The sequence below is a fragment of the Andrena cerasifolii genome, chromosome 3 (assembly GCF_050908995.1).
Source record: "Andrena cerasifolii isolate SP2316 chromosome 3, iyAndCera1_principal, whole genome shotgun sequence".
In the NCBI taxonomy this organism is placed as follows: domain Eukaryota; kingdom Metazoa; phylum Arthropoda; class Insecta; order Hymenoptera; family Andrenidae; genus Andrena; species Andrena cerasifolii.
The window spans coordinates 187,459-475,816 of NC_135120.1; the positions used below are offsets into that span (position 1 = coordinate 187,459).

Below are 288,358 nucleotides of genomic sequence, written 5' to 3' on the forward strand. Positions count from 1 at the left end.
ATACGGGCATTACCCTTACTGGATACAATCCTTTGTGCACTTTCACCACGTTATTTTCAATATCACGTAATAACATCAATGGTGTACACGCTATCGCTGTGATATACTCCTCCTTCAGTATATACGCGTATCCGTACTTCTGTCTGTACTTTGTCTGCCACAATACATGACACCATACATTCCCGCACACTCCCGCATCGCGCTATATGATTCACCAGCTCGCACTTCTCGCGTGTAAAATAATCACCATAATTAAAAATACTGGTCCACGTTGCCTCGCACAATGATTGCACGCGTACGGTGTCGTACATCTTATGCATTTCCAGTGCTGCTGTTCCCACACCAAGCTCACGAATCATAAAAGGTTGTGAAGTATCATCATCATCATCATCGTCGTCGTCGTCGTCGTCGTCGTCGTCATCGTAATCATCATCATCACTCTCATGAAAAATCTTCTCATCCACACACGAATACAATAACTTTGCGTATCGTTCCCGCTCATCAACTAGCTGTAGCTTTTTATGCTGCACACCCACTCGAAATGCCTTGATATTGCGAACGATTAATAATAAACGACGTTCGCTGCTGCTGCTGCTGTCCAATAATGGTTTCTTTTTTTTGTCTTGGAACTCATCGATAAGATGCATAAATTCATCGTACCGGCATACCCAGTTCTTGCATTGCTCAATCGAGCACAAATCCATACAACTCTGCGTCAACGTTTTATACACTTTCACAATTACATCCATTTTTCAGCATTAGAACTATGTTCGTGCCTCTCCCACCCCCTACCCCTCAATCTCCTCCAGCTCTAACAGTTTCGAATACGCCTCCAATTTTATTACATTAAGATGTCTAACGATAACTTATACCCAACGTTTACTACTGTTGCATACACGGTCTGAACGCTGAAACACATCGATAAGACCTAGTACATTGTCACACCTCTGCATAAAATCACTACATTCTGTAGCGGTACACAAACTCTTACAGCTCTTAGTCAACGTGATATTCGCGCGTTTGAACATGTCCATTGCATCCGAACATATGTAAACTCAGTTACGCTGCAATTTAAATATACAGGGTGTCCCAAAAATGTCGGAATTCCTTGAAAGGGGTAACACAGTGGGTGATTTGAAACAACTTTTTCCTTAGCGAAAATATTGTCCAAAGCTTCGTGAACGAGATATTAACAAAAACCCCCGACCAATCAGAGCGCGCGCCTTCCGCCGGAGCTCCCGTTGTAGCGTTGGCTACGCGGTAGGCGGCTGCGCTTGTACTACGAAGGTACGAACAAGCAAGTCGGCATGCATCGAAGGAAACCGCGTTACACAGTTGTTTTTTTTTTATAGCAGAATCTTAAATAATAATTGTTTGAAGTGAGAGAACAAGAAATACGTAAATTTCATTTTCAAATAAGGCATAAACGAAAAGGTAATGTAACAGAAAATGTACGACAAGTGATCGTAATTCGTTATTGAGGTAAAAATCCGTAGTTTAATTACGGCCAACATAACTAAATTTAAAAAATAATATTAGGTGTATGAATAAATTCTTTCAGACTGGATTTACATAATCGGTATAAAGCAACCGAATTTCTATCGCAGTGATATTCGTAAGCTACAAGAAAAATGGCAAAAGGTAATTAATAATAATGGAAATTATTTCGATGGTTGAGTTGATTTCATACTTTTTAAATCAAACTGTTATTGAACCCTAAAATCGAACAGAATTTATTTCTACACCTAATAATCACTAATAAATTAAATAACACTCACCCCTACAGGCATTCCTTTCCTTCCTTTCCTTCCGTTTCGGAAACCTGTGTCACTAAGTAGGTCACTGTGCCGATCCTGGTCATCGGTGGACGAAAAGATTTATGGTCGGGTTGCGCCCAGTACTCAGCTGATCGCAGGTATACGACACCACCCGAGGTAAGGATCGCAACGTCAAGTGCGTCCGGGTTAATGTACCGAATATTCACTTCACTGTACGGCCACTAACACTAATCACTTAATTTACTTTTCATGGAACGTGTTGTTCGTACGTTATAAAATTGGTGGCCCTGAAAGGGGCCGATTACTGTTAGTTGTGCAGTTGCTCGATGTGACCACCCTCAGCGTCTATGCACGCCTTGCAGCATCATTGACTCCGTTGAGAATAATCTTGACGCCATACGCCAAATCGTACCCTCGTTGGGGTTTTAGATGTGCGGGTATTCCCGTGCATACACTCGTACAGTAGTACTTGCGTTTCCGTTTTTCCCGGCGTATACCCAGAACAGCGCGTAATATTCTTGAGCGGTGAACATTTCTGGGACGAGATTGCTAGCTGACCGACAGGATTTTTTCCAAGCAACTTTCTCTACCCCCAAGTAGTTTCTCTCCTTGCATTATGAGTCAACTCCCACCAGGACAAGAGGCTTTAGGTAAAAAGACGCCAGCACATTTTCGAAACACACGTGCTTTGCAGAAGTGCAACGAACGACCCATCCTACACTTTCACAAAAGCCCGCGCTCCGTCCTTTTACTGCCAATGTACCCGTTGCTTCGAGATAGTCAGCAGACACCACGTGTTTCGGTTCGAAAGGGCCCGAAGAGAAGAGAAACAGAAAGTCTTCGAGTTGCTATAATGGGGAAGCAAGTGCTACTGTGCGAGCGTTTGCACGGGAATACCCGCACATCTAAAACCCCAACGAGGGTACGATTTGGCGTATGGCGTCAAGATTATTCTCAACGGAGTCAATGATGCTGCAAGGCGTGCATAGACGCTGAGGGTGGTCACATCGAGCAACTGCACAACTAACAGTAATCGGCCCCTTTCAGGGCCACCAATTTTATAACGTACGAACAACACGTTCCATGAAAAGTAAATTAAGTGATTAGTGTTAGTGGCCGTACAGTGAAGTGAATATTCGGTACATTAACCCGGACGCACTTGACGTTGCGATCCTTACCTCGGGTGGTGTCGTATACCTGCGATCAGCTGAGTACTGGGCGCAACCCGACCATAAATCTTTTCGTCCACCGATGACCAGGATCGGCACAGTGACCTACTCAGTGACACAGGTTTCCGAAAAGGAAGGAAAGGAAGGAAAGGAATGCCTGTAGGGGTGAGTGTTAATTAATTTATTAGTGATTATAAGGTGTAGAAATAAATTCTGTTCGATTTTAGGGTTCAATAACAGTTTGATTTAAAAATATGAAAACAACTCAATCATCGAAATAATTTCCATTATTATTAATTACCTTTTGCCATTTTTCTTGTAGCTTACGAATATCACTGCGATAGAAATTCGGTTGCTTTATACCGATTATGTAAATCCAGTCTGAAAGAATTTATTCATACACCTAATATTATTTTTTAAATTTAGTTATGTTGGCCGTGATTAAACTACGGATTTTTACCTCAATAACGAATTATGATCACTTGTACATTTTTTGTTACATTACCTTTTCGTTTATGCCTTATTTGAAAACGAAATTTGCGTATTTCTTGTCCTCTCACTTCAAACAATTATTATTGAAAAACTGTGTAACGCGGTTTCCTTCGATGCATGCCGACTCGCTTGTTCGTACCTTCGTAGTACAAGCGCAGCCGCCTACCGCGTAGCCAACGCTACAACGGGAGCTCGGGCGGAAGGCGCGCGCTCTGATTGATCGGGGGTTTTTGTTAATATCTCGTTAACGAAGCTTCGGACAATATTCTCGCTAAGGAAAAAGTTGTTTCAAATCACCCCCTGAGTCACCCCTTTCAAGGAACTCCGACATTTTTGGGACACCCTGTATACGAACCTCCCTACCTAAAGTCCCTCACACCCTGGTCCCTAATGATAGATATAGGGTTTCGCCTTAAATCTTGTCACGCTTCTACACATAATATTCTGGCGATGCGAGATCGTGGAAGCATATGTGCATTATTCTCGGAAATTAACCTTCGATTATAATAACTATATGTTCTGTTTTTTTGGCTTGGTGATCACGCGATGGTAATGCAGGTTTTGACTTGTGCACATGATGGTGTTAATAATAATAATACGTATGTTTTGTCTGGAGACAGTGAGAAAGAGCCGCATAACATATATACCTACCTTGCTCGCGCGCTCCAAATTCGAACGCCGCGGATCGTACGCGGGTATCGCGCCTGCGTGGCGGTGACGCGGCTATCGCGCACGCCATCTGACCTTGGATCATAATAACAATATGTTTTCGGCGTGGTGATCACGCGATGGTCACGCAAGTTTCGACTTGCATCTTCTACGCGTAATATCACCCTGTTTTGTCTATAGACCGAGAGAGAGAGAGAGAGAGAGAGAGAGAGAAATGTATATCGTGCCTCACCCTCTCTCTCTCTCGCGCGCGCCCTCCAAATTCGAACGTCGCGAATCGTTCGCTGCTATCGCGGGAGCGATCTGACCATGAGTCGAAAAGAGGGTGGCGGGTTGTTTGAATTTTCGCGCCTCCGACAACGCGTGATGAGTCATAGGAGGCGGTATCCCCTCCTGCGGTCACGAGTCGCGTTCCCCTACCCCGCATCACCCCCTCGACAGCGGTACGAAACCCCTCGCCCCGCTTCAATCCGTCGTCCTCGGCGTAGTACCCCTTGCCATAGGTTGATCCAGAACGCCCCTATTATGCCTACTAGAGAAGGTGGGCATTGCGGAGAAGGTATTGCTGTGAAAAGGGTTTCTTCCAGAGAGCAACCGTTTGGGAGTAATGCAAATCCATTTTGTCCTAATACAATCTGTTCCTTACAGTTTAGAAATTTGGTCTAGCAACTTTCACACCTCATAACCTAAGTAATCGAACTTGCATCCCTCCCAAAAGAATCGGCCATCCGAGCGTAGAAACAAGTGTGAAATAAAAGACTATTGAAGTTGAAAATTGAGTCTGAATGAGGAAATTGAGTAAATCTTATGACATTTTGAAACATTAACATTAGTAAGTAGCATTTCTGACGGAAAAGAATTGTCCAGCTTTTGGACCTGTCATTCCTAACCCAGACCTTTGGCAGGTAGGTATCTGTTTCAACAGGCAAGGCCACCCGTGGCCCCAACAAGACCGTCCCCGGTCCTTGCTATTTCAGCGGATTTTCTTCCAGTGAAAATCAGTAAATTTACAAGTGCAATATCTCACAAACCAGTGGAAATCAATTGTATACATTAATGTTTATTGAATTTGTCTTGGAACGCACTATCAACGCACCTCTTCAAAAAAATAGTTCCATTTAAAAAACCGAACTTGACCATCGTATCTTTTAAAATAATAATTGAAAAAAAATCGTCTACGCCAATAAATTGACCCCTTCGAACCATGCAACGCCATATTTTTTTTATTTTTTTATCTCCAATAAATTAGGAGATATCCAGCTGTTCAGTCTTCCCGCGGACACTCTGTATATTATTCATACAACCGGAAGTTCATTTATCCTTGTGTCCATTACAAAGTACCCATTTACATTCTTGCCGAACATTAACTTATGTCATATTCCGCATTTTTTTAACATACGCTTAACCATTTATATGTGTCACTCCACCATTCCGTTGCTTTTGTGGATATCTCGCCGACGAGATAACATGTTTAAAGTCCCAACTTGTCGCAAAATCTCTGAACTTTTGACTTGTATACTGTGTTTCCCCATCGGACTGTACAATTTTTGGTATTCCGTACCTCGCAAAACTCGATTTCAACATACTCATCGTCGCTTCGCTAGACACATTCGATAAATATCCTAACGCTACGTACTTAGAAAAATAATCTACAATTAAAAGATAACTCTTTCCCTTAAACTCTAGCAGGTGTGTACCAATTTTTATTCCAGATGCTTTTGGTACTTCGTGCGGCATTAACGGCTCTTTAGCATTATTTCTTTGTAACCGCAGACACGTTTCACAATGTTCTATCATTTCCTCGATTTGTTTATTTGTAACTGGCCAATATAAAGTTTCTCGCGCTTTATTCTTGTTTTTTTCTATACCTAGATGACTGTAGTCTAACCTACTTAGCCTTTCTTTTCTTAGACTATGTGGAACTACTACTCTATCACTTTTAAACAACAGGTCCTCATCTGTACTTAGATCACAGTTAAATGTATGGTACTTTTTTGCTATCTCTGGAACATTAATTTTCTTTACAGGCCAACCCATTTTTAGCAAACGTAAAACTCCCTGCAGTTCCTCAACTCTCGCAGTTTCTACCATAAACTCTTTCAGTCTTTTTTCACTCATATAGTCTTAAAATCTACTACCATTATGCTAATATTTACATCTTTATCATCTTCTAACTATTCTACTATCTCTCGAAAGTGCATCCGCGATATACATTTTCTTTCCCGGCTTATATGTAACATCTATATCATACGGTTGCAGTCTTAACCTCATTTTTTGAAGTCTTACTGAGGTCGTACTTAATGGCTTTGACAGTATTGGCGTGAGTGGTTTATGATCACTCTCTATTAATATTTTCTTTCCATAAATGTACTGATGGAAACACTCGCACCCAAAAACAATTGAATAGAGTTCCTTTTCAATCTGCGCCCACGCTTTTTGTGTGTCTGTCAGTAATTTTGAGGCATACGCTACAGGTAATTCATTTTTCACCAATACCACGCCTACCCCAGTATCACTCGCATCGACACTTAACTTACAGTCTTTGTTCGGATCATAATATTGCAAAACGAGTTGTAGTTAACTTTGCTTTTACCTTCTGGTACGCCTGTTACCTTTCTTTTGTCCAAACAAACTGACTACTTTCTTTTACCATCTCTCTTAACGGAGCTGTTATACTGCTTGCCATACTCACAAACTTAGACACATAATTAATAATTTCCAAGAATCTTTCCATTTCTTTTACATTTTCTTGATGTTCCATTTTCATAATTGCCCCTATTTTTTCTTTGTTAACCACAATACCTTGGTCTGTAAAAATATGTCCTAGAAACTTAGCTTTATTTACACCTATCTTACATTTGGCTTTGTTTAACCTTATATTATATTCGCGCGCTCTTTCTAATACCTGCCTAAGAGTCTTATCATGTTTAACGTGGTCTTTTCCCCATACTATAAGGTCGTCCATGAAATTCTCCATGTTATTAATATTTCCGAAAATCTCTTTAAACTTTTTGTGAAAGATTTCAGGTGCTGTTTTTATTCCATAAGGCATTCTCTTTTATCGGCATGTTCCAAACGGCGTCTGGAATGTTGTAATTTTTTAGCTTTTTTCATCTAACTTAACCTGGTGAAATGCTTTACTGGCATCTAATACTGTGAACACTTTTGGATCTTTCATTTTAGCTCTTATTTCCTCGAAAGTGGGAAGTTTGAAATGTTCTCTCAACAAGCAATTATTTAGATTTTTTGGGGTTTAGACAAATTCTCAGAGATCTATCTGCTTTTTTTACTAACACTACTGCATTTTCAAACTCAGTTGGTTCGTCTATCTTTTTTAAAATGTCTAGCTCTTCTAACTTATCTAGTTCTTTTTTATACGTATCGTACACTTTGAATGGAACCTTCCTACACGTCTCTATTTTACCCTGATACCCCGACTTTAGTTTGAATTTATATTCGAATCCTTTTATTACTCCTAACTTTCCTTCAAATAAATCCTTAAATTCATTTATGACAGAATCCGTGCTTTTTACTATTGGGCCTGTGCTAACTTCATGGACTTTAAGAGATGAACCCTTTTCTACAATATGAAATGTTATCTCTTCTGTACGACCTCTTATTTTACAAAATAGTTTCACAGTACCTAATGTATTTAGTCTGAATCCACCATATCACAGTTCTGCATTTGTGGGATCTATTTTCGTACAAATTCCTAGCTTGCATATGTGCGAATAGGCCATTACGTTACAACCTGCCCCTGAATCTAGCTTAAACATTAACGCTTTGTTTATTTTAACAAATTTTACTCTTTCGTACCACGGTTATTTACCTACTGAATTTATTTCTATGTTGCCAAGAAAATAAGTTGGAACGTTAACTTCACTATTGTCTTGTACAACGCTTACCTGGTGCGTTTTATTCTTGCACACTCGCGCGAAATGATTTTTGTTTTTACAATAACGACACACTTTGTTGTACGCAGGACAGCTCCTATAAGCGTGTGTGTATCCATATTTCTGACACGTGTCCTGTCTGCTTGCAGTGTTCCTTTTCTCCACTTGGTGACGTTGCCTTTGGTCGCTTTGTCCTCACTCCATGCTGTTGCTCCTCTACCCTTTGTTGGATCCTTTACTTCCTTTTCCGCTTAGCCCTGTGGCCTGTTTTCTTCATATTATCCACTTTTTCTTGCTCGCCCCTCAATGTTTTAAGTTGCTGGTCTGCCAGTTCCGAAACATTGCAAAGTCTTACAGCCTTTTCTAGCGTTAAATCGGCTTTTCTAAGTAAACGATTCTTTAAACTTATATTTTGAACTCCTGATATTATTAACCCCTTGGCTTAAAACATCAAGTGAGACTCGTGGTCTCTCAATTGGGCCAAACATGGAAAGCACGAGTGAGACTCGTGATCTCTCGATCGGGCCAAAATGGAAAGCACGAGCGAGACTCGTAATACGTCCATCGGGCGAAACGTAAACACCAAGGATCAGGCTCGAGGTTAGTAGATACTACGACTCAACTTTTCGCCGATGTCTTTTCACCTCAGTTATTCCTGGCCGCATACACAACTTCGGACGTTGAGCCGAACCGTGAAATGGTTCAACGCGTGGTTCACCGCTGGTGCTGATTTGGTGCTGGCAATCGGAATTTAAACGGTAGGCCAAGGGGTTAAATCCTCTATTAAACTGTCTTTCAAAGCTCCAAGATTACAATTTAAACTTAGACGTTTCACTTCCGTGAGAAATTGATCGAAAGTCTCTCCCTCTTTCTGTCTCCTTTGGAATAGTAAATGTCTATTTACACTTTCATTCTTCTTCGGTACGCAGTAGCTTTCGAACGCTTCCACTACTGTATTGTATATTTCCCTTTGTTCTTCAGTGAGTTCAAATGTTTCGTCTTTCTCATACACTTCTTCACCTATGGTAGGTAACAAGATGACTGTCTTTACTACGTCTGCCTTTGTTGTACTTTCCATAGCTTCCAGATATATGCTAAACATCTTTTTCCACTTTTTCCAATTTTCCGTCACATTGCCGTCAAATGATAAAGGCTCCGGCGGGCTTAAGTTCAGGATTACTGCGTGTGGCATGACTACTTTGTACTTACTGCGTCGTCTCACAACCACGTGGAATTTTCGTTTTCCGGTCTTATCTGTTTCTCGGTCGTGTATATAATTAATTTGTTACTTCTTTTAATTCACTACCGACTGCGCCATGTTGTGGTTGGGTAATAAATAACTCCTGTGTACTAGGAACAATATATGCATTAAATAAGTGCAGTATAACTTTACGAGCAACGTGTGCCTTGGGTAGACGCTTAGGCCATGATGCCCGGCGCCCCGCGCACAGTGATGCCAGAATGAGGACGGGTTTCCGCGAGAATTTCCCCCACCACGCACGTACACTACGCCGGAGCTGCGTGTCCGTGAGCTCGGCGCTTCGGACAACGTCGGGAAGACGAGAGAGAAAACGAATGTGTGTCTTTCTCTCTCGCTCTTGAAACGCTGTGATCCAAAGTGAGGTGCAAGCGACACGCGCCGCGCGCGATCTTCTTGAGTGCCTCGAGATACACTTTTCACGTTCTGACATATGTACAATACTCTTGTAATGAAAAAAATTTGGAAAAAAATTTGTTACGGAAATCACGTTTTAAGACCTCCTGATCACGTTTGGACTATTTAGAAAAGAGCTTTTTTTTAATATCTCATATATTTGTTAACCCGATTACCGTTTAAACGGCAAAATGGATTTCAATGAAACTTTATATTTAAATTTTACATTCTTGTCTTAATATTCTTGATCCGATTATATCGCGAAAAATGATAATTACCCGTTATGGTTCTTCGAATTTTCAGATATACGATCTAAATTCTACATAAAAAGAGTTAATAAAAATTCTTCTGTAACTTCTTTAACGAAGAAAAATGTACATTCATAATTTCATGTTTTCATTTGACATTTCCGTACATTTTATTTGAACTATTTCTATTTTTCAAACCTAAAAATGAATTTTTTTATTAAAAGATGAATAGGTATTTTGATACTGTACATTGGTGAACTTTGTTAAAATTAGAATCCACTCTTGGCCAGTACCGTGGACGCTGTGGCAACTTTCGATAAAATATATTTTTTCAGAGTATGATCTAAAAATCTAAAATCTTAACGTAATCAAATTTCTCGATAGATTTTTCGATAATTATATCAAGTTGCGACAAAGAATCACGCACTATTTACAAATTAATTACGCGCAGCGTGCACGGTATGGCTCGATGGAAACTACGGGTAAGTGGTGGTCTCTTCCATCGGGAGGGATATGTAAACAATTAGTTATGCAAAGCTAACATTGCGATACATGTTGTACTCTAAAATGTACAAATTTGTATAAAGGAATTGTACAAGAATAGGAGTGAATGGTAACTGGTAAATGCATCTGTGGCAGTTCGGTACTGTCACCATTGCTTTGCTGTTATTTATTTTAGCCTTTTCTTCGATTTTTCTCCTTTCTGATTTTTTCTTACTAGTTTACGATTTCCTATCTATTTTTTTCGTTTCCCGTTTCCAGGGTTCGCTCAGGCCTGGTTTTCGTCAAGTAGGTACATTTAACGGTCAGATCCGCGCGAACCCAAGCGATTCGCGATCTGTGGTCGCGTATACTTTGTTTACGTGCCAATGTGTTTAGTGGGGGGTCGCGCAGTTGTGCTTCGCGCATTTAACCGTCATTTCAGTAGAAATAGAGATCAGGTGGTGAGTATTATTTGTTTCGCTCTGCATGTTTTTGGTGAATTCGGGTCTGTCGGGTTAGAAGTCTGTAATTAGTAGCCCCCTATATCTCCCCTTTTCTATACGCTAGCATTTGCTTGTTGCTTTGCATATAATATTTTTCCTACACATTTCATTTTTTTCGTGGTTACGATGGAAACGTTTGAGAAAACAGGTGAAAAGGCTACTCCTGTTTATTGGTCGTTGTGGGAAACGAATGAGAAGTTCCGATCGTGGATTCGCGAAGTCCCTAATGATAAAAGCCTTTTCTACTGTTCTGCATGCGAGAAAACTTTTTCTTGCGACTCGTCAAACGTTAAAAGGCATGCGGAATCAGCGAGACATAAATATTTGTTATCTAAAAAAATTCCGCGAATAACTATGCATGGTAAGGTCTCGAGAAAGAATTTTATGCCTCAATGGCTTGAGGATTTCAAGCCCTGGTTGCATAAGGTCGCCGATGATCCTTTTTCGTGTTTCTGTTCGGTTTGTAAAAAATCATTTGCTTGCGGGCTGTCGCAAATTCAACGTCACGCGGATTCCAAGTGCCACGTCAAAAACTGCGAAAAAAAATGGAATGGATGTGAGGAAATCGAACGATATCAGATCGCAATGCGAGGAATCGCCTTTGTCATTTGATGAACGAAAAAAAATCGCGGAAATTCGTTTTGCTGCATTAGTTGCTGACAAAAATATTTCGCATCAATCCGCAAAGGCGATTCTTAAATTCTTCCAAGACGTTGGGAAAGATCCTGATGTTTTGGAACATATGACGTGTGGTCGAACAAAGAGTTCTAATATTAACAGAGCGTCTTAGTCATGTGTTACAGAATTGTAAATTTTCAGTATTTATTGATGAGACATCCGACTCTACCAATGAGAAATGGATGTCGTTTATTGTTCGGTATGTCGCACCCGAGACTTTGGATGTTCGAACGGAATTAGTAGAATTAATTAATCTTGACGCGCGAGAATGTACTGCCGATAAAATATTTACCTCATTTAGGAATTCCATGTGGAAAAAGCAAATTCCGTTCGAAAACATTCTTGCTTTGTCGTGTGATAACGCTTCTGTCATGACAGGGCGTCACTCGTCTTCAAGACCAAACTTGCAGAAATTCGGGGTGAAAAATTTGTCACCATGCCATGTCCTTGTCGCTCCTCTGCATTGATAGTGCATTCAGCATGCGCTACCATTCCCGAGGTCTCCGAGGAATTATTACGGAAAGTCTCAACATTCATTTATAGCAGTCCCAAACGCTCGGCCATTTTTCGCGACTTTCAGCAATGTTTTCAATCTACTGACCGCAAAATTTTAAAATTGTGTACTACGCGATGGTTATCGCGTTACTCATCCGTAGTTACACTTCCAGAAAATTGGGACAGTGTGTTGCACTTTCTGTAGAATTGGTCGTAAGTGAGAAGACAAAGTCTGGGGAATATCTGCTTATCATCATGCAAAATCCAGAAGCGAAAGCATATCTTCTGTTTTTGAAATACGTTCTAGAGTATTTCAATGACTTTAGTTTATTCTTTCAGTCGCAACTAACAAGAATCCATTTGCTTCAAAATAATGCCAAAACCTTTTTCTACAATATTTTACGTAATTTCTTGAAACCGCAGCTTTTGAAGCACATGGATTCAGTAAAATTAATAGATTTTTCAAGAGGCGATAATCAAATCGCATTTAATAGTATTCATTTAGGCCCGGATTGTGACGCGTTTCTTTGTCAGTTAGTTGCAGAAGGCAAACCCAATGTTGTCCAAACCGTTCGAGAAAATTGTATTAAGTTTTACATAACGGCTGCAAACGAAATTCGTAATCGATTGCCAATCGATGACGACTTTCTGAGCAAGTTATGTGTTTTTGAGCCTCATTTCGCATTAGTAGATAATGACAGAGACACTTCCTTTAAAAGTGTTCTCTTTATTGCTCAGAAATTGGGCGGTTTCGACGAAGACGGTTTGCAAAAAGAATGGTCGACACTGCACCTGAATTTTGCAAATGCAGACAAGCAGATGCTTTGTACATTAGCTTTTGATGATATTTGGAAAACGGTGTTGTTAACGCGAAACGATCAAGGCGCATTTAAGTATCCATGTTTGCAGGAATTATTAAATTCCATTAGAAGTCTTCCAAATTCAAACGCCGATGCTGAAAGATCGTTTTCCATGCTTTCCGACATAAAGAACAAGAAACGAATGCCATTTGCGTAACGAAATCGGCATTAAAGGCGCACGGGGAAACATGTCAGACCATGGAGGTAGATGACAAACATCTATCTCTCATGTCATCTGAGTATTTATATGCAACTTTTGCGAAGAAGCAAAAGAGTAGTTGACATTTACATGCCGCTGATGACCTCGCGGATTTTCCTTCTACGTCGGGTAATGCAAATTGGTGATGTTACGTCCCGATATAGGACTTCCTGTAAATCACCCCGAGCGGTTGGAATGATTTACCGGGTTCTTGCTCTATCGAAGGGCTAAGGCCCACCTTGACTATACTTACCGGGGATAAGGAAGGTGAAAAGGGGTAGAAAGAATAAAGTGGAAAAACGATAAGGCTACATATATTGTTACAGAAGTTAAATGACTCTACCTCGAGACAGCGCTTCGCCTTGGCTGTCGCTCGCTGTGTCGCTCGGGTGTCTTGCGGTACGCTTGCCGTCTCGTGTTTCGGTCGCTTGCAGTGTCGCTGACCCACGGGTAGGTCGTGGACGCTCGCTGTGCTTCTGGGATGTCGGTGGCCTAGAGCCCGTCGTACCGCACTGTCTCTAACGTACTTCTACGCGGTCCTACGTCGGTCTCGATTGATGCGCAAGGGCTCTCCCGGCTAGGCCGTTTCCTGTATGTCGGACGGAGTTACCCTTCTCACGAATTACTATCGGCCGAGCGCGCTTCGCGGAATCTGCGTGGAGACGTGGTCGCCGTATCTAGACGGTCCTCTGGTCCGTCGCGACTTCCTAACTCGAGCACTCGAATAAGAATGATCTTTTTTGCGGCTCCCGATCGCGGGCCGAACCTCGAACGATCCCTACGAATGGGGGAAACTGCCCCGTCGGCAGCTGTCGCTTGCTTCACCAATTCCCTGATTATTGAGAAATAATTGGGGAATTGGGCCGAGCGCGGTCGCTGTCCCCATCGCTGTTGCCACGGGCTCAGCACCACTCGATTGCTACACGCGAGGCGATTCCGCTGGATCGCCTTTGCGAAACAAAAGCGACGCGTGGACAGCAAGCACGGGATGGACCTGAAGGGCCCATGTAACAGTGATGTCGAGAATATTATCAATTTCATCCATCTTCTATTTCATTCGATTTTTGGACATCGCGAAAAATATAAATAGTTGTTCGATTTACCACACGCAATTCTTGTTCTATCCATGCAATAAATTCGCTTGCTTGCTGTACATATGATTTATAGAGAGAACTTCGAGATAATTGTACAAATAAATGTATATTCTTAATTATATTCATTTTATATGTAACAATTATCTCGAAATTCTGTCGCATGTATTATAGTAAATTCCTCTGCGTGTTTTCTATCCTTTGAAATGTAAACAATTGTAGCATTATTTTAGACTCACATCTCGTTAATATATCAAACCCAATTGATATATTTACGTGCTGCCTTTATTTTCTATTTTTGTAATATTTTTGTACATTTTAGAGTACAACGTGTATCGCGATGTTAGCTTTGCATAACTAATTGTTTACATATCGCTCCCGATGGAAGAGACCACCACTTACCCGTAGATTCCATCGAGCCATACCGTGCACGCTGCGCGTAATTAATTTGTAAATAGTGCGTGATTCTTTGTCGCAACTTGATATAATTATCGAAAAATCTATCGAGAAATTTGATTACGTTAAGATTTTAGATTTTTAGATCATACTCTGAAAAAATATATTTTATCGAAAGTTGCCACAGCGTCCACGGTACTGGCCAAGAGTGGATTCTAATTTTAACAAAGTTCACCAATGTACAGTATCAAAATACCTATTCATCTTTTAATAAAAAAATTCATTTTTAGGTTTGAAAAATAGAAATAGTTCAAATAAAATGTACGGAAATGTCAAATGAAAACATGAAATTATGAATGTACATTTTTCTTCGTTAAAGAAGTTACAGAAGAATTTCTATTAACTCTTTTTATGTAGAATTTAGATCGTATATCTGAAAATTCGAAGAACCATAACGGGTAATTATCATTTTTCGCGATATAATCGGATCAATAATATTAAGACCAAAATGTAAAATTTAAATATAAAGTTTCATTGAAATCCATTTTGCCGTTTAAACGTAATCGGGTTAACAAATATATGAGATATTAAAAAAAAGCTTTTTTCTAAATAGTCCAAACGTGATCAGGAGGTCTTAAAACGTGATTTCCGTAACAAATTTTTTTCCAAATTTTTTTCATTACAAGAGTATTGTACATATGTCAGAACGTGAAAAGTGTATCTCGAGGCACTCAAGAAGATCGCGCGCGGCGCGTGTCGCTTGCACCTCACTTTGGATCACAGCGTTTCAAGAGCGAGAGAGAAAGACACACATTCGTTTTCTCTCTCGTCTTCCCGACGTTGTCCGAAGCGCCGAGCTCACGGACACGCAGCTCCGGCGTAGTGTACGTGCGTGGTGGGGGAAATTCTCGAGGAAACCCGTCCTCATTCTGGCATCACTGCCCGCGGCATGCGTTATCCACTCCGGGCCGTATAGCACAGTATGTATAGGGATTGTTCATTTGTTTGAGAACACTTGATTCATTTTTGAGGGGGCGCATTGCATTACTATTATTATTAAGAGGCAAAAGTGATTCAACATTCAGGGAAACCTGAATATAATAAAAGATAATGATACGTCTGTAGAGCGTCTTTTTCTTACAAGACCCGGCAACCGTGAAACACAGTCCGTTGTCAAAGAAGAGCTCACTTCTGTGCGGCATTGCGTGTTAGAAAGACATTCTTTCCTAGTCGTTAAATAAAAATAAAATATAAAATATAAAAGGTTCATTTTAATTAATAACCGGTTTCCAATACATAGATACTCTGCTTCGCGACAACAGATAATACACTATTTCACGTATTTATGCGCTTAAGTAATATTTTCTGATGCTCAATTGTGAAATATGCAAATTTTATGAAAATATACAGAAATCGCTAAACTTGGTCAAAAATTAAAATTTTTTACCCCGTTTGGACCCGGTCAAATATTGACCGACTTCAAAAAAAATTTTGCCTCTATTTGTCTTCCCCAGACGTAACTTTTCCGCACTAGGCTTTTTCAAGTTTCAAAATTTTGATTTTTGCGGTCCACCCTAGCGGGGAGAGTGACGAGTATACAACGAATAAAATCTGTCGATCTTACAACAAAAGTTCACTGTATCGAATTTCACTTTATATCATTTTTATCCTAGCTTTATGAAAACAGTATACGTGTATTGTTTAGGTTCTTCCGATGAAAATGCGTCCAAATACAAAAGAAATAGGACTAGTTCAAAGATTGTGTACAGCGTACACTCCTATTGAACTATAAAAGATCTTAAAAATAGTCCAAGTTGTGTCATATTTGGATTTATTTTCATCAGGAGACTAATCAGTCCCTATTATTTGTATAAACACAAGATACAAATTATGGAAAGTCAAGTTTTTATATACCTATCTTCACTTTCCTCGTCAATCTGTTATGATTCATTGACCTCAAGGTGATGAAGAACTAGGGTGAAGATGGTTAGACATAAAAAGGTAGTAGGAATTGTTCGTTCAAAAATTGGACACCACTGTATGGAGAAAACGAATAAGGAAAGTAAAATTTGTACATAAAGGAAATGTTTCAGAGATTATGTATGGTAAACAAATTCACTTTTATTTCTTTCGTATTGAAAAAAATCTCTAAACATATTTTTTCTAAATGTTTGGTATTTCCTCCAAGAGATATCCTTAATTGTGGCTCAGAGCTTCAAAACTTTTCTCTTTCCTTCATTCCTAATTGATGTTTTAAGGAATTATATTAAATACAGTGTGTATAATTTCCGGCGTATCTGCTTCACGATTTTCCACCAAAACCACCCATTAAGTTTCCAAGTCCGCCTGCTGCACCTTGTTGAAGTTGTTTCATGATGTTTTGCAATCCTGGCATACCACCTGAAAGTAAAATATGAGGCATTTAGACGAAACAAATAAAACAATTCTTTTATTTCTCCGTTGGCTGAAGTAAATCGTGGCCGTTGATGTAGTAAATCATGATCATGACAAATCATTAATTTTATTGTGTACAATTAGTTTTGAAATGTTCCACCTGTTGTTTAAAAATAAGTCGCTTAATAAACAAATAAATAATGCTACTTGAAGCATAAAATAAGGAAAAATTATGAGCATTGATATAGAGACGAACAATGTTTGAAAGAAGTAACCTTAATGAATACATACAGTACTGGAAACATTTATTGCAACACTCGAATATACACGTTATCATTTATACTGTACTTATTATTAGCACTAGGAAAATATTATTGCAAAACTTATTTACTGCAAGAATGTGTAGCTCTTAAAAAAATAGGTGTTGGCTAAGTTCCCTTATAGAATCCACACAGTAGTTCAGTTTTCTGGTCTTTATTTCTGAGTATTATTGCGGATAAGATGTTAGCCCTTACCAAGGTGTGGGCGAAGACTAATGTCTACCTGACGCACATTTTCCGGCAAGACCCGCGCGACCTAGAAGCACCTCCTAATTGGTTGACCCGATGCCGGTGTCAACCAACTGGTACTTTTCAGTCCCAAAATCGCGGCACCTATTTCGCGCGTCTTCGGCACGCTTCCACTGTAACGTGAGATTTGGTGGGGGAAATACTCCTGGCAATACAGCGCGATTTCCCCCAGGCCCCCGAGGCGTGTGACGTGACCGGTCGCAGGCCGCCCGACCTCGCATCGTGGGCCCTTCGGAAACTCGAGGTTTATGATACCCGCAATAACTATTGAGGCCGTAAACGAATGTCTCGAAGGAAAACATGCTTTGTTCAAAATTCAATCACGAAATGAACGGAAAGCGGCTTACTCAAAAATAGTTTTGCTGACGCGCGTGTCATAAACTATGCCGACCATCTGCACGCCAAATGTTTGTATTTGGTAGTGCCGATGGCCGCTACACTCTCTATCTTGGCAAAAAATCATTTCATCAATCATATTGCTATGAAAATTGTGAGTACAGACAGCCCCCGTATAACACGGTATTGCTATAACACGGTTTCGCTCTAACACGGTCAGAAAATTATAAAATTCAAATTTTTTGAAAGAAGGCAAAAAATGAGCGAGCATTATTTACCATTCATGTATAAAACTTTTGGTCAGCCATTGATATTTTTAATAAATATATTTCTGATAGTTATGAAAGCAAAATAGTGTATTTTTGAAGCCTAACTCTGTTTTTTGTACTTGTTAATATTGTTAGTCCTGTATAACACGATTTCGTATTACACAGCACTGTTTAGAAATCTGACGACCACCGTATTATATGGGAGTTGTCTGTACTACGTAAATTTGAAAGTAATGCAATAAATATTCCCAGTATCTACTATATTCACTATCATAAAAATTCGTTTCCAACAAAAAAAAAAGAAAATTATTATCTGAATACCAACTTCAGCTGTTTCAATTCGTATTACTCGTAAATATTGTATAGACACTTCTGTCGAGAATAGACAGCTTCTAAACCGTACAATCAAATCCCAAAAAAACCAAGTTCAAGTGACTGCTTAGCCGTAAAAAGCAGTGGAATGTAATGTGCGGCAAAATTCAAGATCCCACTATAACGTCCCACAGCTAGGCATAGGGCTACAGTACAGAAAATGGCTTCGTATAGCTTCACCATAATACATTATAACCCTGGTTCCACACATTCCACACAATCATTAACGAATATTCATCCATCTATTTGCGAATATTCAAGGCCGAATATTCGTGTATGATAAATCGTCGAAAATAGTCTCCACAGACTACATCCTGCAACTTCAGATATTCGTATGCTTTGATGCGCGTCCCTACCATATTGAGCCGGAACAATATTCGCCAATACACTCAAATGTCAAATATTCTTACACATGAATATTGTTACGCCGGGGCGTTTTATCGCCGGCCACCCCGACGTAAAGGAGTAGAATAATTAGACGGGCGCACACACAACACAACTATATTTCCGGTGTACAGGGCAACAGCAATAAATTACAATGTTACAAGCCCAACCCGTACGTCCGAACGCCACGGCGTTCGGTTCAGCACCGTCTTCTTGTCGGCCTCCCGATCGTCCTCTTGAAGGGGGCCAACCTTCTTCTATCTTCAGCTACGGGCACTAGCAGGCTATGCGCGGGCCTATATCCGGTGCTCGCAACAATATTATAATCACACTTGCATGTTTCAACGCGAATAACAAATATTCGTATAAGAATATCGAATGAGTGGAGCCAGGATTAGAATGCATTACAGCCAAGTTACACGAAACCATTTTCTGTGCTGTAGTCCTGTGCCTAGCTGTGGGCTGTGGGACGTTATAGTGGGATGTTGAATTTGGCCGCACATTACATCTGACTGCTTTTTACGGCCAAGCAGTCATCGAACTTGGCTTTTTTTACAAATATGTTTTTGTTAGGATTTCACTGCTTTCTGTAGGTTTGTTTGTGGCTTTTGTAGAAAATAGTGGTAAGTACAATTATCTGATTTTTTTGTCATTTAGTATTGTTTATTATATGTATAGATATAGGATAAATATATATACTTTATTTAGTAAATTGTAATCAGTGTGTGAGTGAATCAGTGAGAAATTCAGAGTTTTTTGAGCTCGTTTAGACTGGAAAGTGCGAGAGATAGAAATGTATAATTGCGCAGTTTATTTTAGTTTAGAAACTATCATACCCCTCAGAGACTACACTATCCGTGTCACCCAATGCAGGCACACATGGGTTAACGTAATCCACAGATTACCTCTGCAATTATTTTACTCGGCTACCTTAGTAGAAGAGGTATCAAACATTTTTCTCCTAAGCCCTAACTCCCCACACTTTACCGTTCAGAAATGTCAGGTGTTTTCCGAGTGGACTGGGTTAGCGTAACCCAGTGTGATCTCTGAGGGATAATAACAGAAAATAAATTGAGACATCTAGCCGTCTTTAGTGCAAAGTTACGGGGGGGGGGGGGGGAATACTCTGACTTGGTTCTAGGGACGGGTGCAAGGCAGTTGACCCCGACTTTGCAGGCCACTAAGGTGGTCCATTCTTTCAAAGTATAAAATGTAGGTATTCCACAAAGTTACTTTTGTTTCATACATGCTAACTAACATCTGTGCAAAATTTAAGTCTAATTGGACAATATTTGAAGGTCGCTAGGGTTAATCGGTTTTAGAGGCATGGGAAAAGCGCCGACATTTTTCCTGCGGAAACCATCAACGGAAGTGGTAAAACTTTTGTTTTCAATACAGAAACGAAAGAGGGTGACAAAACATGCGGCTCGGACAGTGGTAGTCAATGGCGGTGGTCTCTCAGCGTCACAGAATCATGTAAGGGGTGACTACCACTGTCCGAGCCGCACGTTTTGCCACCCTCTTTCGTTTCTGTATTGAAAACAGAAGTTTTACCACTTCCGTTGATGGTTTCCGCAGGAAAAATGTCTGCTGCGTCGCGTGGAGTGGTTAGATTTTCTCCTAGACCCTTAGTTTTTGAAATATATAGGACGATATCTGCAAAAGTTGCTGCATTTTGGGTGTCCTTTTCCCTGTGATCGTTGTTTAAACATATTTAAATGTTTATAATTCAATAATAATTTATAATATTGTGTTTGCGAGGGTTCATAGAATAATTTTCAATACAATATATCAAATATGCTGCACTTTCTCTATATATTATTCCTTAATAGAGTAAAAAAATGTTGTTTTTGTGTCAGGTACAGAAATGACTTCCACTAGTATTCCCAAATCTACAAGGACGTCAGCTGGAGAGTCATTAATTGGAAAACAGACAGAAACTCTTTTCCATGTCTCTAAAAGCGATTAACCCTAGCGACCTCCAAATATTGCCCAATTAGGCTCAAATTTTGCACATATGTTAGTTGACATGTTTGGAACAAAAGTAACCTAGTTGAAAACCTACATTCTATATTTTGAAAAAGATGGATCACCCTACAGGCCACAGATGACGAAAGAATAATATACGCGATCGCGATCATGATTAACACACGCACTGCACGAGTATGTCTGGTGCAGTAATTCCCATCCGGTGTGTCGCGAAGTGTTTTCTGGATGGTTGCCACGGTTATTTTTAATTGTTGATTTTTAACACTTATGTATTTTAACATCATGGTTACATTGCCATAACCTGTTAATGGTGTAACACTGATTTTTCAAAAATAAAGAGAAGAAAATATTTACCTTAGCTTATATGGAGTGGGCCGGGGGGGGGGGAGGCAAGCAGGTTATTTGAAAATTATAAAAGGGCGTCGCGACTCAAAAAATGTTGGGAAACACTGGTCTGGTGTACTTGAACTTTAATAGTAAAAACATCACCCGTCGGACTTTAGGGATTGAAAGGGAAAATGTTAGTTTTCAGATTTTTTCTCTGTTTATGTCTCTAACCTTACCCACCGCACAGTGCATCACGTATATGTGCGTACGGGACAAAACTCATAACTTGCGAACCAATCAATTTTCGACGTAAGTACTTTAATAGTTTTTTTAACGAGAATATAAAGATGCATCGATTACTGTATGAAAAAGGTAAATTTGCATTTAAAAAAATTCAGGTGAAAGTTTTTTTCCAATATTTATTTCTGCAATTTGTTATCAACTGAATGCTGACTAACTTTTGCTCGAAACATTTTTTTGTTGAATTATTTTTATCACGTTTATCGCGTTTGACTGCTATTTTAAAACTAAAGAACACATCCAGGATGTAATAAGTAACAGTAAAATAATGTGACAAGGAAGTCATGTTTTGAATATGAAACATCCGATTGCGATCCGCATTTGACCACATTTGCTAAATGTTATGAATGCGCGAAAATTTTTGGTACACATAATTAAATAAATATTTATTTTTAATTGTTTGCATGTAATAAATATTTAATTTATTTTGTAATCGCTGTTACCATTAGACGTTATTTCTAATAGTATTCCCGATAATTATCAAATTCATATGTACATGGGTAGAGATGTACCCAGGTTATTGGCATAAGGGTTAAGCTACTTAAAAAGCAACACGTTACTTGTAACATCTCAAATTATTCGATTAATCAAGGACTTATAAGAATAAAATAAATCCATAGGGAAAAAAGGTTATTTCGAGAACTAAAGAATTGCTACATCTTAATAATAAAAATAAAATATATAGGGTGTTCAGCTACATATGGGAAAAAGTTTTAGGTGTGATTCTAGACAGCAAAATAAGACGATAATCAAGAATAACGATATTGCGGTTGAGGCTTCGTTTTGTAATTATAAGCGTTTAAAGATATGCCTAAAAGCAGGCAATCCGTGCACCCCACTGCACGCGGGACAAGTCAGCTGTTACGTATGTAGAATTTTCTCATACGCCGCTCTCAATCGTTTCTCGAGCTCGCGTCTGCGAGGGGAAAACGCCCTAAAATCCTTTCGCTTATCACACACCACTAATGGGGGTCGTGATCTCGACCAGCTGGATGACAACCATGAGAACGGGAGTGACACGACGATGACCCCAAAGGATTTCCTTATATGGAGATTCCTAACGAATCCCCACTCATTTTTGGACTATATAAACCCTCTGGTTTCTACCATCTTTGGTTAAAAGCTATACAGTCACGCGTAGAGTCACGTCGTGTCACGCTCGTACAGAGTTGGTTAAATCTAGTAAAATCGGGCTCGAGTCCCCGTTAGAATCACAAGTTCATAGAATGATAGAAAAGACAATCTCATAGAATTCGCGAGTTCGGTTTATATTCTATTTGGCACTTTGAAATAGCCACTCGTACGACCCGCATCGCCAGTGCGTCAACACCGTGCAACCTAGAGATAACTTACACTCTTTATTTAAATAATTAATCGCGACACTTACATTTGTACAATAACCCATTATGGAATATACGAATGGAGTTCACTTGTAAATCGAGTAGATTCGTTAAACCCATCATTTACCCAGCGATCCTTATAATATTAGTAGCACATACTCACTGATACAACTTTACCGCTCGAGTTGTATCAAACTTTAATTAAGAGTTTCGAGGCAACACTAACATTTCCCGCGACTCCCTGATTTCGCATCAGGTTCGTTCGCATCCAACAACAAAACAAGGAATCTTCTCTAGCCCGGTGGCTCCCCAATTTCGCATCGGGTTCGTCCGCGTTTAACCCTCCTACGGCTCCCTGATTTCGAATCAGGTTCGACCGCCCTCTAACTAACAAACTCATATACCGTATTCCTTGGGAAATACCCTTCTCGCCGGCCTCTCGCGTTGCCGCAGCTCCGGCTCGTAACACAGCCAAGGGGTCTAGCAGTGGTCGTCAAAGCTGCTATCGCGCGGGGTCACTTATCTTAGAGAAGCTGCGACGAAATTTCCTAACTTCGGCATGGCCACGCGATTCTGCGATATTTAATAAAAAATTAAAAGGTATCGTTGAAAGACTAATAACAGCTGGAATGATGTCGGACTACCCACAAGCTGAAATGTCACAAGAGCAAGGGGAAGAACACGTCCGCTCGCTTCATCCATTCCCCTCCAAGAAATCCTGCTTTTAGGTTCTTAGCGACTGTCCATATCCGCTGGCTGTCGCGATTTGTTTTGTTCGCGTTCTTAGTTAAGGTCGAGTTTCCTAATCGCGATCGGCAGTGTCCAGACACCAGCCGCGCAGCGTTCAGGGCTCCACTTGGATTCGAGCACTTGAAAGGGTCTAAAGTGACGCCTGTCCAAGAGATGCCGCCTGGTACCCCGTGGCGAGGACAACCTCCGCAGTGCCTCATCGATTTTTATTCCCGCATTTCTCATCAGATCTTTGCGAAAACGACGCCATTCGACAACATTAGATGTTCTTTCTCTCATAAAACCTATTGAAAACACAAATAGAAATGTGACCGGTGATAACTGGTTCACATCAAACGAACTTGTTAACGAGCTAAAATCCAAAGGTCTCACCTATGTGGGTACTGTAAGAAAAAATAAAAGAGACATACCTCCAGAGTTTCAACCCCATAAACTGCGTGAGGTAAACTCTTCTCTATTTGGATTCATTGGAGATAGAACACTGGTATCTTTCGTTCCTAAGAGAAACAAAACGGTACTGCTCCTATCTTCCATTCACCACACCAACATCATAAACCAACATTCTAAAAAAACCAGAGATAAATGAGTTTTATAACTCCACCAAAAGTGGTGTCGACAGTTTGGACCAGAAATGTGCCACCTATTCTTCCAACAGAAGAAGTCGCAGGTGGCCCCTAACAATTTTTTTTGCGATTTTGAATATCTCCCGAGTCAATGCATTTGTCATTTTCAAAGTAGCCAATCTAAAAGTTACAAAAACCCGACGAATATTCAATGTTGAATTAGGAAAGGCCCTGATAAACCAACATTTGCAGAATCGACTATTTACGAGTAGACTATCTAATAAAATGACGAGACTTATTCAAAATGTTTTGCACATTGACCAATTTGATGATGTCAGTGAAAAACCAACACCTACCAAACGGATGAGATGTTTTTTGTGTCCCCGTTCCAAAGACCGAAAGCATCCAACAATTTGTGAAAAATGCAAGAAGGGCATCTGTAAGCAACATTCTACCACTAAAACTATCTGTTCCTCATGCTATTATGACCAAAAGTAAGTCATAAAACGTTATTGTTATTTTTGTTGGAAGGTGATTGATAATTATTTTTTATATTTCAGTGCTTCCAGTGATGAGTAAATAGGCAGGAAAACTTCTTAGACGAATATGGGAAAAATACTAATATGTTTTTTTTTAATGTAAATGCAGAAATTGTGATTTTTGGTTGTCTCAGTTTGTAAACTGAATTTCTACTTAATTTTATAATAATAATTTAACTTTTTACGTTTCTATTATTTTATACATTACCTAAGAACAAAATATTCATAGAGGTTGATCTAGTGTCGACGTTACAAATTTAATGACCCCAGTATACCAGTTAAGGGTTAACCCCATTTTGCTTTCTTTAAGAATATATTTTACTCTTTTATGTTTTCCCTTAAACTTCAACACCCTTTCTCCTCCCTCTTCCTTGGTAGGTATAGTCAAGGCGTGCTTTAGCACCTTAATAAAGCGCGAACCCGGTAAATCATTCCAACTGCTCGGGGTGATTTACGGGAAATCCCTTCAGGACGTACCAAATGCTACACCTGATTCCCAAAATTTAATCAGGCTGATCGGTCAGAAGGACTCACGGTTCGCGGTTTATGATCATATTGTCCCGCGAGTCGGCGCGGCGGTTAACAACAGTATCTACGTGCGGGTCCGGAGCCATCGCACGTACTACCCACCGACAGAGCAATATATGGATTAACTCATTGTCAGACTGAAGAATGCCTACAATTCTTAAAGACGGCACCACTTGGGAAAATATGAAATTACCGGTAGAAAACAACGAATGAATTCTCGCTCAGCTTTGTTTGCTTCAGCCCCCTTTGTTTCAACGCACAGTGGGCGTAAATCCCAAGATTAGAGAAAAAATTCAACATGCCATTTATTCCAATCAAAATTCCGAATCACATCAAGCTACTTAAAAAAAAAGGTTTTTGGTCTTTTTTGGGCAAAGATACCTAGAAAACTATCTGTACTGGATCGGAAGAAGCCGATAAAAAATTGAAAACATCTTCGTTTGTTTTGTAATGAGAATATTTTGAGCGAACAATCTTTTTTATACTTTTCAAAACCTTTATTTCTGGCTTCTTGGGTCCCTTCACCCAATTAGCCGTTTGGAATGTTGCCCAAATATTGTATAATTTTGTAGGAATGTATTAACACTTTGTGAACAGTATTTGGTAAATAGGATAACATGATCAATGTTCCGATCAATAAAACTCCTGTATTTTTCCCCACCTGACACACACCTATTCTGATGTATGCATTTATACGCTAGGAACTCGGTTTGCCTTACGCGCCAAGAGCTTGGCGCTATCCCCACTACGTCTGACTGACTCTTGTTCTGCGAAGGCGAGAGCGAGATGGAACGAGAGCGAGTGAGAAAACCTTGAGAAAAGGAGCACCGAGGCAGGCAAGCGGTATGGTGTGAGAATACCCCTCGCGAAACTCCTAAGAGTGGGATGGAGATGTACTTGTCCAACCGGACCGGTGGGGCAGGATCCTAACAAAAGGGGTGGCAGCAGCATCTGTCGCAGCGGCAGCAAAAGAAGCAACACCGACAGATGGTGCGGCAGGGCGTACAGCAGCAACAGCAGCGGTACCGTCAGCAACAACTCCTACAGCAAGGGCAGCAGCAGCACCTCCCCCCCCCCAGCAGCAGCGCCAAACCCAATCGCATCAACAGCGTAAACCGAAACCCAGTAGGAAGAGGCCGGAGGCCGTCTAGGTTAAGGTGGACCCACCCGCATCCTATTTCGATACGTATAGGTTATTGCTATCAAAGGGCAGGGAGACGCTGGTGGGTGTGAAGGAAGTGAAGATGACCCGGCTGGGGCATGTCCTGCTTGAGGTAGATATGAAGGCCAGCGCGTTAATAAACTCCCTCCGGAAGAAGTTGGGTGAGGCTAAGGTGAACTGTAAAGTATTTGGGGCCCCGGTGGAAGTTTCCACGCTAATAGGGATGGCCACTAACTCCGAGGAGAGCTGGGCGCACCTCCGGGCTTTCACGGCCGAGGTAATGAATGATAGAGCTGATAGGGAAAGGGTCAAGGAAAAAGAGGAGCGGCAGGAGAGACTGCGGGTCCTCAGAGAGGCGGCGACTAGAAGGGCCCTCAAAGCCAAGAGAAAGGCAACAAAAAGAAAGAAGAGGCCCTGGCAACAATAATAATAAAAAGGGAACAAGAATAAGAACAAGAATAAGTCTGAGCTAACGAAGACCCCCAGAAGAGAACGGGAGAGTTCCAAGGAGAGGTTTTTACTGCCCCCTGTCGTACGGTGTGGGAGGTAATTGTACATATAATTTGGTTGCGTGGCGCTGGTGGTATAAATACACTTATTTATTTATTTATTTAATCCATATGGATGTGGATTGAATATTTAGCGCACGCGCGCCGCCCGAGGCGGATGACTAAACCCTAGTAGGCACAGAGAGTCCCCCCCCCTGTATTAGGGGCTGAGGGCAGAAGTACTGCACTGAAGTCCCCCCACAGCCAAAGGAACCAAGGAAAGGAGGCCAGGAGAGAGGGGTTTTTTAGTGGGTATTCCACAATACGGTGGAGCCCCATATAACCCCGGCAGATCTTGTCGGGGTATGCGTAAAGGTATTTTTCCCCTTTATAAAAAAAGCCAGGGTTAAGTCTGGGTTATGTTAGGTCTGGATCCCAATCAGCCGGTCGAAAACGCGGCTAAGAAAACGGATGCATGCTTCTTCATAATAGCAGTGCTCGGGGTTTGGCAGTCGCCGTCGCGGGCCGACGCGCCGCCGATCGCGGCAAGGAAATCCCACCTTTACGCGGCGGATTTTGTTAGAGGGGATTGGGTGGAGCGAGCGGACGATTCCCCTTGTCCGTGTGGCATTTCAGCTTGTGGATAGCGACTTCTTTCCAGCTCGTAATAGTAACTCAACGATACCTTTTAATTTTGGATTAAGCGTCGTTGAATCGAGTAGCCATGCAGAACATCGTAAATTTCATCGCAGATTCTCTGAGATAAGTGAACCCGTGCGACAGTGGCTTTGACGACCACTGCCCCCCCCCCCCCCCCGCTGACTTGTCCCGTGTGCCCCGCTGTACGCGGGTTACCTGCTTTTAGATGTATCTCTAATCACGTATAGCTAACAAACGAAGCTTCAACCGGAATATCGGTTTTCTTGATTATCGTCTTATTTTACTGTCCAGAATGACCCTGCAAATGTTCTCTCTGCAGTAGTCGGACATCCTGTATGTAATACTACATATGTATAGTAAACACATTGTTATGTTTGCGCGTTCAAAAGTAGCGCGGTGTGTAATAACGGCGGAGGGCAGCGCCATCCGCGAGTAAACGGGGGGAACAGAGGACGATCCCGTCGTCAAGGAACGTTCCAGAGACATTGGTTGACGCTGGAGAGTGCACGAGACCCAAAATCGACTTTTGTATCATCACATTTATATATCATTATTAAATATCCAAACTGGTGTTTTATTGTCACATACACGGCACACATAAATAATCGTATTAACTGTTAAAGTGTTACTCGATAAAATGGGTTTATGAATTGCATGTCGGTTGTAAATATTGCACATCTATTTTAAAATTAAAACACGGTTCGAACTCAAAGTAAATAATTTAATGTGATGTGCACTTACGGATTATAAATAAATGAGACATTTGTTTATACATAATCTAAACTTATGCACTCAATACAAAATCAATCTCGCCCTTTCTACATTAGATTATTACTGACAGATTACTCATGATTTTAGTAGAAAATAAATAAATAACATACCCATTTGATGTAGCACTCTTGGATCCATCATTTTTGCCATCTGATGATTCAGTTTTGCCATTTGTGTTGAATTGACATTTTTCGTCATATCTCCTGCTTTAAATAAGCCTTTAATACCGCCCATTTTCTTGACAACAGCTGCGAATTTCGTATACTGAGTAATTAAATCTTTGACTTCTTTCTCGGTTACCCCAGAACCTTGTGCCACCCTTACTATTCTGCCTGGTTGTTTGCTGAACAATTTTGCACCGTCCCTGTTGTCAAGTTCTATAAATAACAATTATAGCTTTCATTCTTCACATTCTTATGTGGCTATCGCTATTATACGGAAATGGTCAGTTAAATTGGAATGAAATCTGCTCGGTTACATTTGTATGAAATCTGCTCGGTTAAATTTAAATGTTCCATTTTCACCCCCTTTTTGTGTAACCGTCTTCAACCTCGTCCTTCTTCATCTTTAGCTCAGCGAATTATAATAGATTGAGAAGGAAAGTGAAAAGATATATGAAAATTTGACTTTCCATAATGTTTACCTTGTCTTTATGAAAATAATACGAATTGATTAATAAGGTTTGCTCGATGAAAACGACACAAATTAGACTATTTTTAGGATTTTTCATAGTTAAATGGAAATACACTCTATCGCCGTACACAACCCTAAAACTAGTCCCATTTCTGCCCTGTTTGGACTCATTTTTATCGAAAGAACCTTAACAATCAATTTATACTATTATTACTGTTTTCATAAAGATTTGCAAAATTTGTTCGAGCTTGGGAACCGATCGTAGACAATTTCTGGGACGAGTAGCTTATTTGGCTTGCCTTGTTCTCTACTGCGGCGTGTGAGAGAGTTGAAAACGAGCGAGAGGGCACATGATAGCGACAAACCACAAATTACGATCAGCACTGCCGCGACGGCGCAGCGTCTGTCGAAAAAGACAGAATAGATCTCCCTGGCAACTCTCACTCGCCGCGGCAACTACAAAACAAGTAGTGAGGATGGCGACGAGTTCTTTTCGAGACAGTAGATGCGGGCTGTTTTGAATTACCACGCGAACGGAGGATCGTTGAAGTGGCGAAGTATGAAGAAATCTTTGAGCTCAGTTCATTTTCAAAGCAAGCATTTGGGTACTCTCGAACGATGCTTTCGATAATTTCTGGAAAATATTATTGTGAAACACGACGAAACTATGTGTTCGATGAAAACACGCTGAGGTTACTTAATGTGCTAAGAAAATAAATAAATAAGTGTCTTAAAAAGCTGCAGTTAGGGGAAAACACTTTTCCCCCCCATAAATTGTCATGCGTGTACTCAGCGCCAGTACGCGTGCTGTAGTGTTAATTGAACGTTCCCAAGTTATTTCTTCGCATACTTCTCTTTGTCATTCACAAGATTAATAAATAAAAACTTTCATTTAATAAAAATTTAAAAAATATTTTCGCCATTTCAATGCATTAAGATAATATTTGTTTCCTGAAACGTACAGGCATCTGAATAATTCAGTAACAAAACTATCCGATCTAACTTCCTATTACATTGAAGAAATCCAAACCTGAATCGTTCATGCTGTCCATGATGGTCATCAAACGTTTTAATCTTGCCAAGGATTCCTGTTCTGTACCTTTGGACATAAAATCTTGACTGAAGCCAGGAATCATCCCCTATTTTAAAGAAAGCATGGTCCGTTATTCTACTTTCAAAGTATGTAATGGTAAAAGAAAGCATGTAACTTACTTAAATGAACTAAAACATGTCTGATAACTTTCATAACTAAATATTAGTTCATGTAAAAACAATAAAAGGTAATAAAATGATAAAAGATTATGTCTTTAAAACAATCAAATTTAATAAAAATTAAAAGAAATGTGAATCACTAATATAGCAAATAATAATGTACTCATATACAGAGTGTCCCAAAATTGAAGGACAATCCTGAACATGCAATATCCTGAGGCAAAAAGGCATCGAAAAGTCCTTTATTGTTTTGGGATCCGAGACTTCGTTCTCGGAATATTAACAGTTGAATATTAGCAGTCGAACTTCCGGGGCGCAAAGTTTAAAGTCGAAACAGCTGAACGCGCGCTAGCGTATATTCGCACGCATACGCAGGAGCCACGCATAGATACAGAACCACACACATACCATAAAGCTGACCGCGCTGATTAATTTTCCCAGTTTGAACCAACGCGGTCGGCATTACTACAGGGTGTCCCACCTAAGACTGGACAGCGCGATATCTCCTAAAGTATTGGAGATAAAAAATTTAAAAAAATATGTAATTGAATGGTTCGAGAGGGCCAATTTATTAGCAGAGACGAATTTTTTTTTTATTAATATTTTAAAAGATACGATGGTCAAGTTCGGTTTTTTAAATGGAACTATTTTTTTTTTGAACACCTGAGTTAATAGTGCGTTCCAAGACAAATTGTATAAGCTTTAATGTGTACACTTTATTCCCACTGGTTTTTAACATATTGCGCTTGCAAAATTACTGATTTTCACTGGAAGAAAACCCTCTGGAACAGCAAGGACCGGGGTCGGTCGTACTGGCGCCACGGGTGGCATTTCCTGTTGAAACTGATACCAACTTGCCAAAGGTCTACGACAGGATTCGCAGGCCCAAAAGCTGGACAATTCTTTTCCGTCAGAAATGCTTCTTAGGTAGGTACATCTGCGGTATCGAGGAGCGCACCGTTACTTTTATTTCGCACTTGCATCTACGCTCGGATGGCCGGTTCTTTTGGGGGGGGGGGGATGTAAGTTGGATTGGTTAGGTTAGGAGGAGTGAAAGTTGCTAGACTAAATTTCAACCATAGGGAGCAGATTGTATCAGAACCAATCGGATTTGCATCCCTCACAAACGGCTGCTCTCTTGAAGAGGCCCGATGAGGAATACGATTTACTTTAATTACAGTACATGTGTGTTTTGTAATAAAGTGTTTCTATCGTCTCCTGAATTCAACAACTGGCATCCAGACATCTACGCTCCTACAATCCACCGGCAATACTCCTCGTGGAGAGACACAGAAAGAAAGGGGGTATAAACACGAGCTTCGATATCAAAACAAAAGCATGCGTTGACGTATTCCGTGCGAGAGAAGGTGGGCATTGGGGAGGAGGTATTGCTGTGAAGAGGGCCTCTTCAAGAGAGCAGCCGTTTGTAAGGGATGCAAATCCGATTGGTTCTGATACAATCTGCTCCCTATGGTTGAAATTTAGTCTAGCAACTTTCACTCCTCCTAACCTAACCAATCCAACTTACATCCCTCCCAAAAGAACCGGCCATCCGAGTGGAGATGCAAGTGCGAAATAAAAGTAACGGTGCGCTTCTCGATACCGCAGATGTATCTACCTAAATAGCATTTCTGACGGAAAAGAATTTTCCAGTTTTTGGGCCTGCGAACCCTTTCGTAGACCTTTGACAGGTACGTATTAGATTCAACAGGCAATGCTACCCGTGGCGCCAGTAAGACCGACCCCGGTCCTTGCTATTCCAGACGGTTTCTTCTAGTGAAAATCAGTAATTTTGCAAGCACAATATCTTAAAAACCAATGGAAATAAAGTGTATACATTAAAGCATATTCAATTTGTCTTGGAACGCACTATCAACTCAGGTCTTCAAAAAATATAGTTCCATTGGAAAAACCGAACTTGACCATCGTATCTTTTAAAATAATAATTAAAAAGAAGAATTCGTCTCGGCTAATAAATTGGCCCTCTCGAACCATTCAATTACATATTTTTTTAAATTTTTCATCTCCAATACTTTATGAGATATCGTGCTGTCCAGTCTTAGGTGGGACACCCTGTATATGTGTGAACCTGTTTCTACACGCGCCTCCTGCGCGTGTGTAAATCTATATCTACACGTACATCGTGCGTGTGTGTGCGAGCGTACGGTACCGCGCGCTCAGCTGTTTCAGCTTTAAACTGTGCGTCCCGGAATTTCGGCCGCTAATATTCAACTGTTAATATCCCGAGAACGAAGTCACGGATCCCAAAACGGTAAAGGACATTTCGATGTCTTTTGCATGTTCCGGGAAGTCCCTAAATTATGGGTCACCCTGTATGTATGAACACATTCACAAAGGAAATACAACTCACCATTAGCTGAGAAAACGGACCCATTTTCATAATATTCTGGAATTGCTCGTACATATCTCTCAAGGTAAATTGACCATGTTTAATCTTTTCAAGTAATTCTTCATTATCGTCAAGATTTAATTCATTCACTTTATCTATAAGTCCTTCTATGTCACCCATACCCAGCAGTTTACTGATAAAAGGTTTCGTTTTGAAAGGCTCTAGGTCATCTATGTGTTCCCCTGTGCCTACAAAAATTACTGGACTTTGTGTTGCGGCAACCCTATAGAAATACACTTATATAATATAAAATACTTCTCAAATTAAGTGTAATTACGCGAATAACCAATAAATGATTCCTGTATGTAAATGAATGACAACACGAATTATGTTTCACTCAAAAGTTAATGCTATTGATAAATGCCAAATGCATACTGCAGACACAATTGATTCGGCAATATTTGATTGGTGTATCAGTCAAAATCACGTTTAACGAATAAAGGTCGGTTTTTACAGCCCATGGCCTGGCCGGATCGGACCTATGATAAGCTTATGGCGGACGAGCTCCCTTAGACACTCGTTGGTCGCTCGTTGGCTATGAGCTTACTATAGGCGCGTCCCGGGCTCATCGGCTGTATAAATCGACCCTAAAAAGGAAGAATACAGAAGCAGACAAAAAAAAAAACAGCAAGAAATAGCAATAAAAAGTATAAGTAATACAAAAAGCTTGGTATTATTGTTCTTATTGTCATTGTCACTGATCTTGTTACTAGAAGTAGCCGTAAAAAGGACAGCAGCAGTAGCGGACAGCACTAATAATAGTAGGAGCCTTTAAAAATAGTCAATGAAAATGGTCTTCCTGGGGTTCATTAAGATTAAGTTTTTGTTCCTTAACTCGTAGATTCTTGCTAAGTTTTGTTAAAAATCATGAGAACTCACGCTGAAAGAGCACCTCCACCTTTCGCATGTCCGTCAAGTTTTGTAATAATGATAGAACCAACGTTAACGCGTTCTTTAAATGCTTTCGCTTGAACTTCACAGGCCTGGCCTATTGTTGCATCCATCACGAAGATTATATTATCTGGTTGCTAAAATAATAATTCTAAATTAAATTTCGTATATAGAATTTATATGACAATTATAACAATTGGTAGAGCATCAAAAACAAAAATAATAATATCAGTCACACAAATTCATGTATCTTTAGACAGTAATAATAGTGTTTGTTTTCTTCAGAAAAGTTTCTTACATTACCCTCCTACTTTTACAAATAATGAAAAATGTACGGAGATGTAACAATATAAATAAGTATATGTATAATAAGAAGAATTCAGATACTGAAACGGTATTACAAATACCGACTAAATACTGGTATTTTAAAGTATTATATCCTTAGCGAAAAAGAAACCCAATACTGCTCATACCGGTGTAGTATCATCAGGCGAGATTTATATTCTGTATATCGGTAATATCATAGGTTATAATATCCAAATACATAGGTACATTCATTTAAGGAATATAATACCAATATGGTGCAATATTTCCGAGATATTTTGGAGCGCAGTTTTGAAATGATGTTCTTCCTTTCGTGGCTAGAGTAGTATATTTACAAATATAATAGTGGAAGTATAAGGAATTTCAGATATGTTGCAGAGGGGAGGATCCTAAGTAATATGCACATTTATCCGAAGCGCGGGATAATCGTCGATCAAAAGTTACGAAGTTACGTTTTATAAGATGTATCCTTAGTACATACATTCGGTAATAATACAGATGAGTTCACTATATAACCAATATTCTAGAATGTTTCAGCAATCATCATACGTCACGAGGTATTGGTGTAGGTTTGGGGCTATATTTAGGAGTTGGGGCAGGATGGCTTCTCATCAGGGGGGCCTACAATTACGTGCAGTGTTGCCTGATTGGGTGATTTATCACAATTTGCGCGACTTTTGTAAAAAAATTGCGTCGGCTATTTTGAAGAAATCGCAAGTCACAAATCGGGCGATTTTGAAGAAATCAGAAGTTTGAATCGGGCGATTTCAAATTCTGGTACAATTTAGAACAGGCATGGGATTTAAGTGAACACAACGGCCGATTTTCGAAGGCACCGCCTCCTTTCTCCCGCCGCGCGTCTTTGCCCCCGCGGCGGCGTAGGTTCGTGAAGCGCCTCAGGCCCATACTATATGAACCGTGCGTGGTGCATTGGGGCGACACCGTATCAATAGGTTTCCACATCACCCATGGGGGTAGTATCATCGATGCATTTTTTTTTGTCAGTGGTATCCCTTGTAGGCCTATTCCACTGTGTCGCGCGATAACAAATGGATTGGAAAAACGCGTTTTACTATCAAAATTTTAAACATGTTTGGGAAAACTAGATTTTCGCTCACGTTTTGACGTGCTGGGCAAATAAAAAATATTAACGGGGAGGCTGGACGACGTTGTGCGTATCAACGTTGAAAGCGAGGAACCGTTTAGCCGCGTGTGCTGTTCTGTCTTGATGCTACGCATTTTCGAGAACGAACATTCGCACAAATACGTTGATCCGAACATGGAGAAAATTCGGAGCCCGAAATTCCTAAGTTTGGGGTATGTCGATTCTTCCAATGTTTTGAAGAATTCGGCTCCTTTTCTTCCCTCGTTTTCAAAGAAATGTCGTGCTGAAGATCGCACAGTTCTTCTTGATGCTCGAGGGCTTGTTCCTCGACTTTTGCGGTGAGGGAATTCTCAAAGAGAATTAGATCATTTCTGAGTGAATCGAAGTCAGTGAAACGCTCATCGAACTGACATATCACCGACCGAAGAATGTGCAAATGATTGTCAAAATCACACTTATTGCTGAATTCTTCGAAAATTAAGCTACGCGAGGGAAAAATGAAAAAAAAATTCTTCTAACAGGAGATGATTTTAATAAACTACCAGCCTCCTACGAAAGGATTTAACGTGGCTGCACAACTGCGAAATAGTTTGGCCGGGTTTTTGCAGTTTTAAATTTAAGGTGTTCATATGGTTAGTAAGATCTACTATAAGTGAAAGTTCAAAAAGGAAACTCGCATCTGTTAATAAGGGGAAATATTCTTCTGCCTTTGAATTTGGATATTCTTGCAAGAAATGGAAAATCTCATTTCTTATAGCAAAGAATCGTCTTAAACATTTCGCTGCACTGAGCCAGCGTACTTAACAATGCAAAGAGACATCAGTGTAACCAGCGCTATGCGTTTCAAGAAATTCTATAAATTTCCTGTTAGATAGAAATTTATTTCCGCCCTTGTTAGAATTGATTAGTTGCGTAACCTTCTTCATGGCGGAAGATAATTTTATATCTCTGCCACATAACGCTTCCTGATGAATGATGCAGTGCATCATTGGGAATTTGAAACCGCGTTTTTTAAACTGCCCGTTCAGTCCTATTTTGGCACCTGTCATGGCTTGCGCACCATCGGTTACCACTGTAGAGCATTTCGATAAATCAACATGGAATTTTTTAACAGTGTTCTCTACTGCGTTAAAAATATCCAGTCCTGTCGTTGTGTTGTGCAAAGGCACGAAGTCCAAAAGCTCCTCGACATACGAAAAATCATTTTGTACAATTCGAGCGAAAATGCTCAACTGACTCGTATGCCGGTTATCGGTGCTTTCAACCAAACACAAAGAGAAATAACGATAGTTGGTTAAAAGTGCAGTTAACTTCTGTTCATTAGATGCGCCTATATTCAAAATTCAGGAGCTCACAGTTTTTTTTACTCAATGGGATGCTCGCAGCTTCTTGAAGTGTTATACACTCTCCGAAGGTCTGGGTCACCCTCAGTGAACGGTTTACCATGTTTTGCTATTAAAAGAGAAATAGCGTAAGAAGCTATGCAAGTTTTTTTACGACAAAGAAGATTCTTCAGGAATATACATACGCCCTTCTTGCTGTACTAATTTGAACCCCTCTATTAAATCAAGTTTTTCGCGGCCTTCATATGATGCATACTCTTGCGCATGATAATGTGAATAGTGCCGTTCAATAACATTTTCCTTTACTAGGGCAGGCTCAAATCCGCAAAGAAGACACATCGTACGATTACTAATTTTAGCGAAAAAAAAGTTTTCTCATATCTTCACAAAAATTTTGATAATACCTCTGCTCTGTGGACATCTTGATCAGATTCGTGAATTTCGAATTCACTGAAAATCAAATGTATTGACACCTGTCTGTTCGCTTTGAACGAATGGAGATGTCTGACGAAAAGACGTTACAGTTTCAGAGACTGTTTTCTATCTTTCAACATTGTATGTAAATTGTAACGTCTTTTCGCCAGAACAGAAGACTGTTTCATTCTGCTGAAACTTGATTTATCGAAATGCTCTGCAGTGGTAACCGATGGTGCGCAAGCCATGACAGGTGCCAAAATAGGACAGTTTAAAAAACGCGGTTTCAAATTCCCAATGATGCACTGCATCATTCATCAGGAAGCGTTATGTGGCAGAGATATAAAATTATCTTCCGCCATGAAGAAGGTTACGCAACTAATCAATTCTAACAAGGGCGGAAATAAATTTCTATCTAACAGGTAATTTATAGAATTTCTTGAAACGCATAGCGCTGGTTACACTGATGTCTCTTTGCATTGTTAAGTACGCTGGCTCAGTGCAGCGAAATGTTTAAGACGATTCTTTGCTATAAGAAATGAGATTTTCCATTTCTTGCAAGAATATCCAAATTCAAAGGCAGAAGAATATTTCCCCTTATTAACAGATGCGAGTTTCCTTTTTGAACTTTCACTTATAGTAGATCTTACTAACCATATGAACACCTTAAATTTAAAACTGCAAAAACCCGGCCAAACTATTTCGCAGTTGTGCAGCCACGTTAAATCCTTTCGTAGGAGGCTGGTAGTTTATTAAAATCATCTCCTGTTAGAAGAATTTTTTTTTTCATTTTTCCCTCGCGTAGCTTAATTTTCGAAGAATTCAGTAATAAGTGTGATTTTGACAATCATTTGCACATTCTTCGGTCGGTGATATGTCAGTTCGATGAGCGTTTCACTGACTTCGATTCACTCAGAAATGATCTAATTCTCTTTGAGAATTCCCTCACCGCAAAAGTCGAGGAACAAGCCCTCGAGCATCAAGAAGAACTGTGCGATCTTCAGCACGACATTTCTTTGAAAACGAGGGAAGAAAAGGAGCCGAATTCTTCAAAACATTGGAAGAATCGACATACCCCAAACTTAGGAATTTCGGGCTCCGAATTTTCTCCATGTTCGGATCAACGTATTTGTGCGAATGTTCGTTCTCGAAAATGCGTAGCATCAAGACAGAACAGCACACGCGGCTAAACGGTTCCTCGCTTTCAACGTTGATACGCACAACGTCGTCCAGCCTCCCCGTTAATATTTTTTATTTGCCCAGCACGTCAAAACGTGAGCGAAAATCTAGTTTTCCCAAACATGTTTAAAATTTTGATAGTAAAACGCGTTTTTCCAATCCATTTGTTATCGCGCGACACAGTGGAATAGGCCTACAAGGGATACCACTGACAAAAAAAAATGCATCGATGATACTACCCCCATGGGTGATGTGGAAACCTATTGATACGGTGTCGCCCCAATGCACCACGCACGGTTCATATAGTATGGGCCTGAGGCGCTCCACGAACCTACGCCGCCGCGGGGGCAAAGACGCGCGGCGGGAGAAAGGAGGCGGTGCCTTCGAAAATCGAGCGTTGTGTTCACTTAAATCCCATGCCTGATTTAGAACAAATTCAGTGCACTTTAATATTTCAATACACGCTTATCTTGGTGAGGAATGTTTATTATGCTGGTAAATTGTATATTTTATGATGGTAGCAGAATTTGCGAATGGTGTATTTATGTTTTTCCCACCAAATATTTTTTCAGTATAATACGTTTAAAAACTACTTTAGAATTTCAGTGAATTAAACATCCAATTTATAAAGTACACTTATTTTTAAGTAGGTATATCATTGACTCTGAAGTAAGGAATAAGTAATTCTTATAAAAGCATAAAATCATTTCTTCTTTTAATGATTAACTACCTCTTTCGTTTAAAAAAATATTAAATACATTAGGGGAGACGGGGGGAAATGAGAGCCAGTGGGTAATGGGAGCCAGTACATTTTTAGCAATATTGTAAATCGAACGACCCCCCCCCCCCCCCCCCGCCACAACAACGATGCTGGGCCTTTGTTTATCTCGCTAGTCGCGTTCGTACCGGTGACAGGGAACATTGTTTGTTCAGCACATATTTCGTGTTATTTCTCAAAAATTTACATCGAAATAGTAAGTACAAAACATATGTCTATTATACAGGGTCAACGTTATAAGCTGCAACCCGCGCGCGCGCGAACTTGTAAAATGGCAACACCACCTCACGGACGCATTCCACTACAACCATGCGCCGATACTTCCGCCATCTATGAGCCAATGATGAAAGTGCAGGGTCTTTTAGGTGCCAGTAGAGGGTGCTTTTGACTTTCGTCAGAGAATATTAAATTTGACGTAGCAGACGGGTAAGAAAACGGTAACCATTTTAAGAGTGCGACCGCGCCGATCCCGTTATCTACGTACGCAATGGTTCAGCAGCGGTATTAGACCACGCTAACGCGTTAGTGGCCCGGGTTGATGAATTTGGAGCATTTTTCGCATAACTTTTGTACTACAAAAGATAACGGAATGCAATTTGCGCCATAAAATGGGGACAAATTATCCCCTTCTAATGATGGAAATTTTACCAAATTTTACGTTTACTTAATTTTTTTTTCTTCAATTATTTAACCATAATTGTTGCGACAAGCCATTGCAAACTGTTTATTTAAATACTTTATATAATGCTTTTTTTTAAATTCATCATTCTGTCATTCAAGTGACAGCAATGGATTCCTTGTATTCATCCGATTAAATGGGCAAAAAAATTAAATCGGACTACTTTTAACGAAACGGGCTTTCAATCCTGCAAACTAATTTTATGCGTAATATCGTTAATTGAGACAGTGAGAGCAAACAACGGACTAACCCACATTCTTTTCGAAATTGAGGTAGTAGCAATAATGTATTCCAACTTGGAACCATATTCATGAGCCCGGTGTGCACCATTATGGGGTGACATACGTTAATATCATCTTTTGAAACGACACACCACTTTTGTGTGCTTTGATACGCAGGTGGCGAAAAATCAAGCCAACCCTATCGTAGCTAAAATTATTGAAATTGAGACGGGTACGAGACCAGTCGACACATTGTTTTCAAACCTTCGTACGGTAATCTGGGGTACGAGTGGTAAACCGGCCATAAAAGCGGAGCGCCCGGCTCGCTTACCTGAGCCGGGAAATTCCGAATAGCTCTTTGCGACGTTAATTTGAAAGCAACCATCTTAAAATTCTCGAAGCTCGGGCTTCACCGCTGTCCAGCGCTCGCTAGCAGCTTCGAACGCCGGACCGTTGCGAGAAGTACCTTCTCGCATGTTTCGCGACATTCAATTTCTCTTAGAAGCCTATCATTATATTTTCCTTAAATTGATTCCGCCCTTATCGTTGATTTCGTCCTATTGTTCACCTACACTACTTTGCTCTAGGTAGTTTTCATATTTATTTGAGTCGGCGAGCCATGAGCGTTCTCAACGCACGTGGGTTCGGCGATTCGCGCACAAAGGTTGCCGATTCACGTGCCGTCAGATTACACCTTTAGGCGCGCGTAAATAAATAAATATGAAAACTGAGGCGCGAGGAAGTCTACACGGAAGACTATTCCGTGCGATTGTTTTCAGATCAAATTCTAACGCGCAAAAAAGCGAGTGAGTAAACCGATAATACCTAGAGCAAAGTAGTGAAGCTGAAAAATAGGACGAAATCAACGATAAGGGCGGAATCAATTTAAGGATAATATAATGATAGGCTTGTAAGAGAAATTGAATGTCGCGAAACATGCGAGAAGGCACTCCTCGCACCGGTCCGGCGTTCGAACCTGCGAGCGAGCGCTGGACAGCGGTGATGCCCGAGCTTCGAGAATTTTAAGATGGTCGCTTTCAAATTAACGTCGCAAAGAGCTATTCGGAATTTCCCGGCTCAGGTAAGCGAGCCGGGCGCTTCGCGTTTATGGCCGGTTTACCACTCGCACCCCAGATTACTGTAACGAGGTATGAACACAATGTGTCGATTGGTCTCGTACCCGTCTCAATTTCAATGATTTTAGCTACGACAGGTTTGGCTTGATTTTTCGCCATCTGCGTATCAAAGCCACAATAGTGGCGTATCGTTTCAAAAGATGATATTAACGTAATTTCGTTAAAAGTAGTCCAATTTAATTTTTTTTGTCAATTTAATCGGGAGAATGCAAGGAATCCATTGCTGTCATTTTCATATTGATACGATGAAAAATAAAGAAATTCCGTTACGGCGCTTCGTATAATAAATAACTTCGGGTTATTTATATTTGATTGGTTTCGAATAAAATTTCTGCCTTTTATTGGGAACCAATTTTTTATTTAAAATGATTTTATGCTCATCTCTGGTTTCAACTACCATTACTGCAGGGTGGGGAACGTACCCTTCCATGCGGCCGCTCGGTCTAGTCAAAATGTGCAGGCTGGATGCGCGTGATCATTATGTGGTCCCCTCTTTGAAGTGACAGAAAATGTAACCTATATGCTACATGACAATGAATGTTTATTGGCTATTTCGTTCTTTTACGCTATATTTGTGAACTTTGTATGACTTAACATCCTTCCAAAATATTATTATTACGCCGCAACAGTATTTTTATGAAATCAGATATAGCATATAGGTTATGTTTTCTGTCACTTCGAGGAGGGGAGCACATAATAATCACGCGCAATCAGCCTGCGCATTTTCATGTACCATTCCAAAAGATGACATAAACAGAAGCCACTACAGGTGTGGCGTATAATATCTAAAGGGTTAAAACATTCAGACACAAAAATTGTAGAAAAAATTCAAAGAATGCTAGAGAAACAGCGACACACCACATTAGTTACCCCTTACTTCCGATCTGTGCACATTAAGGATAAAATCGCAAAAAAGGAAACCAATTTGTGAAATTAATGATACAGGGACAACTAGCCTACTGTTCATCGGCGCCATGAATTTTAAAAAAAGCATTATATAAAGTATTTAAATAAACAGTTTGCAAAGGCTTGTCGCAACAATTATGGTTAAATAATTGAAAAAAGAAAAATTAAGTAAACGTAAAATTTGGTAAAATTTCCATCATTAGAAGGGGATAATTTGTCCCCATTTTATGGCGCAAATTGCATTCCGTTATCTTTTGTGGTACAAAAGTTATGCGATAAATGCTCCAAATTCATCAACCCGGGCCACTAACGCGTCAGCGTGGTCTAATACCGCTGCTGAACCATTGCGTACGTAGATAACGGGATCGGCGCGGTCGCACTCTTAAAATGGTTACCGTTTTCTTACCCGTCTGCTACGTCAAATTTAATATTCTCTGACGAAAGTCAAAAGCACCCTCTACTGGCACCTAAAAGTCCCTGCACTTTCATCACTGGCTCATAGATGGCGGAAGTATCGGCGCATGGTTGTAGTGGAATGCGTCCGTGAGGCGGCGTTGCCATTTTACAAGTTCGCGCGCGCGCGAGTTGCAACTTATAACGTTGACCCTGTATTTTGCTTAAGGCTTTTTTGAAAGATTCATAGTTAAGCTTTGTTATGATAACTTCAATTTTGGGTTAATTTCAAATGTTATTCTGCTAGTTGTACAGAAATAAAATAATGCCATAAGGGTAATGGGAGTCAAGTGGCTCCTTACCCCACAAAAACTTTGAATTGTGACAGCTTTTTTTGTTACAGATGTCAAGAACTTGGAAACGGTTACTTACACATGTGATTTCTGTAACTAAGTGTATCCACTTAACTAGAAATTGTTAAACATTCGTCAAATCATTAAGTTTGATTGTTGTACAGATATTATGGATCTGTAATAGATAATAGTTTATTTGTGTCCCCGTGAGGATTACAATCCAAGCCTTCTATCTCTTCTTACCTCTACATATGTATGTACATCTTAACCTATGTCTTAAACCTACGCGCATCTTAACCCTATTCGCCCGATCGCTCCCCTCCGCCACGCACATATACACCACGCACAACACCCCCCTTCCCTACCATTTAACCCCCGTTGTCGCTCGCCGCCTCTCACTCTCATTCGTCCTTCTCCCATTCCGCCACTCATCCCCCTCTCCTTTCCTCCACTCTCCTTAACTACTCCTCCCCCCCCCCCCGGCCATCGTCACCCAATACCTCTGCCACAATCTCTTGCCAGCCATTCCCCTCTCCCCAACCCATACACTCTTCCCATACATGTTCTCACGTTTCCTCTCCTCATTCGCATACCCAGCACTTCCTTCTTTCGTCCTCCTCCCAGTACCTGCCTGCCCTCATTCCATTTCCCAGTCTGAATTTCGTCACCCTTTGCTACCTGCTTTCCCCACCCCTTTTTAAGGTATCCTGACACCCCTACTCCCTTTACCACCCCATACCATTTGTTGTATTTGGATTCCCTTATCCTTTTCCACCTCTCCTCGTCCTGAATTCTTCTTTCCCTACTTACCAAATCCTCCCCCCTCAACACCCCTCTTTCCCTCGTTCTTTCTATCCCCTCCACCGTCCACCCCTTCCTTCTAAGTGCTTCTTCCTCTCCTCTTCCCACCCCCCAGTGCTTCTCCCCTCCTCGCCCTCCTTTCACCTCCTCCCAGCACCTCCTTGCCAACTCCTCCCCTCGCCCCTCCGCCAGTTTCTTTTCATATCCCCATGCCCTCAATCCCGCCTTCCCTCTCAACATCTCCCTCAGCAGTTCCTCCCTTACCATGTATCCAGGTGTACTTCTCTCCAGCCCTAGCACCCATTTCAGGTATCTTTCTTGCAACCCCGCCACCCTCTCCCTACTCGTCCACCCCCTGGATCTCTAATAATTGGTATCCTTTTAGTATTAAAGGAAAAGATTTTAATTTTGTTTTGGGCTACATAATTGTCTGCGTTCTGCGTGAAGTCTAGCTTGGCCCTCGTTACCCAAGAAGCGAGCAAGAAAGAAGCGAGAAATAACCGCTCGCAATCGTGTCCTCTCTATGTACTCAAAGTACTGCTTTGGACCAAGCGTAGCCCGAGAGAGGGTGAGAACGTAGAGAAAAGGAGCACCGAGGCAGGCAAGCGGTATGGTGGGAGAATGCCCCTCACGAAACGCAACGGCCAATATATCTGAACACGACTATAGTCAATTCGGTTTGCGAGACCCTTGTCAAAAACTTGGCAACACTGGTTACGTGTGGACGTAGTGTAGTGTTAGCGTAGCTGCGGGACCGATCAGTTAACAGTCGAAGAAACAGAATTCGGTGGCGCTGTCAACAATGGAGGTCAAGTATATGGCCCTTTCTGACGTCTCGAAGGAAGTAATTAACTGACTTAAAAAAGAAAGAGGTTTTCGGATCCATGTGTATGTATGTAAATAACATCGTATGTATGTAGTATGTATTATATTTGTCCGCGAATTTCTCCGCATTACTGGACCGATTTTCGCGAAACTTATTGCATTTAGTTTAGCTTTAATCAACTTAGGTCATGAAGAATAAATTATGAAAATCGGTTAAGTAGTTGTGAAATGTAAAGTTACACCGACAATAAGAAACTTGTTTCATTATTAACACAAGTTCACCCGTAACAAGGCCATCTAGGATTATTACCCTACTTAAAGCAACGTACGCTTGTACCTTTGCAAATAGGTAACGTAAATAAATCAGCATCTTCGTGCTGGCATTTAAATTCCTGTCTTGGATGCACTAACTTATAGTGGGTGTTTAATAGCTGTATCGGGTCCGTGCTGTGGCCCCAAGTTCAAGTTGATCGTGATCTCAGACTCCAAGCAGCGGTCTAACTGTCAGTGAGGGAAATCGAAATGACGGGTGGTTCAAAGAAGTGCAAGGGTTGCGGTGCGGTGGTGGTCAATCCGCTCGCCTTCCCGGGTTGTGGGATAGGCAGCCACCCGGAATCCACTTCCCTCAGCCGTTCGCGTCATCCTTGGCATGACGGCCAACTTTTCAATTGTCGCTCGGGATCCCCTGGGCATTAGATAGCCGTTAACCGTACAAACGCTCCAACAGTGCAGACACTCACGGCAATACCAGCTGCCACGCTTCAGTCATTCACTGCATTACGCTCAGCTGACGAGATGAGGGACCTAATGAGGGACTTAATTAAGAAGGAGTTCGCCGTTGTCCGGGACGAAATAGTCTCCGGCATTAGACAGGATCTTGCGGACATGAGATCGGCGATCAGTTCGTTGTCCGAGCGCGTCAGGGTGCTAGAAGAAAATCCCTGCAACTCTTCGGATCAGTCGCTCTTCCCTATGACGGAGGACATAATCGATGAAGTGAATGACAGGGGGGAGGGGGGGGGGGGATTAGGGCAAGAACCTAATAATATTTGAGATGCCGAAGCCTCAGGATTCCACGCCGGAGCTCGCTAGAACTGCTGATACTGAAGGAGCAAGGGCCTTACTGAGTGGGATTTGTCCCCTTGGTACTCAGGATCTGGTCATCCATCGCCTTGGTAAACCGGGCAACACATCCAGTAGGCCCTTGTGCGTGCGCCTAGACTCCGCTATAGTGGTTAGGCAGACTCTCCAAAACAAACATCGCTATAAAAGGCCTTTCATGATATCGGATGACAAGACTAGACTACAACGTGGGACTCTTACGCAGCTCAGGGCAAAGTTGTGTGACCATCACGAGCAGGGGGAGACTCACATGACGATACCATACATTCGGGGCGTGCCGAAGATCGTGCCGAGCAGCCATCGCCAGGACTTCACACAAAAAAAAACACAGGCGGAACCCTTTAGTATATTTCCAGATCGTCCGTGGTATTCGCACTAAACTGGTCACTCTTATTAATTGGCTTCTCTCATCCACCGTGTCATACGACGTTATTATTCTAGTCGAGACCTGACTTAATTCCGCGATATCCACATTTGAGCTGGAGATAGGTAACTATTCAGTGTATAGGTGTGACAGATCCTTAGTACGAGCAGCTTTTCTGGAGGAGGCAGAGTACTTATCGCGGTAAAGAAGTCGATATCTTCCAGTCCTATCAGTGTTATCTATGCAGATGTGGAACAAGTTTTTGTTAGAGCCCACCTCCATAATAATAAACATTTATTACTTGGGGCTATTTATATTCCGCCAGTATCCCAGCCTCCTCTTTATGTGAGTCATGTTGATAGTATCACCGAGTTATATCATAGATATAGCGACGACATATTCTCCTTTTACGGTGATTACATTCTCCCGCATGCTATCTGGTACAATGACTCAGCTCTATCTTGCTTCAGGAGCTTCTGCTCATCAAGATAATATGACAAGTTGGTATACGAAAATAGGTCCGATAAGGTTAAGTTTTACAGTTATAAGTTTTTTATATGTCGTCAAACATTGGTCCGCAACGGCTATTAAAGTGACATTTAACGAAGCCCAGTTGTGATTCTGCGGATCCATATATTGATTGTCATTTCGCCTTTGTTTTTTTAACGGTGCGAAGGAAAGAACGCGCCGGTCTGTCGGTCAGCCGGTTGCCCTTTAACCGGCTATACAGTATTTCCTCGTTAATGGCTCGCTGGTCGGGACCGGCGTTGAGTCGGTATCGTGAGCAGAGCCCTAATTCCGAGTATTCGATTCTCCCTTCTTTCTGGCCGGAGGGGGGAGCGAGATGGAACACTGCGTGCACGGTGAGCGTGCGCGATGGTCGCAAGCGCTTACCGTGGGCACGAAAACCGCTTCGCAAAATCATAACGCAGGCCCGTCTCAAATCTTTTTTTGCGCCCTAGGCGAACTTGTCAAATGACGCCCTTTATTATAATACATTTATTTGAGTTTATTGATGACCTTACTCTGAATTTTTATTCATAGTTTAAAACAGTTGCTGTGCAATTTGTATTTTTTTTATTTTAAAGTATATTTTCAACAATACCAGCAATGATAATACCATTATGCACCTCTTGTCGACTTTCCGCCCTAGGCAATGTCCTAATTTTGCTTATAGAGACAAGCCAAGCTTACATGCAGAGATCATTATGTACATAGCCAAAGAAAGTACATATGTAACGCGTCTTAGACTAAATAAATCATTTATACTTTTGAAAAATGAAATTCTAATATTTTCTATTTTATGTACATATTTGTAACAACTATGTCAAATTTCCTACATGATTGTATATATCAGCAACCAAGCAACAATTCATGTGCAGTTGGAGCACATACATAATTGTACGCAGCACGACGAGATTGGCCTTCCTTTCATTTAGGAAATTTCACATAGTTGTTACAAATATGTACATAAAATAGAAAATATTAGAATTTCATTTTTCAAAAGTATAAATGATTTATTTAGTCTAAGACGCGTTATATATGTACTTTCTTTGGCTATGTACATAATGATCTCTGCCTGTAAACTTGGCTTGTCTCTATAAGCAAAATTAGGCCACTGCCTAGGGCGGAAAGTCGACAAGAGGTGCATAATGATATTTTCATTGCTGGTATTGTTGAAAATATACTTTAAAATAAAATATTACAAATTGCTCTGCAACTGTTTTAAACTACAAATAAAAATTCAGAGTAAGGTCATCAATAAACTCAAATAAATGTATTATAATAAAGGGCGCAATTTAACAAGTTCGCCTAGGGCGCAAAAAAGACTTGACCCCGGCCTGCGTCAAGATTTTGCGAAGCGGTTTCGTGCCCAAGATACGCGCTTGCGACCATCGCGCACGCCCGTCGCGCATGCAAAGGATAGTGTCCGAAAGACGGAGCGAGACAAAACATCAACGCGTCGTCTGTCTCGTACCGTCCTCGCTCGCTCTCGCTTTCGCCGGACAAGAGTGAGACAAAAGTGGTGGGGATAGCGAAAAGTCGGTATCGTGTACACAAAATGGAGGCGCTAACGAGGAAATACTGTACATACCCTTTGTCCCCTCGAACGATGCAATTCCATACAAATATTTTTTTTATCTCCAATACATTAGAAGATATCCAGCTGTTCACTGTTCCCGCGGACACCTTGTATCACGTGCGTTATGCGATTCTGTGGCGCTGAGGGGCAGTGGACACGGCCACCACCATTGACTACCACATTGTAGAATAGCCAGATTTTCTCCAAGACCCTTAGTTTTTTAAATATATAGAAAGATGTTTGCATAAATTGGTGCATTTCGGGTGAGCTCTATATCAATACTGCACAGTACGATATTACATATGCAATTTAGCGCACATTAAAATAGGACACAAAATATAGTGCACATACAATTAATGACACATGCAGTTTAACACACATTTTTTTATTGCACATCAGGATAGCGCACAGCAAGATTTCACGTACAAGATAGTACACATATAATTTAGAACACATACAGCTTAACACACATTTTATTTAGTGCACAATAGGATAGCACGGTAAACTTGCCGATAAACTGGGCCCTCGCCGATTTCGATGAGCTTCACATATGTTGTCAAGGTCGTCATTCTAAACAACATTTCCATTTAAACTTTTTTGGCAGTCGGCCTTAGTTTCAGAGATATTAATAAAAAACTTTCGGCATAATATATTGAAAGCTACCACCTCATCAATTTCAATGACCTTGACATATGTTGTCAAAAACATGAAAAATATTCGGCATAATATATTGAAATCTGTTACACAGCCGACGGTATTAGTATTGGTTGGGGCTAGACGGGGCGAGGGGCGCGGGCGCGTAAATCATGGTAGCGAACCGATGTGAGTATGTATTAAACTCGATAATTGTAGGGTTAAGTACAATTTTTTGTGAATAGCTCGCAAACCAAAACCGACCGCCAAAGAGTTTAAAAGGAAATGTTCCGAATGATAACCTTGACAACACATGTGAAGGCCATCGAAATCGGCGAGGGTCCAGTTCATCGGCAAGTTTACCATACTATCTTGTACGTGAAATCTTGCTGTGCGCTATCCTGATGTGCACTAAAAAAATGTGAGTTAAACCGCATGTGTTCTAAATTGTATGTGCCCTATTTTGATGTGCGCTAAATTGCATGTGTAATAGCGTACTCTGTAGTATTGATATGGAGTTTTTCAGATGTCCTTTTCCCTTTGATGGTTGTTTGAACATATTTAAATATTCATAATGCAATAATAACTTCTATCGTTGTATTCGGGAGAGTTCATAGAATAATTTGACGGAAGAAGCAACTGAATAACTGTTACTGTTTGAACACAAAAGATGTTTAAAGTTGAAAATTTGCATTGTATTTCCACAGACGAGGTATAGAATAGACCTATCACCTTATGAATGTTCCTGTCGCCACCCAAACTGTGTTACCGACCCATAATTTGAGAACTGAATGTAGTGGCATCTGCTCTTGAACAGCGTCCAACTCAGCAACTACTCTGAAATGTCGGCTTGAGTCAGGTCATACCTAGTGTTGCTCCTGAAGAGTCGCTCGGTGCAAGAGGAATCGTCTGGGAGGCGGCGAGCCCTTTTTCCTTTCGACTCGGACATTAGGGTGATAGGAACTGCGCCATGCAATACTCGTTTCATGCTCACCTGTAGCCTTTCCTTCTTTGCTGAGTTTATTTTAATCGAGTGACTGCTTGGCAGTTTTCTAGATTCTATATATAAACCGAAGAGATCGATTGAACTTTGTTTCCATTCATCTCTTTGGTTTGGTAGGCTAAGGGTTTCATATACAGGGAGGAACTTTGATTCCATCTATCTCTCCACAGGTCTCGAAGCGCAGCAACCTCCTCGCGGTGAGAACCGAGCCGATGGCTGCGATTGTCAAGTATTCTAGTCGGATATAAGAATTTATTTAACTTGTAATACTATGATAGAATGCAAGAATAAAATATGTATCTGGAAATGTTATTCGATTGTGCCTATCGGACCCCAGAACACGGGTACAGTGTTAAGATAAATTGACAATTTTGACAATTTTTAAAGTCTTCTCTGTTTCAGCATCTTATTGAAATATACCAAGTTACAATTCCTTGGCGAGGTATTTCACGTTATATCATGAAAGCATGTCTTCCACAAATAATAATGTTGTTTATATAAATTTGTATGTTAAATAAATTTGTTTTGCGTTTAATAAACCCGAATGGGACAACAAGGTTAAAAAGGCGAATGTGTTCTTGTTTTGTTGTGACCCTTCTTTCTCGGTCGTTGCACGGAATACGTTTATAAAACAATTTTTAAATTGTTACTCTAACAGAATCATTTGTATATCGCGGGTTTCGAATGACCTAGTTTTACACGTGTTGATTTTTAATTACCACGCGTAGCGTTACAATCTGTATCGAGACTTCACCGGTAACGTTGCATGCGACACTAAAATGGGAAGGAGGTCCTAGGACCCCTAAACCGATGAGAGAAAAATGCATTGGTTGATAAGTCTATCCTATAGCTCGTCTGTGATATTTCCAAATCAAATTTCTCGAAAACTGAGGGTGATGGCGACAAACGGTTTGCGGATTCGTTTTCAGTGCACAGAAATCTATAAGAACTGACTATTGAATGTAACAGAACAGAAAAAAGGTTCAATTTTGTTGGACAGTGTATTCAAATGCCCTAACGGCATGACGAACGATGTGTACCTGATCGACTCCTTGTGCATCCGTATATGAAAAAATCCATCTTTACAATCCAAGGAAGTGAAGTATGTTCTTAGTCTAATAGATCCAACCGATTCTCGATAAGAGGTACTAGAAAGTTATTGCGAGCGGTGACCTTGTTTAATATTCTGAAATCCATACACAATCGAAACTCTCCATTATTTTCCTTCCTTAAGGGGACACTCTTATCGAATCGCTTAAAAAATAGGTGATTTTTAGGATTTTTTGTTTTTTGAAAAATATACAACTTGCAATAAAAAAACTTTATGGTTTTTATTCATTCGTTCTTCAATGATATGCACACATTTTTTTCTTTTTCCTGTAACGGTTCGAATTTTACGTGGCGCTCAGTGCGCTGCTACAACAAAAGATGCGTAAACGGTACGCATCACTAGTACTCGACATAGGATTGTCTGAAATAAAAAAACCAAAGATATTCTTATATGTTATATCAATCACTATCGCATCAGCCTTTAAGAAGGCAAATAAAGCAAAATGGCGATGTTTGGTGTACATTTGAACACAAATGTGCGAAAAAGGGATACTTCTACGCCTAAAAATGTTAATAAAGAAGAACTAAGACCTCTAAAATTCATGATCAAAGGCTGATACGATAGTGAATTCAAGTACAAAGAAAATGCCACCCAAATTTTTTGAATTGTTAATAATTTCTTTTGTTATGCTGTCTACCGCTCGGAAAAATCATTTTTCGAGATAAACACGTTTAAGATTTGGTTGAATGTTGCGGCCGTTCAGGGGTCGAGTCTCTTCTATCGTAAAATCTATACCGTTATAAATGTCGTCTTTTACCTTTTACTGAATGTTCTTCAGATGCTGTCCTATAAATATATGTAAAAAATAAGAAATCGATTTTCAGACAAATTTTGAGGGGAATGTCCCCTTAATACGATAGGTGACGCGTATTCAGATGCACTTTCTCTAATCATGCCATTCCGCAATAATTCGTCCAAAATCTCTTTTAACCTCGCTTTTTCCGTGTATGACAGCCGGCGAGGGGAATAATGGAATAGCTTTTCATCCTCTAACGAAAGCTACGTGACGTTTTGAGTGTTGGGAATGTCGAGTTTCTCGGGTTTGAGGGTACATATCTTCGAACAAGCGGCGACATCCTTCTCGAATTTCAAATTTTTATTTACCTCAAGTTGAGAGACGGGACCTTTGTTAGCTGAAACCGCTTCTATGTTCATGATTTTCTTAATTTTTTCGATGGTCAAATGTGCCCCTGAACCGAATTCAACTCGCAATGAGTCATTCGAAAGCTAATAAAAAAAGAACCATTTGTGCCAAGTTTCAACTTTGTATTTCGACCCGGGGGTAGTAAAGTGTAAAAATAGAAAATCAGGTTTTTGCCGAATTTATCCTATACAAGCGAATGAAAATTTTCGAAAAAAATCGGAGGCATTTCTGTTATCGGGGTACATATTAGGGAATTGTTTCAGATTTTTAAATTGAAAAACCAAGCTGTGAAAAATAAAAAACGCCAAAAAATGATGAAAAATGCCGGTTGTGTATCGAAGCAGTTGCAGAACTGTAATTATATTTTTACTGTAAGTACGTATCATTGTTATTATTGCCCAGATTTTTTCAGATTTTTCAATTTGGTGCGCCACAGTTAAAAAAATTGAAAACCGATTTTTTCGTCGATTTTTCCGTGTCAGAGTAACTTATAGGTCAACCTTTTGTACATACTTTATGAAATAAGTCATTTATGCGATCCTTAATGTCTTCAATATGTCATTAAAAAGTACTATCCACCATCGATACGCCTCGTGGAGAGACACAGGACGAACAGTCATCTTCCCTACAAATTGGAGATGGATCCCTTATCTGTCGAGTATAAACACGCACTCGAATTTCATTACGAAAACACGCGATGACGTACGGCGTGCGAGGGATCATGGGCATTGGGGAGGAGATATTGCTGTGAAGAGGGCCTCTTCAAGAGAGCGGCCGTTTCGAAGGGATGCAAATCCGATTGGTTCTAATACAATCTGCTCATTTGGTCTGGCAACTGTCACACCTCCTAACCTAAACAACCGAACTTGCATTCCTCCCAAAAGAACCGGTCATCCGAGCATAGAAGGAAATACGAAATAAAAGACTATAAAAGATGAAAATTGAATCATATTTTCCTACTTCTCTTTGCGTACAAACTCTGAGTGAATTTTATGACGCTTTGAAACATTAACGGTACGCTTCTCGATACGGCAGATGTACCTAGTATTTGTGACGGAAAAGAATTGCCCAGTCTTTGGGCCTGCCACTCCTGGCGTAGACCTTTGGTTGGTAGGTATCTGTTTCAACAGGCCCAAATGCCCCACGCGTGCCACCCGTGGCGCGAACAAAACCACCCCCGGTGCTTGCTATTCCAGCGGGTTTTCTTCCAATGAAAATCAGTAAATTTGCTAGCGCAATATGTCGAAAACCAGTGCAAATAAGGTTATACATTATAGGTTATTGAATTTGTCTTGGAACGCACTATCGAGTGATCTCTAAAAGAAAATAGTTCCATTTAAAAAAACCGAAATTGACCATCATATCTCTTAAAATAATAACACTTGTTTACAGTCATTTCTTGATGTAGACTCCGCTATGAAATTCTTATGTAAGGTGGTCTCTTAAACTCGAAAATCGACATGAGACGAAATGTTTTCGAGATATCGCCCGATGAATATTTTTGGTAATTTTTTAAGAAGAAGACCCGACGTTTTTGGCCCTGTTTCGCGTTAGAATTGACCGATTTGATCGCGACGACTCTTAAATAAATGGTAATTAAATTGCATACAACTCTTTACTACAGCGTTTTACAATCGGACCAATAGTTTGGGCGGAATCGAGCGAAACTTACGAAAAATGTAATGTTTTGGGGCCGAAATTGAAATCGAAAATGCACTCCATAGCCTGGAAGACATAGAAATTATCACGTGACGTCCAGTTTCTTATTTTTTACGTAGAGTGCGCACCTTTACGAAGGAAACAAGCCCAACCTCAGCAAAATCCATACACAAATAAGGAAGTTATGGACGATAGACCAGGAATGCCTATTTTCAACTTTTTCCCTATTTTTGCATTTCTTCCTGTTTCTTGGCGAATTACGTATTTGTCTTCAATGAAAATAAATTTAAATGTATTTTATTTTTGAAAATCAATTTTGGCTCTTTCTGTTTCTTTTGCCCGCATTGAGATCAGTTTCTCTTACCAAGATCAAGTCGTAGTCACCCATCATTGACTGATCCCAGAATCCTTGGTAGCGTCTCTCAATACTTCTCATCTGCTGATGAAATCTCTCGCCTTGTTCATAGCTTACAACAGCAAGATTTGGTGCGATGAGGTCTAAATGCGAATGGCGGAAATGGATCTTCAAAGATATTTTAACGCCTATATGAAGAGAATAAAGAAGTAAAAAGCATGTTACAGCAGAAGATCGATACAAATGATATTATTACAAACAGCACTACATACCGATTTTTTTATAGTTCTTGAGCAAATTATTGATGGTTTTCACAAAGTCTCGCGATAAATGCAATTCAAATTCCTCACTTCCCAGCACCTTTTTGATATGCGGCGCATTGAAAACGACTTCCTTGATCTTGGTGTCGGAATGTTTCAGGAAAATGGTCTTCAAATATATGAATGCATCACCTGTTTGTAATAATTTCATTTTTATCGATAATCTGCTGTAACATGCTCTTTACTTCTTTATTTTCTCAATATAGGCGTTAAGATGTCTTTAAAGATCCATTTCCTCCACTCGCATTTAGATTTCTTCCCACCAAATCTTGGTGTTGTAACAGATGAACATGGTGAGAGATTTCATCAGCAGATGAAAAGTATTGAGAGATGCATCGAAGGATTCTGGCATGAGTCAATGATGCTTTTCAAAAATAAAATAAAATACATTTAAATTTATTTTCATTGAAGACAAATACGTAATTCGCCAAGAAACAGGAAGAAATGCAAAAATAGGGAAAAAGTTGAAAATAGACACTCCCGCTCTATCGCCCATAATCCTTATTAGTGTATGGATTTTGCTCAGATTGGGCTTGTTTTCTTCGTAAAGGTGCGCCTCTACGTAAAAAAATAAGAAACTGGACGTCACGTGATAATTTCTATGTCTTCTAGGCTATGGAGTGAATTTTCGATTTCAATTTCGGCCCCAAAACATTACATTTTTGTAAAGTTTCGCTTGATTCCGCCCAAACTATTGGTTCGATTGGAAAACACTTTAGGAAAGTAGTTGTATGCAATTTAATTACCTTTTATTTAAGAGTTGTCGCGATCAAATCGGTCAAATCTGACGCGAGACAGGGCCAAAAACGTCGGGTCTTCTTCTTAAAAAATTACCAAAATATTCATCGGGCGTGTTGGATTGTGAATTAATAAACAAGCTTTTTTCTCGTATACACTTCTAAATGACTAGTGAATCACTTCACTTTATTTGGTACAAAAACGAAAATTGCCTTTCTTGCGAGACACATTGCGTGCCGACGCTTACAGTTCACCTTTCTTCTTCGCGCGCGCCACCTACGGATTTGACGCTCAATTGTTTGGCGCCAAATACAACATGAAATTAAATAAGAAGTGCAATCTCTGACAGGGCGATATCTCGAACACGTAGAGACGCAGCGCGACAGTCGCGGTGTATAAACACGTTTTTGCCGTCCTGCGTAATTTAGCGAAATTATTCGAGCACAAGTTCTCACTACCAAAAATATTAATCTAATACAACAGTGCACGTGTTTTACAATAACTCTACATAAGAATTGCAGAAGATTGCATCAATTTTAGCCAAATGGGCAAGAGATTCGACGATGGCCACAACACCACATGGCCCGAAGAGGAGAATTTCAAGAGAAGAAGACGAAAAAGAGAACGCACCACATAACCCCCTAGCTCAAAGAGGTTTTAAAGTGCCCAAACTGAACTCTTTACAACTCGATCACCAGTATAAAAAAATGATAAAAGAGAGCGGAATATCCCGCAACACAAAGTAAGTCACACCCAACCTAAAAACGGCCAGGAAATCATCCTCTCAAACCTCTCTCAGGCGGGGGGGGGGGGGCGAACACGGCGGCGAAACCCATCAACATCGGAACTATCATCTTCAAAGTGGGAAACACCCCAAAAACAAATAAAGCTAGAGACACTCTCTCTCTACCACCCAGGACAACTCCCCAAGTGCGACCCAAAACCGCTGCACACCCTTGTCCCCATCGGACGAAAATTTAAACGAGATAGAGATCGACAACGAGAACGAAAAAACCACCCGAACCAAAGTAAGCAAACCACCACCAATTTACACAATAGAAACCGATATCATGACAATCATAAACATATTTAAAGAATTAAATATTTCTAAGAAAGACTTCACCATCAAAGAACTGAACAACTCAAACCACACAATATACACAAACAACATTGAACTTCATTCAACAATCACAACTAAACTCTCAGAGGCGAACATTCAGTATTTCACATACACACCCAAGAATAAAAAACCAAAATTCGCCATCCTCAAAGGAATCAAAGGGGACTTTAACATCTCTGAAATCAGACAGGATATCGAAGACACGAAAATACCTAACTTCAAAATACTGAACATCTCGAAATTCTCATACAATAAGACGGACACAAACCGATATCACCACCTCATACAAATCTCACACGATAATCCAACTAATGAACTATTCAAAATTAAACGCCTCATGTACCAGAGAGTAACCTGGGAATACCTATGTAAACCTATAATCTTCCAGTGCCGTAATTGTCAACGACTCGGCCACGCCAGTAGAAACTGCCGTCTCCCAAACCGATGCGTCAAATGCGCCTTAACTCACCAACCTGGAGAATTCAAAATTATCAACACAATCAATGAAGAAGGACTAAAATGCGTAAACTGCGGACAATCCGGACACCCAGCCTCCTTCAAGGGATGCCCATACATCAAATTTGCTATATCCAAAAAGAAGGAACACAAATTACTTAACCTCAAAAACAACACCAAATACATGCAAACCATATCTTCAACAATAAGACGTAACACATCCTTTGCACAAGCGGTACAAGGCACCACCAACCAGATGACTCCGAGCAACAACAACCTGCCACAACCGTTAAGCTCAGAACCCCAGACAACCACAACGAAGCCCATCAACTGCCACAATCCTGTCACCAACTGGACCCCTACACAACCATCAGCCTGGGCCACGGACCTGAGAAACGAGATCGCAGCCCTAGTCACGCAACAATTCTAACAGCTAGCAACTCAGGTGAACTCCAACACTAATAAAATAGAATTCCTATTAAGCATATTTTTCTCGAGCCAAAATGCCTAATACTCGTCTCCAAACTACCCACATTAAGATCGCAGCCATTAACACCAACTCCATCAGAACCAATCAACGGAGACTGGAACTCCTTCATTTTCTCCAAACTCACAACCATGATCTAGTCCTAGTATCTGAAACCAAAATCACCGCCCAGCACAAGATCTCCTTTGCGGACTATAATATAATAAGAACCGATAGGCCCAACTGCATCCAAGGAGGGGGAACCGCTATCATCATAAAAAAACCTAGGGTACGACATCATTGTACACCCCTCCTCAACGGAGAACGAGATAATCGAATATACCATTGTAAAAATAATCACCGCAAATAACAAAAACCTATTCATTATAAGCATATACGCCAGAAACGATGGCTGAAAAGTCGTTCTGGACGAACTCAATCATCTATTCGATACTCTCGGCCTCCACAAGAGCGACAATTATTATATCATAGCGGGCGACCTCAACGCGAGACACACACTTTCGGGAAATCGTACTAATAACCAGCGAGGCAGATATCTGAAACAATGGGAAGATAGCCTCGGAATCAAATACGAAGTTAGCATAATAACACCACACTCGCCTACATTCAAACCAGCACAATCCTACCTAGATATCTGCCTTGGTGATTCAAGACTCACCGTAACTGACACGATCGCCGGCAAAGCGAGAGTCATTCCATATGACAGCGACCACGCGGCAATATCTCTAACCTTCGAACTCATAAACGACAATCTTCTCCATAGCATTACACAAACACAGGCCCTGAGGTTCAACTACAAAGCAACCAAATGGGTGAAATTCAATAAATGGCTAGCCGAATAATACAAAACCACAATCTCAGAGAACCGCAACTTAAATATTAGTGAGATCGACGAAAGCTTCCAGGTAATTGACAATAACATAAAACTAGCCATTAACAAGAAGGTACCTAAAATAAAACCCACCGACAATATTGCCAAATATATTAATCGGAAAATCTCCAACTTACAAAAAACCAAAAGGCAAATCGTATCCCTACTGCACAGCCTTCATAATTCTGACCCAAACCATAGACACTATCTCAGAAAAATCACTAAAATCACCCTCTGTGAAATTAACCGGTCATTACAAACGGAATTAAAAAAAAAAAACTCAGAAAAATACTGGACCAAACAACTCAATAAAATAGATCACCGGAACCCCGAGACGTTCTTGCCGAAAATCAACCCATTATTCCGACCAAAACAATTCCAAAATATACCAAACTTACATATGGTCACAAACCAAACCTCAACCAATCCTCAACAGATGCAACTGCTCCCTTAACATCATTCCCATCTCTGACAATAAGTATATATTCAGCATAAGTATATCTCATCAGCCTCAGATAAATTTAACATAATCGGAGCATATTTTGAATTAATTAACTCCCCCTCACATCTAAACGCCAACACCAAACTAAAACAAATAGTTGACCGGACAACAAATACAATAAAAACAGAAATGGCTACATCTAGGGCCTCAAAAAAGACACTCACACATTTCACTAACAGCAACCGAGCAGACCAACCCGACACTACCAATTTACATACACACTCACTCTGTCACCATCAGCAGGTCATCAAACTATTAGCACAACTTCCCAACAAAACCTCCAACGGCCTCGACGATGTCCCTCCAATAGTACTTAAACACCTCCCTAACAATATTACCAGAAACCTCACAATACTATTCAACAATGCACGAAACATCATCAACTTCCCCAACAGCTGGAAAAAGACTAAAGTATTACCAATACTCAAAAAGGACAAGAACGCCTCGGATCCGACGAGCTACCGCCCGATAAGTTTAACACCAAACATAAGCAAGGTCCATGAAGCAATAATAAACGAAGCCATAAAAGATTTCGGCAACCAACACAACATTATACCAGACACTCAATTTGGATTCAAACATAAGCACTTCACCATACACGCAATACACAAATTAATATCAGATTTAAACCACCAAGTAGGCAACAGCCAACTAGTTGGCGCAGCTCTCATAGACCTCGAGAAGGCATTTGATTCCGTCTGGCTTAACGGGCTCCTCTATATTTAAAAAAAAAAAATTCCCCACAGAACTTATATACCTAATATGGGGCATGATTTCTAACAAATCATTTATAACATGGGATGGTAAAGAACTCTCATCCCTAACATTCAGAATTAAGGAAGGCTTACAACAAGGCACAGTAAACTCACCCATACTATTTAATATATATACTAGCGACTTATCCAAAGTTCTCAAGCTGAACGAACCACAAGAAGCTTCCTCCATCACATTCGCAGACGACATGATCGTTTACGTGAGTGGCAATAGAGTAAACTTAGTCCAAAAAAATTAGAGGACACAGTGGAAAAAATCAACAAATACTTTATTCAATGGAATCTAAGAATAAACCCCAAAAAATCAGTTACTATAATTTTTTGCAAATCATTAGCCCGGCTCTCCTCAAAAGTCAAAGCTAATAGTAATAAATTCAAAATGACCATCACTGCTCCTGGTACCACAAACAAAGAAAAAATACCCCACGCTAAAACTGTCAAATACCTGGGAGTCACCATCAAATACCTACTACGCGGAAACCAACATTTAGATATTCAACTCACTAAAGCCCGCAGAGCACTTCAGGCCAATAGTAGACTGTTCCACTGCACCCAACTAACCAATCGAATAAAAATAATCTTATATACAGGGTGTCCCACTAAGGAGTGGACAGCGCGATATCTCTTAAAGTATTGTCGATAAAAATATAAAAAAATAGGGAATTGCATGGTTCGAGGGGGCCCATTTATTAGCGCGAACGAATTTTGTTTCCGATTATTATTTTAAAAGATACGATGGTCAAGTTCGGTTTTTCAAATGGAACTATTTTTTTTTGAAGACCTGAGTTGATAGTGCGTTCCAAGACAAATTCAATAATCTTTAATGTATACACTTTATTTCCACTGGTTTTTAAGATATTGCGCTTGCAAATTTACTGATTTTCACTGCAAGAAACCCCTCTGAAATGGCAAAAACCGGGGGCGGTCTTACTGACGCCACGGGTGGCACTGCCTGTTGAAATGGATACTTACCTGCCAAAGGTCTACGCCAGAAATGGCAGGCCCAAAGGCTGGACAATTCTTTTCCGCCAGAAATGCTACTTAGGTAGGTACATCTGCGGTATCGAGAAGCGCATCGTTACTTTTATTTCGCACTTGCTTCTACGCTCGGATGGCCGGTTCTTTTGGGAGGGATGCAAATCCGATTAGTTCTGATACAATCTGCTCCCTATGGTTGAAATTTAGTCTAGCAACTTTCACTCCTCCTAACCTAACCAATCCAACTTGCATCCCTCCCAAAAGAACCGGCCATCCGAGCGTAGAAGCAAGTGCGAAATAAAAGTAACGTTGCGCTTCTCGATACCGCAGATGTACCTACCTAAGTAGAATTTCTGACGGAAAAGAATTGTACAGCCTTTGGGCCTGCCATTTCTGGCGTAGACCTTTGGCAGGTAAGTATCCATTTCAACAGGCAGTGCCACCCGTGGCGTCAGTAAGACCGCCCCCGGTTTTTGCCATTTCAGAGGGGTTTCTTGCAGTGAAAATCAGTAAATTTGCAAGCGCAATATCTTAAAAACCAGTGGAAATAAAGTGTATACATTAAAGATTATTGAATTTGTCTTGGAACGCACTATCAACTCAGGTCTTCAAAAAAAAATAGTTCCATTTGAAAAACCGAACTTGACCATCGTATCTTTTAAAATAATAATCGGAAACAAAATTCGTTCGCGCTATTAAATGGGCCCCCTCGAACCATGCAATTCCCTATTTTTTTTATATTTTTATCGACAATACTTTAAGAGATATCGCGCTGTCCACTCCTTAGTGGGACACCCTGTATGCTAATAATACGCCCCATTTTAACATATGCTTCACCCGTTTGGTGGAACTCCAATTATACCACAATGGAGAAACTGAGGGCCTTCGAGCGTAAATGCCTGCGGACCTGCCTCAGGATGTACAGATCCCAACACTCAGAACGGCAACACTTCATCTCAAATAAAATAATATATAATAACGCAAAGATCCCTCGCATCGACTCCTTTTGCATCCAATTAACACGTAATTACTTTAGCAACCTTCCGAACATAAATAACTGTATTATCCAAGAAATAGCATCACAACCTCATAATAAATCAGAAAGACAAGTGAAAACCGGATACACGGCACCGCGGGCATTTACGCTCTGCGACAAATTAGGAATGATACAAAACGCACAGAACATACCAGTTATATACCACTGGAGAAGAATAAGGCGGATAAACGTATCGCCCTCACGTCGACCGAACAACCAGCAGACAACATAATATACAGGTTTTTCCTAACTCTCCCGGAGGTTGACCAGAACTTCAGCAGACTGAACTTCTCAAAATACTGGTGGCTCGAAGCCTCTGAGACCCACATCCAGGAACTGGGAATACGCAAACTCTGCTCAAGAGCCTACACCGACCACTCCCACAAACGAAAACGATACACCTAATATACACAATACAACAAAAGTGTGCAAACATATCAATGTATACTCCCAGCACATAAGAATTCTTGTAACTTTTGTAAATTTTGTATATAACCATAGTAGGGTAAACCAACCAGTGAATGACCGAATTGTTGAATCTATGGACCTTTGACATTAATACTTGAATATATTTATGTATAACAACAAAACAACTGTTGAAATTGCATTTAAATTTATTTTTCTTGAAATTTTATAAAAATAATTACTTATTCGTATCGTAATTTAAAAAAAAAAATTATAAAATTCAAAACGTATAGAAGCCCAGTAAATTACCGCATACTTTTGATAAGAATTTTACCTATTAATGTTTGCTTAATACGCGTAACTTAAAATATAGGATATTAAAAGTGCAACTACACTCTATTTATAAACATATAATAATGTTTAAATTTATAAGTGACATTTCTTTGTCTAATTGTCATTCACTGGTATGCGGTCAATTACTGGTTGGCTAACCCTACACAAGTCGTTTCTACCTCTTTAATTCTTCCGTATAACGAGGCAGGGGTTTTTACCACTTCCGTTTTCCCCATGCATCATGCTGCACTACGTGCAGCTCAAACATGTAAGCTACACCTGTTTCGATTGATAAAAACGAATAAAAATTCAGTCCTTGGGACATCACCCTCCTTCCTGCGAGTCACCTGCGCGGCGACCAATCAGGGAACACTCATAATAATTAAAAGGTTTTTTCTGTTATTTGTCGCCTACATACTTATAAGATTGTATTCATCGGAAATGGACAATAAACACGTAATTAAAAAAAGAATCTCGATAACGTATCCATAGGATTTCGTCGCATATCGATTTTTGAGTTTAGGGGACCACCTTAGATAAGAATTTCATAGTGGAGTCTACATAAAAAAATGACTGTAAACTAGTGTTATCAGTTTCTCCACCTCCTTCTCCTCTATTATCTGGTCTAGCTCTTCTTTCATCTCCTTCATATCTCTGCTGTGCATTGTTATTATTCTCCAGTTTTCATTATTTTTTCTTTATTCTTCTCTCTTGAATATGTTCCGTTCCCTCGGTCGAATCCTCCTCTTCTATGCTCTTTCTTATACCTGTGATAATCCCGCCAATCGCTGTACCTTTTTCGTTCTCTCTGGTGGCATATTTACATTTCCATAAGTATTCTTCTCCTCAATCCACGTTTCTACTAAACCTATCACGATTACATCGATTTCTTTTAATCATTTCGTATCCAATTTTAACTGTGTCTTTTTCTCTTTGACTTATCATTTCTTTCCCAATTCTGTGTACCCCCTCCCCCCGCAGGCGCACGGGGAACGGGCATTGGTACTACCTTTTGTTGTGCCTCCGTTTTTCTTGTAAGCTATGCGATCCTCCAATAGTTTAGAGGTTCGCAGACCTTTGCCGGCTCTAAAAATTTACATCTTTCAACTCACCATCCTCTTTCATAATTAATGTCTCACACTGTCGAACACGATTTTTGTTCCGCAATGTCCACTGGGTGATTCTTATAGAGTTTTTCGCCCTGGAAAAGAATCCGCAAACCGTTTGTCGCCATCACCCTCAATTTTTGAGAAATTCGATTTTGAAAAAAAAATCTGCAAATTTTCAACTTTGAACATCTTTTGTATCGAAACGGTAATAGTTATTCGGTTGCTCGTTGCGTCAAATTATTCTATGAACCCTCCCAAATACTACGATATAAGTTATTATTGCATTATGAACATTTAAATATGTTTAAACAACGATCAAAAGGAAAAGTACACCCGAAATGCACTCATTTTTGAAGATATCTTTCAATTTATTTAAAAAAACTAAGGGCCTAGGAGAAACTCTGACCATTCCACGCGATGTAGCGGACATTTTTCCTTCGGGAAGCATCAACCGAAGTGGTAAGACACATTTTGTTTTCAATACAAAGCGAAATAGTTTGGCAAAGTGACTACCACTGTCGACAGCACACGTTTTGTCAAACTATTACGCTTCTCTATTGAAAACAAAACGTGACATACCACTTCTGTTAGTGGTTTCCGAAAGAAAAAATTCTGCTGCATCGCGTGGAGTAGTCAAATTTTGTTCTTAGACCCTTAGTTTTTAAAATATATAGCAAGATATCTGCAAAAATTGGTGCATTTCGGGTGTCCTTTTCCCTCTGATCGTTGTTTAAACATATTTAAATGCTTATAATTCAATAATAACTTATCTCGTTGTGTTCGCGAGGGTTCATAGAATAATTTGACGGAACAACCAACCGAATAACTATTACTGTTTCGACACAAAAGATGTTCAAAGTTGAAAATTTGCAGCTTTTTCTTAAAAATCGAATTTCTCAAAATCTGAGGGTGATGGTGCAAACGGTTTGCGAATTCGTTTTCAGCCCACGAAAACCTATAAGAAACGGCTATTGAATGTTACTGAACAGAAAAAAGGTTCAATTTTGTTGGACAGTGTTATCGTTCATTTTTACTTTCCTGTACCCTACTTTCACCTTTGTCCCGTGCTCCCTTTCCGCCTTGGCAATATCTTTAATATTTCTTTGTATCTCCTTTTCCATTTTTGTCAGGTCATTGTCAATAAACAACCTCTTATCTTTTAATGTATCCTTTTTTAGCATTATTGCTCTTTTCTGTTGCCAGCTCTTTAACTTCGCTACCAGTAGCCTTATTTTCTCTCCCCTTCCTACCCACTATGCTTCCTCGATTTCTACTCCTACCTGCAATTCGTGCCTCAACACGTACTCCACCGTATCCTTCGGCGCCTCTTTATACGGTAAATCCTCTTCCCTTAGGGTAATATTATTTCTTCTCTCTCTTTTCTTTCTAACTTCTTCCTTTCTTTTTAGCCCCTCCAGTCTTCTTCTTGGCCTCCAGTACTTCTATTCTTTCTCTCATTTCCATCCTTTCCTTCTCCCATATCTCATCCCTCCTCTTCCACTCGTCCTTCAGATTCAACATTCCTTGCCGCAAATCTCTATTATCTTTTCCCAGCTCTTCCATGTCTTTCTTAACTGCTAGCACAACTTCCATCAATTTGTCTAATTTATCCATTTCTCTTCCCTGCTCTGTCTCCTGACAGACCGCCGTTTCCGCAGTTCATATAGCTACCTCTGTTTTAAGAATTCTTCTTCTATTTCCTTTTTGGCCCTTAACCTGTCCTGCAGCATCGAGCCTTCGCTGTCCGCTCTTCTTCTTACCAGCTGTTCTGTCAACGATGGTCTTCCCCTTCTTCTCGTTTCCTTTTGCCTTTCCCCGCCTTCGCCTGCTTTGCTCATTAAAGTAGTCGCACTTCTTTACCTACTGCTGTTTTCGCTTTGTCTTCTTAATTCTTTCACTCCCCCTAGATGTCACTTATCCGTGCCACGTATCTTACTTCGTGCACTCGTTTCACACCTTCTCTTCCTCACCCTTTTTTCTCATCCTTCGACCCTTGATTATACTGCCCACCGAAACCTTGTCTAATCTCCTCGCTTTCCACCCAAGCTCGTAATTTTCTGCGCACTTTTGCCACACTTTTCGTCTATTTCTTTCACCTGTCTACTCCACACGCGTTATGCTCCACGTCACGTGGTTCCCCCCTATTCATTGCATAGTATGCAATATTTGTTACAACGATTCAGAACTTTTTTAACCCTCATCCATCCCTCGTGTCAATTTGACAGTGTTCCCGTAATAAGTTATACTGTTCTGTAATTCGTGATTCTGGTATCAAGCAGTATGTCCTGCACATCGTTTTTTATGCGAAATTTGTGAAAAATCTAAGATGTAAATGTTAACTCATCAATTTGAATAAAAAATATCGAAAAATAACTATTCACCTTATCATTTCATCGATCTTTTACCATTGTGTCAATTTGATACCGAGGGACGGGTTCAGTTCGTGAAATGAGGAACGATTGAGGGTTAATATTGAGGAACCAAATATCTGTTACTGTTATAAAAAAAAAAAAATTTTATTTTTTATAAGATCTATTCCCACTAAAACTTTTATTTTTAAGAAGTTTTCTTTAACAGTTCTCATCGGAACTTATAATGTGAGAACATTTTTTAAAAAAGTTCCATGGTCCATGTTTTAAATAGAACCTATTGAAACGTTTCAGAACTCTTTCGACCCTGGATTATATAAAAAATTCGGTTAATCGGTGATGATTAACTGGGCAGGATGGCCATCGTGTTACGCATGAACGCATGCGCACTTTTACAGTTTTTTACGACACGGCATACATACTGTGCGTTGCTGAGAAGATGACAAACGGAAAGAATGCAGTCCGATTGGTTATATGTGCACAGCCCAACTTTTTTCTAACATACTCGAAGGAGTAGGGCACACGTATTGTCGCTATTAGCCGACGACGCGGCAAAATCAACGAATACGAAGAGACCGAATGGGATACAGATGGTGTGAGTGAAGTACTGCTTTGGTCCTGTGCCGTCCCACTAGACATCTTTTCAGCAACGCACAGTACCTTTTTAGAGAAATCGCGCAACATTAAAGAGGCATTGACTCGTTGTGGCGTCGTGATATTGGCGAGAAATTTTACCAATATTGCGACACAATCGACAAGAAGCGTACTAACATGCAAAAGCCAAGCGCTGAGCGCAATAAAGCTTGCAGGAGGGTTGTTTGTGTACAAAAAGAAAAATAAGCGCCGCGGATGACAGTTTATAGGAATAGCTAACAAAGGATGAGTTAATAAATTTTGTTTTTACTTATAAATTATCTCATAATAAAGTTTAGAACAAGTTTTTTCCAAAACAACATTTTTCAAGTGTGATGACAGTAAATAAAAAAATTATACATACAATTGACAAGAGTAAGGTTGTTTATTGTACGCAAATTCAGTGTCTTTTACACCACGTAGAGATATCTTAATTAAAGGGCCCTTTCTATTTCTTTTAGCAACAAAAAAATTCAATTTTTCCCTAAAATTGGAAAATTTTCAGTAGTCCGTCATCTTGTTATATGTTGAGATATTAACTTTCCCCTAGCTGTATAGACATAAGTTTATATACTTTCTAAACTCTTGGCTTATCTCGTTCAGACTCCTGGTCAGAGGATTCGAGCGAGAACCCTGACCGAAGTCGGAGGACCGAAGTACTTCCCCTGCCTCAGATTATGGAGAATTCTCCGGTCCCGAATCTTTCTCCATAATCCGAGGAACACTGTATCAGTGTTTGGACGCGATTTCATGAAATATGCAACAGGTTTCATAAACGTATAAGGACAAAATATTTAATTCATATTTGCATACGTAATAAAAAACTAAATTCATTTCCATCTAATTTTACAAATTAAAATGTTTTGCAAATTTGACAACAATAATAATCAATCATTTTTGAATAATTCATAGTAAAACGAATTGACAGCCAATAAATTACTCACAATTGCGTTGGCAACTTGAAGCATTTCCTCAAACAAAGACTCTTCTTGCTTATGCCTACCACTGGTATCGACGATAATGATTTCATAACCTTCCTTTTTAAACATTTCTACACCGTCCTGTGCTATTGCCACTGGATCTACTTCTGTATAGCTAAAAAGACAAATTTTTACACATTATAACATTACTTATACTATGATAGTACCATTATTTCTATTACGGAGGCAAGGCAATAATAAATATACAGGGTGATTTAGAATTACAGGTCCATTGGACGGAGGAGGTGTGTGGTAGGGGATGATAAAAGAAACATTATTCGTGTAATAAACATAAGTCAAATTCCGCTTTACTTTTTGGTTACAAGGCTTTAAAAGTGCGCGTATCGGACACCTGGCAAACGATCAATCCATCATACATCGCGCGTTTGAGAGGACTGTAGGCAGTCAGAAACTGGATTTTTTGCATTTTTCGAAAGTACCATCCTTCCCGAGTAAAATGCCGTTTGGTTTATGTTAAAATTCGCAAAATTAAGGAGTTTACCGCCGAAAAGGTCGAGCACGCCTAAACTGTTTCTGCGCGCACGCAGGTAAACTAGATTCCACGTATTCAAGAAAGGATTTACACCTGATCTGTCATATCTTTAGTGTATCATGAATAAAAAGGTTCAACCACACTTATTCATTGCTGTATTTTATTAAATTATTGCAATGAAATGTTATCGTTACTCTAAACGTGTAGAAGTAGCGTCCTTCAGTTTCGATCGAGCATTCAAAGTGAAAAGTGCGTCGTATATGTTGAGATACATTATTTTCAGGTGTACTTTCATTTTTTTTTTTATTAATCATGAGTGGCATATATCCTAGTACACATAAACATGATAGAAAAAAACAGAGGAGGCAGGCCGAAAAGACGCACGTTCTTGGGCAATTAATTTGTTGAGAAAAACGGAAATGTAGAAAAGGAAGCTTCGCCGTCGGCAAAAAAAAAAGTAACGGTGATTTTTCTTATACAGTTACTTCTAACGTTCAGTTTGAAATAATAAACTTTGATGCTGTTCTTAATATTATTGCCTCACGCGTTAAGAGTGTGGCAAAAGTGTTACATTTGACAAGTGAAAATATCCTGCAATAAATGCAGCGACAGATTTGTTCACTCTTCTACTCCATCATTTATATACAGTAATGTTGTGCATGCAGTTATTTCAAAACTGTTTGCAGTTATGAGATATCTAGGTATCGGTTACAGTGGTTTACGATATTTTTACAGACTAATGGATTGACATATGGACGACGCGCATATTATTTGTTTGTAAGTGTGACGTCCCAGCCCCACCATGGGTCGCGCCGGTTAGTCTCCGCCAGCACCGCTAGAGGTCTACTCTTCTCCCAAGTCTGTGGCGCCGCAAGCGCGCCGTTAACATAAAAACTCGTTCAAAGAACGCGGGTTTGTCACGCTAGGAAATTGTAATCTGACTAGCCAACCAGCGACAAGAACGGCGACACCACGCCGGTGTAGCGAGAGACTTTAGTTTTAAGCTGTCGGCAATCTTAGTTTATAAGCATTCTTTTGTTCCTATTACTCGTGGAGAGAAAAGGGGTAAATAAAAAGGATACCACGAGGTCGGTTGTACCTGATTTGAATAATAAGACTTTTATTTTCCGTTATAATCCTCGAGTACTTAATTCTTTGTGGACCTGCCCCGGCAACAGTGCCCAGTAGGTAAGCTCCCCACAAGTCCGAACTTCCAATCTCGAGCGCAATATATACAAGTTCCACGTTATTTCCTCTTAGTGCCCGTGTGTCTAGGGCAGGGTCCGCCAGCTATAGCCCTACTGATGAGTCTAGCTGACGGTCCCAAGACGAAACGCACATCTTCTTTTCCTCCTCGATTTTTAAAATACCAATCCATTTGGCCCGCACACTACTCCAAAAAGCGTGACCGGTCCGAGGGATTACAGTTACACCGGAGGCGACGGGACAAGATCCCTATACGTTCCGGAATTTATCACCATCTCGGTTTCGGACGTAACATAAAGGAAGTTACGTATTTGTCGCCGTGGCTATCGCTAAATTATTCATGACCTCGGCAATAACAGAAGAAATTTGTGGATCTGAAAATGCGGAAAGCTTAATAGTTTCCAGAGACGGCACCTGGAGAAAACGGGGGTTCCAATCTTTACACGGTGTCGCATCTCTCATTGGACACCATACCGGAAATGTGGTTGTTATTATTATTAAATCAAGTTATTGTGCTGTCTGTAAACTTTGGGGACCTCGCAGTGGTACGGACGAATACATGGATTGGCTAGAGAGTCATGAAAACGAGTGTCAAGCAAATCCCGAAGGTTCCTCAGGCAATATGGAAATGGTCGCGACTTCTGATGTATGTAAACAATCCGAGGATGAAACACGGTGTCAAATATAAATATTCTAGTGGAGACGAAGACTCCAAGACATTTAAAACAATTTTACACGAAGACCTGTACGGTGAAGGCTATCAAGTTATAACAAAAGAGTGCGTGGGACACGTGCAAAAAAGAATGGGCACTCGATTGCGCAACGTTAAAAAAGATACTAAAGGACTCGATGGTAAAGGGAAATTGACGGACAAAGTTATCGGAGAACTATCGAAATACTATGGCAACGCTATAAGAGATAGTGTTGAGTGCCAAAAAAAGAATGCTTTATGTTTGTCCTTAGTGTAGGGAACACACTGTACATTTGGCATCAACGTCGGTGTTTTTAGTTTAAGCGCAACCGGATGTTCGCGTTTCGTATTTTCTTACTATTCTGTTTTGTTTTTTTTTGTTTTAACCGACACTCTCACTTCCGTCTTCGTGCATGCTAGAGTTAACCCGCGTTAATTATCCGAAAAATTCTGTTCTGCATTTCATCAAATTAAAGTATTATTTTTCCTAAGAAAAACAGAGACCCAGTTCATTTGGCCTACGGTTAACAAATAATAACTGTGGAGACCGGTGACTAAAGGTGAATACGACATCGCCAGGAAACGGTTGTAAACACGTGGCGTCAGTTGAGGACGAACCGGCCACGTATACGGACCGGAGTGGCATCGACGTTGTGTAGCCGTGTGTAATAGCGTATATTGTTCAAGCGCTGACAGTTTATAATATATAACAGATGTAAAACCCGTGAACAAATAAATAGTTAATGTAATGAAATAGAAGGTATTTCATTCCCTCGCGGGGTAGCACAATAACGAATGCGTTGAAAAAATGAAGACGGCGATTATGGCTAGCGTATATCATAACGACGTGCGTTACGAAAATTAGCACGTTTCAATTTTCTTATGAAAAGCAGCACGTTCCATCGTTTCTGACGAATATTAGCACGTTTGGTCTTCTGCCACGAAGACTAACACATTTGACTACTTCGCCACGAAGAATAGCACATTTCGTACTGTTGCGGCGAAAACCAGCACGTTATACTGTTTCGCCACGAAAACTAGCACATTTGGGAATTTGCGGCGAAAATTAACATATTATCCGGTTTGGCCACGAAGAATAGCCCGTTTTGGATTATACTGCAGAGTGCAGAAACTATCACGTTTCAGCGCGTGGTCAGTTTAACAGAATTGAACTGTTGAATTCGATCAAATAAGTAGAAAGACTGTATCGGACTCGCAGTGTTGAAGAAAAACAGTATTTAGTAAAGATCAAGAGATCTTAAGTAACCGTTCGCATTTACCCCACTAGCTACGGGTAATTGCGGACTGAAAGAATTTTGTTTCTCATTCAAAAAATTATTTGTTTATTAAAGTATCTGTCTCCTAATAAAGCGCTCTTAGATTCGGCACTTGTTGCTCGGGGAGTCCTTAAGAAATCACATGCCATTTGTAGATATTTTCTTTTTACTTTTTCTACTTGAAAATACGTCTATTTTTTATGGATTGATTCAGATTTTTAGTTTTCTTTTGGATCAAAGTTGGTTCTTCATGAGATACTTCGGTTTACGTCTCTATTATTAATTGAAGTTTTTTTCACTGATAAATCGGTTTACCCTATACCGACCTAGTACTAAATAAAAATTGCTTCGGTATTTAAGTTGACGCACTCGTTGACAATTTCATCGCTAAGGATACCAAAAACGTTAGCACAGCGTAACGACGCGAGCGTATTATAATATCCCGTCTCATTTTTCAATACCGAATTTACCACTTATAATTAATTTAATCTACGACGTGGTTTCGTATCTTCCGTGTTCGGAGACTTTGTAATTAACGTTTACTTGGTGAAATGAGTGACAATGGTCATGATTGTAATTAAATAAACATGTACGTTGATAAAACTATAAGATGCCTTTATTTAATTTTAAATACATCACAGACGAGGTATAGAATAGACCTATCACCTTATGGGACTTCGTGTCGCCACCCAATCTGTGTTACCGACCCATCATTTGAGGACTGAATTTAGCGACCTCTGTTCATGAACAGCGTCCAACTCAGCAACTACTCTGAAATGTGTTGAAATGCTGAAAGGTGTGTGCGTACTTGTATACGTGTGACTTGTTTAGAGAGAGAGAGTTTGACATAAGAGGGTAGGCTTTTGTTACGGTATGCTTTGGCTCGGTTGGTCAACGACTCACGCGGATTTCTCTCCGAAAATCCATTTCGTGGATCAAGACACTATGGCGTTCAGAAATGGTATTTCTTCAAAGCCCGTGCAAGCTATAAATTGCAAGATGACATTGTTTATTAGCACTTTGCGTACCCTTGCGAACCCTTTCACGTATCGTGCGCCGAAAAAAGTATTAAAAATTCACGCTGTTACTGATATTCCCACAAGTTTCTAATGCACTGTTTAATCATTCCAGTGAAGTAATAATAATTGGATTCCGTTTGCCCCTAATATTAGTTTACCGCCAACACTGAATTTTACAGTAAAATCTAATTTTAAAAGTCTCGCAGAAAGTTGCATGATGCATGAGTGTCTTGTGGTGCATGGATGCAACTGCAAATCGAGTTACTTTTGAAACCCGCATTGTGAAATAAAAGTTTGTCTAGCCCTGAGAAATTCATCGGTTTAGTGAAGTGTGTGCATGGCATAGTGCATATTATCTCGTGATTTCTCAATTCGCGCATCAATTTCATCGATTACTGGACCATGTGGGAGGCCTTTTAATTTAACAGGATTCCATTGAGATATACCCGGTACTTAGAAGACTTTTTCAGAAACTGAAGGATGTTTAAAAACAGAAAATGATTTTGTAATCGTGTGCAACGCGATTGTAGAGTCAGTGCCTGTGCCTGCCAAAAAGTGTTTCATAGAGTACCGTGCCTCTACGTGTTAGTGATGTGAACGCGAATTCCCATAAGGTGATAGGTCTATCGCTCTATCCTATACTTCGTCGATGTTAGTAACTAAGGGAGAAATAAGTATGTCACTCATATTTTTCCAAATATTCCTGTAAATATTAATTTACACCAAGTTCAACTAAACTGTATTTATACATTATAAATAATACTATGTGATATGTATAAGCATTAACATTAATGTATCAAAGGATTAAATATGCAGAATAAAAGAGAATTCATTCGGCGTAGAAAATCATTTGCAAATCCAAGGCCAAATGTTACTAATTGCTTGATATCTCGAGTTCTATCGATCATAGTGAATAATAATTTATACTGGGCGGTTAGTGTAAATGTTGTTAATATTATTTGTCAAAGCAATAGCCACAGGAGTGGATATTTTAGCGGAAAATCCATTTTTGCCGAAGAATTCATTGGATTTCGCTATTGTAATTAACCGTCGACCTTGTTTTGATCGGGGGACATCGTTCCTCGAAGTCTATATAAGGAGCTCACGGAGCTCCATGTATTCAGTCATCGTCGATCCTCCCAGCCTGGAGGACCTCCGGGGACTATGGAGCTCCCGAGCCACGTGGACCAGTCGGACCTCTTGGACTTGTTGGAGACCTTCCTCCACCCCCTGGAGCTCCCGAGCCACCTGGACCATTCAGACCTACTGGACTTGCTGGGGACCTGGTCAAGGTTTCAACCGTGGTTCTTCCTCCGACCCCTCGCCCCCTGGCCTGGGTTAGCTTATTCGGTTGGTGCCGATGAAATTTTGGGGTTCGTTGAGTCATTTACAATGTCATTGTTCCACCAACGTCAATACTGATTTCCCTCCCTTTGTAACTGATTTCTTTGATTGTATTTCATCATCTATCCGATTTCATGCATTCCTTCGAGGAATTTTGCACGTGTCGTTCAATTTCATGGAATTCTCCGATGGGTTCAAATGATTTATTTTATCCGATGCATTTCTTCGATAGGTTTACATGATTTATTTTATTTGACGCATTTCTTCGATGGTTTTGCAAGGTTTATTCTACTACATGCATTTCTTCGATGGTTTATAAACCATAGTATATATAACTTAATCGTCGATATGTCTACATTCCATGCTCTTCTTCGTGTATCTCTACGATGGTTTTGCATGCTCGTGCGTGCTCTGCTATTAATCGAAATTATCTCGATCGCCACCAACTCATTAAGTCTTTTCTTAGTTTCCTTTCAGGCTGACCACACCATTGCTAACATAACGTAGTTGACTGTTTCAGCTTTTCAGGTTCAGCCCTTTGCGGGGAAGAGACTTAATAAGGTAATACCTACTCTTTAAAAAAAAATAGTGGAAAACAATAGTGATAGTGATAGTGATAGTGATAGTGATAGTGATAGTGAAAAGTGACAGTGACGCAAGACATCTAAGGAAGACTAGGTTAATTTATTATAGTATGAAGTATTTAAGGTGCCATGTAAAATTGCCAAGTAGTCACTAAATTTTATTAGCTTTGTTGCTCGTTTGCTGGCTCCTCATCCGTGATGAGGAGGTCACCGCTGCTTCCGTTTCCGGAAGCAAGTGACTGAGCACGGAATCGGTATGGGTGGATCGGTTTCATCCCCTGGTGTTCTTGTCCAAAGGGAAAAGTTTTGGGCGTAGGGGGCGTACCTTTTGGTACACTGCCTGCGTAAGTCAGCCAGTCCGATTACCCAATCTCCGCGTTAGACGGCTTGAGTCAGGTCAAATGTTTGCTCCTGACGAGTCGCATCGGTGCAACAGGAATCGTCTGGAAGGCGCCGAGCGCTTTTCCCTTTCGACTCGGACAGCAGGGTGGTAGGAACTGCGCCGTCTAATACTCGTTTCACGCTTACCCTTCGTCTTCCCTTCTGTCCTGAATTTCTTTTAAACGTGTGATCGCTTGGCAGTTCCCCAGATTCTGTATTTAAACCGAATGGATCGATGGAACATTGTTTCCATCCATCTCTTTGGTTTAGTAGGCTAAGGGTTTCATGTACAGGGAGATCGATGGAACTTTGATTCAATCTATCTCTCTACGGGTCTCCAAACGCAGCAACCTCCTCGTGGTGAGATCTGGTAATCGGTGAGAACTGAGCCGATGGCTGCTGATTGTTAAATATTCTAGTCGGATAAGATTTTCTTTAACTTGCAATACTATGATAGAATGTAAGAATAAAATATGGAACTTGAAATGTTATTCGATTGTTCCTACCGGACCCCAGAACACGAGTACAGTGGAAGGATAAGTGCAAGTTGGAATATTTCAGCGAGCTACTCGAACTGATGGGTTTTTGACAATTTTTAAAGTCCTCTCTGCTTCAGCACCTTATTGAAATATACCAAGTTACAATTCCTTTGCGAGGTATTCCACGTTACATCATGAAAGCATGTCTTCCACAAATAATGTTGTTGTTTATATAAATTTGTATGTTAAATAAATTTGTTTTGCGTTAAATAAACCGGAATAGGACAGCAAAGTTAAAAGACGAATGTGATATCGTTTTATTTTCTTCCTCCGTTCTCTTTCGTTGAACGGAATATGTTCATAAGACGATTTTTAAGTTGTTACTCTAACAGAAACATTTGTAAATCGCGGGCTTTGACTCTCAAAACATAAACTAGTTTTACTCGAGCTTAACTCTAGTTCCTACCACGCGTAGCGTTACAATCTGTTTTGAGACTTCACCGGTAACGTTGCATGCGACACTAAAATGGCAAGGGGTCCTAGGACCCCCTAAACCGGCGATACAAAAATACATTGCTTGATAGGTCTATTCTATACCTCGTCTGTGAATACATGCATCAATAAATAAAAAAATACAGATTTTGAATGGTGGAATAGCCAGCATCTGCATTATGCAACAAATAATGAAAGTGTTAATAAAGATGACGCAGAAGGGGAGACAAATGATATTATTATTCTTCAATGTTTACATAATAGCTATAATAGCAGTGCTGTCGAAAAAGATGCAACCGGTTTCATTAATAGTGATTCTGATAAAAATGTTGCAAGCAATAGTACTACTGAAAATGATGTTAATCGTGTCAGTTCAAGTGAGTTTCAAGATAAGTTTATTGTTCGAAATAGCAAGCGAACAAATCAGCCAAAACCTCTTTCACGAAAATGGAAACAAAATGAGCACATGTGCAAAAATGCGTAATGGATGTGATATTATGTGTCGCTTTCGTTGTTATGAAAATATTAAGTAAAAGCGTTTTCAGAATTTTGGCAACTTAATGACCATAGCAAACAATGGGAGTGTATTAATGAATGGACATCTTCGAATATAGCTTCACAGTACGAAACAGACGAATCAGATTCTGATATCGAGGAAAAATGGAGAAAAAAAAGTTTACAGCCAATCTTTTACATTGCCATATGGAGATGGAGTAACTAAAGTTTGTAAGAAAATGTTTCTTGACACTTTGAACATCTCGTATCAATGGATCAGAACAGCGGATAAAAAGAACAAATTGACAAACAGTACTCGTGTAATTACCTGTGATAAACGAGGGAAGCATAGCAATCGACCTTTTAAAGTACCAGAAACTTTAAAACACGTTGCTCGCGCCCACATATCCTCTTTTCCTGCAATTGATTCCCATTATTATAGGGAAAATACACGTAGAAAATATTTAGAAGAAAGACTTAGTATATCTAAAATGTATTCACTATTTAAGGAAAAAATGAAAATAATAGGTGAAACGACATTTGTAACACAACAAATGTACAGAACAAATTTTAATACGGAATACAACTATGGATTTTTCGTTCCAAAAGAGGATAGGTGCGAACAATGTGAAATGCTCTCGAATCTTTCAGAAAGTCAAAAAGCACTGGACGAAGAAACCCAAAAACTACACTCAAACAATAAAAAAAAAAGCGAGACAGTTAATGAAGTTTGATAAGCAAAGAGCGGTTCTGAATGCATCTGTTTGCACAATAAACTTTGATTTACAAAAAGTGTTGACGACTCGTCATGCAGAAATAGGTCCTCTATATTATATGTCAAAGGTTTGCGTATGGAATTTTACAATCTACGAAATGGCCAGTGATCGTGGTTGGTGCAACGTTTTGGAATGAAACAGTTGGATGTAGAGGCTCTAACGAAATTGCACCATTCCTATGGAAATTCATTAATGATAAATCGAAAACTGGTGTGAAAGAATTTATGCTCTATAGTGATAACTGCGGGGGTCAAACCCGTAATAAAGTGGTTTTTAACATGTTCGTTAAGGCCGCTATACAGGGTGTCCCACTAAGGAGTGGACAGCGCGATATCTCTTAAAGTATTGTCGATAAAAATATAAAAAAAATAGGGAATTGCATGGTTCGAGGGGGCCCATTTATTAGCGCGAACGAATTTTGTTTTCGATTATTATTTTAAAAGATACGATGGTCAAGTTCGGTTTTTCAAATGGAACTATTTTTTTTTAACACCTGAGTTGATAGTGCGTTCCAAGACAAATTCAATAAGCTTTAATGTATACACTTTATTTCCACTGGTTTTTAAGATATCGCGCTTGCAAATTTACTGATTTTCACTGTAAGAAACCCCTCTGGAATGGCAAAAACCGGGGGCGGTCTTACTGGCCCCACGGGTGGCACTGCCTGTTGAAATGGATACTTACCTGCCAAAGGTCTAGGCCAGAAATGGCAGGCCCAAAGGCTGGACAATTCTTTTCCGTCAGAAATGCTACTTAGGTAGGTACATCTGCGGTATCGAGAAGCGCACCGTTACTTTTATTTCGCACTTGCATCTACACTCGGATGGCCGGTTCTTTTGCGAGGGATGTAAGTTGAATTGGTTAGGGTAGGAGGAGTGAAAGTTGCTAGACTAAATTTCAACCATAGGAAGCAGATTGTATCAGAACCAATCGGATTTGCATCCCTCACAAACGGCTGCTCTCTTGAAGAGGCCCTCTTCACAGCAATACCCCCTTCCCAATACCTACCTTATCTCGCACGGAATACGTCAACGCATGCTTTTGTTTTGATATCGAAGCTCGTGTTTATACCCCCTTTCTTTCTGTGTCTCTCCACGAGGAGTATTGCCGGTGGATTGTAGGAGCGTAGATGTCTGGATGTCAGTTTTTGAATTCAGGAGACGATAGAAACACTTTATTACAAAACACACATGTACTGTAATTAAAGTAAATTGTATTCCTCTCGGACAGGAGTTGCCAAACGCTCGTCAAGGAGATGCGGCTTGGTACCCCGTGGCGAGGGCTGCCCTTCGCAGTTACTCACCCGATTTTAATGGTGTTTTTCCGGGAAAAGGTACGAATCCTGCGCCGAACGTAACGAATTGGGGTCGGGCCCCCGCAATCGAGGGTGAAATATCCATTACAGCGTATTAAGAAATTATTTTCTTCATCGTGTCGATGGGGACAGTGATGACAATGTATTCCTGGCGTTCCGTCGATTAAAATCATACCAAATTTCAAGTAAATCGGACTATTTTTAACCAAGTCAAGTCTGCTTGAAATGATATAATTCGATTTTCGATTGAATTTCCTTCATTATGGTCCGAATTATGTCGTTCTTGGTGTCAGTTCCATCGGCGAAACATAAGGAATCGATGTGTGTCGTTTTCGCAAAGATCTGATAAGAAATGCGCGAGTCGAAGATTGCTCAGTTCTTAATAGGCACTCGAACCCCTTCGCGGGTCGAAAGCCATAAAAATCTGGTGAGGCACTGCAAAGGGTAGCCTTCGCCACGGGGTACCAAGCCGCATCTCCTTGACGAGCGTCGGACAACTCCTGTCCGAGAGGAATACGATTTACTTTAATTACAGTACATGTGTGTTTTGTAATAAAGTGTTTCTATCATGTCCTGAATTCAACAACTGGCATCCAGACATCTACGCTCCTACAATCCACCGGCAATACTACTCGTGGAGAGACACAGGAAGAAAGGGGGTATAAACACGAGCTTCGATATCAAAACAAAAGCATGCGTTGACGTATTCCGTGCGAGATAAGGTAGGTATTGGGGAGGAGGTATTGTTGTGAAGAGGGCCTCTTCAAGAGAGCAGCCGTTTGTGAGGGATGCAAATCCGATTGGTTCTGATACAATCTGCTCCCTATGGTTGAAATTTAGTCTAGCAACATTCACTCCTCCTAACCTAACCAATTCAACTTACATCCCTCGCAAAAGAACCGGCCATCCGAGTGTAGATGCAAGTGCGAAATAAAAGTAACGGTGCGCTTCTCGATACCGCAGATGTACCTACCTAAGTAGCATTTCTGACGGAAAAGAATTGTCCAGCTTTTGGGTCTGCGAACCCTGTCGTAGACCTTTGGCAGGTAGGTATCAGTTTCAACAGGCAATGCCACCCGTGGCGCCAGTAAGACCGACCCCGGTCCTTGCTATTCCATAGGGTTTTCTTCCAGTGAAAATCAGTAATTTTGCAAGCGCAATATCTTAAAAACCAGTGGAAATAAAGTTTATACATTAAAGCTTATTCAATTTGTCTTGGAACGCACTATCAACTCAGGTGTTCAAAAAAAAAATAGTTCCAATTGAAAAACCGAACTTGACCATCGTATTTTTTAAAATAATAATACAAAAAAAAACAATCGTGTCGGCTAATAAATTGGCCCTCTCGAACCATTCAATTACATATTTTTTAACAAATTTTATCTCCAATACTTTAGGAGATATCTCGCTGTCCAGTCTTAGGTGGGACACCCTGTAGGCTCGGAACGGGTCAGAATAAATCGGGCGGAAGTCCGATCCTCTCGTATTGCTCGAGACCCCGTAAGTTTCGGTCGTGACTCGATTCGAGCTATAAATCTGACTTCCGGTCGGCTCGACCAAAATCGGTCGCACACAGCTCGAAAGTCAGCTATTAAAAGGAGTCAGAGACGGAAAGGCTTACCACCTTCCTCTTTCCTGCTGAATCATAATTGGTATCTTATTATTCATTTACATACAGTCGGCATAGAAAGTATTCGTACAGCGAAAATATAAAGTAAAACTTTATATACCTATATCAGTAATAAATTATGACGAAAAAAAAAGATTAATAAATATTCTTAGATGTTTATAGAATAGATTTTGTATAAATAAAATTTTATGCACTTTAACAATTACAAAAATATTACCAACAACAGATAAAAGTGCAAGAAATAGATGCGCAGAAACTATTCGCACAGTTAAATAAAGAATTACTAAAGTATGGAAGTAAACTAAATATTTCATGTTTTAATAATTTGTGGAATTGCCTTTTGATTTAATAACAATTTCGAGCCTTCTTGGTATGGAATTTAATAACATAAGTTGGATGTTACAGCAGACTAATATGGAGCCCCCCCGCATTTCATAATAGGTCACAAATTTTCTTTTCTGGACTCTGTATTCGTTTGTCTATTCTGTGAAGTGTGTTTTGGACCCAAATATTTCGAATATGCTTTCGTCAGTGCATTCGAAATATTTCGCTAGTTTTTAATATGGTATACATTACGGTTGATTAACTGGTGGCTCCTCCGCCTTGCTGCTATGCTGAACGGCCCTCACCTACCAGACTCTGACGATCGCAGTGGATTCCTCCTTCTTTCCTTCTCTTTTCGACTGCGATTGTCAGAGTCTGGTAGGTATGGAGGGGGCCGTTCAGCGTAGCAGCTAGGCGGAGGTGCCCCCAGTGGCCCGCGAGCCACCAGTCAACCCTGGTATACATTAAAATACCCATATGGATATATTCAGTATTTGTAGACTATTTGGTGACAATGGAAATATAACGGGTGTTACTCTACTGATAGTCAATAGTCGGAGGTAATTATACAGGCAAAAGTAAGACGAAGACCTAGAGTGACGAATTTACGGTAAAGGCTTCGTTTCCGAGAAAATTGACTTTGAATTTCAGTTAAATACGCGTGTCTTGAAACGCCTGAGGGGCGTGCGAAGATAAGCGGAACGTCCGACGCAAAGATACCAGGGAAATCCCTGGTATCCCTGGTCCTACGGACAGCTGAACACGTTCTCGTTACTTTCGAGTGCCACTCAGGCGTCGCCCATGTGCGCGTATTTAGCTGAAATTCAAAGCAAATTTTCTCGAAAATGAAGCCTTTATTTATGAAGTCTTATTTTCGCCTGTATAATCTCACCTGACTATTGACTATCAGTAAAATAACACTCTGTATGTGTAAATGAATAATAAGATACAAATTATAATTTAACAGGAGACAGAAAGGTGATAAGTGATAAGCCTTTCCGTCTCCATCTCTTAATAATTGGTTCATGAACCGATCGCGTCCGATTTTTGCCGATTTTTGACGGTACACTCTTGCTTATAGCCCGAATCGAGTGTTAGGATCCCGAGAGTGTCGGAATCTCCCTTAAAGTGCAAAAGTAGCACCAACCGAATATGACAAAGTTTTTAGGATCGTCCAACAAGCAATCGAGCAAAGTTGCAGTAAAATCGGCATATGTCACTCACCGATCTTCTCTTGTAAGTGTAAAACCAGATTCTCGAATCTAGAAAGAACCTATGGCTTATTACGCATATTCGCCAGTACATACTGTGCTCCGGCGAAAAGAAGTCCCCCGTGATGCCACAGGGGCAAGAGGGGTTCTTCGCTTGCATTAGCTCGCACCGTCTGTGTCGTGTTCGCTTACTTTGTATTCGACGACGTTATCGTGTCGGCCAATAGGGTTATACCATTGGAACCTAGAGTTTCTCACGACAACTTCTTATCGGAGCACAGTACCTCTAATAAGGAACTTAAAGTTCCTTATACTTTAAAGTTTATTTGTTTACCAAATATGTGAACTGGAACGAAATTTTCTACAAAATGCTATTCATTTCTGTGTAAATTTACCTTTACAAATTTTATCAAGACCTTCGAAGCTTAATCGCCAGATTCATTTGTGAGTCACTTCATGACAGCATGAATGTACTTTAATATGCATGAAGGTATATGTATACAGGGTCAACGTTATAAGCTGCAACCCGCGCGCGCGCGAACTTGTAACATGGCAACACCGCCTCACGGACGCATTCCACTACAACCATGCGCCGATACTTCCGCCATCTATGAGCCAATGATGAAAGTGCAGGGTCTTTTAGGTGCCAGTAGAGGGTGCTTTTGACTTTCGTCAGAGAATATTAAATTTGACGTAGCAGACGGGTAAGAAAACGGTAGCCATTTTAAGAGTGCGACCGCGCCGATCCCGTTATCTACGTATGCAATGGTCCAGCAGCGGTATTAGACCACGCTGACGCGTTAGTGGCCCGGGTTGATGAATTTGGAGCATTTTTCGCATAACTTTTGTACTACAAAAGATAACGGAATGCAATTTGCGCCATAAAATGGGGACAAATTATCCCCTTCTAATGATGGAAATTTTACCAAATTTTACGTTTACTTAATTTTTCTTTTTTCAATTATTTAACCATAATTGTTGCGATAAGCCTTTGCAAACTGTTTATTTAAATACTTTATATAATGCTTTTTTTTAAATTCATGGCGCCGATGAACAGTAGGCTAGTTGTCCCTGTATCATTAATTTCACAAATTGGTTTCCTTTTTTGCGATTTTATCCTTAATGTAGTGCATGCACAGATCGGAAGTAAGGGGTAACTAATGTGGTGTGTCGCTGTTTCTCTAGCATTCTTTGAATTTTTTCTACAATTTTTATGTCTGAATGTTTTAACCCTTTAGATATTATACGCCACACCTGTAGTGGCTTCTGTTTATGTCATCTTTTGGAATGGTACATGAAATTGCGTAGGCTGGATGCGCGTGACTATTATGTAGTCCCTCCTCGAAACTGACAGAAAACATAACCTATATGCTATACCTGATTTCATAAAAATACTGTTGCGGCGTAATAATAATATTTTGGAAGGATGTTAAGTCATACAACGTTCACAAATGTAGCGTAAAAGAATGAAATAGCCAATAAACATTCATTGTCATGTAGCATATAGGTTACATTTTCTGTCACTTCGAAGAGGGGACCACATAATGATTACGCGCATTCAGCCTGCGCATTTTGACTAGACCGGGCTGCCGCATTGAAGGGTACGTTCCCCACCTTGCAGTAATGGTAGTTGGAACCAGAGATGGGCATAAAATTATTTTAAATAAAAACTTGGCTCCCAATAATAGGCAGAAATTTTATTCGAAACCAATCAAATATAAATAACCCGGAGTTATTTATTATACGAAGCGCCGTAACGGAATTTCTTTATTTTTCATCGTATCAATATGAAAATGACAGCAATGGATTCCTTGCATTCTTCCGATTAAATTGACAAAAAAAATTTAAATCGGACTACTTTTAACGAAACTTACGTTAATATCATCTTTTGAAACGATACGCCACTATTGTAGCTTTGATGCGCAGATGGCGAAAAATCAAACCAAACCTGTCGTAGCTAAAATCATTGAAATTGAGACGGGTACGAGACCAGTCGACACATTGTGTTCATACCTCGTTACAGTAATCTGGGGTGCGAGTGGTAAACGGGCCATAAAAGCGGAGCGCTCGGCTCGCTTACCTGAGTCGGGAAATTTCGAATAGCTTTTTGCGACGTTAATTTGAAAGCGACCATCTTAAAATTCTCGAAGCTCGGGCATCACCGCTGTCCAGCGCTCGCTGGCAGCTTCGAACGCCGGACCGGTGCGAGAAGTGCCTTCTCGCATGTTTCGCGACATTCAATTTCTCTTAGAAGCCTATCATTATATTATCCTTAAATTGATTCCGCCCTTATCATTGATTTCGTTCTATTGTTCACCTACACTACTTTGCTCTAGGTAGTTTTCATATTTATTTATTGCTTGCTCGGCTCGCCCAGGCGCGGCAGGTCGGCTTGGTGAGCTTGAGTCGGCGAGCCATGAGCGTTCTCAACGCACGTGGGTTCGGCGATTCGCGCGCAAAGGTCGCCGATTCACGTGCTGTCAGATTACAGCTTTAGGCGCGCGTAAATAAATAAATATGAAAACTGAGGCGCGAGGAAGTCTACACAAAAGACTATTCCGTGCGATTGTTTTCAGATCAAATTCTAACGCGCAAAGAAGCGGGCGAGTAAACCGATAATACCTAGAGCAAAGTAGTGTAGGTGAACAATAGGACGAAATCAATGATAAGGGCGGAATCAATTTAAGGATAATATAATGATAGGCTTCTAAGAGAAATTGAATGTCGCGAAACATGCGAGAAGGCACTTCTCGCACCGGTCCGGCGTTCGAAGCTGCCAGCGAGCGCTGGACAGCGGTGATGCCCGAGCTTCGAGAATTTTAAGATGGTCGCTTTCAAATTAACGTCGCAAAAAGCTATTCGAAATTTCCCGACTCAGGTAAGCGAGCCGAGCGCTCCGCTTTTATGGCCCGTTTACCACTCGCACCCCAGATTACTGTAACGAGGTATGAACACAATGTGTCGACTGGTCTCGTACCCGTCTCAATTTCAATAATTTTAGCTACGATAGGGTTGGCTTGATTTTTCGCCACCTGCGTATCAAAGCACACAAAAGTGGTGTGTCGTTTCAAAAGATGATATTAACGTATGTCACCCCATAATGGCGCACACCGGGCTCAAGAATATGGTTCCAAGTTGGAATACATTATTGCTACTACCTCAATTTCGAAAAGAATGTGGGTTAGTCCGTTGTTTGCTCTCACTGACTCAATTAACGATATTACGCATAAAATTAGTTTGCAGGATTGAAAGCCCGTTTCGTTAAAAGTAGTCCGATTTAATTTTTTTGCCAATTTAATCGGAAGAATACAAGGAATCCATTGCTGTCACTTGAATGACAGAATGATGAATTTAAAAAAAAGCATTATATAAAGTATTTAAATAAACAGTTTGCAAAGGCTTGTCGTAACAATTATGGTTAAATAATTGAAAAAAGAAAAATTAATAACCGTAAAATTTGGTAAAATTTCCATCATTAGAAGATGATAATTTGTCCCCATTTTATGGTGCAAATTGCATTCCGATATCTTTTGTAGTTCAAAAGTTATGCGAACAATGCTCCAAATTCATTAACCCGGGCCACTAACGCGTCAGCGAGGTCTAATACCGCTGCTGGACCATTGAATACCTAGATAACGGTATCGGCGCGGTTGCACTCTTAAAATGGCTACCGTTTTTTTACTCGTCTGCTATATCACATTTAATATTCGTTGACGAAAGTCAAAAGCACCCTCTACTGGCACCTAAAAGAAACTACACTTTCATCATTGGCTTATAGATGGCGGAAGTATTGGCGCGTGGTTGTAGTGGAATGCGTCCGTGAGGCGATGTTGCCATTTTACAAGTTCGCGCGCGCGCGGGTTGCAGCTTATAACGTTGACCCTGTAGGTATTAACCTATATATCTAGAAGTACAGTATTATCTCGATGTAGAATCGCGAATTGGGATGAGTGTCGAATCTATATGGCGAGGTGGACACGATTCTGTGGCTCGCATGCGTTCGCCGCAGACTCGCTTGTGACGTCACTGAAAAGTCTCGCGAAAGACCGACTCACTCGCTTTCGTTCCCTCTCATTCACTCTTCATTTTCTTTCTCGCCGCGTCGGTAACGTCACAAGCGAGTCTCCGGCGAGCAACCGTGAGCCCCCAGAAGTGGTGGGGAATAGCCGACAAGTCTTTATCGCGAAGTGGAAACGAGCCTACATCGAGAGAACACTGTAGTGTTCCCCAGATTAATGAAAGGCTCTGTTACCCACCCTATTGTTTAGCTTCCTCGTTGCGAGCGACCCCTCGGTCCGGGGAAGACCGCTGAGAGCAATAAAACCGGCAGGCCAGATAGGATATCCAGTACAGAAAACTAAAATGTTAATGTTTTCGATAAATGTACATGAACGAATTACCAATGGATTGTTAAGGTTTTCCCGATAAAAATGAGAGCAAACACGAAGCAATTCAGTCCATTTGTAATGAATATAGTGTGTGTCGCGGGCCAGTCCCGAGAAGGATGTTTGTCATTGAATCCGCGGAGTGCTACACAGCCGTGTTAATACGAAAGGGGGTATCTGCAACTTTCGCTTATATTAAGTTATTGCTGTCAGGTAGCACAAGAACTGTTTATCTATATGTATATTAAATACAAGAACCATATGAAAATTGAAACTGAAAATATAACCGTTTATATGTTGGACGTATATGAAATCGATATCTGGTTGTTAAATGAAATCGCAGTAACTGCAAATATTAGTAATAAAAAGCGTAACTGCAGTTAATTTTTCAATGTTTTTTTACGAGTTTGTCACACATATTCAGATACCTTTTTATCCAGCTTTAATATTTAACCTAATCCGATTTGTATAAAATACCGATGACATAACACGAAATATTAAAAGTCATTTATCCCAGATGCATCTTTTGACCAGATACGCGCTTTCGCATTAACACGGCAGTGTAAGTCTAATTGTGTATTCATAATAAAGAATAGACCGAAGTGCTTCGTTTTTGGACTTATTTTCATCGCCATAAACTCACCAATCCATCGGTAATACTCTCATCAATGTGTAATGAGAAATGTGAAAACTTTAATATTCAATAGCGAATGATTCAAGTCGCCTGCGTGGCTTAACGCTCTTGCCTGCCTCGTCTTCGACCGAGGGCCTTTCGCTGGTGCGCTATTTAACTCACCATCGGTTTATCTCCTTCACTCTTCTTATCGGATGGTTCGAGCGAGGACTCTCACAAGGGTCAATTTATTGGGTGCTAACTACTTCTCTGCCACGGATTACTGAAAATTTTCGGTCCGGAATCTTTTCGCTTAATTCGGGAACCACTGTACTAACTTGCTACAAGGTTTTACTGCATCAATAGAAACTAGATTCTGTAACCTCTTGTTAGGGACTAGCTTTGGCCCCTACGGTAAGTGCTCGTCGCTAATCCCACCACTTCTTGGAATGAATCAGTCCGGAGTGAGGGAACCCGAGAGCGAGCCGGCGGGGGGGGGGGAGTTAACGCGACGTTACCCGTCTGCTACGAAAGAGAAAATGTATATATATATGCATGAAGCGATGCGAGCCGCTATCGAATGAGCGCTACATAGGATAAACGATACAGTAGTTGACCACCTAAGGTCCCAAGTTTAGGTAAACGCTATGGAATAAGTAACTTGAATTTTATAAATGAAGTTTTGTTATACCAGGCGGAAAGAGAAGTATCGAAGATGATTATAACACTAACGAAACTTTGATAAATCAGTATTTTCGATGTTCTGCTATTATAAAGAAACATAAATCAAAATTGTAGTTATTGACCGGTCGTGGCATAGTTGTTGAACGGTTCAAGTACAGTTGTTGACCACTTGCTGAATATAAAAGAAAATGGCATATTTTTTACTTTAAAATCACTTTTATTAAAACCATCTGTCAACATATCAAAATCAAAGACATATTGTCTTCGGGGACCGTGAGTTTCATGTGCACCAAGGGGCTACCACTCTCATTTACGATTTTGGAACAGTGTTTCAACTGCCACCTAGGCAGTTCCAATTTTTTCGAACTAAAATTCAAAATGGCCGTGATCACGTGTTCATGATTCATCTGTACTAAAGGCTGGAACAGACACATCAATCCTATCAACAATCCTATCGAAAAATAAGTTTTATAAAATCAGTTTGACAGTAACAAAGTTTTTAATGTAGTATATGTCGTGACACATGTCGTGGCATAGCTCTATAAAAAACATTATAATTTAAAAAGATATTCTACATATACTACATTAAAAATATATATTCAACTATATACATACCTGTTACTGTCAAACTGATTTTATAAAACTTATTTTTCGATAGGATTGTTTGGGTTTCGTACGGTACTACCTCGCATCCATCAACAATTCACAAATGCCATGCAATGCATATCAATGGCGTACGCCGAACACAGTAGCGATGAATCATGAACACGTGATCACGGCCACATTGAATTTCAGTTCGAAAAAAATTTGAACTGCCTAGGTGGCAGTTGAAACACCGTTCCAAAATCGCAAATGAGAGTGGTAGCCCCCTGATGTGCACCCTTCACGACACACAGTGGTGGGAAATCCCGAAAACCTGGCCAAAATGGAATTTTATGAACTTCAGAAGCCAATGTTGGACTAGCAGAATTTCATTAATTAAAGTCATGGGTATCACCTACTATCACTTCTAATACTTATTTCTCGTTATTTCTATCATTATTTTGCTTTTAAAGTCAAACGTTTGGATACGACATTCTTACATCGCTGTTTCACATGCACATTCAGGCTGCTGTTATTTACAGTAGGGGAGACGAGGGCAAGTTGATACAGGGGGCAGGTTGATACAAACGAATTATCTCGATACTGTATGTATGTAGCTTCTTATGTGCGAGATATGTGAAGATATGTTCAATTCTTTACTACGATTTAGCGTACATCTGTATACCTTGACGTTAGCAATCCATTTTTAAATGTTTTCGTTTCTATAGAGAAAAACTAAATAGTTGTGTTCACTTTCCACTCCGTCTTGAGACGTGATAGAGAATTTTATCACTCAAATTAATTGGGCATCACATTGAGTCCTTTGAAGGTAAGGTAATTACGTTTTGTTATTTTGTTTATATGTTCTACATTTTTTTATGGAGTTGTTTGTACATAATGACTTCCTGTGGGGTAAGTTGATGCGTTTTCCCTGAGGCGTGTTGATACAGTACATCAATTTTCCCCGACTACTTTTAATTGGATTTTTCCTTTTATTTCTGGGAAAATGGTTCGAAATTATGTCAGAAAAACGAAACGCGGCAAAATATTGCAAAATATTTTTCAAAAAGCGTGTGTCGGTACAGAAAAGGAGTCACTGTCGTTACGTCAAAACGCGAGAATATACGAAATAGATAAAATGGTTTTATTAAGGTACATTAATAAAAAGAAGCAAGCACCTCATGTTAAAGAGGGATATTCCAGACATCCGCAAATTATAACAGACAGTTTTAGAAGATAAGCTATAGGAATACATTCTGTATTCTTCCAAAATTTATTATGGATTAACTCCTAAGGATGTACGAAGTCTGGCATATGAATTAGGTGTTGCCAATGATATTCTAATTCCTAACAGATGGAAAAATTCTAAAGCTGCATCAACGAAGTGGTTCAGCCTCTATATGAAAAGGCACCCTACCCTCTCCTTAAGGACTCCAGAAGCTACTAGTCTGAGTCGTGCAACAAGTTTTAACAAAATTAATATTATTTTTTTTTTTTTTTCAAATTTAAAAACCGTTATCGAAAATATGCGTTTACAAGTAAAGATATTTGGAATACAGATAAGACTGATGTTCAAACAGTTCAAAGACCTGCAAAAATTGTTGGTGAAAAAGGGACACGTCAGGTAGGCAAGGCGACATCAGCAGAAAGGGGTACCATGCTAACAATGATCACTGCGATAAATGCGATAGGAAATTCAACGCCCCCTATGTTTATTTTTCCAAGGGTACATTTCAAAAAATATTTTATTAGAGATGGTCCTCCTGGTTACATTGATACGGCATACCCAACAGGGTGGATGACTGGCCAATCATTTTTACAATTTATCAAACATTTCCATAGCCATGTAAAATGTACAATAGCACAACCTTCTTTGCTCATCCTCGACAACCTTGAGTCCCATTTATCCATAGCTGTCCTAAATTTTTGTAAAGACAATGGCATAGTTTTGCCAGTGTATCATTTCCCCCTCACAAGACTCATCGACTTCAGCCACTGGATAAAACAGTTTTTGGGCCTTTCAAAAGACATTATTTTGCTGCAGTTCACAACTGGATGACAAACAATCTCGGGAAAACTTTTTCTATTTATGATATTCCCAGGATTATTAAAAATATACTGCTCATGGTGTTAACACAAAAGAATATTTTATCAGGCTTTGAAGCTACAGGAATTGTGCCATTTAATCCTGACATATTCACCGAAGAAGATTTTTTGTCTTCTTCAGTTACTAACCGTCTCTAGATTGAAGAAGCACATCAAAAGAAAGAACTTGCAGAACAATTATTGCCACCAGCTAAATCCGGCTTTGGATGAATAGTAGATCACATTGAAGTGACTCCTTCCATTGATCAAGAAAGCCCTAATATATGAGCCCGGAAGAGTTAAGGCCCTATCCAAAAGCTGATGAAAGAAAAATAAATTTAAAAGGCAAGAAATGAATGTCCTCAAATGATTCTTACCAACGCGCCAGTTAAAATAAGGCTAGAAAATGAAGCAAGAGAACGGAGTACAAAAACATATAAAAGAAGAAAGAGCACGGAAGAAATTGTATAAATCTCTGATAGGTGATGAGAAAATGAAAATCATAGGCAGGTCTTACAATAAGGAAAATATAAAGAAAAGGGCAATTTAAAAAGCTAATAATAAATCTGCAAATAATAAAAATATGTTAAAAGCGAAAAATATGGACGCGAATTGTGTTTGATTTGTCACCAACAATTCTCAAAATTTGAGCACGGTGAAGAATGGATTGAATGCATATCTTGTATGAAATGGGCTCATATGAAATGCAGCAAAGATATTGCTAATTATATATGCATTAATTGTTACTCAGACGAAAGTGATTAATTTTATATCAATTAAATGTAAATTATATTATTATAATACATTATATGTCAATTAAATTTAAATAAAAATGTTTTTCTATGTTTGTTAAAAAAAATCTGTTTGGTTTTTAGAATACGTCTTTGTTCATTTTTAGTCATATTGTTGGGAAGGTATCTATATTAAAATTTTATTTTTCAAATTCATTAGTTACCTACTCAATAAACGGATATTTTACAGATGTAGCAGTAGGGTAAGTTGATACATTTTACTTTAGTCCAAATAACATTTTTTCATTCATTTTGTATGTATTTTCTCAAATTTTCATTTACAATAGATTAAAAGAGGAAGGACCAAAGTATATATTAGCATATTTGTTATTAAGTAATTAATTCAAACAAAAATGAAAAACATTGAAAACTGAAAAACGTATCAACTTGCCTCGGTCTTCCCTACAATGATCGAAATGATTATATTAATAGCATTTGCAGATTTAAGGAAGCCTAGACTGTCAGAAAAATGTATTGATATTTTTGTATAATTTTGGAAATGAACTATTATAGAGCATTTCTGAAACTCATGAACAGGAAGACGACAATAAAAATGAAATAGACTTACATTACGAATGCCGCAAATTGCCGTAGTGATATTAGAGTCATTTTAAAACTTGGACCATATAGAACAGAGGTAAAGAAAAATTGGTTCCAATAAATTGCAAATTTCAGCGTAAGGGCATGTTTAGTAATGCAGTGCACACATGCGCGCAGTGATCGGAAATCGAGAAAACATGGCCAAAAAATGCCAAGGATCTTTGATTTGTACAAAAACGAGTATTAAAAACAAAATGGCGGATCCAATATGGCGGGCGTGTCGTATATCAGAAAAAACATCAAATTTGGTCTAAGGCCGGTATTCATAGTCGCTACTTATTCTTAAGCAAATGCTTAAGCATTCGGCATCCTTTACTAGCTACTAGGTTAGTAGAGGATGCCGCATGCTTAAGGGGGGAGCCTGGTGTAGCGGAACGAAGAAATCGATTTTTTTTTCATAAATCAATAGCTGAACATCACGACAATATGTTCCCAAAGCCGCAAAACGAAATTCGAAAAATTAAAGCGGATATAGCCGGTTTTGCTACGGAGCGCCAGGCTACCACAAAACTTTAAATGCGTTTTTCTCGAAACGACAGTTTCACACTTTCCGGGCAATATTACTCCAAAAATATTCAACCAATCGACTTGGCCTTGTGCACGGATATTTGTGAACATTTTCTTCACAGAGCTAAGTTATTGGTATAATGATATTGTTTAAATAAATAACTTTTTTTACACATTTAAGGGGTGGAGTCTAGTGTAGGGGGTCGAAGAAATCGATTTTTTTTTGCATAAATCAATAGTTAAACATCACGATAATATGCTCCCAAAGCAGCAAAACGAAATTCGAAAAATTAAAGCGGATATAGCCGGTTTTGCTACGGAGCGCCAGGCTACCACAAAACTTTAAATGCGTTTTTCTCGAAACGACAGTTTCACACTTTCCGGGCAATATTACTCCAAAAATATTCAACCAATCGACTTGGCCTTGTGCACGGATATTTGTGAACATTTTCTTCACAGAGCTAAGTTATTGGTATAATGATATTGTTTAAATAAATAACTTTTTTTACACATTTAAGGGGTGGAGTCTAGTGTAGGGGGTCGAAGAAATCGATTTTTTTTTGCATAAATCAATAGTTAAACATCACGATAATATGCTCCCAAAGCAGCAAAACGAAATTCGAAAAATTAAAGCGGATATAGCCGGTTTTGCTACGGAGCGCCAGGCTACCACAAAACTTTAAATGCGTTTTTCTCGAAACGACAGTTTCACACTTTCCGGGCAATATTACTCCAAAAATATTCAACCAATCGACTTGGCCTTGTGCACGGATATTTGTGAACATTTTCTTCACAGAGCTAAGTTATTGGTATAATGATATTGTTTAAATAAATAACTTTTTTTACACATTTAAGGGGTGGAGTCTAGTGTAGGGGGTCGAAGAAATCGATTTTTTTTTGCATAAATCAATAGTTAAACATCACGATAATATGCTCCCAAAGCAGCAAAACGAAATTCGAAAAATTAAAGCGGATATAGCCGGTTTTGCTACGGAGCGCCAGGCTACCACAAAACTTTAAATGCGTTTTTCTCGAAACGACAGTTTTATACTTTGCGGGCAATGTAACTCAAAAAATATTCAACCAATCGACTTGGCCTTGTGCACGGATATTTGTGAACATTTTCTTCATAGTACTAAGTTATTAGTATAATGATATTGTTTAAATAAATAACTTTTTTTTAGACATTTAAGGCAAAATTTCGTTGGAAACAGTGAACTTTTTATTCAAGAGGCCGCCATTTGTTCATTTTGCATCTTTTAAGTTTCAAATTTCTTCATTCTGTGCGTACACTCATAAACTAAAAGAAAATTGTTCGATTTTTGGTTTCAGACGAAACCAAAAGACGCTACGTTGCCCGCAGTGCAATAATTGCGTCGCCAACGGGCTGGGCATAACTTTGTTATTTGCCGCTCTTTTTTAATAATTTTTTTTTGTTATATACCTTAACCTGTTAATACAATATCCTGAAAGTTTCAGAAAGATCTATCAAATACTTTCTTTAAAAAAAATTCCCGAAAAATGCCTCGATTTTCATTTAGTTACACCAGGCTCCCCCCTTAAGCATTTGCTTAAGAATAAGTAGCGACTATGAATACCGGCCTAAGCTTGGTATTCTGGAGTTTTCGAAAGATAGTTTTTTCTTTGATGATTACAAATACTTTTTTGCAAATTTTGATTTAAGATTCGTAATGAGGAACCTGAAAAACTCCAGAATACCAAGTTTAGACCAAATCTGATGCTTTTCTGATATACGCGAACGTATATCAGAAATGCAGCCGTTATTTTGTTGTTTTCAATTTTGACTTAAGATTCGTAATGAGCGATCTCGAAAACTTAGTATACTCATTTTGGTACAAATCAAAGGTCCCCTTCATATGTTGGCCAGGTTTCCGAGATTTCCTACCACTATGCGACGTATGCCGTGCACTTCGCCGCGGTCTCATTGGCTTCTCATTCCTTTTTTTTTTATCTTCTTAGATTTCTCTCTCATCTTCTCTTTCTTTTCTTCTTCATCTTCTTCTCTTTGCATGTCTTTGCGTCTTTATTTTTCTTCTTTTGCTTTCTTCTTTTCTTTCTTTTTCTTTCGTCAAGTGCCTTTAATCTGTGAATTATCGTACCGGCCTTCGGACCAATGAAAAATCAGAAGTCATCGGAGGTGCATACGCGAAACCATATAAAAGCAGGGCACATTGCCCCGTACCTCCAAAGATCGAAAACCATTTGTATCGCGGTTTTTCAGTACGAAAATTACGAGTAGTCAGTAACTGTATTAGTGTGTATTCACCGAACCAGTTATTGAACACCTCAGAACACAACATAATCACGTCCGACAAGACTGGACGTGTGACAAATGTTAACATTGGGCCCTTGTCGCCTATTATAGTCAATGGCATTCCCGGCAAACAAAATTGAACAATGATTATACAGTCATTAAAGAAGTCGCCGCTCTAAAGATGCCCGCTAAGCCCTTACCTTCCTTGCGAGTTGAAATTACGCGTTTTCCTTTCCGACGATCTCACGGCAGAACGCTTGTACTGAAATCATGGATTGTTGGTTGAAACAAAAGGAAGGTCTGTCTTTCCTGATCAAAGTGCACCATTGATGCGGAAACGCGCAGGTTCATTAAACTGTGGCAGAAGAAATTTGAAGTGATGAACTTCTGTTCCCTGGTCAATAACTGTATCGTTTATTCTACATTGCAGTAGGCCCGCACGCGGGTCGAGCTCGAAGAGACAGAGCGTAAGCACAAGAAAGACGAAGCGAAACAAATGGTAACGACGCGTTGACTCTTTCGTCCTCTCTCGCTCGTTACCGGGATCTTTCATTCGCACCATCGGCGGCTCTGAATCGTTGACGCGATTCATTAAGCACACGCCGTTAACCCCGAGCCGCCACCCCTAGCGAGAGGTTGCTGCAGTGGGAAACATACTTCTCTAGATATAGTAGAGCAGGGCTCTCCAGCGTAGGGGCCCCTCACGCGCCTGCTTCCCCTTCCAATCTTCCTCTGGCGCAGCGTGCCTTCCGTGGTCAAGGAAACCGCGCAACGCTATGAAGGCTGCCATGACGGGCTAGCCCGGCTAGCGTCTTCGCGGTTAGCGTCGCGCGGTGTCCCTGACAACGCGGACGAGAGTGGGAGAACCCCATGCTGCCGCAAGAGCGACCTTGGAGAGCCCTGTGGTAGAGATTCATTAATTGTGTGCTAAACGGGTCCGTTAGTTGAGTTCGAATTATCCCAACACTTCTTAAAACTCCCTTAAACGAATAATCCTCTAGGATACCTGAAATTCACCCTTATAGCGGGTGGATGCTGAATTATCGCACCTGAGAATGAGAAATGAATTGTCTATTACTTTTATTTTATCTCAATGACAAGCTTTTTCACAAATTAGCAAAATCTATCTAATAAATATTAGTTCTAACACAGTCTCAATTGGACGAAAACTGTAACGGTAGTGTATTACTAACTCAAAACTAGTCCGATTTAGGTTGTGTGCAGACTCATTTCTGTCAGGAAGATGTTGCCCATACATTAGAATACTCTGTTTCTCTCATTCATAATCATATTGTGTCCAGCAGCAATGCAAGATGAGCAATTTCTGGAAGAGATACGCCCGCTAACTGTGCGTTGCCAGACCCAGGTCGTACGCAGTTAACGAGTCCCGACTATATTATTTCGCTATACAGCTTTGAATATAAATTCTTTACAAACCTTCCATAAAACGGAATTCTAGCTTTCGTTGCATTTTGTTTTATTTGATCGTAAGCACCAGCACGAAAAGTATCGGCGCATACCAAACAGGCTTTCCAATTCTTTTTTAGATAATGGTAGGCAAGTTTTGTACATGTAGTAGTTTTTCCGGAACCTTGCAAACCAACAAACATAATTATATTCGGTCGTCCTTTTATCGGCTGATAAGCTTTTACTCCTGGATCAATCAACTGGAACATATAAAAAATACTGTATTAATCCATTTTTATAACTACCAACTGTTAACACAAATTTTATAATAAAATGCAATGAAAGTCTGCAAGGGAAGTGTAAAAATAACAGGAAGTACAGTAAGTACTTGGGCCTGCATAGTAGTTCCCGCACTTATTTATAAAAACAACTTATCTAGATCACCACTAAAAATCGCAATCAAGGGATTGGTACTTATGAAATTACCCTTTCGAATAGAGAAGTTTGAATGGAATTTTTTTATTTCATTTAATTATTATTATTATTATTATTATTATTATTATGATTGTTAATATTATTATTGTTATTATTATTTATTCAACGGGCGAAGAGTCTTTAGTTTATAATACAGTTAATAAAGTTAAAAAAATAAACAGTGTAAAAGAAATGCCAGTACAAAAATAATAAAACAATAAAACAACAAATAATAAAACTAATAAGCTAATAAACTAACGGGGATGTGTTGAATCATTACTGCGAATCAAAGCCCGCAAACGATATTTAAAAGAGCCCAGTGTACCATTAGGGTGGACCTCACTTTTCGATTTTAAAATTTTTGCACGGTGTCCCCCGATTTTTTCCATTTTATGGAAAAATAATTTGTACAAAATTGAAGATCGATTGAACATTGATGGTTTGAATAGAGGAAAAAAGTAATTTCTTGAATGTTAAGTACACAAAATTTTTTCACTACAATTCCATAGTAGGATAGTTGAAGCATCAGAACCAATAAAAATTTTATGTAAATATCATTAATTTGTATGGAAATTATAATATGACAGTTGAGGAACAGAACACCTGCAATTTTGAGTTTCGAACGCACTATCTTTGAAGTAAAATTTAAAGTATCTGCAAATTAAAAAGAAAAACGCAATTTTGTAAATTGATTATGTGCATACTGAACAAATATATTACATGAATTAAGTCAATGACACCCTCGTTGATTTCAGTAGTACAGGCCGGACACTATGATGTTGCAACACCGCATTTCGAACAACCAACAGTCCATCGGTGACTATGTTCCGACCGGTACCAGAGCTGGCCGTGGCGTGGCCGTGACATAACGCGCGAAAGGCTTTAGAATAATTTAAATAGGACTGATGACAGCGTTGCCAAATTCACTATGTTCCGGCCTGTACTACAGACGGCCATGGTAGGGCATAAGTTCAACAAAGAGGTATTTTTAACGATAGAATCGAAGTTTAATTAGACCTAACTTTTTCGCGACAGCTAGCGTCACGGTAAGACTTAAGGGGTCATGCCTAGTTAGCAGGCGAAAAAGAAACGTGATGTTTAGGAATTTTTTGTGGAAAATCTAATGTATATTTTTTACAACTATTTCCTTATTTCAAAAGTACATATATTCAGCAACTCTCAGTAATTTTGTTATAGGAAAATATTAAAAAATTAACAAATAACAGATACTCTTCCGGAAGCTATTTTTTTGTTTGCGATGCGCACAAGTTCTCCTAGCCGGATTATCTGAAATCGAAAGGTAAAGAAGATTCTGTAGGTATATGAGTTTATCTAGTTCGTGAACGAAGGATTTTTGTTTTTGATGAAAACTCTACTTTTAATTCACGAAAAACGAACAATTAAACATTGAAAAATCATGATTTTGCGTTAAACAACCGCCATTTTGTCTGAAATCATTTTTTTGAAAAATCCTTCGTTCACGAACCAGATAAACTCATATATTAACAGAATCCTCTTCACTTTCTGATTTCAGTTGATCCGGTTCGGAGAAATTGTGCTCACCGCACAGCGCCATTACAAAAACAGCTTCCGCGACAGTGATTGTTATTCCTTCATTATGTAATATTTTCCTATAACAAAATTCCTGAGGGGTGCTGAATAAATATACTTCTAAAATAAGGAAATAGTTCTAAGAAACATATATCACATTTTTCACAAAAAATTCCCGAAAATAACGGTCTTTTTCGTCTGCCAACTAGGCATGACCCCTTAATACTAACAAGGAAAGATCCCGAACCTGAAAATTAAAAAAATTCTGAAACTTTGTGAATATGTAGGGGATGTCCTCCTGATTATAACGCAATTTTTGTTTGCTGCCCAAATTTACTCAAAGGGGGTGAAATTAACCCCTGAAAATTCGGTTATTTTCCGATTTTGTGTTATAACTCACAAACTGTAAGAGATAGAAAACAAGTTTCAAGACAAAAGTTACTTCTTTTAATTAGATCTACCGTTTGGTAAAAAAATATTTCGCAGTTCACGAGTTATAACACAAAATCGGAAAATATCCGGATTTTCAGGGGTCAAATATACCCCCTTAGAGTGAATTTGGGCAGCAAACAAAAATTGGGTTGTAATCAGGAGGAAATTCCCAACATATTCACAAAGTTTCTGAATTTTTTTAATTTCCGGGTTCGGGATCTTCCCTTGTAAGTAGTGGTGCATTATACCTTTGAGTACATAATCAAACAGGTTTCAGCTGCGTAAACCTGCGGCTTTGGTGTCGGGAGCATTTTTTCCATAACTCTTATCAGTATCTGGAGTATCTTGCTTTCGTTTTTCATAATATCAAAAAATGTTTTAGATAAAAGCTGAATGATTCACAAGAGGCCATAATTTAATGTAATTAGTTTTTTATATGTGGCCGCAAAGAGGACATATGTATGAAGGTCACCGATGTTTTGTTAAACGGAATCACATATTTTTTAATACATCACTGGATTCAGTTCATCATTTTCTATGGCAAAGTATTAACCTACTTATGTCGAAAAATTATTAGTTTAGGAGACATTTTAATTTAATCATTAATATTGACATACAAATATCTCCTAAACTAATAGTTTTCCGACATCAGTAGGTTAATACTTTTTAATGGAGAATGACGAATAGAATTGATTAATGCATTAAAACATATGTGACTCCATTAAAAAAACATTGTTCACGTTTATATGTTTTCTACATGTGCACCTACAAAAAAAACTAATTACACCAAATATTTTATATCAATTTGAAATATATTTGGTAATTATTTAGAAGTTATCCATCCTCACCGATTTCAATGATTTTTGGATATGATGTCGGTTTATATGTTCGTTTCCGAGATATTCGCGAAAAACTGCTGCTACTACATAATGTATTCTGCCGTATACCTACCTACAGTACGCGTCCGGGGCAGCGTATGCGCCAGCATGGGACAAAACAACTGACGAAGCTGACCTTCGTTTCCGAGATATTTGCGAAAAACTTCTTTTGACTTATTCCGACGCAACGCATTTCACTTTCCAACTTGTCCCGGGTATTAATATTGGTTGGGGCTAGATTAGTGCGGGGGGCGCGCGCCTGCTCGCGGGCGCGTAAAGCATGATAGCGAACCGATATGAGTCGGGGTGTTGACGGACATCCGCAAGTTTCTGGTTCAAATCTCTAAACTTACATCAGTTCGCTATCATGCTTTACGCGCACCCGCACTAATCTAGCCCCAACCAATACTAATACCTGGGACAAGTTGGAAAGTGGAATGCGTTGCATCGGAATAAATCAACAGAAGTATTTCGCAAATATCTCGAAAACGAAGATCGTGCGGCGGTAACATGTATAGGAAAAAGTTGTTCAGAATCTTGTTCTTGATAACATATCCAAAAATCATTGAAATCGGTGAGGATGGAAAACTTCTAAATAATTACCATATATTTTTTTACAAATCACAAAACTATTAGTTTTATTTTTATTATGAATCGTCCCCAACTTTAAGTTCCTTACCTTTCCGTATACCTCTCAAAACACCGTTAACGCGGATTATTGTTTCACTTTGGATTAGGCATTTTGTTTTTAGTAATTTTGACTTCAGATTTGTAATCAGCGACCTCAAAAACCCCGGGATACCAAGTTTTGTATAAATTGAAGGTTTCACATTGATGCTATCATATTTTTTCCTCGATATTGGGATTTCCGACCACTGTGCGTCGGGAAGATGGGGCGCATCGGTTACGAAGCTTTGAAATTGAAGTAACTGCGCGCTAAGCGTAAAAAATGGCGTTCTGAAAATTTTAATGAAATATTTTACATTTTCAGGACTATAACATAATTCTTTACTTATTTAGTATTGTGTTGTTCATACGTGCATTAAATCCCAAGTTTCATTTTTACGAAATAAGACTATTTTACACTAACAAGGGAAGATTTCCTCTTGATTCCAACGCAATTTTTTTACTGCCCAAATTCGCTCTAAGGGGAAAAGGAAAAAATAAAAAAAAATGATGAAAGTTTTATCAATTGTTTTAACAATTAGAAGTTATAAACAAAAATATTGATAAGGTTTTCTAAAATTCGTTGTTACACAAGAAATCTGAGCTGGATATTTAAATAATTATGAAACAGCATATTCCATATTTTTTTCCCATACAATTTCAACTTTTGTTGTATTGCGGAACTATGCTCCTCGACAACCGAAGAACTTTCCGATCCCATTGTAACGCACCTTAAGGAGGAACACCACTGTGACGGCCGGAAAGTTAATCCATTTTTAAGAATTTTTTTCAGAAATAATTTACAGTTTTCATAAAAAAAAAATATTACCTATCTTTAGTACGTTGTCTTAAGAGACTATACAAAAAAATAAAAAAACATCCATAAATTTGAATATATTAATTAATCTTCTAGATCCCTCCCACGCACAGTGGTCTGGAGGGTGGCTAAAATTCAATTTCTTAACTTCAACTTTCCAATGTCATTTTTTTGTATGAATTGACAACTCTCCAGAGCTTCTAAATCCGCATACATTTCCCTTTTCAGATGATTCTTTGATTAGATATAATATTACGAAGACAAAATCATGAAATTTTATGTGAATCTAATTGTTTTAATTACTCATTATAGAACATCAAAATACATCTTTGTATCATACAGTTACATAGGTAAGGAAGTATATTTCAGTTATTTATAGGTGTCATAGGCATTGTTTAGTTTATGTACAAATAGTGCAATGTTTATAACAATTTAAATTTTGAGAAGGCTTATAAAAAAATGATTAAGCATGATTAACGTTGGACTGTTTTTACATGAAAGCTTACACAATTGTTAACAAGAGCATGTAAATTTCAAATGCAGTCTCCTGCAATTTTCAATTTTATGTAGACTTTTAGAAATGACGCTCGAAGTATTTGGGCGTCCCGGACGCATATAGCTGCATAGCCGCTTCAGGAGCGATTTGGAAGAAGCGGACTGTCTCAGATGTTTTCATTGCGCGAACCTTATCTACTGTTAGTATTAAGTCTTATAAACACATTGGTTCTCTCAAGGCGTATTTCTGCCTCGTTGCGTTAGTCTTCTGTCGAATGTGGACTGTGAAACACCTCTTGCATTGACAGATTTTTTGATTTTATATATTCTTCAATGTAAAAGTTTAGTTATATATCATAGTTATATGTTATAGTTATACATAGTTCAGTTATATAATAGTATGTGTATATATATATATATATATATATATATATATATATATATATATATATAGTGTGTGTGTGTGTGCCATAACGTGTTGTGAAGTTTATTTTATAAGTGTTTCAAAAATTTTATATAACAATGGCAGAAAGTATGTTTCATTTCTGTGTCAATCACATCAGACGGTTTCATTTCTGTGTCAATCACATCAGACGGCTTCATTTCTGTGTCAATCACATCAGACGGTCTCATTTCTACAAAGAAAAGTATCCATGGTAGCCTATGCCGCCCACAATCCAAGTGATTTTGGTACATGGAAAGCAAATACTCGAAAAATGTATTTTGCCGTCAGGGTATTTAGAAGAGGATGCGGCAGAATCACGAAATAAGTTTTATAAACAGGACCGACAATTTCGTGCCCGAAAACATAGTAGGAAGAATAATCTCCTAGATATATTTCATAGAGCTCTGGACACTTCGGATCCAATTATATCTAGCATATCACTCGCAAATAAAATGCAAAAACAAAAATTGAGCAGACTTCAGCTACTCACTGAAGTTATATCAATATTACGTTGTCCAGTTGTCGAACCACAACCATCAACATCACATTCCGGAATAGCTGTCGATGTTAATGTTTCCGATGATGTTGATGATCATGATCATGAAGATAATGAGGAACATGAAGATTTACCTATATTGCAATATTTAGATAATGTGGGATTAGAATTGAATGTATTATAGGTAATAATTGTATATATTTTATATGTATAATATTTTTTAATATTTTTTTTTAAATCAAAGATAATGTTAGAACTGATTCTTTTTTTTCTCTAGTACAGATATGATTTTTAATTTTGGCTATAAAATGCCGCTTTCCAAACCACAATGCGCGCCATATTGAATCCGCCATTTTGAATTTTGAATTTTTAGTGCAAAATTCGTTATCAGCGACCTCAAAAACCCTTAATCACCACGTTTCAGAAAGATCAGAATTTTGACCGCTAAACGTAGGTATCCCCAGACCACTGTGCCACGCGAGCTTGTCGAATGTGTCACTATAGAACAGCAGGTCCGAAATCAAATTTCATTTTTTTTTCACTATATGAGTGTAGTTTCTGTTGTACGTACTGATTTTTAAAACAATTTTTTTTTGTAAAAATGGTGCGCTTTGCAAGAAACGTTTCGAAAATCCGCGAATAAGATGGACAGTTTTTCGAGCATATTTCAAAAAAATTGTTTTCAATCAAAGAATACATAAGTACAACGGAAACTACATCCGTGTAGTTTATAAATCCCCACAAAACTACCTTTTTTAGAAAAAGGTACAAAAAAGAGCGCCTAGTACACGTGCGCAAAGAACGGTAAATATTAATTTACCGTTCTTATTAAATCCCATAAAAAAGAATTCCATTTAAAAACATTGTCGAAAATATCTTCACAAAACTAATGATATACATAAATGGCGCCAATTATAAAAACGGCTATTTGTACAAACAATCGGATTTAAATAGAATAAAGGATTCATAATTGGAAGAAACAAAAAAAAAATAATAATATTAAGCAGATATATTTTTATAGAAATAAACATTTTAATACCAATAAAAATTTTATTCAAAATACTTGGCGCTGCGAAACCACAAAAATGTTAATTGTCTTGGTATAAATAATAAAACAAGACAATACACCATTGTGACAAGAAAGAAAGAAAAATAACAATGCAATTTATACATGTTTATTCAGTTTAGCAACACCAATAAAAATATATCTGCTTAATATTATTATCTTCTTTGTTTTTTCCAATGATGAATCTTTTATTCAATTTAAATCTGATTGTTTGTACAAATGCCATTGTTATAATTGGCGCCATTTTTGTATATCAGGGTTGACTAACTGGTGGCCCGCGAGCCACCGGGGAGGCTCCTCTGCCTTGCTGCTGCGCTGAATGGCCCCCTCCTTACCTACTAAACTCTGACGATCGCAGTGGATTCCTCCTTCTTTCCTTCTCCTTTCGACTGCGATCGTCAGAGTCCGGTAGGTATGGGGGGGGGGGGCAGCATGGCAGCAAGGCGGACGAGCTTCCGGTGGCCCGCGAGCCACCATTAGTCAACCCTGTTGTATATCATTAATTTTGTGAAGATATTAATTTACGACAATGTTTTCAAATGGGATTCTTTTCTGCTCACCCTCCTCTTTGCCCCCTTTTTCCGGCGACCTTGCCGTTTTCCCACTTCTCTTAAACCCTCCACTTCTCTCCTCCTCCATCGCAACCACCTCCTCCTCCCTCTCTCTCTCTCTTTTCCGCAGTAGCTCTCTAAGCTACCCATACTGCTCCCCACGCTACTACCACTATCATTTCTATACCTTTCCTTTATTGTCGTGCTCCCCTTGCCCTTCTCACCCCCTTTCCCATCATCGCCCCCCATTTGCCCTTCTCCCTCACTCCCCTCCCCGTCTTTATGCCTCCAACCTTCCCTTTATTCATGCTCCTACTTCCTTTTTCCCCGTTCAAAAATTCCCGCCTTCCTGCCAACACCTTTACCTCTTCTCCTCTCCGACAGATGTCTCCCCTTTGATCTCACTCTAGTGATCCTCTAGGTAATCATCGGAAAATGTGTTCCGCGTTTTCTATTGGTCGACGCAATTGGGGTCTAAACCAGAAGTAGAGAGAGCAAGAAACTGTAAAAAAAAGAAAGAGACAGAAATACTGGTAGAAAGAGACAGAAATACTGACAGATAGAAAGAGATAGATAAACGTTTAGGTTATGTTATTTCCGGTTTTGCTCCAAAATGGCTGCGGTTATACCGATCACTCCCTAGAGGATCACTATCTCGCTCTGCTCTTTCCCGCCACACTTCTCCCAAGTCAAGCACCTAACCTCCAAACCTTCCATTATCCTAGCCTCCTATTTCCTTGTCACCTTCAATCCTAGCCCTTTCCCCCTTAGCTCTATCCCTTCTACACCTCTCCTTCGCTCTCCACACTCGCATTCTATCCTCCCTTTCACCGCCTCACCACACTTTTCCTTAATTGAGGATTGGATAATTTTTTCACCTCCTCTGGGTAATTTTTTTTTTAAATATGTCGTATTGTCATCCAAACTACGCACGCCTGCAAAGCTTTGGATTGGTAGAAGTGGTTTAAATTTCAGTTTTCAGATATGAACCAAACATATGTTACGTTCGGAACGTAAAATTTTTCTTTTAAGTCAGGGTATGCATCAACAACGCCTAGCGTTATAGGAAATCCCTCGTTGATCATACTCCTGCCTATTAATTAATAATATTTTTGATAGAACAAAAACCCCTTTTCTTGGAACGTCGTCGTCTCAACGTACTGCCGTCCCGCGATACAGATAAGGCGGTGCTGACGAAAGACCCAGTGATTCTCCTTCTGTGCCGAATCCGTTTTATGTAAGCGGCAGGGTTGCGTTTCAACAATGCTTTGCAGCATTGTGGGAGAACCCTCGTTGAGCACACCTCTGACCGTCGCGTTAAACATTGTAACATAATCAGTAACGGCTACAGCGGGAATGCGCAGACTGGATCATTTCTTAGAAGACTGACGAAATTGTATGCTCTACATCCGGTGCAGGGAACCGCGCCTTCCCACGATCTTGTCGCATGTGTGAATTAGTAATTAATTAAAAATTGTTGTTAAAATTTGAATACCCAACACAATTTCTGATAGTCAACCGACTGTGGGATTCCCCTAGTCAGAAATTGTGTATATGAAATCATGAACATTAAGGGAGGACCTTTAGCTGTGCGAAATTGTATGTGAGACGTCATGTTTTCCTGTGAGTACGAATATTCCGTAAAGATTGATCATATATTTGAATCGGGAGTCTGATGGATGGACGTGAAAACGCACACACACACCGCCTCGTTAAGTAGACGGGCCCATGGTAACGCGGCCGAGCGATAAAATGCAGCGTAAGCATTTTCGGTACGGACCCACTGTGGTCGCTGCCGAGAGCGTGAAGCTGCGACACTCTGTGACGGTAAATCGTGAGGTGCGTGTCATTGGGGTCCGCAAGTGTTTTAGAGCTAGAGTTCTCCGGTCTACTGTGTAACCGCGTGAAAGACTCGACTTTGCGAAACAAATATTCTAATAACTTCGAAACTATTTATTCTGTTAACGATTTAATCCAAATTTTTATTGTATCTACTAGTTAAAATTATTATTATTCAGTTTCATTTCATAATTCAACTCAGTACTATTCAAAACGATAACCAAGTGTGTGCGTGTTCGCGTTTCATCCTCTTTTCTGATTCAGGTTTATCAGCGACTCAGAACTACACAAGCTTCAAGGTTTATCAGCGATCCAGAAAGTTTTCCAAAACTCAAAAAGCAAATTTAAAGCATATTGTCAATTCGATTATTGTGACTGTCTGGTGAGTTGCACATCTTATCTCTTTTTGTACACGAAAATACACCGTTATAATTAATTCGTACCTAACGATAATTTCTGACAGTCAAACGACTGTGGGATTCCCCTAGTCAGGAATTATACCGATTTCACAAACGTCTATTCTTTGTAAATTATTGATTGATTTGTTCATATTCAGTTCTGTTAAATGTTTTACATCCATTCATTATTTAATCATTAAAACTTTATTTACTATTAAATTCTACTCATCAATTACCTATCTGATTCCATTGAAAAGACCCGTACGGGACTAGAGCACCAACGATCCCAAAATCTACCCCTTATCCATCTGATAAGGTACTTAGACATTTAAAATTTAAATAATTGACTGTTACCAGTGCGGCGAGCCTCCTTGCCATTCTATACGTAACGATAAGAAATTCTGATAGTCTAACGACTGTGGGATATCCCTAATCAGAATTTGGCTATTTAAAACGCGCCGCTCGAACACTAAAAAGGCCGCGGCACGTAACACATACAAGAAGCAAACAGGATCGAAGCTGAATAAAATCGTTTAATTAATATATTACTGTGTCATAATAAATTTTATTCTCTGACGTAGATCACACTGCGTCATCTTCTGCTTCGATTATCCGTAAATATATAAAATCCACATTTTAGTTACAACTTAACGTAGAACTTATATAAAAATAGAGTAGCCCTTTGCTATAGTAAGTGTAGAGACTACAAAATGTGTCCGAAGGAGGTAAGAGCGTATTGCAGAAAGTCGTGTTGCAGGAAATTTAAATGCTAATGGTAATACAGCAAAAATGAAGGAAGAGATCCAATATTTTTAACGCACAATATATTGGTGTTGGAATAAAAATAATTTAGTATGTTTATTGGTGAATTAAAATATTGTTAATGGGAAACTAATAAAATAAATGAATAGCGTGGCAACTACTGTGAATTTTAAAGTATTACAAATGTCTTTCACAAAAGATTGAAAAGAATCAAGGGAGATGTGTTTTCTGCGTACTTCGTTCACTAATGTAACTTGCTCTACATTGCAAACAATCAACCATAATTTTCTTAATTTTTAATGCTATGCTAATCTGACAAATTTTGTCGAATTACCATATTTGACAAACTTCCAGAAACTTGTGCGAAAGAAGGTGCAAGCCTGTGCACCCTCTTCATTTCTATTCAAGCCTGTGCGTCCCCTTCATTTCTATAAGCTTTACATAGAAACTCTAAATTAAAAATAATTTGCTGGTATAAAAATATCTGTCAATTTAAATGCAATTTGTTACAATATATTATTTTAAACATGCGTGGTACAAATTTCCAGAAACTTGTGCGAAAGAAGATGCTTCTCTGTCGCACCTTTTCCGGACAACTTCCAACTCTGTGCGGCGCCTTCGTTTCTATAAGCTCTACATAAACAGTCCATTAACAAATTTTGGCGACATACCTTGTTAATTGAGACAATAATTCAATGTCCTATATGGTGTAAAAACTCGTGACATTTAAAAAATGTTGACAACTTACCTTATTTGACACTTGGCAGATTATGATTGATTGACACTAGCTAGGTTACGTTTACCTTGACAGCTGTGCTCTCTGTCTGGCTGTCACGTGACAACAATTTGCTACGCGATTGGCCGAAACCTTCATCAAATGAACGACGTGCCTGAGAGACATTTCCTCACTCTTTCATGCTCTTAGACCATGCTCCTCTCTTGCCAACACTTGACGATAACGATTCATAAGGCTGCCGTCTCATTTTTGATATGGTCCGAATCGATCGAAACGTCCCCAGTAAACAAACGGACCTTTATGAAACTACTGCGGTCGATAAAAAGAACTTGTACAAGGGTGACATCGCCAGGTACTCTGTGTAGACGAATTTTTTACGCATAGTACATACTCTAACTGTTTTCAAACCCTTTGGGACTTATTCTAACTTTACCTTTACTTTTCTTTCCTATTACATTTGTGTAATCTTGTTCAAACTTTGCGCCTCTAGAGTTTACGCTACACGACGTTAGGTTAGTACATTATAAACCCCATAATGTAACTAGGCGGCCATATTTTAACATGGCGAAAAGTGGGAAAGCGCAGTAGAAGACGAAAATGAGCTGCAGATCGAGCACACTTTATGTCCTTATATCATGGTTACCACATCATCTGTTCTCTCTGTCTCTACCGCGCTGTTATCACTTCTCTCTTTGTATCGAGAAGTCTTGAAGGAATATGGCACGAGAGCTGCGTCTATCGTCAGAGCCTCGCTGAACGTAGCAATAATGAAAGACAGAGAGCTAAGGGAGTGTAGGAAGGAAAGATGGAAAGATACCAAACCTGATATAATTTGAAATATAATTATTAACGATATTACATGTTAGCATCACCGATTTTAAGGGTAAGGTCGAGGACGGATGGCTCCACGCTGTCCTGCCTTCGATGGTTTATGACTGGAATTTAGGCTGCATGTATTCCTGAATGGGGGTGCATGAGACTAAACAGTCCTGGCGACGGGCGATGGCTGGCGACCACTTTGGGTCTTCCAACTATCGGGTGTCGAAGGATTGCTTGTTTGAATGTAGAGAGAGAGAGTTTTGTTATGGCAAACGGCCTGACGCCGTATTGCCAAAGAATAGGGACTCTGTTCCTGGAGGATCTGGCACCGGAGTGGGGAAGGCTATGCTTTCTGGTATGCGAACTGTGAGAGACCGCTCAGTCCTTACCCCAGAACTGTCCTGGATCGAGCCTCGTTGCTACCCTTAGAAAGTAATTTCTAACATCAGAAGTGGGATACTAGCATAGAAGTCTACTGTGTTAGCGAATCAACGTCTGAAGATGGCAGAACAAGGTAGTGCAGTTAGTGAACCAAGTGCACCGTCGTTCGAAGCGCTTTTCAAGAAAATCATGGAAAGTTCAATGAATCGTGTGCCGAGTACTTCTACCACAACGCCCGCGCATGTAGCGGAAGCGATACCGGAATTTGGAGGTGTGGATATTGGAGATAATGCTGAGAAGTGGTGTGATATTGTGAAGAAGGCTACAGAGACATTACCCCTTACTCAGCGATTAAATTTAGAGACCCATGCGTTGACGGGATCGGCTAAGACATGGTACGCGTCATGGCATGGTCATCCAAGAACGTGGCAGAAATTCCGGGAAGATATTTGTGCGGAATTCATTTCGGGAGCCAGACTCTGTGAGCTGTTAGTTCGTGCTGTGACATATACAAGTGATGGTGCAAGATCCTCTTCGGAATACCTGCGTCATAAACTAAAATATTATGAGCAAAGAGGAATTGAAGTTAAGTCAAAGGAGCTGATTAGCCTTGTGATTGGACATGTAGTTGATCCAACAGCGCGGCAATCTTTGACAAATGCAAGTTACCAGATGACTGTGGCACTAAAGTCAGGAATCTCGCAATTTCAATTGGGGAAAAGGGATAAGGACAGTGATAAAAGGCCTCACCATGCTTCGCGGAAGCAAGACGATAGGAACCGTAAGGATGATAGAAAGCATAAAGACGATAATGACCGTAAACGGTGCTTTACGTGCAATGAGGTAGGACACTTACAATTCGAGTGCCCGAAAAAAACGGAAGACGGATGGGTCCGGTAATCGCCATCCCATTCCGAGACCCTCCAAGCAGCTGACCTGTGGCTTTTGTTTTAAAAACGGCCACAAAGAGTCTCAATGTTGGGCGAAACAGCGTGTACAGAGGGATGATCCAAAGGCCAGGAAGTCGATCACCGGCGGAAAGAAACTACGAGCGAATGTGGGTCATATCAATGACGTGGGTTTGACACCCATATTGTTTGAAGACATTTTGGTGCAATCTTTGTTGGATTCAGGCGCCGATAAATCAATGGTGCGTGAAGGGATTGCAAAACGTGCAGGTTGTAAAATTGAACCCTGTAACACGATAGTGCGAGGACTTAGTGGTGGACCCATAGGTGCCCTGGGTAATACCAAAGTTTTAATTCAAGCCAAGGATACAGCGGCCGAATTAGAATTTTTGGTGGTACCGGACATCAACTTGCCGTATGACGCAATTGTTGGCGATGATATATTGGATTACGAAAACTTGTGTGTCAAGAAAGTGAACGGGGAGAAAAGACTGTTGTATTTTCCCTTGGGATCGTCGAAGCTATCTGCGGAGCCGCAATGCAACCTGGCTGAGGAGCTGCTACCTGAGATTCGTCAACCCTTGGAGGTGTTATTACGGCGTTATGACCACATGTTAACGTCAGGTAACAAAGTTCGACCTGTGAATACCGGTGAGTTGAGCATTGTTCTAAAAGTAAACAAGGTGGTGAGGTATCAACCGTATCGATTGTCATTTTCGCAAAGGGAAAAAGTCAGGGTAATAATTTGCGATTTATTAGAAAATGGTATTATACGCGATAGCGTTTCACCGTTCTCAAGTCCAATTCTTCTAGTTGCTAAAGCAAATGGTGATGATAGATTGTGTGTAGACTTTCGGGAAGTAAATAAAATAACAGTGAAAGACAGGTACCCTTTGCCTTTAACCGATAATCAATTAGATCGGTCAGGCAAAGGAAAATACTTTACCAACTTTGATATGGCGTCGGGTTTTCATCAAATTCCGATAGCATATGATTCAATTGAGAAAACTGCTTTTGTTACACCGGATGGTCATTATGAGTACCTACGAATGCCATTTGGTTTAGCAAATGCTCCTGCGGTTTTCCAAAGAGCAATTAATACTGCCTTAGGAAATTTGCGTTTTAGTATAGCGGTCGTATACCTAGATGATATTTTGATCCTTTCACGAACTTTCAAGGAGGGATTGGAGGCCCTGAGTCGCGTACTGCACGCTTTAGATGTAGATGGTTTCTCGATTAATGTTAAGAAATGTAAATTCTTCCAAACCAATGTAGAGTATCTGGGTCGTGAGGTGTCGGCAGATGGTATACGTCCGAGTTCAAAAAAGATAAAGGCATTGGTAGAAACGCCTGAGCCTACTAATGTTAAACAAGTTCGCCAATTTATGGGTCTCGCCAGTTATTTTCGGAAATTTGTTCCCGAGTTTGCTGCACGCGGTGCATGTATTAGTAACAAGGAAACATATCGAACCCGAAAATTCTGATTGTAATGAAACTCCGTACGATTGTAGAGCATGTCGGAGTATGTAAGAAACGATTTTTTTTCTGCGGAAAAACACTCTGAGGGGGTGAAATCAGCCCCCAAATTTTCAGCGATTTTTCGTTTTTCGAGTATAACTTTGTAACGGTGCGAAGTAGAAGAAATCCGTAAATGGACAAAATGTTCAGTGTTTGATGCCGTATAACGCGCTGCAAAAGAAATGTTTGTACGTCCAACAATTTATAAATAAATTAAAATTTTCGTTATTTTACATATAATTTCTAACCGTGAGGGTTGGGGACGATCTTTTTCCGTGTAAAAGTTATAATTCGCAATGGTTTACTAAAATGTAAAAGGAAAAAATTTTGGTTCATTTGTTTATTTGTTTACAAAAAGAACCCCGCACTAATTACATGGGAAATTTAATCCCGGTTAATCTAGTTCATTTTTACATATGTTGTAGCTTATGACCTGGTGAAGAAAAAATGTAATAGGCAAAAACGTCTGTGATGGATAATTATTGAGATACAGCTAATCAAACGGCAAAAAGGAAAGTTACGGTAGGCTCGCGCTACGCCTCACCTGAATATGTTAATTGCTGTAATCGACATTTAGATAGCAATGGTCATATTTTACAACCATTACTTTCCGCCTTGCGTTACATAAATAGACCATTTGTAATAAAAGGGCAGCAGTTGCAAGCTTTTCTACAGGCACTTCGAGATGTAGCGAACAGTAAAAATTGCTACGACAATGAAAACTGTTTTACAGATGATGATTTTAAGACTGTAGCACCTATTACAAAAGAACAGTTTCAGGATCTGTATACATACTGCGATCGAGTGCCTCAAGAACACGGTTTCCGAAACATTAGTAAAAAAGACCTTTTGACTTTTTTATGTAAGTTACGGCAAGGATTATCTGACGAATTTCTTAAAGTCATTTTTCGATATTCCTCTAGACAGTCGGTAAGTTTAGCTATTACCAAAGTTCGACAGTCTTTATTACAAAGATTTGTCCCGATGAATATTGGTTTTCAAGCAATAACTCGAGATGAATATATAACGAATCATGTTACGTCTTTTGCAAATGAGTTATATAATTCTGAACCGAGTATTTCAAAAGTAATTGCTTATATTGATAGGACTTATTCGTATATTAACAAAAGTAGTAACTTTCGTGATTTACGACAAACGTATTCCGTACATAAAGGTCGACATTTGGTAAAACCAGCGTTAATAGTTGCTCCAGATGGATATATACTGACTATTCAAGGACCATACTTTTCTGACTCGCGAAATAATGATGCTCGAATGTTAAATAGCGAATTTGAACGCGACGTGAATGATATGAGACAATGGTTCCAAGATGGCGATATTTTCGTATTAGATCGTGGGTATCGAGATGCCCAACCGTTACTACGTGAATTAGGCATTGATTACAGGATGCCAGCCTTACTTGAATGCCATCAGAAACAACTATCTACTGAAGAGGCAAATGAGTCTCGATTGGTGACGAAAACAAGATGGATAGTTGAAACTAGAAATGGGCATATTAAGTCTATTTTTAAGTTTTTTAACCACATAATTAATGTGCACCATATTCATCATTTTGGTGAATTTTATAATATTGCAGGGGCTATAATTAACAAATATCACCCGCTAATTTCAATGGAAGGCGCTAATACAGAATTGGCACAAGAACTTCTTCATAAGTCCAAAGAAGTTAATGTTGTGCACGCACGAGTTGAAATTGAAAGGCTGCGCTATAGAAATGCAATGTGGATACATTTAAATGACGAGCATTTACATAATTTTCCGCACCTGACCTTAGAATATTTACGAGATTTAACGATTGGAACATTCCAGGTTCGTCTGGCACGATCTTACGTTCAGGATAAAATGCAGCGTGACGACACAGAAGAGTTTCAATTAGATTCGCTCCTTGACGAACCTGGTCTCATAAGGGTACGAGTGTTTTCACGGTTTAGAAATGCTACAAAACATCAAATATTTATAGCATACAACATTCTTGAATCAGATGGTGTAGACGATGATACCGAGCCAATTTTAGGTTATTATTGTACCTGTAAATCTGGTGTAAGGACCCTTGGTACATGTTCACATGTGGCAAGTGTGCTATGGTACCTAGGGTATGCAAGGTATCAAGACAATGTTCGTTATCCGTCTTCGTTATTGTTAGAAACAATATTAGATGCTGCTCACAGACCACCGCAACAACATCCAAACTAGAACTTCAATATTGCTAATTCTGACTGAGTTGTCTTTAGTAAAGTTCGAGGAAAGCAGCTTTCTCAACGATTCGGATGATTTTTAAATATGTTGAAGTCATCAACATATGGAATAACCTTTTACTATACATATACGTATGTTTCGGTTGGCCACAGTTTTCGAATTATGCGAAAATATGTTTTAATGTTAGGTGAACCTGTAGAAGGACCACTCCCTGATAGTTTTGGATAGAATGTTTTTTAATACCTCTGTATATATATAAAACTATATATAATATCAATATAAATATAAAATATAATATAAAACTGTAGATATACAGGGTGTCCCACTAAGGAGTGGACAGCGCGATATCTCTTAAAGTATTGTCGATAAAAATATAAAAAAAAAGGGAATTGCATGGTTCGAGGGGGCCCATTTATTAGCGCGAACGAATTTTGTTTTCGATTATTATTTTAAAAGATACGATGGTCAAGTTCGGTTTTTCAAATGGAACTATTTTTTTTTGAAGACCTGAGTTGATAGTGCGTTCCAAGACAAATTCAATAAGCTTTAATGTATACACTTTATTTCCACTGGTTTTTAAGATATTGCGCTTGCAAATTTACTGATTTTCACAGCAAGAAACCCCTCTGAAATGGCAAAAACCGGGGGCGGTCTTACTGACGCCACGGGTGGCACTGCCTGTTGAAATGGATACTTACCTGCCAAAGGTCTACGCCAGAAATGGCAGGCCCAAAGGCTGGACAATTCTTTTCCGTCAGAAATGCTACTTAGGTAGGTACATCTGCGGTATCGAGAAGCGCATCGTTACTTTTATTTCGCACTTGCTTCTACGCTCGGATGGCCGGTTCTTTTGGGAGGGATGCAAGTTCGATTGGTTCTGATACAATCTGCTCCCTATGGTTGAAATTTAGTCTAGCAACTTTCACTCCTCATAACCTAACCAATCCAACTTGCATCCCTCCCAAAAGAACCGGCCATCCGAGCGTAGAAGCAAGTGCGAAATAAAAGTAACGATGCGCTTCTCGATACCGCAGATGTACCTACCTAAGTAGCATTTCTGACGGAAAAGAATTGTCCAGCTTTTGGGCCTGCGAACCCTGTCGTAGACCTTTGGCAGGTAGGTATCAGTTTCAACAGGCAATGCCACCCGTAGCGCCAGTAAGACCGACCCCGGTCCTTCCTATTTCAGAGGGTTTTCTTCCAGTGAAAATCAGTAATTTTGCAAGCGCAATATCTTTAAAACCAGTGGAAATAAAGTGTATACATTAAAGCTTATTGAATTTGTCTTGGAACGCACTATCAACTCAGGTCTTCGAAAAAAATAGTTCCATTTGAAAAACCGAACTTGACCATCGTATCTTTTAAAATAATAATCGAAAACAAAATTCGTTCGCGCTAATAAATGGGCCCCCTCGAACCATGCAATTCCCTATTTTTTTTATATTTTTATCGACAATACTTTAAGAGATATCGCGCTGTCCACTCCTTAGTGGGACACCCTGTATAAAAAAACAGGAACAATGGCAAAAAAGCAGTTGCTTGCGAAAATACTGTATAACGTTATGTCAACGTTCTGTACGATTCGTAACGATTGTACTCCACTAGTATGTAATTTTACCCAGGAGAGAATCCTTTTCAATGTATGTATACAGATGAGGCGGTAGCTTTTCTAGAATTGCACCCTATCTTTGCTTACCCGCTTCTAGAAAAAACAAGGAATAAGGAGAGTTGCGTCCTGCCGATACGAGACAGCGCGAGCCTACCGTAACTTTTCTTTTTGCCGTTTGATTAGCCGTATCTCAATAATTATCCATCACAGACGTTTTTGCCTATTACATTTTTTGTTCACCAGGTCATAAGCTACAACATATGTGAAAATGAACGAGATTAACCGGGATTAAATTTCCCATGTAATTAGTGCGGGGTTCTTTTCCGCCTTTGTCCATATTACTACCATCTGCCACTTGACAATCGAGGATTTCGATGAAACTTGATATACAAGCACACCATTTGGAACTATTCGACAATTATTTGTCTGTATCGGCGGAAATTCATGTTTACAGGGTGAAACTACTCCCTCAAGATTTAGGGGTGGGAACCTTCTAAAGCGTATAACCGAAAAAGTAATAGACATAGAAAGAAATGTTAAATACAAAAATTACTTGAATTTTTATGAGCAATAATATAACGGAAGTGCAACAGGAACGAAATCCTAGGTGGCGTCACAGTAGCCGTAAAATGTATAAAGTACGCGTAAAATGTATTTCCAAACAGTAGTTGCACTCCAGGTGTGTCGTTTTCATTTTTTTTTTTTGTATTTATGGGAACAATGTGTCAACGTTGAGATTGTGCTCGATTAGGAAAATCCAAAATGCAAAGCATTGTCAAGACACATTCCAGCCGACGTTAGGTCGAAAGTAACATTCAAAATCTGATCGGAACGTAACAGAATATACAGGCAAATAGGTATGCAATCAAAAGTGCTACAGATGAATGTACGGCATCAACGAGGGTATCTTTATCAATGTCTTTACATACGTGAATGATTCTCGAAGACAGTATAATCATTACGATACATATTACCACTGGCAATTCTAACAGTATTGCCGTAGAAGAATGTTACACTTCTATGAAGAATGTGCGTGGTAGTGAAAGGCTTCGAAGAAATGATGAAAGCATAAGAACTTGTCGCACCATGCACAACGAATAACAGCTGGCGCTCCACAGAAGGCACATTTAGGTGGATCTATGTTTTCTTGATTTTTAAAAGCAATATCCACAGGATGTTCAAACGTCGGTTTACAATTAGTAGGTATGTACCCACGTTTGTACCATCCATACCTGAACAAGGCATTGTATCTTGGTGCAGGCAATTGATTGTGAGTTAGTGATTGTAGTTTTATTATATTGTTACGCAAATGCAAATTAACGTCTATGTTTAAAAGGAGTACTGTATCTGAAAATTTTCTCACGAAGCCTTTCCATACCCGAAATCCGTATACGTCAAGCGGTTGTATCATACCGGTTGTTTTCTTTGGAATAGTGTAAATGGCGACTTGTTTATTGTTGGGAACAAGTTCCAACATAGAAGCTGGACAATGCCCAGTCCAGGGATCTAACAGAAGAGCACTTGAGGTCTGTGTATTAGATATGTATACATTAGTAAACCATTCATGAAATAATTGTGTGCTTAATTTTCCTGATTTTGATGCCTGTATATGTACGTTTGGAGTATTAAATAATGTTTTCTTCACTTGAGGACCAAACGTTCCACTTGATTCTTTCAGCACGACTAGAAGGGGAGACATGAGTTTCCCAGCTGCAGAGATTACGGGTAATATGGTATACCTATGTGTCATTGCTGAAAGGGACTGAACAACTGTTTCCACCTTTTTCGTGCCTTCAACTGCTAACGTACGACCAGAATGCATTTCAAGGTTGAAATTGCTTTCGTCCGCGTTATACACATGTTCCAGGCCGACAATGTCAATTATACTTTTGATCATGTTAACAAACTCTGTAGCACTGTTTTCCAAAGTTGCAGCGTCCACCACGTAAGAGCGGGTAATAAACTTATTTATCTTCCGAGATACAATATTATAATGTCTTTTAAAATTTAATATCCACATTGGCGAGGCTTTAAAATTTTGAAGAGAAACCGCTATATTTGCTTCTAACGCCCATTGTCGCAAATCAGTATCATGGATTATAGCGTTTACGTTCGTAGAAGCACTAAACTGATTAAAAACAGAACGGGATATTTGCATTAGTTTTTCCCTTCGATTCCCTCCCTTTTCTAAAGAATGCTCCCACCTGTATAACTGTGACACCGATTTTACCTTTCTGAACTTTTGTCTAACGCTCTCAAGTGACAGACGCTTTTTCTTACCACCTTTCCAATAATCGACTGCGTTTTGTTTGTATTCCAAGTCCACGAGCTCACCTTCTTCTGGAACGCAGGCTTGTTCTTCATCTTGCGTTGACTCAAATACCTCAAGTAAGTCTTCTGGCGATAGTGCCTCTTCATCAACGAACTCTTCTTAATGTAGTCGAAATGGTTGAAGGAATTCCAACGTCGTGTCTGTTTCCACGGTAAAAGTTGTGTCCTCGACACTTCTTCGTATAGTATCTGCTACAATATCGTGCAGTTCCACCTCTTGTTGGTTCGCATCCGGTCGATTTATATTCGCTACGTCGAATGTTGTCATGAGCAACTGGATAACACGAACAGGATTTATTCGCGCCATTCTTACAAATGTGCACCTTCAACAAATGTCAGAATCGAAAGACTAGGATGACTATCGAACAGTACAGTGATGAGAACTATGCACGAACCTTGACAATCGACTCACAAATGCGAATTTTCATTCTGGATCACTGCGTTTTATATTAAACATCGGCCAACGTACTCGCTGTTTTTCCACGGCTTTTTTTATCGACAAAACAACTATTTTTAAATCGCTGCGTAGATTGGCTTTTCTATTTTAAATTTGTCTGGTCACAACAATCGTAAACACGGTTACCCACACAGCGATGTGAATAGAATTGTTATGCACGTATACGATCTGTTGGAGGGCAGAAGGTCACGATTACGGTGGCCGGTGTTGCAAATAAAACGTCGTGGTCGAGAACGATAATTTGCATTTGTGAGTCGCCTGTTTTTTCACTCGTGACAAACATTGTGCACAAATTGACCAAGGTAAGAAAGAATCAAATATAATACTATTTACGAGCAGTGTTAGGCACAATTAAATTGTTTTGAGAATTAACAAATAGCAATTAAAATTTCATTTATTAACTGTAAATTATATTATTCCTCATAAAAATTCAAGTAATTTTTGTATTTAGCATTTCTTTCTATGTCTATTACTTTTTCGGTTATACGCTTTAGAAGGTTCCCACCCCTTAATCTTGAGGGAGTAGTTTCACCCTGTAAACATGAATTTCCGCCGATACAGACAAATACTTGTCGAATAGTTCCAAATGGTGTGCTTGTATACCAAGTTTCTTCGAAATCCTCGATTGTCAAGTGGCAGATGGTAGTAATATGGACAAAGGCGGAAAATTTTTGTAAACAAATAAACAAATGAACCAAATTTTTTTCCTTTTACATTTTAGTAAACCATTGCGAATTATAACTTTTACACGGAAAAAGATCATCCCCAACCCTCACGGTTAGAAATTATATATAAAATAACGAAAATTTTAATTTATTTATAAATTGTTGGACGTACAAACATTTATTTTGCAGCGCGTTATACGGCATCAAACACTGAACATTTTGTCCATTTACGGTTTTCTTCTACCTCGCACCGTTACAAAGTTATACTCGAAAAACGAAAAATCGCTGAAAATTTGGGGGCTGATTTCACCCCCTCAGAGTGTTTTTCCGCAGAAAAAAAATCGTTTCTTACATACTGCGACATGCTCTACAATCGTACGGAGTTTCATTACAATCAGAATTTTCGGGTTCGATATGTTTCCTTGTTAGTAAATTCCATACCAATAAGCTTCAAAGCTATTATTAAATCAAAAGGCAATCTCACAAACTATTAAAACATTAAATATTTAGTTTATTTCCATAGTTTATTAATTCTTTTTTAACTGTACGAATACTTTTCGCGCGTCCATTTCTGCGCGTTTATCTGTTTTTGTTAATATCTGTGTAAATGTTAAGGGAAATAAAAATTTGTTTACACAAAATCTATTCTACACATCGAAGAATATGTATTAATCATTTGTTCCGTTAAAATTTATCACTGACATGGAGATACAAAGTTTTACTTTAAATTGATTGCTCTTCGAATACTTTTTACACTCACTGTAGTTGCCCGCAGTAGACATTCGTGCAGGGTGGTCTGGTGCGTTAGAACGCTAATAAGCACCGTACGTTGAAATAATAATGAATTTATGAATCATGTACAGAGACAGACTCGACAAATGACAGAATGAGGCTTCAAGGATTCTCCGTCACCGGCGCTGATGGTATATTCGCGCCATATAGCATCAGATCCGGTGGAAGTTCAAGCTAGCCGATAAATGTAGGAAAAACATAGTTGCCGGTACGTATATTGAGAGTCGTATCGCGCCGTTGCTGCATTTCCCCTACCACCATTTTGTCGTCAGGGTGGCAGCAAAGAATCACGGCGAAGCGGCTGGAGAACAGAGATGGGCAAAGATAATATCTGGATACACTCAAATAAAAGATACTTTACGTTCATCCGTTATTTGAAGCTTCAAATAACACGAGTTATCTTTATTCGAAACACCACGGATAAATAAATTTATTTGAAATGAATTTATTCGACGGCGAAAGATATTTTTTTTATCCGAAGAACGTTTATTCGAACCATCGAATAAGGTTTTCATCTTTATCCGCAGTTTAGTCGGCTTTTATTCGAAATTTCAAATAACTTTCGGCGTGTTTATCCGAACCGGCGCGATCTCTCTTGGTGCTGAGGACTTGAGCTGTTCGGCGGCGGCTTCTGATCTCGGTTTGAGCCTCGCCTCGAAAAGCATACAGTGTTATTTGCGATGGATTATGTATTAATAAAATGTAAAACGTAACATTTTCAGTAACATACTGCTGAGATTTTCCAGATTAAAACGAATTCAAACACGATACAAATCCGATTATTTCTAGAACAGTACTAGATAATAAAATATAAATGTAACATTTCTAATTTAATAATGCTAAAAATAATCCGATTTATACGGTGTTTAAATTCATTTTCATTTGGAAAATCTCAGTAGTGTGTTGAAACGTTCATACCGATACGATAGAAAATGTGAAAGTTTTATATTCTATTAAAACAAACAAAATAAACAATCATTGAACAAAAATAGCTTTATATTTTTTCGCAAGAAAATATAAATATTGCCTTTGTTGCATACGTTACATTTCGCTCATTTGCTGCAACAACGACATAACTAATTCAAAATCCACGATTTTTGGGGAAACAGGTTCAAAAGTTTTCTTAGACAACAACCGCTTATTATATATTAATAACACAAAACTGCAAATTTTTAGTTGCGTCGTTGTTGTAACAACTGAGCGATTTCATTACGAGCGACCTGGCAAATTAGTAGGAAGACCGTTGTTACGATGTAGGGAAGACACTCGAGCTTTCTCCGTAACTTTAGAGTTTGTTGTAGATAGACAATTAATACGAGAATGAAAACCGTGCTTAAGGTTACGCGTTAACAAGTGTTTAGGTCAGTGGTCCGTACTGGAGTCCCTGACGTCGGTGGAGCTCCAGGGGTTTTATAAACCTTGAGGGCACGACGCTTTCCTTGGTTTCAGGCAGGAAAATCTGGCGGGAAAATCAGGCGGGAAGATTTGGCGGGAAGATCCTCTTGGGAGATCTACCGCCAAGATCTAATGCGAAGGTCCGGAGAGATCTAGCGCTAGGATCTATCGGTTAACGAGAAGTTATGCGATGGTCCATTGTCACGGGTTCGGGATGATCCTTGTCTTTTGGCGCCAGCCTGGCGCTTAGCGTAACACCGTCAATAGAGAGGAAGAATTACACAGAATGAGAGAAGATAAGAATTGTAAAGTTTAGACGGGATATTGATTCGCAAATAAATATTGTTTCATCCAGAGATGGGCAATATATATTATTGGAATAACCTATCAAATTAAAGAGACTTTATCTTTACTTGTAGTCAAATAAAAATAACTCAAAGTTATTTTTATTTGAAACGCTACGGATGAATCAGTTTATTCGATGGGAATTCATTCGTCGGCCACAAATAATTTTTTTCATCGAATACCTTCATTCTTCCAATATGAAAGTGAGTCTGCCGATTAAATTGACAGAAAATAATTTAAATCGGACTACTTTGAACGAAATGGGCTTTCAATTCTGCAAATAAATCTTATGTGTAATATCGCTAATAATTATAGGTCAAATTATGTCAGGTTTGGTATCTTTCCATCTTTCCTTCCTACACTCCCTTAGCTCTCTGTCTTTCATTATTGCTACGTTCAGCCAGGCTCTGACGCTAGACGCAGCTCTCGTGCCGTATTCCTTCAAGACTTCTCGATAGAAAGAGAGAACTCTGTGGAAACAGTGCGGCAAAGACATAGAGAACAACAGATGTGGCAACTATGCATAAAAAATTCGTCTACACAGAGTACCTAGTAATTGTCACCTCTGTACAAGTTTGTTTTATCGACCGCAGTAGTTTCATTAGGATGCGTTTGTTTACTGAGGCCACTTCGATAGATTAGGACCATAACAAAAATGAGACGGCATCATTAACATAAAATTCGCCAAATTGGAACTTTGCATTGAAATATCTCATAAGGTACGTAGGAACAAAACGAAGACACTTTTCTTATGTAAATCCAACCCAAGCTATCCATTGAGACCATTAAAAAATTTATCGGCTCAACCATTATTGAGATTCGATAATCGAAGGGTTCATGATAGCGGTGCGTGGCGTTATAGAGCAGCTTTGGGAATTAAGTGAACGCGGCGGCCGATTTTCAGAGGCAACGAGCCTCCGCGGCGGCCTAGGTGCTTGGAGCGCCTCAGGCCCGTACCATATGAACCGCGCGTGACGCATTGGGGCGACATTGTATCAATAGGTTTCCACATCGTCCCAGACAGCACGATTTTCGATGCGTTTTTGTTTTGTCAACGCGCCACGCGCGGTTCACGTGGTACGGGCTTGAAGCGCTCCAAGCATCTAGGCCGCCGCGGGGGCTCGTTGCCTCTGAAAATCGGCAAGCGATCAGAAACCGAACGTAGTTATGGAATTAAATAATTTTCAATTATCTACGTCGCGGAAATCGATATTCACGTTATCTATAAGTCAGCAAAGTAGGGTTATGCGCGAAGTGCGGATGTTTAGCGTCTTGTTTCGTATATAATAATTTAACACATGTTTTCTTATAAATGTTGAGGGTGTGTACTGCGTGGAGATGGAGCTGAAGTAAGTATCGCATGTATCCTGTTTATTCATATGTTATATTTACTTTTATACTAATATTGTATTTGTTTTCAGCGCTAACACGACAGGGAATATGATGATTCTACACGAAAAAGAAGTCGGAAATATTGAATAAAATTTTCTGATATCGCCCCTAATAGGCACAACTGGTTACGCAACGTACTGTATGTGGATTTGTAAATGTAAATATTAAAAGTTCCTCTTCGGATTTATATGCGCTATTTATATTATTTTGTAACAATTGTAATTACCAACCCTGTATATTTTTAAAGAAAGAATAAATACTTTTTGAAATAAGTAGAATTAATTATGTACTAAATTGTAGAATCTGCTTGCTGGTTATGTAAGGGTAAGGATACACAGGTGGGAATTGTTTGACAATTAGGCCCTCAGATGACGCTGTTGGATGTGTCAGTCGGGCAGCAGGATCTGCTGCAGATCTGCTGCCTATCAGCCGGCAGACTCTGCGCTCTCCTGGTAAACCCTGCTGCCAATCTCCTGGCAGACTACCGGCAGGTTGCTATCAGGGATATTATTTCCTAATAAATGTTAGAAGAACATTGCTCGTCGTACAGCTTCAAGTACGTTACAATGGGGTCCAAAAGTTATTCGATTGTCGAAAAGCATATTTCCGCAATACAACAAAACTTGAAATTGTATGGAAAAAAATATGGATTATGCTGTTTCATAATTATTTAAACATCTAGTTCAGATTTCACGTGAAAAAACGAATTTTAGAAAACATTAATATTTTTGTTTATAAATCTTTTGTATTTCTTAAAACAATGGATAAAACTTTTAACATTTGATAGATCTATTTAAAAGAAGTAACTTTTGTCTTGAAATTTCTTTTCTACCTCTTTCTACCATAGATTGCGAGTTACAAAATAAAATCGAAAAATAGCCGAATCTTCAGGGGTTAATTTCTTCCCCTTAGTGTGATTTTGGGCAGCAAAAAAAAAATTGCGTTGTTGTTTGGGAATGTGATAGTTCCTAATGCCACCACACTCACTCTCACCGCAGGACCTCGTGGACTACGCCGCGGATCGAAGAGCGATCCGCCAATCATCGACGATCGATTCACCAAACAGCGTGCCTCATCGACGCTCTAGAAGTGTGAAGCCGTCGGCTCTCTCGCCAGACAACACCACCGGGCAGCCATACTGCTGCAAGCAAACTTTAACGCCACGAGACTGAGAGTAACTTCCCTCTCTAGATGAGTTCGCTAGCTCCATTATTAGAGCAACGAGAACAAAGTTTTTCTCTCTTGTCTCACGAGTCTCTGATTACGAAACCAAAATACTTGTACAGTATTCTTTAGCAAGTGTATAATTCTAAACCGTGTACAAAAATATAATCACGCAAAACAACCGAATTGTTTACTGAAGGAACTAACGTATTCCGCGGTTCCACCGAAGAATCGATGCGGCGCATGGAAGGAAGTCAGCCATGCTGGTACTGGTTTTCCGCTCGTACAACCGTTAGCTCGCGCTCACGTTTATTGTCAAAAATCAATCATACCGTGTCTCAATCTCAATCTCGCTTAATCACCAAAAAGGTGCTCACGCTCATAGTACACTCAACCGCTATTCTCAATGCTCATTTTTGTTTATCAAACCGCCTTCAATTAATATAATTGTGGGCGGCCGCGTGGTCGTAGATCCACGCAGTTTCATTTCTCTCAGTTCTCAATCGCAGTAGCCTCCTTGCTATCAATAATATAGGAGAGACCGGGGAAAGTGAGACGATGAAAGTTTGAAGCCGAATAAAATTTTTCCCTTTCAATAAAACTGTGTGGAAGTAGATTAATAATATAATTTAAACATTACTATTGATAAATGACAAATAGCAATACTTAAAATAAACTTAGAGTATATTAAAATTCAACTTGAAAAGAAAAAGTCAAAACGACCACTTTGCGCCATATATGAGCTAAAATAAAATAAGAACTTTAATTAAGGATATAGGTAATTATTTACCTCTTGCGCTGAACTGGCGTATGTAGCACGCCAGCTTCTGGCTTTTTTGCACCGTGACACAGTGGGACGGATCGACGTTTAGGTAGGCATTCAGTTCATTTCTTACATATTTCATCATGTAATGATTATAATCTAAGATTACAGGTAATATATTGTATAATAAACACAATAATCATTTTTTTTCTCGTCGCTCTTTTTAATAATGGGACTTCAAGAGTCCCGTCATGTTGATTTCCATATATATACATCCATATATATGGATCGGGACTTATTAATAAATTATTTAGAACATCTTGATTTGTCATTTTTCGGCTGCTCTTTTTGCGTATAATGCGCAGTAGTTTTTAAAATCATTATTTTGGGCGTTCTGGGCTTACTCAGTTAAATATTCTAAAAAAAATTTTAGATTTCCATTTTTAGAAAATGATCAGCTTTTACACATTGGAATAGTTTTAGTTAGTCTTTTTCTTGTAATGAAAAATATAAACACTTATATTCTATTGCCAAATTAAGATTTTTTGTTACCATTTTCGTATTTTTCTAAATTAAAAGAATTGTTCGTATTTGTCCGTAAATTCAAGCACACCTCATAATTCCGGATAGATTCAATTTCACAAAATTCAATTATTCATATCCGACCGCATCCGACCCTTTGAAAAATTGATATTTTTTTGCGCAAACGCAGCTGCAAGTCAGGAGAAATATACTATTTTGCTCCAATTTTTTATTTGCAATAATAATTGTGCAAATTGAATGTTTTTAACTTTAAATTACACTAATTGAGTAATGTTCAAATATAATAATAATGAGTAATATATGTTGGTAGTGAAGCACGCAGAGGTGTGCAACGCGCAAAAGTAGGAATGAAACGCTAGATAAATAAGAATGAATCATGTATGTAATCAGAGAGTGATTGGAATCGAATTTTGGGGAAACAAATAAAAAGGAAGCAAGCAAGTTCTAGTACTGACCCATGACAATCCGCTCCTGAATTTAACAACTGACTATCGTTTGTCAGCCATTAGTTGAAATCCTTTGCATCTATCACGTTGCATTGTTACCAAGTTATAGCTGTGTGACACGTCAGATATATTTCATATCAATGGATACATTTAAAACCAATAGAGATATTTTTCTTCTATTTAAAAGAGATGAAAAAATAGTGATAGACCATACTTTGTTAGTGGAAAGTTGTTTACGTTGTTGTCCTCCGTTGAATGAAAATCAATTAAGAGACTTGCAACACCTACTTCGACTGTTTTGCGTTAAATCTAAAAAGCGTTGGATGGAATCAAGCTACAATAAAAAACGTTTTTTCGAGAAAAACAAAGACTGGTTGGACCGTGAGTACAATTGGCCAAGTTTTGCGTGTAGCAATAATAATAATCCATTATGTTCTAATGACGAATCACGAACATTAGTCAACAAAATGTTCAAAGGATGTTCTGTGCGAACAAAGAAAAGGAGAACTGAATCCTTAAGAAATGAATATACTGTTGAAGAATTGACTTTTGCAACTGAAATGAAATTGAGAGCAGAAGGAAAGGCGAGTATTTGTAAGATTCTTGATTTTTTATTAGAAAACCCCGACAGAATAAAAGATGTCGAAGATTTTTGTAAAAATATAAATAAAAATAAAAACATAAAGTCGCGTGAAATTTCAAAAGAAAAAGGTCTTTCCCTATTCATAACGACAAATTTGTCCAAAAGGCAATATAATTTGTTAAGAGAAACTGGCCTTAAAGAAGGAACGAATATTTATCCGTCCTATTATAAAATTAAGCAAGCAAAAGAAGATTGTTACCCTCCTATAAATTTTATATCAGTTGACGAACAAATGGCAAAAATAAATATACAGGCATTACTTGATCATACATCTTCACGAATTTTGAAGGTTTTGCAAGAACAAACCCCAACTTTGGAACTAAGTAATAAGCAATTAGTATTAATTACTAAATGGGGCTGTGATGGGGCATCTGGGCAGTCCCAATACAAACAAAAAATTATTTCTGGACAAGATTTTGACGACTCTAGTGTATTTATAGCGAGTATTGTACCACTGAAATTGGTAAATGATGAAAATGGAGATGTATTATGGCAAAACAATACACCATCTTCTACCCGTTTCTGTCGACCAATATTTTTCCAATTTATAAAAGAATCTGCAGAAGTCATTTCTAATATAGTTCAAGAAATTCAAAAAGAAATTGGTCTCCTGCAAATTACAAATTTAAATAATGCGATCGGAGTGAAACACCATCTTATTATGACAATGGTAGACGGCAAGGTATGCTCAACAATCTCTGCAACATCGTCGATGAGGTGTTACATTTGTGAAGCTAAGCCGACAGAAATGAATTGTCTTGAGAAAGTGGTTTGTAAGCCTATTAAAGAGGATTTGTTAAACTTCGGGATGAGTTCACTTCATGCATGGATTCGATGTATGGAATGCCTCTTGCACATTGCCTACCGATTAGATTTCAAAACGTGGAGTGCTTCGACACCCCAAAGAAAAATATTAATGAAAGAGAAAAAAGACGAAATTCAAAAAGAATTCAGAAACAGGCTTGGCCTTATTGTAGATATGGTTAAACAGGGATACGGAACATCTAATGATGGTAATACTGCTAGGAGATTTTTTGAAAATCCTGAAATAACCGCCCAAATTACTGGTTTGAATGAGGACCTCATTAAAAAGTTTTCAATTCTTCTCCAAGCCATAGCTTCTGGTTTAGAAATTAATAAACAAAAATTTGGTGAGTTTGCAATGAACTTGGCAAGACAGTACGTTGAATTGTATGGATGGTATTACATGCCTCCAACTGTACATAAAATATTAATTCATGGCCAAGCCATTATCGCACATGCCATTTTACCAATCGGGCAATTAACAGAGGAAGCCCAGGAAGCCCGAAATAAAGATTTTAGGCACTACCGCGAATTACACGCAAGAAAAAGCAGCCGAAAATTAACAAACCAGGATGTTTTAAACAATTTACTAATAAGCTCCGATCCATATATATCAACATCAAGACTTCCATTGATAAGAACAGAGCGGAGAAAACAAATGTGGGCAGAAACATTAGCTTTGCTTGATGATTCAGATACTTAATCAAGTTCTGTATTTTATTTAAGTTTCTGATTAGAGATTTAAATGATTTTTGTATATATTGTACAATATATTATCTGTAATCTTAGATTATCTTATACTATAAAGCAGAAAGTTTATATATTTGTGTGTTTGTCTATCGCCTAAAAATTTTCCAGCGGTAAACTCTGGGGTCACGAAATGTACATCAGCTTATTATGCCTGGCTAATCCAGATGAATGTGTCTATTTTCACAAAAAAATCTTTATTAGAACTTGCTTGCTTCCTTTTTATTTGTTTCCCCAAAATTCGATTCCAATCACTCTCTGATTACATACATGATTCATTCTTATTTATCTAGCGTTTCATTCCTACTTTTGCGCGTTGCACACCTCTGCGTGCTTCACTACCAACATATATTACTCATTATTATTATATTTGAACATTACTCAATTAGTGTAATTTAAAGTTAAAAACATTCAATTTGCACAATTATTATTGCAAATAAAAAATTGGAGCAAAATAGTATATTTCTCCTGACTTGCAGCTGCGTTTGCGCAAAAAAATATCAATTTTTCAAAGGGTCGGATGCGGTCGGATATGAATAATTGAATTTTGTGAAATTGAATCTATCCGGAATTATGAGGTGTGCTTGAATTTACGGACAAATACGAACAATTCTTTTAATTTAGAAAAATACGAAAATGGTAACAAAAAATCTTAATTTGGCAATAGAATATAAGTGTTTATATTTTTCATTACAAGAAAAAGACTAACTAAAACTATTCCAATGTGTAAAAGCTGATCATTTTCTAAAAATGGAAATCTAAAATTTTTTTTAGAATATTTAACTGAGTAAGCCCAGAACGCCCAAAATAATGATTTTAAAAACTACTGCGCATTATACGCAAAAAGAGCAGCCGAAAAATGACAAATCAAGATGTTCTAAATAATTTATTAATAAGTCCCGATCCATATATATGGATGTATATATATGGAAATCAACATGACGGGACTCTTGAAGTCCCATTATTAAAAAGAGCGACGAGAAAAAAAATGATTATTGTGTTTATTATACAATATATTACCTGTAATCTTAGATTATAATCATTACATGATGAAATATGTAAGAAATGAACTGAATGCCTACCTAAACGTCGATCCGTCCCACTGTGCGTGATTGCCAAAAACTGGCAGATTTTTCATTTTTTTTTGCGGTTAGTTTTTGCTCCATCACGCCGCGTGGTTTTCTAGCCAGCTGATAGGTTAGAATATTGCGCACCTCACTTACGCATCTGTTCTTTGCAGTTCAGTTTACCCTGGCCACTTTACCCCGAATATGTACACAGTAGAAAATTAATTATTTAATAATGTTCGGATTAATGTCTTATTAAACGCGTGTACATGTATGTTTATAAGGTTGTTTTAAACACGTATACAAAAAATTGAGTTATAATAACACATTTATGACTCATTTATCCAAAAAGCTAAATTGAAAAGGAAACCAATCGGAAGTCTCTAAAAATTAATTTTTAAGTTTTTAAAAAAATTTACATTTTTCGATATCTGAATGGGCATAATTATCATTGTTATATTACATACATTTATTACATCACCAAAATTTGTAAATATATTCTATTTTTAAAGAACGAATTAAGAAAGCTCATTTCACCCCGGTCTCCCCTACATGTAAGGCTGCTCTGACGCTTAAATTGTGTTTTATAAATAAACTGACGCGGTGTTGCATCTGTCCAAGATTCATCCAACTTATTACTGTCACGTTCTCGAACAGTTGTAATCAGGAGGAAGTTCCCTATATATGCACAAAGTTTCAAATTTTTTTTTAATTTTCGGGTTCGGGAACTTCTCTTGTAAGACTAACTGACCCGTAGCAACACCGAAATATGACATACAACGTTCGACACTGAATAGACGTTGAAAGACACTTCGCCTTGAAAATAAAGTCAAAGCTACCCATAGATGTTACCACAATTTAATTAATGAGTAAAGAACAAGTAGATCGATTACGTATATTAATAACATTCAATGGAAATGAACAGTTGTTTGAAATTCCAGCGATTTCTTTAGACACTGAAAAAGAGCAGGCTAATGTGGTCTATTGTTGAAGTTGACGTTTAATTCTTATATTCACTTATTTTCATTTCATAATCTTATATTACATTTGTTTTTGTCATTAGAGTTACGTTGGAATGAATGCTATACTGATGTTGTGTGTGTGTTTGTCTTCTTATGTTTCTTTTATGTTCGTTCTGTTCTTGTCAATGTATCGCTATAACGCGTAAGACGATTATATTTTAAAGTATTATCATTCAATGCAAAGTTGTTTATTACCAATCAAAAATAACTCCAGCAAAGTCTAACATCTATTATTTACTTACTTGCTAAATGGGAACTCATTAATAAAGTAGAAACATTATCTTGCGATACCACAGCGTCAAATATACGACGATTACAAGGCACATGCGTATTTTTGGAGCAAAAAATCGAGAGGGATCTTTTATATTTACCTTGCCGTCACCATATTTACGAGATAGCTTTACGTGGCGTTTTTGAGGAAACATTGTCTAAATCTACTGGACCTAATATTCCCTTATTTAACCATTTTCAAGGATTCTGGTCTCAAATGAATAAATTAATTTTTAAATCGGGAGTTGAAAATGAGATAGGTAAACAGTCACTCGACAATGTAGCAGGAGTAATATACTTGGCCTCATATAGTTTGGAATTTAAGCAACCACGAGAAGACTATCGCGAATATCTTGAATTATCAACAATTTTTCTTAATGGAACAGTTCCAAAGTTTTCTTTCCGTGTACTAGGATCATTTCACCATGCTCGACAGATGACTCCGGCTGTATATTCTTTGAAAATATTTTTATTTCTGTTGATAATAATTATTGTGGAACGAAATAATTGATGCTTTATTAAGTTGACTAAGTTTATTATAAACACTTATATCTAATATACACGCGGTGAACATGTGCTCACCTCACGGCGTCTTTCTATGTTCTGATACGGATCTTTTTCTCACGGCATACCTTTGCTATTCGTCTCTCGCTCTAGTCACTCTGGAGTGGAGAAACATGTATACTCTCACACGATTATTACGCGCGCCGAGTTTTATTGCTGTACACCCGACCATACAGACAGTAAACTCGTGGACACGACACAGATAAGAGGGAGCAAGAAAGGAATTCAAAAGTTTTACAAGCCTGGAGCAAGAAGCATAGCAGCCCACCAGGCAGGGGCAGAACAGGTTGAGGTCGGGGATGAACGGGAGGAGATGGTGGAACCACCCATTGTTCCGGGTCAGGAACAGGCTGGTGTGATCGGAAGGGAAGGCGCTGGGCGCTCTTGTGACGACGAACTACGCGATGGATACCATCATCCGTGGGCAGGCCAATGCATTGTTCGGAAGCCTGCTAGATACACCCACAGAGCAGCATATGATGCTGCTGGTTCCACGTGGGGGGGGGGGGACTGCTGCTGACTCTGAGGGACTGGGTGACAACGGAGGCGCGAGAGGGGTGAATTAATAACGAGAGAAGGAGGATAAAGACTGTGGGGATGAGGGAGGTGGAGAGAAGAGTGGTAATATGGTGGTGGTAATATGGATCTCCGAGGCGACTCTCGGGGCAGGGACGGTGCTCAAGGAGATCGACAGGAGACACCCGCGATGCCTGGTCGGGGATTGGGAGCTGGTACACACGGGGTCTCCGCATGCGGATAGGAGGGAATATGTGGTTAGGATGAACGCCAGGTGGATGTCCTACATCAGGCACAGGGGTTTTAGAATGAGGTTGTGAAGGGGATCGGTACGAGCGAAGTTCATCCCCAGGGAGGACTAAGTAGTTCCCGACCGGACGTCGCGGGCCTTGTGGGAGCGGGGGGGGGGGGGACTCGACCATTGACCTTGGAATGTCGTGATACTCGCTGCCTTCCGCCTTGCGGCCGCTCCTCTCCCCCATCGACCACATCCTCACATCTCTCCTTAGTGGACTGCACTGTATCTCGGTACTCCTTTACTCCCTATATATCTTTGTTTTTCTTTATATTTCCTACACTACTAATATTGTGACAGTGGCTTTTCGGACATGCGATCTAGATGTAACGATTGCATTATTAGTTCCGTCCTGGGTACGGACGCTGACATACTACCAAATGTAAATCGTTAGCCCTACGTTTTAATGTCGGCATGGCCCGTGTTGCCCCGATTCACTCTCCTCTCAACCGTGGCCCGCTTCGGGTTGCTATATTATGTTGGGTCATTCTACTTTCCGAAGGCCAGTCCGTAAGGGTACTTGTTTATTTTATTATTTTGGTATTACTTTATTCGACTATTTCAACCTAGGAACAGGAAACGGGAGGGCTGGTAGGTTTTATCGAAGGGGAGAGTGAACCGGCCGAATGGGTGGGGAACCCAATAAAGCACTATGCACAGATAAATAAACATACTGACTGCCCCACGGGGGCCCACAGGGCGAAGGGGAGTTCGTTGACATATGAAACCGGGTTCCAGCCCATCTAGCTGGTTTGGCGGACCTTAGATTTAATGAATATCGGTAGGAATTCACGAGGGGCGGGATGGGGCCCCCTCTCTTGCGGATCCCCCGAGAACACACTTATACACACTAGGAGGGTGGGAGTGGGTGGACGGTAATGCACAGGCGGGGTGATTGCTTCACGACCTGCGGGCGCGGTCCTGCTTCCCTGAGATGCGTTTTTCCGAAGGCTAATGGGGCACAGGTCTGGTTGCTGTGGGGTAGTGTGCATGCACATAATCCGTCTTGAATCAAGGCAGAGACAAATCTGAACTCAACTGAAACCAATCCATGAAGCCTGGAGAGGATCGGCGGTAGGCCAAATGAAAACGTGGGGTATGTTCGAACACATAAGGGGAGAGAGATTGCATGAATATGATACGAAGCTTGAATGCCTGTGCGAAGCCCTTAGCGTAGACTCCCCCTAAGCTGAGTATGGAACATAGATGTAGCGACCAATCATTTACTGGGTTGTGCCATACCCTCCCCGCTTTCAGCACAACACGCTGAAAATTGCGAACCGGGTAGGACCAACACAATGTAGGAGGAATACAATATAGCAGGAGTGGGTTGCCGGAAATAAACGAGAGGCCGGCCCCTCGAGGCACCCCTCTCCTCGGCTGTGAGCACGCTCTCACCCTCAACCCCTTGCAGCCCTTTTTCTTTCAGCATTTCTTTCTTCTTTCCAGTAAACTGTCCGCCGGCCGGCGGAGGTGACCACCTGGGTGGGTGGGCAGACGGTCGCGGGGACGGGATCACTACAAGCGTATTGAACGATCCCCTCGGGCAGCACCATCAAGAACAGAAGGTTCTGGGTCCGGGAAGGCGGAGATGTAACAGAAGAGGACCTCGTAGGGGCGGACCCAGAGGATGGGAGAAGGGAAAAAGATAGAAGGAAGGAAACCCGGTCAGAAGACGAAACCGAAGGGGAATCACGGGGGGTGACTACCTCAAGAGATCGCTCGCTCGATGACAATAACCAGGACCTCACGGCACTGTTTCCTGATGGCCTTGAATGTCGTGCAAATCAACCTGTACCACTCATCTGGAGCCACCGGGAAGCTGGTTAGAGTAATGAGCACCCTCAACGTCGACGTGGCCCTGATCCAGGAGCCTACGGATTACCTAGAGGGCATCACTTACGCGGCCAGGACCGGGGGCAGGACTAGAGCGTGCATAGTTACGAGGAAAGGAATAACTGCTACTTTTTTGCCACAACTCAGCAACGAGGACGTAGCAACAATAAATATCCGTAGAAGAGGGGTTAAAAACGAAGATGGGAATGGCATCATTCTATCATCAGCCTACCTACCATGGAATACGGATGAGACGCCAGCCGGGGAGAAATTCGGGGAAATCGTGCAGTGATGCGAGGACAGAGTAGTGGGAGGAATTATCGGCATGGACACCAATGCGAGACACGAGATATAGGACAGCACAGACACCAAGACCAGAGGGAACCAGCTAGCGGACTATCTAGTAGAAAGCAGGCTGGTCTATCTGAACGTGGAGCGAACCCACGTTCGTCACTGCCAACAGAGAGGAAGTACTTGACATAACAGTGGCCACCCCAGAAATGACCGAGGCCATCGGGGGATGGTCGATGTTACGGGAAGACAGCTCGTCAGACCACAGATATATACGTTTCTATGTTGGAGACAGTACGCAGGTGGAGAGATGCTGGAGGAGAAACCCCAGAACCACGGATTGGAAGGTCTTCAAAGAAGAGATGGACAGGATCACGGAGGGACTGCCGGAAAGCTTTGGAAACCAGGCCAAGCTGAACGCAGCCAACAACAAGATGGTGGACATCATGATGGAAGCCTGGAGAAACTCAACGGAAGCTAAGGAGGCCAGAAACAAGATTCATGTACTCAGGTGGAGCAGGGAGCTCGGCGCCCTATAGGCGAGGGCAAATAATCCCTGAACAAGGCCAGAAGAACGAGGGGAGATGTCCGGAAGGCAGTTCTCAAAGCACGGGGATTTCAGGCAAGGAGATAGTTCACGCACGCAGCTCTCAAGGCAAAAAGGAAAGGATGGAAGAGCTTCTGCGCCGAGGTAAGAAGGATGTCGGACGTGGTCAGGCTAAATAGGCTCCTGGAGAGGAACCCACAGGAAATGCTAGGAGCACTAAGGAAGGAGGATCTATCGTACACGGAAAACGACGAAGAGATCCTTGGGATGCTCCTGGAGGAGCATTTCCCGGGGATCCGCAGGGAAATGGAGGGGGGGAAGGAGAAACCGGTTGACGAAACCAATACCGACTCTGAGATGAGGGAGACAACCAACATGGCTAGGGAAGAGGCGCACAAGATGGGGAGAGGATTATTCGTATTAAAATATTTATTTGTATAAAAATATATCTGCTTAATATTATTTAATACCTTTTTTTCTTTGTAGAAATAGCCATTATTATAATTGGCGGAATTTTTGTATATCATTAATTTTGATTCTTTTAGATGGGTTCATTAAAATGTCCGCGATATGAGTAATGAAAGCTATGAACACAGCATTTTAGCTGTGTATATGTAGTTGTGTCATCTTAAGCGCAGTTGGAAAGCACCTTTATGTACTTGCAGCTCATTTTGATTTCACATATTTTTTTTTTATTTTGTAATTATTATTATCTTCTATTTTTTGTGATTTATTTGATTTCATGTACTTGGCGTAATTATTTTACTTTTTTTTAAGTTTTTATGGGGGTCGTACTTACTATCAAGTCCTACCAGCAGGTAACATACTTTGCCTACGTCCTCAATTTTTACCCCTGTGGACTCTAGTTCTCGTATCAGATTATCCAATTTTAAAAAGTACTCTTCAAGTGTCTCGGTGTCTCTACATTTTAACATCAGTAGTTTGCGTCTTAGGTGCAGTTTTGACACCACACTTTTTCTTTGAAACAGTTTCTCCAATATTTCTATCATCTCCTTTCTTGTTTTCGCGTCTTATTATATTTAGGTACTTGCCCGTTATGCATTGCACGAATAATGGATTTTGCATTTGCGTCGTTTTGTACGAATTTTTGAAGTTCGTCCCGCTCAACTGAGCGTGGGTATTTATTATATTCTCTCTTAATTATTTTTCATTCAAGAGGTATTCCACCCTGAACAGCCAATTTCCAAAATTGCCGGCTTTCAGTTGTGGATAATCTGCCCTCAACATTTTTTTCATGATTTTCTTCAAACCTATAACTGTTTGTTATCACGTGGCCTGGGCCCATAACCTATTGGATGGGGGATTTCTCTTAATGTCTATAGATAAAAACAAGTACACTTGAAGTACTATTGCAATCAGATTGCTTTAATATCAAAGTATAAACAAATAAACTCTAAAGATACATAAACGAATCTTTGCAAGAACAAGATGATGCCATTTACATTCTTCTCGAATATTCTACTCCGACGTTATAATTCAAAACGTGTACAGAGAAGGCCGGAGTTCCCACCAGAAGGGATCGAACTGTACCATTTTCTAACAGATTCGCGTGAATCACATCGCTCATAGAACAGCTAACGATGTGACACAGCATCCCCATCACTGTGCGGGGAACACTTAGGCGAACGCGCGTAACGGAAACGCAGGCGTCTGTTTGTTCGAATTAATCTCGAGAACCACTGGACGGATTGTGATGCAGTTTCCACCGCTTTATACAACATTTCTCGAGGAAAGTTTACATATATTAAATATTAACCTATGGCAAGCGGAAGCCGAGCAATAACCATTTTAGTTTAAGTATTCCTCGAAAATGGGCGCTTACCGGGGACTTTATTTTATACTACGTAGAAATACATGTAAAAAGCCCGGGCAACGGCGGGTACTTTAAGCTAGTAAAGTTATAAAGCAGTTTAGTTTATACTTGTATTTACGTTTTCGAATTGCTTTTAGTGTTGACGAACACACAAGGTGAGTTATTACCTACAATGCGACCTTTCATTTTTAACCCACTTCAAAAAGAAAGAGGTTCTCAGTTTGATGTGTATGTATGTATGTTAGTATGTATTGTGTATGTATTGTAGTTTAGCTTCAATCAACTTAGGCCATGGAGAAAGAATGATCAAAATGAGTTAAATAGTTTTGATGTTACACTAAAAATAAGACATCTGTTTCATTATTATTGGAATCTTCCGTTTCTAGCAAACGGTTCTTTTTCATGAGCAGCTCCTTTTGTAGGCCTGCCCATATTTTTTAAAATAAATGTAGTTACACAACTTAAATAACTAAAAAAGGTAAAACATAAATTTTTTTAAAAAATTAAGGCCGACTTAAAAAAAAAATAAAAATGCACTAACAAGTGAAAAATAAGTTTTTTCCTATTTTAATCGATGACTCTCAATTTTTTTAAATCAGTGTCAGATTTACACAGTGCAAATGATGAGGCGCCACGACGGTATTCTTATATAGCGACGGAGTATAAGCCCCATTGCGCACTTACGACGAGTCGCCGATGACCACGAGTTGCACGAGGACATATGAGTTCGTACGCACTTGGTCGCGGCGACCAGCGAGTCGTCAGCAATCACGAAAACGTGAGCGATGCACGGGGGACCAAGTGGTCGCGGCGACCAACGAAGTGCCTTGATTCCAATGCACGCGTTCACACGACGAGCGACTTTGTTGGCGACCAGACACCTGCAAGCAACGAAATGAGTTTCGATACGCAGAAATTTATTTTGCAAATTGAATCTCGAAAGGCCATTTGGGACTTGTCATATAATGAATACTCCAATCGTGACATTTAAAAAAACAATAAGAAGAAATGGTGCATTTAATTGATAATGAGAAAACCAGTAAACATTCCTTTTTGGCGGCGTTTTTCCAATACAGGATGCACCCAATATCGCCTCTTCTTTTTTTTTCAATGTACTTCATAATTACAACAATCTCCCTGACGTCCATTCTGTTTGGTGCTCCCTACGAAACGGATAGGTATCGAGTTTCTCGGTTTGGTCGCTTCGTTTGGTTGCCCGAATTTTGGTCTCTCGGCGACCAAGTTGCCGGCGACTGGTCGCAAGTGCGTAACGAGGCTAAGTCCCGTTACAGATCGCGCAATATAACTTTGCCTCCGACCGGCGACCAGCGGCGACCGTCGTTAACAGTTGTCAGACTCTCTCGCACGCACGGCCGAGTCACGGCCAACTCATTCGCCGCTGGTCGCCGCTCGGAGGCAAAGTTATGTTGCGCAATCTGTACGCACTTGCGACAAGTTGTCGGAAACTTGGTCGACAAGAGATCAGAAACCTTTGTTGATCGCCGCGACCAAGTTGCCGGCAATTTGTCGCAAGTGCGTAACGTGGCTAAGGGACCTCGAAGAGTCGCCGTTAGCCGTGGTGACATAAGGCGGCTGATCAGTGCGCAACGGATCTGAATATCGCGGATTCGAGTCCAAGCGCCCGACGCCCTCTTTTTCCGTTGCTTACACATTAGTTTAAGCAACGCAGAAATAATTTATCATACCTTTACAAGTTCCTTGAAAACAGCACTCTGTATCATCCGTCTCTTGTTAAGGCCTCCAGCCATGTCATCGAAGTCGATAACAAGACGAACATTTTCCCTTAACTTCTTGACGAGTCTGATATTGACATCTGCTTCCAATAACGCTGCACATATTTCTTTTAACATAGAATTAAGAACCTGAAAAAAAGATTAATAACTTTTACTTAAAGAACGAAAATATGGACACACAACCATCCCCTATGACGCCTGTGTGACTTCGCTCATAGGTATCAGATTCGCTCATTTCATTGAAGACGATCCGATATGTATATCAGGTTATTTCAAAAGTCTTTAGGTATTTTTGTTTGAACTTGGAGCAAGCTAAACTACGAAACAAAATCTACAACGAAATAAGTTTAAACATTATTGTGATTTCATTATTTTTTAACGACTTCTTACTATCGGTGTACTAACTAAGGTCGGGGCCAGATATATTGGCCGGTGAGTTTGTTTTCGTGAGCAGCAATCGAGGAAAAATCATCCACCACCAGGCTCCGCCTGTAACGTAGCTGTGTGGCTCTTGTTTATTCTTAAGGTAATAGTTGTGTGCGTTACGAAGCTATGCGTAGACCAATAGGAGATGAAGCTATCGAGAAAGAATCAATGTTCTGACCAATAAAACTCCCGAATTTTTTAGACATAACCCACACCTATTCTGATGTATGTATTTCTATTCTAAGAACTCGGTTTGGCCTACATGACAGTAGCTTGGCGCTATCCCCACTACTTCTTGCCGATTCTTGTTCTGCGAAGGCGAGAGCGAGGGAGACCGAGAGCGTTAATACATACTTTGTCTCGCTCCGTTTTTTTGCGTGCGCGCCGGGCGTGAGCGTTTAGAGTGCTTAGACTCGCTTTCATTCCATCTCGCTCTCACCTTCGGTAAGAAAGAAGCGAGAAACGACAGCTCAGAATCGTGTCCCGTGTATGTAGTTAAAGTGGTGCGGATGATTTGCTGCATGTGTGCGTACCTCACGGGCACCGAATCCCCACAGCGCGACGAGCAGGCGTAGCTCGAAGGATAGTGAGAACGTTGAGAAAAGGAGCACCGAGCAAGGCAAGCGGTATGGTGGGAGAATACCCCTCACGAAACTCACCGACCAATATATATATACATTCTTTAAGTATTATTAAAGACTTTTATTGAAACATTTGAAAAGCAGTGTTTTTCATTAAATCTCAATAGTAATAAAGCAAGGTAATATTAATATTATTCCTTTAACTATTATTTCTGCTGGTACCGAAATCGCTGTATTGATGTCGACAAGTCTACAAGTCGACGTTTTTCTTAAGGGTGGAGATCACTGTAATGGTCTGAAAAGTAAGAGTGTTTTCGGGAAGTTTTTCCACCCAAACAACGCAAGTAAATCAATGTATTGCTTAGTGTAGTTAATATGTACATATCGAAGGGTAAGAAAAATTTTTTTCAATCAAATTCATAAATCCCTTTTCTGTATACTTTTCGTCAAAATTTGCGCTGCGGCAAAATCGTGCTTGTCGCGTTGACAGTGCCCAGGCCATATGGTTAATCCGAATTCAAAAAAGACAAAAATATTTAGAAACTAGAAGCCTACCTCTATTACGTGACGATTAAAAAAAGTCAAAATCGCAAGGAATTGCAAAATGGCGGACCACTGAAAGAAAATCATGTTTTGGGGGTACAAAATTAGGGAAATGTTGATAAAAAAATATAAGGAGATCGTTAATTATAAAAAAATGATCGTCAGGTAATAGAGGTGGGTTTTTCGTACAATAAATGCCCTTGCTCGTGTCAATTGGATATACAGTTTTCTCTGTACACTGTCAACGCGGTTGCAAAATGTCATTCTGAGGAAAACGCGTTCAATGTTCCGCGCGGCTCAGTCGCACGCTTGACACCGCTTCACGGAAAATACTATATCTCCGTCAATTTTGTGAATTTCTTCATAAAATTTGAAAAGAGCATTCTTGAAACGTACGTCTTTCAGAAAATGTAAAAAGAAAAATCGATTTTTCGATTTTGTACAGCCCCCCCCCCCCCCCTTAAAGAAGAATGAAGTAACTTATCACAAGCTTATATTCGCGGATTATTTAATTCTTTACCAAAATGAATTATAGAACTAATCGAGACTAAGGGAGGACCCACACACTATTAAATAATAAAAAGTTTTGTACTTTTTTTCAAGTGTTTTTTTTTTTGTCAAATAATCGTTTCATTCTTGAGCAATAGACAAACTCACAATAAATTTCAACTTCTGTAATTAAATATTATATTACTAGAACGTAATGTTCATATACCATTTGTCGCATTTGAAGAATTTTGAATCTATCGTGTGTGGGTTATCCTTTTCGTCAAGAAGTGTAAATATACATACTATGGAAAGTGGAAAAATATTTGTAAACCTGTAACCATGTTATCCCTGTACCAATATACTAAATAAATAGGTACTGTTCACAAAGTGTTAATACATCCCTACGAAATTATACAATATTTGGGCAACCTTCCAATCGACTAATTGGGAGAAGAGACCCAAGAGGCCAGAAATAAAGATTTTAAAAACTATAGAAAAGATTGTGTGTACGCTCAAAACCTTATCGACTTCTTCAGATCCAATACTAGATTTTTCTAAGTACCTTTGTTAAAAAAAATACTTTTTTATAAAGTAGCTTGATATGATTCGGTTTGATTGGAAAAAATGACATATTGAATTTTTTCTCTAATCTTGAGATTTACACCCACTGTGCGTTGGAACATACGGGGCTCGGAGCTGAGCGAAAATTCATTCGTTGTTTTCGACCGGTAATTTCATATTTTCCTAAGAACGTTTCGACAACATCTATTAGGGAGAATTTCTAAATGGCAATCAAGAACGTGGTACTGTTTTTAATCACTTTAAGCATTCTTCAGTCTGACAATGAGTTAATCTACATATTGTTCTGTCGGTGGGTAGTACGTACGATGGCTTCGGACCCGCACGCAGGTTAGAGCTGTTCGAGTACTCGGAAAAAGCGAGCCAAGCCTGACTCGGCTCGAAGAACCGAATCGAGCCGAGTAGTCGAAAAAATCGAGCAGCTAGAAAGAATCGAGCAGCTCGAAAGAACCGAGCAGCTCGAAGAAAACCGAGAACTCGAATTTTTTCGAGCGGTTCGAAGAGAACCGAGCAGCTCGAATAGAACCGAGAACTCGAAATTTTACGAGCGGCTCGAGGAGAACCGAGCGGGCCGAAAAAACCGAGCACGTCGAAAGTACCGAGCACGTCGAATGTGCCGAGCAGGTCGAAAGTAGCGAGTGGGCCGAAAGAACCGAATGGGCCGAAAGAACCGAGTGGGCCGAAAGAACCAAGTGGGCCGAAAGAACCGAGCAGTGCGGGTATGTCGAATAGTTTGAAGCTTGAATGTGTGGAATATTTTATTATTATTATTATTATTATTATTATTATTATTATTATTATTATTAATATTTCGACGAGAGAACCGTTTAGTATACAAAGCTTGAACAATTCAGTACAATAAATATGTATAAAATAACGTAACATAAACAGAAAAAACAGAAAATTTTTTAGAATACATATGCTTATCTACTGGATAATGGTTCGTAATAATGTGAGTAATTAAAATGTAAACTGCAAATGAAAATATTCTCTAACTATTGAAAATAATTTTTCGCGTATGTATGATTTAATAATACTTCTTCTTGGGCCTTCCTTTATTTTTTCGTTCTGTTTTGCCTTTTCCGTATGGATTATACTTCTGTCGAGTCACTATTATCTCGGCAGGAGGCGCTACTGGGTAAAATTTACTACAGAGGCGCTAGTTGCGAAAATGTGAAAACTGAGTTTTTCTTACAATTTTTTAAGGAACTTTAATAAAGATTTATAGATATTTCATAAATTTTGTTTGATTCTTAAAACACTGTACTTTAACATAAAAATTACAAAGTTAAAAAAATATATTCTGAAACCGTGGTTTTTTACGTTTCAATTTTGGGTATTTTTGACCCGGTAGCGACAATATGGGGTGCGCCTCCCGCCGGCTTAACAAAGGCTGTTACCCGTTAAAAAAATGAATAAGTATAAATAAATAAAGAATTCAAAGAGTCAAAATTAAGATTATGGGTTTTCCATGTGTGTCTCGATGAAATCTGAATGTTTGAAAAATATGACATCTGTACGGCGTGTAGTTTAGAAACAAAGCGAGATGGCAATTTATGTGTCAAAGTTTTTGTTGGGCATTGCCCACTACTAAACATGCTGCAGAATTCGACGACCTGGAAGACTTCGAGGATGAAATTAATGAAATTTTCAAAAAAATTAATCTCCACACCTTTCCGTAGAAAAATAGTTACAGTATTGTCTCGTTACGGGCTCGGTTTGGTGTACACGATACGGACTTTTCGCTATCCCCACCACTTCTGTCTCGCTCTTATCCGGCGAAGGCGAGAGGGAGATGGAACCAGAGCGAGCGAGAGGCACTGAAAGTTAGCGAGGACGGTACGGGACAAACGACGCGTTGAAGTTTTGTCTCGCTCCGTCTTTCGGACGCCTGTCATTTGCGTGCGTGATGGTCGAAAGCGCTTACCGTGCACACGAAAACCGCTTCGCAAAATCTTGACGCAGGCCCGGCTCACGGTAAGCGCTTGCGACTATCGCGCACGCTCGCCGCACACGCAGTGTTCCATCTCGCTCCCCCTTCGGCCAGAAAGAAGCGAGAAACAAACACTCGGAATTAGGGCTCCCGTTCCCGATACGGACTCAACGCCAGTCCCGACCAGCGAGCCGCTAACGAGACACTACTGTATTATTATTAATTCCCTGCCTTAAGTTACCTACTATTTCCATATTCAGATAATATGTTGATTAAAGTTTGATAATGAATGAAAAAAAAGAACAAAGCAACAAAGAAAGAAAAATAAAGGACAACGTAAGAAGAAAAATTATTAAATCATATATATGCGAAAAATTATTTTCAATAGTTGGAGAATATTTTCATTTGCAGTTTACATTTTAATTACATTATTACGAACCATTGTCCAGTAGATAAACATTTCCTAAAATATTCGAAACATTCAAGCTTCAATCTACTCGACATACTCGGACCGCTCGGTTCTTTCAGCTGTTACGTTCGGAACGTAAAAATCTTTTTTTTTAGGCGGGGGTATGCATCAACAACGCCTAGCGTTATGGGAAATCCCTCGTTGATCGTACTCCCGCCTAGTAGTTAATAATAATTTTGTAAAACAAGAACCCTTTCTGTGGAGCGTCGTCGCCTCGACATATTGTCGTCTCGCGATAAGGATAAGGCGGTGCTGACGCAGCGGCGTTCTCACCAGAAAGTCGCGCTCGAAAAAACCCAGTGGTTCTCCTGCTGTGCCGAATCCGCTGTGTGTAAGCGACGGAGGTGCGTTTCAACCATGCCTTGCAGCATTGTGGGAGAACCCTCGTTGAGAACACCTCTGACCTTCGCGCTAAACATTCATATAATAAGACGCTTAAAGTGGATGTTCGTTTGTTAGCAAAATCTGCCCAGAGGCTTTTTTTCGTATTTCCCGATGATTTACAAGGTTCAGGTTCAGCATGAAGTTTCCTCGGCACCCAAAGATGCCGTAAAAAATCCAAAACCTGGAAAATTCGATAATGGGTAATACCTGTGGCCTAAAACAGGTATTATGTACAATGTAGAAGCCGCTACCGCATTGTACATGTAAGTAATTGTGGTTACCTTAGGCGTCCTATTATACATATAGGATAGTAATGCCTGACGAAGACAGGCTAAAAAACTAGTTGTAATATAATCAGTAACGGCTACATCAGGAATGCGCAGATTGGGTTGCTTCTTAGAAGATTGCCGGAATTGTATATTCTACATCCGGTGCAGGGAACCGCGCCTTCCCACGGTCTCGTCGCACGTTTCGGTGGATGTGTGGATTATTAATTAATTAGGAATTTTTTTTTTTATTAGATACCTAACACAATTTCTGACAGTCTGCCGACTGTGGGATTCCCCTAGTCAGAAATTATGTATATAAATTTATGAATGATGAGAGAAGGCCCTCAGCTTGTGTGAAATTGTATCGTTTCCGAGATGTGTGATGCCATGGTTTCCCATGCGTACGTATGTTCCGTAGAGATTGATTATGTATTTGAATCAAGAGTCCGACGCGTGGGTATGAACACACACACCGCCTCACTAAGTATAGTAACGCCTTCGAACGATAAAATGCAGCGTAAGCATTTTCGGCGCGGACCCACTCTGACCGCTGCCGAGAGCGTGAAGCTGCGACACTCTGTGACGGTAAATCGTGAGGTGCGTGTCATTGGGTCCGCGAAGTGTTCTAGAGATAGAGTTCTCCGGTCTACTGTATAACCGCGTGGAAAGACTCAACTTTGCGAAACAAATTATTCTACTAAATTTGCGAAACTAATTATTCATTTAACTTACAAAACAAGTTATTCTATTAATGATTTAATTTAAATTATCATTGGATTTGCTCAGTTAAATTTACTATTATTTCGGTTTCATTTTATAATTCAACTCGTGTCTATTCCATCCTATAATCAAGTGTGTGCGTGTTCGCGTCTCATTCCTCTTTCTGATCGAGGTTTATCAGCGACGCAGAACTATCCAAACTTCAAACAACAAATTTAAAGCACATTGACATTTATATTATTGTGACTGTCTGGTGAGTTGCACCTCTTATCTCTTTCTGTACACTTTATTTGACACTGTTATAATTAATGCGTGTCTAACGGTAATTTCTGATAGTCAATCGACTGTGGGATTCCCCTACTCAGGAATTATGTCCAATTATACGAGTACCTGTGTTTTGGAAAATGATTAATTGATCTTTTCCATATTTTATTTTGTTATGTTCTCTTGCTTCCATCCACTATTAAACATTAAAGCTTTATATATTAGTAAGTTCTACTCGTTAATTACCTATCTGATTCCATTGAAAGGACCCGTATGGGACTAGAGTACCAGCGATCCCAAAATCTACCCCTTCCTTAACCTTCTGATAAGGTACCTAGATATTTAAAAAATTAAAAAAATTGACTGTTACGAGTGCGGCGAGCTTTCTTGCTCTCCTAACAAATAAACTCAATACAGCAATATTTGATAGTCTAAGGGCTGTGGGATAGCCCTAATCGGACTTGCGTGTATAAATTGTGCCGCTCGAACACCAAAGGCCGCGACACATAACATATACGTCAACACCAGTCGGAGCTAAGAGCAGAAGAAATGTCAGAACAACGCGAAGCTCGATTGGCATCTGTGCGTCCACACCAGTCGGAGCTAAGAGCAGAAGAAACGCCAAAACAACACGACGCTCGATTCACATCTATGCGGCAACACCATTCACAGGTAAGAGCGGGAGAAACGCCTGAACAACGCGTAGCCCGGTTGGAACATGATTGCATATGTCACGCACACCGACTGCAGGTACATAGTGCTGATGTACAGACGTTTGAAAATGCTATCAATACATTCTGCGACTGTATCTGTGAAATATGTACGAAACATTGTTATCCCAATCAGGTGTATATAGTTCAAAACAATGCAGCTGCATCGTCGTACTTTGCACCGGAGCTGACAGCTAAACTCACTTTGCTATTGTGTTCATGCTGCCGAACACATCATCAGCAACAAAACAACACCACCGGCTAAAGCTTCCTGGAACAATTTGAATCCTGGTGATATTCCCTAAGGTGATACGGATTTTGACAAAATCAGTGCAACGGCTATTGTCAAGAATAATTCCGTTTGAAAAAGTCATCAAATTCAGCGGACTATTTGAACAATATGGCTTTCGCGGCCAAGCAGTGCTCTTTGCCCAATACATCTTTGAAGTGTGCGAATAACTGCCAAACATGCTATGAAGATTAGCCAATCGAGAATTCTCTATATCCCGTAAACGAGTCTATGGTGCATTACGGTGGTTAATTTCAAACAATCTGCTTTACAAATATGTCACAATTAACGAAGATGCACAAATTAATGAAAACCATATGGTACGGCTGGCAGAGCCACAATTAATAGAAGATGCTGAAAATGATGAAGAAGAGAATGCTAAAGCATACAAGCCGATAAACAACGCTGCAACGATTGTTCGAGCTTCATGGCATCAAGCGAACAATGAGATCTTCAATTCAACCTATGCAGGTGTTCCATGCTGTGCTATGACATTGACCAACATTGTGAGAGCTACCATTCTTGAGCCACGACAATGGACAACGAACACATTAAACACAAACATGATTCAGGGTGACGACATGTATAAGAGAATTCAATTGTTGGCATCACCAAATGAAATCAATGAAAGTGGATACTTGGAAGTTTGCAACTTCAATATCATCAAGCATGACTTCATAATATTTAATAAGTCGTTTTCAATTGACTACGGAGAGAATACACTATTCGGAAGTCTTCAAGATACAGTTAATAGAGACAATATTGGAATGACATTCCACGAAGCATTAGATCAATTGTTTGCTAGCCATTCTGCAGGCATATTGATAGCTGCTTCGAAAGTGCTCGGAGTTATGCATTATGGTGACAAGTATGGTACTACTTCACCGATTCTCATTCGTGCGGACCAAAGGGAGCAAGTGCAAATCATAATGGAAGAGCTTACATCATAGAATGTGACACAATAGAAGAAATTCATCGCATCTGTAAGCAAACAACTGGATCACGCAACATTCAGTACATCATCAATTATGTTGACATGAGACCAAAAGAAGACATCATCACTCATGATGAACTCAAGGAGGAAATACAAACGCATAACGCAACACAGCAAATACAACAAGCCCTGCCGCAAATTCAAGCTGCGAGTATCCAAACTTCAGTCATGGCACCAATTGATTGCGTACAGTCAGATGTAGAAGATGAGATTGTGATATCGGACGCCAATGATATCAAGCGTAGGACAACAGGCAATATTGTAAATGATGCCCATGAAGTGAAGGCTGAGGAGTTTGCATAGTTCTACCTCTTCCCATATGGCATCCATGGATTGAAAGGCCATAGACCAGTGCGTATCACTCCATTAGACTACTACCAATTCAGAGTACTTGGCAGTGATACGCGATTCCAACAAAAGGACTATTTTATGCTTTGTCTATGTTCGAATATTATCAAGTTAAAACTACAATTGCAGCATGAGGAAGACAAGGATGGCAATAAAGTGGAAGATCTACACCTCTACATGAAAAACCTGAGAGGTTCGGCAGCATACTGGCGCACGGCACTGAATGATTTGATTGCACAAATAAGATGTCTTGGACCACCGACATACTTCATGACATTCAGATGCAACGATCTCAACTGGCTGGATATGAGAAAAGCACTTTTGATTGCAGATGGAAGACCAAACGATGATCCGAATGATTTGGACATTAATGCCACAGAACACTTGACTGAAAATTATCCAGTTATAGTGAGCCGACACTTTATGATACGTGTGAATGCGTTAATGCGTTTCTTCAAGAACAACAATAAAGTATTTGGCCGAGCACTGGTGGCGTATAGAGTTTCAAAATCGTGGAAGCCCACACACTTACATATTGTAGTTTGGATTGAATAGTACGCACCTATCGAAACACCTGAAGGAATTGCACAAGTAGATAATGTCTGCTCGTGCGAAACTCCTCCTGAAGGCTCAGAGCTCTATGAGCTAGTGAAGAAATGTCAAATTCATCACCACACAAGTTCATGCACGAAAAATGACACAACATCAACCATTTGTCGATTCAACTTTCCAAGACAAGCATGCACTCAGACTCATGTCGTTGAACCTTCTACAGATGAATTTATTTGCAATGGAGGACGTATATGTCTGTTGAATATGTCCGGTTAACAATTACAATCCCATACTCCTCAGATTGTGGAAAGGCAACATGGACATTCAGGCATGAAGGAACGACAAGTCTCGGCGTGCGAGTGTGTGTGTTCGGCTATGCCATTACAATTTACGCGAGAGCTCAAGAAACACAGTATTTCTCCACACCCGTAAGCCTGCACTGCGCTACAAAATTCTGAAGTTTATTGAAGCAGGCTAAGCTACTGGATACTGTTTAAACGTGTTTGAGCGTTATGAAAAGCGTCCAATAGAACATTATGATTATGACTTCCAAAATCTGAGTTTGATGGAATTTGCGATGTTGTTCGAACCACATTATAAAAGACACCCTGAAGAAAATGAAGAAAACATCGATGAGGATGCTTATGAGTTTCAAGAGACAACGACAAGGAGACGCCTAGTAACATTGGTAAATACAAAGATAGTTGCAAGAAACACGACTGAAGTAATACGTGTTCCGAACTTTGCAGCAACAACTGATCCGGGAGGCTATTACTACAGCCTACTGCTACAGTATATGCCATACCCGAATGAAGGAGAGCTGTTGGGAGGGTTTAATAGCTCTCGAGAGGCATTTCTAGCACGTGAAGAGCAACTAAAAGAAATGAGCGCACACATGAAACTGAACTGCGAACGAGATAAACAACTTGAAAATGTATTCAACCAAGTACATACATTTCAGATTCTCGAAGAAGCGGAACCAATCGAGTTGGAGGAAGAAGAGCCAGCTCCATGTCAGGGAATGGATGAAGGTCTGGGTTAACGGGCAATGAACGGAGGACAAAGGGAAATGTTTACACTGGTCACGCAAAGTATACAAAATCAAATGACTGGAGCCGACGAAAGACTGAGAATATTTTTCACTGGTGGGGCAGGAGTTGGCAAGACATTCCTGCTGAACCTACTACGAAATCAGATCAACGGATGTTATGCGAAAGACGCAGTCAAAGTGTGTGCATTAACAGAAGTTGCAACATGCTTAGTAAATGGGTTAACAGTACATACCACCTTGAAGCTACCTGTCCAAAAGGACGGGCGAATCACTGGTATATCACCACTTACCGGAAATTACTTGCGAGTTATGCGACAACAATGGAGAAACACAATGTTCATCATTATCGATGAAATATCTATGGTCTCCTATCAGATGTTATGCATGATTGATTCGCGCCTCAGACAGCTGAAGAATAAAGACAATGATTTCTTCGGAGGAATGAATGTGCTCTTGTTTGGTGATCTCATGCAACTGCCACCAATCAAGAGATCAGGAACACCAGTTTACAAACAGCCTCAACATCTTCAGCCAGCACCACCTCAATGGCGGCTTTTTACGTTGTGCAACCTCACTGAAAACATGCGCCAGCAAGGTAACAACACATTCATCAATATCCTGAATGCGTTGCGAATTGGAGAAATGAAACGTCAGCATTTCACCACGCTAACAGAAAAAGTAATCCAAGAAGCGTCCGATGTATTTGCCATTGATAAGGCTTTGCGAATATATCCTACAAATAAGCAAGTCGAGGATCATAACAAGGCAGTACTTCTATACTTCAAGAATAAGAATGTTACAACGTACACCATCAGAGCTCAGGATCAAATGATAAGTGCGACACGTAATCTTGCCAATGTCAACTTAAACGACATCATTCCAGCAGACATAAACAAAACTGGAGGCTTGCCGCAAGATTTGGAAATATTTGTAGGCGCAAAAGTGATGCTACGATCAAACATAGATGTTACAAAGGGATTAGTGAATGGAGCAATTGGATTCATCAATGAGATCGTATGGCCCTATTTCCGTCGAATACAGATGTACGAAACGATGGTATGATATACCATCAGTACGCATCAATTTTGGCAGGGATGGAATACATTTGATTCAACCAAAAGCAGTACAGTTTCCTGCCAAGTTCAGCTATGGAACAGCTGAAAGAAGAATGCTACCATTGATCTTGCCATGGGCATCCACAGTACAAAAAATGCAAGGATGTACAGTGGACAATGCTGTAGTGCACTTAGGACGAAAGCTATTTGAAGAAGGACAAGCATATGTAGCACTGAGTCGCGTAAGATAACTTGATGGTCTCCAAATAGAAGAATTGGACTGCTCGAAATTGACTGGAAAGAAACCATGCAATAACGAAGCGTTGACAGAAATGGACAAAATGAGAAACTACCGACCAGACTAGTCGGGTCAACGGTTGACAAAGATTGATCATGCATGGAAAAGCAAAAAGGTCTCTCTCCGATAATAGTAAAACTATTGTATCGGTCCGGCGTCGCACCGCACTGTAAAGTGCGATACCACTGACACAGTCAGTGGTCACAAGTACCAGCAATGGCACTTGTACTCGCGGATCATACGATCACGCGAATTGATCGACGCTGGCGTCACTTTCCCAAGAAAGTGACGAAGGAAATATTAAATTTAATTCAGCATTTAAGTTCACAAGAGCTGACAGACAGAAGACAGAAGAAAATATGCTTCGGATGATCTACGAAATTACTTGCATACGTAAAGGCGCCGAGTCCGGTTCAAACAAAGTGGGCAAGGCTGGTACGGAAGCGCAGGTATGCATCATGTAATCGTAGTAATAATTATGATAATTACGATAATAATAAGTAAATAAAATATACTTTTTGTTGTAGAACTCGTGTCCTGTACTCGGGCGAAATCGGTCGAAGATGTATCGGTCTACACAGTATATATGGAGGTCGCATACGAGGGAATATATGGGTACATGAACAATGTGATATAAGTAATTAATATAATTCTATAAAATAAAAAAGCGTTTAAAAATCCACAAACACTAAAAACCAGAAAATAAAAAAATGTATAAAAAATATAGTAATTATTTACTTTAGCGATTCCTCACCGATTTTGATGAAATTTGGATATGTTGTAAAACTCCACATTCTCAGCAACTTTTTCCTATACATGTTACCGCCGCTCGGTCTTAGTTTCCGCGATATTCGCAAAAATATTTTTTAAATTTCTTGCTTTGGTGTTATAATTTGGGTTAGTGTTGAGTTGGGTTTAGTATAAATAAATATAAGTACACTTCACATTAAACATTTTTTTTCAATTATTATTGAGAATCCGAGAAAGGGCGAGAGGAAACGAAAATGTCGACACAAGGGTGGACCTTCCTTAGCTACTCTTGACGAAAATTATTTTGCGAGATTTTTTTGCCCCCCCCCCCCCCCCCCCGGAATGTGACGCTTGTTGGGAAAATTATCTGGAAAAAATTTCAGCCCGATTGTACCACGGGTAAACGAAGCGCCACGAATTTGAAAAGTTTTAACTTTTTAAACCTTGACATAAATATACATTATGATATATCGTAGAATTTGTATTTTTTTCTGTTTAAGAATACGTACACAACATATACGATTGTTTACACAAAAAAAAACATCCGTGACCTTGAAAACTTGAAAGAGTGACCTTGGAAAAAAACTTTCCTTCCATTATATTGACCTCTTTATATATTACAACTTTTGTCTAAAGAGTTTTTTCATATATCCATAAACGATGGAGATATTAAACATTTTTTATTTTCATTATAACGCTCCACTATACAGAAGAAAATCAGTTCTAAGACTGAAAATAAGTTATTATAGCTATTATGTAAATTACGAATAGAAGTGTCATCAAAGTATTGCGTCCCAGATCTGCTCGTGGACTCGTCAGTACGGCCCAGCAGATCCTGTCTCAATTCCCAATACAACCGTCTTAATTCGATCACCTTGAATTTAAGCTATCATGAAAATTTCTAAATCACGGATACCTTAAGCGTTTCGTCCCAGACCTGCCCGTGGACGTTCGATAAGACCGAGCAGATCTTGCCTTAGACGCGACTGTATTAACAAACACAGTCTTAAATGCGTCTCAAAAATTCAAATAGCCACGGAGGTATTGATTAGAGGTTCCTTTATATTAACAATGCTTTAAAAATCCTTTGATAAGTTCTGTCTTGTGACGTCAGGATACTGCTTTCTATATTCCATCACATTCTGCAGTATACATTTTTTCTCTTCATTTTTTTGATAATATTTTGTTATATTCTTCTATAAGTTTAACGCCACGCTCAGCGGTGTCATTTACCATTTTTAATCCGTTCACGATATTTCGCCCAATTTGGAAAGCCTGGCCACCATCCCATGTAGAAAGGTCTTTTCCAAAAAATGTGGTTGATATTAAAAACCTTTCAAAGAATATTTTCGAATCAGGAAAAATAAAATGTTGCATTTTTTTGTTGACCAATTGTTCTACATCCTTTGGAAGGATTTTATATTTTTTAAGGCATTCGTTGTCGTCACTGCCTACACATATCTGCTCGGTCTTATCGAACGTCCACGAGCATGTCTGGGACGAAATGCTGAAGGTATCCATAATTTAGAAATTTTCATGATAGCTTAAATTCAAAACGAAAACGACAAAAAGCTGCTGCGTTCGGAACGCTAGCAGCATCGCGATTACCGAAAATACACAATTTATCGAGAAATGATCACATGACATTACATTCCACGCGAAATCGGACACTTTTTGGAGTAACATTTCGGATGTGGCTGAAATTTGAATATGTTGTAGTCTTTAGGGATATATAAACATATCTCGAAGGATTCTTGACAATTTTGAAAAATGTCGATTTTACAGCTGTTTGAAGGTAAGTGCTAACTTTTTTTCAATAAATTATAACTATGGAAGTAGTAAACGGATGGAGATGAGGTTTACGGCGATTTATAGAAGAGACATTGAAGTTTTAAGAAAAAATTATTTCAGTTTCAGAAACAAATTTTTTTAACCATTTTTGTGCAATTATTTTAAACAAATGCAGTTTTATAACAACGGGCGCGATTTTAAAAATCTGGAAAAAACAGAATATAGTTCTATCCTTCCCCTTCATAGTCTAATTGTCAAAAATATGGGCATTTTAAAATTGGCCTTGTAAAAATTGCCGAAAGTTGACGCTGCGTCGCCCAGCACCGACTCGACTGGTCGGACCGTGCGGTACCCGCAGCGGCCAAGCGGCTATACCTGATATTTTTATACAGGATTGTCGAAAATGGTAAGTATTTGAAAAAAAACTGAAGGAGGAAAACTTTTACTGTTCTTCATATCCAACATAATACGGTATCTCAATTTTTGGTGTTCGCAATATTTTCCTTGAAACGAGGGTGACTTTTAGTTTTTTAAATGGAATGTTATATATTTGATTACCCAATATGAAAGCGACTGTCAAGAGAAATTCAACCATATGGTATACTATGACCTTGAAGGCCACACAAGATTAGGAATGAAGTAAATATATTGAACTTTCTATCTAGTAGATAGGGTTTCTTTCTTTCATTTCTAACCTTGTGTGGCCTTGAAGGTCATAGTGTACCATATGGTTGAATTTGTCTTGACAATCGCTTTCATATTAGGTAATCCGTTTACTACTTCCATAGTTATAATTTATTGAAAAAAAGTTAGCACTTACCTTCAAACAGCTGTAAAATCGACATTTTTCAAAATTGTCAAAAATCCGTCGAGATATGTTTATATATCCCTAAAGACTACAACATATTCAAATTTCAGCCACATCCGAAATGTTACTCCAAAAAGTGTCCGATTTCGCGTGGAATGACCCAATAGTAAAACTAAAACACCTTTGCAGGCGTTCATAGTATATAACTATCGAAATTGTAGTACAAGAAAAGAATTATTTTTTAGTGACTGTAGCACTACACAACGTTTAAGCAAACTGTTAAACTGTATACAGCAATAAAAGATATTTGTAAAGAAGCCTGAGCTGTGAAATGTAAATCCACAAACACTAAAAACTTCCAAATAAAAAAAATTTATGTTAAACGATTTTATTAAATATGCACTAAAAACTAAAGAATAATTATTTTCTTGAACTTCAATTTTGATGGTGTTAATATCACTTTAAATAAAATCGTGGGGCACCATGTGCAACCAGAAGTTGAAGAATCGGTTAGTAAGTGGAATATCATCAACTATTGTTTATCAATTTTAAGTCACATTACAATCTGTATCCCGCAATTAAAATATTTTGTTTCATTAATGCGAATGAATACGTTCTAACAACAAATTCATTTGGATGTTTGTTTCTCTATTAAGGTGATTCATATCCTGTTATGAAATATCGTGCTCCACGATTTTATTTAAAGTGACATTATTAACACCATCAAAATTGAAGTACAAGAAAAAAATTATTTTTTAGTGCATTTTAATTTAGTTTTCACTAAATTTTTAATAAAATCGTTTAACATATTTTTTTTCTTATATATTTTTTATTTTCAGTCTTAGAACTGATTTTCTTCTGTATAATGGAGCGTTATAATGAAAATCAAAAATGTTTAATATCTCCATCGTTTATGGATATATGAAAAAACTCTTTAGACAAAAGTTGTAATATATAAAGAGGTCAATATAATGAAAGGAAAGTTTTTTTCCAAGGTCACTCTTTCAAGTTTTCAAGGTCACGGATGTTTTTTTTTGTTAACAATCGTATATGCTGTGTATGTGTTCTTAAACAGAAAAAAATACAAATTCAACGATATATCATAATGTATATTTATGTCAAGATTTAAGAAGTTCAAAATTTTCAAATTCGTGGCACTCCGTTTTCCCGTGGTCCAATCGGGCTGAAATTTTTTCCAGATCATTGTCCCAACAAGTGTCGCTTTGGGGGGGGGGGGGGGGGACAAAAAATATCTGATAGTCGAAAATTAAGGTCCACCCTACTGTATACATAATTCAGAATTGATAAATCTAACGTCACGTTTTGAATATTATGTATTGCCAGTACCAGTATGAAATGATAATTGGGTATCATTTCAATCTATATTCATTGCAATACAATGTTTAAGCGTTTGATACCAGACGTTGCATGTTTGAACTGTGCCAAAATTGCACCAGAATGAAATGTGAAATATGCGTTGCTCCTATTTATGTAAACATCATAACCAATTTTCAATCGATTTTACTGAGAATTTATATATAAGGGTGTACCATAATATGTGGGCGTATATAACTTCAGTGGTCGATTCAGCACACAAAAATAGTAAAAAAAAGTTCATACAAATTCATGTCCAATCTGACCTTGTTTCCGATTTATTGCCGGTTCTGTCTCTGGTTTACAACAAAACAGTAGATTGCAATGACATACTCCACCAATGATTTGACGAGGGTTGCCATTGAATTCGAACAACACCTGGCAATTTTGAAAGGGTCAGAAGGTCAAAGATAAGATGTTTAGAAGCTTGTCACTTCAAGCAATTTCTATGAAGACTGGTGAATAATTCAGAGCTCGGATGCAATAAGAGGACTAAGGTGAATGTCCCAATTTCTGCTCATGTCCCCATTTCTGCTCATTTCCTATTTTTCTTATTATTATAAGCGTCACGTTTATACTGTAGTTACAACAAAATAATTCTATATTATTTGAACATTTACGCGAGTGTTGCACGAGCTTGGGGCTAATCAAAGTGCAGCATAAGCAACGAAAAACTTTTAAAACGAGAGACACATGATTTTTCGACCGCATTTTAGCTGGTTGTGGTAAGGAACAGTGGTAGGGTCACTATTGGTATTTGATAATTGGGCAGAAAATAGTTTTTGCAGTAAAAGTTCTTATTTATTAACAAAAACAGATACCGTATTGTGCACTGGATGTAGATTTTGTACTATTTTTGATCATTTTAAGTAGAAAACAGGTGATTAGGTTTAGGGTCAAGTGAATCACCGTCGTGTCCGAATTTCTACTCACCAAAAAATTTTAGCAACGTAACCTCACAATTCAATATATGCTGTAACCTCTATTTCTATTCGAAGGCATTTTATTTTTTGTGTATCATTATTTTATGCTTTACTGTTGTGTTACGAAACATCTCCATAAAAGATGTAACTTATTTTATCCTGAAAAAGCAACATATTATGCGAGCAGAAACTGGTACAAATGGTGAGTAGAAATACGTACAGTGAGTAAAAAAAGTATTTGGACGGTTTTTAAAATCGCATAACTTTTTTAGAATTGGTCCGAACGACATGAGTTTTTTTTAGAAGCTAGAAGGATTAGTTTCCTAAGTGACGTGTTTCGCCGTTTTGAAAAAAAATGCATGTGGTCGGATTAGAAAAAAAAAATTGTAAAGGTCGTTTTTTTTAACTTTTTTTTTGTTAGCCTGTAATGAAAATTCAAAAAACCCGTTTGTAGATTGAAGTAAGTTGTATACAGACCTAAAATTTCATTAAAATCGGTTAACGTTGCTCCGAGCTACAAACGTGTAAAGATCGCAGAATAAGGTCGAGAATCGCGAAAATTCCCGAAATCAGCGATTTTCGACCTTATTCTGCGATCTTTAAACGTTTGTAGCTCGGAGCAACGTTAACCGATTTTGATGAAATTTTAGGCACGTATACAACTTGCTGCAATCTACAAACAGTTTTTTTGAATTTTCATTACAGGCTCACAAAAAAAGTTTAAAAAACAACCTTTACTATTTTTTTTTGCTATTCCGACCAAATACATTTTTTTTTCAAAACGACCAAATACGTCATTTAGCAAACTAATCCTTCTAGCTTCTAAAAAAAACTCAAGTTTGGACCAATTCTAAAAAAGTTATGCGATTTTAAAAAGTGCCCAAATACTTTTTTTACTCACTGTACATCGCTATTTTTCGTGAGCAGAAATACGGACATTTAAAGCAATATATTCATTTACAAATTACTAGTAGTTAAACATCTTGAAATATATTTCTTAAATAATTTTCGACTGGTTGATTTATTATTAAAGAATTAATCAATTACTCTGCAAATTTTGATCATAAACAAATTTTTTACACCGACGAGTAACCTCTTAAATGAGCAGAAATTGGGACATTCACCTTAGCGCACGGAAATGGGAAAAATTATTGTCCAAACGCTAAGAAATATTGAAAAATTAAATGTTATTAAACTGAATTTTAAAAAATATAGTGTTGTAAAGCTCGTCAGGGCACATTTTTTCTGTTTACAGCTTGTTAATCCAATCATTACTATTCGAGCTAAAAATTATAAAGAAAAAAATTTTCATCGTCCAAAATCATTATTTCTTTAAACATAAATTGCGATAACTTGAGTAAATATTAACAGATCGTTATGAAACTTAAAACATAACTTCAGAAAACTATAGTGAAGCCGCAAAATGTATGCACAAAACCCTTATGTTAACATATGTAATAATATTTAATTAAAAAGTAATACTGGACATAACCCATGTTTTTCAACGTTCGCTGTTAAAAAGTATCGAGGAAATTTTGAGGTACATATAACTTCCAGCGACAACGTTTTTCCTTAATATACGAAGAAGATTTTCAACAATTTTCACACTGATTCATAAATAATTGTAGAAGATATGGCGATATATATAAATTCCGCGCGGCACCAACTGTCAACGCCAGTGCTAAGACTGCCAAGTATCGCATTATACGCGCCCGCTGACTGTTGGTGGCGCGCGAGATTTATATATATCATTATATCTTCTACAATTATTTATGAATCAGTGTGAAAATTGGTGAAAATCTTCTTTGTATATTAAGGAAAATCTTTGTTGCTGCAAGTTATATGTACCTCAAAACTGCCTCGATACTTTTTAACGGCGAACGTTGAAAAACATGGGGTTATGTCCAGTATTTCTTTTTAATTAAATATTATTACATTTGTTAACATAAGGGTTTTGTGCATACATTTTACAGCTCCGCTAGAGTTTTCTGAAGTTATATTTTAAGTTTCATAACGATCCGTTAATATTTACTCAAGTTATCGCAATTTATGTTTAAAGAAATAATGATTTTGGACGATGAAAATTTTTTTGTTTATAATTTTTAGCTCGAATAGTAATGATTCAATAAACAAACTGTAAATAGAAAAAATATGTGTCGTGACGAGCTTTACAACACTATATTCTTTAAAATACAGTTTAACAACACTTAATTTTTCAATATTTCTTAGCGTCTGGACAATAACTTTTCCCATTTTCGAGCGCCAGTCCCCTTATTGCATCCGAGCCCTCAACTGGTAAAACACAAAAATGACATCAGGGGAACAGTCTGGAAGAAATACAGGAGTTCAAATACTTGGGGTATAATTTCCAGAAAAATGGGGGCAGAGAGGTGCATATAAGGGAAGTTATAAAGAAAGCAAGAATAGCAATGGCGCATACATGGGGGAAAGGACAAAGAATGTTCAAGAACAATTTTGAGAGAAGAATGAGAATATGCAAAAGCATAGTAAAAAGTATCTTGCTGTACACGTCAGAAATTTGGGGATGGATGGAAGCAAAAAAACCTTAGATTTGGACTTCAGCACACCAGCATATCTAATTTCGGAGGAAACAAAAACGGACAAAGTAAGGATAGAAGTGGAAAAAAGAGCAATAAAATATGAGGAGAAAACGAAACGGTTGAATAAGAATAAAATAGTACAAGAATACAGTAGGGAAATAGACGCGAAGCAAGAAGAGAAAAAGTCGAAATGGGAGGAAATGAGAGACTCATACTGTAGGCAGAAAATGATGGATATCCAAGAAATAGAAATGGAAAGGAGAAGAAGAAAGTTTGCTGAAAATCTAGCGCGAAGAGACAGGGCAGAGCAGGTTAACTAGAGGGTAAATTACCCAACTGGAGACTACAGCATGATCGCAAGGTTCAGATTTGAGAACGAAGAACGGGAAAGCCAGTACTGGAAGGAAAAAAAGAGACAGTATGCAGATTATGTAAAGGGGCTTTAGAGAGACGCTGGGTCACATGCTACAAGACTGTAAGGAGTTGAAAAGAGAAAATTCAACGATTAGAGGGATTCTAAAGGGGAAAAAAGGGAAAGAAAAAAAGTCCAAGATGAAGGAGGAAGGAGTCAAAACGAAAGCACAATCTTGAGTTAACAATCCCATTTTGAAGCCGAAAGACAAAAAATAAACTTATTTACTAATACACAAAAATGGCTGTAACTCAAAAACACGGTCAGGTAGGACAAATGTTTGTATGGATTTTTTTTATTCTTTTTGTATGCTGAATCTACCACTGATGTTATTCCCACATATTATAGTACACCCTGTATATTCAGAATGGATTGCTTTTTCAGTCAATGTAATTAAAATTAACTAATAACTGTGTAAGCATATAGAACATCAATTAAAAAGGTAAACTTTATTATTGAAGAAGGGATACTGCGCTCATTGAAAACTTAGCAAAGTAAGCAAACAGCGTGAGAGCACTTGCCTGTACTAAAATGGTTTAAAACAAATCTAAATGAGTTCTACATTCTCAATAACTAAATTAAACAATTCACTAAAATAAAGAGCGATAACACGATTTATTACATAAATCGAATTATATATAAATAAAAGGAAATATATTCTATTAATAATATATTTTTCGTTACTCGTCCTATGTCAAAACGAATTTTAAGGTTATAACCAGAACAGAATACTTACTTCTTCATTAATAACAGTTGCATTGCTGAGTGACCGAAGTGCGGACGTAATCTTACGTCCTAAATCTGCAAGAACCATTTTACCACACTATCTAACTTTCAGGTAGGAAAAACAGAAAATTAAATGCACACAGTTGTTACTTAAATTTTGCCAACACACTATGACAGCATATCTAACTCTAAAGTCAAAACAAAACTGAATAATTATATGTGTTTGCTTGAAGTCTGTGATTTCTTATTTCGAAATTATTTTAAAATCACTTTTTTGGAAATTCTTGTCAGCACAATATTTTTATTTTAACACGACACATAAACTCACAAACGTAGATAAAAAGGTTAGGAAATTCTACGTCAGATTTCGTCATTGATAACAAACAACCAGGGTAGTGATACTCAATGTATTTTTTTATGAACTGTTGCGCGATCTCGTGGGAATTTCCGATAAAAGGCCGGATTGTGCCCGTAGAGGGCTGAAGCACGGGGTGCGTTTAGTAGAGCACTAAGGGCGAATTCCACTTACACCCAAATTAGAGCACTAAAGAGGTGAGTATGCGCATTCGGCATATTGGGTCCTCTGGAGAAAGAAGATTATTGAGTATCCGCCTTTTTGAGTATTGTCAAATTCGCTTTATAAACCAAATATAAACTTAAATTTAATAAAATACTCTAATAATGTGTCGTGCTACTATGCATAAATATCAACAACGCATATTTTGTTTATAAAGTGAATCTGACAATACCCAAAAAGGCTGGTACTCAATAATCTTCTCTCTCTAGAGGACCCAATATGGCGGATGCGCATACTCACCTCTTTAGTACTCTACCACAGCCGACTCTAGTACTAGCCGTGCTGAAGGCAAAATGGCAACACCGCGGGAGTCCGGCTTCGATATACCTAACCCAACCTACCGTAACAGCCTCCCACTACCCACCGGCCTTTCGGTTTCCCGCCTATCTTTCAAATGTTTCAAATATTAATGTACTGAAGTCCATTAAACGTGAGAAACGAAGCAATAATCCAGGTGTTTCATTTATTTATATTAACTCTACAGATCCTTATTTTTGTGTGTAGCACATTTATTTAATATAATCTATAGCATTTTTGGACATTTTGTTTTATACATATTTTTTTTATAAATTTCACATATTCATTAATAATGCCACGACGTTGCTGTGTTCCCAATTGCAAGGGAAATTATGATAGTACTTTAAAAGATAATAATTACAATTCTATATTTTTATTCCCCAAAGATGAGGAATTGCGGAAGAAATAGGTGGTTGCAATTCCTCGTAAGAATTGGACACCATCAAAATATTCTGCCGTCTGTAGTCTGCATTTTGCAGAAACTGATATTCAAAGGTACCACGGTATTCTATCGCCCAATGGTGTACTGGAGAATGTTTTGTTGATATGTCCAAGGCTTATAGAGAATGCAGTACCATCCATTTTCCCCAATTTACCTTATTTTACAAAACGTGTGCTACCATCAAGAAAAGATCCTGTAGAGCGTGAACAAAAAATCCTCCAAAGATATGAAAATTTAGTCCAAGAATTTACTAATTCAGATTTGATTAGTAATTTCGCGGATTTAATAAATAATTATAAAGAAAAGCTCGTATTTTCAAACTGTTGGACTATTAAAATAACAAATTCAAAATTTTATTTTTTAATGCTTGTATGTAATGATTATTCTGATTTTTTGGTACTAAATACACAGATTGTGATTAGTGACGACATGAAATTACAAGTTTTTCAAGAAGGCAATGAACTATCATTTAATGATTTAAAGTGGGTACTACCTTTTGACAAGAAATTGTCTATGTGGTCCCAGCTTCAGAATATATTAAGTAGGTATAAAGTATTACATAATGCAGATTCTGACACTGATATATGTCTTATCGAAAAACATCTTGAGAAGTCTCTAGAAGAACTCAATAAAGCGTATATTATTGCAGAATCAATTGATTTCGCTTATACCAAAAATCTCGAAATAGTAACCGATCAAGTAAGAAAAATAAAAAATAAAAACAATAGATATAGCTCATGCACCATTATTATGGCTTTCTCATTATATAGCCAATCGTCGGCTGCATACAATTTATTAAGAACTTTTTTTATTTTACCTCATAAACGGTATTTACAGTATCTTTCAGCCAATATGACCATTACACCAGATAATGAAATAACAAATGAACACTATCTTATTAATATATCATCCAATTTAACATCTAGAGAAAAAGTAGTGATTTTATTAATTGATGAAATTTATATTAGTTCAAAATTACAGTACAAATCAAATAGACTTGCGGGTTGCGCTTCAAATTCTAACGAATTGGCAAAAACCATTTTAGCTTTTATGATAAGTTTAGCCTTTGGAAATTTTTCTGAAATTATTAAATTATTACCAGTTTTCAATATTACCGGGGCTGAAATGATACCCATTATTTATAAAATTATAGAATTTGTCCAAAAGTGTGGTTTCGAAATAATATGCATTGTAGCAGATAATCATAGAATCAATAGAAATATGTTTAATAAATTATCTAATAATGGTATAAGTTTTCCTAATCCTTCACAATCTAATAAAACCATTTTTCTTTCTTTCGACTTTGTTCATATAATGAAAAATATTAGAAATAATTGGTTAAATTTAAAAAATTTAGATAAAACTTTCGTTTTCCCCGACATTTATACAAACGAACTAAGATTAGCTAAGTTTAATGATTTACGTACGGTTTACGATTTCGAAAAACATTTAATCGCTAAGAAAGCTTATAAATTAAATTATAAATCACTATATCCAAATAATTTTGACCGACAAAAAGTTTTCCTCGTTGATAATATATTCCATCAGTCTACAATAGCAGCTATGAAACATTTCAATTATACCGCTACTGCTCATTTTTTAGAAATATTTCGCAATTGGTGGGACATTGTGAACAATACAAGTAGTGTAAAAGGTAACAGGAAAAGAAACGAATTTTGTAAACCGATTTTGAATGTTAATGATTTTAGATGTGAATTTTTAAAGAAATTTCTATTATGGTTAAATTCTTGGCAAAATTTACAGACCAATGGCCATTTAACAGTAGATACTTTCAAAGCTCTGCACCAAAGTACTACAGTTCTTTTATTACTTACAGAGTACTGTTTTCAAAATTTTGACATATCATATCTTTTAGCTGGAAAATTTACAACTGAAAAATTCGAAAAACGATTTGGAAATTATAGACTTTTATCTGGTTGTAATTACCTTGTGTCATATAACGAAGTAATTCATGCAGAAAAAAATATTAGATTAAAACATATATTTACAAAATCGGTAAATTCGTTTTCTCTTACTGAAATCAAAAATAAATTTCGAATTTGTGATGACAATAGTAACGATCCTCATGATCTTTCCATTGATGTGACTTGTTTTTCAGGAATCTTCGATACCGAATACTTGTCCGATTGTGTTGTAGATGATTCCATTAAAATTTATATCTCTGGTTACGGGTCCCATTCTGTTGCTAAAAAATTAAATTGCAATATATGTCAATTATTAGTTGTGGAGGATAAAGGTAAAACTGTAGGCGATGTATACTTTGATCACTTACAAAGAGGGGGCCTTTCTGTTCCCACTGAAGAAGTGATAGCCTCATTTATTCATATGTATGCAATAATGGAAGCCATAATAAATGATGGCAATTTAGAATCTCAATTTTTGCAATCTGAAAATCATAAACATATTTTATGTAAATTAACATATATTAGTATTCAATCAGACATACATTATTTAGCATTTTCAGATACATGCGTTTGTGGTCGAGCTTACCACAGTATTTTGTTTAAATTATTATCAATTTTTTCGAATATTTTATTAAACGATTATGTGAAAACTGTAAATAATAGTCAGTTGGAAACACGTATAGACATCACTTCTAAAAATCGTAAATTAAAAACTTTTAATAGGAACTAGATTTTCAACGATTTTTTTTAATTTGATCTTTCTTAAAACATTAATTTTTATATATATTTAACTTATTATTTTCAATATGTTTTAATATATTAATAGAGTTTTATTTATTTGCTTAATATATTTTTATTATTAATACTATTTCGAGAGAATGTCAAAGTATGTTTCGTTATGTTTTGTTATTAATATTATTCAGAATTATTTATTACTATTTCAAAATGTAATACTTTATTTCTTTAAGAATACAAAAGTTATGTTTTTGTTATGTTCTATTTAAAAATATTAATTTTATTTTAGAAAATGGGATGATATGGCTATTGGCGAACCGCCCATTATAATAAAAAAAAAGGTAACGCGCCACGGTAAATACCCCTAGGGTGGTGAGGAAATTTTCCACAATTATCATACTGTCCCCTAACACGATTTTATAATTAACTGCATAATTGTTCCTTTCAATAGGTAATGATGCTAACCTCTTTTGCACGGGCACTTAACCTGTTTGACTTCGTACCAATAATTTTGTCTATTTCAGGTCTCTATTAACTTATACATACCTTTATCAGTTTTTAAATCCTTCAATTTGGTTCGAGGATAATTTTATCTTGTTTCACACTTCTATTTTCTTGAAATCTCTGTAAATATTTCAAATATAATGCATCACAACACCACACTATTCCGAGAGTCCACAAAATATATACCACATTTATAAATATTAATATACTTCTGTATTACTTCTACTTACTATACTTATGATATTCACGTATTCCTTATACATAATTAATAAAAGTACTATATATTAATTTAATTTTATATCGCAAAATAGCGTTAATTATAACGCTGAGTACAAAACACCACTATTGAAAATAGGACTCCCGATTCTGACATGAGCGGTGTTGCCACGTCGTATAGCACGGCTAGTATTAGAGTCGGCTGTGTCCACTGTTTTTTGATCTATCGCCTGAATCAGTTGATTAATAAAATGAAGTCGCTTGAACTATGCCTTCGGTCGTATGGTGGCGCTACGGATCAATTGAAATTAAGCGGCGGGAATTTTGAATAGATTTTATCACGAGACTTACTAAATCAAATACATAATAGATTCATTCGTTAGCGATATCGAATATTCATTTGTTAAACATGTATTTTCGATTATGTATAACGGAAACTAGTGCAAACGTACTATATTTATACAGTTATTGGGCGAATGTTGTAAGAAACTGTGATTTTCACCACTTTTAATCGTTTGTAATTTATAGTAACGTTAACCAATTTTAATGAAATTTTCAACATGCATACAACTTACTGATATTAACGAAAGGCAGTATTTTGATTTTCATTAAATGATTAGATACAAAAAAGTGTTTTTACTATTTATTTCGTGATACATATAATTGTAATTTTCTCAATTAGTTTTTTTATGCATTATCTCTTACAGTAATTCTGTAAACTTTTCAGACAAAAACAAATTGTTCAGTTTCATTTTAAAAATGTCATTTAATTTTCTAGAGTGCACGAATACTTTCGTTTCTCTTTTACATTAATAAGAAATTGTAAGTATAAAAAGTGAAAGAGACAAACCACAACTACTTATAAAGTATTATCTCAGAAAAATCTGAACATTATGGGGAGCAAGGGTGGACTAGTATTTCTAACGAAAATAAAAGAATCATTCATTAATTGTTTTACAATGTTTTATATATTGTACATATATTATTTAATATTAATTGATATTAGTAATATTATTGTAACAAGAAAGAATAAAACCGCAAATGAATTATTTTAAAAAATATTGCTGATACTCGTCAGCTGAAAAGAATGATTTTTCCGTCGGAAAAAGCCCCTTTGTTTTCGTCAACGCGCAACGTTCGCTCTTCAAGGGCTTGAAGTACTTAATTTATGACGGTCGTGGCATAACACTGTCAGGCCTCGTCGCTATACTACTCTTTCTGAGCTGAACATGTGGTCGTTCATTGATGTTTGCTGTAATTTTCGATTTAATTATTTTATTGATTATATTATTTTTTCAGTAGTTCATTAATATCTTGTATTAATATTATATTACCATTAAAACATAAATAATAATTTATATATTGTATTTACGTTAATATATTAATAACAAATATCCATCAATATTTGATATTAATATTAGTAATATTATTTTAATAATATTTTAATACGTATATTATTTCTTTCAGAAGTTTAGTAACACTTTGTATTTATATTGTTGCTTACGTTAATAAATTAATTACATCCTATAAAAAGCAATATTTTACATTTATCCTGTCCTACAGTATTGTATAATACCGACAGCATTAAAATAATTATAAATTATTAAAAATAAGAAATTTTGAAATACTATTTAACAATCAAAATTGAAGAAAGTAAAGAAACTTACACCCTGATAACCAGGTCTGCCGGCAGATCCGGTGCAGTCTATGTCCGCATTCAGCTACGGTTCTGCCGGCAGGCCCTGCCTTGTCAGGATCTGCCGTCCATCTGCCGGCAGACTCTGCCTTGTCAGAGCCTGCTGTCCATCTGCTGGCAGACTGCAGGCAGATTGTTATCAGGGCATATGACTGGGAGAAAATATGATTGGAAACGTACTTTCTTATGTGACTTTTCTTGCAACAGAGAATAGAGCTAGGTATCTAAAGTATCCTTTCCAGTCAAAGGATCCCCTTAGCGCAGTCGACCTACGTCACAAATAAAATAAACAAATGCCTCGATACAAGTTCAGTACGATCGAGGATTTAGTTACAAGGTAGATCTGAACGTGTCAGCATCAGCGTATATAGTTCTAATTTTCTAATAAATTAAACAGATCTAAACCAATTTTAAAAGCAGTGTCTTTTTCAGTACTCAGTGTTTAAATAATTTCAGTAAACCATTGTTTGAACAATGTTATAAAGTATTTAATAAACTATTACTTATATAGTATTATAAACTAATAAACTATAGTAAGTTTTATTAATAGTGTATATATAGTGTAGTTAGTAGTGTGTATATAGTTGCTAGTATATATAATACAATATGTATCGACAAAAGCGCTCACTAGTATGGAAATATTTTGATAAAAAGACACCAACAACTGCGATGTGTCTCTTATGTAAAACAGAATATAAAAATGCAGGAAACACTAGCAATTTGCACGAACACTTGAAACGCAAACATTTTACAGTGCTTGAAGCGAATCGAGAGCGGGATGAAGAAGCAGCAGAGTTGATAGACATTGATGAACCTGTTATACCTGGAACAGTAATACAAGATATAACACCTGTGGCATCCACTTGGAATGCATATCTTACAGCTCAAAATACTGACTTACCAACTACAGCGCAAAGACCGCAGGTACATTTAAGGCAATTGACCTTGAGGACAATTTAAAATGAACTGCTTCAAACAAAAATTATCAAATTAAACAAGCTGGTGGTAGTCATTATTCGTAAAGACTTACAAACTTTAAGCATTGTTGAGGATAAAAGATTATTGAATTCGTCAAAGAACTGGAACCTCACTATCAATTGCCAACTAGACAAACTTTGAGACGTGCCATTTTACTGCAAGTATATGCTGACACTAAAATTAAAATTTTGCAAAACCTGCAACAAACAACTTACGTCTCCATTACAACAGATATCTGGTCAAATTTAAACACGCAATCTTTTCTAACGGTTACTAGTCATTACATTCTTCAAAACAAACTACAGTGAATGAAAAAAGTATTTAGACCCATTTTAAAATCGCATAACTTCCTTAGAATTGGTCCAAACGACATGAGTTTTTTTTAGAAGCTAGGAGGATTAGTTTGCTAAGTGACGTGTTTCGTCGTTTTGAAAAAAAATGCATTTGGTCAGAATAGCAAAAAAAAAATAGTAAAGGTTGTTTTTTAAACTTTTTTTGTGAGCCTGTAATGAAAATTCAAAAAAACCGTTTGTAGACTGAAGTAAGTTACATACATGCCTAAATTTTCATCAAAATCGGTTAAAGATCGCAGAAGAAGGTCGAAAATTGCGAAATTCCCGAAATCAGCGATTTTCGACCTTATTCTGCGATCTTTAAGCGTTTATAGCTCAGAACAACGTTAACTGATTTTTATGTAACTTACTTCAATCTACAAAGGGTTTTTTTGAATCTAGAGACGCGGTAGCGTCTCGACGCCTAGTACAGGAAAAACACCCTGTATATGTCGACTATCGCTACCGTGTACCTTTACTCGTCGCGGAGCCATTCCAACCTAACCTGAACCTTATTTCCTTAATATCTCATCACGCCTGCAATATTTTCTAAATTTAAAGGCATTTTTCTCGTGTAAACCGCATATAAGCTTTCGAATAAGACCAATTTCAATAAAATCGGTCCACGCATAACCGAGATATCGTAATATCGTCTCATGAATCTGTCAGATGCGATAAGGTTTTTCTCCTGATTCTCCAACCAAATTTTGTCCACATAATACGTATACGCGTTACACGCACACCTTCAGACAAAACGGAACTAACACACGTTTCGTTCGTCAATCGCTATCTTCACTATGCAATCTACTCCAAATTTTGACAGCTTACCGTCAAGTTATAACCAAGTTATAAACGTGTTTTTACAAATATATACATAAATGAATTTCTTTTTAATTTAAATGATAAAAACCAATTTAAACCAATTCCACCAATCCAATTGTCTTGAAGCTTTGCAGGCGTGCGTAGTTTGGATGACAATACAATATATTTAAAAAAAAACTCGAGAGGATGAAAAAATTATCCAGTCATCAATTAATAATATAATAATAATTTATAATATTGAAAATTATCTGAAGTCATTCTCTATGTAAATTATCTTTGTAAAAAGAAGTGAGATCTCCATAAAAAACTTCAGAAAAGTAAAAAATTTACGCCAAGTACATGAAAGCAAATAAATCACAAAAAATAGAAGATAATAATAATTATAAAATAAAAAAAGATGTGAAATCAAAATGAGCTGCACGTACATAAAGGTAATGATAAATAAAAATAAATATTTTAATACGAATAAACATTTTATTCAAAATACTTGGCGCTGCGAAACAGAAAAAATGTTAATTGTCCTCGTATTAATAATTCGTTTAGGATTACAGTCGGGCGGGGGGAGTGAGAGAAAAAAGGGCCAATAAGAAAACAGACATCTAAAATTCATTATAATAATGACTTCTTATAAAGGAGTAATAATAATAAAAGTATTATGAATATTTATTCGAATTTGTTACAGATTTGAATAGTTTTTTATTTTTTCATGGCATGCTACACCAGTGCAAGTGCGAGCCTGCCGAATTCGCTAATATTCTCTATTCTGCCGGAGATTTTTATTGTGCTTGCCTGAGGCTGGAGACAACGGTTCAAAACCTGAGACTCCAGCTGAATGCCGAAGATCTGGCAACCCTGCTCCACACCTTTAGAAAGTGCAGAAAATATAACAAGACAATACTTAGAACTGCCAAATGAAAATATCAAAAGTAACCCTGTAGAATTTTGGAAGACCCATGGACACACAATGCCCGAATTAAAAAAAAATAAGCGAAAAATATTTATGCGCACTTGCAACTTTTGTACTATCAGAAATAATATTTTCGAAAGCTGGCCAGATTATGTCCGAAAGGAGAAACAGATTATCCACAGAAAATTTAAATCAACTAATTTTTTAAAATTTTAATATGAAATAACGGGTAGGTCAAAATATCAGATATTTGTAAAAATATTTTTTTTTATGAAATTCTTTTACTCTTAAAATCCTAATATAGCAATATTTACTCTAGGAGAAGGAAGAAATACACCAATTGTGGCAGCGTAATGTACCGTGATCTAGACATAACCTAACCACCAGTGGTGGGCACTAACCACTAAATCGAAATTTCAGTCGACTAAAAACTATCGACTACAGGTATGTCGCAATTAATAGCGAATTCGGTAACTGGCACTGACTCTGCACAGGTGCCAGAAAATGACTTGATTGGATTTTGCTGATAGAAACGAGGATAGCGAAAAGTGCCCCTAACTAAATCATGAAAAGCGGCAAAATTGAATCCTGGAATTATGGTATTGATTACAAGAGAACATATCGAACCCGCACACGCCGATTTTAATGGAGTTTTTGTAAGATGTTGTTCTCAAAATATTTTTCTGATAACTATTTCAAACAAAAGCCCCATTAAAATCGGCGTGTGCGGGTTCCATATCGTCGGTGATACTGCAACACCGCGTATGAGCAGTTTGTAATACCGCGGTTCTGCATTTTACCCATTTTACAGGAGGAAGAAAAAACTTAATATTTTAGCCATTTTGAGGGATTTCTTTGACTGAACTTTTTTGGGTCAGTTTTAGCACGCCTTGTAATAAATAGTAACATCAATTCATCATAAAAATGCTTGATTTCTGTAAATGCGCGGTTTTGCCGCCAACTTGCTATGAGAGACAGATTCACGGTATCCTTGAACCTGCTGGTAAAAAGGCGGCTTCCTATTGGCTGTTTCACATGGTGTGACTTTTAAAAAAAGTGAAACAGCGCTTGGCAACCGCAGGCGCGAAATCTCAATTTTGCTACTTTTGAAGATCCGCGGTATTTACAAACTGCTCATACGCGGTGTTGCAGTATCACCGACGATATGTTCCCTTGTTAGGCAATTTTATAACAAATAGGAAATAAATTACTGAAGTACAATTTTCATTTTTCTTTTTAGTATTTATTTTATTAAAAATTATTGTTATTAGAGTTACGCGAATTTATTGCATTGCAATATCTCCGCACATACATTGTTACATTTATTTTAATTATATGTTGCATAATTAATTCCTTGTGGCACTTAAAATCAATGCGAACATGCTTTGCACATAATAATTTTATTGTTTGTAATATATTTTGGGCCTTCTTTTTTTATTATACTACAGGCATGGGATTTAAGTGAACACAACGGCCGATTTTCGAAGGCAACGCCTCCTTTCTCCCGCCGCGCGTCTTGGCCCCCGCGGCGCCCAAGGTTCGTGGAGCGCCTCATGCCCGTACCATATGAACCGCGCGTGGCGAATTGAGGCGACACCGTATCAATAGGTTTCCACATCACCCATGGGGGTAGTATCATCGATGCGTTTTTTTTTGTCAGTGGTATCCCCTGTAGGCCTATTCCACTGTGTCGCGCGATAAAAATGGATTAGAAAAACGCGTTTTACTATCAAAATTTTAAATATGTTTGGGAAAACTAGATTTTCGCGCACGTTTAGACGTGCTGGGCAAATAAAAAATATTAACGGGAAGGCTGGACGACGTTGTGCGTATCAACGTTGAAAGCGAGGAATCGTTTAGCCGTGTGTGCTGTTCTGTCTTAATGCTACGCATTTTCGAGAACGAATATAAACACAAATACGTTGATCCGAATATGGAGAAAATTCGGAGCGCGAAATTCCTAATTTTGGGGTATATCGATTCTTCCATTGTTTTGAAGAATTCGGCTCCTTTCCTTCCTTCGTTTTCAAAGAAATGTCGTGCTGAAGATCGCACAGTTCTTCTTGATGCTCGAGGGCTTGTTCCTCGATTTTTGCGGTGAGGGGATTCTCAAAGAGACTTAGATCGTTTCTGAGCGAATCGAAGTCAGTGAAACGCTCATCGAACTGATCTATCACCGATCGAAGAATGTGCAAATGATTATCAAAATCACACTTATTGCTGAATTCTTCGAAAATTAAGCTACATGACGGAAAAAGAAAAAAAAATTTCTTCTAACAGGAGATGATTTTAATAAACTACCAGCCTCCTACGAAAGGATTCGACGTGGCTGCACAACTACGAAATAGTTTGGTCAGGTTTTTGCAATTTTAAATTTAAAGTGTTCATATGGTTAGTAAGATCTACTACAAGTGAAAGTTCACAAAGGAAACTCGCATCTGTTAATAATGAGAAATATTCTTCTGTCTTTGAACTTGGATATTCTTGCAAGAAATGGAAAATCTCATTTCTTATAACAAAGAATTGACGTAAACATTTCGCTGCACTGAGCCAGCGTACTTCACAATGTAAAGAGACATCCGTGTAAGCAGCGTTATGCGATTCAAGAAATTCTATAAATTTCCTGTGAGATAGAAATTTATTTCCACCCTTGATAGAATTGATTAGTTGCGTAACCTTTTTCATGGCGGAAGATAATTTTATATCTCTCCCACATAACGCTTCCTGATGAATGATGCAGTGCATCATTGGGAATTTGAAACCGCGTTTTTTAAACTGCCCGTTCAGTCCTATTTTGGCACCTGTCATGGCTTTCGCACCACTGCAGAGCATTTCGATAAATCAAGTTTCAGCAGAAGGAAACAGTCTTCTGTTCTGACGAAAAGATGTTACATACAATGTTGAAAGACAGAAAATAGTCTCTGAAACTATAACGTCTTTTCATCAGACATCTCCATTCGTTCAGAGTGAACAGACAGTGTCAATACATTTGATTTTCAGTGAATTCGAAATTCACGAATCTGATCAAGATGTCCACAGAGCAGAGGTATTATCAAAATTGTGCCAAGGTATGGGAAAACTTTTTTTCGCTAAAATTAGTAATTGCACGATGTGTCTTCTTTGCGGATTTGAGCCTGCCCTAGTAAAGGAAAATGTTATTGAACGGTACTATTCACATTATCATGCGCAAGAGTATGCATCATATGAAGGCCGCGAAAAATTTGATTTAATTCAGGGGCTGAAATTAGTATATCAAGAAGGTCGTACGTATACAGGGTGTCCCACTAAGGAGTGGACAGCGCGATATCTCTTAAAGTATTATCGATAAAAATATAAAAAAAATAGGGAATTGCATGGTTCGAGGGGCCCATTTATTAGCGCGAACGAATTTTGTTTTCGATTATTATTTTAAAAGATACGATGGTCAAGTTCGGTTTTTCAAATGGAACTATTTTTTTTGAAGACCTGAGTTGATAGTGCGTTCCAAGACAAATTCAATAAGCTTTAATGTATACACTTTATTTCCTCTGGTTTTTAAGATATTGCGCTTGCAAATTTACTGATTTTCACTGCAAGAAACCCCTCTGGAATGGCAAAAACCGGGGGCGGTCTTACTGGCGCCACGGGTGGCACTGCCTGTTGAAATGGATACTTACCTGCCAAAGGTCTACGCCAGAAATGGCAGGCCCAAAGGCTGGACAATTCTTTTCCGTCAGAAATGCTACTTAGGTAGGTACATCTGCGGTATCGAGAAGCGCATCGTTACTTTTATTTCGCACTTGCTTCTACGCTCGGATGGCCGGTTCTTTTGGGAGGGATGCAAGTTGGATTGATTCTGATACAATCTGCTCCCTATGGTTGAAATTTAGTCTAGCAACTTTCACTCCTCCTAACCTAACCAATCCAACTTGCATCCCTCCCAAAAGAACCGGCCATCCGAGCGTAGAAGCAAGTGCGAAATAAAAGTAACGATGCGCTTCTCGATACCGCAGATGTACCTACCTAAGTAGCATTTCTGACGGAAAAGAATTGTCCAGCCTTTGGGCCTGCCATTTCTGGCGTAGACCTTTGGCAGGTAAGTATCCATTTCAACAGGCAGTGCCACCCGTGGCGCCAGTAAGACCGCCCCCGGTTTTTGCCATTCCAGAGGGGTTTCTTGCAGTGAAAATCAGTAAATTTGCAAGCGCAATATCTTAAAAACCAGAGGAAATAAAGTGTATACATTAAAGCTTATTGAATTTGTCTTGGAACGCACTATCAACTCAGGTCTTCAAAAAAAATAGTTCCATTTGAAAAACCGAACTTGACCATCGTATCTTTTAAAATAATAATCGAAAACAAAATTCGTTCGCGCTAATAAATGGACCCCCTCGAACCATGCAATTCCCTATTTTTTTTATATTTTTATCGACAATACTTTAAGAGATATCGCGCTGTCCACTCCTTAGTGGGACACCCTGTATTCCTGAAGAATCTTCTTCGTCGGAAAAACTTGCATAGCTTCTTACGCTATTTCTCTTTTAATAGCAAAACAGGGTAAACCGTTCACTGAGGGCGATTTCGTAAAGAAATGTTTCATTGAAGCGGTTAAATCCTTCGGAGAGTGTATAACACTTGAAGAAGCTGCGAGCATCCCATTGAGTAAGATAACTGTGAGCTCCTGAATTTTGAATATAGGCGCATCTAATGAACAGGAGTTAACTGCACTTTTAACCAACTGTCGTTATTTCTCTTTGTGTTTGGTCGAAAGCACCGATAACCGGCACACGAGTCAATTGAGCATTTTCGCTCGAATTGCACAAAATGATTTGTCGTATGTCGAGGAACTTTTGAACTTCGTGTCTTTGCACAACACAACGACAGGACTGGGTATTTTTAACGCAGTAGGGATCACTGTTCAAAATTTCCATGTTGATTTATCCAAATGCTCTGCAGTGGTAACCGATGGTGCGAAAGCCATGACGGCTGCCAAAATAGGACTGAACGGGCAGTTTAAAAAACGCGGTTTCAAATTCCCAATGATGCACTGCATCATTCATCAGGAAGCGTTATGTGGGAGAGATATAAAATTATCTTCTGCCATGAAGAAGGTTACGCAACTAATCAATTCTATCAAGAGCCGAAATAAATTTCTATCTCACAGGAAATTTATAGAATTTCTTGAATCGCATAACGCTGCTTACACGGATGTCTCTTTACATTGTGAAGTACGCTGGCTCAGTGCAGCGAAATGTTTACGTCAATTCTTTGTTATAAGAAATGAGATTTTCCATTTCTTGCAAGAATATCCAAGTTCAAAGACAGAAGAATATTTCTCATTATTAACATATGCGAGTTTCCTTTGTGAACTTTCACTTGTAGTAGATCTTACTAACCATACGAACACTTTAAATTTAAAATTGCAAAAACCTGACCAAACTATTTCGTAGTTGTGCAGCCACGTCGAATCCTTTCGTAGGAGGCTGGTAGTTTATTAAAATCATCTCCTGTTAGAAGAAATTTTTTTTTCTTTTTCCGTCATGTAGCTTAATTTTCGAAGAATTCAGCAATAAGTGTGATTTTGATAATCATTTGCACATTCTTCGATCGGTGATAGATCAGTTCGATGAGCGTTTCACTGACTTCGATTCGCTCAGAAACGATCTAAGTCTCTTTGAGAATCCCCTCACCGCAAAAATCGAGGAACAAGCCCTCGAGCATCAAGAAGAACTGTGCGATCTTCAGCACGACATTTCTTTGAAAACGAAGGAAGGAAAGGAGCCGAATTCTTCAAAACAATGGAAGAATCGACATACCCCAAAATTAGAAATTTCGCGCTCCGAATTTTCTCCATATTCGGATCAACGTATTTGTGCTTATATTCGTTCTCGAAAATGCGTAGCATTAAGACAGAACAGCACACGCGGCTAAACGGTTCCTCGCTTTCAACGTTGATACGCACAACGTCGTCCAGCCTCCCCGTTAATATTTTTTATTTGCCCAGCACGTCTAAACGTGCGCGAAAATCTAGTTTTCCCAAACATATTTAAAATTTTGATAGTAAAACGCGTTTTTCAAATGCATTTTTTATCGCGCGACACAGTGGAATAGGCCTACACTGACAAAAAAAACGCATCGATGATAGTACTCCCATGGGTGATGTGGAAACCTATTGATACGGTGTCGCCCCAATGCACCACGCACGGTTCATATAGTATGGGCCTGAGGCGCTCCACGAACCTACGCCGCCGCGGGAGCCAAGACGCGCGGCGGGAGAAAGGAGGCGTTGCCTTCGGAAATCAGCCGCTGTGTTCACTTAAATCCCATGCCTGCTTTAGATTGTTGATTTGTTCTCTACCCCCTTTCCATTCTTCTCTGGAATCAACCTTCTGCTTTTCCGTTTCTCTATAATTTGTCTTCTGCTTTTCTGTTTCCCTCGAATTTCTGGCTGCCCCGTATGCTCGTTCCTGTATTTTTGGTACGTAGTGTGCTGTTTTCGTACTTGAATTTATGTCTGTTTGTGATCGTCCCAGCCATCTTTTATCTTGTCTCTCTTGATCTTGCGCACCCTCCTTTGTCCTTACCATCGTCCTTCCTTCGTCTATTTGAGTTTTAAATCCTTCTTCGAGGTTATAAAATACCCTTCCCCTGTATCCATTCCTGGTTTTCTCCTCTCCTGGCATTTGCTTCAGCTGCTTCCCTCTATTCACTTCTTCCCTGTACTTTCCTATTTCTCTCTCAATTGGGTATTCCAGATTTTCCACGTACTCTGTCCTTAGTTTCTTTTTTTTTGCAGCGCTGGAAAGTTTCTTCCTCGCGCCCCTTCTTCTTGTTGCTCTTCCTCCCTGTGTGCGTTGTACTCTCCCGGTTCTGTTCTTCTCAAAGTCTCCTGCGCTGTGTAATATGACACGTTTTTGTACGCCATTATTTTTTTTATGGCGGCTTCTCGCTGGTATGTCGGACACTCTCTGGCTGTGCTGATATGACTTCCTTTACAGTTCAAGCACCTGGAGCTCTCTGCGCAGTGCCCCTGCTGTTTTTGTGTGCATATGAAACACCTTTATCACTCGCTGTACACACCGCTTGTATGTGCCCGTATCTCAGAAACTTGTAGCGTTGTTTAACCGATTCTACAAACGGGTCTATTCTAAGCCATACATGGCCATACCCAATCAAGAATCTAGTTGGCAAAGAGTCTCCCTGCATCGTTATTAGTATAGCCTTGCCCTCTTCCCACGTGACTTTTCCTTCCCTTACCTTCCTCTTCCTTAACCTCTCTAACGAGAATGCTCCCTGTTTCTCCTTCATCTGCTCTCTTAGCTCTTCTAGCGATCCACCCCACTCATGGATCACCCCCTTCCAGACCCTCTTCCTTCTCGGGATCTTCGCCTTGCACGGTATTCTTTGACCGTGACCCTTCATTATCATCTCATTCGCCTCCTCTCTGCTCCTTGCTGTAACCTTCGCTCTTCCATGTTCCAGCATCCAGACCCCTCTATTCTCACTAGAGCTGATCAAGTACCCGGAAAAAGCAAGCCGAGCCTGGCTCGGCTTGAAAAACCGAGCCGAGCCGGGTACCCGAAAGAACCGAGCGGCTCGGACAGAACCAAGTACTTGAATTTTTTTCAAGCGGCCCGAAAGAAACCGGGCGGATTGGATGGAACCGAGCGGATTGAATTTTTCCAAGCAGCCCGAAAGAAACTGGGCGGATTGGATGAAACCGAGCGGATTGAATTTTTCCAAGCGGCCCGAAAGAAACCGGGCGGCTTGGAAAGTAAGCGGGCGGGCCCTAAGAAACCGGGTGGCTTGGAAAGAAACGAATGGTCCGAATGAAGGTCGAGCGGACCGCTCGTTTCTTTCCAAGCCACCCGGTTTCTTTCGGGCCGCTTGGAAAAATTCAATCCTCTTCGTTCTATCCAATCCGCCCGATTTCTTTCGGGCCGCTTGGAAAACATCAAGTACTTGGTTCTATCCGAGTCGCTCGGTTCTTTCGGGTACCTGGCTCGGCTTGGAAACCGAGTCCCGGATTGGTTCGGATTTCAAGCTACCCGAATATTCAAGTACTCGTACAGCTCTAATTCTCACTCCTCTTTCCACTACGAATTTATACAGGGTGTCCCACTAAGGAGTGGACACCGCGATATCTCTTAAAGTATTGTCGATAAAAATATAAAAAAAATAGGGAATTGCATGGTTCGAGGGGGCCCATTTATTAGCGCGAACGAATTTTGTTTTCGATTATTATTTTAAAAGATACGATGGTCAAGTTCGGTTTTTCAAATGGAACTATTTTTTTTGAAGACCTGAGTTGATAGTGCGTTCCTAAACAAATTCAATAAGCTTTAATGTATACACTTTATTTCTACTGGTTTTTAAGATATTGCGCTTGCAAATTTACTGATTTTCACTGCAAGAAACCCCTCTGGAATGGCAAAATCCGGGGACGGTCTTACTGGCGCCACGGGTGGCACTGCCTGTTGAAATGGATACTTACCTGCCAAAGGTCTACGCCAGAAATGGCAGGCCCAAAGGCTGGACAATTTTTTTCCGTCAGAAATGCTACTTAGGTAGGTACATCTGCGGTATCGAGAAGCGCATCGTTACTTTTATTTCGCACTTGCTTCTACGCTCGGATGGCCGGTTCTTTTGGGAGGGATGCAAGTTGGATTGGTTCTGATACAATCTGCTCCCTATGGTTGAAATTTAGTCTAGCAACTTTCACTCCTCCTATAGCTTCTCGATACCGCAGATGTACCTACCTAAGTAGCATTTCTGACGGAAAAGAATTGTCCAGCCTTTGGGCCTGCCATTTCTGGCGTAGACCTTTGGCAGGTAAGTATCCATTTCAACAGGCAGTGCCACCCGTGGCGTCAGTAAGACCGCCCCCGGTTTTTGCCATTCCAGAGGGGTTTCTTGCAGTGAAAATCAGTAAATTTGCAAGCGCAATATCTTAAAAACCAGTGGAAATAAAGTGTATACATTAAAGCTTATTGAATTTGTCTTGGAACGCACTATCAACTCAGGTCTTAAAAAAAAATAGTTCCATTTGAAAAACCGAACTTGACCATCGTATCTTTTAAAATAATAATCGAAAACAAAATTCGTTCGCGCTAATAAATGGGCCCCCTCGAACCATGCAATTCCCTATTTTTTTTATATTTTTATCGACAATACTTTAAGAGATATCGCGCTGTCCACTCCTTAGTGGGACACCCTGTATATTTTAATGAGGTTATTTTTCTTTTTAGTGGTTACTTGTTCCTTATTGAGTGTTACTATGATTATGTATTCTCCACTTTCTAATTCTTTTTCATATAACTCACTAGTCTCTATTATCTACTTCTACTTTCTCTGTTGTTTTGTGTCTCGTTGTCATTAATATATACTTTCTTTTGCTCACCTCTTTCATCCATTGTTACTACTCTTTGTTTTTCCTCTCCTTGGAATTTACCTTTCTCATCTTCTCCTTTATTTTCCTGTTGTTCTTCGTACCTTTTCCTATTTGTTACTTCGAATCCTTTGTCTGTTTCTTCACGCACGTTTACTTTGCTATCTACTAACTCTATTCGGCGTATTGTTGGCCGTTTCCTTTACTCAGCCATTTTCTCTTTCCCTTCCTTTATGATACCCTCTCCCTTACTTCTAACGCCTCTCTTTTCCACTTCCCCACTTTCTAATCTAGTGTTGCGCGATTTAATGGTGTTTTAATATGATGGCGTTGGTTCGTGCCCGTGGAGCGCTAACGCACTCAGCTCGCGAAGTAGTGCGGGAATTTTAAAAGATTTCAACAAACTTGAACTTTTGAATTGCACGTATATTTAGACAAGTAAACTGTTTGTTGGTCTGCTAACAAGATAGCTCTGACTTCTTACAAAATAACTCCTCGCTTGTCACCTCCGAGTGCCCTACTCCTCCAATTTTGGCGTGTTCTTCTAACTCCCTCTTTGAATCCCTTCGTCCAATCAAGACGATGACGTCCCTCAGGCTTCGTCACGGGGTTGTCCTCTGCCATCTCTCCGTCCTTGGCCCTTCCTTCACGCTTCCCTCCACTCTCGGCTGGTGGTCGAGGCATGTTTTCTGACTACATATAGTTTACATAGGCTGCGTACAGTACATACATTTCTAACAGGTAGGTAAGCGCAACCCTCAGAGTCAAGACGACGTCGCCGGCGCAAAGTTTATAACTTTATGACTTTCGGCCTTTCGATACCGACAATTATGAAAGCGAAGGTAGAATTTTAAGTGGTTTTACGAGACGCTGCCCGTTCGACGAAATTTGGCACGCAGATGTGGAAGGAAAAGTTTAGCTATTTATTATCCTCGCCTGGCCTAACTGTAGTTTTGAAAAGCACTGAATGCAATCCCTGGCTCTGGTACGTCTTCCGAGTTCAGGTATCAAATACTAATATTGTACGAGCACGTTCGAAAAACTGGCAAGGATAGCCCTCGAGAATCACAACGCGCTCTCCGTGTTTATGAGTCCTGGCAATAAACTCTTCTTCATATCCTCCGTTTTAATCTCGCTTAAATCTTTCCAGATTTGCTGCTCGCTTCAAGCCCGCATGCGTAATAAATCTTTCCACTACAAAGGATTTTGAATTACGCTTTACATCTAGCGTCGATATCCCTACGTTTTATAGCTAACTTCACGCAATTACATATATTTACACTGGCGGAAACCGCAACACCTCCCTCCATATACAAAAAACGTTTCCAATGGAAACAGCTTTTCAAAAAGAAAACAGTACATAAATACTAAATTAAGTATGCAAAACTATATAAATGAGTAAGTATTTTATATAAATGATTATAACTACGTCTCTTCTTCCCATGCCAATCCTGCGGTAAACGAGCTACTCGGTCCACCCATTGTCCCGCAAGAAGGACGAGTTGAAAAAATGTCAGTTATATTAAACCATCTCTACAGTGATAAGATATTATTCTATTACCAAATAACATTAAATCAATTGTATGTAATACATGGTTAATACTTAGAAGTACTCAAACGCCTTAACCAAACCTATCTAAGTATTCTTATTCGAATAACCCATATAAAAGTACCGCAATACATCAAAAACGTAGATTTAACTATTTACAAAGAATCTAATCTTACACAATCTTATTTACCCCTATAGCTATTTCTATGTTGAGATCGTTAAATATTCCAATTACTTTATACGGTTCTAGCCAACTAGAGTCAAACTTGAACATTTTGGCTCCCTAAATAAATACACATCATCGCCCACAACAATTCGACGAGGATTTAGATTCTTATCGTACATTAATTTACTTTTTTCTTTTACCTGTTCTGGACCAAATTTGTTCCTAACAAATCATCTAGATGTTCGACAAAGGTTCGTGGTATTTCTTCACGACCAAATTACGATGGTATTATAGCTTTTGTGCCGAAAATGAGTTCGCGGGGAGAAAAACCTGTAGCTTCATGCACAGAGGTATTATACGAGAAGATTCCGAAACGTACCCAGTCGTCCCAATCAGTTTTTCCACAATAGTGTTTTAAATAGTCTATGAAAACGCGATGTGCCCGCTCAAGAGAGCCTAATGATTGCGGATGGAATGCTGTTGACGTAATTCTTTGTATTTTGAATATTTTGCAGAAATTACGCATTACACCACTGACAAAGTTACTTCCCTGCTCTGTTTGAATAACGCGAGGACAGCCAAACTTACTTACAAACTGTTCTGCAAGAGCGACAGCAACAGTAATGGAATCCATAGTTGGTATAGGAATAGTGTCAGAATATTTTGTTAGATTATCTTGAAGAGTTAACAGGTACCTATTACCTCTTTTAGTTTCAGGTAACGGTCCTACAATATCCATTTGCACTTTGTCAAAAGCTCTCTGAGGGGTATCCGTGATGCTCATTGGCTGTTTAGTTTTGGCAGAAAGAATTTTATTTCTTTGGCAGCTAGAACAGGAGCGGACAAAAGATGAAATATCTTTCCCCATTTTTGTCCAATAAAAATCTTCCCTTATGCGCTTGAACAACTTATTTACAACCTGATGGCCACCCACTACGGATTCATGGCACGGATTCCCGAATAATTGGTAACCTTCTTGGCAGAGAAGGAAATACGATTTCACCAGTGCAAACCGTAATGTTATATTGCGAACTATTGAATACCCGCTTTAGAAGACTCTCAAAAGAATTCCAATTTACAGGTTCGAGATTATTGTCAATTTTAGACAAACTGATGGATGTCATCATACCCAATGATTCCATAAGTTTCTTAAGAGATGATATTGAAGACGCGAGATGCCTAAAATTTTGTTGCTCAACGGATTTCACCTTGGAAAATAGATGGAAAATATGTTGAGTACCACCAGGAAAAACCATTGCTTCACCCACGTGAATGTTATATGATTGTATTTGTGTTATAGAGAAATTTCCCGGTGCCAATAAGTCATTACTGACCTGCGAAGAAACTTGACAATCAGTGGAGAAAAAATGAAGAAGGTTGTCTTTCCGCAGATAAAGGTGATCTTTACAATAAATAATACGTGGAAACGGAGAAAGATGGGATGGAACTAAATTTGTCAGAAAAACATTGAATTTATCACAGGTATACGAGTCATTTTCAGAAACATTTCCTACGGAAGATCGTGTCCATTCTTTACCTGATTCCGTCATACCTGAAGCAACAGGCTCACCCAGATTCCGCCACAACCTCATTCGGGAAGAACTAGACTGCGCACAGTCTGTGCCACGATATGAGTTGGGAAAAAGGACCGACTGTCCAGCCTCCGCTTTGACGCGAATCAGGGGTTCCTTGTTACCATTTTCTGGCAGAGCACAAATAACCTGAGATACAGGGACAGCCTCTAACGGTGTCTGAAGCGGGGTGCCTTCAATGTTAGCCTTTCCGATATCCAACAAACTACCGAGTCGATGCATGTCCTCAGTACCTCCACAGAGCGATCCTCCACTCACTATATTATCATTTAATTCTTTAAGAGATTCTCCTCCCTCGAGAATTGTTTCTATGGAAGGAATTGTCTCTTCCTCATCGGCCGTATAATATTCATCACTTGAGTCCGAATCCGTATGATTTGTTTTACTATTAATCTCACAACATTCTGTATTTGCAAGAAAAACTCTCGCTACTATCCATTCATTTTCATTTCCAGTAGTATTGTCAACGTCAATATCCCCGACCTCCTCGGAGTTTGCAACTGGTGAATCGTCGGCGCCTGCATCAACCCTTTGCAAACGCTTTGGAGGGAAGGCGTCCGTACTTTCAGTCTCAGTATGGGTCGTCTTAGATTTCGAATGAAGGAGAAGAACACTTTGGGAATCAATAGAAACTGGTGGATTCCGGGATAAAGCATCCGCATTAGAGTTAATTCTCCCAGGTTTGTATATTATTTCGAAATCGTACTTATTTAATCGAATGCGCCATCTCATGATTTGAGAAGTGGGATCTTTTACATTATGCAGCCAAATCAGCGGCCGATGATCAGTAATTAAAATGAATTTTTGGCCATACAAATACGGTCGAAAATGTTCGATTGCAAATAGAACTGCCAATAGTTCTTTCTCAATGGTTGAGTAATTACTTTCAGCGCTATTAAGGGTTCGGGATGCATATGCAATTGGGAGATCTTTCCCGATTTGACCCTGACTTAACACGGCTCCCACTGCATAATTAGAAGCATCAGTTGTTACTAGAAATGGCTGTTGAAAGTTAGGAAATTGGAGCAACGGCTTCGAATAAATAATGTCACGCAAACTCTCAAAAGCAGCCTGAACATCTTTACTCCAAACAAAGGGTACTTCTGCCTTCAATAATCGCGTCAACGGTTTGGAAATTTTCGCCATGTGAGGTATGAAACGTCGATAATAACCGACTAATCCCAGAAATTGTTTAATATTTTCCGGTTTTTTGGAATAGGAAATTTTTTCACGGCCATGATCTTCCCAGAATCCAGCTTCACCTCTTCGGCGGAAATGACATGACCCAAATAAACAACTTCTCCCGAGCCAAAAGAATTCTCAACTTTCGCGAATGTTCCTCTAAGGAATCTGCATATATGACGATGTCGTCCATATATACAAATAGCTAGACTCCTTGCAAACCAACTAAAACCAAATTCATAGTGTCCATTAACGGTTGAGAAAGCCGTTTTGGATTTAGAGTCCGGGTGTACGGGAACTTGATGAAACCCAGAGGCAAGATCGAGGGTACTAAAATATTAGGGAGAGGATACGCATCCTTGATAGTTTTCTCGTTTAATTTGCGATAATCTATCACCATGCGCCAGCGAGGTTTACCATCCGGACCAGGTTTTTTAGAGACAACCCAAATAGGTGAATTGTAAGGAGAAGCAGGTGGTTAAATTATCTTATTCTCAAGCAGTGAGTCTAACTGTTTTTTAATTTCCTCTCTGTGAACTATCGGATACTGATACTGCTTCGTACTAATAGGTATTTCATTTGTAGTCACTATTTTATGTTGGATTGTACTAGTAGAATTTAGGCAAATAAAATTGATACGGAAACTCGTTCACGATTTCCAGAATACTAGCCCGCTCGGAATCGCTCAAATCCTGCATATCGAGAAACTTTGTAAAGTGAACGAGTCTAGCAGCATCAGCATTGGACCGCCCCTCATTTGGATTTCCCGTCCGAGCCCAACGTGGTGAAGGAGGAATTTCAATAAACTCCTCTAATTCGACGGGGGAATATTAATACCGAAAGAGTCACGCAATCGTGAGTAGTATTAATAGCAAATATTTTAACAAATCCATTCTCCTGCGAAGCTAGTACCTCACCTACATAAACACCCGGCTATGTATCTAATCTCCTTATATAACCCTCCTGTCTTTCAATATTTCTCACGGGAACAGTTATAAGAGTCTTCATATGAGGTGGTAAACTAACTGAAATCCCTGTACGAAGAGGCAAGTTCTTGCCCCCCAACCCTAAGACTATTAAGCATAACGTCTTTAAATGTTAGCACTGCTTGTTGCTGCTCCAAGAATCGAATACCCAAAATTCCTATTCCCAAAATCGGAAAGTCGTCATTGACAATTTGGAATTTAACGCCAATACCGAAAATTCCGATAATCACTTCACCGAAAGTGCTAAGAACACGTGGAGCGCTGAAGCACTCAGCTTACGAGTTGCGCCGGAATTTCAACCATGGAATGGAAATAAAGTGAAACTCTTTTGAATAAACTCTATGTTTGAATTTTTAATAAGTAGCTAGACGTTGACTGTTCTGCTAACAAGTTCGATCTGACTTCTTACAAATTAACTCCTCGCTTGTCACCTCCGAGTGCCCTACTCCTCCAATTTCGGCGTGTTCCACCGACTCCCTCTCCGAATTCCTTCGTCCAATCATGGCGGTGACATCCCTTAAGTTTCGTCAGTGGGTTGTCCTCTAACCATCTCTCCGTCCTTGGCCCTTCCTTCGAGCTTCCCTCCACTCTCGGCTGGTGGTCGAGGCACGCTTTCTGATTACATATAGTTTACATAGACTGCGTACAGTACATACATTTCTAACAGGTAAATAAGCGCAACCTTCAGGGTCAAGACGATGTCGCCGACGCAAAATATATGACTTTATGACTTTCGGCCTTTCGATACCGACAATTATGAAAGCCAAGGTAGAATTTTAAGACGTTTTACGAGACGAGCAGCTGCCCGCTCGTCGAAATTTGGCACGCAGATGTGGAAGGAAAAGTTAAGCTATTTATTATCCTCGCTTGGCCTAACTGTAGTTTTGAAAAGTACTGAATGCTATCCCAGGTTCTCGTACGCCTTCTGAGTTCAGGTGTCAGCTACTAATATTATATGAGCACGTTCGAAAAACTGGCATGGGAAAACCCTCGAGAAGCACAACGCGCTCTACGTGTTTACGAGTCCTGGCAATAAACTCTTCCTCGTCCCCGTTCCAATCTCGCTTAAAACCTTCCAGATGTGTTGTTCGTTTCAAACCCGCATGCCTACAATAAATCTTTCCGTTTACAAAGAATTTTGAATTTCGCTCTACATCTACCGTCGATATCTCTATGTCTTATAGCTAACTTCACGCAATCACACATATTTACATCAGCGAGCATCGCAACAGTACCATGGGTCTGTTCCAATTCAGGCATTATGAGCATAGACTGCAGAGAAAACCGTTCCGTTTCAGTCTATGCGTGCATTGGTGGTGTTGGTGGATCAAAGGATTCTCTAGAATTCTCCCACTTCTAGCGCATGAAGCATGCAGTTCATGCGCGCATGCGTAGTTGTCTCTTTACGTACAATTTGAAAAATATACACCAAATTATGTGCTCCCCTCCTTGAAGTGACAGAAAATATAACCTACATGTCAATAAATGTTTATTGGATATTTCGTTCTTTTACGCTACATTTGTCAACTTTTTATAACTTAACATCCTTCCAAAATATTATTGTTACGCCGCAACGGTATCTTTATGAAATTGGGTATAGCATATAGGGTATAGCATTTGCTTAAAAATAAGTAGTGACTGAGAATACCGCCCATAGGCTATCTTTTACCGAAAACCGAAGCTGAAAATCTGATCACTGAATTGATTTGTATACTACTGGAATTAGCAAAGTTGATTTCACAATCTTTGCATCCAAACTTTTTTAATTTTTCCGAAAATTAAAGGGAATTAGATTCTTTCATACATGAGTCATGTTTATAGGGGATGGAGGGGGAGATTTCATCCAGGAAATCGTTCCGTCCTAGAAGCAAGAGCCGTGAAAATCAAAATAATCTATGTTTTTATCACTGAGTCTACGGCCAGAAAGCGCACAGATGTGTTTCATCGTGTCAGGAAAATTAATTTCTCCTAGACTCCATGTGACAGATAGAATTTCTGGACTTCAATTCTTAGTTGATACTGGTTCTAACATTTCAATTTTACCCCGTCGTTTCGGTGAGACGTTTCAAACATCTCCATTCCAACTTTTTGCGGCAAACGGGACGGTGATTCCTTATTTTGGTCAAAACTTTATGGAATTAGATCTTGGTTTTCGAAGATCGTTTAAATGGTATTTCACCGTGGCTGATGTTACTAAACCTATATATTTTGGGAGCTGATTTCTTAAATCATTACGGCATTTTAGTCGATATACAAGGGAAACGTTTATTGGACAAGATTACAAGATTTTCTTCAAAAGGATTTATGTGTAATGCCAAGCATTCCACTATCTCTACTATAATTCCCGAATCCTCTTACCAGCGACTTTTACCTGAATTTCTTAATTTGACGAAGCCGATTAGAATCCCTCAAGTATCTGGCCATGGAATTGAACACCATATCGTTACCCAGGGACCACCAGTGGTTAGTAAACCAAGACGACTCATCCCAGAGAAATTAAAGATTGCGAAGGCAGAATTTCAACATATACTGGAGTTGGGCATTTGCCGTCCTTCAAGTAGTCCTTGGGCTTCTCCGTTACATATGGCTCCTAAGAAAGAACCCGGAGTTTGGAGACCTTGTGGCGATTATCGCGGTCTTAACGCGGTGACGATTCCGGATAAGTGTCCTTTGCCGCACATACATGATTTCACTTTGGGACTTCACGGTAAGACAATTTTTTCAAAAATTGATTTACTGAATGCTTATCATCAGATTCCCGTTCAAAAAGATGATATACCCAAAACTGCTGTTACTACTCCTTTTGGCCTGTTTGAGTTTGTTGCCATGCCTGTTGGTTTGAAGAATGCAGCTCAGACTTTTCAAAGAATGATTAACCAAGTTACGCTGAATTTAGATTTTTGTTTCGTTTATTTAGATGATATTTTGATGGCTTCCCAGAATGAACAAGAGCATATAAGTCATTTGCGTAAATTATTTGAGTGCTTGGATAATGCTGGGTTGTGTATCAACCATTCGAAATGTGTTTTCGGAGTTAAAGAAATTTAATTTTTGGGTCATCTTGTGTCGGCAACGGGTACTCATCCGCTTCCAGGTAAAGTTAAAGCAATCGTAGAGTTGGAAAGACCAAAAACCATCGTTCAGTGACGAAGATTTTTAGGTTTGATTAACTATTATAGAAGGCATCTTAAGAATGCAGCTAAAAGTCAAGCTTTATTGAATCACTTCATTAAGGACAGCAGGAAGAATGACAAGCGTCCTGTACCTTGGACCGCCGAAGCTACCGAAGCTTTTGTGAGCTGTAAACAGGAGCTCTCTAATGCGACGTTGTTGGCTCATCCTGTTGACTCCGCTAAGCTGTTTTTGAAGACGGACGCCTCTGAATTTGCTATAGGTGCGGCATTGGAACAGTCTTGCGGAGGTGATGTACAACCAGTTGCATTTTTCTCGAAGAAAATTAGCGTTACTGAAAGAAAATATAGTACTTATGATAGAGAATTGTTAGCTATTTTTGAAAGTGTTAAGTATTTTAAGGATTTAATTCAAGGTCGTGAAATTGTTATTTTTTCGGATCACAAACCTCTTATGTATGCTTTTAAACAAACCTTAAATAAGGCTTCACCTCGTCAGGCCAGACAGTTAGATTTTATCGCTTAGTTTTCAACCCAAAGCACCAAGTCCAAGAGAAATTTGTATGGCCAGGAATGTGCAAGGAAATTAACTATTGGGCTAGGACATGCTTGCAATGTCGGTGTAGCAAAATCCAAAGAGATACAAAGCTAAGTCCAGAAAAGATCGTGGTACTCAACCAAAAATTTTATCAGGTTCATTTAGTCATTATTGGTCCATTACCTGAAGTCAAAGGTAAGAGATATTGCCTTACCTTGATCGATAGGTTTAGTAGATGGCCTGAAGCAGTTTCTATTAAGGATATAACTGCTGATACTGTGGTTTCTGCCGTTTTAAATGTTTGGGTATCAAGGATCGGTGTTCCCGTGATCATCACTACGGATCAAGGTCGTCAGTTTGAAGGAGAATTATTTAAAAGCCTTGCCAATTTCTTGGGTTGTCCTAAAACTCATACAACAGCTTACCATCCTCAGTCCAATGGTATTATTGAAAGGTGGCACCGATCCTTGAAGACCGCTATTATGTGCATGGGTCTGGAACTGATTGGGTGGATATGATACCCTTGGTACTGTTAGGCCTTCGCACATGTTTTAAAGAAGACATTAAATGTTCCGCCGCAGAGATACTATTTAGATCTTCCTTACGTATTCCTGGCGATTTTTTCGAAGACGTAGATTTTTCTGTGGAACCACAGATGTTGATTCATGACATTAGAAATAGAGTTAGATCCTTGCGAGCGCAACCCACCAGCAATCATAATAAGCGTATACCTTTTGCACATAAAGATTTAGAAGTCGCATCTTATGTCTTTGTCAGAGATGATAAAGTTCGATGCCCTTTACAATTACCTTATACTGCACCATTTGAAATCGTCGAGAGGTTAAATGAGCGCGTGTACACTATCATGCTTGATGGCAAAAGATAAATATTTCCGTAGACAGACTCAAACCTGCTTTCATTGCTACTTCGGATCTTGTTCAACCGCCGCAAACCACCAAAAAACCATGTATTATTAAAACTATTGTACCGTTGCGTGTCTACCCTGGCGCGAAGAAAAAAGTTTCATTCGCAGAACTATCGTTCTTTTCTAGGGGGGAGTAGTTGTGGGGTTTCGTGTTTGTGTGTGGTATGCCTGTTTGCGCGCGACTTTATAATTTATCGAATAAATGAAGAATGAATGAAGTGAGTTATTAATGTTTATAATTAATTGTTCTTCTATTTATTAGTTTCTAAGGTTTTTGTTACATTTTCTGTTTAAATTCAATAAATATTCTGTTCCCCGACCTAACGGACGTGTTCTTGAATTCCTCGATTAGTCACGTAGTCTATCGAATCGAATATCCCCTACAAAGTAAAACGAGAATGGCGACATCTACTGGCGTCAAGTACTAGCGTTACGTGCCATCTGTAGGCAATTGATGGCGCTGTTGCTGTGCCTAGCAGACGGCGAAATCTGCTGTCGATCTGCTGTCCATCTGACATCAGGCACTGCACTTCACTGCACTTCAGGCTCTGCACATCAGAACGCAGCCAAATGCGAACACAGACTGCTGCAGTTCTGACGTCAGATTCTGCGCTTTCGTGCCAGACCCTGCTCCCAATCTGATGTCAGATTGGAGACAGATGGTTATCAGGGCATAAGTATGTATACATATATATAAAAAAATATGTAATAGATGTGTTTAATTTTTTATCCGATGTTACATTAAGTACTATATCAGTATGTGAGCAAAAAACATACCTGAGTCAATTTGCTTTGGCACAGCTGTCGATAACAATTTGGTCTTTGAAGGATCCATGACCATTCAGTCCGCAAAATGTTTGCTACAAACTCGGCGTGTTTTATAATAATGTAAATACTCTGATGCTGAAAGGTCCTCTCTGCCGCATGCTTGAAGCCAGAACCTACATCTAAAATTATTGCAAATATATCATAATTACTATAAATCAATCACCAGAGGACACTTAATGTTTAATGCTATATTAAATGTTTTATAAGTCATGTGGAAATTCTGTTATAAACTTACAAATTCTCATCATTATTGCAATTTTTGTAAGAGCATACAATACCATCCCACTTCTTGGAACTCATTACAAGGGTGTAATAAGTGCTGTAAAAAAAATGAAGACAAAGGAAAAAAGAGAAGAGAAAGTGAAAATGATAGAAGAAACTGTACTAAAAGACTTCTTTTAAAAAAATAGTACTTAAAAGAAAGCAGAAATACTAATAAGTATTAGAGGGAAAAAGCACAATAGAAGAATATAATATTTAAATAGAAAGGAGAAATTCATGCACTAATGTAAAAGAAGAATAAAACATATCTACTAAAGAAAAGAAAAAAGAAAATATGAGCTAATAGCACCTTACACAGAAAGGAAAAGGCTACTGCACTAAAGAAAAGGAAAAGTGAAAGTAAAAAAGGAAATATAGGAAAAACTTAATTTAAATGCACACACGCGAAACAATACACAGTTAGTAAATGTCCGAACCGCACGTCTACAAGTTTCCAAAAGGAATGAGTGTGCCGTAGCCGAAAGACAACTTGCCCATTCGCGACGCTAACCTGGGAAATTCCCAATTTATTGCAGTTTATGATAGCCCGGGCCGGCCCAGACCGCGCCCCGCTTGCCGAGCGAACGTGCCGGAAACGTTTCTAAAATATTCGATAGTTCCCATTTTTTTCAGAAAAGGGAGAAAACAAACGTGTTAGAATTAATCACGGGGCACTGCAAACGAAATATTTTAACCTTACCGCAGTTTGCTGATTATTGCCGAAGTTTACCGATCATTGCCGAATGGGCATTTAAATTGGTTTTCTTAGTGATTTCCCCAGATTATTTCTGTCCTTGTCGAGTGACGCCTCTTATTATATCTCCTCTTTGGTCTGACTGTCTCGTAAAAAAGTATCATTTTGATAACTATTAATTCAGAATAATTCTTTTATCTTTTAGAAAAATACCTTTAACATTAAGTAAAACGACAAATGGGTTAAAAAAAAAATTATTCGCTGGAACATGTTAAAACACCGGAACTATGTCTAATATAAGATAATGAGGCCAAAATAGCTGCGGGGTTGTACCCATTTCGGTAACATTCGTGTATAGAGACATGGCCAATACTGTGGTATCAGCGAAAGCTAAATCCATACAAACACATATATATAGAGAGAGAGAGACATGGTCGCTCAGTGTGCTTATCGGCAGAGGGGGAAGGGGAATTAGCTTCCAGCCGCGACCGCATTTGTTGATGTACCACCAATGCACCAGGGGGACCAAGCCGTCTTTGTTTGGCTGAAGTTTTCCCGTTTAGTTAGCACCGCATTGGTAGGAGGCGCTAGGTACATCACACACACATACCTACGTGTATCAGTGAGCACGCACACAACCTTTCGACGTTGGTGAAATGTTACCATGACGACCGTCGTCATTTAGAAATGTTTGGCGCAGACACGAGGAAGTGTCCTCACTTTCCCTGGTTTACCCTTTCTAAGGCCGTCTGACCATGGATTGTCGCGTCAGTGACGCGTATGCAGCAGATAGAAGGATATACAAAGAAATTGAATATATTTTCTTTTCCTAAGAAAAGAAGAAATATTCAATTTCAATGTTTATCCTTCTATCTGCTGCATACGTGTCGCTGGCGCGACGATCCGTGGACAGGTTTTAAAGTAAACGGTGCATTACACGTATACACATACACATACGTCCCGATTCATACCAATTCACACATTCACAGTTTAGTACGCACCTCATTGGTAGGAGGCGCTACAAACTCTGCTTCAACTTTCGTAAGAGGGAAGCTTGGCCCCCCTGCAATGCACGCATAGACGCGGAACGGTTTTCTCTGCAGCCTATGTGCATAATGCGTGTTTTGAAACACACCCACAGGCCGGTATTCATAGTCGCTACTTATTCTTAAGCAAATGCTTAAGCATTCGGCATCCTTTACTAGCTACTAGGTTAGTAGAGGAAGCCGCATGCTTAAGCATTTGCTTAAGAATAAGTAGCGACTATGAATACCGGCCTTAAAGACGTCTGCAAGATACGTCTTTAAGACGTCCATTTTCACAAATCAAGCCGACAGGCGTTCGGACCCAAAGTGGACGTAAAATGGACGTCTTTAAGACGTCCTGTGCTATCTGGGCGATTTTACACGTTTTGTTAATTACAAAATGTCGTAGTTTCTAAGAGCCAATCGCAAATTTACTAATTAGTTAGCTAAATTCCTATTCGTCGATCCATTTCCTTTCGATTATCGATTCTTGCAAAAACAAACGTTTAACAACGTTGCGCTGAATTTACATACCTAGGAGAAGGGAGAAAGGTGAAGTTCATTTGTTTAAACATCCGTTTCCAAGTGGGTACATATTGATTAATTTATAATCTTGAAGTTTACTTATTAAAAGAATATCTAACTACTTCCAAACCTCTAAGATGTGTGTGATTTTCACTTTGTCTCCCTTTCCTATTACATTCGTGTGACCCGATTCAAACTTTGCGCCTCTTGAGTTTGTGCTACCGCGTCTCCAGGTTACTTTTACTTCAGACCATAAATGGACGTAAAATAGACGTTTTTAAGACGCCGTGTGCTACGTGGGGTGAGATACGTTAGATCAAAGTAAGTTTTTATATTTTGTTTTTTATTATTTTAAAAATGTTTGGTAAATATAAATTATAGAAATATTGCATGCGTGCTAAATGATCTTTACACGTCTACGTGCTTCAAAATTATTCGGACCAGGAGGTCCCAACATCATCTGCTGTTAGGTTTTCGGACAGAAATGATAATTTTCATTTTATTAATGTCCATACTAATATTTCCTGTTATAACCTTATATGAAAAACATACATATGTATATGTAAGAACAGACTCTGAATTCAGATCGGAAATGGAAGAAAATATTCCTGGAATTGACGTAATTGACTTATTTCCTCTTGATTATATGCATTTGATTTTTCTGGGCATGATAAAAAAATTGTTTTTTAATCTATGGCGCGGTGGGAAACCTTGTACAAAAATATGATATAAAAAATATCAAATATATCTTATTCATTGATACATCTGGCAAAAATATATTCCAATAATATGTAACAGAAAACCGCGAAGTCTGGATGTTTTGAAATGATAGAAGGCAACAGAATTTCAACAATTTTCATTCTATACAGGCCCAGTAGTTTTGTTAAATAATTTATATAGCGATAGATATTTCAATTTTCTGTCAGTAATGTAGCATCAGGTATTTTATCAAATTCAAGATATTTTTGATCACATTCATTACGCACCACAATTATTAAATTATTTTGTTGAGACGTTTAAAATATTATATGGACCAGAAAATATTCAGAATATTTTACAAATGTATCGCACAAGGTGTCAGAATTCATGGACCACTTAACAGTTTCAGTTGTTTTCCATTTGAAATTTGTTTACAAAGCACCTTAAAGTCTAATAGGAAGAGTCTCAAATGAGTACAACAAATACTAAAAGGTCGAACAGAGACAAGCAATTTTAATGAACGAACAATTTTATAATGTTATATTTCCTTTCTTTAAGAATGAATATTTCAAGGATCCACTAATGGGGAACTTGAAGTTTCTAAGCAAACCAATGATACTGACAACTGTTGTGGTTTTAAACCTTCATTGACACTCTGGGTGTGAGCTACCCATAAGCTGATTTTGATGCTCTGTACCTTTTCCAAAACGTACAATCAGGGCCGTTCCTGACGGGGGTGCAGAAGGGGGCCCACGCACTTGGGCGGTTAAACTTAAGGCTGGCCGCAGGCTGTTTATTATATCTAAAGTTTTGACTGATAAGAATAATAATCGAAACTCTTTTACATGATAACTGTTTAAAATTATGTAGGGTAACTGTGCCAGTAGTCGGCCATTTAAGGGAAAGCGGAAATTCATGTTACGCATTGTTATTATTAATATACTATTTTTTAAATGCATTATTGATAGTTAAATTCTTTAAAGTATCTATTTTTCAAATGTGTGGATGATTTTTTTAATAGTATAACATTTTTTATTTAAAATATCTAAAATACCCAGAAATGTTCTTCTTACCAATAGTCAGCCAGTAAAATCCTAACTCCATCCTTTTATATGCCAGTAGTCAGCTAGGTTCTTCTATCAGGTTATATATGTATCTGCCACCCTATAGTATAGTTATTGTTAATCGTCAGAATGATAAGTGGTTAAAAATTTATGATGTGTGCACTCAAAATTTAACAATTTCTTTTTTTCTGAAAATTCTAATTATTTAAATTATAATGGCTGACTACTAGATCAATCGTCTAGTCATCAGCCCTTTTGTGTTCGTTTTGTGGTTTAGACCTGGTAGATTACACAGTTCAACAGCCATCTGGATTTGTAACATTCAATAGCTGTTTCTTATAGGTTTTCGTGTCCTAAAAACGATTTCGCATTTATCGCCATCACCCTCAGTTTTTGAGAAATTCAATTTTGAAAAAAAATGCAAATTTTCAATTTTGAACATTTTTTGTGTCAAAATGGTAATACTTATTTGGTTGCTCGTTGCGTCAAATTATTCTCTAAACCCTCCCGAATACAACGATATAAGTTATTATTGCATTAAGAACATTTAACAAAGGGAAAGGAACAGCCGAAATGCATCCATTTTTGAAGATATCTTTCAATTTATTTCCAAATCTAAGGGTGCCGACAGTGGTAGTCACGCGCGTTAAGCGATTGTGTTACGCTGAGCGGTAGAGGATCGTGCGCCGCCGTTGACTACCACTGTCGGCACCGCACGTTTTGCCAAATTATTTTGCTTCTGTATTAAAAACAAAACGTGACTTACCACTTCTGTTAATGCTTTCCGAAGGAAAAATGTCTGCTGCATCGCGTCAAATGCTTAGATTTTCTCCTACACCCTTAGTTTTGGAAATAAATTGAAAGATATCTTCAAAAATGGGTGCATTTCGGGTGTCCTTTTCCCTTTGATCGATGTTTAAACATATTTAAATGTTCATAATGCACTAATAACTTATACCGTTGTATTCGGGAGTGTTCATAGAATAATTTGACGCAACGAGCAACCGAATAAGTATTACCGTTTCAACACAAAAGATGTTCAAAGTTGAAAATTTGCAGTCTTATTCAGAATTGAGTTTCTCAAAAACTGAGGGTGATGGCGATAAACGGTTTGCGGAATCGTTTTCAGGGCACGAAAACCTATAAGAAACGGCTATTGAATGTTACAAGTCCACATGGCTGTCGAACTGTGTTATCAATCATGTCTTAGTACTCTTAGCATGCATATCATTTAATAATTTCTATTGTTATCTTCATACAGGGATTGTCAACTGTAAAGGGTTAATTTAATATTTTCCACTGTCAGAATAACGATGGAGGAACAAACATGGACTGTTGTCCAATTTGTCGCCGACGGAACTGTCGACACAGTGCCGTCAGCGTGGATTCAGGGAGATTTATGCCATTGGCCAACATTGACTCAAAATCGATTAACCAATGCTATTAAGAAATGTGAGCCATTAAACAAATATTGGCCGACGTACAAGATAAAAGTCTTCAGAAATACCACTTTTAGTAAGTTAAAATTATTATAGAGAGTAAATATGCAATTGAATTAATTACTAATACTTGCAGGTAATTATACCAAAGCCAGGACTAAGGCCAGATTAGTAGGAGAGACCAGAGACTTACAGTCGGAAATTGGAGCCACCAATAAACGGAAGCTTATTGAAAAAATTTTATCCAACAGTGACGAATCACTGCACGATTTTTCGTTATGTATGCCTCCAAAAATGAAAAAAATGACGTCATTGTTAGGTGTGTAAATACGAAGGGAAAATATGCTATATCAAATTATAACACCTGTAGCTATTTAATACTTTTTGTTACATTTAGGGGCCTTCCTTAAGGGGTTATACCTAGTCAGGCGCAAAAATCACACGAAAAAAATCAGGATTTCAACTTTAAATAACCACCATTTTGTTTTAAATTAATATTGCGGAAAATTCTCTCCGTCAGTCGGAAGATACATTAATATACTAACGAAATCTTTTTTGTTTTTTGATTTATATAATCTGGTTCCGAATGGCAGCGCTCATCGCAAAACCAAATTTTTAAAAATGCTTCTTGGATGTGGGTTGTTACTTTATTATAAACATAAATATTTTCTACGAAAAAAATACCAAATGTTCTTTAAATGTTGCTCTTTTAAGTGCAAAATGTTCTGTAAGAATATAGGCTTCCGCTTTTTCAAAAAAAAATCACAAACATTCGCCTTTTTTCGGCCACGTGACTAGGTATAACCCCTTAAATTCCGTAAGGATAATTTTAACGATTTGTTACCCTCTCTCTCCTCCAGTATAAGAATTCGTCAGATTTTATATTCCCCCCTCCCCACCTTCCTTACATAATATTTTTTTCATTGCATTTTTCAGTTATTAAAATTCTTTTAAAGGTTCATATAAATTCATTTAACCCGGTTTCGTGCGTACGATGAAACGTCATTTTTTAAGCTATTCATATTGAAAATTGGGCCAAAAAATATAACATAAAGGTGTGTATCGACGCCGCGACCTGCCCCCCCCCCCCAAGCTTTAAGTAATTTAAAGACAACCTCTTCTTAGTATCTGTTTGATAGAAATAATTCTTATTTTCAGAGGATAATAGCGTAGATGTAAGTAATAATGATATTAAAACAGAAATTGGACAGAATGAAAGTTCTTTGGACGAAAACATTGTTACTGGTAAGTTAACATATTTGTAGGTATAAAGATGTTATACGCGGAAATATTGTTTAAGATGTATAGTTACAGTAAAAAATATGACATCTATATATGTATTAAATAATTCGCAGAAAGTGTATATGCAGACCCTACCTGTTTTGAGTGCGGGGAAAAAAATAAATACTTGGAAACAATTGTAATACAAACCCACTTAATTAGATCCCTTGTGGTGGACACGCTACAAGAAATTAAGAATTTAAGGAAGGAATTACAGACTGGACGAAATGGAAGAGAAAATAATAGTTCTTTTTTTTCTAAATATCCAAAACTACAATTTCCCCTAAACTCATTAGAGGATTTAGAAGAATTGGAAGATATCTTAAAAAATGAAGAAGATTTTGCAGATGGAGTAAGTAAAATACCATTTTTGTTAATATGTATATCTTATATGCAGAAAATGGATACCTATGTAAAGTTTCACACCGTTTTCAAAATTCGTTTTCAGTATTTCTTTGAAACGAAATTATATTTAATTTGTTAATATTAAATTATTTTTAAATTTTAGGTTAACGAATTGGCAAATTTTGGCGGCTCTGACAATTACAATTTTGTTAAACGCACACTATCGTCATTGATAACGGATGATGTAGCCTTATTGTTTAGTTGGCTAGGGAGAAAAGGAAAAAAAGATTTCCACAATTTAACTTTGGCGAGGCTCATAATATGTAATTATGACACTTATTTTACTAGTTAATATTGATTACTATAGAATTCAATGTAATTTTGGATCGAAATTCTTGTTTAAGGTGCTGCAGAAAAATCAAGAATGTCTGACGGCAGAAAGGAAACGGAGACATCCATACAATCCTGGCTCAAAAGAGCCTCTGATAGAAAGTCATCACTTTCTAAAAAAATTTAGTAACAAGATTTTGTTTATTTATTAAATTGTAAGTATGGGACACATCAAAATATTTCACGCGGAACATCAATCATCCGTGACACGCCGATTTCGATGAAACTTGGTATAAATGACGGCGTGAAAACATTTGATACATATTTCTTTTAGCTGCCTATATTCGCCATAAGGGGGTTCAAAGTATGTACCCTACAACGTATTGATTCAAGAACTTATTTCGCTACAAAACTAAGTACTATAACATGAATATCGGCAGTTAGAAAAAATACGCATCGAATATACACATCCCGTACTAGCATTAATGTCAACCTTCATGAAAATCTGCGTGCCATAGTTGCATGATGTTTCTAGTATGAATGTAAGTCGAAGCCGAAATACGGTAGTGATGCGTTATTCGTACGACCGTTCGGGCTGTTCCCGAGCAAGCATCGCAGCATGATATAGTTAAGGATGTATGGGACCTATTTCCAAATACTACCAAGTTGATGAAAATTTGTGAGATTGTTCTTTATAGTCTTCCTGGTGTGCTGCAAAAAATTTAAACGGATCCACTAAACGGTTGCTGAGTTATAACGATTTCAATTTTCACTGATTTTACACGTACTTTTATGGAAAGATCTTGACGGATAAAACCTCTGAAAAAATGTCGAAGGAATATTATCAATGTTTTCATTTTTTTTGTACTTGTAGTATATGGATAGATGAAAATATCTGCTAAATTTTAATCGTTTTCACTACACCGTTTTAAAGAAATCTTATACTATAAAACAGAAAGTGTTTCGTATGTTTGTGTGTTTGTCTGTCGCCTAAAAACTTTCGAACGGTAAATTCAGGGGTCACGAAATGTACTTCGGCTCATTATGCCTGGTTAATCCAGATATATGTGACTATTTTCACAAAAAAAAGACTAAAAAAAATTGTTTTCTTTTATAAAATCAGAATCTAAATTTCGGACGAAGCCGAGTAGTAAAGCTAGTAAATTATAACTTGAGAAAATTGTGCTGTCGGCACGATATGTATCTCGATAGCTTATGAAACCACGGCAACGTCGCAATCCCCTGACCAAGCGAAGCAAACTTATAGTTTGCTGTTAACTCTTTCGGTTCCGCGTACATTTCCGCGAAAGTGCTTTTAACTAATTTTTTTTTTTTTACCTTTTGGAGATGCCGACTAAAGTTGGTGCTAGGAACGACGGCTCGTTCCGTGCCGCCGGATATATCCGGTACTGGTCCACACAGGTCATCAGATGGATGCCGGATATATCCGGCGCTGCTGCCGAAAGGGTTAACAGATAGCAGACGACGTCTATAAGCCGTCTTTAAGACGTTTTGAAAGTCTGAAAGACGTCGTGTGCTATCTGGGTTCTAACTGAATCTTCTGGCTAACTTTTTGTCTCCGTTACACTCATGCAGAGATAGAAAAAGGAAATGAGAAACATAGCGGGATTATGAATATGGAATAACAGGTAAAAATACACAAAAGATGCAATAATTTGGCACAGTTGGCATAATTTGATATATTTTGCATAATGAAGAATACAATAATAAAATATATAAAATATCACATTTTTGCGTGTTTTAAGAATGTAATAATTTTATTTATCGATTATTTGGCAATGGTTTGATTAACTTTTACTTTTATCTGATTTTTCAGAAATTGGGCTAGTCCGTTATGTTCACGCAGTGCATATGTTTCTTTTAACATTGCCATGTCAATTACAGCTGATGCCAACTTCTTTTTTACCGAAAAGCCCAGATTTTCGAAAGGTGCGAACGTTGATACAATCTTTCTTATTTTCTCTTGGCTATGCCATACCGCAGTTTGTTCCGAAAATGTTTTTGCACTTGTTAACAATTTTTCAGAAGTTATTTTTAATTTTTTTAAAATTGTGTGTAATATAACACAATCACGTGCCGCGTTATGGGCACCAGTGGCAGAAATGTTTAATGCCTTGGCTAGTCCGCTGATTGAGCATTGCCCTTTTTGTTTGCACCCAGTAGTATTTCTAATTACTTCTAAAGTATCTACAAAACCGAAAACTACTTCCGCAAATTGATTTTGTAGTGAACATTTTGTAGCGTATAATTTTCTTCATTAACCACGACCCATCAAAGGTGAGATTGTGCGTGGAAATACAACATTATACATCCCAGCGATGTTAACCATTCATGAAAATTTGCCAAAGTAGCTCGTATTGGTACAGACGGTACTTCTCAACTATTGTAAATAGGTCATCGTAGCAGCTTGTGAAATTATTTGCCTGACTAGCACTGACAGAAACGTCTTTAATGGGATTGATATAAATATCAAATGATTTTGTCCCACATTTTGCCCCAATTTGCAAAATGTCACAGTTTAACTCAAAACCGGATGTTTCCAAGTCCACTAAAACAATTGCGATTTCCGCTTGGTCTTCCTCCACATCAGATTTGTCCTCTGCCAGCTCGTTCAGCAGATCAACATTAGTTTGGTATGTCACACCTTCAACGTTCTCGTATTTTTATTACAAATCGGACATAAATTATTGAAATACAATTTTCATTTTGATTTTTAGTCTTTATTGAATGAAAAAATTTATTGTTATGAACATTACGCGAATTTACTGTTTTGCAATAGCTTCGCATGTACATCTTTAATATTATTTTAGTAATATGTTGCATTATTAATACTTTGTGGCATTTAAAATCAAACCGTATATGATTGCCACATAATATTCTTATCGTTTCTAATATGTTCTCGGCCTTCTTCTTTGTACGAACTATGTAAGCCGTAATATTATAAATTTGTTGTAAAGTTTCCATAAAGTCTGCTTTACAAGATCTTTTCATAGAGTCGTCTGGGATTTCGAATATTTCTGCTATGCAGGTTCTGCAGGTGTATCTCGAAAGAGTTTTTTTTATTAAATGTTCAATATTTAATATGATGTCCGCGTTAATTTGTTTCTCTAAAATATTATAATTTTCTAGCTCGTCGGTGTAACTTTGATTTATCACGACTTCTGTAGCGTGCTTAATTGGTGTTATTAGTTCTTCAAGTTGCAGTAGTGATGATTCAAAAGTTTGTGTACAATTACTGTGTAATGAATGTTTTGCCGAAACATGTTTCACCATGACTGCTTTATATGTTTGTTGAAATTGTTTCGGTGATAAATAGTTTAGCCTGCATCTGTGCTGTCTTATTTGCCCGAAGAAATTCTCTAGTGCGTCCTGATTTAAAGTACGCGGGGCATATTGGGCGGTATGTTTCAAATTTTTTTTTGAGAGTAAAATATATCCTCGCAGAGTTAGAATAAAATTCTTTAACCCTACTATACCCGCGCGTCGTAACGTAACACGTATACCCGCGCACGGTGTCACAGACCGATTCTTGTGATATTATTATTTAAATCATCGAAGTACTTTCTTCAAAATTATTGATGAATAAAGTTAGGGAATGTATTTAATTCAAATGGTAAAAGTAAACTATCATAAAATAAGGTTTTATTGAGATATTCTGTTCTTAAGATTTTTAAAACAAAATTCAATAACAAAATTGTATTTTATGAATACAGAACGAAAAGATAAACCTTTGTTTACAAACTAACATAAATCAAATCTCACAAAATGCTTAAACAACACAACATATCAAATTTACCTTAGGAACTATTCGTTTACAGACATGGAAGCATAACAATCTGAGCATACCATAACAGCATGTTCTAAGCAGAAGTATCTTTTGCACGATTTGCAATTGTACCGGGTTTTGCGATTTTTAGTGGATGAACAATATGAGCAACGACCAGGTAATTGTTTCATCGTGGAGCTACTCTTTCTTTAGCGTCTCTAATTGGCATATTTGCTGAAGTCTTTCTCTCATAAGTTTAGGCAAATTTTCAGTTACAGCACGCCTGGAGAGATGGTCCTTCATCAAATCATAGGATGTTTTTAAAAATTTTCTACGGCTTATTTTCGCGTCAGAATTGTTTTGTGTATAAATAACATATGAATTTATTCCAGCCACGTTCATCAGACTGTAGAAGACGACCATAGGCCACTTATTAGTTCCCCTGGCGCAATTGTATGTTTCACACAATTTATCAAGGTTATCAACACCTCCCTTGGTAGCATTATATGCCATTATTATTTCCGGTTTACCGGTTTCTTCATCGATGCATGAATCATCATGCATACTAGAAATGAGAAGAACATTTTTATTTCGTTTTGGCATGTATGAGACAAGAGTGCAATTTTCTCGGTGTCCAAAGAGACAAGACTTTATTTTACGATCTTTGGCTTCCACAAACTCTTTAGGAATTTCTCTTTTGTTTTTGCGAATTGTGCCGATCATGGTCAGATTATGTTTGCGCAATAATTCGTCCGCTAAAGGAATGCTGGTAAAAAAATTGTCACAAGTGATATTGCGTCCAGTCTTAGAAATTATTTCACATAAACGAGTAACCAATGCAAGTGATCCTGTATCCACCTGATAAGGCCCATTTGGTTGTTTCCCAACATAAATTTCCATATTTAGCGTATAAATCGCTATCGCGTCAGTCAATGCATAAATTTTAATACCATATTTATTTGGCTTGGACGGTATATATTGCTTGAAACTGCATTGTCCTCTGAAAGCCTCTAATTTTTCATCAACAGTAACAAATTCAGAAACGCTATAATATTTTCTAAAAGATAGTACTATTTCTTCAAAGAGTTCTCTGATTGGAGCCAACTTGTCCAAAGATGCTCTTTGACTTGTGGTTTCTTTGTCATCAAATCTCAAACATCTCATAAGAAAATAGAAACGATTCCAGCTCATGGTTAAGCGAAAAATTTCTGGGGATGACCCATCTGTTCTAAACAAATCTTTTGCGTTTAGGCGACTATTTGTTCTTACACCGACAAATAATAGCAGTCCAAAAAATGCTCGTACTTCAACTTTATCAGTGGGCTTAGCATCTCGATCACGACTAAACTCTACCGAAATATGTTGAATGAATTGATTGGTGCCGGCGACAATCATTTCAATTACCTTGTCGCTAAAGAATAAATTCCAAATTTCACCTGCCCCAGTCATTTGTCGAGCTGCTTTTATCGCACGTGGCTTGCAGGTGACTATATTTTTCGATCGGGTTCTAACAGCAGCTGATGAAGGTATTTTCTTCCACACTGTGTTTTTGTCTTTACCGACATAATATGAAGAAGGTCCTTGTTCCAAATTTTCGGAAGGTTCCCATTCCTGTTCCGTGTCACTACCTTCATCTTGAACCTCAAGGGAGTCTTCTACCTCTGTATCATTTCCATCGTTATAATCAGAATCGGAATCATTTTCTTCAAAAAGCATGCGAATACTATCTTCTTCCTTTTCGTAACTCATTTCTGGAAAGATAATGTAGAAAACAATCTAACGATACATAATGCGTGTGTAAGGTTAGATTTAGTATTTTACGCTATTATTAAGTACATTGCATATAGTATCGCTAGGAGTAGGCTATATTAGTGAAGAAAAGGAAATAAATACTCCCCACTTAACCGCCTACGTTTTTCTCCGTCTGACCGCCGGTTATCTGTCTGCCAACTGTTCCGCACGCGATGCCTTCATATACACGGTGGCACAATTATTTCCGAATACGCACGGCAAAATGAGTGCACTAAAGTTTTCGAAGTCGCTGATTCCGAATCTTTCGGATCTGTGGTTTATTTAACATCCATGAACGCACATACGCACGCACGCACGCACGCACGCACGCACGCACGCACGCACGCACACACACACACACACACTGATTGATAGCCACCAGTACTATTTAAAATTAAGCCTATGAAACTTTAAATATTTTCTAATAAATCTTCTCCTGTATCTGCTTCAGAGCCCCCGCAGTCTCCCTGAGGAATCGGGTTGCCCAGAATTTCCGCATCTTTCAATTCATCAATGATCTCATCGAGCTCGATGAATTTTCTTTCTTCACTTTCGGTGTGCCTCACAAAATTTTGCCAATTTTGTACAGACACACGTTCGACGCCTTCGATGAGTAATTGTTGGACACGGTCGAAATTGTATGTTATATTTGAAACTTTAACATACCTCTTTACCATTGCCCATGCCAACTCAATGGGATTTAGTTCACAATGATAGGGAGGTAGTCGTAGAACTATTTTTCCGTTTGCTTTTGCGTGCTCGTCTATGACATATTTGTCGAACTGGGGCTTGATTTGCTTAACCATATCAATCAACGTGACCTTACCGGCAAATGGTGGTATAGCCTGCTGCTTTGAAATAAGCCATTGTATAATCAGTGGCTTGGTCCAGTTCATTGCTGGGCAACGCTCGGCTTTTACCGAATGGTATGACGCATTATCCATAACAATAACGGAATTCTCTTTTAACGATGGCAGAATGCCTTCGAACCATTCCAAAAATATATCACCATTCATTTCATCATGATATTCTGCTGTTTTTTTTTATTGGAAACATAGGAGACCACCAGGCACAGACCCGTCAACGGACCCAATATGCACGACAATCAGGTGTTTACCTTTACCGGTGGGTGGAGGTATGCTTGCCGATAATCCACGTTCCTGCGCGTCCCTGCTTGAACGCACAGTTTTGTCAATCCATTTTTTATTTTGGCAATCGCCTGCGTTGATCCACGTTTCGTCCAAATAATATATGTGGCGACCTTCTGCCCTGTATTGCGCTATTTTTTGCAAATATGTTTGTCGTCAACGCACTATGTATTCCTTTCAATGAGGCCGCTATTTCTGTGTGTTTTCGAAAATGAAAACTCTAAATCGTGCAGGATTTTATGTAAAGTGCTTCTTTTATACATGCCGAGGGCAGGGTCTGTGTTCACCGCCAAAAGAATTTTTATTTAAATTCGGGATTTCCCGCCTAAACCAAAATCCATGCACTTTGCGCCGAATTCGGTCTTTCTCCCCTTCGCATAGTTTTTGGATGGCGCTCAATTTTCGCCGTTTTTTGTTCGGAGAAATCACATTGCCGGTATCTTTGTATTCAGCAAGGGTTTTCCTCACCGTGGACAGGCCTATACCGGTTTGCTTGGACTGGCCGCGATAATCTCGGGGTATTTGGTGGGGGGATTCTTCTTCATTTCCTTATGAACGTTGATAAGGATATTTCTCTGTCCAAAATGAACATGCGATAAAAACCAAATTTACAACGGTAAGAAACTGATAGATTGAAATTACGATATGTGTACTATTACCCGGCCGAAAGAAGATCCCCAAGAGGCGGGCTCGGGCGATACAGTCCGTCGCTATGACGATTGGTCGAATCACCTATTTTGGCACACTTTTAAAGACGCGACACAGGAATTTTGGTTATTGGCTGAAGTAGGCACATACATTATCGCACCGCGCGACGAAGAGAGCGCACAAAACACATCGAGATCGAGTGGAATAGAGCGATCTGACCGACGAACGCCAAAGCAATAGCGTAGGCATCTCAGACGGTTAACCATTAATATATAATAACATAAAAATTTCCTTATTTTTCAAACAATCTGTGCGAGATTGCGTTTGGGCTTATTTTAATCAGAAAAATCTAACCAAACCAATGATAATACTTTCCTGAATATATTGTGAAAAATAAGGAAATTTTTATGTTATTATATATTAATGGTTAACTATCTGAGATGCCTACGCTATTGCTTTGGCGCTCGTCGGTCAGATCGCTCTATTCCACTCGATCTCGATGTGTTTTGTTCGCTCTCTTCGTCGCGCGGTGCGACAATCATGTGCCTACTTCAGCCAATAACCAAAATACGTGTGCCGCGTCTTTAAAAGTGTGGCCAAATAGGTGATTCGACCAATCGTCATAGCGACGGACTGTATCGCCCGAGCCCGCCTCTTGGGGATCTTCTTTCGGCCGGGTAATAGTACGTAATATTTTACATTTTCCGGAAAACTATAATACGAGGCAATACGGGGTATCACTGGCAGTTAATTATCATGTATTAAAGAAGGAAAAGGACAAAAATTGTATGCATTTTTACACTAGAAGTACAATTACAACAGATGGAATGTTATAATAAGATACTTGAAGCAAATGTAAAAATGTTAATTTTTATATTATGCAACAAAATGTTACATAAACCTGCTAATGTTCCCCAGTTTACTGTATATATTCGTGAGACGATTAAAACAATTAATGCATGAAAATTAAGTTACCTTCCCTGAAGAATTTTTCCTCACTGGCGAGGTGGGAAGGCCTGGCTGCTGCTGCTGGTGTTGCTCCATTTTTTCGCAAGCTCGCACATTATACACTATACGTAGATACAATACACAAAATCTACACCATTTCACTGTGACTGCTTGGACAGTTTGACTACGCGGTCTTGTCGTGTTGACTGTTCTGTTCAAACTAATGATTACCTGCATTTTCACAAACTCGTAGATTCGGGACGTGAAAAGGATGTCCTAAAGAGTGCAATTAAATTTTATAACGTTTAGGTCACCCGTCCTTCGGTTACTCGCTCGTTACCCGTAATAAAATGGCAAAGTCCACGGTGGGTAAATCCCGGTGACAAGGCTCGGCAGGATAACTGTCGCAGTTGCTATATATTTAAAATATTGAAAAACTCAATACTCCAAATACTCGAGAGATTAGGGATCCGTCTCGAATTGGTAGGGAGGACGACGCAGGCAGAACCACGCTCCGTCAGCGGACTACCTCTTTTCTTCTTGTGTCTCACCGCGAGGTGTACTGGTACTGCTTCAGAGTAATTTCGTTTCCCAACCCACTTCCAGGAAAACATTCTTCGATCTAACACATCTTCTTCTTTTGGTCATCGTGCGAACCACAAGATTAATTTTCGTCACGGTCAGTGCTCAGAAAATCATTATAACTTATTTATACTGTGGCGGAGCACGGTTTACTGCCTGCCGATTTACACCACATTTGGTATAATCTTAATCGGGAGAACGCCAGGAATTCGAAAAGTTGATCCTGGTATTCATGGTCGAGATGGTTTCCAGATTCTCCAATCCGCGAAGCGTGCTTTGCGAGGAAGCCTCGCAAAGTCGATACGCGGATTAAAATATAAAAGTTAGGAATCTCTTTTTAATTCGTATTATTTAAGGAATTGGAAGCAGGGTAAATATAGAAGAGGAAGTACATTGTGATTTTTATACAATTATTTTCACCGAACTGTTTAAGGTTTCAACTTTTCAGAATTATCCACTCCATAACATTTTCAGAAAATTTGCTGGTCACAACTTTTCCAGAGCAGAATAAATGTTCCCGTTTAACTAAAGCATTTTTCTACTTTCAAGAAAATAAAAGTTTCGTATTTATACAGGGTGTCCCAAAAATGTCGGAGTTCCTTGAAAGGGGTGACTCAGGGGGTGATTTGAAACAACTTTTTCCTTAGCGAAAATATTGTCCGAAGCTTCGTTAACGAGATATTTACAAAAACCCCCGATCAATCAGAGCGCGCGCCTTCCGCCCGAGCTCCCGTTGTAGCGTTGGCTACGCGGTAGGCGGCTGCGCTTGTACTACGAAGGTACGAACAAGCAAGTCGGCATGCATCGAAGGAAACCGCGTTACACAGTTTTTTTTTTTTAAAGCAGAATCTTAAATAATAATTGTTTGAAGTGAGAGGACAAGAAATACGCAAATTTCGTTTTCAAATAAGGCATAAACGAAACGGTAATGTAACAAAAAATGTACGACAAGTGATCATAATTCGTTATTGAGGTAAAAATCCGTAGTTTAATTACGGCCAACATAACTAAATTAAAAAAATAATATTAGGTATATGAATAAATTCTTTCAGACTGGATTTACATAATCGGTATAAAGCAACCGAATATCTATCGCAGTGATATTCGTAAGCTACCAGAAAAATGGCAAAAGGTAATTAACAATAATGGAAATTATTTCGATGATTGAGTTGTTTTCATATTTTTTAAATCAAACTGTTATTGAACCCTAAAATCGAACAGAATTTATTTCTACACCTAATGATCACTAATAAATTAAATAACACTCACCCCTACGGGCATTCCTTTCCTTCCTTTCCTTCCTTTTCGGAAACCTGAGTCACTAAGTAGGTCACTGTGCCGATCCTGGTCATCGGTGGACGAAAAGATTTATGGTAGGGTTGCGCCCACTGCTCAGCTGATCGCAGGTATACGACACCACCCGAAGATAAGGATCGCAACGTCAAGTGCATCCGGGTTAATGTACCGAATATTCACTTCACTGCACGGCCACTAACACTCATCACTAAATTTACTTTTCATGGAACGTGTTGTTCCTACGTTATAAAATTGGTGACCCCGAAAGGGGCCGATTACTGTTAGTTGAGCAGTTGCTTGATGTGACCACCCTCAGCGTCTATGCACGTCTTGCGGCATCATTGGCTCCGTTGAGAATAATCTTGACGCCAAACGCCGAATTGTACCCTCGCTGGGGGTTTGGATGTGCAGGTATTCCCGTGCAAACGCTCGCACAGTAGTACTTGCGTCTCCGTTGTTCCGGGCGTACACCCAGAACATCGCGTAATATTCTTGAACGGAGAACATTTCTGGGACGAGATTGCTAGCTGACTGACAGGATTTTTTCCAAGCAACTTCCTCTACCCCCAAGTAGTTTCTCTCGTTCCATTATGAGTTAACTCCCACCAGAACAAGAGTCTTTAGGTAAAAAGAAGCCAGCACATTTTCGAAACACACGTGCTTTGCAGAAGTGCAACGAACGACCCATCGTACACTTTCACAAAAGCGCGCGCGCCGTCCTTTTACTGCCAATGTACCCATTGCTTCGAAGTAGGCAGCAGACACCACGTGTTTCGGTTCGAAAGGGTCCCAAGAGATGAGAAACGGAAAGTCTTTCAGTTGCTATAAAGAAAAAAATACTGTTTCCTGTTTCCCTTTTCCGATACCCTGAGTTCACGTCTGCTACGAGGCGGAACCAGCTAAGCCATAAATTACCCAAAACAAATCGTTCTCTACCGCCGACTCGCAGGAAAATATGGTAATAAACCGCGACCCTGGCGAAATGCTTTGGCCGACCAGCCTGATTAATTTTTAAGAACTAGCAATTAAAAAGTAATATCCAACATCAATACGCCTCGCAGAGAGATACAGGAAGAAAGGGGGTAACTCGTTTACTGCGCGTAGTCCCGCCTGCTTCGTGTTTCCTTCAAATTAAAGACAGATCCCTTATCTCTCGAGTATAAGGACGCGCTTGAATTTCAAAACAAAAGCACGCGTTGACGTATTCCGTGCGAGAAAAGGTGGGCATGAAGTCCGATTGGTCCTAATCTAACCAATCTGCCCTGCATCCCTCTGAAGCAGCCACTGTCTTGAAGAGGCCCTCTTCACAGCAATATCTCCTCTCCGAAGCCCACCTTTTCTCGCACGGAATACGTCAACGCTCTTCTGCAAAGCACGTGTGTTTCGAAAATGTGCTGGCTTCTTTTTACCTAAAGCCTCTTGTTCTGGTGGGAGTTAACTCATAATGGAACGAGAGAAACTACTTGGGGGTAGAGGAAGTTGCTTGGAAAAAATCCTGTCAGTCAGCTAGCAATCTCGTCCCAGAAATGTTCTCCGTTCAAGAATATTACGCGATGTTCTGGGTGTACGCCCGGAACAACGGGGACGCAAGTGCTACTGTGCGAGCGTTTGCACGGGAATACCTGCACATCCGAACCCCCAGCGAGGGTACAATTCGGCGTTTGGCGTCTAGATTATTCTCAACGGAGCCAATGATGCCGCAAGACGTGCATAGACGCTGAGGGTGGTCACATCAAGCAACTGCTCAACTAACAGTAATCGGCCCCTTTCGGGGTCACCAATTTTATAACGTAGGAACAACACGTTCCATGAAAAGTAAATTTAGTGATGAGTGTTAGTGGCCGTGCAGTGAAGTGAATATTCGGTACATTAACCCGGATGCACTTGACGTTGCGATCCTTATCTTCGGGTGGTGTCGTATACCTGCGATCAGCTGAGCAGTGGGCGCAACCCTACCATAAATCTTTTCGTCCACCGATGACCAGGATCGGCACAGTGACCTACTTAGTGACTCAGGTTTCCGAAAAGGAAGGAAAGGAAGGAAAGGAATGCCCGTAGGGGTGAGTGTTATTTAATTTATTAGTGATCATTAGGTGTAGAAATAAATTCTGTTCGATTTTAGGGTTCAATAACAGTTTGATTTAAAAAATATGAAAACAACTCAATCATCGAAATAATTTCCATTATTGTTAATTACCTTTTGCCATTTTTCTGGTAGCTTACGAATATCACTGCGATAGATATTCGGTTGCTTTATACCGATTATGTAAATCCAGTCTGAAAGAATTTATTCATATACCTAATATTATTTTTTTAATTTAGTTATGTTGGCCGTAATTAAACTACGGATTTTTACCACAATAACGAATTATGATCACTTGTCGTACATTTTTTGTTACATTACCGTTTCGTTTATGCCTTATTTGAAAACGAAATTTGCGTATTTCTTGTCCTCTCACTTCAAACAATTATTATTTAAGATTCTGCTTTAAAAAAAAAACTGTGTAACGCGGTTTCCTTCGATGCATGCCGACTTGCTTGTTCGTACCTTCGTAGTACAAGCGCAGCCGCCTACCGCGTAGCCAACGCTACAACGGGAGCTCGGGCGGAAGGCGCGCGCTCTGATTGGTCGGGGGTTTTTGTTAATATTTCGTTAACGAAGCTTCGGACAATATTTTCGCTAAGGAAAAAGTTGTTTCAAATCACCCCCTGAGTCACCACTTTCAAGGAACTCCGACATTTTTGGGACACCCTGTATAAAGATATATGGAATAAAAGTTTGAGTTAATACACTACATATTATAACAGTTTTCTTAGAACATAAAAGTTAATAGTAATAAAATTACAGATATTTCATAATTAATTGAAAATAATAGCAGTTTCATTCGACCCCTGCCAGTAGAACACTTATTTTTTTAAAGGGACTCCTTAAAACCAAATACAACTCATATAATTTTGTTTATTTTTACTTCCAAAATTATTTACATACTTTAAATATCAATAAATGTGTGTGCAAAAAAGTTGAACAAAAACTCTTATCGTTCTTTTGAATATAAATCCTAAAAAAGACGTAATAAATGGCATCCTAAATAGACTATTTAGAACACGTCCTTAACTAATGTTATATCTGTTCGGAACCAAAAAACTACCGGGTAGGTGCACTGCACTCCTGCAGTGTTGACATTGACATCGGTCACGTCCCGCCCTTGGAGGGGCAGGGAAACCGTCAGGTAAAGCGCTACGAGCAATCGCCTGCGCCGGGCCCGTAGGCGGTAGTGGGGGCTGCGCAGATCGGTCGCAAAACGGTATGGGCGTCCTTTTTTCTTAGGATGGATTCACTATAGCTTCAATGGACTGGGGCGAGTCCGTATGGCAACGCTGCGCTCGAGCCGACGACTCCCCACTCCTGCACAGTCCGCTAGGAGGGGGTAGCCCGAATCGCCACACACTCCCCCCCCCCCCAGTGCAAACGCAGTTAACTGCGCGACTTAATATTAATACAAAAGACAAAATTATATAACATATTTACACTATATACAATATGTACAAAGTACTGCGCAGCTAAGCGAAAATGACAGGGAACGCAATTAAGTGGATGGTTCTGTACCGGGTGTAAACGTTACTTTTTTTCGCGCGTATGTTTTTAAAACTGGGCGCTGCAACGCAGTCGCCGGTACGTCGGCCGACGGACGGACCCGCGCTATTTGACGACGAATCGTCGCGATCATCCAACATAAAGAACGCCGGTTTTAACAATTCTGTCGACACGCTTCGGGTAGTGCCGTTTACGACAATACGGTAGACAGCATCCGACACACGTTCCTCAACCTTATGAGGGTCCGAATACGGCCGTTCTAACGCTTTTTTAGCCATGTTTCTAAGAAACACATGGGTGCGAGTCTTTAACTCTTTATAAAAGAAGGCGCGTTTCCTATGGTTGTGCACTACAGGCACCGGCCGAACCTGGCGCATGAATTCTCTGAACTCCTCGATAAACATCTTGGGGTTCGGCGTTAGATCCTTCGGCAAGAAAAACTCCCCGGGAAGGCGAATCGTCGCGCCCAACAAGAATTCAGCGGGTGACGCACCCGTATCCGCTCGCGCATGCAAACGTAAACCTAGTAATACGGTCGATAAAACCCGTGACCAATCTTGGTCATTGTGGCACAAGATTGCCGCCTTTAGGACGCGATGCCACTGCTCGATCATTCCGTTCGAAGCAGGGTGATAATGCGTCGTTCGGATTCGCTCACATCCGATCAACTCGAGGAGCGCCGAAAATAATCGAGATTAAAATTGAGCACCCTGGTCAGTCGTAATAACCTTGGGAGAGCCGAAACGTGAGATCCACGTATTGTAGAATGCTCTCGATATCGTCTGAGCCGAGGTTTCCACTAACAGAACCGCCTCAACCCAGCACGAAAATCTGTCGACCATGGTAAGACAGTACGAAAATCCATTGCTCACTGGCAATGGCCCTATAATGTCGATGTGTACATGGTCGAATCGACCATTGGGCGCTACAAAATGTTCGGGCATCCGCTTGACATGTCGCGATACCTTCGACATTTGACAGTCGACACAATTCTTGCACCACCGCGCAATATCGCGGTGCATGTTAGGCCACACATAGCGTTGGCGTATCGAGCGATCAGTTATTTTGGCACCCGGATGCGCAGGTTTGTGAAACAAATCAGAAACTCTTTCCCGTAGCACCTCGGGCACATAAGGACGCAGTGCTTCGCCAGACATTTCGCAAAAAACAGAGGTATGGGTCGGTCCCCATTGCAGTTTGATAAGTTTTAAACAAGGGTCTGTAGATTTATTTAACTCTGACAATTCGGAGTCGACCAGCTGTTGCTCAGTCACCTCCTTCAGACTAATCTCGACTGGAAGTCGGAGGTCTTCAATTCTCAATAGCGGATCGGCAACCACGTCACTCGAACCCGCCAAGTGCTCGATCGACTTCGTGAATTGAGGAATAAACGATAATTGGCGTACCTCACGCGGCGACGCCTTGTCAGAGCGTTGGGAGAAAGCATAAACCAACGGTTTATGATCCGTTAAAATCTTAAATACCCGACCCTCTATGAAATAGCGAAAATACTTCACAGACTCGATTACCGCGGTCAATTCGCGGTCATATGCGCTGTAGTTTAGTTGTGCTGGCGACAGCTTTTGCGAAAAAAATGCCAACGGCTCTCAGGCACCCGAAACCGATCGCTGCTCGAGAACCACGCCCAACGCGAAATTCGAAGCATCCGTCACAATGCGCGCCTCCGCGCCATGACGAGGATGAACCAACAAGGTGGTTTCTACCATTTTTTTTTTTAATTTGATCAAAAGCGTCCTCCGCTTCTTTTGTCATTTTTCTTGGTATCTTTTAAATAAACATGTGGGGAATAATTTGCCGACACTTAATAGGAACACACACACACACATACATACATACACACATACATACACACATACATACATATATATATATATTTAAAAAAAGAACAATATGGTTACAGAAGACTTGTTCAGGTCGAACGTTACGGCGCAACTGCCGGCTTCGACGCCGTTCGGCAACGCGTGACTCACGTACACACGCATACGTACGCACCGCGGACAAACAAACGCCACGCGGTCTCGCATGAAGCGCGCATCACGGCGAATCGCACGGCCACATCTCTTAAAACCTACAACTCGGCCGTCCTGACCGACATCCGACCTCGGATGTCTTCGGAATTATCGCTGTCGCTAGATTCATCGGAACAATTGTCGATCCACGGTTTCATATAGTCTGCCGCGGAAGACGTCTGCAATGGACCCTCGTGAACGCCGATCTTCTGTACAATGTATCGATTATTGCGGAGCGCCTTTGTCACCTGATACGGGCCGAGATATTTAGGGTACAATTTCAATCCTGGTCCAAGTTGCGTTCTTTTTATAGCGACTAAGTCTCCTTCACGGTAATGCTGCGCAGTTTTTCGCTTCCGATTATACAGCCGTTTATTTTCTTCCTGTATCTTATGAATATTTTCTTTAGCTTGTTTTTTACTTTGTCTCTATCGTACTGAAATGCTTGAGCCCATTCGTTCTCGAGCATTGTCATTACTTCGGGATCATCTTTCATCCTCATACGCGTACCAAGTAACAAATTAAAAGGGGCAGTGCCCACACTTCGATTCGGTGTCACATTCAAGTATTTTTTAACCAAGTGTAAACACTTATACCACTCCTCAGGACGCGGCGCAAATAATTTAGATAAAACCGGTATGAGAGTTCTATTGACACGTTCGTGTTCTACATTTTGTTCTTTACAATAATTCTCGAATTTGTGGGACGTAAAGGTGGTTCCTCTGTCCGAAATCAACCTTCTCGGATTACCGAATATCGCAGCTTGCCTGCGTAAGTGGTCTATTACTTCGGCCGTATTAGTCGTCCTCGTAGAGTAGAACCAGACGAATTTTGTAAACGCATCAATGACAACCAGAATATGCTTATGCTTTTTTTTGTCGAAGGTAGGGAACCTAGATGGTCGATATGATAAGTGTCAAGGGGAACGTCCCCTTTATCTATTGGATTTAAAAAGCCGTCTTGCTTACCTTGTTTCCTATTAGAGAAAATACAGCTAATACAATTTTGTACGATCTTTTCGACCTTTTGCCGCATATTACTAAACCAAAAATCCCGCTTTATTAGCGCTTCTGTCTTAGCAACAGAGAAATGACCCTCGTCATGCGCACGCCTTATGATCTGGGTTTGCATAGCTTTAGGTACAACCAGTAATTGCCTGTCGTCTACATTTTTTACTTAGAGGTCACGTCTTAACAGGAACTTGTCGTTTTGACTCCTGTTAACCGCGTCTATTATTCTCATTACGTTTTCGTCTTTATTTTCTTTCTTCGTCTTCGTCAATAGCTAAACTAGTCGGCAACGAGTTACGGCTCAGCGCATCGACGTGTGACATTTTTTTCCGGAACGGTGCTCTATAGTGTAGTCAAAATCTCCGAGGAAGACAGCCCACCGTGCTATTCGTGTGCACAGGTCCCTCTTCCTCATAGTCATCGTAAAAGCCTGACAATCCGTAATAATCTTAAAAGGGATTCCCAATTAATGGACCCTAAATTTTCTTAATGATTTAACGATAGCGTGGACCTCGAGCTCATAGCTCAAGTATTTCTCCTCGGCGGTAGTCGTCTTACCGCTAGCATAATATACCGGGTGCATCATGTTATCCTCGATATCTCGCTGCACAAGGATCGCCCCAAAACCGTACATACATGCATCCGTATGCAACTCAGTTTCCACACCGATTCTGTACAATTTCAATACAGGCCCGCTGACCAATATCATTTTCAAATGTTCGAATGTCCCTTTCTCTTCGTCACCGAATAGAAATGTTGTGTTTGCTTTTAATAGGTTCGTCAACGGACGCGCGATCAACGAGTACTGGGGTATGTATTTTCGAAAATACCCAGGCAAGCCAAGAAAACTCTGCACATTTCTGACACTAGTAGGCGCTGGAAACTTTGAAACTGCAATGGTCTTGAACTCCGTAGGACGAATGCTTGAATTTTCAGCAATATGGCCAAAATATTCGACCCGAGTTTGCAAAAAGGAACATTTTTCCCAATTGATCACCAGACCATACCGACTCGCAACATCAAGGACAACGCGTAAACCCTCCAGTGCTTTTTCGTAGCTAGTAGAAGGCACAATCAAATCACCCATGTATACTAATACAACTTTTTGAACAATTAAGTCTTTAAACACGAGATTTATAAATCGTTGAAACATAGCTGGAGAATTACACAATCCGAATGGGGCCCTTAAAAATTCGTATTGCCCGTTAGGAACAACAAAAATGTATATTTACGACTATCTTTATCAACTGGCACATGGAAGAATCTATCTCTTAGATCCAGTGTACTAAAAATTTTAGCTCCTTGTAAGGCATCCAACTGGTCTTCAATAAGCGGCAACGGATACCGATCTTTAATTATTTTCTTATTTCGTATTCTGTAATCAATGCAAATCCTCTTTTTCCCGTTTTTCTTTTTGACTATGACTATAGGACTCGAATATTCCGAAAGTGATGGTTGTATTATGCCCTCGCGTAACAATTCGTTAATCTGTGCCTCTACTTCTTCCTTTTTCGACGGCGATAATCTGCGCGGTCTATGATATACGGGTTCGTTTTCTTTTAAAATAATAACCATCCTAATATCCGCGTTATGTGTGCTCACCGGTTCATATTTATCAATCATGCTTTGCAGTTCTTTCCGGTATCCAGCGTCTGCAACGCTTTGTAAATCTACCCCATTAACTACCTGAGGAATATCAAGTTTTAATAATTCGCGACATTCTGCGGCCAATGTACAGTCATCTTCAATTCTAGAAATGGTAACTCGTCCTCCTTTTATATTAACCTCAACAGTATTTAAGAAATCTGTTCCAATCAACATGGCATGATTCATCAATGTATCAGATACTACATGTACTGTCATTGAATATGAAGTTCCATCCAAAATTACGTTTGCCTCAAACTTGCCTAATGTCTTAATATATTGATGTGCTCGCGTCAGCGTGAGGTCGCTACCTGAATCAATAAGCGCGAATAATTCAATATCGGCTACTTTAACATTTTTAAGATGTTTCCCACGCGAAGTTAAACTTACACCACAAGAGTCTGTAACGGCACTTACTTTTGCATGACAATTCAACGCAATATGTCCATATACGTTGCAATTAAAGCATTTAGTAATATAACAATGGGGATTCTAATTCAAATTTGAGTTTCAAGGTCATGATAAGGATTTCCTCCCGACCTCGAAATCCAAATTTGAGTTTGAAAATTTTCAAAATTTGTTTTTTTTTGCCGGCGGGCGGCAACAGGCGGCGGCGGCGGCGAGTGACGTCATAGAGATGGCGGAGTGGTGGGGGGTATAGCGTGAGAACTGATATCGAATCAATCGACACCGAATCGATATCGAACCGATACCGAAGTGCGTGGAGGGGGAAACCCGCGGGTGAAGTCGGTAAGGAGGGAAATATCAATTTTAAGATATTAATATATAACGAAAAACAGAAACTCGGGGCGACGGGGCTCGAACCCAAGAACTCCGCGTTACTGGTCAGGCGCCTAACCAACTCCCCCAAACGCCAGCTCTCTGGCATTAGTCTTTCCCGAATGGTACATATACCGAAACCAACGGAGCGTCACATATGTGACACACACACACACACACACCATGAGTCGTTGCCAACCGTCAGCGTATAATAATTTATCTTTATGAGAAATTGTATCGGATGGTGTCGGATGATGTCGGGAAAGATCGGCGTTTTACATACCATGTATTCCGGGGAGGGGGTATGGGGAAAGAGAGAGCATTACTTAGTGGTACAATCACAGTTATTTTAAAGCTAAATTCGGGGAGGGAAAGAGACAGCACTACATAGTGGTACAAGTACATTTATTCTAAAGCTAAAATTTTTTCAAAGTGTTTTTCAATGTTCATGTCGCAGCGTATCGCGCGATCACATGTAATTTGAACCCACCCTCAAGGATAAAGCAGCTGCGCGAGATGACGTCATTTTTGCGATGCGAATGTAATGATACTTTTGAAAACGTCGTATGTGAGAATCAAAGAAAGAATTATGCGGCATCAGCAGAAACTGTGTAGGGTGATGTCCGCAAGGATTGGAGTTTTGCATGCAAATATTTATCAAACATCTATCGAAACACTTTGAACGTGTATTGAACGTCTATCGTAGCACTCTGAACATCTATCGAACGTCTATCGGACCGCTTTGAACGTGTATCGAACATCTACCGTATCACTCTGAACGTGTGTTGAACGTCTATCGAACCACTTTGAACATGTATGGAACATCTATCGAACGTCTATCGTACCACTTTGAACGTGTATTGAACCACTTCTTCATTATAATTACAACCATGGTCTTAATTTAGCGTACATCACATGCAGGAGGTTGGGTGGGATGGTGACGAAAAACATTTTTATATTTATTAAAAGAATTGATTATATTTATTTACGCATTTCTCTCTGACGTTTTAGAAAGAATTATGCTGTGTCAGCGTAAACTGTCTCGGATGATAGCGGGAAGGATCGGCTTTTTACGTGCAATCTATTGGAGGAAGGAGACACGCAGAAGGAGATAAACAGAGATAGCAAATCGTGGTGTACGTATAAAACATGCGCGCTAAACTGCACAAAGCCTCAAATCACTGCAACGTGTTGCGTGGAAAAAACATTACTGCCATGGAAGAATTCGCGCAAGTAGAATGTCAATTGTTGGATCAATCTGCGCGATTGATTTCACAGGAAGAATATCTCGCGTGGGAAGAACGGTGCAACGAGTGTATCGAATCGTTGGAAAAACACAGCCGAGTGAAACGTCCTCGATTATCGATCGGTGTTCACCAATCGCTGGTTGCTCGAATCGCGCAGCTCGAAGGACTAAAATATTCGTTGCGCGGACGTTTCGTGCATGAAGGTGCCGGGCATTCAAGCACAGGACTTTTGTGGCGCGAAATAGGCACTGCTTTCGATAGCCGCGTATTAACCGGTGCCGTGCTAAATTCGAATTATATCGAGCCGCGCAACTTCCTCTAGGATGCGGAGACCATTGTGTTGGAACATGTACGAGGCGCCTTGAGGAAACGTCAGAACTTCAAAGTGAATACTGTGTTCAACGGCGAATTTGTGGCGGGGGACAAGCATGCTTGTAAAAGCATCAATACCCGAAACTGTGAACTCTTCGGTACATCCGATCTACAGGAGTGGTACCAACGATGTGTTATCGAACCCACTCTGGCATCGTTGGAAGAGTTCCAGGAACGCGACAGCGAATGGGCACTATCACAAATCCTCAATTTGATCGTCAACGTGAATAAGTACAATCCACTGCGCGCGGGGTGCCACTTCAAGTTGCCGCGGGAAATATTGATGAAGAAAGCGACAATTAGCGTGCGATCCGAGGATAACGCCTGTTTCGCATGGGCAGTGGTCACAGCTCTCCATCCCGCCGAAAGAAACCCTCATCGGCCAAGTTCATATCCACAGTATACATTGGTGCTAAATCTCCAGGGCATTGAGTTTCCAATGTTCACGAAGCAAATTGTAAAGTTTGAAGGGTTGAACAACACCTCCATCAACGTCTATAGCTTCGAGGAGAAGAAGAAGACGGAAAAAGGGTTGACAATCTTTCCACTGCATCTCAACAGCCACAAGAGAGATCAGCACGCAAACCTGCTCTACATGCCAGAACAAGGGGACAGCAATGTGGGACACTTTGTGCTGATCAAGAACTTGTCCCGACTGGTGAGCATGCAGTTGAGAAGGCACAGAGAAAAGAAATTCATCTGTGATCGGTAAGTATATAAAATTATGAAATATTGAAATGAAAAAAAAAATAAATAAAAATTTGATTTTATAGGTGCCTGCACTACTTTGGATCCGCTGAGAAGTTGGAGGCCCACACAGTGGATTGCCGAGAGATGAACGACTGCGCCATTTTGCTGCCCAGCCAGGACAACAATTTGCTCAGTTTTGATGGCCACGGCAGGAAGGAACGAATCCCCTTCGTGGTGTACGCCGATCTAGAGTGCATCCTAGAGAAAACGGAGGATGTCCAGAAGGATGCGGGGGAGCACAAATTGTGCACGTACCAGAAACATAAGGTGCATAGTATTGGCTATTATATGCATTGCTCGTACAATGCATCGGTATCAGCATGTCGATATTATCGCGATATGGATTGCGTGTCTTGGTTCGTGAAAGAACTGAAAAATTTTGCGGATTTTACTAAACCCATCCTGGCCAATAATGTTCCCATGGAAAAGTTGACGAAAGACCAGTGGAGGACATTTCACAGCGCGAAGCATTGCCACATTTGTGAAAAGCCATTCGAGGCTGATGATAAACGAGTGCGTGATCATTGCCATCTATTCGGACGGTTTAGAGGCCCCGCACATTATAAATTATAAAAATTCCTTTTACATCCCAATAGTTTTCCATAATTTATCCGGCTATGATTCGCATTTTATTATCGAGGAAATAGCTACCGCTTTCGAAGGCACCGTTGATGTATTGCCCATAACTAAAGAAAAATATATTTCATTCACGAAAAATGTCGAAGATATGGCTGAAGAATCAGACTCGCGAAATTTTATTAAATTGCGATTCATCGATTCGTACAAATTTCTAAATACCAGTCTCGACAAATTAGCATCTTTTCTTAGCGCAGATAAATTAAAAATTTTACGATCCCAATTTGAAACAATATCCATCGAAGATTTCAATTTATTGACGCGTTAAGGGTGTATTTCCGTATGAATATCCTGATTGCACGAACAAGCTGCAGGATCCATGCTTACCACCGCGCGAATCATTCTACAGTTCGTTAACGGGTGAGACTGTATCCGAGAGCGATTACGCGCACGCCGAGACTGTCTGGCAGCGTTTCGGGAGCAGAACCTTGGGCGAATACAGCGACTTGTATTTGAAAACAGATGTCTTGTTATTGGCAGGTATTTTTGAAAATTTTCGCGAAAATTGTATCAAGAATTACGGATTAGATTCCGCGCATTATTATACTTTACCTGGCTTTACATGGGATGCCATGCTAAAACATACCAAAATTACGTTCGAATTGCTCACAGACGTTGATATGGTCATGTTTATCGAACGCGGTATACGTGGCGGTTTAAGTCAATGTTCCAGAAGATACGCACAAGCCAATAACAAGTACATTCCATCTTACGACGCATCGGAACGGTCATCGTACTTGATGTACTTTGACGTGAACAATTTGTATGGATGGACAATGTGCCAGCCCTTACCATACGCCAAATTTCAATGGGTCGAAGATGTCGCAAATTTTGACGTGTTTTCGATCGCTGTCGATTCGCCCACGGGATACATTCTCGAGATAGATCTGGAATATCCGCAACGTCTGCACGATGTTCATGCTGACTTGCCGTTCTTCCCGACGCGTGCCAAACCACCTGGCAGCAGACAGGACAAGCTACTCGCGACATTATACGATAAGCAGCGTTACGTTATCCATTACCGCAACCTGCAGCAGTGCACGCGTCACGGTCTTCGTATTACAAAGATACACCGCGTGTTTCAATTCGCTCAATCTCCCTGGCTCCGCGATCACATCGAACTCAATACACGGTTTAGAACAAGCGCGACATATGATTTTGAAAAAAATTTGTACAAATTGATGAACAACACGGTATTTGGCAAAACTATGGAAAATATGCGAAATCACGTAGATGTAAAACTTTTAACACACTGGGATGGGCGATATGGTGCGGGGGCAATGATCGCGAAATCAAATTTCCACAGCACAAGTGTTTTTTCTGAAAATTTAATCGCCGTTGAAATGAGAAAACTCGAGGTGAAATTCAACAAACCGATATGCGTGGGTATGTGCATTCTGGACATATCAAAAATTTGTTTGTACGAATTTCACCACGAGTACATGTCTCCACTGCATGGTCAAAAATGTAAAATACTATATACAGACACTGATAGCCTCATCTATCACATTCAATGCGATGATATCTACGAGACCATGAAACACAATATAGATAGATTTGATACAAGCAATTATCCTATCGGCAATACATATAATATGCCCCGCTTAAATAAGAAGGTTCCGGGGCTGATGAAGGACGAAAATAATGGGATGATATTGACCGAATTCATAGGTCTTAGAGCGAAAATGTATGCACTCCGCGTAGATGGCAAAAAAGATACGAAAAAGGCGAAAGGCGTCAAGACCAACGTCATAGCCAGAACGATAACTTTCGACGACTACGCGCAGTGTTTGCAAAAGGAGATCGAAATGGTTCGCAGGCAATCATGCATACGGTCGAAATTGCACAAAGTGTACACAATTTCGGAATCCAAAATCGCTCTAAGTCCATACGACTACAAACGGTATATCGTACTCGATTCAACTGACACGCTGCCCTGGGGACATTATAGAATACCATTGTAAAATAAAAATTATTGTATTTATTAACTCGTTCTTATAAATAGCGGAATTATTGCATAAAAATAAAATTCTTTGCACATGTATAGAAATTATTATATTTATTAACTCGTTCTTATAAATAGTGGAATTATGTAAAATAAAATTGTTCACACATGTATATATATATCATTGTATTTTATTGAATCATGTATCATTGTATTTTACAATACATTATTTTTATTTATCCATGAATTGTGTGATTTATCAAACCCCAGCCACTTGACATATACCTTATACCCCTTCCTACGCAACACTTTTTCCACTAGATACACATCAGGATCGGTGACGCGTTGCAGCTCGTGTTCATAGAATCCTCCGGCAGCGGGTTTTCCACAGGAATCGAGGAGCAGATACGTTGCGGGATTAGTTGCTTGTACTTTGGCTATCTTGAACACCTCCGTTGTCCAATTCGGCGTATAGCCTTTATCGAAGATGGTTTTAAATTTGCTAACACGCACAAACTCACCCAACTTGAATCTCGCTGGAGCAGCGATCTTTATGTTGCTGTATACGGTGGCTAGCAGCTTATCGGCGATCGCAGGGGTAACATCGCAAGGACGCATTCTGATGGTTCTATGTTTTCGCGCATTATACTCTGCAAGTAGACGCAGTAGTGCATCGATCCATCTATAGGTTCCATTGAGCGTAAACAGTTTCCACATATTGTTCTTCAAAGTTCGATTGAAACGTTCTACGACGGAGGCCTTCATCACCGAATACGTCGAATAATGATTAATGTCATGCTTTGTCAAGAGCTCCTGCACATCGGCGTTGTAAAATTCTTTTCCTTGATCGGTTTGCAAATTTTTCGGATATCGATCTCTAAATATCTTTGCAAACGCTTTAGTCACCTCAGCGCCACTTTTAGTCTTGAGCGGTACCGCCCATCATACTTTATCAGCACATCGATAACGGTGAGTATGTAGTGGTGACCCTGGTTGAATCGCGAGTATGGACGCATTTCTACAATGTCAGCTTGCCACAGATCGTCGTATCCATGCACTATGACGCGCCTCCGAGGGAAATGTCTTCGAGCTGGAGCGTGCAATTCCTCCACAAGTTGTCGCTTCTTGTGGCCATGGTTTTCTTCACTCGTGGATTTCGATAATGGCTGCATGTTCGATCGCAGATGTATCTTTGCCACGAATCATGCGATAATTATCGTGTACGTGCATTATGTGCTCTCCACCGTCCCAAGGAAATTCTGGACAAGTTCAACCGTCTCGCATGATTCTCCTTCGCATTGTTGCTGCGGGATAGGATTCAATGCTTGCGATATCTTTTGAACGCTGTTTTGCAACGTCAGCATATCTCTCTGAAACGCGACCAGCTTCATCTCTAATTCTTCCTGCTGCTCTCTCAAAAGTTTAATGCTCTTTTCCACATATAGTTTATTAACGGCATCGCTGTCAGCCACCGGCTGAGCTATGCGTCGTATCTTGCGCGATTTTGCATCAAAGTCGGCACCGGTCACGCAAAGAGCATTATCACGCATATAATTTCGAAGCATGCCGTTCCCTTTGTAATAGTCCATTCTAGCTGTTCCACTCTTCTCTGACGATACCCCAAATTTGTTGATCGGCATCTCGATGCATACAGAGCACATCACCAGCGCGCAGTTTAATTTATAATGAGGCCTGCCTCACGGAGTTCCTCGATAATCGATAGAATTTCGTTGTCGTGAGAGTTGTTACCCGCCTGACGCGACGCTTCCAGCAAACGGAATCGATCCACCAGCTCGTTGGGATCATCTCAGTGCACATAATCGATCTTGTTATCGTTTACCACCATGAATCGCGGTGCCGTTAGACCTTTCTCCGCTTTACTGGTCAATACACGGGGTAGTAGTGGCGCAATTACATGTTTGTACTTGTATCCCCTGTTACCCAATATGGGATTTTGTGCGCTATGGCCACGTCTGTGAGCATTCGTCATCAGCAGTATACTTTTGTATTTTTGTTTATCAGCATGTGTGTATATAGCATCATCGGGAATTCTCTTGAAAATCAGTTTGTACAGACCGGGCGTTCCTCCATATTTTACACCGTCTATGATTATATTATCATCCTTGTCCATATCGAAAGCCTTATCCCCCAGCATCATTCCACTACCACCAAAGTGTACACCGTACACATAATCTATGGTCGTATTCCTATCACCACTTAGGATTGCACTCATGTATTTTTGCCCCAGCGAACCCAAATGGCTGCGAAACGTTTCTTGCCCCTCGGATTTTTGGAGTTGCTCTAATAGATGCTGCAAGCGTCTCATCGGCAGAAGTTTCATACACGTCTTCGTCATCATTGGTTGTGAGCGACTGTACATCGGGAAATGTATTTATTGACGCAGGAGGAACCGTGGAATCGTTTGATGTGACATTCAACCGTTTCCGCTTCGATTGAACTGGTGTGGAGGTTATGAGCGAATTTTCTAATGACATGTATGACTGTTTACTATTTCTTTTACGCGATGCGTTCCATTTCGGCTGGATTTTTGTTTTAGGTGTTAATGTTTCAATGCTCATTCTCGTCGCATGTGATATGTCAGCTTCTGTCTCAGCAGTATTTTCCACAATATGTTTCAAGGGCTCGGTAATAGGTTTAAAGTATTTTCCAGCGCGATATCTTCATCCATCTTGTCAGTCTTCAAAGACTGATGTTTCCTGCGAATGGATTCGCTGGTTTTTGCAATTTCCATCACTATTCTCTCACGATCCTTAATCTCCTGACTACTAATCATGATTGTATCGCAGACGTTGCTTTCCCACCGACGTGCCGGCAATAATTGACCATCTCACGGTATCGCAAACTCGTTAAATCCCTTTCTATAACGTTCATTGGACATCGCGCTATCTTTATCTATCACCATGAAACCATACTCCCGCTGCCAACAATTACGACACAAAGCGCAGAAATCCTCGTAAGACATATCAGTGTTTACATGATCGTTGTACACATGTTTCAAGTTGGTACCATCCTGCTTAAACAGTATCAACAGATTCGCATTGTCGCATATAAGATGTTTGGGAATCTTTGTATACGTCTGTCAGAGATAGAAGCAGTCAACGTTCGAGTGGCGCCCCATTGCAAAGTATTCCCTTATCGTATCTTGCTTGTCGCATGCCACGTCATCAAAGATAAAAATGGAATTCGGAAGCGATTCGCTTGGTGGGATGACGTCACTGTTATTCGAAAACGTAAAGTAGCCAATATCATCTATCGGAGTCAATAAATTCTCCAAATACTTATATTTTGGCTGTTGCAACGACTTGGAATACACGTACACGTTCTCGAAGCACACGCCGTGAGGACTTTCCAACATGCTGACCAGCACGTTGGTCTTTCCACGGTTTGATGGACCGCAAATGACGCAACGTATAGTGTTTGGTAGCATGCTGCCATGTTTGCGTCTTGTTTTCGAGGACATCATTTGCGATTTATCATCAAAATTTGTCACGCGTATCGTCACAGGTTGTCGCACGAATCGCATGCTCCCTCTCTCCGCGAACCGCGAAATTATTCAAAATGCTTCTGATCCTGTGGGATAATTGTGATATTCGAGACCTAACCGCTGAGCAGTTGTAATATATACCAAAGATTATTCTACTGCGATAGTTTGGCAGACACATCGATCAGTTGTGGGACAGACTCCCCGAGCATATAAAATCCGATTCTGAGGTTCAGCAGTATCGTCGGTGCTTGGAACATTATAATCGCCCTTGGCAGCGAACGCATATCGACGGTCCAGCACCATTGATTAAAAACTGCAGCGAATGTCGCCGAAGAGAGTAAAGAAAGGTTGTGGTCTGTTAAATCGGACGATAAACGCGTTACCTATCGAATTACATATTCCGGGATATCAGTTTTGTGGTCCAAGAACTCATCTGGCAAAACGATTGGCTAGAGGCGATCGAGGCATCAATCCGTTGGACGCAGCGTGTCGCGAACACGATATTGCATATTCGCGTAGCAACGACCTCGGTGAGAGGCACGCGGCAGATAAGGTTCTTGCTGACAAAGCGCGAAAACGCATCGTTGCGCGAGACTCGACTCTGGGTGAAAGAGGTGCTGCTACAGCTGTTTGGGCAGCTATGAAAGCTAAGACGAAAATCGGAATGGGGATGAAAATAAAAACTCGCAAAAGAACTGTAAGGAGAGCATCGCAAAAGCGGATTCTTCCGGTGGCAAAACGAGGTGGCATATTACCACTTCTCCCGCTGCTAGGTGTTCTCGGATCATTAGCCGGTGGAGCAGCGGGGATCGCCAAGGCGGTAAACGATAATAAGGCGGCGCAACATCAGCTGCAGGAAATGCAGCGTCATAATCGCACCATGGAAGGTCGCGGACTTTATCTCGCACCATACAAGCGCGGACAGGGAATATCGAAACAAAAAAAAAGCGCCGAAAAGACAATAAAAATGCCCGAGGGCGTAACTACAGATGCGCAATTGGGGGAGTTGGCAAAACGTATGCGTATTCCATTTTTAGAGGTGTTTTTATGCGCAATGCACTACCTGTTGGAGGAGTACGTCGAAACGAGTGCGGTATCGTGAATTTGGATAATGTCGAGGGACCGGGGACTCATTAGGTGGCGTATGCGAAGAGGCGGCGTCGAGCTGTATACTTCGACAGCTTTGGCAATTGTCGACCGCCTAAGGAATTGGTACAATATCTGGATAATGATATCGTGAAAATCGAATACAATCACGCGCCTTATCAGGAGTACAATCAGAGCAATTGTGGCCAAATATGTCTACGCTTTCTACAAACGATTGGCTGCAAATTTAAGGATTGACTTCTCACCACTTTGATTCAGTACGAGTCCAGTAGTACAGCGTGGAATATGTCGTTAACATTCACTCTAACCGGCAAGAGTAGCACCCTCGCGGTGAGCTACTTTCCACCCATAGATTTGAGCGACGATGATTACGAGCTTGGCCTAACAACCCTTGAAACTTACCATACAATACCCAACATCGACTCGAGCAACGATAAATTCTACTTCACAAACTATGAGACCAACAGCAGCGTCGACACCAGCCATGAATACATTACGATTCCCCACGGTTCATACGAATTAGACGCCATTGCCAAGTATTTGAAACAGCGATTACTCGAGTGGTATCCTCAAAAACTCGATGGCACCGATGACAACGATGGCAGCGACAACGACGAATATCCTATAGTGTTGCGCCCCAACAATAACACCATGAAAAGTGAGCTGTACTGCCCAATAACATTGGATCGTTACTGGGATTCTCGACGAATCGCGTATTAGAACCGGGACAGTGGCACGAATCGGACGATCCGATTAATATCATGAATGTGAACATTATTCGCGTAGAATGTTGCGTTACCGCTGGTGCGTACAACAATGGGAAGCGCGTACATACGATATATGAATTTTCTCCGAGAGTACCGCCGGGATATAAGATATCGGAAATGCCCCCGCAGATCATTTACCTTCCAATCACCGCACGGATCATTACGGATCTAACGATACGCGTTGTAGATTAAGACGGACGGTTGCTCGATTTTCGAAGTGAAGAGGTTACCATCAGACTGCACGTACGACGACGTCGATGATAATACATGTGGTGCGGCCGAATGAGATGCTTGTGTTGAACGACTCCAGAAACACGTTTCTTCCAAACGAAATTGTTTACAACAACAACGAGAACAACAACAACAACAACTGCAACAGCTCTGATTACGCTAAAAAAAAGAGGCTCAGTGCTGCGAACATTGCATTTTTTAAATCGCTGGGATTCATTGTGCGCAATTAAGTTGAAAAATGACCGACATTCTAACCATTGGCGGGAAGCCGACGTTTGATGATCGCATCGTCAAGCTTGAGACTCTTACATGCAACCCATATGTCAACATAACGTTTGGACACAGCGATGAGATAAGAATACCTATACAACAACAGGATTTATGCACATTACCATGTGAAAGTGTCCTCTACGTAGAGGGGAAATTGACGATAAATAAGCCGAATGATGCATCAACGGTGATGTTGGGAAATAATTGCATGGCATTCATATTTGATGAGATTCGATACGAACTGAATGATGTGGATATTGATCGCAACAGAAACGTTGGAATAACTAGCACACTTAAAAACTATGTATCGATGACTTCTGATGAAGATAAAAATATGGAGAATGCGGGATGGGGCTTGAAACGGCACGATGAGCTAATAGTGAAAAATCATTTCAATTTTTGCATCCTGCTCAAATATTTGTTGGGATTTTGCGAGGGGTACAAACGCATAGTTATTAATGCGCGTCACGAATTGATTTTAATACGATCGCGCAACGATAACAATTCTCTAATAGGATCGCCGACGTTGAAACCAGAAATTGAATTACTTAAAGTGTAATGGCGGATGCCTCACGTGACGCTGAACGATGTTAATAAGCTGCCGTTGCTACATGCTTTGGATAGTGGACAAAACCTGAGCATTAGTTTTCGCTCGTGGGATCTGTACGAGTATCCTCTCTTACAGAGCACGACCAAGCATTCGTGGGTCGTGAAGGCAGCTGCACAGTTGGAGAAGCCGCGATACATTATCTTTGCTCTACAGACTGCTCGAAAGAATGTGATGACTGAAGATGTTACTCGATTCGACCACTGCAAATTGACCAATGTAAAACTTTTTCTCAACTTGGAATTTTACCCGTACGATGACATGAACTTGGACTTTGACAGGAATAAGCACGCCATCTTATTTAACATGTATACTCATTTTCGTAAATCGTATTACGGACATACTTGCAACGAGGCATTGTTCACCGTGGCCCAATTTTTGCAATTTGGCCCCCTCGTGGTGATTGATTGCTCGCGACAAAATGAGTCAATCAAGAATAGCATCGTGGACATGCGCATAGAATTTGATTGTAAAGAAAACGTACCTGCAAATACTACAGCCTACTGTCTCATTCTGCAAGATCGGGTAGTTGAATACAATCCGCTGACAAATGTGGTGCACAAAATCAATTAAATTACTGCGCTACTTGCCCGCCCTCTCCTGTACCAAATTCGTACAAAATTTCATCGTGAAAATCGAGATGCTTTACGAGACAGACCGCATTCTCCAGTCTGTCTTGGAAGCGACCAGATCTCTGTACCGATACTGGCCGTACCAACATTTGTTGACCTGCAAGGGTTCATCGTTGATGGACGATTTGTTGTCAAGGAAGTGGCTGTCCTACGAAAGGGAACCAATTCTCTCGCACTATATTTTTGGGAGTTCAATGCTGCAATATCTTCTTTCGAAATCTGACAAATCAAACATCCGGTGGTTGGTGGCAAAATATCACGGACTACGGTGGGAAGATGTAGACGTTCCGTACAGTATGGCTAAACAGCTAATTACGAAAGCTGTTGCCGGTGCGACCGATGAAGAAGATGACGCGCCCCATATCGTATACGTTAAAGGGTTGCAGAAACGCGACAGGCTTACCGATTTCCTCGACGAAAATACGAGAGCGGGTGTAATCATTCAGACACTGGACATTGACTACGAGGATATCAAATCTCTAAATAAGCTAAATGTAGTTAATACTCTGCGATGTGGCAGACACGCAAAGCATTGTGCTTTGCAAAATGTATTTAAAATAATTAACTGGTGGTCTAAACGCCAGAGAGAAATGCGTAAATAAATATAATCAATTCTTTTAATGCATATAAAAATGTTTTTCGTCACCCTCCCACCCAACCTCCTGCATGTGATGTACGCTAAATTAAGACGATGGTTGTAATTATAATGTAGAAGTGGTTCAATACACGTTCATAGTGGTATGATAGACGTTCGATAGATGTTCCGAGTGGTTCGATAGACGTTCGATACAAAATCAAAGTGGTTCAATCCACGTTCGACACACGTTCAGAGTGGTATGACAGGCATTCAACACACGATCAGAGGGGTATGGTCTAGTCGAATGATGTGTCCAAAGAAGAAGGGAAAGTGATTCGATTCAACCAAATGACGAGTGCGTGGAAAAATGGGATGGTCAGCGAAGATGAAGGTGAAAACCAAAGGCATCTTACTTTGCAAAGCTATGCACTTCTCGGTTTCAAGATAAGGATTTATATGCGCGAGCCTGGAGATACATAGTAGTAAGGCTAGGCGGGTTCTAGACCAGGTCCTTTGAGGGGAGCGCGGGGGCGGGGGGAAGTGAGGGCGCGCGGGGGAGCGCGGCGGAGAGAAACATTGGCGCGGGGCCTGCGGGGAGTGGAAGAGCGGTTGCGCGCGCACGAGCCGCGGAGTGGGGGAAGCCGTAATCGTGGAGGGGATCAGTCCGGGCCGAACTGCCGCGGAGGCCTCTCCAGACCTGGCCCACCGTCGGAAATTTTTCACAGGGAGGCATTGTCCCCCGAAAAATCTCTTTCAGAACTTGGCCCACCCGAAAATTTTTTCAGACCTAACCCAGGGTGGGGACTATCCTAGAAAATTTTTTTTCCAAACCAATATGCATCAGAAATTGTTTCGGACGATGTAGGGAAAGATCGGCGTTTCTCGACACCGCGTCTTCAAGGGAAAGAGACGGAGCATTACTTTAAACTTAAAATTCTAGGAGGGAAAGGGACACCACTACATAGGGGATAGAATCGCATGCATTCTAAGGCTAACAGTATTTCAAAGCGTTCCGATTTAACGTCGCTGCGTTTCGCGCGATCTCGCGTAATTCGACTCCTCTGGAGCAGCCGTGCAGTGTGATGTCACTTGGCAGCGCGAAGAACGAAATAGAATTATGCAGCGTCAGCAGAAATCTTTTTTTCTCAACGCAGAGAAATAATAATTATTGAAACGGCGAATCTTAAAAATTAGGCGGTGAGAGGAGGAACACGGGTAAATAAAATTGAGAAATAATATATGTTTAAGAAATATATATTGTTACAAATAATAATATGAAAGAATAATATGAAGGAATAATATAGAATATAAAAAAAACATAATTAAAATATATTTGGCTTAATTATCCCACTCGATCACATCATCAGCAAATAGATTAGTTAATGGTAAATCAATAGGAACTTGCACAGGGTCTGTTTGAACTGCAACAACACTAGTCCGAAGCCCCGATACTTTATTCCTATAGGTATCAAATTCAATATTTTCCGCTTTGACGTTTCGCCAAGCCACACTCTTTGGATGATACGCATGATTATTCCAAGATATAGTTATTTGTACATTATCATCATCATCGAAATCGCCTAAAAACGTTTGTTGTTCATATCGATGCATTGAATATTCCTCATCATCCTCGAAGTAGTCGTGTATTGGATTATCGCATTTTTTAAAAACTTTTTAAAAAATGTCGCCATCCTGATTAGCTTCCGCCTCATAAAGTTCTGCACATCGAATTGCTTCGGTTTGAACCGCAACTTTTCGACAGGCCACATACATTTTCGGGCTGGATGAATGGATAACTGCCACAGCAGCGGTGATCGTAGCGGTAGCCGGACGTTTCAAATTCATGGGCAATGAAATAATCTGAAACCGATTTTTCTTATAATTCTCAAAGTTACTAACACAACGATTCACTAAAAATATGGCAATGGAAACTTACGGTATTAATCGATGTATTTCGTGTGTATTGGAAGGCGGACGATATTCTTCAAAGCGATCTCGCTTACAATAACACTTTGATGCGATAGTCTTCGATGTAACTGCAATCCACTCAGATGCAATAAATTTTAAAACGTTTCTTGTAGTAACGTATGACCTGACCAATGCAGTAGCATGAGAGAACTGATTTCACGTAGACATTCCATAATCACACATACGAAAACATATAGCAATAATTATTCATCGTTGCGTTCGTGTAACGTATCGCTCACCTGCATTTTCACTGACCATCCGCTCCTGCCATGCATACATCTTCTTCGAATTATTGATGGGCCATCCTCTCTTTTTTCTTCTTCGAACTCATCGTCTTCCCATTCTTCTTTGGACACATCATTCAACTACACCATGTCACTTTGAACGGGTATTGAACGGCTTTGAACGGGTATCGAACGGTTATTGAACGGCTTTGATCGCGTATCGAACGTGCATCGTACCACTTCTACATAATAATTATAACTATCGTCTTAATCTAGCGTACATCACATGCAGGCGGTTGGCTTGGGGAGGGTGAAGAAAAACAGTTTAAAGATTCATTAATTTATTTTACGTATTTCTCTCCGCGCACCGGCGATGTGCACCGTATGCATCGAGATGCCGATCAACAAATTTGGGGTACCGCTCGAGAAGAGTGGGGCAGCTAGAATGGACTATTACAAATGGAGCGGCTTGCTTCGAAATTATATGCGTGATAACGCTCTTTGCGTGATCGGTGCCGATTTTGATGCAAAATCACCCAAGATACGACGCGTAGCTCAGTCGGTGGCCGACACCCATGCCGTCAATAAACTATACATGGAAAGGAGCATTAAACTTTTGAGATAGTAGCAGGAAGAATTAGAGAGGAAGCTGGCCTATTATGGTATTTAAAATTTACGTTACAGCGAGCTCTTAAATACTGTATATAAAAATTTATATGTAATGAATTGTTGGATGACCAGCTCTGCTAATATTCGTTAGATAGTAATATATATATATATATATATATATATATATATATATATATATGTGTGTGTATATATACAGGGTGTCCCACTAAGGAGTGGACAGCGCGATATCTCTTAAAGTATTGTCGATAAAAATATAAAAAAAATAGGGAATTGCATGGTTCGAGGGGGCCCATTTATTAGCGCGAACGAATTTTGTTTTCGATTATTATTTTAAAAGATACGATGGTCAAGTTCGGTTTTTCAAATGGAACTATTTTTTTTGAAGACCTGAGTTGATAGTGCGTTCCAAGACAAATTCAATAAGCTTTAATGTATACACTTTATTTCCACTGGTTTTTAAGATATTGCGCTTGCAAATTTACTGATTTTCACTGCAAGAAACCCCTCTGGAATGGCAAAAACCGGGGGCGGTCTTACTGACGCCACGGGTGGCACTGCCTGTTGAAATGGATACTTACCTGCCAAAGGTCTACGCCAGAAATGGCAGGCCCAAAGGCTGGACAATTCTTTTCCGTCAGAAATGCTACTTAGGTAGGTATCGTTACTTTTATTTCGCACTTGCTTCTACGCTCGGATGGCCGGTTCTTTTGGGAGGGATGCAAGTTGGATTGGTTAGGTTAGGAGGAGTGAAAGTTGCTAGACTAAATTTCAACCATAGGGAGCAGATTTTATCAGAACTAATCGGATTTGCATCCCTCCCAAAAGAATCGGCCATCCGAGCGTAGAAGCAAGTGCGAAATAAAAGTAACGATGCGCTTCTCGATACCGCAGATGTACCTACCTAAGTAGCATTTCTGACGGAAAAGAATTGTCCAGCCTTTGGGCCTGCCATTTCTGGCGTAGACCTTTGGTAGGTAAGTATCCATGTCAAGAGGCAGTGCCACCCGTGGCGGCAGTAAGACCGCCCCCGGTTTTTGCCATTCCAGAGGGGTTTCTTGCAGTGAAAATCAGTAAATTTGCAAGCGCAATATCTTAAAAACCAGTGGAAATAAAGTGTATACATTAAAGCTTATTGAATTTGTCTTGGAACGCACTATCAACTCAGGTCTTAAAAAAAAATAGTTCCATTTGTAAAACCGAACTTGATCATCGTATCTTTTAAAATAATAATCGAAAACAAAATTCGTTCGCGCTAATAAATGGGCCCCCTCGAACCATGCAATTCCCTATTTTTTTTATATTTTTATCGACAATACTTTAAGAGATATCGCGCTGTCCACTCCTTAGTGGGACACCCTGTATATATATATATATATTGTTACAAATAAAAAGAAAAGAATATAAAATGAATATAATTATAAGATATAAATATAAGATATAAATATAAGATATAAATATAAGATATAAATATAAGATATAAATATAAGATATAAATATAAAAATATAAAATTAAAAGAACAGAATATAAAATGAATATAGAAATAGAAATATGAAAATAAAAATAGAAAATAGAAATATAAAAAAATAGAATATAAAAATAGAATAGAATATAATAAAATAAAAGAAAATAAATATAAAACAGAAAAACAGAAAAATATAAAACTACTCTAAAAAGGGGGAATGTGACGAGGGGGGTGATGGGGGCGACGGGGGCGAAGGCGGCGACGGCGGCGGCGAGTTCCAGTCGCTCGACCACGAGGGCGATGGTGGTGGCAAGCCCTAAAAGATAGGAATCCGCGATATAATATTGACACAACCGTCTGATTTAATCTCACTCGGTATAAATGGTTGAACGTGATAAATGTCAAAAATATTTTTTAAGTACATACCTCGGGGTCACACTCCGGGGCGATTCTCCAAACTCCCATTTTTTTTTCGCACAGAAATCAATTAAGCAGGCAGTCTGACTGTCGTCAGGATTGACGAGCGACTGGTCCCACAGCACTCATACAATTTGTCACCCATGCCTAAAGTTGCATATGTTGCAAAGTACTATAACATGGTTCTTCACCTTCTTCGTCACTGACTATCCTCTCATTCTTTATGCTCCACCTGCATTTTCGCTGACCATCCTCTCCTGCTATGCATCTTCTTCGAATTATTCACTGGCCATCCTATCCTTTTTTCTTCCTCGCACTCATCATTTGACTGAACCTCTCAGGATCAAATATTTACTGATACGCAATTTCTTCGATGCAATTAATCGATCAAGTTTATAATCTCGATCACACTTTTCACACGCTTATGAGGGGATCCCTTTGAATTTGATCCGCAAATTTCGAGGCATAGTCTCGTGAAGCAGGGAAAATACAGAAGGCAGTTACAAAATTGTAAATGACTTTAAGATAAATTTATTTCAATTTCTAACAATTTCCTTTTAAATCACTTCGTGAGACCAATTTCACATTGTAAAAGTAATTGCGGCCAATTTAATACCATTGTCCACGTGATTATCATTAATACGGTCAAGTTAATGTGACATTCCATCATCATGTCGATCTTTTCTTTCGATTTTGTTATCGAGGTAAGACCCTTCACTGCACGTTGTTGGCTATGTTGAACGAAAGCCCAATGCACCCGCTTAACCGTTTCTGGCAAAAGGGGAGAGATATTTTTGAACATCTACCGAACGCCTATCGGACCAATTTGAACGTCTATCGAACCACTTTGAACATCTATCGAACGTCTATCGTACCACTTTGAACATCTATCGAACGTCTATACTACCACTTTGAACATCTATGGAACGTTTATCGGACCACTTTAAACAGCTATCGAACGTCAATCGGACCACTTTGAACATCTATCTAACGTCTATCGAACCCCCCACCCCGAATTTAACTTTAAAATAATCATGATTGTGCCATAATTTTTTTTGTTTGATGGGAATTTATCCGACAGTCACAAATAATTTTCTTCTAAGCAGTGGTCGCCAATAAGAGCTTTTTTCTACGACCCATCGGAACAGTCATCGTAATTGATGTAGTTTGACGTGAACAATTTGTATGGATGGGCAATGTGCCCTACCATACGCTAAATTTCAATGGGCCGAAGATATCACAACTTTTAACGTGTCTTCGATCGCTGTCGATTCGCCCACGGGATACATTCTCGAAATAGATCTGGAATACCCGCAACGTCTGCACGATGCTCATGCTGACTTGCCGTTCTGCCCGACGCGTGACAAAAAATATAACCTAAATGTATGCTATATGACAACAAATGTTTAGTGGCTATTTCGTTCTTTTACGAAACGTTTGTGAACTTTTTAGCATCCTTTCAAAACATTATTATTACGTTCCAACAGTATCTGTAGGAAATCGAGTATAGCATATAGGTTATATTTTCCGTCACGTCGATGACAGAAAATCCGTTCGTGAAATCCGCTACTGAAAATGCGCAGGCTGGATGCGCGTGATTATTATGTGGTCGGCTCCTCGAAGTGACAGAAAATATAACCCGGTTATACCCGATTTCCTAAAGATACTGTTGTGACGTAATAATAATATTTTGAACTAGCTTTTACCCGCGGCTTCGCTCGCGTGGTTTTCATTTATGACAGAATTTGCAGTGTTTCTTTGAGCAGCGTTATTTGAGAAAACAGATCTGTACTATTGCTGTTATTGCAGGGAATGTAACGGAAAGCAACGGATCGCTTATTGATTAGATTATTCATTTGGAAGCAGCGACCGCATTGAGAGCGTTGGGTGCATCGGGTAATGGTTCGTGGTGACCGTGTGTAAAAGTTAAAAGATATGACTACGTAGGTGGTAAAAAACGTGTTATTAACCTTTCCGTATCATGGTCATAACACCTCTCTGTAAACGATGTTAAACGATTTCCCGTGTTCGGCAAAAACATGTAGATTTCGGGCGCTGGAAACACGTGAGCAAGCAACATACAGCTGACCGTGCGAAAAGCAAGCTGTGCCTAAATGTAAGCCGGCAACAACCATCGTCTGGCCCTGTGACTTATTAATCGTCATTGAGAACGCTACTTTCAGGGGAAACTGCAATCTCTTGAACTGGAAAGGTAGATCATTCGGGATTATGGGTATTCGGGGAATAAGTACATTTTCCCCTTTGGCCGCCCCAGTGAGAATGGTGGCTCCAATGACGTTTTTACCGAGTGTCGTAATGTATAACCTTGTTCCATTGCACAGTTTCGGTGCGTCGAGGTTACGCATTAGCAGCACGGGAACTCCGACTTTCAGTTGAAGTTTATGTGACGGTACACCCGAGAGTTCTAATGAGTTCAGAAATTCAACTGGATACGAAGTACTGTCGTCGGAATCCATTAAGGTGTCGATTGAGGTATAGGTCACCACTTCACCGGGGATTTGCTCCAATATTTTTTTGTTAATTTGGCCCACTGTATCATTTCTAGGTGCCAATATAGCCCTTTCGCACAACCAATTCTCCACATTCATGTTATGTTGTAAATCTGGATAAACATTGGCGATGAGATCATTTTCCGAATTTACAACATTACAGAAATCATTTGTGAAAATGATTTTTCCCTCTGCATCCGTCGGAAGTCTTCCTTCGCCAATTTGCAGCAGTTTACTTGCATAGGCCCCTGATTCCCTATCATCATATAATTGCACGCGCATGTTAGTGGTCAAGTTGAGCTTCTTCGCCTTAGCCCATAGCGGCGACGCCTTCAAACATGCGTTTATTTCGTCTGCCGGAGTCCCTCTCTGTATCACAGGCAATGTCTGCCGAAAGTCCCCAGCCAGCAACACTACCATGCCTCCCATCAACGCTCTACTACCCCGTAAATCTTGGAGACTGCGATTTAAAGCTTCGACTGCACGCTTGTGAGACATAGTGCATTCGTCCCACACTATAAGCTTGCATTGTCGCAACATGACACCGCGGCTACTGTTTTTGGTGACATTGCATGTGGGAGTTTCTTCTCTAGCTAGGTTGAGCGGTAACTTCAATACCGAGTGCGCAGTGCGTCCACCACTAAGCAGCGTTGCGGCAATGCCGGAGGAAGCCACCGCTATGGCAATGTTTTTGTCCATGCGAATATGGGCCAGTAGCAAATTTAGGAGAAATGTTTTACCAGTCCCCCCTGGCGCGTCAAGGAAAAAAATTGCACCTTCTCCATTGTGAATCTGCTGCAAAACTACGTTAAGTACGTGTCTCTGCTCGGGAAGAAGCCGCGGTATCGTTTCGGTGACGTGGGTCTGGAGTGCAATGTAATCATAATTGAGTTCCCTGGCAACGTCGTTTGATATTTCCCCGGTGCGCTGTGGTCTGGGCATACCGAATTCAGCCAGATCTTTGCCGGCAATGGAAATAACTTTGTCCTCAATGAGCATCAGGGCTTCGTTGTAGATCATGTTATTGAAAGTTGTTACATCGTGATTGGATTGTTGGCGTCTTCTGTGTAATATATCTTCTGCAAAAGCATTTTTGTATTTTTCCCATAACTGTACAGGATTTGACAATCCACATGTGCTGATTAAAATTGAAAAGAGCTCTCGAACTTTTGCTGGCGAGCGACATAAAACAGCTTCTTCTATTGTTGAATCCCAATGGTTGTCATCCTCTAACAGGCCCAAGACTTGACACGCTTCTCTATATGTTGCCATATCTTGTCCGTTCACAATCTTGATTTCCCGAAAAGTTACTGGTCCCCTCACGTGACTCAACAACAATCGCAAACAGTAACACTCAAAATTGCTTACATGGACAGTATATATGCGCCCAAGTGCATCTGCTGCCTTTACCCCTGGCCAATTTTCGACCGGCGCACCTTGTACACGACGTTTCCACTCTTTCTTTGACGCATTCCAGGTATAGTACCGAGGCACCTCTGCATAAAGCAGCGTCTTTGCAAAGTTGTCAGTCTGACAAAGCTCAAAAAATGCAGTCAACGTTGTTCTTGGAGGCGTCGCCATTCTTTCTTGGAAGTTTTGCTCTGTGAAATATACGCGCTGCCCATTCTCTAAGTGCACCGCGAGGTGAGTAACGGTTGGATACCTCTCGTGCAACGGTAGCCCCAAAAGACGCCACGCTGCCTCATTGCTGCTCACATAACGCCCTGCTCTAAATGCCTGAACTTCATTTCTCGGATCAATATTTACGTTTTCCTGTTGTACAGTAAAAATTGCCTGGTCGCTGCCTTTGTTAATGTACTTACAAATGTACTTTATCGCCCGCACTGAGTTGCAAAACTCCACATTTATATGTGCGTCAAATATTTTTGACAATAGGGGAGAATAGGGAACTATCCAGCTGTTATTAATAACTGTTTCCTCCGTATTGCCACGAATTTTCATAGTTGTAGTTTGCCCTCCATCCTCGGGTGCTCTTCGCCTGTACAGTGGATAGCCATTGTCATTGGTTTGCGTCTCTTTAAGTAGCATTCGCGGGTACTGTTTAGTGCATTTGCCGTCTTTCATGCAGGGCGACGATGGATTATATGAACCACAAGGGCCGTGTATCATATTTTTAACAATTGTGGTGTATAACTGTTTGTCCATGTTTGGATCAGGTAGCTCCGCACTTATAATATCATCAATTTGATTGGGGCGCAACTTTTCCTTTAACCACAGTAGTAGGTGCATATGAGGCAGCCCACGCTTCTGCCACTCAATCGAATACATGAAACATTGCGTATCACCAAAAATCTTGCCTTTAGTGAGGAGAGCCACTAATTTTTGCCCTTTTGTTTTGAAAACTCGTGCTATGAGATCATGTCTGTCAGTTGCTCTTTGGCCAGGCATTAGCTCATTGGTAATTTCTTTCCATGCAGGGTTGCATGTGCAAGTAATGAATAAGTCCGGACGTCCGTAATTTCGAACGTAAGCAAATGCATCCTGTGTGTACTCATGCAAGTATCGTGGGCTGTTTATAAATGACGATGGAAGAATAATCGCCTGACCCAAATTAGTTGGATTTACATTCGTATCTGTTCGAATCGCGTCCTGCAAATGTATGTAGTTTTCAGCTCTCAATTTTCGCTGGTTCAGTGATATATATCTCAGACGCTCACTCTCCACCTTCACGTACATGTCCACAAGAAACTGATGTAAGAGCTGCCTGCACTTTAGGAGCAAATTAAAATCGTTCCTTCGTTGCATTAAGAGAAAAGCGTAAAAGTCCATGCAGGACACTTTTTTGTTCCTCATCGGTTGTCTCGTTGATGGGTTAATTTGTGATATTTCAAAATTGTAGCTTTCTTGTCCCTTCCAAAATATTAATGGGTATTCTAAGGCGTCATAAAATTTGTGTGTATCGAGAACTCTCGCGAGGTTGTCATCGCGCGCGTGCACCACAATATCTCTTGGTAAGAATTCATTTCCCGCAATAACAGCTGCCACTTCATTTACGGTGGGAGCGTTGTAGCGCCTTTCATGTTGTCCTTGAGGCGTACGATCGGCGTGAATAACTACTTTATAATTTTCGTTTGGCATGCTTTCTAGAGCTGTTTTAAAAGTGTGAATCAATCGATTATGGTCATGCAAAACTCTCTGTATCTTTGCAACAGTTTCTCGCTGGACTCCTTGCAAGATTTGACATCGCCTATCAGTTTGTGCTTCTTCGTCACCCATAAAGTAGACTTGCAAAAATTGAGGCAGCTGATTTGCTGACGGAAAGAGTGACCCAATTCTGTGATATACTTTACCCTGTATTGTAAAAGTTGGTGAAAAGCCTGGCATTGCAATAATTCTGTCTGCCCCAAAAGATGTCATGTGAAAACAGGAATTATATTTTCTGATTTGATTTAGAAAACGCCGTGATTCCTCTGTTTCGTACGAAAACAGTGTTTTTAACGGTTCTACCGGCTCCTCTATACATGGAATGGACACTTTGCCTCCAGAGCAACACATCCCCGCCCTTTCTTCCTTCCATGTCAATGCCCTGCAGAATTTACATTCCTTATCCATTCTCCCCATTTGTATAATTCTGTGATTGCCATAATCAATAGTTGCATCGTACTCGAAAGCAACTTTTTCAAACACCCCCCATGTGTTTCGAGTAAATGCTTGTCGTCGCACAGCCATACGCTCGCTATTAGCAATTCGTCTGGCTTCTGTTTCTTCCATATTCTCTGCAACCCTTAAATTAGCTTGACGATCAGCCTGCTCTTGACGGCGTGTCAGTGACTGTTCAGCAATTTCAGTAGCACGCTGAGATGCCAAGTATACAGCGTGCTGCTGAAGACGCGAACGCGTCTCTTCCGGCGTTTCTGCAGCTCTAAGCGCCGCTTGTCGGGCGTTCTGCTCTTGACAGCGTGCCTGCGACTGTTCAGCAGTTTCAGCAGCACGTTGAGATGCCAAGTATTCAGCGTGCTGCTGAAGACGCAATCTCATCTGCTCTGGCGTTTCTGCAGCCCTAAGTGCTGCCTGACGCTCGGCCTGCTCAAGCCTTCTCAGCTCGGCTTGACGAGAAGTTTCTGCTCTTCTGGCTACTGTCATAGCTCGAGCTTTCTTTGAGCTGTGGGAAAGGTTTCCTTTACGCTTACGTGGCATATTTAAAAAAAAAACCGAATCAACATAAAACAAAGCAAATCCATATATGTGAATTCGTATAATCACCAACAAATTCAATCCGAAATACAACCAGAACCAAATAGCAATTAAAGAGCATTCAGAAGTTCGTTAATATGAATAGCCAGTTGTGAACAGAGATTTAAAACATCGAAAAGTAATATTTTTTGTAAGAACTACTTAATTGATTGGGATAATTGATTGGAATTGATCGGGATAAAAGTCGCTTTTATATGTGTTATCTGTGGTCATATACTGTTTTTATATAAAATTTAGGCGTTTAGTAATGTGTACAGTATTCTTCGCTTCTGTCTTGCCGAGAGCGCGGCAAGATGAAGCGGTAAGTAGCTGGTCGGGGTTTCGTGTAAACGCGCGCACACAAAGGACGGAGTATCAGGCGTCCGAGAAACGGAGCGAGACAAATTATTAACGCGTCGTCTGTCTCATACCGGTTCCCCGCTCGCTTTCCCTCCCTCTGACACCCTTTCGTTCCATCTCGCTCTCGTCTTCGCGGGACGGAAGTGAGACAGAAGTAGTGGGGATAGCGCCGAGGCCTTAGTGCGTAGGTCTGGCCTGGCTCTTGGCGAGTACATGTATACTGTATATTCCTTCTCCTACAGGAACTATTCAATCAATCGGGATAAAAAGTATCCTATGTGTTATTCCCGGTCCTAGACTACATGTATACAAAATTTCAGAAAGATCCGTTGCGTAGTTGCGACGTGATTGAGTAACAAACATCCAAACATCCAAACACACATTCGCATTTATTATATTAGTAGGAAGTATGATAAAAAGTTCACAAACGTTTCGTAAAAGAACGAAATAGCCACTAAACATATGTTGTCATATAGCATACATTTAGGTTATATTTTCTGTCACTTCGAGGAGCCGACCACATAATAATCACGCGCATCCAGCTTGCGCATTTTCAGTAGCGGATTTCACGAACGGATTTTCTGTCATCGAAGTGACAGAAAATATAACCTATATGCTATACCCGATTTCCTACAGATACTGTTGGAGCGTAATAAAAATGTTTTGAAAGGATGCTAAAAAGTTCACAAACGTTTCGTAAAAGAACGCAACAGCCACTAAACATTTGTTGTCATATAGCATATATTTAGGTTATATTTTCTGTCACTTCGAGGAGCCGACCACTTAATAATCACGCGCATCCAGCCTGCGCATTTTCACTAGCGGATTTCATGAACGAATTTTGAACTGGAATAATTATGAAACACAATGTTTACGGAGTTTATTACTATTTTATGATGCTTCAATTCCTTTAATGTTCCTGTCCATATAACCGTTGGCTTTTAACAAATAATATAAAAAAGGTACTCAAAAATATTGGGAAACACCGAAGTTATGAGTTTTTTTTCCGCGAATCCTATGTTACGTGCCCCACTGTCGGACGTTACCATCGCAGGCCACCCCGACGCAAAGGATAGAATAATGATTACACGGGTGTACATACGACTGAACTATATTGTTACATAGAGCAATATCGGTTACAACTATGGCGTTCGGTACAAGATAGTCTTCTGGTCGTCGTCCCGATCGTCCTCTCGAAGGTGGCCGACCTTCTTCTATATTCAGCTACGAGCACCAGCAGGCTATGCACCGGCCTAAACCCGGTGCTCGCAACACCTCCCTCTGAAGGAGCGGACGTCTCGGTCGCATTGAATCCTCTTCGGAATCTTCGTACCCCTGCCTGAAGAAGTGGTCGTGCAGTCCCGTGGCTTCTTCAGACATCCGCCTCGGCATTTGCCTTCTCGCTCAGGGGAAAACCACGGAAAAACCCTGAGCAAAGCGTGGGTAAAATGGGACTTCTCGATCTGCCACGACGAAACGCTCCAACTTCTGGTCCCACGACGTCTCGAGAACTCCGCAGCTCCTTGTCCTGCGACGTCCCTGGAACTCCACTCTGGAACGTTCCACGTTGACTCCAACGCTCCGACGCTGCATTCTCCTTCGTGCAGACTCCAGCGCTGCCTCCAGGCAGCCTCCTCCAGAAGGACGTCCGACGACGTCTCCACTGCTTCGGCGACGTTCCCTCCTCCTCGTCGAATCCTTGGTCGCGGTCGACCTCTCCTCCAGGGACTCGTCCTCGATGTCCTTCAGGTGTCCGTGCGAGCTTGACACTTCAATCTCTTCGCGGCTCCGGATTCCATGCAAAAGACACGGAGAATTATATTATTATTAATTTACTTTATAATTAATATTTACTTTAATTTGAGAAAATCCGTTGGAGCTGAAAGAACCGGGAAGACGGAAAGGCGATACGGAACCGATAACAGGGGATCACAGCTCATGAGCATGTTATCGGACCGTTTTCCGATCAATCTGCCCAGCATTCCAGCTCGTCTGCGTTGTCTTCTGGACTTCTTGTCCTCTTCTCCCTCTCTCAGGCCTTGGCTTTCAGATGGCCCCATTCCTCTTCGTGGCTTCTGGTGCTGACCCAGGGGACCGTCCTATGCGTCCTGTTAACGCTCCCGTCTCCGCGACATCTCCTCCAGCCGATCCAAGCAGTCGCACCGCTTGTCCGACTGGTGGTTGGAGATGCCATTTCCCGGCTGCTGTCCACCCTGTTGAGGCGGACCTCTTGGTTTACACAAACCGGGGAGAAGCCAAGATCCACGCCAACAGGGCTAGAGAAGCGGTTCCACGTATGTCCGCGCTCCACTGCGGACTGCTACTCTGTCGTAGCACAGACGGGGAATTCGGGAACGCGTATCCAGGCCGCGGTGGCAGTCCCCCGACACCTTGTCCCTCGTCGTGGGGTTTCGTGCTCTCTGAAACATTTTAAAGAAACAGAGGGCTGAGCTACGAAGGTAGTCTCCGCAGCCCAGTCCAGTAGATTAGCTTAGACTAATCTTCAGACTCTTCGTTCAGAACTTCAAACTCTCTCCTCGAGCGAGAGACTTCCTGGATCTTTGGTCGGCGAACGACCCATCCTGTCTAAACAACTACACTCTTCGGAGCTCTCTCTCATGGGGAATTAGTGACTTTGGATTGCAATTGCTTATTTCACAGCTCTTCATATGCGTTGGATGCACTCGCCGGTGCACTAGTGACTTTGGATTGCAATTGCTTATTTCACAGCTCTTCATATGCGCTGGATGCACTCGCCGGTGCTATCGCGATGTTTTCATCCATCGTTTTATGTACTTTCTTGTGTACACGTAGCTGTTCCTCCTTTTTGTGTGTACGGAGGTTCTCTAATCGGCTGTTGTCGATTGTATCTGCTATCTATAATTTCTGGCAACATGCAGTCCTCATGGAACTTGCTCAGTTTGTCTTCCATCTCTGTTGCCCAGAATCGATCATCTCTCATTACTGTTGTAACCTTCATTCCTTTCGGCGTCCATAAACAAAAATAGGCCCGTTGCCTTTTCGTTATGTGCAATTGTCCTTGCACTTGATAATAGTAATGATGATTTTGATTCATGTCATTACCCTTGAAAATACGCCGTATATTACCAAGTTGCTTTATTGCTTCAGCAGGTGTTAAATCCTTGGCCGATTCAGGACACTTTACTTCCACGATTTTATCATGGTCCACGAGGCCGTCAGGAGTTGCACCTAAGTGAGGCACAGTGTCATCAATGAAGAGGCCACATGGTAGAATATGGATTCCTAATTCTTCTTCCATTTGTCTCAAGACGTTTGCCTCGTTTTCCCTTCCGTATTGGAGAGCAGACAAATTTGGAAGTTGCGGGTACATTATACTTTTCACAGTATTTGCCCGTGGTGTAGTGTTTCGTAATCGGCATACCTTGCCGAAATTGGATGCAGTTAGTATTTTTTTTCTATAACTAATCCACTTTTCACTATTCGCCTGATTGTGAGTTTCCTCTTCGATCTCGCATCGCATTCTTTGCCAGTCATGGAGTATAGCCGCGTGCCTTTTACATTCGGAAGAGTATACTGTCTCTTCCATATCTGGTTTTTCTGCGTTAGGGCCGTAATCCTGGTCGCACGATTGTTTTTTATTTCGAAAGGAGGATGCTTTCGCTTCATTTTTATATTCCCTTGTTTATTCTGCTGCACGCTTCCGACGTCCTTCCAGCTTTCTTACCATGGTTGACAGCTCTTTATCCATTGCCGTACTCAATCTGCTAAACGCCTCTTTTGTATTATATTGGACGACTGCAGCGGAGACTCTGTCCTGATACGAGCCCCCTCGTCCAAAGTTTGTCCTTTTGCCTCCTATGAATTTGGCAATGATATTATTAAAACTTTCAACAGCATTGTTATTTAAACCGTGCAGCAAACTGTCAGCTATAGGGAAAAGTGGCTGCATCGCTTCTTCGATACTCTGATAAATACCAGCTTCTCTCAACCTTGGTACGTAGTCCTCTCTGTTTGGATCAGAGTATTTCTTACAGAAGTATGTTAACTTCTGACACTCCTTGTGTTCATCGAAAACATGACTCGGTACATTTCTCAAGTCTTCCTTCAAATTTCTTACTCGTCCCTCGACTGTTATTTCTTCTTGCAACCGGTATTCTCCAGCTTTCTTTATACCAGCACGCAAGCGGAGAGCATTATTCTTTACGACAGCTCTTAGGTTTTATCGCGGCCTTTTGTTGCGATTTCGTTTATTTTTTTACTGAAATTGCGTAGCAGGTGATTGGTGCATTCTATTTTTCGTACCTGCACCAGGTAGTTTTTATATGGATCACTGTCCAATATCTTTTTGTACACACTGCTATCGCCATCGGCAACTAATATAGTGTATATTAAGCCGTGCATATCTATGCTGCAATTGAAGCCTTCGACAATAGCAACACTCTCCATGCCAGTTGAACTCTGATTACGGCCCCAGTTCTTGAAGCAACGATGCTCGCGCGGTTCTTCCTTCTTCGTACCTGCTATTTGGCAAGTCATGCAGAATTTATTCTTCACGCTGATGTACAGCACTTTCTTCGTGTAGTATCCCACGATGGCTCCTACGCCAGAGAGAGAATTGTAATCTCCTCCGCGGTAGGACCTTTTCATCCAGCTGCCATTCGCGATAACTGGAATAAACGGTAGATTGGATTCTGCATGTACGTCTCCTCTTGATATAGCTAATTCTTTCTCCTCTTTTCCTGCATCTTCCATTTCGCGTTGTGCGGCCACTTAGAGGGCATCGATTAGGTCATTCTGACATTTCTCGTAGATCCTTTTCGTCATACAGGATACGTTCACGGCAGTCAGTATGTCCTCCAGTTGATTATATCCACCGCCCGTCAGCATTGTTGCGGAAACAGCGGCGCGGTTGATATCCATAGTGGCATCACTCTTCCGAAGACAGGATATGTGCTCTGTGTATTTGCACATTTTGCACTCTACATAATACACATTTTCTAGTCCATTCCGTTGACATCTAATTATTTCAAAATGTTCGATGCCACAGCCAATAGTGGAATGTTTTCCAAGATTTTTTATTTGTTCGAAAACATACGGAAAATCAACGAAGTCTATTCCTTCTGAAATTGGATTTTCCGGCTGTTCTGGTTTTGCATTTTCTACCACCCAGTAATCGGCATCGCTTCCAACATCTTGAGTCGTTTCTTCGTTGATGTCTCTTACGGATTGTATCTCATCGCTGTCTCTGTCGAAATCTATTTCTTGCACAATTCTTTCTTCGTTCAACTCGAAATGCACATCTTCTACAATTTCCTCTTCGTCCGGATTGAAATTTATTTCTTCTATAACATCTCGTCCGTATCGAAATGTACTTCTTCTACAATTCCTTCGATAATTGGAGAATTTTCAAAATTTTCATCCGCAGCAGATGTGCTTGGATGTGTTCCGTACGGGATACCTGCTTCCGCCACGGTATCCTGAATTACAGTGAGGCACGCTGTGTTCTTCAATCGTTGCCTGCACGTAAAGAGTCAATAATCAGTAACACGTGGCACATATATAGAAATAAGAAAAATATACAGCAGAAAAGAAAATCAAGCATAGTAAAAGAAGATATACAGTAAAATCTCGATGTAAGCGAAAGCCTCGGAACGATACCCGTGTACGTGTGAGACAATACTAACGCAATCAAAATTTAAAATTTGTATTTTTGGTTCCATTTTCATGAAACTTCTACCAACATGTTTGTTACAATCTCCTAATTAAAATGATACCAAATACAACATAAATCGGACAAGTTTTACTTATCGTGAATACGAATCGTTTATATTTATATAATTATCCAAACCATATTGTGTTTGGTGTCATTTTAATCAGAAAGTCCTCACAAATATGTTGGTAAACAATTTATAAAGAGAACCAAAAATAAAATACTTTTAATTGTGAACCTCGTTTGTATCGGTGTTGTCTCTCACCGATTTTCAATTTCGGATCGGGTTATACGATCGGCCCTCGAGCCATATTACACGCTTCACTGGTTCCAAGAGGGAACACTCCAACTAAGGGTGATATAAATTAACACCAATCATACATAGTCATGATTTTAAACCCTAATCGAGATGTTACTGTGGTTCCTATATTTTTAGAAGTTTGTCGATAGAAGCCTCGAACGTAGGAGAAAAGAGCGAGTGGAAAAAAGGACTGCCGATTGTCTCCAACTTTTTCATTCGCTATACTTCTCTGCGGCCGAAACATATTACCACTAAATATGTGTTATTCAAATTATACCGTGTTTGGTGTCATTTATCATTAGAGAAACATCACAAATGTTACGATGCTATGTTCATGAAAATATTGTTATTGCATTACTGTGAATATCATTCTAATTTATCTTCGCGATACGAAGAAGGACGTGATACAAATGTTCTTCTTAGACAACGTGATCCCCTCGCTACGCAAACCGAAGGACATGCACTTTTGGCCCGTTTTCTTTTCACACGCACACATCTGCACAACCGTCTCTGCTACTCGCAAGCGGAGGCAGCGACAAGCAGACATGCTGTGCTGCGATACGCGGCTGTGTGTGTGTGGACGCACGCGTGCACTTGACCGCGTGTGAAAAAGAATACTTTTCGCATTTCAATCCTGGGTAATTCAACGCAAAATTGGTCATTTTTCGGAGTACCATTTGGGATTTTTGTGAAACTTGCATATGTTGTAGTCTTTAGTGATACATAAATGTATTTCAAAGCATATTTTAAATTTTCAACATTGTGGAAATTGACTTTGTTTCCATTCAATTATAACTGTTGAACTAAGAGAAAGGTAAGAATGACCCGATATGAAAGTGTATAACTGTCAAGACAAATTCAACCATATGGTGTACTATGACTTTCAAGGCCACCGAAGGTTATGAATGAAAGAAATATATAGTTGTATATTGTAGCACGCACGGCTGAGTCTGTCGAGCCGGTGCTGGACGGCGCAGCGTCACATTCAATTAATTTTCATGCCACCAATTCTAAAGTGTCCGCGTTTCTGAAAACGTGACCATAAAGAGCACAAGTACGGCTGTATCCTCATTTTTTTCCAAATTTTTAAATAGTGCCCTGCTAGTATAAAATTGCATTTGTTTAAAACAATTTCAGAAGGAATGGTCTAAAATTTGTTTTTTTTTTTAAGAGACATCATTTTTATTGGGTACTTTTCCCCAGTGTAAGCACTCAAAAGCACATTCTTACCTGTCTCTTTGTTCAACAGTTATAATTGAAAACAGTCAATTTCCACAATTTTGAAAATTTTTAAACTCGCGTAGAATGACCCTCCTTGAATGTCTAGAATACTGTAGAGAGAGAGAGAGAGAGAGAGAGAGAGAGAGAGAGAGAGAGAGAGAGGTATTCAACGAACGGTATTCTCCGATGCTCGCGGTTACTTCGTCGCTGTCAATGGGTCGTAAAAGAGAAGGATAGAATGCAGGTCGTAGCAGTTGAGAAATAAAGCCAGCGCCTCGGCTGCTAACACAGATACACAGTGTTGCCAGTGCAACGTTATGCGGGACCACTTATTTAGCGGAGGGGGAACACTTAAACGAGTGGTGGTAACGTGTTCGTCAGTGACGTCATCACGCACACGTTACAACCACTCCTGTAGATGTTCCTCTCCGCTAAATAAACGGTCCTGCGTAATGTTGCTGGCAACCCTGCAGATACACAACAATCTTTCAATAGCAATAACGGCTCAACTTTTTTACGTTTAATTTTTTCTGCATAAACATTTCTTTCAAATACTCATAACATTTTCTGGTTATGGAGTCATTCCACGCGAACTCGGACACTTTTCGGAGTAACATTTCGGATTTTGGTGCAACTTGGATATGTTGTAGTTTATTAACATATCTCGAAGGATTTTTGAAAATTTAAAAAATTGTGGATGTTGCAGCTCTTTGAAATGTAGTGTTTACTTTTTTCCAAAAATTGTAACTTTTGCACTAAGAAACCGATACAAATGACCTTTGGGTGCTTACACTGGAGATATAAGAGTACCTAATAAAAATTATTTTACTTCGAATTTGTGACCATTTATTTTGCAATTCTTGTAAACAAATGCAGTTTTACAATTGAAGGCACCCTTTTAAAAATTTGGAAAAATAGGAGGATATAGCCCTGTTATATCGACTGACTGAGCCGTGCGATACTCGCAGCGGCCAAGCGGCTATATCTGCTATTCTTATACAGTGTTCTATAATATGATAAGTATTTGTAAAAAACTGAAGAAGGAAAATTTTCTTCTGTTTTTTATACACAACATAATACGGTCTATCATCTTTTGGTGTTCGCGATATTTTCCGTGAATCGAAGGTGACCTTCCTAATAATTTTTATTAGGTACTCTTATATCTCCAGTGTAAGCACCCAAAGGTCATTTTTATCGGTTTCTTAGTTCAAAAGTTACAATTTTTGGAAAAAAAGTAAACACTACATTTCAAAGAGCTGCAACATCCACAATTTTTTAAATTTTCAAAAATCCTTCGAGATATGTTAATAAACTACGACATATCCAAGTTGTACCAAAATCCGAAATGTTACTCCGAAAAGTGTCCGAGTTCACGTGGAATGATCCTATGATGAGAGCAAATATGATATAATGTCGACCATTTTTGGTCGAAACCGATATTACATCGTGTAACGTGTACGAGAAAATCTGTGTGAAAATATCTTGCTACGAAATAGAATTCGCTTTCAGCGTAGTAGTATCCACAAGTGGAGGGTACTTTAGAAGTCATAAACATTGCCCGGACTGGGCCAAAGGTTTCCAGTGAGGCCTGGAGAATGTTTCGAAGAATGCGCTTTTCAATGAAACAATTTTGCTGAAGATACACATGGACGTATATATTGCGGACAAAATTCAACAAAAGAAAAAGCACTGTGTATTTCGTATTCCACGAGTAACTACGTATGCTGAACATCGAATCGCAAATCATTGATGACTGTCGCTAATTTTAAACATTATCTTCTACGTCACATAAATAGAATTTAAAGTGCATGTTTTATCCATTCGAAACTACGTACAACGATTGAAATAGTCGCAACTGCATTATAAAGGAAGCATACCTAACGAAACGCGGATAGTTTGAAAGTTTTATGCTAATAAAACGCATATAGTTTCTGTAACATATATAACGAAATTTAAAATTTCTACATTTCGTCTCATCGGCATGAAAGTTGCAGGAACGTGCTGTTGACATTTTTTCACATCAAAATGAGTCCAAACACGATATAAATCGGATTATTAATTAATTAAATAATGATGAACATGCGTTGCGGTGCGCAGAGCATAGAATATGCGTACGTAAAGCGTGAAAGATAGCTGTGTTGATATACATACATATTTGAAGAATATGAATAATACTATATTATATACAATAAAATACCGTGCTACTACTACTACTACATCTCAAACTATGACTTCATACAAATCTGTACCATAAAACGTAACTTACCTTTCTAGACGTTTTTTATTTTTTCTGGACAAACGCTTTACAGATAGCATAGGGCGCTTCCTTTTTATATCACCCTTCGAATTGCGCTGGTTTCTTGCATCTGCGGCTTCATTCTTTGATTCCATGGCAATGGAATGATCACACACACTTATCAACACTACAGTGACGAACCACGCGGAAATGGAACAATTCACAAATTATGAATATTCCATATATCAATATCCGCGCATCAAATAAAAGCCCGATTGCTTTCTCCGTCTTCACCGTAGTGCTAACGACAAGAAACTGATCAGCTAGCGTTGTCGGTGCATTGGTTACAGATGCTGAGAGGCTAAACAGAAAATGGTGGGAAAGGGACGGATATACGCGTCCTGTTCCTCTCTTTCTCATTAGGATTGGTGGTATGCTGATACATTTACGTAGATTGTATGTATTTCCGGGAATACTGTCTGGTGCTCAGAAATGTGCACAGGAAAGAATTTTTGATTATCCTGTGCATACTCTTTTGACGTATCACCGACTTTATTAGCGAGGAATTCATATTTCGTTCTACCATTATCCTTTCCCATTTGCCTGACGGTGATGAAGGAACACCCGCAAGTATGCGCGAGCACGCGCCGCGTTTTCAAACCTTTGCGCATTCGAACTTTTACGCGGGCCGATGACGCTCCGTTCGGTCCTTGGTGCGAGTGAAATACAAAATCTTGAGGGAGTGAGAAAGGCAATTTGGGCCCTGTCCACCCTTGAGGGTAGCAAAGGCTCGATCGTCAGAAAAAAAAGCGACTGCCAAGCAGTAAAGATCGTAAGTACCTTCGCGCTTGCTATCCCTGTCTTTTTCACTATATGTGCCGGTTATTCTGAAAGTGGGCCACGTCCAAATTTTTCGTTTGTTACATTTCACTTATTTTTTATGTATTCTATCAACGTGATATATGATGAACGTAAAGTTCAATTTCTTTTCTTTTTAAATTTCGACCGATGCCACTTTCATAATAACTGACATACTTCTACATTTTATTTCCAAACCAAGACTGCATTTAGACATATTCCGGGTAAAGCTTCCGATTACCGTCATAGTATTGTTGTAATTTTTTGTGCAAAAACTATCGTGTGAACTGTGATTGTTTGAGTGTCCGCGTGTTTCTCAAGCTGCGTATCGCCATTGCGAGGCTGCCTCGCATGGCACACCTCGCGGAGTGGACAGTCTGGAGACTACCTCGACCATGTTTATTTTACGAGGCATCAGCAGTCGATTTTTCGACGTGCTCGAAGGTGCCTCGCAGCCCCATGATCAAAAATCGCATGGCTCGGGCGACGCAAATATCCTGCTGGAGGTAGCGCGAGACTGTCGCACGCGCCTCCCTCGCAAAGTGATCATGATCGAGATAGTCTCCAAACTCGCCACTCCGCGAAGCGTGCCTCGCGCGGCAGCCTCGCAATGTCGATATGCAGCTTCACGCTCAGAGATTCGTGCATTCATTCCCACGTAGAATAAGAAAGTTATGTTATAGTTTACCCGCGAAATGTCTAGAAAGAGTATATACATTCGAGTGCTATGGGCTTCCTTTAGTTGAAACTGAAGGCAAGTGATGAAAATTAAAGTTTTTAAGCATCAGAAGTGGAAAAATCGAAAATTTTAAAATCACAAATGTTGGAAATTTAAAAATTCAAATATTTTGAAACTTGATAACTTCACAATTACAAATTTTGGAAATGTTTGAATTTCAAAGCTTTCGTACTTGGAAATTGCAGCATTTAGAAATCTGATTCTCCTCATCCGCTAAATCTTGCCTAAAGGAAGCCTATATTGTACCCAAATGTACTAACTTGATAAACGTGTACTCTTCTCAGAGTTTGGCAAAATGTAATCTAATTACAAATCATAAATTACGAAATGTAAATGATTACACATTATTTTCTGCAATCCTTTTTAGATAGTTGACAAAATTGTGGTCAACTACCTAAATTACAGAAAATAATGTGTAATCAATCACACAATTACGTAAATTGTAATTTGTAATTAGTTTACATTTTGGCCAACTATGGCTCTTCTACTACACTGTCAAATTCATTTTAATTACGTTCAATAGTTTCACTGATTCTTCGACTCTTTTTTAGATGTCTGGAAAAGAAAGTAAAGAAAGGACTCCGTCTCTGAGACGGAGACAACAGCCTCCGTCCCCAAGACGGGATTGTGGCAGCCGGCAGACTCCGTCCCCGAGACGGGATCGCAGCAGCCGGCAGACTCCGTACCCGAGACGGGATCGCAGCAGCCGCCAGACTCCGTCGTCGCGACGGAGTCCGTCCAGCAGCCGAACTCCGTCGTCGGGACGGAGTAGCCGAGAAATAGCGGCGGCTTATCGGCAACTCGCGTTGCGGTTGAAGAAGGAGGTATGTAGATACGTAGGCGATACATTCTCACGAAAGTGTGAAAACGTTTACACATTATTGCAGTAATTGACGTAAGATTTATTTTTCATATTACAGAACAGGGAGATGAGGAGGAAAATTAGAAAATCGGAGTATGGAAGAGGAGGAAGAGGTGGGAGAGGAGGAAGAGGAGGAAGCGGTAGGAGAGGAGGAGCAGGATATATAACATATAATTTTTATAATTAAATTTAAAAATAAATAATTTTTTCTCATATTTTTAGTCGAAAGCCTTTCATCCGTCGACCATGAATAATTTTCTCGTATTTATTAGTACTTTAGTTGCGAATCATATATTTAGTCGAGAAAGTACGAATAAACACGAGAAAATTATTCATGGCCGACAATTGAATTCCCCACGTTTCAAATAAAAATTGGCTCGGGTTATAATGCTCATCTCTGGTATTTTGCCATATAATTGAGGCAGTGAGAGCAACAACGGACTAACCCACATTTTTTTCAAAAGTGAGTTAGTAGCAATAACGTATTCCAATAGGCTCTAGTAATCATATCGATGGCTTAGTGCACACATATTGTATGTCCACTTTTTATGAAATTTGAGTTTTTATATGCAAGAAATAGTGCTTGACTGTTTCTTTATGCTGCATAAAAATTACATTTTTATCTTTTTTATAAATTCATCAAAAATGATATTTTTGTTTATTGTATGTCCCTGAATTTATTATGCTGAGTGCACAAATGTTGTGTGTCCATGCCAGAGGATGAAAATAGTTTTGGAAAAATGTGACAATAAATAAAAAAATTTCTAAAGTCTTCCTATATCTACCGCGAATTACTTTTTTATTCCTGTTACTTTAAAAATAAATATAATATTGAAGTGAGATTATTTCCAGTATTATTCCTTTCATTCATTTTTATATAATATCATTCAGTATAGTATGTCCTCCTCTGTACTTGGTTACAATAGCATGTCCAACTTCCAAGCATTATTGTCGAGTTATTATTATAATTTTGCAGATTCTAACTTATACTACTAATTACATACTTTCAGTGATACCTATATTACAATAATGCAAAAAGTATTTATGTAATTATAAAGTACCATTGAATGTTTGAACCTGTTTTTCTCAAAAACGCTAAAAGTGGACATACAATATGTGTGCACTAATTGTAAGCCATCGATGTACAATAGGAAATTTTTTTTAATGTAGGTCAGTCCGTTGTTGTTCTAACTGCCTGAATTACTATGACATAAATACGACAGAGATTTCAAGTGATGTATATGTAACGGTAAAAGCGTTAATTTAGTAAATGTATACAATTCCCAGCAGTTCCTATGTCAATGTATGCCTAAAATGAATATAACCTAACCTACAATCGTCCGAAAATGCATACATTGCCTCCATCATGCTTTTATTGTGGCTCGTATATCCAGCTATCGCTTCAGTTTTGCTATGAATCCACGTTGGCAGTCCTCCCGAGTAGGCGCCATCTCGTATCTACTAATTCAACTAAATTTGTCACGTGACTTGCTCTGTATTATCGCCAATATGGCGGAATTCGTATTTGGGAGTGCAGACACGAGAATACGCTTTTCGTCCTTATATGAGCAGGTTTTGTGACTCAAACGATGACCAGAGCGCGCTGCACCGAACCTTCCTCTTTCGAATGAGACCTCGCCCAGCCCAAAATCTGCTCATATAAGGACGAAAAACGAAAAATCCCGAACCCATGTTTCGGGCCAGATTGTGTCGGTATACAGCGCGCTGCATTACCCGTGTCTACCCCCTTAAGACGATAGTTATAATTATTATGTAGAAGTGGTACGATGCACGTTCGATACGCGATCAAAGCCGTTCAATAACCGTTCGATACCCGTTCAAAGCCGTTCAATACCCGTTCAAAGTGACATGGTGTAGTTGAATGATGTGTCCAAAGAAGAATGGGAAGACGATGAGTTCGAAGAAGAAAAAAGAGAGGATGGCCCATCAATAATTCGAAGAAGATGTATGCATGGCAGGAGCGGATGGTCAGTGAAAATGCAGGTGAGCGGTACGTTACACGAACGCAACGATGAATAATTATTGCTATATGTTTTCGTATGTGTGATTATGGAATGTCTACGTGAAATCAGTTCTCTCATGCTACTGCATTGGTCAGGTCATACGTTACTACAAGAAACGTTTTAAAATTTATTGCATCTGAGTGGATTGCAGTTACATCGAAGACTATCGCATCAAAGTGTTATTGTAAGCGAGATCGCTTTGAAGGATATCGTCCGCCTTCCAATACACACGAAATACATCGATTAATACCGTAAGTTTCCATTGCCATATTTTTAGTGAATCGTTGTGTTAGTAACTTTGAGAATTATAAGAAAAATCGGTTTCAGATTATTTCATTGCCCATGAATTTGAAACGTCCGGCTACCGCTACGATCACCGCTGCTGTGGCAGTTATCCATTCATCCAGCCCGAAAATGTATGTGGCCTGTCGAAAAGTTGCGGTTCAAACCGAAGCAATTCGATGTGCAGAACTTTATGAGGCAGAAGCTAATCAGGATGGCGACATTTTTTAAAAAGTTTTTAAAAAATGCGATAATCCAATACACGACTACTTCGAGGATGATGAGGAATATTCAATGCATCGATATGAACAACAAACGTTTTTAGGCGATTTCGATGATGATGATAATGTACAAATAACTATATCTTGGAATAATCATGCGTATCATCCAAAGGGTGTGGCTTGGCGAAACCATCTTAAAATTCTCGAAGCTCGGGCATCACCGCAGTCCAGCGCTCGCTGGCAGCTTCGAACGCCGGACCGGTGCGGGAAGTGCCTTCTCGCATGTTTCGCGACATTCAATTTCTCTTACAAGCCTATCATTATATTTTCCTTAAATTGATTTCGTCCTATTGTTCACCTACACTACTTTGCTCTAGGTAGTTTTCATATTTATTTATTGCTTGCTCGGCTCGCCCAGGCGCGGCAGGTCGGCTTGGTGAGCTTGAGTCGGCGAGCCATGAGCGTTCTCAACGCACGTGGGTTCGGCAATTCGCGCGCAAAGGTCGCCGATTCACGTGCCGTCACATTACAGGTTTAGGCGCGCGTAAATAAATAAATATTAAAACTGAGGCGCGAGGAAGTCTACACGGAAGACTATTCCGTGCGATTGTTTTCAGATCAAATTCTAACGCGCAAAGAAGCGGGCGAGTAAACCGATGGTGTCTAGAGCAAAGTAGTGTAGGTGAACAATAGGACGAAATCAATCATAAGGGCGGAATCAATTTAAGGATAATATAATGATAGGCTTGTAAGAGAAATTGAATGTCGCGAAACATGCGAGAAGGCACTTCTCGCACCGGTCCGGCGTTCGAAGCTGCCAGCGAGCGCTGAACAGCGGTGATGCCCGAGCTTCGAGAATTTTAAGATGGTCGCTTTCAAATTAAAGTCGCAAAGAGCTATTCGAAATTTCCCGACTCAGGTAAGCGAGTCGAGCGCTCCGCTTTTATGGTCGGTTTACCACTCGCACTCCAGATTACTGTAACGAGGTATGAACACAATGTGTCGACTGGTCTCGTACCCGTCTCAATTTTAATGATTTTAGCTACGACAGGTTTGGTTCGATTTTTCGCCATCTGCGTATCAAAGCCACAATAGTGGCGTATCGTTTCAAAATATGATATTAACGTAAGTTTCGTTAAAAGTAGTGTAACGTCCCACGATTTTTCGCGCGTTTCCTATTCCAAATTCCACTAGTAAACCTCAAAATCACTCCACTAAAGTCTATCAAACTCAACTCCTACCCCATCTCCTCAATCACCGATCACCTTGATGTTGCACCTTAGCGGTCAACAACACAGGATGATCAATACAAACCTCCACCTCGCTGATGTACCTTAGCGGTCCCCATCACGAGATGATCGTTTCAAAACCCTCTTCGCCTATTCGTCTTACAAGGCACGAATCATTCCCTCCCAAAACAAATTCAAACAAGTCCCTCATTACAAATCCCTCTTAAATCGAGACCAAGTCTCAACCCCCTCTTTACGACTCATGAAGTCCAAGCCACTCTAACCCCTTTCCCGTAAAACACCCGAAATCCATTCGATGAGTTGAGTATCTCTATTACAAGTATAAAAACCCCAGAAACCTAATTACGACGCATTTGGCGTACGTGACATAAAATATCTCTATTAATAGCCATACCGTTTATAAAAACCCCGGAAGTCCTACTGCGTCTTAAACCGAAATGTGTCAAGGTCTTTACCGCGCGTACCCCACAATACTCCTGTGAAAGTACATAAATATGAGGTCCTGACAGGCCGAGTCCTCTTTCTTCGACAGAAATCACTCTTCGGTAGAAGTCTTACTTGAAAAGTATATCTTTAAAGTGTTAATATTAAACTCAGTGTTCGACGATCACCGTAAGCCATTTATATTACTTAACATTATTGTGCATATCACCACCATCCCATACTATTCAATTATTTCGTTTATAACTGCTTATCGCAATCTTACTATTCTATTATTTTGTTTATAACTGCTTATCGCAATCTTACTATTCAATTATTTCGTTTATAACTGCTTATCGCAATCTTATCATATTATTATTATTAACGATCATTATTAAACGACTTATATTGTATCTCATGTCCATATATATATATTAAATGTTATAAACATATTACAAATATTGTGCCAATGCTAAAAGCCCCCTCGCACGATTATAATAACCGATTAACGAAGTTAATAAATCGCTTTGTTTAAAATCTTGCTTCAAGTTATTTGTGTTCAACCATTAGTTACGAACGTACTAAGATACAAACCAACGAGTCGGCGAAACAGCTGATCGCGGATCGCGAACTCGAGAACAGTGACAGTGTTTACTAACATTCCCTTGCATAGCTGCACGTATAGACGAATTTCTCAAGAAATATTACGAGGAAACTTTTTGTGCCTATGCAACGGTAAATCTGATATTACGTAAACCAAAACAAAGTGCTAACGGGTGTTCCCCAAATACGCTCTAGCCTTTAAACTTCCCTGGTCGACTAGTGTGCTGGATTATAGATTCGCGCCTGGCGTTCCTCCCTGTAAAACGATTAGTGTGCTGGATTTTAGATTCGCGCCTGACGTTTCTTCCTCCCAAACCCTCAGAGTGAAGGATTTAAGATTCGCGCCTGACATCCCTCAAAACCGCAGAGTGCTGGATTTTAGATTCGCGCCTGTCTTTCTCCTTTCCTAATGTCATCGTTCCCAAAAGACTTCACCCGGGACGTGACAGTAGTCCGATTTAAATTTTTTTTTGTCAATTTAATCGGAAGAATGCAAGGAATCCATTGCTGCCATTTTCATATTGATACGATGAAAAATAAAGAAATTCCGTTATGGCGCTTCGTATAATAAATAACTCCGGGTTATTTATATTTGATTGGTTTCAAATAAAATTTCTGCCTATTATTAGGAGCCAATTTTTTATTTAAAATAATTTTATGCCCATCTCTGGTTCCAACTACTACTACTGCAAGGTGGGGAACGTACCCTTCAATGCGGCAGCCCGGTCTAGTCAAAATGCGCAGGCTGGATGCGCGTAATCATTATGTGGTCCCCTCTTCGAAGTGACAGAAAATGTAACCTATATGCTACATGACAATGAATGTTTATTGGCTATTTCATTCTTTTACGCTACATTTGTGAACGTTGTATGACTTAACATCCTTCCAAAATATTATTATTACGCCGCAACAGTATTTTTATGAAATCAGGTATAGCATATAGGTTATATTTTCTGTCAGTTTCGAGGAGGGACTACACAATAATCACGCGCATCCAGCCTACGCAATTTCATGTACCATTCCAAAAGATGACATAAACAGAAGTCACTACAGGTGTGGTGTATAATATCTAAAGGGTTAAAACATTCAGACATAAAAATTGTAGAAAAAATTCAAAGAATGCTAGAGAAACAGCGACACACCCCATTAGTTACCCCTTACTTCCGATCTGTGCATGCACTACATTAAGGATAAAATCGCAAAAAAGGAAACCAATTTGTGAAAGTAATGATACAGGGACAACTAGCCTATTGTTTATCGGCGCCATGAATTTTAAAAAGAGCATTATATAAAGTATTTAAATAAACAGTTTGCAAAGGCTTGTTGCAACAATTATGGTTAAATAATTGAAAAAAGAAAAATTAAGTAAATGTAAAATTTTGTAAAATTTCCATCATTAGAAGGGGATAATTTGTCCCCATCTTATGGCGCAAATTGCATTCCGTTATCTTTTGTAGTACACAAGTTATGCGAAAAATGCTCCAAATTCACCAACCCGGGCCACTAACGCGTCAGCGTGGTCTAATACCGCTGCTGGACCATTGCATACGTAGATAACGGGATCGGCGCGGTCGCACTCTTAAAATGGCTACCGTTTTCTAACCCGTCTGCTACGTCAAATTTAATATGCTCTGACCAAAGTCAAAAGCACCCTCTACTGGCACCTAAAAGACCCTGCACTTTTATCATTGGCTCATAGATGGCGGAAGTATCGGTGCATGGTTGTAGTGGCATGCGTCCGTGAGGTGGTGTTGCCATTTTACAAGTTCGCGCGGGCGCGGGTTGCAGCTTATAACGTTGACCCTGTACAAAGTGTACAAAGTAGTGTCACACCTGACCGCTTTCATGAATATTAATAGAATGAAAGTATAACGTTATAGGCTGAACCGAACAATTTTTATTTTGTTAAAACGTTAGTAGGTATTTAATTAAAGTATTTGGGAATAATACCATGTGCCGTGACCGGGCCCTGCGTTAGCTGGTGCGGTGGACGGGATGGTGGTGGTGGCGGCACTGTATTTACGGCTGCAAGCGGCAGCCAAACTTGCTGTCCTCCTCTGTTTTCTGCAAATGTGCAATTTGTTTTACATTGTTAATAGATTTAAAAATATCTAAGTAAAGTAACAATTTTAAGTGTTAAGAATTAATACCGTTTGCCACAGGCTGTTGGTGTGTGATTCTGCATGCTGCCTGCAGGATCGCAGCATCATTCGAGTTTGGAAAAATATATTTGAACAAATGTATATATAAAAAAATTATTTTATTTATTTAATTCTACTGTATGTTTGACGTTTTTAAACTTACCATCAAGAAGGGCGTCCCCCTGTTTTTTCTACAAAAATTAATAAATAATTAATTTACAAAAACGATCATCCAGTGTTTATAAAAGCGGCGTTTGATTGAAGAAAGCCATTCGTTAAGTAGCAGTGGACATAGACCGTAACTGTATAACAACTAATTCATCCAAAAAATATTAGTCACGTTGAAGCTTATTCTTACTCAGATGTGTTTCATATTTCTGATCGTTGGCGTTACAGGTTACAATATGCTTCAACGTGTCTGATATTTTCTTGTTGTATTACTTGTTATTATACACTTCCAGTCTAGGTCCACTGATAGTAAGCGTAGGCAAAGTGCCACTCTGCTTGAAGTATATGAATAATAGTAGAGTTTTTTTTTTATTACTTACAGTTGCTTCATCCGTCTCCATCTTCTCTGATGCCATGGTCAGCTACTTCTGTTTTCTATCTTTTCTGTGAAGCTGGCCTAGATGCCTTGGAAACATTCGACAAACCAATGTCGGAGCCATGGCCGTCTTATCGGTCATAATAATATAAAGGGTAGATGCACCATTTGTGGCTACTTTTAGGATTTCAGTGACTTTCATTGTGATTATCTTTAAAATTGTACTTCAAATCAGGAAACTAAAAGCTTTACTAAATTTTGCACTATCTTTACTATTAATGTCTAAGTTACCATTAACTAGAGAAATCGTTAAAGAATTAATAAAGTTAAAAAATATTAGAAATCCATTTTTTACCGTGGCACAAACGGTACATCTACCCTATCTCCTTCAAATTAGAGCATATACGACTAGCGCCACGAACGCAGCGGCTTTTTGACTTTTTCGTTAAACCGCGAAAGACTGATTTCAAGTCGTTTGGATTTCTGGTTATGGATTATATTTATTGTTTTTTGCTGCTTGTGTTGATTACGCGAATATTCGACGCCTTTGCCGAATCGTAAGCGTACTCTCTTTAATAACACGAGAACTTATATCGCGTTACTGTGCAGGTAATTAATGACTCTGTACATGTGAATTAAGTAACTAATGGTATATTTAAAGATGTAGTTAATACAGAGCAGTGGTCGATTGAGCTGTTGCCAGCTTGACTATTTTCTTCGATCTGACATTTTGCTTTCGTTGAGGCCTTACGAAGCCTTCAAACCCCTGCAGGGGTGTGTCTAAGCAAAAGATGCTAAATATCCTATTGGTTGAAGATGGTAGAGAAAACGGAAAGGGAAAGTACTCTTTCCAAGAAACCGATCGGACGGCGCGACGCCCTCTGTTTATTGTCGACCAGATAGCTCTCGACTCGGCCCAACGGTCCCTATTTTATGGAGACAGTTGTAAATAATCGGGTCCCAAGCGTTAGGCCCGAACAGGCAAACCATGTGCCAGCCACGTGCGGTGTGACGAAGCTTGAAGCTCGATAATAAACTGTTCGCGCTCAACATACCGCCCGCCTTGAAGGGTTACATTCAATAAGTATCTCCTGCAAGACATCCATCACATACCGCAGATCTAATTACTATCTAAAATGAACATACTAAAAACACAAACCAAAATCAAAATGCGTAAGCGCTAGCAATACATCAAACAATACTAAACAAGAACCTTAAGCATCTATACTTACAAGATAAAAAAAACACAATGTGACATTGCACACAGCATACACATGAACGACAAACCACACACAGACATAACTCGATGCCTAGGACATAACGCACGCAATTAAAACTAGTAATATAAAGAATGCGTGTAACGCGATTATTAATACATATGATGCGATTAACAGAAATACTGCGAAACGCTTAAACTCTATTCACTAGATAATTCAGTTCAATTCAACTCAGGCAATCAATCCAAATCAGGACTCTCAATGGGAAGCGGTGATAGTCTTTTCACACAGCGTTTGTACGTGCCCTGAGCTGTCTTAACTGTCACAACACGAACAACATTATCCTTGCCCGGATGGATGTCCACAATCCGACCAAGCTGCCAGTGAAGAGGTGGAGCGTTGTCCTCCCTGATAGTCACCAACATGCCCTTTCTAAAGTGAGCAACGCCCTTAAGATGCCATTTCTTCTTCGTATGAAGTACCTGCAGATACTCCTTCTGTGATCGAGTCCAAAAATGCTGCTTCACCTTCTGCACGTGTTGCCAAAAGAACAGCCTGTTGCTCGGCACATCTAGAAAATCACACTCCGGAAGATTGCACAACGAATCGCCAATGAGGAAGTGACCAGGAGACAAGGCAACAAGATCATTGGGATCAGAGGATAACGGAATCAAAGGACGTGAATTCAAAATGGCTTCTATCTCAATTATTAAGGTATTGAATTACTCATATGTGAACAATCCCTCACCAACCGTTCTATACAAATGTCCCTTAAATGACTTAACTGCAGCCTCCCACAGACCACCAAATTGTGGTGAACGTGGCGGAGAAAAATTCCATTGAATGTTTTCAGTGCTTAAAAAATGTCCCATCTTATTTGCATATTCTTCCGAAGCTAAGAAAGCACGAGTCTGCAAGATTTCGTTTCTTGCACCTACAAAATTAGTGCCATTGTCCGTATGAATATTCTGAGGTTTTCCCCTTCTAGCAAAGAACCGCCGTAATGCCGCCAGAAATGCTTCCGCAGTCAGATCCGTAACCAATTCTAAATGTACTGCCTTACTTGCGAAACAAACGAATACAGACACATAAGCCTTAACCTTCGAACGGTTGCGCAATTTCTTTTCTTTTATGAAGAAAGGACCACAAAAATCGATACCGATGTTCTGGAAAGGCCTCGTTTGTGTTACCCGGTTACCTGGTAAATTACCCATAATATAACTTGGTATCTTGGGATTCAATTTGCAGCAACGTATACAACCATGTATTAGCCTCTTAACTGCGTTTTTGCCGTCAATCGGCCAATAACCTTGTCTGACAGCATTGAGCGTGGCTTGTAAGCTTGAATGCCAATGCCGAATATGTTCGTGTCTAATTATAAGCTCAGTAATATGATGGGACCGTGGTAATAAAAGAGGGTGTTTTTGTGCATAACTTAACGGGGCATGCTTCAGCCTGCCGCCGACCCTAAGCAGATCGGCTTTATCTAAAAACGGGCTTAAATTACTTAACCTGCTTCCCTTGGGTAATCCGTGTAACTGTCGTAAACCCTCAATTTCCCTCGCGAATACCTCAGCCTGCACTTCGCGTAAAATTCTCCCGTGAGCTCTATGCATTTCCTGGGGTGTCAATTCACCACTGACTCTTTCTTTATTCTTTGCGTTATATACGAAACGAAATATATAGCCTACAACTCTAGTTAGCCTGGTGAATGATGAAAATCTTGCAAATATATCATTGTTCCTGTGCTCAATGACAAACGATAATATGTTCCGGCGTTCCGAAACATTGTCCACCGTGACATTACTAACTGGCCAGCAACTCTCGTCCTGAGAAAACCAATGAGGCCCCTTTAGCCAGACCTGGTTACCAACAAATTGCGCTGGTGATTGCCCTCGCGATATAAAATCTGCAGGATTATCAGCTGAAGCCACGTGATACCAGTCCTGCACATTCGTGTCTGCCTGAATCTTACTCACACGATTTGCTACAAAGGTCTTGAGCAGATGCGGTGCCGTCTTAATCCATTGCAAGGTTATGCTTGAATCCGACCAAAACCTGATCAAATCAAACTCAAGTCCCGACAACGATCTTACAGCCTCCGTGTATAATTTAGCTAGCAATCTTGCAACACAAACTTCTAATCGCGGCAGTGACACTATCTTAACCGGAGCTACCCGCGATTTAGCACACAATAAATTAACCTCGTGAGTTCGCTTATTATTAGAAACCCTAATAAAAATACACGCCCCGTACGCGCTTTCACTAGCGTCGCAGAAACCATGCAACTGTATGTTGCTATATCGCTCAAGCACCACCCTTCGTGGAGCTGAAAAGTTGTCTAACAAATGCAACTCGTCCTTGAATTCTAACCACGTTTGCAAAACATGTTGAGAAACAACCTCACCCCAACTAATGTTAGCCTTCCAAAGTTGCTGCATAATTATCTTCGCCTGTATGATTACAGGACCAAGCAAGCCAAGAGGATCAAACAAACGCGCAATCTGCGATAAAATTAATCGCTTCGTAAAACGTGGCGAATTCGTGAAAGGTTTAGACTTGTAAACGATGTTATCATTACTAGGCTTCCAAAAAACTCCTAATGTTTTCTTTGTCTCAGCATGATCCAAGCATAGTGCTTCCTGACTACCGTTTTTCTGTAAGCCATTTGTCAATCTGACTTCGTTCGAAGCCCACTGACGAAGATTGAAACCCCCTAATTTAGCGAAAGCAATTAGATCATCCCTTAATTTTAGAGCTCCTTCAAAAGTAGATGCCCCGGTCAACAAATCATCTACATAAAAATCGTTTTTAAAGCATCGCGCTGCGTCTAAATATTTGTCGCCATCGTCAATCGCGAGCTGCTTCAAACAACGCGCCGCTAAAAATGGCGCTGAAGCGGTACCATAAGTGACCGTATCTAAACGAAAAACCTTAATAGGTTCGTCCCTGGAGCTACGCCACAGAATCTTCTGATAATCAGCATCTTCGGGTTGTACTAAAATCTGACGAAACATTTTTTCAATGTCTGCTGTCAGAACAAACACGTGAAATCGAAACCTAAGCAGAATAGACCACAATGTATCCTGAATAGTCGGTCCAGCCAACAGGGCATCATTGAGTGATACGCCCGTTGAGAACTTCGCGGAGGCGTCAAATACGACTCTGACCTTAGTGGTCACGCTCGATTCCTTAATTACCGCGTGGTGCGGCAGGTAAAAACCCATCCCCTCTTGCTCCTGACAAACCTCGCTCATGTGTCCCAACTCAAGGTATTCGTCCAAAAACTGCTTATATTGATCTACAAGTCTTGGATTCTGATGAAGCTTACGCTCCAATGAAATGAATCTATTCAACGCAGCACCTCGGGAGTTACCAATAATCTCCTTCTGCTGGTTGAATGGCAAACGAACTATGTAACGCCCGCTTGCATCCCGAGATACATTACGAACAAAATGCTCCTCACACAGAATTTCCTCCCTAGAAAATAATGGTTTCTCAGAGATTTCTTCAATTTCCCAAAATCTATTCAACGAGCTCTCAAGCGATGACGTTACGTGATGTGATTTTAGCGGTTCCATTACTGAGAATCGCTTCTGCCAGTTCAACGAACCTGTCACTATCCATCCTAATTGTGTCTCTTGTAAAATGATCTCCTCATTGCGGAGTCTAATCTGCCCATTGAGCAATAATCTGTAAAACAAGCTATTTCCTAACAGCGCGTCAATTGCTGCCGGCTTATGAAATTCGGGATCTGCCAACTTAATTCCTCTCGAAAACTGCAATCCGCGACGGTCAACCTGGGACGCAGGTAAAAGTCCCGTGATTGTAGGAAGCGTGAAAAACGTGACTCTAGACTGAAACGAGTCATCTCGCGAATTAACAATCGCATGAACGAAGTGCTTTGCACGCGTCTGCAGCTTAGACAACTCGTAGAATGACAGATCTATTTCATGCTTTGCCAGCTGCAATTTATCCGCGAAGCTATCAGTCATTAAATGCGCTTGTGAACCGCTGTCCAGAAGCATACGGCATACATGCTCATTGTCGTCCCGATCCCTAACCTTTACTAATGCCGTACCAAGTAAAACCTCACTATCGAAAATTACAGTCATTGATGCCTTTACCATTTCCGCAGTGGGTGCAACATCGCTATTAGTTGCCTGATTGCTAGTAGTCGCATTCTGTCGCGGTTCAAAGGGCAAGTGTAAAAGCGTGTGGTGTTTCTTAGTACACATGCAACAACTCCCAAATTTGTAATTGAAGGCTATATGATTCGGCTTCAGACAATTGATACACAATCTTGCACGCTTCACAGAGCCTATTCGATCACGAACCGAGAGCTGCAAGAACCTGGCACACGTAACTATCAAATGATCCTCACCGCAGATTTCACACGAATTCGAGCTGTTGGTAGCCAAATACACCTGGCCACGTTTCGGCTCCTTAGTACGTAAGCGCATAGAATGTTTATTCGCCTTTGGAGCATTGGAACATTCATCATCTGAATCGTCCCCGCGTGATCTCTTATTCATAAACGCGATCAATTGCTTGAAAATAGGCATCTGATCGTCCTCTAATGTACGATCCCAAGCCCGTCGCGTTCCCTTGTCTAACTTTTTTGTAAGAATATACACTAAAATTGTATCCCAAGTCTGAACTGGCTGTTTCAGAGACAAAAGAGCATTAACGTGCATTTGAGCAGATTCCGCTAAAACTCGTAGACTCGACGGAGAGTCACTAGGTGCTTCAGGTAGTTCATATAATGACCTTATGTGAGCGCACACAATTTGACGTGGTTTATTGCATCTTGTTTGCAACAAATTCCAAGCTACCAAGTAATTTTCCTCTGAAGCATTGACACCGGAAATCACCGACGCTACCTGTCCACGAAGCGCATTCTTCAATAAATGAAACTTCTGTACCGACGGCAAATCTTCACTATCGTGTACTAACGATTGAAACGTATCCCGAAAACTGTGCCATTCTATAGGATTTCCGTCGAACGGCTTAATCTCTATCTTCGGTAAAAGCAGATGTGCCTGCTTAAGCATTACGGTGGTCGGTGATTCTACGCTTCTACCCGTAATAGGAATTCTGGCTGATGCACCTCGTAACGCCTTTAAGCGCGTATTTATAAGATCCGCAACCTGAAAGTATTGCCGTTCAAAAGCCTCACGCTGAACCTCGTGTTCGGGATCATCATTGTCCGCTTCAATTGCCAACTGATACTCCGAAAACAAGTCGAGAAGTTCACGCAACCTAATGCTACGCGTTTCTAACGAGTCGATACTCATATCTGTTTCCTCCGTAATAGAGGACAGTAACCGAGTCACTTGACCTTTGACAGTAGCTCGCTGTCGCTTAAGACTCCTTACAACTTCCGCGTCTGAAGCCATTTTAAATTGAGATCGAAGTAGGAAAGTGACAACGGAAGGAAAGCGATTCCTTGTACTCACCCAGGCAGTGATCCAGGATGCGTCACGTGATTGACTGCTGGCACCTTCCAAACGATCCCTGATGAACCCAATCCGTTCTCAGGAAAGCAGATGTACCACTGTTCCGTCGGAAGCTACTGTCCGCCCGGCCGCGTCGTGGTTCCGCTACGCTTCTTCCAGTTGGCCCCTTGCAGACCAAACTTCCAAAGTCCTTGGTGATTCGACTCCTCTCTGTCCAAGATTGATTTCCAGTGCGAATAGGACTCTCGGAATGTATCCAAGATGTACAACTATCCGGTTATATGCTTTGAGTGCACAAATCACACTCAGCACCCACAATGCACAGGATTCATAATGTACCACACCATATATTCACAATGTACAGCTCCGGCTCGAAGGACCAAATGTTGATTACACGAATATTCGACGCCTTTGCCGAATCGTAAGCGTACTCTCTTTAATAACACGAGAACTTATATCGCGTTACTATGCAGGTAATAAATGACTCTGTACATGTAAATTAAGTAACTAATGGTATATTTAAAGATGTAGTTAATACAGAGCAGTGGTCGATTGAGCTGTTGCCAGCTTGACTATTTTCTTCGATCTGACATTTTGCTTTCGTTGAGGCCTTACGAAGCCTTCAAACCCCTGCAGGGGTGTGTCTAAGCAAAAGATGCTAAATATCCTATTGGTTGAAGATGGTAGAGAAAACGGAAAGGGAAAGTACTCTTTCCAAGAAACCGATCGGACGGCGCGACGCCCTCTGTTTATTGTCGACCAGATAGCTCTCGACTCGGCCCAACGGTCCCTATTTTATGGAGACAGTTGTAAATAATCGGGTCCCAAGCGTTAGGCCCGAACAGGCAAACCATGTGCCAGCCACGTGCGGTGTGACGAAGCTTGAAGCTCGATAATAAACTGTTCGCGCTCAACAGCCTGGATGCTTTTTTCACTCCTTGAGGGTTATTTGGTTTTTAAAATATTGTACTGTCATCCCTACTACGCTCGCCTGTAAAATTTCATGACAATTGGATTGCTAGAATTGGTTTAGATTTGAGTTTTCAGATATGAAGCAAACGTCCAAGAAGCAAACAGATGATCAAGTCTGAATAAAATCGTTTAAAAAGTATGGTTTATTATCATTTTTGACGTTGCAAAAAAAAAGAATATACACATTTTTAGCGTTTTTAGGCCATTTTGTTTGGTTAATTTTGTCGTTGTCGATACATTTCCATGCTGATGTACCATCACGTATCATGCATGAATATGAACCGCTCTGAGGATGAAGACCGTTATGAAATACGGCACTTAGTAATTTATATTTTTTATTACATATTGATATCGGTTGTGGAGCAGCTGTTATTTTGCAATTAATTTCTTTTATAATGTCGCCTTTTTCATCATAAGAGAACAACAACGTTATAATAATTTTTGGCGGAGTAGTTATTTTAATTTTAGTACATATTTGCTCCAAGCATTGTTTGCACAGTTTTTGCGGACTCAGTTTCCAACCAATCGGTAAACCAATGTTAACATAATCTTGCAAAGCAGGCATGGGATTTAAGTGAACGCAGCGGCCGATTTTCGAAGGCAACGCCTCCTTTCTCCCGCCGCGCGTCTTGGCTCCTGCGGCGGCCTAGGTTCGTGGAGCGCCTCAGGTCCGTACTATATGAACCGCGCGTGGCGCATTGGGACGACACCGTATCAATAGGTTTACACATCACCCACGGGGGTACTATCATCAAGAAGAACTGTGCGATCTTCAGCATGACATTTTTTGAAATCGAGGGAAGAAAAAGGAGCCGAATTCTTCAAAACACTGGAAGAATCGACATACCCCAAACTCAAACTTAGAAATTTTGCACTCCGAATTTTCTCCATGTTCGGATCAACGTATTTGTGCGAATGTTCGTTCTTGAAAATGCGTAGCATTAAGACAGAACAGCGCACAAGGCTAAACGATTTCTCGCTTTCAACGTTGATACGTACAACGTCGTTCAGCCTTCCCGTTAATATTTTAGATTTGCTCAGCACGTCTAAACGTGCGCGAAAATCTAGTTTTCCAAAACATATTTAAAATTTTGATAGTAAAACGCGTTTTTCTAATGCATTTTTTATCGCGCGACACAGTGGAATAGGCCTTCAGAGGATACCACTGACAAAAAAAAAACGCATCGATGATAGTATCCCCATGGGTGATGTGGAAAACCTATTGATACGGTGTCGCCCCAATGCACCACGCGCGGTTCATACAGGATGTCCCAGAATTGAGGGACATCCCGGAACATGCAATATCCTGATGCAATAAGACATCGAAAAGTCCTTAACCGTTTTGGGATCTGGGGTTTCATTTTCGAGATATTAAGAAAAAAGCCCGACCAAGCAGAGCGCGAGCCTTCCGCTGGAGCTCCCGCGCTAGCGTGGCCGCGCGCCGGGCCGCGCTGCGACTACGAACAAGCAAGGCGGCATGCATCGAAGGAAATTGCGTAGAATGACAATTGAAAAAGACGTAACAAAAAAATGTAACCTTTTGCCATGGTTTGTTTGCCATTTAATATGAATAATGAATAAAGCATAAATGGATGAAAATCATGTGTAACGTAAAAAGTTGAATACACAGTTGTTTTTTTTTTTTAGAAGAATCAAAATAATAATTATTTGGAGTAAGAGGATAAGGAACACGTAAATTTCCTTTTTTTAATAACGTACAAACGAAAAGGTATGCAACAGGGAACGAACGAAAAGTGATAGTAGTTGGTTATTATGATAAAAATCCGTAGTTCAATAACGGCCAACACTGTTGTTGATAATGAATAAGTCCGCTTAAAAACTGCGAAGAAAAATTTACGTACGGAAATTTGGAGAATTATCACCGGAAATAAGCGATAGCCTGCGATAAATTTAAAAAATAATAGTTGCCAATAATGTAACTAAAACTCACCCTTTCGGAAATTCACCTACAGCTTGAAAACCTGAGTCACTAGGTCACTGAACCGATCCTGGTCATCGACAGACGCGCCGAGTGCACAGCTGATCTCAGGTACACGACACCACCCGAAGTTAAGGATCGCAACGTCAAGTGCGTCCAGGTTAATGTACCGAATATTCACTTCACTGCACGCCTACTAACACTGATCACTTAATTTATTTTTCATGAAACGTGTTGTTCTTACGTTATAAAAATTTGTGGAAATGAATGAGAACTTGGCGTTCGGAGCCGTGGGTATTCCTGCGCAAATTCTCACACTGCAGCACTTGCGTCTCCGTTGTTCGGGGGGTACACTCAGAACCTCGAGTAATACTCTTGAGCAGAGAACAACTTGGTCAAACAACAGGTCGACAGAAGAATTGCAGGAGAATTTTACTATCCCACTCGTGGCCAATGACACTGTTTTTATAATAATCAGATTTGTAAGTTCCAGCTTGTCATTATCTTCATTATTTGTTGAAAAAGTGTCATTGTAGCCAAGAGTGGGATAGTAAAATTCTTCTGCAATTCTTCTGTCGATCTGTTGTTTGACCTCAGTGAGGAAATATGGGGTGATAGCGGTACGGGCAGCCGACTGTAATCGCGCGCGGTTGCTTTACCTGAAACGGGGCGCAATTCAGGGACAATACGCGTTGACGTATTCCGTACGAGAAAAGGTGGGCTTGGAGTTAGATTGGCCCCAAACTAACCAATCGGGCCTGCTTATCTCTCGTGTCAAAACACGCGCTCGAATTTCAAAACAAAAGCACGCGTCGACGTATTCCGTGCGAGAGGAGGTGGGTCTTGTGGAGGCGATATTGCTGTGAAGAGGGCCTTTTCAGGACAGTGGCCGTTTGGAAGGGATGCAAGGCAGATTGGTTAGTTTGGGGCCAATCGGACTTCAAGCCCACCGTCTCTCGCACGGAATACGTCGACGCGTGTTTTTCTTTTGAAATTCGAGCGTGTGTTTTTACTCGAGAGATAAGGGATCCGTCTTTAATTTGAAGGTAGGATGAAGCAGGCGGGACTACGCGCAGTCAGCAAACTATATGCTTTCTTTCTTCCTGTGTCTCTTCGCGAGCCGCATTGATGTTGAATAATACTTTTTAATTAGTAGTTGCCAAAAATTAATCAGGCTGATCGGCCAGAGCATTTCGCTAGGGTCGCGGTTTATGACCGTATTGTCCCGCTAGTCGACGGTAGACAACGGTTTCCTACAGTTTTGGGTAATTTATGGCTTAGTTCGTTCCGCCTCGTAGCAGACGTGAACTCAAGGCATTGGAATAGGGAAACAGGAAACAGAATTTTCTTCTTTATAGCAACTCGAACACTGTCTGTTTCTCTTCTCTTCGGACCCTTTCGAACCGAAACACGCGGTGTCTGCTGCCTACCTCGAAGCAAAAAGAACGGAACGCGGACTTTTGTAAAAGTGCACGATAGTCCGTTCGTTGCACTTCTGCGAGGCACGTGTGTTTAAAAAATGTGCTGGCTTCTTTTTACCTGATGCCTCTTGGGCTGGTGGGGGTCAACTCATAATGGAACGAGAGAAACTATTTGGGGGTAGAAGTCGCTTGGAAAAAAAATCTTGTCAGTCAGCAAGCAATCGCGTCGCAGAAATGTTCTCTGCTCAAGAGTATTACTCGAGGTTCTGAGTGTACCCCCCGAACAACGGGGACGCAACTGCTGCAATGTGAGAATTTGCGCAGGAATACCCACGGCTCCGAACGCCAAGTTCTCGTTCATTTCCACAAATTTTTATAACGTAAGAACAACACGTTCCATGAAAAATAAATTAAGTGATCAGTGTTAGTAGGCGTGCAGTGAAGTGAATATTCGGTACATTAACCCGGACGCACTTGACGTTGCGACCCTTAACTTTGGATGGTGTCGTGTACCTGAGATCAGCTGTGCACTCAGCGCGTCTGTCGATGACCAGGATCGGTTCAGTGACCTAGTGACTCGGTTTTCAAGCTGTAGGTGAATTTCCGAAAGGGTGAGTTTTAGTTACATTATTGGCAACTATTATTTTTTAAATTTATCGCAGGCTATCGCTTATTTCCGGCGATAATTCTCCAAATTTCCGTACGTAAATTTTTCTTCGCAGTTTTTAAGCGGACTTATTCATTATCAACAACAGTGTTGGCCGTTATTGAACTACGGATTTTTATCATAATAACCAACTACTATCACTTTTCGTTCGTTCCCTGTTGCATACCTTTTCGTTTGTACTGTTATGTGACACTGCCCGAACCACCCGAAAACGGTCGTCACGTGACACTTCTCGACCTACCCGAACAGTCATGACGCTGTTATGTGACACTGCCCGAATCACCCGAAAACGGTCGTCACATGACACTTCACGACCTACCCGAACAGTCGTCATGCGACTCCCACTAAATTACGCCAGCGTACCCCTGGAGTTAGGCATGTGCAGCAGCCGGTTAGTGTAAGGTGGCCTGCATGTGCTTTCTCCCTTTTCCAGGAGACGCCGGACCCCCCAGTTTTCCAGGTCACGTGGGCTACGCCAAATCCCTTGTTCTAACAAGGGATAAAAGGACGGAGCTCCTCGAAAACGGGGTCAGTCGATTCCTCCGTGTACAAGCTAACTCGTGTACTCTTTGTCACATTTCTGTACGAATCCAATTTGTGTTGTTAAATAAAAAACTTAGCTTGGAAGAAAACTCTCTTCCATCTCTCAACCCATAACAGTACGTTATTAAAAAAGGAAATTTACGTGTTCCTTATTCTCTCATTCCAAATAATTATTATTTTCGATTCTTCTAAAAAAAAAAACAACTGTGTATTCGTCTTTTTACGTTACACATGATTTTCATCCATTTATGCTTTATTCATTATTCACATTAAATGGCAAACACACCATGGCAAAAGGTTACATTTTTTTGTTACGTCTTTTTCAATTGTCATTCTACGCAATTTCCTTCGATGCATGCCGCCTTGCTTGTCCGTAATCGCAGCGCGGCCCGGCGCGCGGCCACGCTAGCGCGGGAGCTCCAGCGGACGGCTCGCGCTCTGCTTGGTCGGGCTTTTTTCTTAATATCTCGAAAATGAAACTCCAGATCCCAAAACGGTTAAGGACTTTTCGATGTCTTTTTGCATCAGGATATTGCATGTTCCGGGATGTCCCTCAATTCTGGGACACCATGTATAGTACGGGCTTGAGATATGAATCAGGAATTTATTTTAGCAACCGACGCAAGTAACGACGCATTAGGAGCCATATTGGCACAAAAGGATGGAAAACAAGAGCGACCAATAGCATATGCCAGCAGGACACTAAACTCAGCGGAACGCAACTATAGCACCACCGAAAAAGAGCTCCTCGCTATAGTATGGGGGGTGAAACACTTTCGCCCATACTTGTACGGTAAAAAGTTCACAATTATAACTGATCACCAACCGTTAAAATGGTTGTTTAACCTAAAGGATCCGAATTCGCGATTAATGAGGTGGCGAATAGCTCTAGAAGAATACGAGTATGAGATAGTATACAAGAAGGGAAGTCTGAATTGTAACGCAGACGCTTTAAGCCGTAACCCAGTCCTAATCATGCAAACAAATAAGCCAGGGTGGAGAAAACACTTGAAGTTCGTAAGCGAACCCTCCGGAGAGTCGTTTCCAGTACATTTCAGGAGAGGAAACGACCTAAAATTACACATAGTCAAGGATGCGGAGGATAGCCGAAAACCCATAGCCGTTTGCGCCGAAGCAGCAAGGTTCGATAAGGAATCACTGAACAAGCTACTAGAGGAACTGTTGTACATCCTCGTCGCCGAAGGAATCAACAGGATAGGAGTTGATTACATCAAACTTGAGAGCTTAACGTCAATCACAAGAAAGGAGTTAAAGGAAACACTAACGACGTGGTTCAACGATCCTTTGATTGAAGTGGAGCTAAATACACATCCATACCTCACACCCGAGAATGGCGACGAGAAACAAAAGATATTAGAGGAGAACCACGAGAATTTAGCTGGCGGACATTTGGGCGTTATAAAGACCACTGCGAAGATTCTAAGCAGGTATTACTGGGACAATTGCTACCAAGACATTAGGAAGTACGTGTTGGAATGCACAAGATGTCAAGAACGGAAGATCGATCGACATCCAAGAAGAGTACCAATGAAAATCACCGATACACCGAAAGGGTTCAACGACAAGATTGCTATTGATATCGTAGGACCACTACAGGAATCAGTTAAAGGTAATAAATACATATTAACGCTATAAGACCAATTGACGAAATTTATACAGGCATATCCACTGAAGGACCAGACTGCGAAGACAGTAATAAGGACTCTAACAAGTTTCTATTTCTCCATGTTCGGCATACCAAAGGCAATAATGTCCGACCGAGGTAACAACTTTACGTCAAATATCATGAAGGAACTTTGCGAACTGTTTGATATCAAGAAAATAGAGACTACAGCATTCCATCCGGAAAGTAACGGAAGCTTAGAACGCAGTCACGCAGTCATAAAGGAATACCTAAAAAATCAAATAGACATGAATAAAGAGGACTGGGATGACATCCTACCTTTCGGAGTGATGGTCTACAACTCAACGGAACACGCGTCTACGGGGTATACACCGTACGAATTGGTGTTTGGAAGAACACCAAACTACCTCAGCCAATACGCAATACCAACAGGAATCACCTACGACGAATATCTAGAAGAACTAAACGAAGTTCTTCAGAACCTTTGGGAGAAGGCAGGTAGTGCGATAAACAAGGCCAAAGAAACAACGAAGGACAGATACGATAAAACGGTAAAAGGTCAAGACCTTCAAGCGGGAGATTACGTTTGGATTAAGAGCGAAGACAGGAACAAAAAGAATGCTCTTCACTTCCCATACAACGGACCATACGAAATATTAGAGATAATCAACGACGTAAATGCGAAAGTCCGACTAAAGAACAGGGATGAGGTCGTTCATTTGAATCGGCTTAAGTACGCTAATGTATCTAAACACGTTTTTCAGACTAGCTCTGGTGTCTAGGGCATCTATCGGGAGCTACGGAGGGGGCTATGAGGTGACTCAATTCAACGCATTACCAAACCTCTACTTCGATGATATGGGGGAAACCAGGATGTACCACAAGGAATGGAAGGCCGTCATCTGTCACAACTTGGATGATTTAACACTGATGTCAGAAGCAATATTCCGTGGTATACGGGAAATGACGGGGGAGAGCGAAAACCTGGAAACTAGCTCGCTACTCGTAAGAACGTTACATAATAGATACATAGAATTAAAGTCGAGGAAAAACACGCTTTTCCATAGTTTAGGATTAACCGAGGCCGTTAGAAATAGAAGAGGTGTATTTAATTTTATCGGGGATATTTCAAAAATACTGTTCGGTACAATGTCCGATTCCGATGCCCAGTATTACAACACCGAAGTCGATAAATTATATAAAGATAGCCGACGTATAGCACAACTAATCAAGAATGAAACTAGTATTGTAGAAGCCAGCATTAACAGAGTAAATGTAATAGAAGAGCAAGTGAACAAACGGCTAACGGAGATTCTTAAAATAATGGGAAACAATACGAAAACCGTAGAAACCGGATTTCGATTCATGCACGTTGTGACGGAATACAATCTATTAATGAACTCTCTAAACGATAGAATTAATTTGGTGGAGTCCATAGTACTTCAAGCTCAAAATGGCCGCGTACATCCACAAATTATAGAAATTGACCCATTGTTAACGATACTGAGACAAATAGCGTCTACATATGGAGAAAACAGGATGATGTTCCCAGTCAATGAGGAATACGCTTACTCGTACCTGCGTTACAGTAAGAGTAATATAGTTGTCTTAAGAGGAAAAAGACTGTGCTTCGAAGTACTTATTCCAATTATAGAAGAAAGTAAATTCCGAGCCTATCATCTAGTAGCATTGCCCACCGACGAGCTAAACGATGAAGGAACTTTGCAATTCATCAGTTTAGAGTATAATTATATAATACTAGAAGCACAAACTCACTCCTTTATGCCAAGCAGCAAAATAGAATTAGATGCATGTGTTAAGCACGAGGGTAAACGACTGTGCCAGAGACACGTTCCAAAGTACAGTACGGTGGCTCAGGATCCTTGTCTACGTATTGCAACCAAAACTCTTGTCAAACCAGCGGCGAAATTCTGTCCATTAACTGTAGTACGTATCACGAATAACGTTTGGATACAATTAGAATCCGGACGGGCATGGATCTCTATTGCGCCATACCCCGATTCGCTACAAGTGAATTGTCCAGATGGAACCCACAAAACGGTAGCTCTAAAGGGGACGCAGAAAATCAAGCTGAGCAAAGGATGCGTGGGGATCACCACTACTGCCACACTATACGCAGCTGACATAGTCGAAACCGAGCCGTCCTCCAGTGATTTCGGATTCACGGACTTTAACATTACCGGTTTGAACGACAGTATAAAATTGGCGCACATTCCTGAATTTCGAGGAATACACACAAACACATTAGAATTAATGTCCGCCGGTACAAACCTAGAATCTATCCGTCGAGAGGCCAGTGAAATTAGTACTCATTTCCGGTCTGTGACCGAGGCCGAATCCCGATGGATGTTTATTAAATATTCCTTAGGAGCACTGACCGTAATCTTAATCTTGTATGCCTTTGTTAAATTTAAGTTATACCGACTGATTAGCTTTTGTACTACCAAACCGTGCGCCATTATTTACAATAATTGCTTTAACCGAGGAAGTATCAATCAAGTTGGCTCTCGAGGGAATACCGCAGGTGTATCACGTGACGGAAGGTCTCTTGTGACGGAAGGGACAGCAGCGTCCCGTCAAGTGACCTTCGAAGAGGTACCACCTTTGTATAACACAGCCTCCTCTCGCGCCATACACAAGCCAAAGCGATACTTCACCACCGTCGATGATACATATTAAAACCGATTTTTAATTAAGAAAAATAAATAGGTTTTGTCTAGATCGGGGGGTGTTATGTGACACTGCCCGAACCACCCGAAAACGGTCGTCACGTGACACTTCTCGACCTACCCGAACAGTCGTGACGCTGTTATGTGACACTGCCCGAATCACCCGAAAACGGTCGTCACATGACACTTCACGACCTACCCGAACAGTCGTCATGCGACTCCCACTAAATTACGCCAGCGTACCCCTGGAGTTAGGCATGTGCAGCAGCCGGTTAGTGTAAGGTGGCCTGCATGTGCTTTCTCCCTTTTCCAGGAGACGCCGGACCCCCCAGTTTTCCAGGTCACGTGGGCTACGCCAAATCCCTTGTTCTAACAAGGGATAAAAGGACGGAGCTCCTCGAAAACGGGGTCAGTCGATTCCTCCGTGTACAAGCTAACTCGTGTACTCTTTGTCACATTTCTGTACGAATCCAATTTGTGTTGTTAAATAAAAAACTTAGCTTGGAAGAAAACTCTCTTCCATCTCTCAACCCATAACAGTACGTTATTAAAAAAGGAAATTTACGTGTTCCTTATCCTCTCATTCCAAATAATTATTATTTTCGATTCTTCTAAAAAAAAAAAACAACTGTGTATTCGTCTTTTTACGTTACACATGATTTTCATCCATTTATGCTTTATTCATTATTCACATTAAATGGCAAACACACCATGGCAAAAGGTTACATTTTTTTGTTACGTCTTTTTCAATTGTCATTCTACGCAATTTCCTTCGATGCATGCCGCCTTGCTTGTCCGTAATCGCAGCGCGGCCCGGCGCGCGGCCACGCTAGCGCGGGAGCTCCAGCGGACGGCTCGCGCTCTGCTTGGTCGGGCTTTTTTCTTAATATCTCGAAAATGAAACTCCAGATCCCAAAACGGTTAAGGACTTTTCGATGTCTTTTTGCATCAGGATATTGCATGTTCCGGGATGTCCCTCAATTCTGGGACACCATGTATAGTACGGGCTTGAGGCGCTCCACGAACCTAGGCCGCCGCGGGGACCAAGACGCGTGGTGGGAGAAAGGAGGCGTTGCCTTCGAAAATCGGCCGCTGCGTTAACTTAAATCCCATGCCTGTTGTAAAGGTATACCTTTCTTCGACTTTAAACACAATTCTTTTACGGGCAAGGGGAGAATATAATGCTTGTTAGTGGTTGTTTCTTTATGAGGACATTTTCTGCACTGTACAGATGTTGTCAATTGCAATTGAATTATTTTTCAGAGCCCTTGTAAATTTTTGCATAATGCTTAAAGAAATTCAGATGCGTCTTGTTGAACTTTTTGCAAAAATTTGCCTCCTACGAAACTTCTAATTTTCAAAGAAGTTATTTTTTTATGTTGTTCCGAGTAATCATTTATGAAATCTCGAATTTCGTCGAACTCTGTAAACTCTAATAATTTTGTTTTGATTACATTACTTTGTACAATACATTGCATGATAGCATTCGCGTAACTTGATATTTGATTAGTGTTAGGTATTCCACGAATTTCTATACAATCTTCAGCATTATCCTCAATGGAAATTTGATGAGCTAGTACTCCTTTGGGTACGGCCCACCATTTGTCCCTAATTTTTTTTATGTTTGATGTTTCGAATTTCGTTACTTGGAAGTGGCGGATCATGAGTGGCCCCTAATTTTGTTATATTCAAGAATTGCCGATTCACTAGCTGCCGCAGATTGCGGGTCAAAGTTAATCAAGTGCAATCCTTCCAAAGTAGTGATTCTTGAGAGAGCCACATAAACTTGCCCAGTAGAAAACACACTGTTGCCAGCGTCAATGATAGCATTTGCCAAACTCAAGCCTTGACTTTTATGTATAGTGATACCATAGCTTAGACATATGGGAAATTGTTTTCTGACAACGAACACCCTTTCCATAACTTCAAATTTAACGGATACTCTTTCTATAGCGCATTCTCTGCCTCCTGGAAGGATAATGGTTATTTTGTCGATATCATCTTTATTGTCAATAGATCGGGTGACTGAAACGATTGTTCCAATAGTACCGTTAACTATTCCTAAAGTGACGTCGACGTTCCTACGAATCATAATTCTCGCTCCAATTTTTATTGTAATACTTTTGACCAGACCAGCAGTTCGTGAATGATCTTCTTCGTATTTAATTAATAATTTCGTTACTTTATTTTTCAAAAATTTTGAGCAATTCAGCTGGTCCTGAGCAATAAGCTTGATCTTTTCAGTTTCAATTTTTTCAAGCATTGCACTGTTTAGAGTATCACACAGGTGGCTTGTAGGAAACAGGCAAACAGTGTCAGCAGGTAAACGAATGATATATGAACATAATTCATCAAGTTTCATTGAATAACTTGTCGACTTGAACTTTAGTTGTCTCGTTTGCAACAATTGCATATCTGAAGTCAACAGTGTGCCCAAACGAATTCTCGATAATAGTTGACGGTATGTTTCATCGCCTTTTTGTCGCATATTTATCGTTAATACTTCGTATTGGACTAAAGACCATAAATTGTGACCTGCTAAGCAACCTAGAAACTTTTGTACCTGTTCGGCAGACATTTGCACGTAACAAGGATCTTCGCGGACTGGAGGGAGTTGTAGCAAATCTCCGATTACCAGTATATGCTTTTTACCGAACCAGCCCTCGTCACATTCATATGTATTGAATATTTCCATGAGACGTAGGTTTATATACATCGATGTAACATTTGATATCATCGATACTTCATCTATTATTATTAATGAAACATTTTTCAATTCATTTCGTAATAATTTGAGCACGGCGTGAGACAATTGTTTATATTTCGTTGCACCGCCATGTTCGACAGATAATTGAAACAGTCTGTGTACTGTCAAACCATTAACATTGAAAGCTGCGATTGCGGTAGGCGCCATTACAGCCGTTTCTTTTCCCAAATTTTGTTTAATATAGCCCTGTAAAGCTTGAATCAAACGACTCTTACCGGTACCACCTTCTCCACTGACAAACAGTCTCAAAATTTCATTTTCTGAATTTAAAGCCGAAACTACTTTTTCGAAAATTAGGTGTGCTAATAGGACATTGAATCTGGAATTAATGTGATTTTTATTCATTCTTGTAGATGTCTCAATCTGAATCCGGATCCGGCGCCAATTCCGAATGCGCACCTTCGTGGTCTGGGTCACTTTCATCGGGTGAAGGATGCTGCGCATTATCCTGCATATCGTCGATTACCTGGTTACACATTTCGGGTATTACCTTTCCCCCTTGTATCGCAGTGGAAAGTCTTGTTATTGGCTTTTACGTGGCCTTTTACTACCGCCCACGCGAGCTCAATTGGATTCAAGTCGCAATGGTAAGGCGGTAGTCGGAGAATAGTTCTCCCCGTTGTCTTTGCGAATTCATCGATCACATATTTATCGTAATTGGGCTTAATTCTGCGAACCTCGTCCAATAACTGCCACTTCAGTGCGTTATCTGGCATTCGTATTCCCTTGATGGTAAGCCACTCTCTTATCTGCGTTTTTCTCCAGCTCGTTACGGGACAGCGCTCCTGTTTCGCAGAGTGGTACGGCGCGTTATCCATCACAATAACGGCGTTTGGTTTTAAATATGGTACAATGCGCTTAAACCACTCGAAAAAGTGTGCCGCATTCATCTCGTCGTGGTAATCAGCGCTCTTGGTCTTCGATTCAAAACACAGCAAGCCTTTTTCGACAAAACCATCCTCCGATCCAATATGGAGTACGATGAGGCGTTTTCCCTTCGCAGTTGGAGTAGATGGGCCAATCGTCAGGCCCCTTTCTCTGGCGTTCGATGCCGAAGCTATGGTGTTGTCCACCCACATTCGCTGCTGTGTGTCGCCTGCATTTACCCATGTCTCGTCCAAATAATAAATGGGCCTTCCCGCTGCTCTGAATTCTCGAATTTTGGTAATGAACGTTCGGCGCCAACGAATTATATCTTCCCGCTCGATAAGGGCACTATTGCGTTGTCTTTGTACGTACTTGAAGTTCATTTTCTTCAAGAGGCGTTGTAACGTACTCTGCGATAAAATTGGTAAATTTTCGTCTTTTTGGATCGCCGCCAAAACTCTCGGAACTGTCGGTAGTTCTCTTCGTTCCCAAAAGGCGTGCACATGCTTCCTTATTGCTCCAATTTCGTCTTCCGACATCTTCTGCATTATATCGGGCCTTACCCGTTTCTTCGAAGGTGAAGTCACGGTCCCCGTCGTTTTAAATTCTTTTAAAGTTTCGACGACGGTACGATATCCCACACCGCAAGTATTTCCCACTAATTTTATCATTTCTTTGTATTTCATATCCGGAAATTGAGCTTTCTTGTCATTGTAAATATTGATAATAATCTTTCTTTGTCCAGAGTGAACTATCTGTAAGAGAAACGTTTCCCATTAAATTAAAGTATACATTTTTCAGGCCTTTCAGGTTAATATTTATCCTTATAATATTTCAGTTGCTTATAATACTTCAGTTGCTTATAATACTTCAGTTACATATAATACTTCAGTTACATATAATATTTCAGTTACTTATAATATTTCAGTTGCTTACCTTTCCTTTTTTATTTTTCTGGATGGAGAACCGCGAAGTTGATTGCATTTTGCGTAATATTATATCTGTGGCACATTTTTTGTCACATATTCTTGAACCGACATTTGCAATAAAAAAGAGACAATCAAATCCGACAAAAAGTCGAAACACGCGGTATATACGAAAGTGGCGCCACGCCAATGCTTTCGGCGCAGAATGGACGCGCAGCCGAAAGACCATTGGTGGTTGCATAGCCAATGGGCGCCAACATGCGCAGAACCGGTCTAAACTCGTCGGTCGGCAGGTTCCTTCTAAAATGACTTGGAGTATAGAATAGGAGCATCTTTGATCCATATTAATAGGTGGAAATGTTGCAAACCTCTACCTTGGTATTCTCTCCTCCAGAAATAATGCACCACGTGCCCGATTGGATTATCGATAGAACAAAGAAACTCTAGCATCGCATGAAATTTATTATCGAGAAATCTTGACACGGATACTGGATCTTTTGTTAGAATCTCATTTGGCGACATTTTATCCATAAGCGGTGTATTAACTTCTTTAACGTATTCAATTAAATCTGACCATAACCATTCAGCTGGACTGAGAGTGAGGAACCAGGTAGCTGGCCCATAATATTCCAGCATGCATCTCAAATTACTTCTAGGTATATGCCAGAACGGTTCTGTATTTGGAATTCGAGAGAATATAGTCGTTAAATTACACTCGAGAAGGTCCTTTTATATTAGATTCAAATATGTACTTGCTGTGCATTTTTCTTTTGGATTAATTATGTTCAATTTTTGATAAATACCAGCTTTCAAACGTCTAATATTTGTCTGATTCAATAAGAAAAATAGGTATTGCACGTCCAGTCGAAACTGAGAATGTTTAGATTTAAGCCGTGCTTTAATATATTCATATTCAGTCAAATAGACTTCTCTATGCTCATGTTCTCCATGCATTCCATAAGGATACAAATGTGGGAAGCATTGGAGATCAACGGTCTTACAATAAATATCAACTGGCGCGTCCTCTACCTTTTTTTGCTGATATAATGTAGTCGCTTTTTCATTAATCCTTTTCTCGTATAATGGATAAATTGTGTATTGTTCGTCAATATCACCGTCTTTATCAGCTTGACTTACCAATGCAGGTAATTTGATTTGCTTATCAGTGTTTTCGGCTGTTTTGTTTTCTTTTTGTGCGTCGGAGTCATCTATTTTATATTCAACTTCCGGCCAATCATTTTTTAATAATTCATTTGGATTTGGAGGCAAAATGATATTTTCAAATAGGCGATTTATCTGTTTCAAACGTACCAAAGCATTATACACGTTTTTTACATTTACAAGATGTTCCCAAACCGTTTTCGCTTTTGTTGGTAAACTACGCACCAATATGTAAAATTCTGGATTGATATTGATTGGATCTGTTGGTTTACAAATCTTTTTGAGCGTTTCCTCTATTGGCAATGGCAAATGAAATGTTCTTCCTTTTACTTTCTGGATCATATGTTGATGAGGTATATTTCTTTTGGCTTTCGAGACAGTTTCCATTCGTTGGACAACTTGAAATGCTTTTGCTCTTTGTATAAACATTCTTTCATACTCGTTTAATGCAGATATTTCTTTTAGCATTTCTTCAACATATAACTTATTTTTAACGCAAGTTGGAGGCATTTGATTCCTTTGAAATTTTTCCTTACAATATTTGCATATGAAATCACTGTACAATCCGTTTTTCTCAGCGAAAACACTAAAGTTTTTCCATGATTCTGATGTCAAGGGCTTCCTCATATCTGCAATTTTGATCACTTCTTTACGGTAGCACAGTTTTTCGCATGAAATGCATGCATTTTTAGCAGTATCTAATGTTCTTTTGGTAAATTGTTTAAAAGCATTTTTATATTTAGACATTATGTTTTGTTCATTTAGATTTTTTATTTCGTACGATTTCGGTATCGTAGTTCTACTCTTCTCTATCGCCTCTTTACTAATTTTTTTTAGATATTCTATATCAGTGTCATTCAAACTCTTTTCAAGATTCTTTATATTATTGCACTGTTCCAAAATTCTACAAATAATTCTCTTTGAAACTCTTACATTGACAAAATGGGGAGCTAAAATTAAAACTGGTAAAAATGTCGAAGAGCATGTATCAGGTTCAACATAACAAAGAAATGAATGTCCTAATTTGCGGGACATGTAACTTCTACTGCAAGATCACAAGTTTTTGGCAAATTTATAAACACTCTTTACTTTGAGCCTGTCAGCAGTCTTCATCAATGCTTGATATCTTTGTATAATGGATTCGTTATCAATTTTACAAATATCATCACACATCCATATTTTGCTTTGTTTTTTGTTATTGTCGTCTAATAATGGTAATATGTTCGTAACTTGGCCTTTCTCATTGAGAATAAGAAGTTTAGTTTCAATTGGCAGAGGTTCTAAAACTTTGTCAAGATTCACACCATTTGCTTTTTTCGTCTCTGTTTGATCTTCCAATTGTGTAAATTTATTTTCATGTTCATTTACCTCTATGTCGTCGTCCTTTTCGTTTTTATCTTTCTGGTGAAAATCACATTTAGAATTCTTTACCAGGAATTTGTGTTTGTATGCCGCCTCATAAAAGTACGGTTCAGAAGACGGCAAATTCTTTGAAAATCCACATAATGCTTCAGTTCTATCCGAAATATTGCATTCTGGACAATTGTTAGCTCGAGTCAAAGCAACCTCAGCTTTTTCTTTCAAGAGTCTTATATTTTTTCTCAAATAGAATAAGTAGCTTTTCCTTTTCTGCATACACCAATTATACATTTTCATAGCTTCAACTCGACTACTCACTGCACATTTCTTTTTCATTTCTGACAGAAGAGATTTGGAAATATTCTTTGTATATCTGTCAGAAGAAAGATGAAACTTTATGGTGTAATTGTTTTTTCGTATCTTTCCGACTTGTGCAATGCGATGTTTTTTGCATATATTGTATTTTTTTTTCCAGAAATTTTATTCTTTTTTTTTCCTATAATAGTTGCGATCATGATTTTTTCTATCATTAATCTCGGGATTATTTTTTTGTGAATCAGTTTGCAAAATTTGTTCCACTGTATTAGAAGGAGTCTTCATTAATTTGTTATCAAAGTTTCTTTGATCATTACAATATTGAAGTACAGGAAACAGGTCTATGGTATTATTTTTTAACATTTTGGTCAAATGGTCACGCATTTTATTACGATCATATTGCACTAAAGTAGGTTTTACTCTTAATGCAAGTGACACGGCATTAGCTATTGCGTATACGCCACAATCATTGAAATTTGTTTGCATCTGTACCGAGTGAAGAATGACACCTTTTTCTTCGAAAGGATAAAATGGAAATAATCGTTTTAGGATAATTTCATGGTGTCGATGTACAATTCTTTTGTTCAGAGAATCATATTGTTGCGCCGGGGCGTTTTCACCGCAGGCCACCCCGACGCAAAGGAGTAGAATAACAGACACGGACGCACACACGACTGAACTATATTGTTACATCGACCAATAGTTTACAAAGGTGCGACCCGTACGTCCGAACGCAATGGCGTTCGGTACAAGATCTCCTTCTCGTCGGCCTCTCCGATCGTCCTCTTGAAGGGGGCCGACCTTCTTCTATCTTCAGCTGCGAGCACCAGCAGGCTATGCACGGGCCTATACCCGGTGCTCGCAACACTGCTCCCCCCTCCAGAAGAGCGGACGTCCCGACCGCAGTAGATCCTCTTCAGAATCTTCGTACCCCTGTCCGAAGAAGTGGTCGTGCAGCTCCGTGGCTTCTTCAGACATCCACCTCGGCATTTGCCTTCTCGCTCAGGGGAAAACCACGGAAAAACCCTGAGCAAGGCGTGGGTACATCGGGACGGCTGACGAAATCTTCAAGTCACGCGGTCCTCCTTGGTTAAGCGTTCCAGCTTCTTGTCCCACGTCGTCCCTGGAACTCTGCTCCAACCATGATTCCCCTGCGTCGCATTCCCTCAGAAGGAATCTCCAAAGACGAAGCATCCTGGTCGAGCGTCCTCTGGAACTCCAGCGATGCTCTCGTCTTCCAGAGCGATGCTCTCGTCTTTCTTCGTGCATCCCGCGACGAGATCCGCAGCGTTGACGAACTGCAACCTCTAGTCCATCGTCACCTCTTCTGGTGCTCCTTGTCCCGCGGCGTCACTGGAAACCTGCGGTTCCTGGTTCCTCGACGAAACCCGCAGCTCTTCCTGGCGCGTTCCTCCTACGTGCCGTCTCCGGAACTCCAACGACGCTGCTTTCTCTCCAGCGGCGAGACGTTCCGGCCTCCATGAGCTTCCTCCTGAACTCCTTGCAAAAGAAACAGGGAAACATTATATTTCGCTCCCACTTGCGACAATCCGTTGGAGCCAAAGGAACCGGGAAGACAGACAGGCGAGACGGAACCGAAAGCAGAGGATCACACCTAAACAATGAACATGCTATCGGTCCGTTCCCCGATCAATCTGCCCAGCGTCCCCAGCTCAACCGCATTTTCTTCTTTCTTCCGGTTCTCTTCTCCTTCTCTCAATCCAGGGCTTCAAGATGGCCCCATTCCTCTTCGTGGCCTCTGGTGCTGCTCCAGGGGACCGTCCTGTGCGTCCGGTTAGCGCTCCCGTCTCCGCGACATCCCCTCCAGCCGGTCCAAGCACCGCTTGTCCGCCTGGTGATTGGGGATGCCATTTCCCGTCTGCTGTCCACCCTTCTCCTTCTTTTTCCTGGGTACCTCACGAGATCCTCCATCCCGGCCGCCCCGGGGGCTCGTAGGGTCTCCTCCAGGGGGCTAGCGGGGCGCTTTCACGTATGTTCGCGCCCCCGCTGCGGACCGCCACGCTATTGTGGCACATTCGGGGAATTCGGGAGTGCGTATCCCGGCCGCGGTGGCAGTCCCCCGACACCTTGTCCCTCGTCGTGGGGTATCGAGAACCTGTAACAACTCAAGAAAAGGGGGGGGCTGGGCTACGAAGGTAGCCTCCGGAACCCAGTCCACTGATTAGCTTAAACACTAATCTTCCGACTCTTCGTAAAGATCTTCTACCAGTCCTCGAGCAAGAGACTTCCTTAATCTTCGGTCGACGAACGGCTGATCTCGACTAAACGACTCCACTCCTCGGAGCTCTCTGTCGGGGGTTTGGCGTTCCTGCGACGGTATTCGACCTCGAACTCCCTCCGTCGCGACTACGCACTCGGCCTTTCTGCGACGACGTTCACCCTCCAACTCCCTTCGTCGCAGCTTAGCAACTCCGCGCACTCCTGGCGCCTCCACGTTGCTTCGGTGGTATCCGCGCTCCTGGGGACGCTGCTCGCCAGCAACTCAACTGCATGGATCCCTGACTGCCACCCAGAGCCGTATACCCACCAATCCTTGGTGTGGTCCGTGCACTCCCGGACGTCCCTGCGTCCCTGTCGAAGTCGCACCTCCACCACCAACACTCCGACGCTCCCTCTATAGCGTCCTAACTCGGCCTCTTCTGATGACGATTCCCCGAACCCGACGAGCCCCTCGATTCTACTTGCAGCTCCAAGTCGAATCGGCATTGCTGAACGTTGTATCGGAATGACGTTCGTCGACTCACACCATCCTCACAGAAAACCGTTTTTTTTTTTTTTTACGGCAACCTATGTGGCCTCTTGTAACGACGTTCGGCGCTTCCCCAAACATCAGTTTTGTCGGACAACACAACAGGATGTCCTCGATGGTTAACAGCGATCAAAGCACATGAAGAGAACGGGACAAGTCATTAAAACATATTTGGGAGAACATATGGGACACGCCCGAGCAATCATCTGAGAGACATTATCCAGTGGCAAAAGGGATGACAATAAAGAAAACAGTGGGGAAACAATGGGAGAACATATGGGACACGCCCGAGCAATCATCTGAGAGACATTATCCAGTGGTAAAAGGGATGACAGTAAAGAAAACAGTGGGGAAAGGAAGAAGGGAGCAGAAGTTAACTCTTCCTACTTAAAAACCATGCTTGTACAAGAAAAGATAGCGATAACGAGACAAACCAAGTCGCGGCATCAATCTCGGACCTCAATTCCAAAGGCACCTCGTGACGACAAGCACGTAGTCCAGTGTGCCCTAGCGACCGTTTCCGGCTCGGGACCTCGGAAACAGATTCACATCCATTGAGCACCTCACAGCTCAAACGTAGAATGCAAATTCCCTGCTCCGCTCTTCCCGTCCCTCTCTCGCCGCAAAAACGCCGCCGACACCACTCCTAAACGTCCTGCCGCACGTCCGCACCTCGCCAGGAAAAGTTGACAGATCTCTGCTTGCGCTCACATCTCACGCTGTCCTTTCAGAAAACCACTTTTCATGATAACCTCTGAAAGACGTCAAAACGTCAACGTTTTCTCGTCATCGAGAGCCAACTTCAGGACGCGCGCTCCCATCTGTCACACGCTCTTTTGTTTAATTGGGTAACTGTCCCTCGCAGTTCTCTACATCACCCAACGAGAATAATAAACCAAAATTCGGCCTCCTGCCGTTTTCTACGTTACCCAACAGGAACGATACAACCAAAATTCGGATTCCTTTTCATGGGTCGGCTTCCCGAGTTTCCAGAGCCGACCCAGCAATGTCCTCCTTTTTCGGCAGCATCCTCGTCGAAGCCTCGAACCTGCTCCGATGTCGGCGGTCCTCGACCGCCGTCGCCGCTCCCGCTGCTCCTGTGTTCGTCCCCCGATGTCGGCGGGCCTCGACCGCCGTCGCCGCTGTCCCTCGTTGTTCAGCTGCAGGCTGAAACGCACGCAACGGCTCCTTGCGTATCGCACGCAACAGCTCCTTGCGAATCTTCGGGATCCGTGGCCACGGATCCCACTTCTGACACCAGTGTTGCGCCGGGGCGTTTTCACCGCAGGCCACCCCGACGCAAAGGAGTAGAATAACAGACACGGACGCACACACGACTGAACTATATTGTTACATCGACCAATAGTTTACAAAGGTGCGACCCGTACGTCCGAACGCAATGGCGTTCGGTACAAGATCTCCTTCTCGTCGGCCTCTCCGATCGTCCTCTTGAAGGGGGCCGACCTTCTTCTATCTTCAGCTGCGAGCACCAGCAGGCTATGCACGGGCCTATACCCGGTGCTCGCAACAATATATATAAATCAATTTTGTATCATAATAACAGCAAACCCAATGGCCACCTGTGCTATCAGACCAATTTTCGGTCGCTTGGCTGTATAAAATTTGTATATGTTCTTTTGATTCGTCTACTGGGATTATTGCATCTGGATATTGTAGTAAAAGCGGATCTATGGGTTCATAACCATGAAATTGTCGCAGAATATTGTTAAAATGGCTTATATGCGTGTCTTCTAACCACTCCACAGTGCACAGTGGTCCAAGAGTACCTAAAACGTGACCGAAAACAAGGTAGAAAATTTCCGTAAGGAAAATTTATCACCATTTTCAGGAATAGTTCCATTGGCATTGGTTTTATGTTGACAAGTGTATTAAAATGAGTGATATGTCTATTCATTATAATATCAATGTTTTTCATTAATTTATGTTTAATTTATGGAATTTTATTGTTATATATTTATTTGTAAATATACAGGGTGTCCCACTAAGGAGTGGACAGCGCGATATCTCTTAAAGTATTGTCGATAAAAATATAAAAAAAATAGGGAATTGCATGGTTCGAGGGGGCCCATTTATTAGCGCGAACGAATTTTGTTTCCGATTATTATTTTAAAAGATACGATGGTCAAGTTCGGTTTTTCAAATGGAACTATTTTTTTTTTGAAGACCTGAGTTGATAGTGCGTTCCAAGACAAATTCAATAAGCTTTAATGTATACACTTTATTTCCACTGGTTTTTAAGATATTGCGCTTGCAAATTTACTGATTTTGGAAACCCCTCTGGAATGGCAAAAACCGGGGGCGGTCTTACTGGCGCCACGGGTGGCACTGCCTGTTGAAATGGATACTTACCTGCCGAAGGTCTACGCCAGAAATGGCAGGCCCAAAGGCTGGACAATTCTTTTCCGTCAGAAATGCTACTTAGGTAGGTATCGTTACTTTTATTTCGCACTTGCTTCTACGCTCGGATGGCCGGTTCTTTTGGGAGGGATGCAAGTTGGATTGGTTCTGATACAATCTGCTCCCTATGGTTGAAATTTAGTCTAGCAACTTTCACTCCTCCTAACCTAACCAATCCAACTTGCATCCCTCCCAAAAGAACCGGCCATCCGAGCGTAGAAGCAAGTGCGAAATAAAAGTAACGATGCGCTTCTCGATACCGCAGATGTACCTACCTAAGTAGCATTTCTGACGGAAAAGAATTGTCCAGCTTTTGGGCCTGCGAACCCTGTCGTAGACCTTTGGCAGGTAGGTATCAGTTTCAACAGGCAATGCCACCCGTAGCGCCAGTAAGACCGACCCCGGTCCTTCCTATTCCAGAGGGTTTTCTTCCAGTGAAAATCAGTAATTTTGCAAGCGCAATATCTTAAAAACCAGTGGAAATAAAGTGTATACATTAAAGCTTATTGAATTTGTCTTGGAACGCACTATCAACTCAGGTCTTCAAAAAAAATAGTTCCATTTGAAAAACCGAACTTGACCATCGTATCTTTTAAAATAATAATCGAAAACAAAATTCGTTCGCGCTAATAAATGGGCCCCCTCGAACCATGCAATTCCCTATTTTTTTATATTTTTATCGACAATACTTTAAGAGATATCGCGCTGTCCACTCCTTAGTGGGACACTCTGTATATCAATTAAGAATAACACAGACAAGTTAAGAAAGTTGAGAGGAAGTTGTAATATTTAATTCCTTATCGTTACACTATAATCATATTTCGCAGAATGTTTACCTTTCGATTCACCATTCTCCGAGATTCCACCTCTTATAGAGAAAAATAAAGCCTGAGTGTACTATGTGTAATGTATACTTTAATGGAAAACTGCTACTTTTTGCTACTTTTGTTGTTTCAATTAAATTAATGTTATTAACGAACGACCGTGCGCGTATAGGTGGACGCAAAATGCAGCAGGCTAAATGTACAATTATAGGTGTGTCTGCCTCGACCAAATATGTACATTTAATTATCTATTACTCTTTCATACATTGTTATTATCTGTTAATGACATTATTTTTTAAATTTTGTCTGTTTCTTAATCACGGAAATAAAATCGCATTCAACGGAAACGCCTGTGTATCCTTACTTCTCACTGCTTATACTTCAATACAATGTATCAGTTTTGTCAAGAAACTCGACCAGTCGAGTTGTCGAGTCTTTTAGTTGATCAGTTGCATCCAAGCAGATCAGTTTGAAAAACGAAAAGAAAAGTATCCTCGGAGTGTATAATAATTGTAGGTGCTTAAGTGATTTTTAAATAGATTTTTTCCATATTAAAGGATAATTTCATTATTATTGTAGAATTTCATACGTAGTACCAACTAAAGTATAGGCTTTATAGAATCAAGGCTAGACTAGGGTAAATTATTAAGTATATAATAATGGTTAAATTTACGAAACGACAAATTCTGGAATATGTTCCCCCAAAAGCAGATCTATCAGAAGCTATTAATTATATTCTGAAAGAATTGAATATTGTCTTGGAAGATGCTTGTCTACAGGATGTGCAGCGTTTGAGAGTTGCTCTTTTGACTTTATGAACGAAACGAAATAAGAAATTTCAAGAGGCACGTCGAATTAAAGAGAAATTCGAAAAAAGAAATTCTAGTTGGCTAGATTCCGAGTTTGTAATTCCCAATATTACAATTAGTGATGAAAATCAACAACCTTCTACT

The 288,358-nt window shown here is 39.9% G+C and overlaps 9 protein-coding genes and 5 long non-coding RNA genes across 38 annotated transcripts; 7 read left to right on the forward strand and 7 right to left on the reverse strand.

The window, feature by feature from the left end:
• Positions 1-10,518: 10,518 nt before the first annotated feature.
• On the forward strand, positions 10,519-13,243 carry LOC143366940 (uncharacterized). The gene is made up of 3 exons (XR_013084860.1): positions 10,519-10,962; positions 11,670-11,997; positions 12,038-13,243. It is a non-coding gene; the product is annotated as an uncharacterized LOC143366940 (long non-coding RNA).
• Positions 13,244-16,704: 3,461 nt separating this feature from the next.
• On the reverse strand, positions 16,705-157,439 carry Srp54k (signal recognition particle 54k). Its single transcript, XM_076808596.1, has 9 exons — positions 157,033-157,439; positions 135,676-135,852; positions 94,213-94,442; positions 66,501-66,651; positions 33,484-33,632; positions 32,566-32,827; positions 30,013-30,121; positions 28,460-28,726; positions 16,705-17,008 (listed from the first exon to the last, which is right to left on the reverse strand). The coding sequence occupies exons 1-9, from the start codon at positions 157,108-157,110 to the stop codon at positions 16,911-16,913; spliced, it is 1,521 nt and encodes a 506-aa protein (XP_076664711.1). The 5' UTR covers positions 157,111-157,439; the 3' UTR covers positions 16,705-16,910.
• On the reverse strand, positions 63,217-65,034 carry LOC143367131 (uncharacterized). The gene has a single exon (XM_076808698.1). The coding sequence runs from the start codon at positions 64,166-64,168 to the stop codon at positions 63,941-63,943; it is 228 nt and encodes a 75-aa protein (XP_076664813.1). The 5' UTR covers positions 64,169-65,034; the 3' UTR covers positions 63,217-63,940.
• Positions 75,290-90,186, reverse strand: LOC143367105 (uncharacterized). Of its 2 annotated transcripts, XR_013084969.1 has the most exons (5): positions 89,962-90,186; positions 85,282-85,776; positions 84,510-84,610; positions 80,267-80,304; positions 75,290-75,414 (listed from the first exon to the last, which is right to left on the reverse strand). It is a non-coding gene; the product is annotated as an uncharacterized LOC143367105 (long non-coding RNA). The 2 variants fall into 2 exon arrangements; XR_013084968.1 differs by lacking the exon at positions 89,962-90,186 and having other exon boundaries at positions 85,282-85,988.
• Positions 106,628-109,249, forward strand: LOC143366670 (uncharacterized). The gene is made up of 2 exons (XM_076807904.1): positions 106,628-107,851; positions 109,144-109,249. The coding sequence occupies exons 1-2, from the start codon at positions 107,109-107,111 to the stop codon at positions 109,169-109,171; spliced, it is 771 nt and encodes a 256-aa protein (XP_076664019.1). The 5' UTR covers positions 106,628-107,108; the 3' UTR covers positions 109,172-109,249.
• LOC143366634 (uncharacterized) lies at positions 123,961-126,818 on the forward strand. Its single transcript, XM_076807833.1, has one exon. It carries the CDS (start codon positions 124,001-124,003, stop codon positions 125,681-125,683), a length of 1,683 nt encoding a protein of 560 aa, XP_076663948.1. The 5' UTR covers positions 123,961-124,000; the 3' UTR covers positions 125,684-126,818.
• Positions 157,440-158,256: 817 nt separating the features above from the next.
• On the forward strand, positions 158,257-161,736 carry LOC143366662 (uncharacterized). Its single transcript, XR_013084787.1, has 3 exons — positions 158,257-158,391; positions 160,458-160,769; positions 161,288-161,736. It is a non-coding gene; the product is annotated as an uncharacterized LOC143366662 (long non-coding RNA).
• On the reverse strand, positions 159,670-176,129 carry LOC143366661 (uncharacterized). Of its 5 annotated transcripts, none has more exons than XR_013084783.1 (6): positions 175,833-176,129; positions 164,316-164,589; positions 161,733-164,237; positions 161,545-161,622; positions 160,632-160,745; positions 159,670-160,544 (listed from the first exon to the last, which is right to left on the reverse strand). It is a non-coding gene; the product is annotated as an uncharacterized LOC143366661 (long non-coding RNA). The 5 variants fall into 5 exon arrangements; XR_013084784.1 differs by lacking the exon at positions 175,833-176,129 and adding an exon at positions 166,555-168,613; XR_013084786.1 differs by lacking the exon at positions 175,833-176,129 and having other exon boundaries at positions 164,316-164,380; positions 164,537-168,613.
• Positions 176,130-176,945: 816 nt separating this feature from the next.
• LOC143367076 (uncharacterized) lies at positions 176,946-186,213 on the forward strand. 18 transcript variants are annotated; one of them, XR_013084908.1, is made up of 11 exons: positions 176,946-177,218; positions 178,051-178,174; positions 178,247-178,549; positions 178,617-178,766; positions 178,836-179,497; positions 179,583-179,807; positions 179,893-180,879; positions 180,972-181,164; positions 181,963-184,002; positions 184,213-184,389; positions 184,475-186,213. It is a non-coding gene; the product is annotated as an uncharacterized LOC143367076 (long non-coding RNA). The 18 variants fall into 18 exon arrangements; XR_013084921.1 differs by having other exon boundaries at positions 181,963-182,139; positions 183,747-184,002; positions 184,213-186,213; XR_013084923.1 differs by having other exon boundaries at positions 179,893-180,278; positions 180,347-180,879; positions 184,213-186,213.
• Positions 186,214-186,269: 56 nt separating this feature from the next.
• LOC143367057 (uncharacterized) lies at positions 186,270-188,167 on the reverse strand. Of its 3 annotated transcripts, XM_076808677.1 has the most exons (5): positions 187,679-188,166; positions 187,490-187,579; positions 186,953-187,036; positions 186,667-186,836; positions 186,270-186,527 (listed from the first exon to the last, which is right to left on the reverse strand). In XM_076808677.1, exons 3-5 carry the CDS (start codon positions 186,996-186,998, stop codon positions 186,270-186,272), a joined length of 474 nt encoding a protein of 157 aa, XP_076664792.1. In that variant the 5' UTR covers positions 186,999-187,036; positions 187,490-187,579; positions 187,679-188,166. The 3 variants fall into 3 exon arrangements, with proteins under 3 accessions (XP_076664792.1, XP_076664791.1, XP_076664790.1); XM_076808676.1 differs by having other exon boundaries at positions 187,490-188,167; XM_076808675.1 differs by having other exon boundaries at positions 186,953-187,814; positions 187,886-188,159.
• A 1,169-nt stretch (positions 188,168-189,336) lies between these two features.
• Positions 189,337-200,576, forward strand: LOC143367026 (uncharacterized). Its single transcript, XM_076808629.1, has 8 exons — positions 189,337-189,543; positions 192,292-192,500; positions 192,561-192,743; positions 193,583-193,669; positions 193,780-194,057; positions 194,214-194,373; positions 194,455-194,595; positions 194,715-200,576. Exons 2-7 carry the CDS (start codon positions 192,299-192,301, stop codon positions 194,565-194,567), a joined length of 1,023 nt encoding a protein of 340 aa, XP_076664744.1. The 5' UTR covers positions 189,337-189,543; positions 192,292-192,298; the 3' UTR covers positions 194,568-194,595; positions 194,715-200,576.
• LOC143367060 (uncharacterized) lies at positions 199,794-201,880 on the reverse strand. Its single transcript, XM_076808681.1, has 2 exons — positions 200,625-201,880; positions 199,794-199,918 (listed from the first exon to the last, which is right to left on the reverse strand). Exons 1-2 carry the CDS (start codon positions 200,972-200,974, stop codon positions 199,891-199,893), a joined length of 378 nt encoding a protein of 125 aa, XP_076664796.1. The 5' UTR covers positions 200,975-201,880; the 3' UTR covers positions 199,794-199,890.
• A 12,808-nt stretch (positions 201,881-214,688) lies between these two features.
• Positions 214,689-216,581, forward strand: LOC143367030 (uncharacterized). The gene is made up of 2 exons (XM_076808640.1): positions 214,689-215,966; positions 216,032-216,581. The coding sequence occupies exons 1-2, from the start codon at positions 215,542-215,544 to the stop codon at positions 216,579-216,581; spliced, it is 975 nt and encodes a 324-aa protein (XP_076664755.1). The 5' UTR covers positions 214,689-215,541.
• Positions 216,582-240,051: 23,470 nt separating this feature from the next.
• On the reverse strand, positions 240,052-248,435 carry LOC143367043 (uncharacterized). The gene is made up of 2 exons (XM_076808656.1): positions 247,532-248,435; positions 240,052-243,550 (listed from the first exon to the last, which is right to left on the reverse strand). Exon 2 carries the CDS (start codon positions 241,617-241,619, stop codon positions 240,840-240,842), a length of 780 nt encoding a protein of 259 aa, XP_076664771.1. The 5' UTR covers positions 241,620-243,550; positions 247,532-248,435; the 3' UTR covers positions 240,052-240,839.
• Positions 248,436-288,358: the final 39,923 nt, after the last annotated feature.

What these genes read in the sequence shown, in the direction of transcription:
- LOC143367131 (XM_076808698.1), bottom strand. Translation starts at nt 64,168, where the DNA reads ATGGATAAATTAGACAAATTGATGGAAGTTGTGCTAGCAGTTAAGAAA.
- LOC143366670 (XM_076807904.1), top strand. Translation starts at nt 107,109, where the DNA reads ATGGCAGAACAAGGTAGTGCAGTTAGTGAACCAAGTGCACCGTCGTTC. An exon ending in GTAGGACACTTACAATTCGA is followed by an intron (nt 107,852 to 109,143) that starts GTGCCCGAAAAA and finishes ATTAATGTTAAG; the next exon opens with AAATGTAAATTCTTCCAAAC.
- LOC143366634 (XM_076807833.1), top strand. Translation starts at nt 124,001, where the DNA reads ATGTTCAAAGGATGTTCTGTGCGAACAAAGAAAAGGAGAACTGAATCC.
- Srp54k (XM_076808596.1), bottom strand. Translation starts at nt 157,110, where the DNA reads ATGGTTCTTGCAGATTTAGGACGTAAGATTACGTCCGCACTTCGGTCA. An exon ending in AGAATTCCGTTTTATGGAAG is followed by an intron (nt 66,652 to 94,212) that starts GTTTGTAAAGAA and finishes TTGTCTTTTTAG; the next exon opens with CTATACAGAAGTAGATCCAG. An exon ending in AAGAGTGCTACATCAAATGG is followed by an intron (nt 17,009 to 28,459) that starts GTATGTTATTTA and finishes TTTTACTTTCAG; the next exon opens with GTGGTATGCCAGGATTGCAA.
- LOC143367057 (XM_076808676.1), bottom strand. Translation starts at nt 186,998, where the DNA reads ATGGTATTGTATGCTCTTACAAAAATTGCAATAATGATGAGAATTT. An exon ending in TGCAATAATGATGAGAATTT is followed by an intron (nt 186,837 to 186,952) that starts GTAAGTTTATAA and finishes CAATAATTTTAG; the next exon opens with ATGTAGGTTCTGGCTTCAAG. An exon ending in GCCAAAGCAAATTGACTCAG is followed by an intron (nt 186,528 to 186,666) that starts GTATGTTTTTTG and finishes ATCTGACATCAG; the next exon opens with ATTGGGAGCAGGGTCTGGCA.
- LOC143367026 (XM_076808629.1), top strand. Translation starts at nt 192,299, where the DNA reads ATGGAGGAACAAACATGGACTGTTGTCCAATTTGTCGCCGACGGAACT. An exon ending in AAAAATGACGTCATTGTTAG is followed by an intron (nt 192,744 to 193,582) that starts GTGTGTAAATAC and finishes TCTTATTTTCAG; the next exon opens with AGGATAATAGCGTAGATGTA. An exon ending in TTTGGCGAGGCTCATAATAT is followed by an intron (nt 194,374 to 194,454) that starts GTAATTATGACA and finishes TTCTTGTTTAAG; the next exon opens with GTGCTGCAGAAAAATCAAGA.
- LOC143367060 (XM_076808681.1), bottom strand. Translation starts at nt 200,974, where the DNA reads ATGAATGGTGATATATTTTTGGAATGGTTCGAAGGCATTCTGCCATCG. An exon ending in GCATGGGCAATGGTAAAGAG is followed by an intron (nt 199,919 to 200,624) that starts GTATGTTAAAGT and finishes TTATCTTTCCAG; the next exon opens with AAATGAGTTACGAAAAGGAA.
- LOC143367030 (XM_076808640.1), top strand. Translation starts at nt 215,542, where the DNA reads ATGAAGAAAGCGACAATTAGCGTGCGATCCGAGGATAACGCCTGTTTC. An exon ending in AAGAAATTCATCTGTGATCG is followed by an intron (nt 215,967 to 216,031) that starts GTAAGTATATAA and finishes TTGATTTTATAG; the next exon opens with GTGCCTGCACTACTTTGGAT.
- LOC143367043 (XM_076808656.1), bottom strand. Translation starts at nt 241,619, where the DNA reads ATGGAAGAGACAGTATACTCTTCCGAATGTAAAAGGCACGCGGCTATA.